The sequence below is a fragment of the Monodon monoceros genome, unplaced genomic scaffold (assembly GCF_005190385.1).
Source record: "Monodon monoceros isolate NGI ecotype Baffin Bay Population unplaced genomic scaffold, NGI_Narwhal_1 Super_Scaffold_12, whole genome shotgun sequence".
Taxonomy (NCBI): domain Eukaryota; kingdom Metazoa; phylum Chordata; class Mammalia; order Artiodactyla; family Monodontidae; genus Monodon; species Monodon monoceros.
Window position 1 is genome coordinate 135,415,095 of NW_021703768.1, and position 288,358 is coordinate 135,703,452.

General features: G+C 42.5%; 3 protein-coding genes, 1 long non-coding RNA gene and 1 pseudogene across 10 annotated transcripts; 2 read left to right on the plus strand and 3 right to left on the minus strand.

The window, feature by feature from the left end:
* Window positions 1-44,984: 44,984 nt before the first annotated feature.
* ADRA1B (adrenoceptor alpha 1B) lies at window positions 44,985-105,882 on the plus strand. Its single transcript, XM_029219137.1, has 2 exons — window positions 44,985-46,402; window positions 104,595-105,882. Exons 1-2 carry the CDS (start codon window positions 45,454-45,456, stop codon window positions 105,200-105,202), a joined length of 1,557 nt encoding a protein of 518 aa, XP_029074970.1. The 5' UTR covers window positions 44,985-45,453; the 3' UTR covers window positions 105,203-105,882.
* LOC114893382 lies at window positions 72,189-102,174 on the minus strand. Its single transcript, XR_003792870.1, has 5 exons — window positions 102,041-102,174; window positions 94,514-94,603; window positions 92,694-92,806; window positions 72,880-72,924; window positions 72,189-72,379 (listed from the first exon to the last, which is right to left on the minus strand). It is a non-coding gene; the product is annotated as an uncharacterized LOC114893382 (long non-coding RNA).
* Window positions 105,883-119,317: 13,435 nt separating the features above from the next.
* On the plus strand, window positions 119,318-192,917 carry TTC1 (tetratricopeptide repeat domain 1). Of its 4 annotated transcripts, none has more exons than XM_029217248.1 (9): window positions 119,318-119,771; window positions 137,980-138,193; window positions 139,296-139,660; window positions 171,968-172,028; window positions 173,479-173,591; window positions 177,011-177,047; window positions 181,370-181,518; window positions 183,782-183,836; window positions 192,286-192,914. In XM_029217248.1, the coding sequence occupies exons 3-9, from the start codon at window positions 139,328-139,330 to the stop codon at window positions 192,417-192,419; spliced, it is 882 nt and encodes a 293-aa protein (XP_029073081.1). In that variant the 5' UTR covers window positions 119,318-119,771; window positions 137,980-138,193; window positions 139,296-139,327; the 3' UTR covers window positions 192,420-192,914. The 4 variants fall into 4 exon arrangements, with proteins under 4 accessions (XP_029073081.1, XP_029073078.1, XP_029073079.1 ...); XM_029217245.1 differs by having other exon boundaries at window positions 119,319-119,771; window positions 137,980-138,219; window positions 192,286-192,917; XM_029217246.1 differs by having other exon boundaries at window positions 119,319-119,771; window positions 137,987-138,219; window positions 192,286-192,917.
* LOC114892391 lies at window positions 151,866-152,895 on the minus strand (annotated as a pseudogene).
* A 7,305-nt stretch (window positions 192,918-200,222) lies between the features above and the next one.
* On the minus strand, window positions 200,223-233,208 carry PWWP2A (PWWP domain containing 2A). 4 transcript variants are annotated; one of them, XM_029218370.1, is made up of 4 exons: window positions 232,553-233,203; window positions 214,298-215,259; window positions 204,930-205,049; window positions 200,223-202,438 (listed from the first exon to the last, which is right to left on the minus strand). In XM_029218370.1, the coding sequence occupies exons 1-4, from the start codon at window positions 233,146-233,148 to the stop codon at window positions 202,425-202,427; spliced, it is 1,692 nt and encodes a 563-aa protein (XP_029074203.1). In that variant the 5' UTR covers window positions 233,149-233,203; the 3' UTR covers window positions 200,223-202,424. The 4 variants fall into 4 exon arrangements, with proteins under 4 accessions (XP_029074203.1, XP_029074205.1, XP_029074204.1 ...); XM_029218372.1 differs by lacking the exon at window positions 204,930-205,049; XM_029218371.1 differs by lacking the exons at window positions 200,223-202,438; window positions 204,930-205,049; window positions 232,553-233,203 and adding exons at window positions 227,208-227,287; window positions 231,226-231,372 and having other exon boundaries at window positions 212,575-215,259.
* Between the last annotated feature and the right edge of the window lie 55,150 nt (window positions 233,209-288,358).

The window sequence follows — 288,358 nt, forward strand, 5'->3', positions numbered from 1 at the left end:
TAAACACAGCCTGAAGGGGGCTAGTGCACCACAGCTAGCCAGGAGGGATTCCGGGAAAAAGTCTGGACCTGTGTAAGAGGCAAGAGACCATTTTTTCGGGGTGTGCAAGGAGAGGGGATTCAGAATATCGCCTAAACGAGCTCCAGAGATGGACGCGAGCCGCGGCTATCAGCGTGGACCCCAGAGACAGACATGAAAAGATAAGGCTGCTGCTGCAGCCACCAGGAAGCCTGCGTGCAAGCACAGGTCACTATCCACACCTCCCCTCCCAAGAGCCTGTGCAGCCCACCACTGCCAGGGTCCAGGGACAACTTCCCCAGGAGAACACACGGCGTGCCTCAGGCTGTTGCAATGTCACGCCGGCCTCTGCCACCACAGGCTCGCCCCACATTCCGTACCCCTCCCTCCCCCCAGCCTGAGTGAGCCGGAGCCCCCTAATCAGATGCTCCTTTAACTCCCCCCTGTCTGGGCGAAAAACAGACGCCAGAGGGCAACCTACATGCAGAGGCGGGACCAAATCCAAAGCTGAACCCCAGGAGCTGTGTGAACAAAGAAGAGAAAGGGAAATTTCTCCGTGCAGCCTCAGGAGCAGCGGATTAAATCTCCACAATCAACTTGATGTATCCTGCATCTGTGGAATACATGAATAGACAACGAATCATCCCAAAACTGAGGCGGTGGACTTTGGGAGCAACTGTAGACTTGGCATTTGCTGTATGCGACTGACTAGCTTCTGATTTATATGCTTATCTTAGTTTAGTTTTTAGCACTTGTTATCATTGGTGGATTTGTTTATTGGTTTGGTTGCTCTCTTCTTTTTTTTTTACTTTTTAAATTTAATAATATACTTTTTAAATTTTTTATTTTAATAACTTTATTTTTCTTCCTTTTTTTTTTTTTAAAGAAGATGTTGGGGTAGGAGTTTATTAACTTATTTATTTTTGCTGTGTTGGGTCTTTGTGTGCGAGGACTTTCTCTAGTTGTGGCAAGCGGGGGCCACTCTTCATCGCAGTACACGGGCCTCTCACTATCGCGGCCTCTCTTGTTGCAGAGCACAGGCTCCAGACGCGCAGGCTCAGTAGTTGTGGCTCACGGGCCTAGTTGCTCCGTGGCATCTGGGATCCTCCCAGACTAGGGCTCGAACCCGTGTCCCCTGCATTAGCAGGCAGATTCTCAACCACTGCACCACCAGGGAAGCCCTTTCTTCCTGTTTTTTTACTTCCTTTTCTTCTGAGCCATGTGTCTGATATGGTCTTGGTGCTCCAGGCAGGTGTCAGGCCTGAGCCTTGGAGGTGGGAGAGCTGAGTTCAGGACACTGGACCAGCAGAGACCTCCCGGCCCCATGTAACATCAACTGGCGAGAGATCTCCCAGAGATCTCTGTCTCAATGCTTAGACCCAGTTCCACTCAATGACCAGCAAGCTCCAGTGCTGGATAACCCATGCCAAACAACTGGCAGGACAGGAATGCAAACCCACCCATCAGCAGAGAGGCTGCCTAAAATCATAATAAGTTCACAGACACCCCAAAACACACAAGACGTGGTCCTGCCCACCAGAAAGACAAGATCCAGCCTCATCCACCAGAACACAGGCACCAGTCCCCTCCACCAGGAAGCCTACACAACCCACTGAACCAACCTTAGCCACTCAGGGCACACACCAAAAACAATGGGAACTACGAATCTGCAGCCTGAGAAAAGTAGACCCCAAACACAGCAAGTGAAGCAAAATGAGAAGACAGAGAAATACACAGCAGATGAAGGAGCAAGGTAAAAACCCACCAGACCAAACAAATGTAGAGGAAATAGGCAGTCTACCTGAAAAAGAATTCAGAGTAATGATAGTAAAGATGATCCAAAATCTTGGAACTAGAATGAAGAAAATAAACGTTTAACAAGGACCTAGAAGAACTAAAAAGCAAACAAACAATGATGAACAACAAAATAAATGAAATTTAAAATTCTCTAGAAGGAATCAATAGCAGAATAACTGAGGCAGAAGAACGGAAAGGTGACCCAGAAGATAATATAGTGGAAATAACTACCACAGAGCGGAATAAAGAAAAAAGGATGAAAAGAATTGACGACAGTCTCAGAGGCTTCTGGGACAACATTAAACACACCAACATTCGAATTATAGGGGTTCCAGAAGATGAGAAAAAGAAAAGGACTGAGAAAATATTTGAAGAGATTGTAGTTGAAAACTTCCCTAATATGGGAAAGGAAATACTGAATCAAGTGCAGGAAGTGCAGAGATTCCCATACAGGATAAATCCAAGGAGAAACACACCAAGACACATATTAATCAAACTATCAAAAATTAAATACAAAGAAAAGATACGGAAAGCAGCAAGGAAAAAGCAACAAATAACATACATGGGAATCCCCATAAGGTTAAGAGCTGAACTTTCAGCAGAAACTCTGCAAGCCAGAGGGAGTGACAGGACATACTTCAAGTGATGAAAGGGAAAAACCTACAACCAAAATTACTCTACCCAGCAATGATCTCATTCAGCTTCGACAGAGAAATTAAAACCTTTTCAGACAAGCAAAAGCTAAGACAATTCAGCACCACCAAACCAGCTTCACAACAAATGCTGAAGGAACTTCTCTAGGCAGGAAACACAAGAGAAGGAAAAGACCTACAATAACAAACCCAAAACAATTAAGAAAATCGTAATAGGAACATACGCATCAATAATTAGCTTAAATGTAAATGGATTAAATGCTCCAACAAAAAGACATAGGCTGAATGGATACAAAAACCAGACCTGTATATATGCTGTCTACGAGAGACCCACTTCAGACCTAGGGCCACGTACAGACTGAGAGTGAGGGGATGGAAAAGATTTCCATGCAGATGGAAATCAAAAGAAAGCTGGAGAAGCAATTCTCATATCAGACAAAATAGACTTTAAAATAAAGACTATTAGAAGAGACAAAGAAGAACACTACATAATGATCAAGGGATCGATCCAAGAAGAAGATATAAAAATTGTAAATATTTGTGCACCCAACATAGGAGCACCTCAATACATAAGGCAACTGCTAACAGCCATAAAAGGGAAAATCGACAGTAACACAATAATAATAGGGGACTTTAACACCCCATTTTCACCAATGAACACATCAACCAAAATGAAAATAAATAAGGAAACACAAGCTTTAAATGACACATTAAACAAGATGACCTTAATTGATATTTATAGGACATTCCATCCAAAAGCAACATAATACACTTTCCTCTCAAGTGCTCATAAAATATTCTCCAGGATAGATCATATCTTGGATCACAAATCGATCCTTGGTAAATTTAAGAAAATTGAAGTCATATCATGTATCTTTTCCAACTACAGTGCTATGAGACTAGAGATCAATTAGAGGGAAAAAACTGAAAAAAATACAAACACATGGAGGCTAAGCAATACGCTAGTAAATAGCCAAGAGATCACTGAAAAAACAAAGAGGAAATTAAAAAATAGCTAGAAACAAATTACAGTGAAAACTCAATGGCCCAAAACCTATGGGATGCAGGAAAAGTAGTTTTAAGAGGGAACTTTATACAATCCTACCTCAGGAAACAACAAACATCTCAAATAAACAACCTAACCTTACACCTAAAGCAATTAGAGAAAGAAGAACAAAAAAACCCTAAAGTTATCAGAAGGAACCGAATCATATAGATCAGATCAGAAATAAATGAAAAAGAAATGAAGGAAACGATAGCAAGGATCAATAAAACTAAAAGCTGGTCTTTGAGAAGATAAACAAAATTTTTATCAAGAGAAAAAGGGAGAAGACTCAAATCAGCAGAATTAGAAAAGAAAAAGAAGTTACAACTGACACTGCAGAAATACAAAGGATCATGAGAGATTCCTACAAGCAACTCTATGCCAATAAAATGGACAACCTGGAAGAAATAGACAAATTCTTAGAAATGCACAACCTTCCGAGACTGAACCAGGAAGAAATAGAAAATATAAACAGACCAATCACAAACACTGAAATTGAAACTGTGATTAAAAATCTTCCAAAAAACAAAAGCCCAGGACCAGATGGCGTCACAGGCGAATTCTATCAAACATTTAGAGAAGACCTAACACCTATCCTTCTCAAACTCTTCCAAAATATAGCAGAGGGAGGAACACTCCCAAACTCATTCTACGAGGCCACCATCACCCCGATACCAAAACCAGACAAAGATGTCACAAAAAAAGAAAACTACAGGACAATATCACTGATGAACATGGATGTGAAAATCCTCAACAAAATACTAGCAAACACAACCCAGAAGCACATTAAAAGGATCATACACCATGATCAAGGGGGGTTTATCCCAGGAATGCAAGGATTCTTCAGTATACACATATCAATCAATGTGATACACCTTATTAAAAAATTGAAGGAACAAAAACATATGATCACCTCAGTAGATGCAGAAAAAGTTTTCAACAAAATTCAACATCCATTTGTGATAAAAACTCTCCAGAAAGTAGGCATAGAGGGAACTTACTTCAACATAATAAAGGCCATATGTGTCAAACCCACAGCCAACATCTTTCTCAATGGTGAAAACCTGAAATCATTTCCACTAAGATCAGGAACAAGACAAGGCTGTCCTATCTCACCACTATTACTCAACATAGTTTTGGAAGTTTTAGCCAAAGCAATCAGCGAAATAAAAGAAAGAAATGGAATCCAAATTGGAAAAGCAGAAGTAAAACTGTCACTGTTTGCAGATGACAAGATAGTATACATAAAAAATCCTAAAGATGCTACCAGAAAACTACTAGAGCTAATCTATGAATTTGGTAAAGTAGCAGGATATAAAATTAATGCACAGAAATCTCTTTCATTCCTATACACTACTGAAGAAAAATCTGAAACAGAAATTGAGGAAACACTCCCATTTACCATTGCAACAAAACGAATAAAATACCTAGGAACAAACCTACCTAAGGAGACAAAACACATGTATGCAGAAAACTATAAGACACTGATGAAAGAAATTAGAGATGGTACAAACAGATGGAGAGATATACCATGTTCTTGGACTGGAAGAATCAACATTGTGAAAATGACTATACTACCTAAAGCAATCTACAGATTCAATGCAATCCTTATCAAACTACCGCTGGCATTTTTCACAGAACTAGAAGAAAAAAATTCACAGTTTGTATGGAAACAAAAAAAAACCCAAATAGCCAAAGCAATCTTGAGAAAGAAAAATGGAGCTGGAGGAATCAGGCTCCCTGACTTCTGACTATACTGCAAAGCCACAATAATCAAGAAAGTATGGTACTGGCACAAAAACAGAAATATAGATCAATGGAACAGGATAGAAAGCCCAGAGGTAAACCCATGCACATATGGTCACCTTATCTTTGGTAAAGGAGGCAAGACTATACAATGGAGAAAAGACAGCCTCTTCAATAAGTGGTGCTGGGAAAACTGGACAGCTACATGTAAAAGAATGAAATTAGAACACTCTCTAACACCATACACAAAAATAAACTCAAAATGGATTAAAGACCTAAACGTAAGACTGGACGCTATAAAACTCTTAGAGGAAAAGATAAGCAGAACATTCTATCACATAAATCACAGCAAGATCTTTTTTGATCCACCGCCTAGAGTAACGGAAATAAAACCAAAAATATACAAATGGGACCTAATGAAACTTAAAAGCTTTTGCACAGCAAAGGAAACTATAAACAAGATGAAAAGAGAATCCTCAGAATGGGAGAAAATATTTGCAAACGAAGCTACTGACAAATAATTAATCTCCAAAATATACAAGCAACTCATGCAGCTCAATATCAACAAAGCAAACAACCCAATCAAAGAATGGGCAGAAGACTTAAATACACATTTCTCCAAAAAAGACATACAGATGGCTAAGAAGCACGTGAAAAGCTGTTCAACATCACTAATTATTACAGAAATGCAAATCAAAACTACAATGAGGTATCACCTCACACCAGTTAGAGTGGGCATCATCAGAAAATCTACAAACAACAAATGCTGGAGAGGGTGTGGAGAAGAGGGAACCCTCTTGCACTGTTGGTGGGAATGTAAATTGATGCAGCCACTATGGAGAACAGTATGGAGGTTCCTGAAAAAACTAAAAATAGAACTACCATATGACCCAGCAATCCCACTACTGGGCATATACCCTGAGAAAACCATAATTCAAAAACAGTCATGTACCACAATGTTCATTGCCGCTCTATTTATAATAGGCGGGACATAGAAGCAACCTAAGTGTCCATCGACAGATGAATGGGAACTACGCGACTGAAGCAACATTTCTGACCTACTTCACTCTGTATGACAGTCTCCAGGTCCATCCACATCTCTACAAATGACCCAATTTCATTCCTTTTTATGGCTGAGTAGTATTCCGTTCTATATATGTACCACATCTTCTTTATCCATTCACCTATCATTGTGCATTTAGGTTGCTTCCATGACCTGGCTATTGTAAATAGTGCTGCAGTGAACATTGGGATGCATGTGTCTTTTTGAATTATGGTTTTCTCTGGGTATATGCCCAGTAGTGGGATTGCTGGGTCATATGGTAGTTCTATTTGTAGTTTTTTAAGGAACCTCCATAATGTTCTCCATAGTGGCTGTATCAATTTACATTCCCACCACCAGTGCAAGAGGGTTCCATTTTCTCCACACCCTCTCCAGCATTTGTTGTTTGTTGATTTTCTGATGATGCCCATTCTAACTGGTGTGAGGTGATACCTCATTGTAGTTTTGATTTGCATTTCTTTAATAATTAGTGATGCTGAGCAGCTTTTCACGTGCTTCTTGGCCATCTGTATGTCTTCTTTGGAGAACTGACTTTTTAGGTCTTCTATCCATTTTTTTATTGGGTTGTTTGTTTTTTTAATATTGAGCTGCATGAGCTGTTTATATATTTGGAGATTAATCCTTTGTCCGTTGATTCATTTGCAAATATTTTCTCCCATTCTGAGGGTTGTCTTTTCTTCTTGTTTATAGTTTCCTTTGCTGTGCTAAAGCTTTTAAGTTTCATTAGTTCCCATTTGTTTATTTTTGTTTTTATTTCCATTACTGTAGGAGGTGGATCAAAAATATCTTGCTGTGATTTATGTCATAGGGTGTTCTTCCTGTGTTTTCCTCCAAGAATATTATAGTGTCTGGTCATACATTTAGGTCTTTAATCCATTTTGAGTTTATTTTTGTGTATGGTCTTAGGGAGTATTCTAATTTCATTCTTTTACATGTAGCTGTTGAGTTTTCCCAGCAACACTTATTGAAGAGACTGTCTTTTCTCCATTGTATATCCTTGCCTCCTTCTTCATAGAACAGTTGAGCTTAGGTGCCTGGGTTTATCTCTGGGCTGTCTATCCTGTTCCATTGATCTATATTTCTGTTTTTGTGCCAGTACCATATTGTCTTGATTACCGGAGCTTTGTAGTATAGTCTGAAGTCCAGGAGCCTGATTCCTCCAGCTCCATTTTTTTTCCTCAAGACTGCTTTGGCTATTCAGGGTCTTTTGTGTCTCCATACAAATTTTAAGATTTTTTGTTCTAGTCCGGTGAAAAATGCCACTGGTAATTTGATAGGGATTGCATTGAATCTGTAGATTGCTTTGGGGAGTATAGTCATTTTCACAGTATTGATTCTTCCAGTCCAAGGACATGGTATATCTCTCCATCTGTTTGTGTCATCTTTGATTTCTTTCATCAGCGCCTTAAAGGTTTCTGAGTACAGGCCTTTTACCTCCTTAGGTAGGTTTGTTCCTAGGTATTTTATTATTTTTGTTGCAGTGGTGAATGGGATTGTTTCCTTAATTTCTCTTTCTGATCTTCCTTTGTTAGTGTATAGGAATGCAAGAGATTTCTGTGCATTAATTTTGTATCCTGCAACTTTACCAAATTCATTGATTAGCTCTAGTAGTTTTCTGGTGGCATCTTTAGGATTCTCTATGTATAGTATCATGTCATCTGCAAACAGTGAGTTTTACTTCTTCTTTTCCAATTTGGATTCCTTTTATTTCTTTTCCTTTTCTAATTGCTGTGGCTAGCACTTCCAAAATTATGTTGAATAATAGTGGCGAGAGTGGACATCCTTGTCTCGTTCCTGATGTTAGAGGAAATGCTTTCAGTTTTTCACCATTGAGAACAATGCTGGCTGTGGGTTTGTCATATATGGCCTTTTTTATGTTGAGGTAGTTCCCTCTATGCCCACTATCTGGAGAGTTTTTATCATAAATGGGTGCTGAAATCTTTTTCTGCATCTATTGAGATGATCATATGGTTTTTATCCTTCAATTTTTTAACATGGTGTATTGATTGATATGTGTATACTGAAGAATCCTTGCATTCCTGGGATAAACCCCCCTTGGTCATGGTGTATTATCCTTTTATTGTGGTGCTGGATTCTGTTTGCTAGCATTTTGTTGAGGATTTTTGCATCCATGTTCATCAGTGATATTGGCCTGTAATTTTCTTTTTTTTGTAATATCTCTGTCTGGTTTTGTTATCAAGTTTATCGTGGCCTAGTAGAATGAGTTTTGGAGTGTTTCCTCCTCTGCAATTTTTTGGCAGAGTTTGAGAAGGTTGGGTATTAGCTCTTCTCTAAATGTCTGATAGAACTCATCTGTGAAGCCATCTGGTCCTGGACTTTTGTTTGCTGGAAGATTTTTAATCATAGTTTCAATTTCATTACTAGTGATTGGGCTGTTCATATTTTCTATTTCTTCCTGGTTCAGTCTTGGAAGATTATACCTTTCTAATAATTTGTCCATTTCTTCCAGGTTTTCCATTTTATTGGCATAGTGTTGCTTGTGGTTGTCTCTTAGGATGCTTTGTATTTCTACAGTGTCCATGGTAACTTCGTTTTCATTTCTAATTTTATTGATTTGAGTCATCTCCCTCTTTTTCATGATGAGTCTGGCTAATGGTTTATCAATTTTGTTTATCTTCTCAAAGAACCAGCTTTTAGTTTTAGTGATCTTTGCTGTTGTTTCTCTTTCATTTATTTCTGCTCTGATCTTTATGGTTTCTTTCCCTCTGCTAACTTTGGGTTTTGTTTGTTCTTCTTTCTCCTGTTCCTTTAAGTGTAAGGTTAGATTGTTTATTTGAGGTTTTTCTTGTTTCTTGAGGTAGGATTGTATTGCTATAAACTTCCTTCTTAGAACTGCTTTTGCTGCATCCCATAGGTTTTGGATCATTGTGTTTTCGTTGACATTTGTCTGTAGGTAATTTTTGATTTCCTCTTATTTCTTCAGTGATCTCTTGGTTATTTAGTAGCATATTGTTTAGCCTCCATGTGTTTGTTTTTTACTTTTTTTCCCCTGTACTTTATTTCTAATCTCATAGTTTTGTGGTTGGAAAAGATGCTTGATATGATTTCAGTTTTCTTAAGTTTACCACGGCTTGATTTGTGACCCAAGATATGATCTATCCTGGAGAATGTTCCATGTGCACTTGAGAAGAAAGTGTAATCTGCTGGTTTTGGATGGAATGTCCTATAAATATCAGTTAAATCTATCTGGTCTATTGTATCATTTAAAGCTTGTGTTTCCTTATTAATTTTCTGTCTGGATGATCTGTCCATTGGTGTAAGCAAGGTGTTAAAATCCCTATTACTGTGTTACTGTCGATTTCCTCTTTAATAGCTGTTAGCAGTTGCATTATGTATTGAGGTGCTTCTATGTTGGGTGCATATATATATCTATAATCGTTATATCTCCTTCTTGGATTGATCCCTTGATCATTATGTAGTGTCCTTCCTTGTCTCTTATAACATTCTTTATTTTAAAGTCTGTTATATCTGATACGAGTATTGCTACTCCAGCTTTCTTTTGATTTCCATTTGCATGGAATATCTTTTTTCCATCCCCTCACTTTCAGTCTGTATGTGTCCCTAGGTCTGAAGTGGGTCTCTTGTAGACAGCATATAGATGGGTCTTGTTTTTTTTCCATTCAGTGAGCCTGTGTCTTTTGGCTGGAGCATTTAATCCATTCACATTTAAGGTAATTATCAATATATATGTTCCTGTTACCATTTTCTTAATCGTTATGGGTTTGTTTTTGTAGGTCCTTTTCTTCCCTTTGTTTCCCACTTAAAGAAGTTCCTTTAGCTTTTGTTGTAGAGCTTCTTGGGTGGTGCTGAATTCTCTTAGGTTTTGCTTATTTGTAAAGCTTTTGATTTCTCCATCGAATCTGAATGAGATCATTGCCAGGTAGAGTAATCTTGGTTGTAGGTTCTTCCCTTTCATCTCTTTAAATATATTGTGAAACTCCCTTCTAGCTTGTAGAGTTTCTGCTGTGAAATCAGCTGTTAACCTTATGGGAGTTCCCTTGTTTGTTGTCAGTTTTTCCTTGTTGCTTTCAATAATTTTTCTTTGTCTTTAATTTTTGTCAGTTTGATTGCTGTGTGTCTCAGCCTGTTTCTCCTTGGGTTTATCCTGCCTAGGACTCTGTATGCTTCCTGGAGTTGGGTGGCCATTTCCTTTCCCATGTTAGGGAAAATTTCAACCATAATCTCTTCAAATATTTTCTCGGGTCCTTTCTCTCTCTCTTCTCCTTCTGAGACCCCTATAATGTGAATGTTGTTGCATTTAATGTTGTCCCAGAGGTCTCTTAAGCTCTCTTCATTTCTTTTCATTCTCTTTTCTTTATTCTGTTCCGTGGCAGTGAATTACACCCTTCTGTCTTCTAGGTCACTTATCCATTCTTCTGCCTCAGTTATTCTGCTATTGATTCCTTCTAGTGTGTTTTTCATTTCAGGTATTGTATTGTTCATCTCTGTTTGTTTGTTCTTTGACTCTTCTAAGTGTTTCTTCTTTAATTCTTCTAGGTCTCTGTTAAACATTTCTTGCATCTTCTTGATCTTTGCCTCCATTCTTTTTCCGAGGTCCTGGATCATCTTCGCTATTATTCTGAATTCTTTTTCTGGAAGGTTGCCTATCTCCACTTCATTTAGTTGTTTTTGGGGGGTTTTATCTTGTTCCTTCATCTGGTACAAAGTCCTCTGCCTTTTCATTTTGTCTATCTTTCTGTGAATGTGGTTTTTCTTCCACAGGCTGCAGAAGTGTAGTTGTTTATGCTTCTGCTCTCTGCCCTCTGGTGATGAGGCTATCTAAGAGGCTTGTGCAAGGTTCCTGGTGGAAGGGACTGGTGGTGGGTAGAGCTGGTTGTTGCTCTGTTGGGCAGAGCTCAGTAAAAGTTTAATCTGCTTGTCTGCTGATGGTTGGGGCTGGTGTTGGTTGTTTGGCCTGAGGCGACCCAGCACTGGAGCCTACCTGGTTCTTTGGTGGGGCTAATGGCAGACTCTGGGAGGGCTCACGCCAAGGAGTACTTCCCAGAACTTCTGCTGCCAGAGTCCTTGTCCTTGAGGTGAGCCACAGCCATCCCCTGCCTCTGCAGGAGCCCCTCCAACCCTAGCAGGTAGATCTGGTTCAGTCTCCTGTGGGGTCACTGCTCTTTCTCCTGGGTCCTGATGCACACACTACTTTGTGCGTGCCCTCCAAGAGTGGAGTCTCTTTTTCCCCCAGTCCTGTCGAAGCCTTGCAGTCAAATCCTGCTAGCTTTCAAAGTGTGATTCTCTAGGAATTCCTCCTCCTGTTGCCAGACCCCCTGGTTGGGAAGCCTGACGGGCTCAGAACCTTCACTCCTGTGGGTGGAGTTCTGTGGTATAAGTGTTCTCCAGTTTGTGAGTCACCCACATAGCAGTTTGGGGATGTGATTTTATTGTGATTGCGCCCCTCCCACTGTCTCACTGCAGCTTCTCCTTTGTCTTTGGATGTGGGGTGTCCTTTTTGGTGAGTTCTAGTGTCTTCCTGTTGATAATTGTTCAGCAGTTAGTTGTGGTTCCAGTGCTCTAGCAAGAGGGAGTGAGCGCACATCCTTCTACTCTGCTATCTTAAACCAATCTTTTAAGCAAAGTGATTTAAAAAAATTTTTCTGCCTCCGAAAATATCTCCTCTAATGATCTTCCAAGGCTTCTGAAATCCTTGCCCACTTCTCTTCAAGGTCAAGTGCCAACAGGTTACGGTCCACAAAGTTGTCCCATCTAGGTCTTCAGAAGAACCTAGGCCTTTCCCTGTTGATGAACATTTGAATCTAGATTTTCCTTCTGGACTCCCTGTTCCTTCATCTATAAAACAAAGCCTCTGGGTCACATGATCTTCAAAGTCCCCTCCTGCTGGGACCTTCTCTGTCACTCTGATCTATGTGGATAGCCAAGGAGTTTGGCCACCTCTTCCTTGTGCACTTATAAAAGGCCCAGTAGCAGGTTAAGGACAAGGAGCACTGACGCCTGAAAAAATAAGTATGGCTGAGAGCCCAGGGGCTGGCACAGCTCCAGTCGTAATGGCATTAAGCGAATAACACTCGCCACCCCTCCCTGCTCCCTCTCTCCCCCTCCCTCTCTCCTCCCTCTGCCTGGTCAGGATGACAAACCACAGTGAGAGACGTCCTGTGCAAGGCTGTTCTGTGGTATTTCTGCTTGTTCTGCCTATGATTCCATTTAAAGTAACCAGTTGTGCTGGTTCCAAATTGGAAGCGGAGAAGTAAAACTGTCACTATTTGCAGATGACATGATACTATGTATAGAACGCCCTAAAATCTCCACCAAAAATCTATTTAAACTAATAAGAAACTGTCTGAAAGAGAAATTAAAAAGTAACCCCTTTACAATCGCATCAAAAAGAATAAAATACCTAGAAAGACCCATACTCTGAAAACTATAAAACATTGATGAAGGAAATTGCAAATGATGTAAAGAAATGAAAAGATACCCCATGCTCTTGGATTGGAAGGATTAGTATTGTTAAAATGTCCATATTACCTAAAGCAATCTACAGATTTAATGCAATCCCTATCAAAATACCCATGACATTTTTTACAGAACTAGAACTAATAACCCTAACATTTATACAGAACCACAAAAGACCTTGAATTGCCAAAGAAATCTTGAGAAAAAAGAACAAAATTGGAGGTATCACGCTCCCTGACTTTAGACTATACTACAAAGCTACAGCAATCAAAACATCATGGAACTGATACAAAAACAGACACATAGATCAATAGAACAAAATAGAGAGCCCAGAAGTAAACCCATGCAGTTATGGTCATTTAATCTACAACAAAGGAGGCAAGAATATACAATGGAGAAAATACAGTCTCTTCAATAAGTGGTGCTGGGAAAACTGGACAGCTACATGTAAAAGAATGAAATTAGAACATTTTCTCACACCATATACAAAAAAAAAGCAAAAATAAAGCAAAACAAAAAACCTCTCAGTATGGGTAAAAGATCTAAATGTAAGTCCTGAAATCATAAAACTCCTAGAAGAGAACATAGGCAGAACACTCTTTGACATAAATCATAACAATATTTTTTTGGATTAGTCTCCTAAGGGAAAAGAAAGAAAAGCAAAAATAAACAAATGGGATCTAATTAAACTTAAAAGCTTTTTTACAGTGAAGGAAACCATTGACAAAACAAAAAGAAAGCCTATTGAATGGGAGAAAATGCTTGCAAATTATATGACCAGTGAAGGGTTAATACCCAAAAAAAAAAAAAATATATATATATATATATATATATATATATATATATATAAATAGCTCACACAACTCAATATCAAAAAATCAAACAACCCAATTTTTTTTAATGGGCAGAAGACCTGAATAGACATTTTTCCAAAGAAGACATCCAGATGGCCCACAGGCACATGAAAAAATGCTCAGCATCGTTAATCATCAGAGAAATGCAAATCAAAACCACAATGATATAGCACCTCACACCTGTCAAAATTACTATCATCAAAAAATCTACAGATAACAAATGTTGGCAAGGATGTGGATAAAAGGGGAACTCTTGTACACTGTTGGTGAGAATGTAAAGTATAAATTAGTGCAGCCACTATGGAAAATGGTATGGCATTTCCCAAAAAAAACTAAAAATAGAGCTACCATATGAACCAGCAATTCCATTCCTGGGTATATATCCAAAGAAAATGAAAACACTAATTTGAAAAGATACATGCATCTCAATGTTCATAGCAGCGTTATTTACAGTAACCAAGTTACGGAAGCAACCTAAGTGTCTATCAACAGATGAATAGATAAAGAAGATGAGATATATAGAGATATAGATTAGATAGATAGACATACACATATACAATGAAATATTACTCAGACATAAAAAAGAATGAAATTCTGTCATTTGCAACAATTTGGTTGGATCTAGAGGGTATTATGCTTAGTGAAATAAGACAATGACAAATAATATGTTTGATGTATGTTATCACTTATATGTGAAATCTGAAAAATAAAATGAATGAATATAACAAAACAGAAACCGACTCACAGATATAGAGAACAAACTAGTGGTTCCAGTGGGGAGAGGGACGGGAAGGGGCAAGATAGGGGTAGAGGATTAAGAGACATAAACTACTATGTATAAACTAAGCAACAAGGATATATTATACAGCACAGGGAAATAGTCATAATTTCATAATAACTTTAAATGGAGTATAATCTATTAAAATACTGAATCACTATGTTGTATACCTGAAATATTGTAAATCAACTATAATTTTTTAAAATTTTTTTTTAAAGAAAGAAACCTATAATTCAAAAAGAGTTATGTATCACAATGTTCATTGCAGCACTATTTACGATAGCCAGGACATGGAAGCAACCTAAGTATCCATCAACAGATGAATGGATAAAGAAGATGTGGCACATATATACAATGGAATATTACTCAGCCATAAAAAGAAATGAAATTGAGTTGTTTGTAGTGAGGTGGGTGGACCTAGAGTCTGTCCTACGGAGTGAAGTAAGTCAGAAAGAGAAAAACAAATACCATATGCTAACACATATATATGGAATCTAAAAAAAGAAATGGTTCTAATGAACCTAGGGGCAGGACGGGAATAAAGATGCAGATGTAGAGAATGGACTTGAGGACACGGGGAGGGGGAAGGGTAAGCTGCAACAAGTGAGAGAGTAGCATTTACATATATACACTACCAAATGTAAAACAGATAGCTAGTGGGAAGCAGCTGCATAGCACAGGGAGATCAGCTCGGTGCTTTGCGACCACCTAGAGGGGTGGGATAAGGAGGGTGGGAGGGAGACGCAAGAGGGAGGGGATATGGGGATATATGCATACATATAGCTGATTACTTTGTTATACAGCAGAAACTAACACAACATTGTAAGGCAATTATACTCCAATGAAGATGTAAAAAGAAAGGAAGGAAGGAGGGAGGGAGGGAGGGAGGGAAGGAAGGAAGAAAAAGAAAGAAGGGAAAGAAGGAAAGAAAAAAGAAGAAAAGAAAAGAAAGAAACAAGTTATGCTGATGTCTGTGGCCCTACCAAGTGTGTTTGGCTGCTTTTGTATCACCCATAAGAACCACTGAAGGATGGCCCCTCTTGACCCCTGTCACCACCACAACCCCTCAAGTTCACTGGTTTCCTGTGAACACAGAAAGCAAGCGAAAAGAGAAGAGAGAGGAGACTGACTCCTGAGATAGTCATAAGGCATAAGAACAGAAAGAATTATGCCCCCTAGATTTCTAGATTTTAGAAGCCACTGGATCACAGAACCTGATCCCCAGAAGGACTGTGTGTGTGTGTGTGGGTGTGTGGGGGTGAGAGAGTGTGACAACTGAAACTCTGATAAGCATCTACTTCTCAGTCATACTCAGCAAATTATACCTCTGACTTATGTTTGTAACCTAGTGGCTAAATCAAGAATACAGACATTAGGGGCTATTAGCACATTAAACATATGTTTATAGATTCCAACAAGGTGATTTTTAAATATTTTAATTTTGAATGACTAATTATTGACCTTTGCAAGATGCCAGTCGCTGTCTAAGGACTTTACTTGTATTATCTCATTTAATCCTTAAAACATTCTGTGAAGTTATCCTGACAGTATTGACTGCTTGTTTTGCTTGGGAGTTTTCTCACTATCTGATGCTAGTACCAATGAATAGAAGCTAAGGTGGAGGTTTGGGAGGGGAATCATTCAGAGGACAGATGTGAGCTACTCACTTTAGTATAGGAAGGCAAATAGATTTTAGCCCAAGTGCCAGCTACAGTTGAACACTGGTGGTAACGAAGAGGGTTGGGTTGAGAAAGATTCTGAGATTAAATCTGAGTTTAGTGGGAAAGAGTAACATGATTGACAGGTAATGCCTGTCATGAGTACTAGAAGAAGTGTCACTACCTATGATAAGTATTTGCCATCCCTACTGAAGGACTCCTGCTATGCCCACACACATGCTCTTCACAACTCTAATGAGTGTCATTCATATAGATTTTGATATAAATGGAACCCCCTGGAATTGTGAATCCATAACCTGCACTAACGTACTCAGCAGCCCCGCTGCTATGATCCCTCATGGAAATGAAAACTGAGGTAGAAGATGATGACCCGAGCTGTAGCGATGGGTCCTTAAAGAGTAGGTGCTTTAGTGCGAAGAGCTCCAAATGGGAAGTAAAGAGCCCTTGGCCCTGCTCTTAATTTGTTGAGTGTCCTGGGGCAATCTCTTTGACTTTTCTGGGCATCAGTTTTATAACTTATGAAATGAGCTGTTAGACCACAGGATCCCCAAAATCCCTACCAACTGTGTATGTGGTAAACTTTGTTGTTCACCTTTGTTGGTTTCCTCCCCCTCTGTGATGTCATAGCCCAATTTGGGGGTAAGGGGAGCTGCCTCACCCCACTCTCAGCTTTTAAGCTTTATGCTAGTCATGAGCATATAACTAAGCTAAACCAAGCAAGGCATCTCATCCACCTTCTAACCCCCAGCCACAGTGACTGGTTCAGAGTTCGATCTAAACAGAGCCAATGAGACTCAAGTCCAGGGATTTGAAGTGGGCTTTATCTTTCCTACTAGATATGAATAGAAGGATGTAGCCTCAGGAAGTGTTGGCGGTTAAGTTGGTTGAGCATGAAGGGAAACGCTGTCTTAAAACAGAGCCCTTACCAAAACCACAAAATCAAAACAGAGAAATTGTATTCTGGTTGGACTGTATGAGCCCTGTACCAAGCTTCTCCCGAAGCCAGACATTCTCTGACATGAACCAACAAATTCCTTTTGCTTAAGCAGTCATGGAACTTTAAAAGTATCCTAACTGAAAATGTATGAATTCATGAATCTAAAGAGTGAATTTTACACCCTCTAACTCTGGCCAATACTGGTCTTGGTATCACTGACAAGAGCCCAACAGAAATGGGAGGTCTTCATGATGCTCTGAGATGCTCATCACGATGAGCATTCCAGATTCCATTCGAGTGGTTCTCCCACACACATCATACATACACAGTGGGCCTGGGGAAATGCAACAAGCGTATTACTGTGCTTACTAAGATGTCCACTTCCAAATGAGTGCTGTCAGCCAAGCAGCCACCTAGGGAGTCAGGCTATGGATTTTTTTATATCACAAATACATCCAGTCCTCTTTTCCAAAGGTCTACAGATCCAGTTTGCAGAACCCCCAATGAGAACCCCTAGATCAAAATTAAAACAATCCTTTACTGCCCACTCATTAGGTGGAAGGGGCTATAACAAACACTGAAAGATGGCAACAACAACAGCAGCAAAGTCCAGAACCTCAAAGCATTTATAATTTAGAAGGAAAAAATAAGGCAGATGTCCAATCTATCCAAACATTACACTCTGACTGGCTCATAAAAATAATTTTCAGGGCTTCCCTGGTGGTGCAGTGGTTGAGAGTCCACCTGCCGATGCAGGGGACAAGGGTTCGTGCCCCAGTCCGGGAAGATCCCACATGCTGCGGAGTGGCTGGGCCCGTGAGCCATGGCCACTGAGCCTGTGCGTCCAGAGCCTGTGCTCTGCAACAGGAGAGGCCGCAATAGTGAGAGGCCCCGTACCATAAAAAATAAAATAAAATAAAAATAATAATAATTTTCAAATGTTAAGTGGTTTTCTAGGCAAACCCTCAGGCTCTTCTTTCCTCCATCCCATTCTGGATCTTTATGTGCTCTGCAGTGAATACCTATGAGGCACCTTCTTGCTAAGAACTGCCCCTCTCTCATCTATATGGTCACCATGGATACCTTCCCAGAAGAATGTGACCCCCTTTCCCTGGCCAGCGTTGATGGTCCAGGGCTAGTCACCTACCAAAGCCTAGCCACAGCCGATTGGTCCAGCTGTAAGCCCCTGATCCTCAGATTTACCTGAGCCCTTCTGTGGGAGTTTTGGAACAAGACTGATATAAAGGAGCCAGGCTTTTTCTGGCTGCCCACATGCTGATATGTAAAAATGAGAGCTTTTTGTGGTCTTGTTTCTCATCTTGTGGATCACAGAAAGAGGGTTTCATCCTGTGGAAAGAAACAAAGGTGAAATATGGTATGTGAGGAGTTATCCAAAGGGTCTTGAACACTTGGGTCCAGTTGCTACTGAAGCCCAGATACATGCCAGGTTTTGAATTGCTTATTATACCCCACTAACACAATAAGGTCCTATTTTTGCTTAAGTTACTTGGAGCTAGTTTTCTCGAACCAAGTGTCCTTACAAGCACATGGTCATCTGATAGGTCTTACGTCTCTGGTTCCAATTTAAGTCCACCCAGCCAGATTTGGTCACGCCCTCATTCCTGAATTTGGACCTTCATGGTTGTGAGCATTGAGCTCCCTTCAACTTGATGTCTTTTGTTCTCTGTTGGGGCTTCCCCACCCTCATCCCAGCCTGCAAAACTGCATCTTGATTCTCCTGCGAAGGGAGGGGAATAGGACAATCCCCAGAAACCGTGACACTTGGGGGCAGGTGTGGACTGTGCCGGTGCCGTGTCCACAGTGCTGTGGAAGCTCTGAGGAAGGAGCAAGCAGATCCAGCTGCAGTAGGGCCGGGGAGGTCCACAGGGACTTAGCTATAACCCTCAGAGGCTGGTAGGAATCTCATAGGTGGAAAGGACTGGAGGAAGGCAGCTTGGAAAGACTATTTCTAGCAGAAGGAACAAAATGGGCCAAAATGTTTGTGGGAAAATGGGTAAGTACAGCTTTAGTGGATCTCTAAGGAAAAAAGCCTTCCATCTTGATTCCTACATTATTTAACATATTTGGCTCCAATTGACTTTGCCCTTTCAAAATAATTTTTTGGGGGAGAGGGAGGCAGTTGATTACATGTCTGTTATTTAAAAAAGAAAAGAATATGGGCTTCCCTGGTAGCGCAGTGGTTGAGAGTCCACCTGCCATTGCAGGGGACACGGGTTCGTGCCCCGGTCCGGGAAGATCCCACATGCCGCGGAGCAGCTGGGCCCGTGAGCCATGGCCGCTGAGCCTGTGCATCCGGAGCCTGTGCTCCACAACGGGAGAAGCCACAACAGTGAGAGGCCCGCGTACCGAAAAAAAAAAAAAAGAAAAGAATACCTTCAGAAAATATGGAAAATTATGAAATCATCTATAATCTCTCCACCTACTCAGATATAATCTCAGCTAATGTATTTGCCTATATGCTTATTACCTCTTTTTAAAGCATTTATATATTATAAAAGTAGATTTGAGCTATTTATATCGTTTGGCATCCTGGTTTTTTTCACTTTCAATATTTTATGAGAAGAATGTCTTTAAATATATACAACATCATGATTTTACATCGTCATTAAATGGCTGCGTGGCAATCTCTGTGTGAATGTACAGTAATGTCTTAAGCAGTTCCCTTGTGGCAAACATTTAGGCTGCTTCCAGTCAGGTTACAAGCGTGTGTGTGTGTGTGTGTGTGTGTGTGTGTGTGTGTGTGTGTGTGAGTGTGACTTTGCTTTTATATCAAAACTGTGATGACAGATCTTTATGCATTTGTTTGCTTGTTTTATTGAGGTAAATTCCAACAAGTAGGATTGCTATGTTAAAGAGCTTTCATATTTTCAAGTCCTTTGACATACTGTCAAATGCCCTTTAACAGTGTGCCAATTTGCATGCCCACCGTCGCTGTATGAAACAATCAATTTTTCCTCACCCTTTTCAGACTTTTTAGACTCAGTTTTATTCTTTTCTATCTGCCCAGTAGGTAAAAACCAGATATCATTGTTATGCAATTTGCCTTTCTTTTACAAGTTTGTATATGATTATTGATCATCCATGTATTTTATTTAAGATTTATCCATTCATGTCCTTTTCACATTTTTATTTGGATGTTATTCATCTTTTTGTAATTGATCAAAAGGATTTCTTAAATATCCAATATTAGTTATCTATTATTTGAATAAGTTGAATGTGTGTTTTGAATATGTCCTTTGTGGGGTGGTTTTGGTTTTTTGTGTGTGTGTGTGTGTGGCTGCACCACGTGGCATGCAGGATGTGGGATCTTAGTTCCCCGACCAGGGATCGAACCCGCACCCCACTGCAGTGGAAGCACAGAGTCTTAACCCCTGGACCGCCAGGGAACTCCCTGTCCTTTGTGTTTTAACTTCATCATGTGGGAGGTTTTGCCACATAAGTTTTACATTTTCATTTATAGACATACTCTTTCTTTTTTTTTTAACATCTTTATTGGAGTATAATTGCTTTACAATGGTGCGTTTATACTCTTTCTTTTATGGTTTCTGATGTTAAATGCTATTGCTAAAAAGAATTCTCTAACCCTAAGAAGCTAAAACTATGCACCTATGCTCTCTTTTAGTGTTTTTATGATTTAGATGGTCACATTTAAATCTCTAATTTGTGTGGAATTTGTATTTTATGTAAGGTGAGAAGTAAGGCTCTAACTTTATTTTTTTCCAAATATCCAAAATTGACATCATTTGTGAAGAACAGAAATGTCACCTTTATCACATTTTAAATTTCATGTATAGTTGGATCTTTTTTTCAGATGATCTCTTCTGTTCCAATGGTCTGCCAGCCTACCCTCTGCCAGTGTCATTATCCAGCATTTTAATCTAGTAGGGAAATTCCCTCCACATAGCCCTCCTTTTTTAAAAAAATTTTGGCTATTCTTAAGCACTTATTTTTCCAGAAGTACTTTGGAGTCATTTTGTTAAGTTCCTTCCAAATCCCACTGATATTTCAGATGAAATTACTTAAATAACTAGATTAAACTGTGGGGCATTGACCTCTTTACAATACTTCCAGAAGCACAGTACATCTTTCCATTTGTTCACGTCCTCTTTCATGCTCCTCACTAAAGTTTTGTCATTTTCTCCATTTGGGTCTTATACATTTCTTGCTAAAGTTATTCCTGGGTATTACATATTTGTTTGCTATTGTGAGTGAGTGAAATCTCTTTTGTATTATATTTTATAGAAAGTTCATGCTGGTATATAGCAAGCCATTGAGATATATATAGGTATAGATAGAGATGGAGATAGAGATGGAGGTAGAGGTAGAGACTGAGATAGATATTATTGAACCTGTCTGGTGCAGGAGGAGTCATGGAACAACTCTCAGGAAGAAGAAGAGAGAGAAATGTCCTGACTTCTCCTGTTTCTCTCCTTCCCACCATGTCCACCACTGACCAAACCCAGCTAGAAGCCAGATGACAAGGGAGTCTGGGAACTACAGCCTGGAGTGGGGGCTTAGCCCCCAGCCATACAGAACAGCACAGGGGAAGTCGTGGAAGGCATGTAGGACAGAGAGGCCACGGACCAGTGCTAGATGCCTTCATAAGACTATCGGTTGCTTCTAAAAATCTGCTCTCAAATAATGAATGTTTAATTCCACCATGATGATCACAAGATGTGCATTGGTTTGAAAACAATATTGAAAGAAGAGAAAAATTAATTTTAATTGGATTATTGAAACAAGCTTATCGCCTCCTGAAGTGACCACTTTGAAGGGGAACACCTACATATGGAAGTATTGGTATTATTTTTAAATATGCACATTAATGTAGAAATATTCACTATGTAAAATACATGTGTTACTTTAACAAGCTCCCCAGGAGTGGAGAACAAAAATAGTTCACTCTCTGCAAGGACCCAGAAAGATCTTATTTTTCTCCCTCTGTCTCAGAACAGCGTGCTTGCCATCCTCAGAGGGAAAACTGAGGGGACTTATCAGCAGGTGCATCCCCTCCTGCCTCAAGCACCAGCCAAATAGGCCAAATAGAATCCCAGTAAGAACAATACTTTACAAATAAATAAAACTTGCTAAATACCAGTATGAACTAATGAACCTGCTGTAAAATGTAATTTCAGTTCTGTATCATTTAACTTTCTTAAAATCAACCAGATGTTACCTTGAGGAAAATCCCAACATTTTTCTAAAAGTTTCTTGAGGGGTTTCTTGTTCATCTCCGCTGTCCTCAGCACCTAGTAAGTAGATGCTAAAAGAATGAAGTGAAGTGAAGTGAAGTTGAACCTACTTAAGTACAAATGATTGACAGCTAACTCTCAGAGCCCTCCCACACTTTAACATCCCTCCCTGGCAATGGTTCCCTATTCCACGTCTTAGCCCCTTGCTTAGTCAATAGCACTGTTGATGGCAGAGTCTGTGTTTTCTCCATGTTTGTGTTCCCCACATGATCTAACCCAGCCTGGCACAAAGCTCAGCAAATGTTCATGTCATCCATGAAGGAGCAGATGGAATAGGGCCTCAGTATCCCCATCTATATAAAATGGGAGCCTTGACATCTGCCTTTTTTTTTTTTATTCATGCTGGCCAGTTTATTTAGCCAATTCATTGACAAAACTAGATTTGTTGAAGAACATACTTAGGGAATTTCTTCTATCATATATTTTCCTAATATTTTTATAAGCTCTTTTTCATTATTGTTGGACTTCTCACCTAATAACCTATTTAGCACAAAGCTTCTGTATTGTATTTTATTATGTTCTTATACTTCATGGTAGTTTTAACTTTTTTTACATCTTTATTGGAGTATAATTGCTTTACAATGGTGTGTTAGTTTCTGCTGTATAACAAAGTGAATCAGCTATACATATACATATATCCCCATATCCCCTCCCTCTTGCATCTCCCTCCCACTCTCCCTATCCCACCCCTCTAGGTGGTCACAAAGCACCGAGCTGATCTCCCTGTGCTATGCGGCTGCTTCCCACTAGCTATCTACCTTACGTTTGCCTTTTTAACAGTCTGTGTGATGGAGCAATTCTCTTGGTGTTCTTGCTTTGGGGATGTAAGAAGTGGGTTTTCGTTCCTTCTGTGCCACCCACTTGTGTCTGTTCTCCTCCTGATGAGTCATCTGGGAGCCAGACACCATCGCTCTCAGACAGAACATGTAAGGTACTTGCTCAGGAGCAGTGGGGCCATAAATCTGTACTGCGTCCCTGTGGTTACCTAGGGAACACTGGGGCCCAGCGAGGGAGGGGGCACTGCAGACAGAGAGGGCTCTGGCCAGTGCCCCAGCCTCTAGGCGACAGCCCGACAAGCACTTCTCACTCTCTAGTTTGGAACCAGTGTCCTGGCCTCTGTAGAAGGCAGGGGTGGCCCCCAGCCAAGAGGCTCTGAAATACACCATGATCCGCCTACCAGACATTCAGAGAGACAGAAGGGGTCAGTTACCAAAATGACTGTGACAGGAACCAGAGCAGCTGGAATCTGGTCCTGCACTTCATTCCTTCACCATTTACACAAGCAATTATAAGCAGATCCCCCTTCCACTCTCTGTGGATGTGAAAAGTAAATGAAACAATATATTAAACTGCTTGGCTTAAGTCCTGATCCCGCCAAACAATTAACAGAGGCAGTTGTAAATTTAGTTATTATGATCTGTACTGATAGCAGTAGTAGTAGATTATTCTCACGATAATCTCCCAAGTAGTATCCCACTTTAGAGATGAGGAAACTGGGTCAGAGACGTAAAGTGACTTGCTCAAAGTCCTTTAAGAATCGAATACACTGGTAACAGCCAGCTAGCTACTCTAATGCACGGGGATTATTCTAGTAAGTACTATGGGAGAGTGTGGGAAGGACAGACAATATCACTCAGCTCCATTCAGCTCCAGACCCAGACAGGTAGGCCCTCCCTGGAATACTTGCAGACCTTGCTCCAAACCTTATGTAGTCTCATCCTCAAATCCCATGAAAAAAGAGTCCCTGGGCCCTCACTGGCTCTGATTGGGTCGGATTGTCCACCCCTAGAGCCACAGGGGAGGGTCAGCCTGGGTCTGAGAGGTGGGGAGCTCAGCAGACAGCTGTGAGTACAGAGGGATGTAGAATGGAGGCTAGGGGCCCAAGCAGCATGGTGTGTGTGTGTGTGTGTGTGTGTGTGTGTGTGTGAAGTCTGAAAAACATTTGCCAAAAATGTTTATAGAGATGCTATCTCTGGATAGTGGAATAAAAAGTTGATTTCCCTTTTGTTGTTTTTTTTTTTACATATAGAGAATACTTTTTTAAAAGTATTATTGAGTATAATTGATTTATAATGTTTCCCTTTTGTTTTCTATACCTTTCCATAGCTTTACCATAAGCACATACTTTGATAATTTTTTAAAAGCTATTTTCATTTGCTTAGTGGTTGAATAATACAAATAATATACAGTTATGTTAAGTATATTTATTTTTAAGAGTTTGGGGCTGGATATTTGAGGGCTCAGTCCTGGTTCTGGCTCTGAGTGACCACGATCATGTCACTTGTCTGGCCTCAGTTTCAGCATCCCTGAGATGAGGGAAGAGCCATAGAACCTCTGTAGTCCCTTCCAGCTCTGATTCTCTCTCTTCTGTGTACACACATCAAGTAAAAAGGTGTGGATCAGCTGGGTCCTAGGAGACCTGCTTGAATGTGAAGAGAACACAGTTGACCCTGAAAAACATGGCTTTGAACTGTGCGGGTCCACTTACATGCAGATTTTTTTCAATAAATACGTACTATGTACAGAAATACACAATTCCCAGTTGGAACCACGGATACAGAGGGCCAGGGCTGACTGTAAACCCTCCTCTCTCGACCCTAAACCCCTCCTTTGCCCCCTCTCCCCACTCCCATTGTTTAAGGGTCAACTGTAATTACTTTTTTTTTTAACTGAAGTATAGTTGATTTACAATGTTGTGTTAGTTTCAGGTGTACAGCAAAGTGATTCAGTTATACATATAAATATATACTCTTTTTCTGTAATTGTTGCTTTTTTTTTTTTTAAAGTGACTCAGCCCTTGCAGTGTTGTTTTGGGAGGTCAGCACTCTTTTTTTTTTTTAATTTTTGGCTGCGTTGGGTCTTCATTGCTGCGCGCGGGTTTTCTCTAGTTGCTGTGCGAGCGGGGGCTACTCTTTGTTGCGGTGCGCAGGCTTCTTATTGTGGTGGCTTCTCTTGTTGCAGAGCACGGGATCTAGGAGCACAGACTTCAGTAGTTGTGGCACGTGGCCTCAGTAGTTGTGGCTCGCAGGCTCTAGAGCACAGGCTCAGTAGTTGTGGCGCACAGGCTTAGTTGCTCCACGGCATGTGGGATCTTCCCGGGCCAGGGCTCGAACCTGTGTCACCTGCATTGGCAGGCAGATTCTTAACCACTGTGCCACCAGGGAAGCCCCTATAATTGTTTCTTAATAGAAATCAGTTCTGAATAAAAATGGGTACATTTATGGAGTTGAAAAAGTTTCTTCACAAGTTGAATATGTTCCCAGAGCTGCTAAGAGAGAACCCCTCCTAAGTGGAGGCCAGCTAACCTACTCCAGCCCTGAAAAATCTCTCCCTCCCTAAGAGGGAAGAAGAATTAACATTACTCACTGGGCCTACTATGTGTCAGGCCTAATACAAAGTGTATTATACACACAGTCTAATTTAAACTCATAATGTGTTTACCATCGTTTGTTTGACAAACAACAAGATACTGGACTCCTACACTGTTATTGAATGCTTGTCTTCCCATAAAGATGCTTGAGAAGAAGAAATGCTCTTTATTCATCTTTGTATGTCCCTCAGACCCTAACACAGGGCTCAATAAATATTTGCTGATCATTAGAAACCTCCTCCTATCATCACTGCTTCTTGGGCTCCATAGAGGATGATTCCTAATATCAAAGTTTTGACCACCTCCTTGGTTAAGAGAATGATGATCAAATTAAAAGGGAGGAGAAGGAGCAACAGATTAGGTCATTATCCACTGTTGGCAGGAAGCCGTCACTTTACACAGTTGTCCTGATATGCACAGGGCCTTCAGGAAATAGGACGTTGGACAGATGGACTTTGACCAGGAACAGAAGGTTAGAAAGGTCAGGATTAGGGGTGACTGGAAGCAATATGAGAGCACTGGGAGTTTTATTTTTATTGAAATACAGTTGCTGTACAATATTACATTAGTTTCAAGTATGCTACATAATGATTTGACATTTGCATACATTATGAAATGATCACCGCAATAAGGCTAGTAACCATCTGTCCGCTTACATTTATTACAGTATTATTGACCATATTCCTTTTGCTGTATATTACATCCCTGTGACTTGTTTATTTTATAACTGGAGATTTGTACCTCTTAATCTCCTTTGCCTATTTTGTCCACCCCATCACCCCTCCCCACTCTGTTCTCTGTACCTATGAGTCTGTTTTCCTTTTGCTTTGTTTGTTTGTTTGTTTTTTAGATTCCACATATAAATGAGATCACGCAGTGTATTTCTCTGTCTGACATCTCACCTAGCATAATACTCTCTAGATCCATCCATGTTGTCACAAATGACAAGATTTCATTTTATAGCTGAGCAATATTCCTGTGTGGGGGGGGGTGGGGGGGTGGATGGTGTGGTGTGTGTGTGGTGTGGTGTGTGTGTGTATACCTACATCACATCTTTATCCTTTCATCTACCTATGGGCACTTAGTTGCTTCCATATCTTGGCTATTGTAAATAATGCTGCAGTGAACATTGGAGCGCACGTATCTTTTCTAATTAGTATTTTTGTTTCCATCGGGAAAACACCCAGAAGTGCAATTGCTGGATTATATGGCAGTTCTATTTTTAATTTTTGAGGAAGCTCCATACTGTTTTCTATGATCTCTGCACCAATTTACATTCCCACCAACAGTGCAAGAGGGTTCCCTTTTCTCCACATCCTTGCCAACACTTGCTGTTTGTTGTCTTTTTGATGGGAAACCAAAGCAAAAATAAACCCATGGGACTACATCAAACTAAAAAGCTTTTGCACATCAAAGAAAACTATCAGTGAAACAAAAAGGCAGCCTACTGAATGGGAAAAGACATTTGCAAACAATCTATCCAGTAAGAGGTTACTATCCAAAATATACAAAGAACTAATACAGCTCAATATCAAAAAGACAAACAACCCAATTTAAAAATGGGCAGAGGGAGAGACCTTCAACATGGCAGAGGAGTAAGTCGTGGAGATCACTAACCTCCCCACAAATACATCACAAATACATCTACATGTGGAACAACTCCTACAGAACACCTAATGAATGCTGGCAGAAGACCTCAGACTTCCCAAAAGATTTTTTTTTCCTTTTTCTCTTTTTGTGAGTGTTTATGTGTATGCTTCTTTGTGTGATTTTGTTTGTATAGCTTTGTTTTACCATTTGTCCTAGGGTTCTGTCTGTCCGTTTTTTGTTTGTTTGTTTTTAGTATAGTTTTTAGAGCTTGTTATCATTGGTGGATTTGTTTTTTGGTTTGGTTGCTCTCTTCTTTCTTTCCTTCTTTCTTTTTTTTATTACGTTTTAATTTTTTATCTTATTTTTAATAATTTATTTTATTTTTTATTTTAATAATTTTATTCTTTCTTCCTCCCTCCCTCCCTCTCTCCTTCTCTCTCTCTCTCTTTCTCCCTTCCTTTCTTTCTTTCTTTCTTTATTTATTTATTTCTTCCTTCCTTCCTTCCTTTCTTTCTTTCTCTCTTTCTCTTTCTTTCTTTCTTACTTCTCGCTTTTCATCTGAGCTGTGTGGCTGACAGGGTCTTGGTGCTCCAGGCGGGTGTTAGGCCTGTGCCTCTGAGGTGGGAGAGCTGAGTTCAGGACATTGGTCCACCAGAGACCTCCCGGCTCCACACAATATCAAACAGCAAAAGCTCTCCCAGAAATCTCCATCTCAACACTGAGACCCAGCTCCACTCAACAACCAGCTAGTTACAATGCTGGACACCCTATGCCAAACAACTAGCAGGACAGGAACACAACCCCACCCATTAGCAGAGAGGCTGCCTAAAATCATAATGAGGTCACAGACACCCCAAAACACACCACTGGACGCAATCCTGCCCACCAGAACAACAAGATCCAGCCTCATCCACCAGAACATAGGCACCATTCCCCTCCACCAGGAAACCTACACAACTCACTGAACCAACCTTAGCCACTGGGGGCAGACACCAAAAACAGTGGGAATTACAAGCCTGCAGCCTGCCTAAAGGACACCCCACACACAGTAAGTTAAGCAAAATGAGAAGACAGAGAAACACACAGCAGATAAAGAAGGAAGGCAAAAACCCACCAGACCAAAGAAATGAAGAGGAAATAGGCAGTCTACCTGAAAAAGAATTCAGAGTAATGATAGTAAAGATGATCCACAATCTTGGAAATAGAATGGAGAAATACAAGAACTTTTAACAAGGACCTAGAAGAACTAAAGAGCAAACAATCATGAACAACGCAATAAAAGAAATTTAAAATTCTCTAGAAGGAATCAATATAGCAGAATAACTGAGGCAGAAGAATGTATAAGTGATCTGGAAGATAATATAGTGGAAATAACTACCACAGAGCAGAATACAGAAAAAAGAATGAAAAGAATTGAGGACAGTCTTAGAAACATCTGGGACAACATTGAATGCACCAACATTCAAATTATAGAGGTCCCAGAAGAAGAAGAGAAAAAGAAAGGGACTGAGAAAATATTTGAAGAGACTATAGTTGAAAACTTCCCTAATATGGGAAAGGAAATAATCAAGTCCAGGAAGCACAAACAGTCTCATACAGGATGAATCCAAGGAGAAACATGGCAAGACACATATTAAGCAAACTATCAAAAATTAAATACAAAGAAAAAATATTAAAAGCAGCAAGGGAAAACAACAAATAACATACGAGGGGATCTCCATAAGGTTACCAGTTGATCTTTCAGCAGAAACTCTGCAAGCCAGAAGAGAGTGGCAGAACATATTTAAAGTGATGAAAGGGAAAACCGTACAACCAAGATTACTCTACAAACAAGGATCTCATTCAGATTTGACAGAGAAATTAAAAGCTTTACAGACAAGCAAAAGCTAAGAGAATTCAGCACCACCAAACCAGCATTACAACAAATGCTAAAAGAACCTTTCTAGGCAGGAAGCACAAGAGAAGGAAAAGACCTACAGTAACAAACCCAAAACAATTAAGAAAATGGTAATAGGAACATACATATCGATAACTACCTTAAATGTAAATGGATTAAATGCTCCAACCAAAAGACATAGACTGGCGGAACGGATTAAAAAAAACAAGACCCATATATACGCTGTCTACAAGAAACCCACTTCAGACCTAGGGACATATAGAGACTGAAAGTGAGGGGATGGAAAAAGATATTCTGTGCAAATGGAAATCAAAAGAAAGCTGGAGTAGCAATTCTCATATCAGACAAAATAGACTTTAAAATAAAGACTGTTACAAGAGACAAAGAAGGACACTACATAATGATCAAGGGATCAATCCAAGAAGAAGAAGATATAACAATTGTAAATATTTATGCACCCAACATGGGAGCACCTCAATGCATAAGACACATGCTAACAGTCATAAAAGGGGAAATTATTGTGAGAGTAACACAATAATAATAGGGAACTTTAACACCACATTTTCACCAATAGACACATCAACCAAACTGCAAATAAATAAGGAAACACAGGCTTTAAATGACACATTAAACAAGATGACCTTAATTGATATTTATAGGACATTCCATCCAGAAACAAAAGAATACACTTTCTTCTCAAGTACTCATGGAACATTCTTCAGGAGACATCATATCTTGGGTCACAAATCAAGCCTTGGTAAATTTAAGAAAATTGAAATCGTATCAGATAACTTTGCCTACCATAACGCTATGAGACTAGATATCAATTACAGGAAAAAATCCATAAAAAATACACACGGAGGCTAAACAGTACACTATAAATAACCAACAGATCACTGAGGAAATCAAAAAATACTTAGAAACAAATGAAAATGAAAACACGATGACCCAAAACTTATGGGATGCAGCAAAAGCAGTTCTAAGAGGGAAGTTTATAGCAATACATCCTACCTCAAGAAACAAGAAACATCTCAAACAAACAACCTAACCTTACACCTAAAGCAATTAGAGAAAGAAGAACAACAAACCCTCAAAGTTAGCAGAAGGAAAGAAATCATAAAGATCAGATCAGAAATAAATGAAAAAAGAATTGAAGGAAACAATAGCAAAGATCACTAAAACTAAAAGCTGGTTCTTTGAGAAGATAAAGACAATTGATAAACCTTTAGCCAGACTCATCAAGAAAAAGAGGGCGAGGACTCAAATCAATAGAATTAGAAATGAAAAAGGAGAAGTAACAACTGACACTGCAGAAATACAAAGGATCATGAGAGATTACAACAAGCAACTATATTCCAATAAAATGGACAACCTAGAAGAAATGGACAAATTCTGACAAAATCACAACCTTCCAAGACTGAACCAGGAAGAAATAGAAAATATAAACAGACCAATCACAAACATTGAAATTGAGACTGTGATTAAAAATCTTCCAACAAACAAAAGCCCAGGACCAGATGACTTTACAGGCAAATTCTATCAAACATTTAGAGAAGAGCTAACACCTATCCTTCTCAAACTCTTCCAAAATATAGCAGAGGGAGGAACACTCCCAAACTCATTCTCTGAGGCCACCATCACCCTGCTACCAAAACCAGACAAAGATGTCACAAAAAACAGAAAACTACAGGCCAATATCACTGATGAACATAGATACAAAACTCCTCAACAAAATACTAGCAAACAGAATCCAAGAGCACATTAAAAGGATCATACACCATGATCAAGTGGGGTTTATCCCAGGAATGCAAGGATTCTTCAGTATACACAAATCAATCAGTGTGATAAACCATGTTAACAAATTGAAGGAGAAAAACCATATGATCATCTCAGTCGATGCAGAAAAAGCTTTTGACAAATTCAACACCCATTTATGATAAAAACCCTCCAGAAAGTAGGCATAGAGGGAACTTACCTCAATATAATAAAGGCCGTATATGACAAACCTACAGCCAACATCATTCTCAATGGTGAAAAACAGAAACTATTTCAACTAAGATCAGGAACAAGACAAGGTTGCCCACTCTCACCACTATTATTCAACATAGTTTTAGAAGTTTGATCTACAGCAGTTGGAGAAGAAAAAGAAATAAAAGGAATCTAAATGAGAAAAGAAGAAATAAACCATCACTGTTTGCAGATGACATGAGAATACATACAGAATCCTAACGATGCCACTAGAAAACTACTAGAGCTAATCAGTGAATTTGGTAAAGTAGCAGGATACAAAATTAATGCACAGAAATCTCTTGCATTCCTATACACTAATGATGAAAAATCTGAAAGGGAAATTAAGGAAAAACTCCCATTTACCATCTCAACAAAAAGGAAAAAATACCTAGAAATAAACCTACCTAAGGAGACAAAAGACCTGTACTCAGAAATCTGTAAGACACTGTTGAAAGAAATCAAAAATGACACAAAGCGATAGAGAGATATACCATGTTCTTAGATTGGAAGAATCAACATTGTGAAAATGACTGTACCACCCAAAGCAATATACAGATTCAATGCAATCCGTATCAAACTACCAATGGCATTTTTCACAGAACTAAAACAAAAAATTTCACAATTTGTATGGAAACACAAAAGACCCCGAATAGTCAAAGCAATCTTCAGAAAGAAAAATGGAGCTGGAGGAATCAGGCTCCCTGACTTCTGACTATACTGCAAAGCTACAGTAATCAAGAAAGTATGGTACTGGCACAAAAACAGAAATATAGATCAATGGAACAGGATAGACAGCCCAGAGATGAACGCACACACATATGGTCACCTTATTTTTGATAAAGGAGGCAAAAATATACAGTGGAGAAAAGCCTCTTCAGTAAGTGGTGATGGGAAAACTGGACAGCTACATGTAAAAGAATGAAATTAGAACAATCCCTAAGACCATATACAAAAATAAACTCAAAATGGATTAAAGACCTAAATGTAAGGCCACACACTATAAAACTCTTAGAGGAAAACAAAGGCAGAACACTCTATGATATAAATCACAGCAAAATCCCTTTTGACCCACCTCCTAGAGAAATGGAAATAAAAACAAAAATAAGAAAATGGGACCTAATGAAACTTAAAAGCTTTTGCACAGTGAAGGATACCATAAACAAGATGAAAGGACAACCCTCAGAATGGGAGAAAATATTTGCAAACGAAGCTACTGACAAAGGATTAATCTCCAAAATTTATATGCAGCTCAATAACAAAAAAAACAATCCAATCCAAAAATGGGCAGAAGACTTAAATAGACATTTCTTCAAATATGTGCAGATTGCCAACAAACACATGGAAGGATGCTCAATATCACTTATCATTAGAGAAATGCAAATCAAAACTACAATGAGGTATCACCTCACACCTGTCAGAATGGCCATCATCAAAAAATCTACAAACAACAAATGCTGGAGAGGGTGTGGAGAAAAGGGAACCCTCTTGCACTGTTGTTGGGAATGTAAATTGATACAGCCACTATGCAGAACAGTATGGAGGTTCCTGAAATAACTAAAAGTAGAAGTACCATACGACCCAGCAATTCTACTACTGGGCATATACCCTGAGAAAACCATAATTCAAAAGGAGTCATGTACCACAATGTTCATTGCAGCTCTATTTACAATAGTCAGGACATGGAAGCAACCTAAGTGTCCATCGACAGATGAATGGATAAAGAAGATGTGGCACATATATACAATGGAATATTACTCAGCCATAAGAAGAAATGAAATTGAGTTATTTGTAGTGATGTGGGTCGACCTAGAGTCTGTCATACAGAGTGAATTAAGTCAGAAAGAGAAAAACAAATACTGTATACTAACACATATATATGGAATGTAAAAAAAGAAAAAAAAAGGTTCTGAAGAGCGTAGGGGCAGAACAGGAATAAAGATGCAGACGTAGAGAATGGACTTGAGGACAAGTGGAGGGGGAAGGGTAAGCTGGGACAAAGTGAGAGAGTGGCATGGACATATATACACTACCAAATGTAAAATAGATAGCTAGTAGAAAGCAGCCGCGTAGCACAGGGAGATCAGCTTGGTGCTTTGTGACCACCTAGAGGGGTGGGATAGGGAGGGTGGGAGGGAGATGCAAGAGGGAGGAGATATGGGGATATATGTATAGCTGATTCACTTTGTTATACAGCAGAAACTAACACATCATTATAAAGCAATTATACTCGAAAAAAGATGTTAAAAAAATAAAAGAAAATAAATAAAAGAAAACAAAAATGGGCAGAGGACCTGAATACATATTTTTCCAAAGCAGATATACAAATGGCCAACAGACACATGAAAAGATGCTCAGCATCACTAATCATCATGGAAATGAAAATCAGAACCACAGTAAGATATCACCTCACACCTGTCAGAGAGCATTGGGATCTTAGGCAAGGGTTAGAATTGAAAGTGAGGGAGGGTTGCATAGAGGAGAATGGATTTCCAACACAGAATTCACTGGAAAAATAGAAAGATTAAAGAAATAGACAGGTGATCAAAGAAAGCAAACCTCCTTCTACACAATTTTGCCCGCAAGAAGCTCTGGTTTTAGGGATGGGATTAGATGTTGGGATCAAAAAGGTGGGTCAAAAAGAAGAACCAAAAAAAAAAAATGTCTAAACAGAGAAAGCCCATTGAAGGACAAAAGTTTCACATATTTTTCTTTATTTTGACTTTCAGTTAAGGCTGAAATCAACCTGTCCTTTTCATTCACTCATTCATTCTATTGCTCATCTAATAAATATTTATTGAGCACATACAATCCATCAGACAGTGTGCTAGCTCCTTGGATGAGCAAAAAGAAACACTGTGCCTGCTCTCATTGAGTATGAAGTCTAGGAAGAGAGGCAGATATTGATCCAATAATCACGTGGAGGGGTGAGTCAACAGAAACCAGGGGGAATGCCATGAAGGAGAGGGGTGTGGTTTTCTGAGAGCAGAGAAGAAAGGAACCTCACCTAGACTGGGGTGGGGAGGGGCAAAACAATCTCCCTGAAGAATTGACCCTTGGCTTGAGATGTGAAGAACCATAGGCCCCTGGCAAGGAATAAGCCACAGCAAATGGAGGCCAAAGTCACTTTTAATGGGTCCAGCGTAGGTAAGACTAGCAATACTGGTAATCAGAAAATCTAAGTTTAAGATGTAGACCCTCCAAGAACCCTCTCTGTGAGACGTTTAGCTAAGTCATTTGTACTTTCTGGGCCTCCATTTGATGATCTGTAAAATGGGGATGATAGACTAAAGTGATGTTTCTCAAAACATGATGTGCTGATCTTATGCAGTAGAATCAATTGGGTTGCTTGTGAAAAATATTAATTCCTGGACCTCACTTCAGACCTACTGGATCAAAATATCTGTGGCTAGGACCCAAGAATCTACATTTTTAAGGCTCACTCTAGGTGACTGTTATGCTCAGTAAAGTTTGAGCATCACAGGCTGTGTAGGCAAACTTTTGCCTGCTAAATGGCTCCCTATTTCTTTCTAAATTTCTAGGTTCTCAATGGAGCAGCACCAAGAAGAGGTGAGGTGGGCAGTCCTCCAGACTGAGCAAGGAAACATTCTGAAGTTTTCAGGTGACAACAAAGGTCTGAGCTTTTATACCTGGAGCTGGGCCAACTGTTTTAGGGACAGCTTGACTTGAGAGAAAATAGCTCCAGGCTGAATTTTTTTTTTGCTCTTCACTTTCCACTCCACCCCTGGGATTTACTTGATTTACTTGAAAATATATATTCAGTGAAGTCTGTTCCCTGCCCTTTTCCCTCCTTTCTTCTTCCCTTCTTGTGGATCTGGTTCTCTGCAGTATCGGGGGCCAGTGGAGGTTCACATGGGTCCCCCTTCCTTCCGTGCCTTTCTAGGGCACAAATGGTCGGCCTCTGATATGATGGTTTATAGTCTGTGAGCCTTTGGCTTGCTACACAGGGAAAATTCCTGTTGACACTAATTGTACCAGGGACCAAGAATTACAGGCTGAGATCCGGCTGCCTTGCCTGCTGGACCAAGCCATTTCCCTTTCCCTCTGCACAGCAAGCTCACAGAGCCTACTGCCCAAGGCCACCAATAGCCATACTGGCTTGGCCTCCAACCTCAGTTGGAGTTCTCTGTGTGAAGAAATATTTCCAGCAAGTCCTGGGGTCTCTAGGTGTGGTAGAGCCAATCTCACAGGTTGCTTCTGAAAGGCTAGGCATATTATTTCTGCCTACCTGATAGAATTCTTGTATTAAAATGAGATAGTGCATGTAAAGCACATAACACCAGCCTAGCACACAGTAAGCTCTCAACAAATGTTAGTTAGTGTTCTTTATATTTTTGTTATTTTTCTAGCCACTGTTTGTTCAGGGGTATTTATAAGGAAAAAAAAAGAAAGAAAGAAATCAGTTATATCAACTGGCAAGTAAAGGGTTGAAAGTACCATTGAGAGATCAACTAGGAAAATCTGTACCTAAATACTCCAGATACTGAGAAATATGTTGTATGTTAAGACTATACAAAACATCAACAATAACTAATAATTACTGAGAGCTTTCTAGGTGCTAGGCAAAGTTTCACTTAATCCTCATGATAACTTGATGGGGTAAATACTAAATCCCCATTTTACAGATAAACAGACAGAAGCTTAAATAAATGAAGTAAAGTCACAAAGTCACAAAGCTAGGAAGTAGCAGCAACTAGAATTTGAGCTGATGCTTAATAAGCTATTTCCTTAAGTCTAACTGATATCTCTCGTGCTGTATTTGGAGGCTATATCTGCTCACGCTCTCTCTCTCTCTCCCTCTCTCTCTCCCCCCCGCCCCACCCCGAGATAGACAACAATTGATTGCCATCATGGGGTCAATAACCTTTGCAGTCCTTAAAGCAATTATTAGATCAGGTCTCTTCCCCTTCTTCTTGGAAGAATTAAGGCTCAAGCCTGATACAAGCACTTGATCTCATTTGAGGTTCCCAGGGAGGGGTTAGGAGGAGAGATGCAGTCCTCAGATCCAACCCAGAGAAGGGCCCGTGTTTGCCTTGTGCGATTAGTACACAGACCACATCAACTTCTGTCTTTCTGACCCATGTCTCTGGCCTGCTGAGGTGCCCAGAAATTTCTGTCATTTTATCAGTGAGGTCAGCCTGCAGCCAAACTTGGGTTATCTGAGAGGTGAAAAGTATCAACTTAGAATCAAACCACCTCTGTTCTAATCCCATCTCTGAACAATCTTGAGCAAGTTAATTAATCACTCTTATCCTGTTTCCTCACCTGTAGATTGGAGCCAATAGTGTCTTCCACAAAAGTGCTGTTTGGAGGGTTAAATGAGATGATGCCTGTGAATTAGCTTGACACATGCTTGGTGCATAACTGCACTCATAGTTAATTAACATAGGTGATTCGGAAGAGGGCAGTGCTTACATCTAAATGGATAACACTCCAAAGGATTGGGGAGATATTTGGAAGCCCTTCCAAGAACTTGTAATTCACACCATGCATCTAACTGCGATTATCCCAGGTGCTCCTATCTAGAAGTTTCCACAAACTCTTCCACATACCTTAACCCCCAGCACTTACCAGGGCAGTCCCACAAGAGGCAGAAAACCAAGGCTCCTCCTTCTCCCTTCATCTTTTCACGACTACCAAGGCAACCTTCCAAATTCGTCCGTCTGGCATCCAGTAAACAGTAGAGACACGCTGGGCATTTCCTGTCCCAGCATCCCTCAGGACACAATAGAGATGGGCAAAGAAAACTGTCTCTTTCTCACATTCCTCCTTCCTTTGCCATGCCCCGGGGCCTGAAGTGATGTCACACACATTTCCCAAGCATGCCCACCTGCATCCCAGGGTCCTACCCTGTCACCCCCGCCAGAGAAGGCAGAAATCACTCTATGACATCATTCCTTGCCTTGGTCCCCAGGGGCCCAGTCTGTCCTCTCCAAAGCTGGCTCTAACACTTTGTCCAGATACAATTTTTAGATGCCCCCAAGGAAAAAGTTTCCCACCACTTCCTTTAGACCTTTCTGAACTTGGTGGCCACCACAAGTAATTGGTTCAAAGAACCCAAAAGAGGAAGAGGAAGATCGGAGAAACATGAGACCTATGTCATGTATTTATGTGTTTCCTTATTTAACTCACATCACTGTTCACTGTCAGGCACAATTCTCTCTACGTCCTCAGACACACATTCCCGTTATTCATCTTAGACTGTGAACTCTGGGAGGACAAGAAAGGCCAGCGTCCATTTACTTTATTGAGTGCAAGTTCTGCTCCATGATGAATGGTAAAACACTGGATTAGTTCTGTTGCCCAAGAGTGGAAGAGGTTACACCAAGATAGAGTTAGCAGGAGAGAGGCTCAGCAAACAAAAATAAGAATAACAGGGTGGAGATCAATTGATCAAGGGGCCCTGCCAAGAACTTGGCACTGAAGAAGCCCTTATAAGGAATTCAGAAAAAGTGTGGAGTAAAGCAAAATTTCCACAGCTTTCAGTAGATTCTTAATAAGGTCTAGGACCCAAAAAGTTAAAGAACCACTGGGAAGGGATATCACTTTTTCTTATGAAATTTGGAGGGGAGGGGAATAAGATTAATACATATAAAATTACAGAGAACATCAGTATAATAATAGTGCTACTTTTGGCTGAGTGTTGTTTATGAGCCAGGTCCCAGCCTAAGCATTATAGACTACAGTTCCTTTAATTCTTGCAACCACCTATGTTGTTGTAGATTATCTCAAGAAATAGAAAAGATTATCTCCAGGTCTCAGATGAAAAAATGGAGGCTGAAAGAGTTACGTAGCTTGCCCAAGGTCACACATCTGGTCAGCCAAAGCTCGGATTCAAACTCAGACTCCATGCCAGGCTGCAGAAATTGATAACAGCAGTGGCAGAAATTGATAACAGCAGTGGCAAAAAAAAAAGAGCCATGGGGGTGGAGTCAAATCTCCAGGCTATGGACTCTGGTTCTGCCTTAGGTAAATCCCTTCCCCTTTCTGGGCCTTCGTGTGCCTACATGTAAAATAAGAGTGTTAGACTAGATAAACAAACATTTGATGCAACAATGTTTATAGAACATGCAACAAACATATTCTGTAAAGGTTCAGAGAACAAATATTTTAGGCTTTACAAGACTGTCTCTGTTGCAGCTCCACAACTCTGCCGGGGTACCGTGAAAATACCCGTAGACAATACCCAAGCGAATGGGCATGGCTGTGTTCCAATAAAACTTTATTTACAAAAACAGGCACAAGGCTGGATTTGTTCCATGGGATTATAGCTTGCTGACCCTGGACCAGATGATCTGTAGGGTCCTTCATGGTCTGACATTTCAGAAGTCCAGGTCCTGATTGTAGCAGTGGAGCCCAGAGGGGCCAGTGCCTTGAAAAGTCAGCTGTACGGAGCCTATTGCCATAACTTTTGTTTTGTTATGTTTTGCTTTAACCTTTGACAGTTTCAACAAGTGTGTTTAGAAAGTAAATCCTGACAGTGGCAATACAAAGGCAGCTTGAAAGAGCTTTAGCCCCAGCAAAATCTCCATTGGTAACACGGACAACTACCTCTGTCTTGTGAAGAGCCTGGTACAAACACAGCTGCGTGCCCACCTTCAAACCATATTGCAACCCAAAGGCCATTTCTTGAGAAATTTGGGGCCCACGACAGATTCCTGGACAAAGTGATGGGCAAAGCCCATGGATAGTAAAGGGACAGCCAGAATCTTTCAAGAAAACGGCATACGCTCCCCTTTGCCCTCAACTCTGCAGCACTGCACGTTGGTGTTGGTGACCTGTTTACCTTGTCCCACAGGAGAAGCTGCTAGGGCATAAGGAAGCAGGGACCCATTCTTGGTTCCAGACTCAGTAGGCTTTTCACACTCCATGCTTTGGTGCCCTCACACCCCAGCCCCCAATTCAGGGCTCCCAGGCTCTCCCCGAATATGTGATGTGATGTCAGCCCCTGGATGACTTGTCAACTAATCTTCACAAGTTCACTGCACATGGTTGCTCCAAGCTCTCTCTCACTTACCGAGACATGCAGTGCATCTAGAATTTCTGGGCTGGGGGAATCCTTGCTCACCAAAGATTGACAAATTGTAATTACCAGAGAGAAAAGCAAGTTTGCCCAGAGGGAGCTGAAATCCCTCCCTCCTGGGAGCTTCTGACCTGCTGCCTTTAGAAGAAATGCCTCTAGTGCAGCCAGTGTCCTCTGCTCAGAAGAAAGGGTACTTCTCCTCTTTCCCATCTGGGTTGCAGCAGGGGCAAAAATCCTCCTTCAGGTCCCCAGAGACCCTAGTATACCTCATGAAGCAGAGGCCTCATACCTCCAATTCTTTTTCCATTTTTAGTCTCATTTACTGGGTACTTTGTATTCCAGCTGTGCCACCTGCCAGCGCTGTGGCCTTGGGCAACCACTCTGAGACTCAGTTTGCTCATCTATACAATGTCAGTAGTAATAGCATCCACCTTATAATATTATTAACAGTATTAAGTCAGAAAATGTACATAAGGCCTTTGGAGCACAATGCTTACATTGTGGTAAGCACTTAATAACTCACATTATTAAGTGCTGATATTTTCACTATTACTCTGTGCTAGGCACTTTACACACATTATCACATGTAATCCTCACCTCAGTGCTCTGAGGTAGGCACTGTTTTGATCTTCATTTCACAGATGAGGAAACCACAGCCCAGAGTGGTTAAATGACTTGCCCAAGGACACACAGGTAATAAATTAGTGGACGTGGGACATAAACCCAGGTCTGTTTGATGCCAGTGTTCAGACTCTTAGTCACTTTACTATCCTGCCCAAGGTCACATTAGCAGCTATTAAATAAGGGAAGCAGGATTAGACTCCAAGTTGGCTCTCAAATCTTCAGCAGACTGAGTGCTGGCCTGGGAGGCAAGAAAGCCTGACCCAGGGAGCTCGTCTGCAGAACCTTCTCACCCAGACAGCTCTGCCGTGCCGTCCCTTCCCTGACCTCTGCCTCGCTCGGGAACCTGATCACATTCTGTCTTCTACTGTAATTTCCTTCTACTGTAATTTCAGGGCTAACACTGAAACTTCTGCTGCCTTTTTTTTTTTTTTTTTTTCTTAATCTCAGTCTGGTGCAGAGAGAAGGATGCAAGCTTTGGAGCCAGACGATAATGCTTTGAATACCAACGCTGCTTACTCATTGAATGGGCTTGGCCATGTCACAGAACCTCTCTGAACCTCAGTTTCCTCATATGTAAAATGGGGATAATTCCTACCTTGCATTGTTGTAAAGATTTAAGTAAGCGCCCATAGAGTACCTAAAACAGTGCCTGCCACATAGTAGGTACTCTCTGAAGGGCACTTTACCAACATCATCATCTCCCATGGCACCTAGCTCAGTGCTAGGTTATTGTTTGCTTGATTTAATTCACCTTTGATTTGCCCGCAGCACCTAGCATGGTCCCTTACACAGAGTAGATGCTCCTGTATACGGCTGGTTGAATTGAAAACTGGAGAGAGCGAGAGAGGGAATACCATGCAAAGCTGCATGATCACAGATGACAGATCTCCCACAGGTCCTCTAAACAGATCTCTGAATCTCCCACAGCCTTGGTCTCCCCACAGGTCAAACTCAGTGGCAGCTTCTCCTAGAGGGCTCACAGAAATGGGAGTTTGCAACATCAGAGGTTTCTAATGTAATCAGATGGATAATGAAAAGGTTCTTCTTCCCTGAGCCTCGAGTGAGTCAGAGCTCTGTGCTTGGCTTTGCCCCAGGGAGTACCAAGAAAATGAAATATCGTCTGTATCCTCATGACACCTAAACAAATGGTCATTTCTCTGGGTCAGATATCAGCCAGAGGGGTTAAAAGGCATCTCCAGTGAAGGGAGGAAAGGAGCAGCAGGGAAAGGACCATGAGCAAGGTGCTTAGTGGGGTCCTGGTACATGGCTCCTGTTAAGGCTAATACCTGTTTGCCTTATGATGGGATGTTTGTTTTGCTTTCGTGAAAGATGCTGCTAAATGACAACGTGTCTGAAATCCACAAGCGTTTTGAACCCCTCATTCTGGCTCAATAATCCCTTCCACATCCTGACACCTGAATCAAGACATAAGTTCTCATTTAGGTAACAAACTGTCCTCTTTTGTAACAACTATAAACCACATCTGTATCTCAGACTTGCTCTTTTTCTTCCTGGCCTTTTGCCACTATAGGAAAATGTCAGATAGGCTAAGTTTTCACATTGCAGCTGGTTACTGTGATTATGTAGACACAGCCTCTACAAATTCAATGGTGTGTTGCTGGCTGTTCAAGAGGTGGTGAAATTAATGCCCAGGGAAGTGGGAAATGGGCCACCACAATCAAAATGTGGACTCGAAACTTGCTCTTCATTCTGCCCCACTCTTTCCCTCCTACATCCCTGTCTTTGTGATAATCACCAGCTTTCTGCCAACGTGCTGGCGTTCTCTTCCTCCTCCCACTTCCCCTTGGGTGTAAAGCAGTTCAAGAGAAGCACCATCATCCTAGACTTAAAGATATAGGAGGATGGTGGGAGCTGAGTGTATGAGACCCCACTCCCACCACCGCTGTGGACAGTGCATTGGAGAAGGGGCAGCATGGTTGCCTTCAGAGGCCTCTTTATCCAGCAAAGGAAGCTGACCACCTGGAACTAGAAGACCTCAAAAGATCATCTGGCCCAGGCCCTATCTCCAGACAGATCAGTACATGAGCCCCCCCAGGACCAAGGACAATCTCTCCTCTTCATAAGGACCCCTGGCAGAGGCCTGCCCAAGTCGTCCCTGTCTCACAGTCTGCTGTATAAGTCATGAGTAGCTGCCGTGTGTGGCTTCTGTCTGGGGCAGAGGAAGGTGCACCGCTCTGTGGGGCAGGGAAATGGAGTTTGAGAACCCGCTCTGCACCTGACTAGCTGTGGGAGTTTACCAATTTTCTCTGCCTCCTCGACCATCTCCAAAATGGGAAGATGGGCAAGCAAGAGTTCTGCTAGCTCTTGAAGAGCTAAATCACTATAAACCAGTGAATCTCTTATTTTAAAATCTTCATATACAACTTAAGCCAGTTTAATTGAAATAGAAAAAGTCTGTTTTCAGGGCTATCTCTATCACAGATTCCTTAATCTCAGGGAACTCCTTGAAATTGTGTATTTTGTGCATTTGAGGGTCTGTAAATTTTGATGGGAGAGATTAAATCCCTAGATAGGTGTATGATATCCTACCACCTCCAAATATACATATATATATATGAGGTTAGGGACCCACCTTTAGGATGGAGAGCTTAAATGTAAATCACCCTGAATGGCTTCCTGGTTCCCCACCTCTGAATACCAGGCTACAGTGATTATCAAGGGCAGGAAGTAGGAAGCCCTAGATGCAGGATTCTGGACGAGAGTAAAGAAGGCATCAGGCTTTACTTTTTTTTTTTTTTTTTTTTGCTGTGTAGCATGTGGGATCTTAGTTCCTGGACTAGGGACTGAACCCACGCCCCTGCATTGGGAGCATGGAGTCTTAACCACTGGATTGCCAGGGAAGTCCCCAGGCTTTACTTTTCAGTCTCCAGCTCTCACTACCCATTGCTCTGCCACATGTCTACAAGCCATACAACCTCAGGAATATTCTAACTCTCTCTGAACCATGGTTTTCTCAACTGTCAATGGAGAATGGTATGCTTCTGTTAAAAGTTGTTGTGAAGAATAAAAGAAAATGAGTAAATGCTTGGCTATCAGTGGAAACTCAATAAATGTGAGTTCCCTCCCAGCACTAGTAGCTCAGGTCCCAAAACTGACTACTTGGAAGACAGCTCCATCTATAACAATCAATCCACCCCTACCTCATATGTAAATTGGCACAGTCACTATGGAAAACAGTAAGGAGGTTCCTCAAAAAATTAAAAATGGAACTACCATATGATCTAGCAATCCCACCTCTGGGTATATATCCAAAGCAAATGAAAAAAGGATTTCCTTTGCACTCCCATGTTCTCTGCAGCATTATTCACAAGAGCTAAGACATGGAAACAAATGTCCATCAGCTGATGGATGGATAAAGAAGATGTGGCATACACACACACACACACACACACACACACACACACACATACACACAATGGAGTATTATTCAGCCAAGACAAAGAAAGAAATCCCACCATTTGCAGCAACGTAGATAAGACTTGAGGGCATTATGCTAAGTGAAATAAGTCAGACAGAGAAAGACAAATACTACATGATATCACTTATATGTGAATCTAAAAGAAAAAAAAATCCTCATAGAAACAGAGTTAGTTAAGTGGTGGTTATCAGGGGTTGGGTGGGGAGGGGCTGGAGTGGGGAAATGTTGGTCAAATGGTGAAAACTTCCAGTTATAAGATGAATAAGTTCTGGGGATCTAATGTGCAGCATGGTGATCATAGTTAATAATACTATATCATATACTTGAAAGTTGCTAAGAGAGTAGATCTTAAATGTTCTCACCACAAAAAAAGAAATGGTAATTACGTGACATGTTGGCAGTATTAGCTAACACTATGATGGTAATCATTTTGCAATATATAAGTGTCTCAAATCAACTTACATAATGTTATATGTCAGTTATATCTCAATAAAGCTGGGGGTGAGAATTCACCCCCTTCCTTGCTTCTGGGGGAAAAGTGTGACATAACAGCTAAGTGCTCAACTTTGGATAGACACGCAGTTGGGTTCAACTCCCAAATTCACTCCTTGATGGCCATGTGGATTTACACATAGTTAAATTTCACTGCACCTTGGTGTCCCATCCACTAAATGAAAATGATTATGAGAATAGTCCTTCTTTCCTAGGGTCGTGAGAAGATGCGACAAGTGGATAAATGTTAACTAACATAAGGCTCTCCCTCGGCATCCTTGGCCATACCCTCTTTCCTAAGTACCATTCACCCGCCTTGGGAAGTGTGTCCCTATAGCTGAATGTCCAACATGGAAATCAGACAGAAAGGGGAAAAGAATTCAACAAATAATCTGGATTCCCCAAGTCCCCTCCCCATTTGCCTGGAGGTCTCTTACCCCATTCCTACCCCCAGATAGCCCACAGTTTGTTCATTTCTTTCAGGTCTTGGCTCAAACATCACTTCAGGAAAATCCTGAGCACCCATATAAATTCCAAATGCGCCCCACAGCATTCCATTTCCCCAATCTTGCTTTATTTTCTCTGCTACGCCTGTCAGCATAGGGCACACCTCAGAATTTGCCTACTTATTTGTTTGTCTCCTCCCACTAGAATGGAAGCTCCCCAAGGACAGGGGTCTTTGTCTACTTGGTTCAATTACTCTACCCACAGCGCCTAGAACAGAACCCAGGGCAGACAGGGGGTTCCCAGTTAACAATCTGTTAAATGAATGAGTGATTGAATGAATGACAAGAAGCTTCCGAGTTTTCTTATGAGACCAGAGAGGTTTCACAGGGAGGGAAGGATGGGGGTTGGTCTCAGATCTGACTCAAGTCCCTCTCATTTGACTAACTTAGGAGTTCTTCCTCTTTTAGGTGCCACGCAAGTTGCAGAGCCCCCTATATCTGAGTGCTGACTCCAGACGCCCCTCACTAAAGGCAAGCACCCCCAGCCCACTTTTGAAACTGCGGAGTGAATAGAAGGAAAAAAAAATCCCGGTGAGCCACCTGGGGATGGGGGACAGGGGGATCCCCACGCTCAGGTCACTCTGCCCCCACCCCCGCCCCCGCTCCCCCCACCTCTTACCCTCCCCCTACTGGCCTGCCCTCGGGGAGACGGGGGCGCGGCCCGCCTCCGGGCTGAGCAGGGTGGCGGCGTCGGGGCTGCGGGCACCTTCGCTGGACCCGCATTGCCCCCTAGTGCCGCGCGGAGTCAGGGCGCCGGGCTCCCCCGCCTGATGTCACCGCCGTGCAGTCAGCTCAGAGGCGGCTCATTGAAAGCAGACCCTCCTCGGCGCTAGCTGGGCGGAGGCGCCGCTGTCCGCAGACCCGCCGCGGGCCGGGCAGAGCCGGGCGCCCCCTGCCCCGCCGCCCGCTCCTCCCCGCCGCTCCCCGCGAGCCCGGCCCGGCGCGCCTGACGTGGACCATTAAACTTGGAGCTGCCGCCTCGTCCCCTCTCTCCTCCTCCTCGCTCTGACAGGCGAGCGAGCGGCTCGGTGCAGGCAGGAGACGTGCTGCCGGGCTGGACTGCCCGGGGGAGATGACTTCTCGCCAGGAGGACGCCTTTGGGAAGAAGACCACGGGGGAAGCAAAGTTTCAGGGCAGCTGAGGAGCCTTCGCCAGCCCTTCCCAGCCCTGTCACCCCTCTGGCTATGGAGGGCGGACTCTAAAATGAATCCCGATCTGGACACCGGCCACAACACAGCAGCACCTGCCCACTGGGGAGAGTTGAAAAATGCCAACTTCACTGGCCCCAACCAGACCTCGAGCAACTCCACACTGCCCCAGCTGGACATCACCAGGGCCATCTCCGTGGGCCTGGTGCTGGGCGCCTTCATCCTCTTTGCCATCGTGGGCAACATCCTAGTCATCTTGTCTGTGGCCTGCAACCGTCACCTGAGGACGCCCACCAACTACTTCATTGTCAACCTGGCCATTGCCGACCTGCTGCTAAGCTTCACTGTGCTGCCCTTCTCCGCAGCCCTGGAGGTGCTCGGCTATTGGGTGCTGGGCCGTATCTTCTGTGACATCTGGGCTGCCGTGGATGTCCTGTGCTGCACAGCCTCCATTTTGAGCCTGTGCGCCATCTCCATCGACCGCTACATCGGGGTGCGCTACTCTCTGCAGTACCCGTCGCTGGTCACCAGGAGGAAGGCCATCTTGGCACTCCTCGGTGTCTGGGTCTTGTCCACGGTCATCTCCATTGGGCCTCTTCTTGGGTGGAAGGAGCCGGCGCCCAATGATGACAAGGAATGTGGGGTCACTGAAGAACCCTTCTATGCTCTCTTCTCCTCCCTGGGCTCCTTCTACATCCCTCTGGCGGTCATTCTGGTCATGTACTGCCGGGTCTACATCGTTGCCAAGAGGACCACCAAGAACCTGGAGGCTGGAGTCATGAAGGAGATGTCCAACTCCAAGGAGCTGACCTTGAGGATCCACTCCAAGAACTTTCACGAGGACACCCTCAGCAGTACCAAGGCCAAGGGCCACAACCCCAGGAGTTCCATAGCTGTCAAACTTTTTAAGTTCTCCCGGGAAAAGAAAGCAGCCAAGACCTTGGGCATTGTAGTCGGTATGTTCATCTTGTGTTGGCTACCCTTCTTCATCGCTCTACCACTTGGTAAGTTGGGAACTGGCGGAGGGGAACGGGGCATTTTCAGATCTTGGGTTTACTGATGAGCTTACTATAAAGTTTTTTGTGGGTTTTAGTTTTTTATGCAGTCTGTGTGTTTGGAGGTTGGGGAATATTGTTTGTTCTGCAAAGGCTTTGCAGATTGGGTAGGTGGCTAAGAACCAACTCAGGTGTTAGTGAAACGCGCTAAGGTACAAGTCACTTGAAATAGAACCTCAGGAGGCAAATCTGGTATGTGCAATGACTCATTCAACAGCCTTGGTTTAATAATTAAAAAGGACACTGGACTTGAACATCACACCAGCGTTATTTCAGTAGTAATCATGTGCCCGCTAAGGTGGTGTCACTAATGCAGCATACAAAATAGTTTGTAGTTACCGCAGACACGGCATTTGGGCAGCAGGGAGGCAGCTCGTACACAGAAAGGCAGTTTTCATTCAGCATTTCCAGGGCTCCTGCAGAGATCCACACTCCTCAAGAGCTTTGCAGAGGCTGCCTTCTCCCTCTCCTCCTTTCACCACTTGCTATCACCTCCATGCACTCCCTCCATTACGAGTTAATAAGAGCATTTTACAGCCTCACAGCCCCAACCGGCCTTTATCTAAAGCTTGAGATTTGAAAGAGAAGGAAGACGGCCAGAGGGTCACACATTCTCAGTTTTCACCCCAAAATATCCCTAACTCTGGTGGGTTATGGAATGTCCAGAATTAAATTATAGTTGCCCCTCACCTTCAGCTACCAGACACCAAGTTCTGCTAGTATGAAACTGAGCCCTTTCTCTCCTATGAAAATGTGCCCATCTTCTTTTGTTTGGGAGTCCTACTAAGTGAGTTGTTCAAAAGGCTACCTGACTTCCTCTAAGGATGAAGCCAAGGTCTGGGTAGGAGGTAAACCTAGAGGAGGGTACTGTGACATGCTGTCCACACGGCTCAGGAAACACTTGTCCCTTCTCTGAGGCAGTGATCTGCTTTGATTTCTTTTTCTCTCCCTGGGGGACACTCCAGAAAATGAATGGAGGGAGGTAATTATGACAGAGTCGTGTGCTGTGATATCAGAAGAGACAACAGCTGCTACTTGCCATGGACCACTAACGCCTACAGTCACACCAGGGGCTCAGTTGGAACTGAACATAAACAATCCCCAAAGTAACAAAAATCCTAAAGACACACTGCTTCCAAGAGAAAGAGCCAAATAGAAAGAGGGTAAACTGATGTCAGGAGTTTCCGTTTAAAAATGATAAAGAAAAACTGTTTAACCTACTCTCCATATTGTCATTTCTAAGGCTAGCTTTCGAGCTAATGCCTTTCAGAAATATTTTCAGCGTGTTAAGTGGAGAGTGTTTGAAGCTCTACCCCAAGTAGTGATCACATCCCGCTGCCCAGCTTTTTTTCTTTCCCAAGGTCTCAGGGTCCTTTTGCAGGCTTGTCCAGTTAAAGTGGATGACAGTTCACACTCCATTGGACCATACAAAGATCGTGGTTGCACATGGAGTGATTTGGCCAATAATTAGACATGTGACCTTGGGCAAATGATGACTTCTCTGTGAGCCTCAGTTTCTTCATCTGCGAAATAGGGCTAATTACTATTTGCTCCATGGGGTTTGCACTAGTGCATGGAAAGGACTTAATACAGTGTCTGGTACACAGCAAATACTCAATGAAAGTTAGCTCTTAGTAGTACAAACCAAACCCCAGTACCCCCTGCAGCTAAAACTGTGTTTTCTTCTCCATTCAGTTGCCAATACCTGTTATTAAAGGCTCAGAAGGGAACTAGATCCTTTTCCTTTCTTCCTTCTTCCCCCCCCCCCGCCCCCACCCCCACCCCCGATCCTCAGCCGGCAGAGGCTGTGACCAGAGCATCCTCAGGAAAGACAAAGCCCCAGCAGGATGCAGGAGTGGATCAAAGGTGCAGGCTTTCACTTTAGGTGGCAGGGGAAACAACTGAAGAGGCTGCCAGCATGTTGAAATGGAAAGAGTACTGCTCTGAGGGTCAGGAGCAATAGAGTTATGTATATGAGCTTTGCCATAGATTAGCTCTGTGAACTTAGGTGTGTTGCTTTACCAGCTGGGCTTCAGGTCTCACTTCCAGGGAACAAGAGGGCTGGACTCGATCAAGGGCTCTCAGACTTCAATAAGGATCAGAATCATTTGTGGAACTAGATAAAAAATCAGCTTCTAAGACCTAACGCATAGAGAATCCGAGCCAGTAAATCAGAGAAGTCCCAGGAATCACGTTTAACCAGCCCACCAGGTGATTCTGAAGAGGTGACCGCAGACCAGGCTTTGAGAAGCACCGGCCAGGGGATCTCTCTGCTCCTTTCAGGCTCCAGCCTCCTGGACACCCAGGTTTTTAAATGCTGCAAAGGCTAGCACTTCACCACCCACGCGGTGGTGCAGGACGATGTGGCTTCTCTCTGGGTCCTACTCTTCACACCCACCCTCAGTTTCTTCTCACTTATACTATTTCAGTTTCCCCCCTCTTTCTGTCCATGCCTTTCTGAGACCTTATGTTCCTACCATCTCAGGTCCTTGGCTTCCATGCCACAGAAAGTGAGATGTTCTTGCCACCCTGATGCTATCAGAGTTTGTTTCTCTTCTCCTTGACTTGAAGACTTCCTGACCAACCGTTATCTCCCGGAGCTCTCCCAGCGTGCTGTCCCTGAGCTGAGTCTATCCACATGCTTCTCCCCTGGAAATCCAACCCTTGGCGGGTAAGGAGTGTGGACTCCAGGCCTTGAATTTGGGATGGACTTCGAAAGTTACTCAAGAGTTTCAAACAGAGAAGGTGCTTAATTAACATGTTCTTAGTAATTTATCAATAGAAAGAGCATCTGAGCAAAATGAGATGTGGGCTTCTACTTCATCTGAGTTCAAGTAACACCCAAATAAAAGTAGCATGGGGCTTCCCTGATGGCACAGTGGTTGAGAGTCCGCCTGCTGGCGCAGGGGACACGGGTTCGTGCCCCGGTCCGGGAAGATTCCACATGCCGCGGAGCGGCTAGGCCTGTGAGCCATGGCCGCTGAGCCTACGCGTCCAGAGCCTGTGCTCCGCAACGGGAGAGGCCACAACAGTGAGAGGCCCACGTACAGCAAAAAAAAAAAAAGTAGCATGATGTAGAACAATAACTCCTTTGGAATCTGATGCAGGTTCCAAATTCTAAATTTTCCATGAAAGGCTTTTCACTCAGAAGGGGAGAAAGCAATCTGGGGGAAGACAGTGGTTGGCAAACAGAGAAGCCCAGGTAGGAGTAAACTTCTAGTTGGCGATAGACTTCCAGGTGCCTGGATGGCACGAGATTTCTATCGCTGTGTTTGTCTTCTCCGTGGAAGAGGAGGGTTGGGATTCCTCCTGGGAAGGAAGGAAAATAGCCTTGCCCCCTACAGGGTCCTGGTCAGGGGCCCCATTTGTTTTCCTTCCTCCCTTGTTTTTATTTTTGGGAGCGAGGTTGGGCTGCCTGCAGAGACAGGCCTCCCATCTCCTGTGGAGCCCTCCCCACCTGTAACACCCTCCCTATCTCCTCCCACCCTTTTTCCCTGTGGCCTCACACCAAGTTGGGCCAGGGACCAGCTCTCACTTACTCAGGAGCAGGGATGGAGCCACCAAACAAGGACCTCTTTATTCAGCCCCTGGAATCAGGCCATGGAGGGACAGGAAATAATTGGAATATAATATAGTAGCATTTCTACTTGATGGGCGATGTGCATGGTGTCCAAGGAATCTTCAGCTGCCTGGCATTACAATGAAGGCCAACTCCCACCCGCCTGGTCAGGGTTCAAGAAGCGGCTGGCCTATTGAGGGATGTGCGTAGCACTGGGGTGCAGGGGGGTGTGTAGTAGATGGGGGTGCGGGTGGGTAGCAGGAAGCGCTGGGCAGCCAACTGGTAGCTGGGCTTGGTGTGTTGTTTCGAAAACACTGGAACCTTGCCTCGCTCCAAATCCTTCTTCCGTCTTTTAAAATGCTGAAAGGCATCAGGAAGCCATTATTGAACTAACTGCTTTCCCCTCCAAATAAATGGTCAGCTTCAAAGAAACAGTTGTAATCTCTATAGTACTGGAACCAAATCGGAATCCCTCTCTCCATTGATTTGTTTCTCCAGTCCTCTCATTCAGATTAGGGCTGATGAATTTCCAGCTCCCACAAGAGCATAAGGGAGGATGGGGGTCTCAGAGATGACTCAGGACAGAGCCACCCCCGCAGACACACACACTAATCCTCCAGTTCTGAGGTTTCAAAACACAGGGATTTGAGTTGCTCACAGGGAAATCAATTGGTTTGAGTGAGGGAAAATTTTACACACAGGGAATCCTTCCTAGAAGAGGGAGATCTTACTGCAGGAAAATACATTCAGTCATTTATAAAATCATTAATGAAGACTTCCTAAAGCACCTACTATGTGCTAGGCATTGTACTAATCACTGGGTTGTTGAACCAAAGCAAACATGGCCCCTGCGTGCAGGACGCTCACAGCCTAGTGAGATCCTATTATCATGGAGCACATACTATGTACCAGACATTCTGCTAGGCCCTCTACAGACATTATCTCACTAATCCTCACAGCTACCCTGACAGGGGAAAGTAATAGCTCCCTCTCGACAGTTAAATATACTGAAGCTCAGAGAGGTTAGACTTCTTGCCCAAGGTCACACAGCAAGTAAATGGTAGAGACAAGAATTGAATCCGTGTCTGTCAGAACAGGCACTTACCTGGTCCAGTGCACAAAGATGTCTGACCTTTTTGCTTTCTGGTCCCAACCTGCTCTCACAGCAAATGTTCTCCAGGAACCCCAGAGCCACCTTGTCAAAAGCTGATTATTCTACTTCTGTTACAAAACCCTGTCTTTCTTCCATTCCCTACTCACCCCTGAAAAAAATTCACTCATAAACTATCAGGGAAGGTCATCCACATTCTAGCTCAGGGCTTGGCTTTCTCTATACCTCCTGCACTGTGTATGACATGGGTCTCTCAACATTGGGCATTTAGTCACCCCAACCAGGAATAAAAAGTGGGATCTTGGCCTTCATATAGGGACTTGTTTCCACATCTTTAATCATTCATTCATCCATTCATTCACTGAATAAGTATGTATTTATTGGAAGCCTACTAGGTCCAAGCGTTGTGCTGGAGATTGTGGAGCAAAGCAGCTGTGTTTCACATTCTCATAGAATTTAGTTCTAGTGAGGAACACAGATAATTTGAAAAGTACACACATGCAAATAAACATAAATGCAAACCGTGAAAAAAGATTTGAAGAAAAGGGGTATGCTGCTATTAGAAGTATACAACAAGGATCGGTATATTACGGGGATCCCTGAGTGGCATTTAGGCAGAACCCTGAACAGTTTGGAGGAGTTAATTCAGTGAAAGGGGCAGGTAGAAGAAGAGAGCTCCAGGCAGAAGGAAGGGCACACCTGAAAGTCCTGAGGGAGGAGCTGGTAGGGAACTACCAGAGCCCGGAGAACAGAGGGGAGGCAGGTGCAAGTCGAGGCTGGAGGTGCAGGCACAGGTTGGGCCATGCAGGGGCTTTTGTGCCACATTAATGATTTTAGATTTTATGATAAATTGCCATGGCCAGTACCGAAGGGTTTGAAGCCGACAAGAGATACAATCTGATTATGTGTTTAAAAGATGACACAGGCAGCTACATGGAGCACAGAGCAGAGATGGGGCAGTTAGGAGGCTGTAATCCCAGTGAGCGCTGGTGGTAATTTAGACCACACTGGTAGCAGTGGAGGTGGAGAGAAGTAGACAGATTCAAGGACTTGGGGATGGGTTGGTTATGATACAGGAGAATAAGAGATGTATCTGGAATAGCCCTGAGGTTACTGGGTGAAACACAACCAAGAGGATTCCTCCCAGGATCTCCTCAGACCCCATTCATCAGGGCTCACAAGATACCATGCTAGGAATGATACGCCAGACACTCTTATGAGGTGAGTGGACAAAATGTCCCAACCCAAAAACCGGGAGCCATGACCATCAGCAAACCCAGTTGCTCATTAGAAACATCTGGCAGGGGACTGCTTTCAAAAGCACAGATTCTTGAGCTCCACCACAGACCTTTGTATCAGAATCTTTCATGATGGGACCATGAATCTCAATTTTTAACCAGTTCTCACAGGCAATTATGCCACCAGCATAGCACTAGTCCTCCCCATGCCTGGGAACCTGGAATGAACACGCCTTGGAGAACCAGAGTTTGGTTAAACTTCCCCCAGTGCAGCCAGAAACATCCCCAGTCCTGCCCAGTCCCTCGGGCCAGTCCATACAGAGGAAGGCAGAGGATTGTTAGGAGGGAAGGTGAACTCTTCAAACTAGAGCCTCCCTGGAGAAGGGGAGGAGAATGAGCCCTGTGGAAGCAGGTCTTCAGTGTAGCAGGTAACACTGCTCAACACTAAATGTTCTGTATAGCTTGTAATTCTCACAGCCCCTCTGCAGAGCAAGGATCATCACCCTGTGTCTAGAGTTCAGAGAGGTTCGGTAAATTGCCCAAGGTCACACAGCTAGTAAATGATAGAATCTATTAGACTCCATATTTGGCACTCAGTAAACATATGTTATATTATTCTTGTTGTTACTACAGTGCTTCCACACATTTGTCTGAGGTCTGGTGCCCATGGGTGATAAAATTTTTACTGGCTCATGACAAAATGAAAGAAGAGTTAGGAAAATTCTGTGTTTTTCCAAATGTACTCAATATAAATGACTGTTCTTTTGTTCTAAAGACTATGTCCTGTCTATTTTGGGAAACTGAAATAACATTTCTTTAATGGGATGATGGTAATAAGTGATAGTGATAGTCATTGTGTGTGTGTGTGTGTGTGTGTGTGTGTGTGTGTGTGTGTGTGGGCAGTATTCTACTTGGCAAAAGAAAAAGTTGGTAACCCCATGTCTGTCCCCACCAAAAAATTTTTTTGAAATTTTACTGTGAGTCTCCTGAAGTCTTAGAATCATGGGAGACACCATGATTGTTAGGCACGATAAATATTTGTGGGAGAAAGCAGGAAGAAAGGGGGAGGGTGATTTATCCTCTCAGTGATGGATAAACAAATTAGCCTCAGCTTTGCCATAAGAGTCAAAGGCTTAGGGAGGGGGGCAGGGGGGTGGCGAGGGGGAAGGATGATGTGTGTGGAGTCATGCTTGTCAGGTATGATAGGATGGGGGCCATTTGTGGAAGCACCCAGTCCTTCTGGGGTGAAACAGACCACAGAAATGCCAGTGGGCGTGTGTGTAGCTGCAGTGCCATCACAGATGGGCCTATTAAGATCTCTAATGCAGGAGATGCCTTTACCTGAGTATGTGTGGCTCATAAAAATAACCGATGGCCACGAGGCCACAATGGGAAATTGCTTTCTCCCACATCTGCAGGATGTTTCCGCAGTCACTGTGCTCCCTAACCACATCTGATAATACTAATAGCTCCATTTATTAGGTCTTGCCATGTGCCTGGCTTACACCAGGCTAAGGGTGCTTTCTATGCAGGCTCTCATTCACTCCTCTCCAGAGGCTTACCAGATGGACACTATGGTTGTCTCCATTTTACAGATGAGGAAACTGAAGTTCAGAGAGATTGGGTGATTTGCCTCAGGCCACCCAGCTGATTAGTGACAGAACCTGGATTCACATCTAGGCAATCGGAATAAGCTAAAGGGCTCATTACTGGGGGTATACTAGGTGTGGGGCTCTGAGCCCTGATTTATGGAAGCCCAGACAGGCCCTAGGGAAAGCAGAGTCTATTCTGAGAAGATGGAAAGGAAGGGCAAGTGGCTGCCTGCTATTCAGCAACCAAAAGGCACCATATCCTGGTGAGAACATAAAGAATATAAAAATAATTGGGTCTTTCCCCTAGCAAGCTAAGTCAAAATTTCTCTTTCTTTTATTATGGGTGCTTTAGATTTTTTTCAGCTTCACAACATATTACGGGTAGTGCCATATACCTTTAAGGCTTTTATCAAATTTGGGCTTCGGGGTTAAACACATAAAATTTACAACACTTTTTCACAGCCAAACTTCTGGCTGAATACATTTCAGAACTTGATTCACCTCTTCACCACATACGTGTGATCTCAGCACCATAGGACTCCCTCCTACCTTGGATCAGCCTCTGGTCCTACCTCTTCTTGTCACAAAGGCTGGCATCGTGGACAAGAGAGTATTTCTAGAAGCTGTTTTTCCACTTTGCAGTAACCCTGACTAGTGATAACCTAGCTATACAGAAAGAAAATGCACATATATGTATATAAGAATATACATATATGCACACCATATATGTATATTCAAGAGAACCCAAATGAAATGCATCTTTAACTCTTAGCTAGTTCCCAAAAATGCCCACAACCCCTATACTAACACCCACATGAAGGGAAATATGACAGAGGGAAGTTGGAGTGGAATTAGATAGTGGTCCTAACCAGTTGCATGTAATAGACCTTACTCATGAAAACTTTGCAAAATAATACTACCCAGAGGAGACACGCTGGGATCCCACCCAGGGCTTTGGAGGGTCCCATGAAGAGAGGAACCCTGAGGTTAAGGAAGTGCCCATGGTCCACCCCAAACACTGCAGGGGTGGCTCTCTCTAGCAGCCTTGTGACTGATGGACTTATGTGTGAACTTCTTGTAAGCAGTGACCGCGTCTTTCCTCTTTGCCTAACACGGGTGCTAGGAGTGCACGTTAACTCAAATCGCTTGCTGTTTCCCCAAATACACCTTACATTTTCCTTACCCTATGTGTTTTTTCATACTCTTCCCTCTGGCAGGAATGCTCTTCCCGTACCCTCTGAACATCCAAATCCTGTCCACCTGTAGACCCCCAGTTTTGTGGACACCTCTCTTAGGAAGTTTTTTTCTGGTCCCCACCCCTTTCCCTGGTGGTGATGGCTGCCTTTATACCTTGTGTATGGTGCTTGTCACATTTGTTCGAGGGAATCAGGACTGATTGGCACATCTTCAGCAGTGTTAATGGGCTGCAAACCTCTGGAGGAAATGGTCCAGGTTTCACTCATCTTCCTGTCCTCCATGCCCAGAGACATGTACCTACTAGACTCCCAATAAAAATAGCAATTGCAGCTATGATTCACACAGTATGTGGCAGACTTCATCTACCATTTGAACCTCCCAATAGCCCATCAGATAGGTATTAATGTTCTGCTCACTTTATAAATGAGGAAACGGGCTTAGAGGTTAGGTGACTTGTCCCATTCCTTGAAAATACCACAAGCACGTTGAAACTGTCTTGACTGCTCTTGTGAAACCAAACGGCCAATATGGGTCTGGTTATGGACCCAATGAAGAAAGATTAGATAGATGAAGACTGGAGTGGACCCAAGTTATGAGCTTGAAAATTGGACAGCATCTTCATTCTTCATAAAAGGTTGCCATTCCACTGCCTCTGGGGGAGACCTGTCTTCTGCCAGTCAGTCCCCATTTTCCCTCACCTTCTCAGCCCTTGTCACCTGTCTCTCGCCTCTGGGAGGGATATGGTCAGAGTTGGTCCCCACAGAAGTAGGAGAGGAGGACACAATTCTGGTGACTTTATAGCAGGGCCTGATTAAGACCTTCAGAAAGGCCCAAGGTATTGAGAACTGAATGCTGCCCCCACCTCCAAATGTAATTCTAAATTCTCTCTCTCTCTCTCTCTCTCTCTCTCACACACACACACACACACACACACACGACATACACACATGGCCCTAAAATGAATGGAAGGAAGGCCAATATTCTAATTTATCCCATGAAGTCTACTTTGATTTCTTTAATATCAAAGCATTTCCCCAAAAAAGTGAAGGTGTCCAGCTTTGCTAAATGCACCAAAGATACACTGGGTCTGTTTGTAGGTGATATAGCATTGCTCTATAATGGGGTGACCGGACATCCCACCTTGCCTGAGCCAGTCTCCACTTATGTCTGTTACCAAGGGCACTATGATGATTACTGTAACCCTCTCATATTCTCAAAATGTCTCAATTTGAATGATAAAAGTACCTCGATATTTTAACTCCCGGAGTAAGTGTTTACAGTGGAACATCCTTGGTTTCACTGAGAAGCCTGAGATGGGGGAGGAGAGAGTCTGGCATCCATGGCCTCAGCAGTACCGAGGAAGATTAATAATGAGAGAATGAAGTGAAGGAGAAAAGACACAACTTCACGGGTGTGTTTTTTGTGGGAAAAAGGAATTAATGTAAAGGTTGGTCGGAAATTTTTAAGTCTTCATTCAGTTAATTTACCCTACTTGCACAAGTGAGTCACTGAGCTGGGATCTGAATCCATGGCTGGCTGACCCTAAATACTTAGATGAGTGAGTCAGTGAAGGAGTGGATCCACTTCAGCACAAGGCAGATGGTGTGATCTGAATGATGAGTGTCTCCAGAATGAAGAGGAGACGGAAAGAAAGGTGGGCCAAACTGATATTGGGGGGAGGAGAAGAAAAGCAAGCTATGTCCTAGGTACTTGTCAGGCTGGAATGATGGTGGGGGAGGGGCATCCTCACCCATTCATCACCCCCCTCCTGACATGACAGAGCATAGGTCAGCCCATTGTACCGTCCTCACTGGCAGGCTTGTGTTCTTAGATTGTGTCAACAGCACACTCGTGACCGCACCCAGGGGCAGCACACGTGAGTCCCCTTTGAGTACTCAAGTGCCCCTCTCCGGTGTGAGCACACAAAGTCCGCTGTAAAAGTCGCACCAATGAACAGTTCATGCCGAAGTGTTCAGAAATAGAAAGTCCTAGTACATGCAAGTGGACCATTCCTTTCAGAGCCCCATTTAACTTTTTCCAGGGGTATCTGCGCACAGTGTCTTGCTCCCCTGAAGCTGGGATGCATCTGGGGCTTAGCTTCACACGCTTTTAAAAATTCTTCTTTAAGATAGAGTTTCCTGCCAAGCTAACATGCATCGCTTTGAGGCTGAGCTCAGCACCCTGGCCATGGCCCAGAAGGAGGTTAAAATAGGACCAAGGGCAAGCCGGGCTCACTGTCATTCACAGGCATGGGCCCCAGGGCTCACGCCACCAGCACAGGGCCGGGCAGAGATCCAGAGAGGCAGCTGGTGGGGGAGGAGGGGGTGCTACCAACTGGAACAAACAAAAAAAAATTACATCTCTGATTTATATATTCAGGCCATCAATCAGCCCCTGGCATCAAGAGAAAGTGGTACCTGCTTCCAGGTATACCCTCATAGTGTCATTTGTGACTCCTTATCCCCAGCTCTGCAGACTTTATCTTAAGCAAAAGTTCTTGGGCTTTTTTGTTGCACGGGCCCCTTTGGCAATCTGGTGAAGCCCCTTCTTACAATAGATACATAAAATAAGATACACAGGATATCAAAGAAAATCAGTTATGTTGAAATAGCTATTATAATGTTGAAAAAACAAATTTACTGTAGAGTAAACCAATGTTCTTCATTATTAACATATTAAACAAGATCTAGCAGCAAGTCAGATAAATAACTACTATAACTTGAAGTAGTGGCAAGTGGAAATATTTCAAGATATCTGCAGCAAACGTAATATAATATCGTAAATCTGATTTCTGTGGGCGACAAATCCTGCTAATTCTACTGTGGCTTGTTGCCTGCATTCCTGTGGAAGAAAATGCTAACTTTCAGCCAAAAGTTAATTCTTTAAAAAAAATAAAAATAATTTTTCCCATCCAAGTTCAGGGACTCCCTAACCCCAGAATAAGAACCCTGTCCTATGACATTATAAAGATGTACTTCAGGGCATGAGGTTTTCTATACTTTTTTCTTTCAAAATATATAGTCTCAGGACCACAGGGAACTTGGACTATGCCATTGTGCTTTGTAACTGTCTTGCGTGATTACTTGTAGCAATTTTTAAATCTACTTTCTTTATTTAAAAGTAGTGCATTGACTTTTATTTAAATCGAGAAGAATAAAAAAAAAAGAAAAATCATTCTACCCACACCAGACCCCAGGTCCACCTCTGTCCAGCACTCTCAGTCTTTTTTCCCAGGAGCAAACACTGTTACCAGATTGTGTATAGTTCCAGAAATATTCTATTTATCTGTAAGCATTCATATACATTGTATGTATGTGTAAATATTTGAGTGTGTATGTGTGTGGAATGTATGTTTACATCCTGTTTATTTTTACAAATGGTATCATTTTATAAACACTATAGTGGAGGTTACGTTTTACACTCAACGGCATATCTTGGGCATAGTTCTGTCAGAATGTATAGTTACTGCTTTCCTTTTCATGGCTGTATAGTAATCCATCTATGGAATATCCTATTTTATTTAACAATTTCCCAGCTCATTGACATTAGGTTATTTTTGGTTTTTCCATACTAAAAACAATGCTTCAGTGAGTACTCTTGTCTATGTGTCTGTGCCCACATATTCAGGATAAATTCCTAGAAACAGAATCACTGGAGCAAGAAATATTTGATATTTTAGGTTTAACCTGATTATGTTCAATTTTACTAAATAAGGAATTTTAAATATATTAAAATGTAAAGTTGTTAAAATAAATAGGTTAGATCTATCGCGTAGGAGGGTTGTCATGATATTTATGTGAAAAAGACAAGTCATAGGGTTTTATATAATCCTATTTTTAAAAGCTATTAGTCACCTCCAGGGGTAAAGAGAAGTGAGGAGGAGTAGATTATTAACTTTTTTATACACCTCTGTATTTCATATTTCACATTATTTCACGTGTGTGTGTGTGTGTGTGTGTATGTATACACAAATTACATCACCTAGTGCTTTTATCACTAAGTATCAAGTGTGGACTTCTTGCTGTTTCAATAAAACTGAATCATTTCAGTTTTTTGTTGTTGTTTTTTTTTTTTTGCGGTACGCAGGCCTCTCACTGTTGTGGCCTCTCCCATTGCGGAGCACAGGTTCTGGACGCGCCCGCTCAGCAGCCGTGGCTCACGGGCCCAGCCGCTCCGTGGCATGTGGGATCTTCCCGGACCAGGGCACGAACCCGTGTCCCCTGCATAGGCAGGCGGACTCTCAACCACTGTGCCACCAGGGAAGCCCTGTATTTCACATCTTTTAACTGATGTATTGCAATCCATAATAGAAGGTACCATAATGTATTATATATAACCAATCCACTTATGACAATAGTGGTCATATTTATGTAAATAGATAAGACACACACAAGGTATCACATTCACAAGGCCCAAGTGTAGAATGAAAAGAATGTCCCTCTCAGTTCCTTGGTCCCCACATATCGAATTCCCCTACCTGGAGGCAACTATTAATACCAGTTTCTTGCACATCCTTTCAGAGATATTCTATGCATATAAAAATATATTTATACGTTCTTTTTAATAGAAATAACATGCTATTCTGCACTTTGCTTTTTTCACTGAACAGTGCATCTTGGAAATTTTCCACTTCAGTATAAATAGAGCAACCTCATTCTTTTTGATACTGCATAGTATTCCTTTTTCTTCCAAAAAGACTTCTATAGAAGGACATTTAGGTTGTTTCAAATCTTTTATTATTACAAACAACACTGTAGTGAATATTCCTGTACATACTTCACTATTTCCCACGTTATACAATTAAAATCCTGAAAGTGGACTATTCTGAGTAAATTTTTTTTTAATTTTTATAAATACTGCCACATCATCCTGCATAGAGATTGTACCAATTTTCATTTCCTTAACTGACATTTGAGAGTGCCTACTCATTCCCTAACAGTTTGTTATCAAACTTTTTGATCTCTGCCAGCTTGATACGTGAAATATCTGTGAATGAGGTTAAGCATCTTTTTGTATGTTTGATAATCCATCCCCTCTTGATGTACAATTGTTTTGAGTTTTTAGCTGTGACAGATTTTCTTATACATGCACTTTTTTCTTCAATATCTTTTGTACACTTGCCCTTTAGGATTGCCTTAGGATAAAATCCACTTTGAATGGTTAGGATCAAAAGGTAGACTCATGTGAAAGGCCTCAGACACGTATTATCAAATTACCCTCTGGGAAGGATGTAGCAATTTACACTCCCACTAAGCGTGTTTCAGCACAGCTGAAGAAAACACTTTTTATGCTGACAGTTCCTCACTGCCTGGGGAAGTTTCAGACATCTGCGTGACAAGTCAGCTTCCCCTCAGAGGTGATAAGATGGCTTGAAAGCTTCAAATCCTTCCAACTAATTTGGTGTCAGCCTTCCAGACTTCAGGGCTAGCAAGCTGCCCTCTTGGAATGCACCACCCCATCCATCAGGGGAGCCAGAGCAAGCAGCAGCCTTGGAATGTGTGTATGTTACCCAGGATCTGAGAACAAAAAGCAGTCACCCACAGTGTGTAAACGGATTTGATCTTTCACATGGCAGCCAGGGCCACCACGATCCACATCAGTGGTTCGAGGCTCTGGGGCTGATGTACTGATTAAAAACCATAACAAAATAAGATACTCCCCCGCCCACCCCAGGAAAACAATCAACTTTGAGGCACTCAAGGATGAGTTAATAAGGAAGGATTCCTCTGGGCATCCAAGCTTGCCGCACCCGACCATGGGGGCCTGTGCTGATCCAGGGAACTCAGTGGACAGTCTATATTTAGACAAGGGCATGGCAAATGCACCACATTTTAGTTGCAAAATTCAAATTGGCTCGGAAGATGCCAGCCTCACAAATGGAAAATTTAATCGAGCACTGCTTAAGAAGCAAGGAGATGGCATGTTGAGCAGATTCTTCTGGGGAAGGAGGCTTTTTTGAGAGGCAGGCAATGAGACCTGGTTTGTCAGGGTGGTAATTTAATCCCGACCTTGAACTGCTAGTCAGGATGGAGAGGCAGAGTTATTTTCAGACTGTACTTAACCTAGAGGTGTTGGAACCAGCATCCAGGACAGGGCAGGGAAGAGATGAACTCTGACCCACTGCCACCAAGTTGGGAGATCAAGATCCTAAGCCAGGAGCTGAGATCAGCCTGGGAGTCTCAGAACCTCAGGAAAGCCTTTCCTGCCACCTGTCTCTGTCACTGCCATCCCACCCCACCTCATCCAGTAAAGAGGGCTGGTACCTTCCCTTTTCCTTTCCTTTCCCTTTCCTTTTTTTCCTTCCTTCCTTCCTTCCTCCCTTCCTTCCTCTCTCCCTCCCTCCCTTCCTTCCTTCCTTGCCCTTCACAGGTTCTGTTTGGCTGGCAGCTTGGAGTACTAGAAAGAACAGGGACATTGAAATCAGGCAAATCCAGGTCTGAAGTCCTGGCTCTGCAGCTCATCTCTCTAAGCCTCAGTTAATACATCTGTAAAACGAGACTGAAATCATCTGCTCATAGGATTGGAGTGAGAAATAAATAGGAAAATGGATGAAAATGACTCAGCTGGGTGCCAGACACGAGTAAATAATTCAAAAACATCAGCTGTTAATGTATGTGAAGCCTCTAATATCACCTTTGGAGGATACATTTAATAAGGATCTGTTGATAAATTGGGATTATGAGTAATTCTATAAATGGGCTATGTCTTTGGGGGAAATAAAAATGGGACCAGTTCCTTCTCATTAAAAGGTTGGGGGATTAAAAATAATTTGAGGGCTTCCCTGGTGGTGCAGTGGTTGAGAGTCCACCTGCCGATGTAGGGGACACAGGTTCATGCCCCGGTCTGGGAAGATCCCACATGCTGCGGAGCGGCTGGGACCATGAGCCATGGCCGCTGAGCCTGCGCGTCCAGAGCCTGTGCTCCGCAACTGGAGAGGCCACAACAGTGAGAGGCCCGCGTACCGCAAAAATATAATAATAATAATAATAATAATAATTTGAGACATCCATGACTTGTCCACCCAGATTTAACCAATGTTAACATGTTGCTGAGTTTGCTACCTATCTTCTTTCTCCTCTTAAATAAAATGTTGCAAATACACCTAAAAGGCCCCACTCCTCATCCCATTCATCTCTCTCCTTCTCAGAGGCAATCACCAGGATGCATATGATTAAGCAGACGCTCTTCTCTACATCTTCCTAGATGTGTCCTCTTAGAAAGGCTGAGGGGAGTGGTGGTCCAAAATGAGGCTTTGGATTATGTCAGTCCTGAGTTCAAATTCTGCTCCTGCTCCTTTACTGGCTGGGTGGTCTTTGGCAAATTGCTCAACCTCTCTGTTCCTCCTCTCCCTCACTCTTCTCTAAAATGGGACAAGTAACACCTACTTTACTGGGTTTTGTGAGAATGAAATAAGATTATTCATGTAAAGCAGTGGTTCACAGTCAAGGATGATTTTGCCCCGCAGGGGACATTTGACGATGTCAGGAGACATTTTTGATCATCACAACTGGAGTGTGCCCCTGGCATCTAGTGGGAGAGGCCAAGGATACAGCCGAACATCCTACAATGCAGAGGAAAGCCCCCCACAGCAAAGAACAATCAGTCCCAAGATCTCAATAGTGCCAAAGTAGAGAAAGCCTAATATAAAGCACACTGTCACAAAGGCTTAAAAATACTTATTCAATAAACAATAAAAAATTATGATTTTTTTATTTGTTAAGATATTATGTTAGACCCTTCCACGTGCATTATCTCACTAGTATTCCGTGAGTTGCCCCTTCTTGGTAAAAAGAATGATAGAAGGCAAACACAGTTGCTTCTGCTTGTCTGAGACTATATGTCCTGCTTGTTAAAGTGGTAAACTTATTGAAAATATAAAATTTCAGGCAAATAGATTAATTGGAAGTTGTTACTCAGAGCCTAACCCCTCCTTGTCTCTGTGAAGAACAAATTGTATCAGCACTTTTAGCCATAAAATGGATTCATTTAAACCACAAATATCCCTTCAACCTAAGCAGGCCCAAGGACTGGCATGGCAAAAAATTAAGGCATCATAATTAAGACTTTTTGACCCCTGTTCACAAGGACTGGATCCCAAAACCTCAAGAAACTACAGAAGCGGGGTAGAATATGGGGGAAGAGGAGAGAGGCCAGAGCTCTGCTTCTCTGATTCACCGCAGGCTCGGATGGACTCCAAATGTTCTGTCCAGGGATTAGAGCCACTGTTAATGCACAGAGTACCCATTATGAAAGGCCTTTGCACTGAGTCTCTAAGTGTGGTCCCCAGCCCAGCAGTATCCACATCACCCAGGAACTTGGTACAGATGACACCCCAGACCTACTGAGTGAGAAACTGGGGGTGCAGCCAGGCAATCTGGGTTCTCAAGTTCTCCAGGTGATTCAGATGCACACTCAAGATTAAGAAGCAATAACCTAATAAGCCCAGATCTCACTTTCCCTGTGGGTCCATTTCCTGTTGCCCATGGCCCTGCCTGCTGTAACCACACAGCTCACCAATACCTATTCCGAAGTGGAGGAGCCACTCCTTACTGGCATTTCCCCTGGGCTGGAAGCTTCACACATATTCTTTAACTTCCACAAAAATATAAGGAAGATACCATTATTCCTTTTTCCAGATGAGAAAATCCCAGCTGAGAAACCTTAAACAGCTTGCCCAGGGTCATACCTACAGAAAAGGGCTGGAATCAGGATCTGAATCTAGGTCAGCCTGCCACCAAATCCTATCCTCTTAATGATGACATCACACTGCCCATTTTTTGATGAAGGGAGACAGAACATGAACAGATCAGCCCTGCTGGGGCCAAATTGTAAGCCTTGCCAAGTTAGTCTTTAGTGCCCCTCAATCCTCTGTCCTGGGGTTCACCTGCCCATAGGTGATCCTCTGGAATGCTTAACCCCCAGTGACCTGATACTGCCCCCTAGAAGCCAAGGCTGCCCACACTTCAGTGCTCTTCTAGCCTTTGTCTGATGTCCTGGGACTTCAAATCCCCACTCTTCCTCTTACTAGCTGTGTGACTTTGAAGCTGACTGAAACTCTCTGTGCTCCTGTTTCTCATCTGTAAATCAGTTATAATAATACATTCATATCAAGGTTGTTAAAAGGATTAAATGGGATAATAAATATGAAAATATCTAGCCCAGTGCCTCGTGCATAGTAAAAACTAACTCTTCTTTTGTTTGTTTTTTCCCCCATGCTTTACACACTAACAAATATCAAAACTACTCAGTCCAGGGTTGATTTTACTGCAGTCTCATTTATTGGCCATTAGCTAATATGAGGAGCTAATCTTCACTAAGGTATTAATTTGTAATAATGGTTTTCTGTGTTTGCCTCCAACATACCATTTGCACTTCAACCAGGGGACCTAAGTCCTTGAAATTGTACAGCTTGGGAGGGATTAATGATGGAAATATTAAAGAATATGGAAGGCCAGTGGGAAGCCTTTCCCCATCCTTCATATTCTTCCAATTCAACTCTAATAGACAGGGAATCCCAGAGAAATGGGAAAAATGGGATAAGAAAGGGAAGTATGCCTTCAAGGTTGCACCTGGCTTTGAAGAGAAAAATGAACTCCTGGCATCTGAATATCAGGATAGGTGGGAACAATGCAAAAAAAGAAGTGAAATCAAAGACTAATGAGCCGGGGCTTCCCTGGTGGCACAGTGGTTAAGAATCCACCTGCCAATGCAGGAGACACAGGTTCGACCCCTGGTCCAGGAAGATCCCACATGCCGCGGAGCAACTAAGCCCGTGTGCCACACCTACTGAGCCTGCGCTCTAGAGCCCGCGAGCCACAACTGTTGAGCCCACGAGCCACAACTACTGAAGCCTGTGCACCTAGAGCCCATGCTCTGCAACAAGAGAAGCCACCGCAATGAGAAGCCCGCGCACCGCAACGAAGGGTAGCCCCCACTCACCGCAACCAGAGAAAGCCCGCAAGCAACGAAGACCCAACGCAGCCAAAAATAAATAAATAAAATAAATAAATTTATTTTTAAAAAAAAAGACTAATGAGCCGTTTGCCAACATCTAACACAATTGCTTGGTATCTGCATAGTTGAATGTAATAAAGCTTCATTAAAAAGTAGTTATAACAACTAATAAGACTCTAATTAAATTACCTTTCACTGGGCAAGCTGCTTGTGAAGTCCTAATTAGGTTATTTGCAGCCATTGGCCTAGCCTGGGAACAAAAGAAGATTCTCTTATGTCTTATGTCTAGGGATGCCTAGAAAGCCAGATCTCTAGACTCATGCAAGAATTGCTAAGAGGCTCTAAACCTGGGGGCAGCTGGTCTGAGACTATCTTAGCTCTCCAAAAACCATGATGTGTGGCCAGAGTGAAATCCCTTAATAGGTCCCACTGCTCTTAGGAGCCAGACAGTTTAAAAGATGGAAAAGATATTTAAAGACAGAAATTCTAAGAATTTCATTTTACAGAAGAGGGCCTGAGAAGTGATTTATTCAAGTTCTTCCAGCAAGGAGCAATGTGCCCTTCGCCCAACCTCCTCCCACCATGGTCTGGAAAAGACACAGAACTTGGGCTGCTAGCATGGATTTTCATTTGGGAAGGGAGACAGAAACAAAGCACTGGATTCTCAGGGGCTCCTATCTTTGAAGCCATGTGTGTGTGTGTGTGTGTGTGTGTGTGTGTGTGTGTGTGTGTGTGTGTTGAGAGTGGTTCCGTCCCAGGTAAACTGAAGACCTACTTACAGTGTGGGTTGAGCTCTCTCCAACACTGTCTTTGCATTGGTGCCACAGTGTCTTCCTAAAACATAGATCCAGTCACGCCAGCATCCTGCTGAACTACCCAGCGGGTAACTTCTGAGTTCCTGAGTGTGGCAGAAAAGTCTCCTCACAACTGGGTGCCATCCTCCCTCATCACTCAAGGCTGAGCTTTGTGCTCAACAAACGGGAATCCCAGCTCTGCCCTCACTAGCTGGGCAGCCTTGAGCAAATTATTTCATCTCTCTCAGCTTCCACTTTCTGCCTATAAAATGGGGATGACATTTTACTTATCAGGGGAATAGGAGAATTAAATGACAATAAAGCAGGTAAGCCACTGTGACCTGTGCTGTTACCTCTCCAGCCACACAGGAGCACTCTCCCTTCCCTGAGCACACCTGGCTCCCTCATGTCTGAAACCTTTGCACACGCTCTTCCCTCTGCCTGCAACGCCCCTCACCCTCTTCTCTGCGTCATGAATTCTTCCAATTCAGAGGTCCAGCTCAAATGTCATTTCACGTTTGCAGTCTTCCACAGCTCCCCAGGCAGTAGCTACTCCTGTCCTGTGCTTTCCCTGGCCTCGCTTCACCCCTGTCAGAACCTTGTGACCCTGGGATGAATGGGCTTTTGATGTCCTTCTCCCCCAGGAGTCTGTGTCTCACCCAGCACAGGCCTGGCACACAGTGAGAACACAGTAAGTGAATAAAACCTTATCACAGGTACTATGAGAAGGGACTGTGAACAAGGAACAAGATTGGTTCCACTGTCAGTTTTGCTCCTGTCCTCAAAGCTGAAATATAAATAAATTCCATGTATGTGCACAAACACACACACACACCCCCCTCAAGATATTAGCAGTCGGGCTTCCCTGGTGGCGCAGTGGTTGAGAGTCCGCCTGCCGATGCAGGGGACACGGGTTCGTGCCCCGGTCCGGGAAGATCCCACATGCCGTGAAGCGGCTGGGCCTGTGAGCCACGGCCGCTGAGCCTGTGCATCTGGAGCCTGTGCTCCGCAACGGGAGAGGCCACAGCGGTGAGAGGCCCGCGTACCAAAAAAAAAAAAAAAAAGATATTAGCAGTAACTACCTGTAATTGTTTTTGTTTTTTTCTCATGCTTCTCTGTGCTGAATATGTATTGCTCTTGTAATAAGAAACTAAACACTTCTTCAAATCGAGTGAGCTGAAAGCATAAAGGAGGTACACAAAGGGCTGATTTTCCAAACACATCTCTGAAAAAGTTGGGAATTTCCTGAATTTCAATGTGGTGCGGTTCTGATTTAAGGCTTTGTGGTCTCTGAATTTCTTCTCTGTGATGTCTGTGACAGGAGCTAGTTTGGAGCTGTGAGGTGCAGACCAGAAGGCAAGTCACTTTCTCAGTATCTTTAAGGTGACCTTTTGGGGAACAATGAGTTTTTACAGACAGGAGAGAGTAAGTACTCTGCTGTCCAATATAGTAGCCATGGGCCACAGAAGACGAATCCAACTTATTATTCATTACAATTAAATAAAATTAAAGATACAGTTCCTAAGTCACAGGAGTCACATTTCAAGTGTTCAGTAGCCATATGTGGCTGGTGGCTACCATACTGGACAGCACATCATTGCAGAAGGTTCTACCAGACAGCACTAAATTAGTGTGTTTCTCAGCTTGCTCCAAACATGGTTGGTGATGTCTCAAGAGAATAAACACATCAATTTGCCCTATGAATATGTTATTTCTTGCTTAAATATACATAGATATAGATATTCGTGGCAGTGTAAAATGATGCAGTGACTTTGGAAAACAGTTTGGCAGGTCCTCAAAAAGTTAAACATAGAGTAGCCTTAGGACCCAGAAATCCCACTTCTGATATCTACCCAAAAGAATTGAAAACACATGCTCATACAAAAATCTGTATGTGAACGTTCACGGCAGCATTATTCATAATAGACAAAAATTGGAAATAACTCAAATGTCCATCAGCTGAAAAATGGATGAACAAATTTGATATATACATACAATAGAGTATTATTTAGACCAAAAAAAGAAAGAAGTAGTGATATATGCTACATGGATGAACCTTGAAAAGCATATGCTAAGGGAAAGAAACCAAACAGGTCACATATTTTGTGATTCCATTATACGAAATGTCCAGAGTAGGCAAATCCACGGAGAGTGAAAGTAAATTAGTGTTTGCCAGAGGCTGAGGAGAGGGGGAGATGGGAGTGACTGCCAGTGGGTACTAGGTATTTTTTGAGGGTGATGAAAATGTTCTGGAATTAGCTGGTGGTGATAGTTGTACAACTCTGTGCATACACTAGAAACCACTAATTGTACACTTTAAAAGGATGAATTTTATAGTGTGTGATAAGTCTCAGTGAAGCTGTAATTAACAAAAAAAACTCTTCTAATTGGGAAACAACCTAAATAAATGTGCATCTATAGGCAAGTGAGGAAAAATTCCTGACACATCCATACAGTGAACTTCAATGCAGCAGTTAGAAAGAATGAATTAGATGTAGGTAAGAAAGATCTTCAAGACAAATTGTTGCAGGGGGAAACAAGTTTCAGAGAGTTGCATACAGTATAAAATGTAACATTAAAAAAATCCCAAATATTCTATTTCCTATGAATGTATGTATGAAAATACAGGCATCTCGTTGCATTTCTCTTTATTGCACTTCACAGATACTGTGTTTTCTACAAACTGAAGGTTTGTGGCCACCCTGTGGCAAGTCTGTGGGCACCATTTTTCCAACAGCACTTGATCGCTTCATGTCTTCATGTCACATTTTGGTAATTCTCACAATATTTCAGACTTTTTCATTATTATTATATCTGTGATGATGATCTGTGATCAGTGATATTTGATGTTACTATAGTAATTCAGTGGCGGGGGGGAGGGCACAAACTGTGCCTGTGTAATTAAGACTTAATCAATAAATGTTGTATGTGTTCTGCCTGCTCCACCCACCGGCCACTCCCCCATCTCTTTCCCTCTCCTCAGGCCTCCCTATTCCCTGAGACACAACAATATTGAAATTAGGCCAATTAATAGTCCTACAGTAGCCTCTTAAGTGTTCAAGAGGAAGGAAGAGTCACACATCTCTCACTTTAAATCAAAATCTAGAAAAGATTAAGCTTAGTGAAGAAGGCATGTGGAAACCCAAGATAGGCCAAAAGCTAGGCCTCTTGTACCAAACAGTTAGCCAAGTTGTGACTGTAAAGGAAAAGTTCTTGAAGAACATTAAAAGTGCTACTCCAGTTAACACAAGAATGATAAAGTGAAACAGTCTTACTGCTGATGTGGAGAAAGTTTTAGTGTTCTGGTAGAAGATCAGACCAGCCACAACACTGCCTTAAGCCAAAGCCTAATCCAGAGCAAGGCCCTAACTCTCTTCAATTCCATGAAGGCTGAGAGGTGAGGAAGCTGAAGAAGAAAAGTTTGAAGCTAGCAGAGGTTGGTTCATGAGGATTGAGGAAAGAAGACATCTCCATCACATAAAAGTACAAGGTGAAGCAGCAAGTACTGATGTAGAAGCTGCAGCAAGTTATCCAGAAGATCTAGCTAAGATCATTAATGAAGGTGGCCATACTAAACAACAAATTTTCAATGTAGAGAAAACAATCTTACGTGTAGAGAAAACAATCTTACGTTGAAAGAAGATTTCACCTAGGACTTTCATAGCTAGAGAGTCGATGCCTGGCTTCAAAGTTCCAAAGGACAGATTGACTCTCTTGATAGGGGCTAACTCAGCTGGTGACTTTAAGTTGAAATCAGTGTTCATTCCTCATTCCACAAATCCTAGGGCCCTTAAGAATTATGCTAAAATCTACTCTGCGTGTGCTCTACAAATGTAACAGCAAGCCTGGATAACAGCACATCTGTTTACAACACGCTTTACTGAATATTTTAAGCCCACTGTTGAGACCTACTGCTCAGGAAAAAGATTCCTTTCAAAATATTACTGCTCATCAACAATGCATCTGGTCACCCAAGAGCTCTGATGGAGATGTACAATGCGATTAATGTTGTTTTCATGCCTGCTAACACGACATCCGTTCTGCAGCCCATGGATCAAGGAGGAATTTCTATTTCAACTCTTACTATTTAAGAAATACATTTCATAAGGCTGTAACCAGCATAGATAGTAATTCCTCTGATGGATCTGGACACAGTCAATTGAAAACTTTATGGAAAGGATTCACCATTCTAGATGCCATTGACAACATTAATGATTCATGGGAGTAGGTCAAAATATCAACATTAACAGAAGTTTGGTACAGCGTGGTATTGGCACAAAAACAGACATATGAATCAATGGAACAGAATAGAGAGCTCAGAAATAAACCCACACACCTATAGCCAATTAATCTTTGACAAAGGAGGCAAGATTATACAATGGAGAAAAGACAGTCTTTTCAGCAGGTGGTGTTGGGAAAGCTGGACAGCCACATGTAAATCAATGAAGTTAGAACACACCCTCTCACCATACACAAAAATAAACTCAAAATGACTTAAAGACTTAAATATAAGGCATGACACCATAAAACTCCTAGAAGAGAACATAGGCAAAACATTCTCTGATATAAATCATACCACTGTTTTCTTAGGTCACTCTCCCAAGGCAATAGAAATAAAACTGAAAATAAACAAATGGGATCTAATCAAACTTATAAACTTTTGCACAGCAAAGGAAACCATAAGCAAATGAAAGAAAGGACAACCTACAGACTGGGAGAAAATATTTGCAAATGATGTGACCAACAGGGCTTAATTTCCAAAATATACAAACAGCTCATATAACTCAACAAAAAAAAAACCAAACAACCCAATCCAAAAATGGGCAGAAGACCTAAATAGACGTTTCTCCAAAGACATATAGATGGTCAATAGGCACATGAAAAGATGCTCAACATTGCTAATTATTAGAGAAATGCAAATCAAAACTACAATGTGGCATCACCTCACACCAGTCAGAATGGCCATCATCGAAAAATCTACAAACAATAAATACTGGAGAGGGTGTGGAGAAAAGGTGACTTTAAGTTTACATTCTCACCCTCTTGCACTATTGGTGAGAATGTAAGTTGGTGCAACCACTATGGAAAACAGTATGGAGATTCCTTTAAAAACTAAAAATAGAGTTATATATGATCCAGCAATGCCACTCCTGGGCATATATCGAGACAAAACTATAATTCAAAAAGATACATGTACCCCAATGTTCACAGCAGCACTATTTATAATACCCAAGACATGGAAGCAACCTAAATGTCCATCGACAGATGAATGGATAAAGAAGATGTGGTAATATACATAATGGAATACTATTCAGCCATTAAAAAGAGAATGAAATAATGCCATTTGCAGCAACATGCATGGACCTAGAGATGATCATACTAAGTGAAATAAGTCAGAAAGAGAAACACAAATACCATATGGTATCACTTATATGTGGAATCTAAAATATGATACAGAGTTATTTGTAGAGACGTGGATGGGCCTAGAGTCTGTCATACAGAGTGAAGTAAGTCAGAAAGAGGAAAACAAATACTGTATGCTAACACATATATATGGAATTTTTAAAAAATGGTTATGTAGAACCTTGGGGCAGGACAGAAATAAAGACACAGACGTAGAGAATGGACTTGAGGCCACAGGGATGGTGAAGGGTAAGCTGGGACGAAGTGAGAGAATGGCATGGACATATATACACTACCAAATGTAAAATAGATAGCTAGTGGGAAGCAGCCGCATAGCACAGGGAGATCAGCTCGGTGCTTTGTGACCACCAAGAGGGGTGGGATAGGGAGGGTGGGAGGGAGACACAAAAGGGAGGAGATATGGGGATATATGTATATGTATAGCTGATTCACTTTGTTATAAAGCAGAAACTAACACACCATTGTAAAGCAATTATACTCCAATAAAGATGTAAATAAATAAATAAAATATGACACAAATGAACTTACCTATGAAAGAGAAACAGACTCACAGATATAGACGGTTACCAAAGGGGAAAGGGGGTGAGGGAGGGATAAATTAGGAGTTTGGGATTCGCAGATACAAACTACTATATATAAAATAAACAACAAGGCCCTACTGTATCGCACAGGGAACTGTATTCAATATCCTGTTATAAATCATAAGGGAAAAGAATATGAAAATATGTATATGTATAACCAAATCACATTGCTGTACATCAAAAACTAACACAACATTGTAAATCAACTATACTTCAATTTAAAAAAATTTTTTTAAACCCAGAAGTTTGGAAGAAGTTGATTCCAGCCCTCATGGATGACTTTGAGGGGTTCAAGACTTCAATGGAGGGAGTCACTGCAGATGTGGTGGAAATGGCAAGAGAATTAGAAGTGGAGCCTGAAGATGTAACTGAATTGCTGCAATCTCACGATAAAACTTTAATGGATGAGGAGTTGCTTCTTATGGATGAGCAAAGAGAGTGATTTCTTGAGATGGGATCTGCTCCTGGTGAAGACACTGTGGTTGAAATGACACCAAAGGATTTAGAATATTATGTAAACTTAGTTCATAAAGCAGCAGCAGGGTTTGAGAGGATTGACTTCAGTTTTGAAAGAAGTTCTACTGTGGGTAAAATGCTATCAAACAGCATTGCATGCTACAGAGAAATCCTTCATAAAAGGAAGAGTCCATCGATGTGGCACACTTCATTGTTGTCTTATTTTAAGAAATTGCCTCAGCTACCCCAGCCTTAGCAACTACCACCCAGATCAGTCAGCAGCCACGGACATAGAGGCAAGACCCTCCACCAGGAAAAAGATTATGACTCACTGAAGGCTCAGATGATGGTTAGCATTTTTTAGCAATAAAGTATTTTTAATTAAGGTACTGTATGTACATTGTTTTTTAGACATAATGCTATTGCACACTTAATAGAGTACCTAATGTAAACATAACTTTTATATGCACTGGGAAACCAAAAAATTCGGGTGATTCACTTTACTGCATGTGATACTCACTTTATCACGGTGGTCTAGAACCAAACCTGCAATATCTCCGAATGCCTGTACGAAGAAAAAAAAAAAAACTGTAAGGTTATTCACCAAAAAGATAACAGTAGCTACCTGTGAAGGAAGGGGCAGTGTTCAAAAGATAGGTTCTGAATTTTTAGAAAGAAAAAGTATTCATTTATGTGTGTAATTAACAATTGTTAAAGCTCTCTTTATTAAAAATAAAAGCATAAATTAGATCATCCCTGTAGGAATAAAGAAAGATATAACAAAGAGCATGCTTCAAAGAAATAAGCTACCTAAGTATAATCAGATACTTTGTTAATTGACCTCATATATTCTCCCAGGAATACAAACTTACTCTTAAACTTTGCCTATCCCTGAACCCTCTAGAGCTGAAAATACTCGCGTGGGGCTACTTCCTCTGGTTTCCCTGCTGAGAGAGCTCCAGACCTGAAGGGCCTGAGCTCCAACCTGATTAAATTTGTTAGTTGGATGATTTCCTCTCTGTGTCACCTGTCATCACCTCTCACTAACCAGCTCTATCTAGGTAAAACCTTGAAATTCTTTTATGCTTCCTGTAGCCTATGCCTCTGCTGAGATGGTTAAGACATTGCATGTGACCTATTTAGCAGATTTTTTTTTTTCAGTGTTTGGAGAGAAGAGGAGATTTGCTTTTCACTTGATTTTTCCCAAATTTTTTCAATCTTCTCTTCACCAGATCACAAGGAAAAAGATAAAATGAAGAAGAGCACAAAGGAATACTTTCTCATTTTGTAGCTAAAATTCTGTGATGGTTTTCTTCCAATCAGTATATTATTACTGGGTGACTGACTTACACCCATGATTGGCTCTCATTCTCATTCATTCTCTCTCTCTTTCTCTGACTCTCACTCCCCAGTTTTATTTTTCTGGGTCTTCTGTTCCTTTCAGATCAGTAGCTGTATATCATTCAATGAGGGTCTTTACCCAAGATTTGCCCATTTATTTACATCACCATCTTATAGAGACCACTTTTACCTTTGGGAACTTCTTAAAACAGACAGGTCCTATTCCCTGTGAACCTTTCAAGCAGGCTTTTTTTTTCTTTTTTTTTTTTTTAACAAAGCACTTCTAAAGATACCAATGTACTCGGGATGCCCCAGGAACAAATGATCCCATTTTTTACAGTGGAGAGCCTTGGCAGTCTGCTTTCTCACCAGCCAACATTTCCTGGCCTGAGTGTCCTGCTCCTGTGTTTCCATTTCTTATATGTCTGTCCCTGGCGCAGTGTCCCACAGGCTGCTCATTCTTCTAGATACAAATTTCATCTGCCCTGTCTTTTGAAGAATGATCGGTAGCACAAGATCTCTGTTAACCAGTCAGTTATTGATTGACATGGAGAGAATGGCTAACAGCCATAGAAACATCAGAATGATGTTGGGAAATCCGGTCTCTCGACATGCTACGTTACAATTTTGTCAAAGTGTCCCTAACAAAAGATGATTGCTTGCTCATGATAAATGAATCAGAGGCCTCTAGTAGGTGTAAGATTAACAAAGCCCTGCAATTAGCACCCAGTGAGGACAGCCACCATTTGTATAATGTTCTGGGTGCTGTGCTAAGTGCCTCACATACATTATCTCCTGCAATCTCCACAACAGCCCTAGAGATGAGAGGAGAGACTTATTATTAGCCTTATTTTACAGACATAGGCACTGAGGTTCAGAGGTTGAGAGGCTGACAAAGATCCCATAGATCACATGTTAAATACCTACTACATGTCATGGTCTCTTCTAGGCACTAAGGCTCCAAGAGTGAATGAGACAGGCAAAGCCTCCACTTTCATGAAGCTGCCATTCTTGGGGGGTGGGTATGGACAAATACTCGATATATAAGTGAAAATGATATATAATTGTATGTACTAAAGAGATGGTGTACTAGAGGGGACAAGAAAGTGGCAGCCAGAGTGCTGGAGTGAAGAGAAAGAGGAGAGAGATGACAAAGGATGTCAGGCAGAAAGATAGCATGGACATTCTGTACGGCCTGCTGGGTCATGATAGTTTACAGTTTTCTCTGAGTGCAGTAGAAAGTCATTGGAAGGTTTTGCAGGAAATAATATAATCTGATTTATGTTTTTTAAAGACCTCTGTGGGTAAGTGGAGAATAGATTGTAGAGGCTCAAGAGTGGAGGCAGGGAGGGCGCTTGGGAGGCTATAGAAGTGGTCCAGGAGAGAGGTGATGGAGGTTTGGGATTGTGCTCTGTCCTTACATATAAAAAGCGAAACCATCCAGGAAAAAACATGATCTAGGCTTTACAGAGAACCCAACCTTCCTTACTAAGCTGACGTGAGATATCTTCAGGCCTTGTCCCATCTCATGCTGAATGCGTGCAAATTATGTGCCACTTGTTTTTCTTTAAACTTTTTATTTAAGTCTGACACACATACAGAAAAGTGCACCAATCATAAGGGTAGAGCCCTGTCAGTTTTCACAAAGTGAACACATCCCTGTAAGCAGCACCCAAAACAAGAAAGAAAAGATTATCTACACCCTGAAGCTCCCCTCATACCCCCTTCCTATCAGTCTCTGGCATTCCAAGTATGTTTTTCCAGAATGACATTCTGTAAATCACTTTTCTCCATCTTGCTCAACCCATGACCCCTTTTTCCAAACTGAAAGTTGCATGCCCTCTGCAATCAGAGATTCTCTTATACAACCAGCCAAGAGATTTGAGCTTTGTATTCTGTGATGGGTAGTATGAGAACAACAAGTGTATTCATATAAAAAAATCTAATGTAATGTTGAATGTGCTTTTTTCAAACTTGATATAAATTCCCACTCCCAGATTCTGTTAGGCCCCCCTCTTAAAAATCACATGTGCAAATTCTGGAAAGACTGCAAGTTGCTGTTGTCTAGAAGAACAGTCTGGAAATCTAACAGCACAGACAGTAGGACTGTAGGGATACACGAGTCTAATAGTACAAAGCCATGATTTCCGGGCTTTGTTCAGGGGACAAGACACTGGCAGAGAGCTAATATTTACTGAGCACTTATTATGTCTCTGGCACTGAGCTAAGGTGTTTCAGTATGTGATCTTATTTAACCTTCACAACCCTTTGAGGTTACCATTCTCTTCATTGTATAACTAAGAAAACCAAGGCTAGGAAAGGTGAGATATTTGGCCCAAGTTCTCAGGACTCATAGTGACCAGTCTGTCTTGGGATAAGAAGTCTGTCTTCTTATCCCAAGCTCATTTCACTCAACCAAAGCAACCTCTCTCATGTTTTTCTTCCTCTGATCAGTACTTAAGAAATTGAAAATGTTGGTCTCAACATTTGGTTCCTGCAATAAGCCGCATTTCTGCTAGTGGTTTCCCATTTACATTTTTTTTAATGCATGGACTTTCAAATTCATGGTAAAGCTATTCATAAATGAAATGGGGAACCTGGCTATAACTTTGCTTCCTTCCAGAAAGCAAAGGCTCTTGAAGCCTGATGAAGTTTAATGCTTGCTGTAAATCCAGGGAAAAAATAAACAGGCACCATTTAAATCACCCAACCCAGAGCCTGGCCACGTGAGGGACACGGGAGCCACACTGTGTCACCATATTATCCATTATTGAGAAGGGAGCCAGCAATTAACAAAGCAATCTAGATTAACCACGTTAACATCTCTGGCAGAGTAAGTCATGTTCTCCGGCTTTCTGGAAGCTCTTCCAAGCTCAAGCTGTTCCTGGGTTCTTTGGCTTTGCATCATGAAGGGAATTGATTTGATTAATTACATTGCTGCTGCCTAATTAGTAAGCGTGGCCACACTTGCCAATCAGTTTCACAGAGATGAAACTTGGGATCCTGACTGCAGACCAATTTTCGTAGCTGAAAGTCGCTGTGCCTTGCATCCTCTATCCATACCAAGTTCCCCAGAGTGGATCATAGCAGAACTTCAGTCCAGAGCCAGGGGCAGGTTTTCAAAGTTCAGACAGCTGGGTCTCTGGGGCCCTCCTGCATTTCAACACAGATTATTTTGTGAAAGCTTCTCAGGTTAAGAACCCCTGCCTTTCTGCACATGCCAGGTCTCACCCTACACAAAGCACATCCACCCTCACCCTTTCATTTGGGTTTCCCAGCTTCTCAAGAAGAAAGAGGTACAGCTCTCATTTTAGACACGAAGAAAGGAACCTTTGCAGAAATGATTACCCAAGGCCACAAAGCATTTCTCAACTAAGATTAGTCATCCTTTTTTATTTTTTTGAATTTAATTAATTTTTTTATACAGCAGGTTCTTATTAGTCATCCATTTTATACACATCAGTGTGTACATGTCAATCCCAATCTCCCAATTCATCACACACCACTCCCACCACCCGCCACTTTCCCCCCTTAGTGTCCATACATTTGTTCTCTACATCTGTGTCTCAATTTCTGTCCTGCAAACCGGTTCATCTGTACCATTTTTCTAGGTTCCACATATATGCGTTAATATACGATATTTGGTTTTCTCTTTCTGACTTACTTCACTCTGTATGACAGTCTCTAGGTCCATCCACGTCTCTACAAATGACCCAATTTCGTTCCTTTTTATGGCTGAGTAATATTCCATTGTATATATGTACCACATCTTCTTTATCCATTCGTCTGTCGATGGGCATTTAGGTTGCTTCCATGACCTGGCTATTGTAAATAGTGCTGCAATGAACATTGGGATGCATGTGTCTTTTTGAATTATGGTTTTTTCTGGGTATATGCCCAGTAGTGGGATTGCTGGGTCATATGGTAGTTCTATTTTTAGTTTTTTAAGGAACCTCCATACTGTTCTCCATAGTGGCTGTATCAATTTACATTCCCACCAACAGTGCAAGAGGGTTCCCTTTTCTCCACACCCTCTCCAGCATTTGTTGCTTGTAGATTTTCTGATGATGCCCATTCTAACTGGTGTGAGGTGATACCTCATGGTAGTTTTGATTTGCATTTCTCTAATAATTAGTGATGTTGAGCAGCTTTTCATGTGCTTCTTGGCCATCTGTATGTCTTCTTTGGAGAAATGTCTATTTAGGTCTTCTGCCCATTTTTGGATGGGGTTGTTTGTTTCTTTAATATTGAGCTGCATGTTCATATATTTTGGAGATTAATCCTTTGTCCGTTGATGCATTTGCAAATATTTTCTCCCATTTTGAGGGTTGTCTTTTCCTCTTGTTTATGGTTTTCTTTGCTGTGCAAAAGCTTTTAAGTTTCATTAGGTCCCAATTGTTTATCTTTGTTTTTATTTCCATTACTCTGGGAGGTGGATCAAAAAAGACCTTGCTGTGATTTATGTCAAAGAGTGCTCTTCCTATGTTTTCCTCTAAGAGTTTTATAGTGCCCGGTCTTACATTTAGGTCTTTAATCCATTTTGAGTTTTTTTTATGTATGGTGTTAGGGAGTGTTCTAATTTCATTCTTTTACATGTAGCTGTCCAGTTTTCCCAGCACCACTTATTGAAGAGACTGTCTTTTCTCCATTGTATATCCTTGCCTCCTTCTTCATAGAATAGTTGAGCTTAGGTGCCTGGGTTTATCTCTGGGCTTTCTGTCCTGTTCCATTGATCCATATTTCTGTTTTTGTGCCAGTACCATGTTGTCTTGATTACTGTAGCTTTGTAGTATGGTCTGAAGTGAGGGAGTCTGATTCCTCCAGCTCCGTTTTCTTCCCTCAAGACCGCTTTGGCTATTCAGGGTCTTTTGTATCTCCATACAAATTTTAAGATTTTTTTGTTCTAGTTCCGTAAAAAATGCCATTGCTACTTTGATAGGGATTGCATTGAATCTGTAGATTGCTTTGGGTAGTATAGCCATTTTCACAATATTGATTCTTCCAATCCAAGAACATGGTATGTCTCTCCATCTGTTGGTATCATCTTTAATTTCTTTCATCAGTGTCTTATAGTTTTCTGCATACAGGTCTTTTGTCTCCCTAGGTAGGTTTACTCCTAGGTATTTTATTATTTTGGTTGCAATGGTAAATGGGAGTGTTTCCTTCAATTCTCTTTCAGATCTTTCATCATTAGTGTATAGGAATGCAAGAGATTTCTGTGCATTAATTTTGTATCCTGCAAATTTACCAAATTCATTGATTAACTCTAGTACTTTTCTGGTGGCATCTTTAGGATTCTCTATGTATAGTATCATGTCATCTGCAAACAGTGACAGTTTTACTTCTTCTTTTCCAATTTGTATTTCTTTTTCTTCTCTGATTGCAGTGGCTAGGACTTCCAAAACTATGTTGAATAATAGTGGTGAGAGTGGACATCCTTGTCTTGTGCCTGATCTTAGAGGAAATGCTTTCAGTTTTTCACCATTTGAGAATGATGTTTGCTGTGGGTTTGTTGTATATGGCCTTTATTATGTTGAGGTAGGTTCCCTCTATGCCCACTTTCTGGAGAGTTTTTATCATAAATGCGTGTTGAATTTTGTCAAAGGCTTTTTCTGCATCTATTGAGATGATCATATGGGTTTTATTCTTCAATTTGTTAACGTGGCGTATCACATTGATTGATTTGTGTATATTGAAGAATCCTTGTATCCCTGCGATAAATCCCAGTTGATCATGGTGTATGATCCTTTTAATGTGTTGTTGGATTCTGTTTGCTAGTATTTTGTTGAGGATTTTTGCATCTATATTCATCAGTGACATTGGTCTGTAATTTTCTTTTTTTGACATGTCTTCATCTGGTTTTGGTATCAGGGTGATGGTGGCCTCATAGAATGAGTTTTGGAGTGTTCCTTCCTCTGCAATTTTTTGGAAGAGTTTGAGAAGAATGGGTGTTAGCTTTTCTCTAAATGTTTGATAGAAGTCACCTGTGAAGCCATCTGGTCCTGGACTTTTGTTTGCTGGAAGATTTTTAATCACAGTTTCCATTTCATTACTTGTGATTGGTCTGTTCATATATTCTATTTCTTCCTGATTCAGTCTTGGGAAGTTATACCTTTCTGAGAATTTGTCTATTTCTTCCAGGTTGTCCATTTTATTGGCATAGAGCTGCTTGTAGTAGTCTCTTAGGATGCTTTGTATTTCTGCGGTGTCTGTTGTAACTTTTCCTTTTTCATTTCTAATTTTATTGATTTGAGTCCTCTCCCTTTTTTCCTTGATGAGTCTGGCTAATGGCTTATCAATTTTGTTTATCTTTTCAAAGAACCAGCTTTCGGTTTTATGGATCTTTGCTATTGTTTTCTTTGTTTCTGTTGTATTTATCTCTGCTCTGATCTTTATGATTTCTTTCCTTCCCCTAACTTTGGGTTTTGTTTGTTCTTCTTTCTCTAGTTCCTTTAGGTTTAGGTTTAGATTGTTTATTTGAGATTTTTCTTGTTTCTTGAGGTAGGCTTGTATTGGTATAAACTTCCCTCTTCGAACTGCTTTTGCTGCATCCAATAGGTTTTGGATCGTCGTGTTTTCATTATCATTTGACTCTGGGTATTTTTTGATTTCCTCTTTGATTTCTTCAGTGATCTCTTGGTTATTTAGTAACGTATTGTTTAGCCTCCATGTGTTTGTGTTTTTTACGTTTTTTTCCCTGTAATTGATTTCTAATCTCATAGCGTTGTGGTCAGAAAAGGTGCTTGATATGATTTCAGTTTTCTTAAATTTACTGAGGCTTGATTTGTGACCCAAGGTGTGATGTATCCTGGAGAGTGTTCCGTGCGCAGTTGAGAAGAAAGTGTAATCTGCTGTTTTTGGATGGAATGTCCTATAAATATCAATTAAATCTATCTGTTCTCTTGTGTCATTTAAAACTTGTGCTTCCTTATTAATTTTCTTTTTGGATGATCTATCCATTGGTGTAAGTGAGATGTTAAAGTCCCCTACTATTATTGTGTTACTGTCGATTTCCTCTTTTATAGCTGTTAGCAGTTGTCTTATGTATTGAGGTGCTCCTATGTTGGGTGCATATATATTTATAATTGTTATATATCTTCTTCTTGGATTGATCCCTTGATCATTATGTAATGTCGTTCCTTGTCTCTTGTAACATTCTTTATTTTAAAGTCTATTTTATCTGATATGAGTATTGCTACTCCAGCGTTCTTTTGATTTCCATTTGCATGGAATATCTTTTTCCATCCCCTCACTTTCAGTCTGTATGTGTCCCTTAGGTCTGTAGTGGGTCTCTTGTAGACAGCATATATATGGGTCTTGTTTTTATATCCATTCAGCAAGCCTGTGTCTTTTGGTTGGAGCATTTAATCCATTCACTTTTAAGGTGATATTGATATGTATGTTCCTATTACCATTTTCTTAATCGTTATGGGTTTGTTTTTGTAGGTCCTTTTCTTCTCTTGTGTTTCCCACTTAGAGAAGTTCCTTTAGCATTTGTTGTAGAGCTGGTTTGGTGGTGCTGAATTCTCTTAACTTTTGCTTGTCTGTAAAGCTTTTGATTTCTCCATCAAATCTGAATGAGATCCTTGCCATGTAGAGTAATCTTGGTTGTACGTTCTGCCCTTTCATCACTTTAAGTATATCATGCCACTCCCTTTTGACTTGTAGAGTTTCTGCTGAGAAATTAGCTGTTAACCTTATGGGAGTTCCCTTGTATTTGTCGTTATTTGTCGTTTTTCCCTTGCTTCTTACAATAATTTTTCTTTGTCTTTAATTTTTGCCAATTTCATTACTATATGTCTCGGTGTGTTTCTCTTTGGGTTTATCCGTATGGGAGTCTCTGTGCTTCCTGGACCTTGGTGGCTATTTCCTTTACCATGTTAGGGAAGTTTTCGACTATAATCTCTTCAAATATTTTCTCTGGTCCTTTCTCTCTCTGTTCTCCTTCTGGGACACCTATAATGCAAATGTTGCTGTGTTTAATGTTGTCCCATTGGTCTCTTAGGCTGTCTTCATTTCTTTTCATTCTTTTTTCTTTATTCTGTTCCCCAGCAGTGAATTCCACCATTTTGTCTTCCAGGTCACTTATCCGTTTTTCTGCCTCAGGTATTCTGCTATTGATTCCTTCTAGTGTATTTTTCATTTCAATTATTGTATTGTTCATCTCTGTTTGTTTGTTCTTTAATTCTTTTAGGTCTTTGTTAAACATATCTTGCATCTTCTCGATCTTTGCCTCCATTCTTTTTCCGAGGTCTTGGATCATCTTCTCTATCATTATTCTGAATTCTTTTTCTAGAAGGTTGCCTATCTCCACATCATTTAGTTGTTTTTCTAGGGTTTTATCTTGTTCCTTCATCTGGTACATAGCCTTCTGCCTTTGCATCTTGTATATCTTTCTATGAATGTGGTTTTTGTTCCACAGGCTGCAGGATTGTAGTTCTTCTTGCTTCTGCTGTCTGCCCTCTGGTGGATGAGGCTATCTAAGAGGCTTGTGGAAGTTTCCCGATGGGAGGGACTGGTGGTGGGTAGAGCTGGCTGTTGCTCTGGTGGGCAGAGCTCAGTAAAACTTTAATCCGCTTGCCTGCTGATGGGTGGGGCTGGGTCCCATCCCTGTTGGTTGTTTGGCCTGAGGCAACCCAACACTGGAGCCTACCCGGGCTCTTTGGTGGGCTCTTTGGTGGGGCTAACGCGGACTCTGGGAGAGCTCACGCCAAGGAGTACTTCCCAGAACTTCTGCTGCCAGTGTCCTTGTCCTCACGGTGAGACAGAGTCATCCCCCACCTCTCAGGGTACCCCCCAACACTAGCAGGTAGGTGTGGTTTAGTCTCCCCTGGTTTCACTACTCCTTCCCCTGGGTCCTGATGCGCACACTACTTTGTGTGTGCCCTCCAAGAGTGGAGTCTCTGTTTCCCCCAGTCCTGTCGAAGTCCTGCAATCAAATCCCGCTAGCCTTCAAAGTCTGATTCTCTAGGAATTCCTCCTCCCGTTGCCGGACCCCCAGGTTTGGAAGCCTGACGTGGGGCTCAGAACCTTCACTCCAGTGGGTGGACTTCTGTGGTATAAGTGTTCTCCAGTTTGTGAGTCATCCACCCAGCAGTTACCGGATTTGATTTTATTGTGATTGAGCCCCTCCTACCATCTCACTGTGTCTTCTCCTTTGTCTTTGGATGTGGGGTATCTTTTTTGGTGAGTTCCAGTGTCTTCCTGTCAATGATTGTGCAGCAGTTAGTTGTGATTCCAGTGTTCTCGCAAGAGGGAGTGATAGCACGTCCTTCTACTCCGCCATCTTGAACCAATCTCCAGTCATCCTTTTTTTTATTCAAGTAACTTTTACTGGGTTTGTTTTGTCTTATTGCAAGAAGTTATATATACTCGTTATAGAAAAGTTTAGAAGATACAGAAAAACAAAAAGAAGGTAGTAAAAAAGCTATCCTTCACACATAACTACTGAAATGTTTGATGCATATTTATTCAGCCATTTTTCTATGGGATGATATCGTACATACTATTTTGTAACCTACTCTTTGTCTTTTGATATAATATGAACACTTTTCAAATCATGTTCACTAATTTAATCTTTAATGGTTGAGATATATGGATCATTAAACCAATCAGTTATGTTGGATATTTGGGATTGTTTCAAAATTTTAGTTATGATAAATAATGTGGCAATAAAATCCTTGTATCTAAATCATAATAACTAACATTTATTGCGTATTTATTACTCAAGCACTGTACTGTTTTACATGTATTATCTTTTTTATTTATTTTTTTTTTAATTGAAGTATAGTGGATTTACAGTGTTGCACCAGTCTCTGCTGTACAGCAAAGCGACTCAGTTATATATATATATATATATATATATATATATATATATATATATACACATTCTTTTTTTTATAATCTTTTCCATTATGGTTTATCCCAGGAGACAGGATATAGTTCCCTGTGCTATACAGTAGGATCTTGTTGTTTATCCATTCTATACGTAATAGTTTGCATCTACCAACCCCAAACTCCCAGTCCATCCCTCTCCCCCTTCCCCTCCCCCTTGGCAACCACAAGTCTGATCTCTATGTCTGTGAGTCTGTTTCTGTTTTGTAGATAGGCTCATTTGTGCCCTGTTTTAGATTCCATATGTAAGTGATATCATATGATATTCATCTTTCTCTTTCTGACTTACTTCACTTAGTGTGATAATCTCTAGTTGCATCCATGTTGCTGCAAATGGCATTATTTCATTCTTTTTTATGGCTGAGTAGTATTCCATTGTGTATATATATGCCACATCTTCTTTATCCATTTATAGGTTGATGGACATTTTGGTTGTTTCCATGTTTTGGCTATTGTGAATAGTGCTGTTATGAACATAGGGGTGCATGTATCTTTTTGAATTAGAGTTTTGTCCAGGTATATACCCAGGAGTGGGTATATGCCTATGGAAATTTTACTTTTGGTTTTCTGAGGAACCTCCATACTGTTTTTCATAGTGGCTGGACCAACTTACATTCCCACCAACAGTGTAGGAGGGTTCCCTTTTCTCCATACCCTCTCCAGCATTTGTTATTTGTGGACTTTTTTTTTTTTTACATCTTTATTGGAGTATAATTGTTTTACAATGGTGTGTTAGTTTCTGCTTCATAACAAAGTGAATCAGTTATACATATACGTATGTTCCCATATCTCTTCCCTCTTGCGTCTCCCTCCCTCCCACCCTCCCTATCCCACCCCTCCAGGCGGTCACAAAGCACCAAGCTGATCTCCCTGTGCTATGCGGCTGCTTCCCACTAGCTATCTACCTTACGCTTGGTAGTGTATATATGTCCATGCCTTCTCTCACTTTGTCACAGCTTACCCTTCCTGCTGCCCATATCCTCAAGTCCGTTCTCTAGTAGGACTGTGTCTTTATTCCTGTCTTACCCCTAGGTTCTTCATGACATTTTTTTCCTTAAATTCCATATACATGTGTTAGCATACGGTATTTGTCTTTCTCTTTCTGACTTACTTCAGTCTGTATGACAAACTCTAGGTCTAGCCACCTCATTACAAATAGCTCAATTTCGTTTCTTTTTATGGCTGAGTAATATTCCGTTATATATATATGTGCCACATCTTCTTTATCCATTCATCCGATGATGGACACTTAGGTTGTTTCCATCTCTGGGCTATTGTAAATAGAGCTGCAATGAACATTTTGGTACATGACTCTTTTTGAATTATGGTTTTCTCAGGGTATATGCCCAGTAGTGAGATTGCTGGGTCATATGGTAGTTCTATTTTTAGTTTTTTAAGGAACCTCCATACTGTTCTCCATAGTGGCTGTACCAATTCACATTCCCACCAGCAGTGCAGGAGTGTTCCCTTTTCTCCACACCCTCTCCAGCATTTATTGTTTCTAGATTATTTGTAGACTTTTTAATGATGGCCATTCTGACTGGTATGAGGTGGTACCTCATTTGTATTATCTAATTTAACCCTCCCAGGAGTCCTATGAATAAGTAATATTACCTCTATTTTACAGGTGAGGAAACTGAGGAGTAGAGAGGTTGAGTAATTTGCCCACAGTGACATAGGTAATGACTCCAGAGGCAGCACCCTTAATCACTAAGATAAATTCTTAGAATTGTAATTTCAGGATAACTAAATACATAATATTGTAAGGTCTCTGAGTCATATCGTCCAGTTGCCCTCCAGAAAGCATGTCCCAATCAATATTCCCACCGTCAGGATATGAATGCTCACTCACTTGCATCATCGCCAGCACAGGACACTATTAATTTGTATTGTCATTAGAGAAATGAAGCTCAGACTTCTGATAGCTTATTCATGCTCTTTAGAGCATGCGTGCAACCCAATTCCCAACTGAAACATTGATTTTCTTTAAACCAATTGTTCTTATCCTTTTTTTGGTACATGGGCCCCTTTGAGAATCTGATGGAAGCTATGAAGCAGCTACACAGAAAATGCACATGTGCACATCAAATAACCCCATATTTTTCAGGAGTTCACAGACACCAGTAAGAACTCCTATGCTTGCTAGAGGATCGATATATCAACAATACTGAAACTAAAACTAAAAACAGGGCTAATGAACCCAGTCAAATGCTGGTTTCACCAGACTGTTCTTTTTAACAATCCTGCAGTGTAAGGAACCAGATCAGAAGAGGCTGGAATAAAATGCCTAGGCACTAAAATGGTTCATTTGCCCTGTGGAGTGGAGGTACCCCGGTCAAAACTCTCTCCTGAGGTCATGCTGTCCTCCACCAAACCAGTAAGACCTCCGAGCAGATGGACAGGCCATCACTGGACCTGACCCCATTGGTGCGCTTCAGCAGCCTCCAAAGAACAAGGCTCCTTCTGCCAAATGCTCTTCTTCACACACTAGTGTCTTTCACGATCTCCCCTCGCATCTTGCTCCGTTATGGTCTGGAAAGCCTCATCCCAGATCAGTCAAGCCTCCGCCAACCCTACCCACCCCTCTCCTATCAGAAGCATTGGATGAAGACAAGAGGGGAGGGGAGCATGAGGGCCAGGACCTTGCCCATCCATCTGCTGTGATGCTGCTTTGCCAGGAAGATTTTTCTGGGAACTTTCCTTGGCCTGAGCATGTGCTTTGGGGGCCGTGTTTAATAATGATCCATTGAGGCTCAGTGGCATTTTCAGAATTGGGGGTGGAACATCTGGTCCCAGCCTGAGAGGAAGGAGGTGGACAGAGGAATTAGCACTCTGGAGTGAATTGCTAATTCACTGGGTCACCTTTTGGGTGACCCAGTGGAGAATTCAGCTCCATCTGGATAGACAGGCTAGGGCTACCAGACCACGAGACACACACAGAGGATGCAGGCAGCTCCTCAGGCTGGAACCTGAGCTGCCCTGTCCTTGCTGCCCGTCCATGGCCACCTTGGGGTCTCATTTTGCACAAGACCACCATATCCTTGTCAGAAATGTGAGGAGGGGTGGTGATGGGAAAGGGGGCTGTTCTGCCCTTTTATTGTCTGGCTTAACTCTATCTTTTGATCTCTGTTTATTAATTTTTCTCCATCCTATGCCCTGTCCTCTCGCTTATGTTCTTGGCATTGCCCATCTACAGATGATGGAAGGATTTGTGAGTTAAGCATCCATTCTCCTCCCACCTTCTTGGGTCCCTGGGACTTACATTCACAAGGCCAGGAGATGGCAGACGATGACTTTTCAATTCTAAATAATTACAGTCCCTCCTGGATTTGGCTGGGAACATGAGTCATCTGAAAACTAGTATATTCACACCCAAACATGGCTCTTCTGTTTCCCCCCGCACCCTGTACTCCCTTGTGGAATCTGCTCAGTGTTTTTACATGTCCTTTTAGTCTTTGGTGTTTTGATGGCCTTCCTCACCAGGTCCAAACAGCAGAAGATGGGAGAGCAGAAACTCTACTACTTAATATCTCTGTGACTCTGAGCAAATTACTTCTAAGCCTCAATTTCAACATCTGTAAAATGGGGACAGTAACTCTACCTCCCACATTGAAATGTTCTGAGTACAGAGTTAGATAATGTATGTTAGGAGTTTGATACAGTGCTTGCCTCCTGTAAGCTCCCAGTAGACGGTAACTGCTATTCTTATTGTTGTCGTTATTAAATTCAGATCACCACCATCTTCTGTATTTTCTTGGGCACCATCATAAACATTGAGTCCATTTCTAACTATCATGAGAGTCAGCACGACTTCTCCACCTTCCTTGTGATCAGGACACTGCACAGGAAGTCAGGCCTCCTCTCTCAGGCTCTAAACATCCTGAGGTCACCAGCTCTCTGAGACACATTGCCCCACTGCCGTTGCACCCTCATGCACAAAGGGGATGCAATTCCCTGCCTTTCCAGCTCCTGTCTCCTCAAAATGTGCAAAGATGAAATCGTTTTTGCAGGAAAGTTCTCTGAAAGTAGCAAAGTCAAGTAACTCCTCCTTCCCAAACTATCACCCACACTTATCTCTCCATCCCAACATGTAACCAGCACCTCCTGGTTTTCTTCTAGGTGCCTTCACACAGAACGTTCCAGGGATATAACAAGTCCCCAGTCTGTGGGAATCAGCACTGAGGTGCAGAAAGATCAGTTGCTCCAGGGTCAGACCTGGAATTGAATCCTATCTCCACCACTGTGTAATCTTGAGCAATTTCTTTAATTGCACTAAGCCACAGTTTTTCTCATCCATAAAATGGGCATAATAATTGTATTCACCTCACCGGCTTATAGGTACTGAATAAAATAATTGTTGAAATCTCCTTGCTTCCCCAGTCAATGTTAATCTCCTGGATTAAATTCTCAACCAGTTCCAGGTACCTAAGGGATGTTCGATAAAGACTCTCTGTAAAGTGGGACAAAGCTTGGGGACCTCCCGCTGCAAGCAATAATCTAAAAACCTGCATCAAACTGAGAATATATTTCATGTATATTTACATGAAAGAGGTGAAGAAATTGTATTTTCTGAAAATCTAGTAATTTGAGGAAAGGAACTGTCTTTAGGAAAAATCTTAAATAGAGCTGAAGGTAGAAAGTGAAACCCATTTCCCCCCCATCACAACCTCCATGCCCCTCTTCCTCGCTGCCCTCAACAAGGCTGATGCCAAAGCTACCAGAAGAGAGAACAGAAATTATTGCCTAAAAAAGCAATAAGAATTTGGAACTCCTGGAGCAATCTGCGAGGAGAGGAGCTGAGGTGAGAGAGAACAAGGAGGGGGCCAGGGAGCCCAGCACTGAGGAGTACCTTAAACATCTGATGCGGGTAATTTTCCTCTTGTGAAATCACTGCTTCCAGGTGGTATAAGCAGAGCAGGCATCAGGGGAAATAGAGCCCAAGAAGCAGAGTGGTGGGAATGAAGTTATTCCCCCTGCCCCACTCCAGGAATCCAGAGACTTTGAGGGAGGGCTTTGGACATCCCAGGGTTATGGAAAAGGGACATCCACAATCATCTCGCCTAGCTTTCAAGGGGTGGAAAGGCCCCCAGCTGATGTCTGGGCTACACATATATAAACAGCATAGGCAGTAAATACTGAATTACATCTTGTCCCTTCAGGGAAACTCTCAGAAAACATTCTCCCATGGCTGCAGCAAGCCCAGCCAGCTCTCTGTCCTATAGGCTATCTCTGAGTTGAGCAGTAAATTGTCCCTCGGGCACTTGCATCTGCAAATTTCCTAGCAATGAGGAGCCTTCGAGCTATGAGAAAGGGCAGCAATTTCAGGGTCATTTTATGGCATGTCTGTGGACCTGGACTGAGAAGCAGGAGAAGGCCCTGCTTTGCTAAAATCTGGACAGCGGCACGTATGCAGTGGCAAAGACTAATCATTTCATCATACAATATTCATGACACCAGCGATGTGCCTGGCCCTCAGGATAAAGAAAGGCAGGCGAGGGCTCTGGTGAGAAGACAAGACGCCCTAGAGACAGCAGGCTGGCATCATTCACTCTAAGGGCTGCAGGTGACAAGGCAGGCATGACGCCCAGGTGTGGCCCCCAGAGGAGGAGTGCATCCCAGACCAGGCCTGACAAGTGGAGAGGAGATGCAGAGCTGTGCAGGGGTCCCAACCTGAACCTGGCAAGCCAGTGGTTATAGGAAAAAGTTTGGATTACCACCAGCCAAAGGACAGATCAGAGGGATGAGTCAGAAAGAGGAAGGCAGGGGAGTCAGTGGACAGCTGCTGAGAGAAGGGATGAAAGGCGTTGCACGGTGCCTAATGGCTTAAGTGGTCCAATCTCAGCGTTTTACCTCCTGATTCCCCAAAGCCAGTAACTGTCCCTGTTCTCTCTGGAGCCTTTCATCCCAAGGTACCGAGCTTCTCAGCCAAGCAGCAGGCTCATCTGCTCCCTCTGAGGGCAGCATCCAGTATTGCACAGCCTTTTTGTTATAGGCTCAAAGACACTCTGGCCACAGGTATATCTGTAGCTTTTCCCCCTCATATCTGTTCCACCTCTGCAATGGAGTGAACACAGCTGACAATCCAAGAAGCAGGGAGCCCCTGTAGCTAATGCAACCCCCTCATTTCATACATGAGGAAACGAGGCCCAGAACTGTGATGACCCTGAATAAAGGTCGGCCAGCTTCTAGCCCTAGGCTGGGTCTTTCCCCCTATATTCTCAACCACTCTCTCTATCTCTTTCTCTCTCTCTCTCATTTTCCCGCCTGCCTCTCTCCCTGTTTCCCTCTAATTACAAAAGCAATGATTGTTCATTGCAAAAAGAATTTTAAATAAAAAGTGAAAATCTTCCCATACAGCCATCCTCCAGAGATAACCATTATGAACAGTTTTTTTCACATTCACCCAGATTTTTTTCTATGAAGACACACACACGCGCACACACACAAAAAATGTTTTTTATAAAAATCAGATATTAGACATTCTCTCCTGAAATTTGATTTTTTCTACTTAACTCTGGCATGGGCCTCATTCCACGTAGACCTAGCTTACCATTTTAATAGATGTATGGTTTTTCAATGCGTGGATGCTACGTGGTTTATTTCATAATCCCCTATGGCTGGAATTTAGGTTATTTCCCATTTGGGGGGAACATTACTGCAGTTTCCTGTACTTTTATCTTTGCTCCCTTTTAAGAGTACTTATGTAGGATAAATTCCTGGATGTTGAGTACTTACATCAAAAGCTAAAGTTATGCTCATTTAAATTGTATCAGATAACACCAGTTTTCCACCCAAAATCTGTAGCCCCACACAGAATGCATGCAAATGTCTGTTTTCTCATACTTTTGCCAAACTAATAGACCTGAAATATTTTGCTGCTTTTTAATTCGCATTATTTGCTTTGTAAATGATTTCATGAGGTTTTCATTAATTCACTGGCTGTCCATTGTACTTATTCTTGTTATTTCCTCATCCATATGATTTGCTTTGTTTTCTATTGAGTTGCTTTGTCTTCTTGATTTGAAAGAGAGTTTTGTGTATTAGAAATATTCCTTTTACTGTCCTTTAATTTACAAATGTTTCTCTCAATTCTGATAAGTTTGTTTTCAAAGTTTATGACCTTATAGAAATGTCTAGGCAAACGCAGCAATACTTTTCTTTTATGGATCCTGAACTTCTGTCATACTTAAAAAGATCCTTCCTATTTCAAAATCATAAAAAATATTCACTTCCATCTTCTTATATCTTAATAATCTTTTAATATTTAAAATCTTAGATCCATCTGGGTTTATTTTAATGTAAGAAAGTAGAGATCCGCCTTTATTTGTTTCTAAATAGCTAGAGACTGTTGTCCTAACACCACTTAGAGAATAATCTGTTTTTTCCCCCACAGGCATTGAAATGGCATATAAAATTCTCATGGATATTTGGTTCTGTTTATAAATGTATAATTTCATTGATCTATCTGCATTTTCTTGCACCTCCTGCCCTGGTATTTTTTAATTACTTTTATGGTATGATATGATTTTATGATAGGTTTTACTCTCTGTATGGGTAAGTTTCCCCATCTTCCCACACCACTCCCACCATTCCTCTTTATTTATTTTAATTGACCTGGCTATTTTTTCATGGTTATTCTTCTATAATCTGTATTCTTCCATATATTTCGTTTGGGATCATTTAGGTTCCCCTCTCTACTACCCCCCCCGAAAAAAACCTGGTGGTATTTTAATGAGATTATCTTGAATTTCCAGATGAATTTGGGGAGAACTGAAGTTTTCTTGGAGACTTTCTATACTAAAGCAAGCTATGTCTCTCCATTTATACATGTCTTCTTTTTATGCCCCTTCATAAAGTTGTATCACTTCCTTCACATATGTTCCCCCCAACACTCAGTTTTAAAAGGGTTCTATGGGGAAATTGCCATTGAGGTCAAAGCATGGAACACACTCAGTTTGGCATCAAAGATAGACCCTTAAGTGCTGCAGAAAGTCCTCCATCCCATCTGCTCCCAACTCTGGGCCTAAGCCAAGAGGTCGCTTCCCTCTTTGAAGTTGGAATGGGTCCATCAAGTAACCAGCAGGCAACTGATGGCACGGACCCCATGCCCAGTCCTGTGCTAGAAGTACAGAACACAGACTCCGTCTTCAAAGAGCTTTGATGCTGCCTAAAGAGACAAGTGGCACATCTCTTAAGAATGACATTCCATATGAATCCATGTGGCATGGCCTTTGTTTTGATGGGAAATATAGGAGAAGAAGCCTGGAGCAGTCAGGAAAGATTTCAGGAAGAAGACGAAAACTGACTGGGCATTGGCCTGTGGTTACCATTTAAATAAAGAAGAGGAAGGAAGCACATTATAAGCAAGAGAATCACTCCACAACCATTTACCTAGCACCTACTATGAACCAGATACTGAGCCAGGCACATGAAGAGGAGGTTATGTGCTCAACAAATAGTTTTACACATTCACTATAACCCAAGCTCTGTGTTTGGTGCTAGAGAAACAGGAAAAGTAAGGTTGACCCTGGCCTTGAGGAGCTTGTAAACAAGGAAGACAGACTCTTAAATAAATAAGTTCAACAGCTGTTGTGATAGAATTCTGTGGAGAGAATAGCAGAAGACTCTTAATCTGGTGACTGTGCACCTCCTGGGTACCCATGGATGGGATTCAGTGAGTCTGTGAGCCCCTGAAATTATATGATGCTAAATTATTTGCATAACCAGCATTTTCAGGTTAAGAACCGTCGAGGTAGAGTGCCACAAAATTCTTGGCTTCTGTGTTTTAATGACCATATAAAATATATAGAAAGACCATTATAAATAAGAAGTAAATAATTCTAGCCTTCCCCCAACCAGAACTATTCTAAGAGTTGAGAGGCAGTATCATGTGTTGTGAAAACTGCCCAGCTTTGAGACCAGGCAGATTTGGGTTTGAATACCAGCTCTACCATTTAATAGCTGTGTAACATCGGGTGAGTTCCATACACTTGAAGACTTTATTTCCTCATCTGTAAATTGAAAATTGAGAATTACAGAACCCAGTTCTCCCTCATGCCTTATTGTGGGAGTGAAATTAGCTAAGGTGTGTCGGGTTACCTGGATCTGAGCAGGTCTTCACAGCCTACTCACTCCTTCCTTCTGCTTTCACACTTCACAGGAAGCTCTGCATCATGGGCTGTGGTTATGACAAGGAGGAATCTGAGCCAGGCCTGGAAGGGATGGAGAGGAGGAGGGGAAAGGAATGGGCATCTCAGACCAGTGGACAGAGTAGATACAGGGAAAGGAGCCAGAAAGGTCAACTCGTGTTGTAAAGAATCAGTCCGTTGCAGCCAAGTTGAGCAGGTCTTCAATTCCAGCCGAAGCAGTTTGAACTTTATCCTATAACCTACAGGAGCCGCTGGAGGGTTTGGGACAAGGAAGTCAATCCCGTGGTGAGGTGGTTCTGAACCCAGCCTTTGCCCATCATGAAGCCCAAGACACCCAGGAAAACAATTTTTACAATAAAATTATAATGTGGACTAAGGCAATGCTTCTCACCTCAGGATCTTGTTAAAAAGCAGCTTCTGATTCACTGGATCACTGAGATTCTGCATTTCTAACAAGCACTCCGGTGATTTTGATGCTGTTTACCCATGAACCTCACTTTGAGTAGCCAGAGGCTAACGTATTTTTGGTTTTGTCATTTTTATTACTAATATTATTCTTGTAACACATGTTGGCTGAGTGCCTGTCCTGTGTCAGGCACTGTGCTAGGCCTTGAGCAGAAAGAGAAGAATCAGACATGAACTCTTTTTTCTAGAAGCTCACAGTCCAATCTGAGGAGATGTGGCATAGCCCTAAGCAACTGTAATTCAATATAGAAAGTAATAAATGCCATATTTTAGCCTCAGATAAAATACTATGACAATTTGGTGAAGAGAAAGATTGTTCCCAGTTGAGGGAGAAATTGCCTGGTGCTTAAGGAAATGAATAGTAGCTTCTTTTTCTTATTATTAAACAATGAGTAAGAACCAGTGAGTAGACTTCAGAGTTAGACTTTAATCCTAACTCTACCACTTACTAGACATGTGACTTCATTAATGTCTTAAGCCTCAGTTTCCTCATCCGTAAAATGAGATATATTAATAGCAAGGCTTCTGGAAGGATTGTATGAGAGAATTATTTATAAACATAGTACCTAATAACTGGTTCCCAGTTCATTATAAATGGTAGCTCTGGTGATTATTATTGTTTTCAGTATTTGCTGTAAATCTTAACATGTGTCTCTTTGGCCCCAAGGATATTGTATTTGTTAGACAATTTTGTGATCTCATTCCAGGGTTAAGCAGCAAATGAAAATGGAAAAACCTCGAAGGGAATTTCCAAATCCAAGGAAACTTCCTTCACAAAGCCAGTGCTGAAAGAATTAGCAACTAGTGTTTTCCATTTTTGAATTTTTTTTGGACCAGACTGTTTCCACTGGGGAGACTTGGCTTGGCTAAAGGTGTAGCCAAGTGCTCCTAATAACAGCCACATTGAAAGGGAGCTCCACTGTATTTACAAGCTGATCGAAATGGTTTCACCACCCACTGGCTCCCTTGAGATGTCTGCTTGTGTGATGCTGACTGTGAAATAAGTCAAATCAAATTTATAATCCTACAGACCCAGAATGTCAGAGCTCAGAGGGATGTTACAAACCACCCAGCCCTGGGGGGACCAGATAAATGATGCTTTACATCCCTCTATGCCTTGCTGCAGTCTCCAAGCCCACCCACTGGTCATTCCTTCAACCGGTATTTAATGAAGGAATATTAAAGAGCCCTATAGTAAGAGGATAAGGCACATCAGGGAACTGACAGGCACATCAGGAACTAACAGAGGAGGCTGCTGGGCTTAACAACAAAAAATCTCATTTCTAACCTCTCTCTCTCTCTTACCTGTGGAGGACCTTGCGCAAGTGTTGCCTTCTAGCTGCAGGTCCATTTCTTCATCTGTAAAGTAGGGATAATCCCACTTTGCTCGTAGAACTGTCAGGGGGATTAAATGAAATAGAACATAAGATAGTTGGCTGACATATAACTAGGACCCCATAAACACAGTATCTTTTGATTCATTTTTTAAAATAATATTCATTGGATTTTTCCCAATTACAAAACTAATTCGTGTTTATGGAGAAAATGTTGGAAAACACCAAAAAGCCCAGAGAGGGAAAATTCATGCATAATTTCACCACCCAAAGATATACATGGTTGATGTCTCCTTTCATGTATATTTTTCCTGTCCTTTATACACACCAACATGTGTATTTTGTTTCCCCATGAACTGTATTGGAAGTGATTGACAGCTTCTGTTAGGGCTTCCTGGATTCATATTCAAACTCTATCCCCCACTAGGTCTGTGACCTGGAGCAACTTGCCTTCCATTCCCCCAAGTGTAATAGTTGTGGCCTCCAGCGGGCGCGGCAGGTTGGACCCAGTCACCAGGAACGCTATAGACTGCAGTGCGAAATGGCGCCCCCTAGAGCCGTGCCAGGCGCAGTCATGCTGGGCTGCCTTGGGAACAGACAGGTTGAAGGAGTAATGGGCATAAAGATGTTTAGGCATTTGGCCAGTGGCTGACACAGGATAAGAGCTTGTTAAATAGTAGCTACTACTCCACAAACAAACCCTGGGGTTTTGAAGAGTGGAGGGAGGTTCACTGTTCAGATCTGTTAAATAGCACCTTAAGGTGACCCATTGGGACCATGGTCTAGCCAAGAAGTCCTTCTCCTTGTGCTGGTCCTGCTCCGCTTTAGCTTTTTTTCAAAAATATATTTATTTTATTTATTTGTTTTTGGCTGCGTTGGGTCTTCATTGCTGTGTGCGGGCTTTCTCTAGTTGCGGTGAGCGGGGGCTGCTCTTCCTTGCGGTGCGTGGGCTTCTCATTGCGGTGGCTTCTCGTTGCAGAGCAGGGGCTTCAGTCGTTGTGGCTCGTGGGCTCTAGGGCTCAGGCTCAGTAGTGGTGGCGCACGGGCTCAGTTGCTCCGCGGCACGTGGGATGTTCCGGGACCAGGGCGCAATCCTGTGTCCCCTGCATTGACAGGCAGATTCTTCACCACTGTGCCACCAGGGAAGTCCCCACTTTAGCTTTTGATCCTTGCACTTCACCATGCCTCTAAGTCGCCCTCAGGCATGCAAAGCCCAAGTGATGTGAGTGGGCTCACTGCACCATCTGCTTGCTGCCTCATCCCTCCGCTCTCAAGTTCTGCCTCCTGCTCACCCCATCCAGGTGTGCAGCTTTCAACCCCTCCAAGCCCTTTCAGAGGTGTTGTCTCATTTGACCTGTTTAAAAAACCTCAGTAAGAGGCTAGCAAGAGGCAACCGAGTGGAGCCATGTGGCCTCCCGCAAGCGGTTTCCCAGGGCTGCACCCATAATGCTACTCAAAATGACTACAGATCTGAGTGATGTGCAAGATAGCTTGAAGTGACAGCTAGAGATGGCACAAAAAACTCTGAGTCACATATTCAATCGGTCGGTCGGTGAACAGATATTTATTTAGCACTACTGTGTGCCAGGGGCTGGGTTCTCCAGTGAGAAAATATTCCCTGTTCACTTCTCTTTCAATCCTTCGGGTCCTCAAAGAGGAATGAATTCCTCTCAGTTTAGGGCCAGCAAGTCTTCAACACCCCTCAACCCCAGCTAATCTCCCTTTCTGAAAAAGGGAGCAGGCTCAGGCCCACTACTGTATGGAGGCATCCAGAGGTACTAATATTGTTTAGTTTTCATCTTATTTTTCTCTACCATTGCATTCTGTTTATAGCAAATGATGCAGGTTTTTAAATGATGATAGAAAGCTTCCTTTTTTAAAAAAAAATTTAGCTTAGATACCAAAAGTGAGTTGATTTAAAGAAAAGCATTAAGTAACGGGTGGGCCGGGTGGTAGAATGACTGATGCTTAGGAAGCCCTAGACTTGAGACGGCTCTAGCCTAGACTTGAGGCTTAACCCTTTCAGGGGTGCTGACCCAAGCCCATGATGACAGCTATGGATTCCCCCCCAGAAGAATGCATGAACATCACGTACAATTTCATCAAGTTCCAGAACTACCTGGAGTCCCATTCCTGGGCCTGTATTGGAAAGAGCAGCAGGGTGAGAGTCCCGAGGCCTGGTCTGCACGGGAGATCTAATCCTGTTCGCCACCTTCCTCATCTTCTTGGCAGTAGTACTGGCAGTGATAGCAGCGTTGGCAATAGTAACAGTGGTTGTGTTTGAAGCAGTCAAACTGTACTTTGAGTACAGCTTTGCGTGCTTTCAACATGCCAGGCACTTACCAAGCCTAAGCTCGACTCATCCATGCAGAAAAGAATTATCACCATCCCCACTTTCTGGGAAACAGAGCTCCAGTAGTTTCCCCGAGTTCACTCATCTGGGAAGTCAGGGTCAGCACTTGAACCCAGCTGTACCTGCCTGTGATGTCTGAACAGGTCCTTAACCACTGGACTCCATTGTCTCGATAAATCTCTGTTGGATCAATTGAAGGACATTTGAACAGGTTCTGGCCATCGTTCTGCCATTCACCAGCTGAGTGACCTTGAGCAAGTTACTCACCCTGACTGACCTTCTGTTAAGGAAGAAGGTTTCGGAGTCCTGCCAAGCCATGATGCTAAGACACAGGGCAAAGAGCGTGGGACCATTTCATGAGCAAGAGAAGTGGAGACAGGCTCAGGGACATGCACTGCGAGTTAGTGGCCCTAGCAAAGAGCAGGCATAGCCCTGGCTTCCAGCAGAGAGAGCAGGCTTCCAGGAACCCACATTTCCCACTGGTATTTGCTTCCTCTCCTGGCAGCTTCATTGGCCCCCAAAGGTCTGTTTGGGTGCCCAGAGAAAAAGATCCCTGTCACCAATCCGCTTTCACGCCCCAAGGGCCTCAGCACCTTCCCTAATTAACGAGGGCTTCTTGGCTCCCCCCCAGGGCAGGCTGGCGTAGCAAGCAGGGCCGCTAATCCACGTGGCTGCTGTGCTGCTGGCAGGTGAGGGAGGAGGGAAGGGTTCAACATATGTGTGGAATCCAAGGCAGCTGGCAGTCCAGTCCCTGACCCGCACTGCCCCTCTGTGGTGGGTCTGGAGATGGGCAGGGCTTCTAGCTCTGGCCTCGAGGAGACTCTGAATGTTAAGGCTGGACAGGACTCAGATCAAACCACTCAACTAAAGGAGGGAAACCATGTCAAATTATTACGTAGTGCACCTGAAACTAACATAATATTGTCCGTCAACTCTAGTTCAGTAAAATAAAAAAATACATTTTTTTAAAGGAGGGAAACTGAGGCCCGGAAAGGGAAAGCAACTTACCCAAAATGATACATCAAGTTATCAAACAGGTTTCCTGTAATTAGATTTCCAGCCCAATGAGTGGTTTACAGGAATAATTATTATTTGGTTAATAAGCATTAATGCAGAGTTGATTGAGGTGGCAGGAACCTGGTACCCAACAAGCTAGTAAGAACTTTACATGTTTTACCATGTATAATCCTCACAACAACCCAGGGAAGGTGGTATTCTTATTAGCTCCATTTTACTGATGAGGAAACTGAAGCTTAGGTATAGTATGAAACTTGCCCAGGGTCATGTGTCTGGTGAGAGAACCAGGATTCTGTCCCAGGAATCGGAATCTAACGAGAAAAGGGCAGTCGTTGTCAGAAGTCACTGAGGGCTTGCTCAGGGTGCGAGAGACATGCTGGGGTCTGCAGGAGGACGAAGCAAAGTAGAATGCAAATGGAACAAGAGGGTAGGTGAGGTCATTATTCAGCTTCCAAACACATGAGGATTAAGAACTGACCACACCCAGAGTTGTGGAGGTGTAGGGAAAATATCACATTCATACACAGTCGATGGGAGGAGGGTAAATTGGTACGACCAGTTCAGAAGGCAATTTGGCTAGCTGTCGGGACTTAAATGTGGAATTGACTCAGTGATTGCTCGTGAAGGAGGTTAGCCTGCAGAAACACTCAAACTTGCAAAAAGCGGAATGCATGAGGCTTGTCATTACTGCAGTTTGTAATAGCCAAAAATTGGAAATCACCTACTTGACTATCATCAGGAAAGAGTTTAGTGAACTACTATATATCCAGAGGACAGAATGTAATGCTGTGACATGGGGAAATATCTTTTATGTATTCTAAGTGAAGAAAGGAATTTGGGGAAAGGTATGTGTATGACCCCATTAAAAAAGATCCGTCTGAAAGGATAAAAACAAAACTGTTAACTCTGGTCCTGTCCACTTAAATGAAGAAAGAATTTTCACTGTATATTATATAGATTTTTTGTAATGTGTAATTTTTTAATTTAGCAGGTGTAAGTGAGGGGTTTTTTAGTTGAAGCATAGTTGATTTACAATATTGTGTTTCAGGTGTACAACAAAGTGATTCGGATATATATATATTCTTTTTTTCAATTCTATTCCATTATAGTTTATTACAAGATATTGAATATACTTTCCTGTGCTATATAGTAAATCCTTATTGTTTATCTATTTTATATATGGTGGTATGCATCTGTTAATCCCCTACTCCCAATTTATCCCTCCCCCACTTCCCTTTTGGTAACCATAAGTTTGTTTTCTATGTCTGTGAGTCTGTTTTTGTTTTGTAAATAAGTTCATTTGTGCCACATTTTAGATTCCACATATAAGTGATACCACATGGTATTTGTCTTTCTCTTTCTGACTTACTTAGTGTGATAATCTCTAGGTCCATCCATGTTGCTGCAAATGGCATTCATTTTGTTTTATGGCTGAGTAATATTCCAGTGTGTGTGTGTGTGTGTGTGTGTGTGTACACACACACACCACATTTTCTTTATCCATTCATCTGTTGATGGACACTTAGTTGCTTCCATGTCTTGGCTATTATAAATAGTGCCGCTACGAACATTGGAGTGCATGTATCTTTTTGAATTATAGTTTTCATCTTTTCTGGATATATGCCCAGGAGTGGGATTGCTGGATCATAAGGTGACTCTATTTTTAGTTTTTTAAGGGTCAGTGAGGGTTTTTTTTAATAGACTTTATTGTTTTTTATTTTTTTAGTTTTTTGCGGTACGCGAGCCTCTCACTGTTATGGCCTCTCCCGTCGCAGAGCACAGGCTCCGGACGCGCAGGCCCAGCAGCCATGGCTCACGCGCCTAGCCGCTCCACGGCATGTGGGATCTTCCCGGACCGGGGCACGAACCCGTGTCCCCTGCATCGGCAGGCGGACTCTCAACCACTGCGCCACCAGGGAAGCCCAATAGACTTTATTTTTCAGAGCAGTTTTAGGTTCACATTCAAATTGACAGGAAGGTACTGTGATGAACCCATACTGACATATAATCACCGAAAGTCCACAGTTTACATTAGGGATCACTCTTGGTATTGTACATTTTATGGGTTTTGACAAAGGTATAATGACATATATCCACCAATATAGCATCATACCGAGTAGTTTCACTCCCCTAAAAATTCTCTGTGCTCCCCCTATTCATTCTCCATTGTGTCACTTTTGTAATAAAAATATACAAATCTGGAAAGGAAAAGAAAATAAATAAAGATATGGTTTCTGCCCAGAAGGAATTTACAGTCTGGGTGGTAAACAAGGACTCAGCCAGCCCTGAGATGGCTTAATTAACAGGCAAACAATAAAATAACAGAATAAGGTCTGATTGTATATGTTCTGTGGGGTACAGAATGAAGAATTCAGTCTGAGTCGGGTAGGGTTAATCAGAGCAGAGTTCCTGGAAGAGGGCAATGAATGGGCCAGGATATAAAGTATATTTGGAAAATGGCCACCATTTATGAATTTTCAAGGTGCCAGACCCTGTGTCACGTATGTTTACATGGATATTTTCATGTATTCAGAATAACCCTATGAAGCAGATGTTATCCCCAATTTATGGATAAGAAAATTTAGCCTGAGAGAGCCAATTAACTTTTCAAAAGTCAAACAGCCAATACACCAAAAGGATGCAAAACCAGGCCTCTGTGATCCCAAGCTCTGAGCTCAAGTCACCAGGCCACATTGCCTAAAGCGGCTGAAGGCAAAGAATGACCTTCTTCTCAGAGGAACAAGTAACTCGGGGAGCCCAAACTCAAATTGTGGCTGTAAGTAAATGCCATGAGAAAAGTCAGCATCACCCCCTTCCCTTTGGCTGAGCACATCTCAGCCCCATGGTCCTTGGAGAGTGCTTTGTAAGAAAATAAAGACAAAGATCCAGACTGTCTTTATCCCTGACAAGGTGCTTCCGTTGTGATGGAGGTGAAGAAGAACCTAGAAAGAAATGCCACGTGGCACAGGGGTACAGAATGATATTTATGCCCCTATCATAAAGCCATGTGTGTTCTGTGGCAATGAACTGTGAATGCATCAGCCTTCCCACAAGCCTGTGGACTGCCACAGGGCAGAGCCCACACCCCTGTTTGTCTGTATCCCCACAGGTTGGCCTCATGCCTGGCACTTAGCAGAGCTCCGTATTTGTGGAATGAATGAATGAACAAATGAATGAATGAATATATAAAAATGTAAAAAGCTACGACTCTTATATGCTGGTGTCCTGATCCATAAAATAGGACCAACTGGGGGCTTCCCTGGCGACACAGTGGTTGAGAATCTGCCTGCCGATGCAGGGGACACGGTTTCGAGCCCTGGTCTGGGAAGATCCCACATGCTGCGGAGCATCTGGGCCCGTGAGCCACAATTACTGAGCCTGCGCGTCTGGAGCCTGTGCTCCGCAACAGAGAGGCCGCGATAGTGAGACGCCCGCGCACTGTGACGAAGAGTGGCCCCCGCCTGCCGCAACTAGAGAAAGCCCTCGCACAGAAACGAAGACCCAACACAGCCATAAATAAATAAATAAATAAATAAATTTAAAAATTCAGGACATATGTCAATATTTAAAAAAAAAAATAGGACCAACTGTAGTCTTTTCATCTAGGGATTACTGTGATCATTAAATGCGCAAATGGTGTAAAGGATTTAGTGTAAGATGTGTACAAGAGCACACACAATGTGATTGACGGTTCTGATATTAGCTATTAGCACTATTGTTATTTGTGTATCCTTTAAAAGCTGGTCCCTCAGGATACCCACCCTTTAAGCCATTTATTGACCATTTTACTAACATCTTCAACAGGATTGGCAAGCAGAGTTACAAGTTTGTCTTCAGCAAGTATGCTTTCCTGCTCTGGATCCTGCCCACCTTTGCCACAGCTGTCTGTGCCTCCCCAGCCTCTATCCCAGGCCTTAACATGTCCTCATGGGTGGTGTGCCTACCTGTGCACACGCTCACCAGCATTTACCGTCCAGGGTAATTCACAAGGTTTCAGAGTGTTACCTCCCTCTCACCACTTCCCCAAATTTATTCTCCAGTTTCCCATTTTTGTCAAGACCAGTTTAACTATGCCCTTTAGACTCAGTGACAGAAACAAGACCATCCCCCTGGGCAGAAACAACTCACCCCATCATGGGTACTAGGTGTTCACACGTCATATTTGCATTTCCAGTGGGGCCTTCTGTCCAGTGTCTTATTCCAAAGGAGAATCTGGGACAGTGGGACAAAAACCTAATGGTGTAAGCCTTGTCACAAATCAGACCACGAGGTGGCGCCCTCACTGGCCCCCCCCCCCCCCACCTAGAGCTAACCCACAGTTGAGAAGAGTCAGCATACTTATATGTATAGTTAGCACTTACCCGGATTATGGATAACCTTCTTTCCAAGTTAACCCCTCTCTGGTTTAACCCCGCACCAGGAACTCTGGCCATCTCCCCCCAGCCACCACCCCTGCATTGCCAAGCAGAGAAGTTGGAGGCTCCCTGTAACAACAAGCCAAAGCTCAAATAATCAAGAAGGGCAAGTGCTACAGGGGGGAAACTCAAGGACAATACAAAATAGGGATTCTTGTGGCATCTATGCCACAACTGTGGGATCTTCAGCCACTTTCTGGGTCTCGGTGTCTCCATCTGCCAAGCGAGGAGGTTGGACTTCATGATTTGCTAAGATTTCTCCCATTCAGTTGTTCTTCCTTCAACAAATGGATTCAAAGGTGATCCCAAAGACCAGGCCCTCAGGAAGCTCACACTGTAACAGAGGAGATAAGACAGGAATACAAAAGTCACTGTACTGCAGGTGGAGTGGCTGGCTTAGGGACATGGTTTGAAGTTACGAAATGTTCTGTAAAGTATATTTGCATTTTTTAAAGCATTTACATACATATATACAACAGGAAAAAAATCTGAAAGTTTATGTACCAAAATGTGATGTCTCTGCATTATGGGTATGTGTGCTTTTAAAATATTTTTTCTTTCCTTTTTGCTTTTTAATAGTTTCTCATTTTTCCACAGAGGGTATGATTAATAGCATTAAAAACAGAAAAACAAAAAATCACGTTTCATATTCAAACAGAATTGAGTTTAAATCCCAGCTATATTACAAACATGCTGCATGGCCTGGGGCAAGTCATCTAACCTCTCCAAGTCTCAACTGCCTTGCATTTAAAATGGAATTGTTTTTAACTTAATATTGCCATTAAATGCTTTGGGACCTCAAATTCACAGGGATGAGTTAATCATGTTTCCCAATTCATAGCACCTCATTGTCATCGATCTAAGCCAGGCCTCTCTCTTACTTTATTGATTTATTTCCTTTTATTCCCATCCCTTATTCCCCTTTCCTTCTGCCTCACCCTTAGGCACCCATTTTGTATTTGATATGTATAATATTTTTTAACTTGAAAATGTTTTTGAAGATGTGTGTGGTTGGTTGTATCTTATAACAAAAGATACTATGCTATAAATCTCATTGTTTCCTACTTTTTTCACAAAGAACAATGTATTTAAGATCTTTCCATATTGCTTTTTGGACATGTCATCCAGGACTTCTAAGTACTGCATAATTGCTGTGCTATGCATGTACTCCACTCTACCTTTCCATAATTCCCAGTGAGGGGCACCCAGGTGTTTTCCAACTCTCTGTCACCATAAACACCACCCTGAGCATAGTCGTACATGGCCCCCGATAGACCTGTGTGAAAATTCTTTGAGAGCTCTGCCCTGGAGCAGAATTGCTGGGTCAGGAGGTATCTATATTCCTAATGGGATCAGAAGGTCTTCACAGCCTCTGCCTCCACCAGCAGGAGACTTCCCATGTCTCCACACCCTTGTCTGTACTTGGCACTATCGAGTTTTCTAATTTTTGCCAACCTAACAGATGTTCTGTCACTCTGTGGTTTTCACTTTATTTGACTGCCTAATAGTTTGAGCATCTTGGCATATGCTCATTAGACCTCGGGTTTCCTATTTTGTAAATTGCCTGTTCCTTTTCTTTGCCCACTATCTACTAGGAATGCTGTCTTTTTCTTGTTGACTTTCAGGAGTCCTTATATATTCTAAATATAAATGCCTTGACTGTCTTAGACATTGTAAATAATCTTCTCCCATTCTTGCCCCATAGTTTATCTTTTTGAAGTGTTAAGCTGTTTTTCTTCACCTCTCCATCAGTAAGATCATCCTTTACCTTGTCTTCTTTTACCTTATAAAGGTTTACCTTTCACCTTTAGGTCTTTAATACATCACATATTTGCCATGGAAAATACTTCATGGCATTTTGTGAAGGATAAAATAATACAGGTAAAGCGCCAATACAGTGCCTCAGACCCAAGAGCTGTACAATTGTGGGTGATTATTATTATCATTTGAGTAGAAAGTGGTAAGCACTGCCCTAGGAAATCTAGAGATACGGGAGTTTGAATGCTGTTTTAGCTAGATCAGAAAAGATTTTATGGGCAAAGTTTAAGTGATGGAGATTGGCCTGAAAAAAGAATGTAGGAGTCATTTATGTTGAGATGTAAAGGGCAGTATTCCAGGTAGAGGAACTGGCCTGGGCAAAGGCCTGGAGGCAGGAATGCCACAGGTTGACAATGTTTGGGCCGATCACATCGAAGAGAGGGGTCTGACTACTCACCAACTGCTGTCTGTCTTTCTGCCCATACCCACCCCACCCCTTCCCCCTGCAGGCTCCCTGTTCTCCACCCTGAAGCCCCCCGACGCCGTGTTCAAGGTGGTGTTCTGGCTGGGCTACTTCAACAGCTGCCTCAACCCCATCATCTACCCGTGCTCCAGCAAGGAGTTCAAGCGCGCCTTCGTGCACATCCTCGGGTGCCAGTGCCGCGGCGGCCGCCGCCGCCGCCGTCGCCGCCTCTTGGGCGGCTGCGCCTACACCTACCGGCCGTGGACGCGCGGCGGCTCGCTGGAGCGGTCGCAGTCGCGCAAGGACTCGCTGGATGACAGCGGCAGCTGCCTGAGCGGCAGCCAGCGAACCCTACCCTCGGCCTCGCCGAGCCCCGGCTACCTGGGCCGCGGCGCGCCGCCGCCCGTCGAGCTGTGCGCCTTCCCGGAGTGGAAGGCGCCTGGCGCCCTCCTGAGCCTGCCCGCGCCCGAGCCCCCGGGCCGCCGCGGCCGCCACGACTCGAGCCCGCTCTTCACCTTCAAGCTGCTGGCGGAGCACGAGAGCCCCGGGACCGACGGAGACGCCAGCCACGGGGGCCACGAGGCCGCAGCCGACGTGGCCAACGGGCAGCCCGGCTTCAAAAGCAACATGCCCCTGGCGCCCGGGCAGTTTTAGGACCCCGCGCACCGCTTCCTTTCCCTGGGGAGCCAATCATCGTGGGGGGCGGGCGGGCGGAGGGGGGGAGGGGAGTGTCGGCCCCGGTAGACACGGGCCCCACGGGAAGCGGGGGGAGGGGGCGGGGAGAGGGGCAGCTGCTTTTCTGGCAGGGGCATGGGTGCCAGGTACAGCGCGGAGAGCTGGGCCGAGCATGCTGAGAGCCTGGGAGACCCGACGCCAGCCGGGATTTCCGTCTCTCTCTCTGTGTATATATCTAAACGAGTCCCTCTGTACATGTATTTAACCGTGGGTGCACGTGCGTGTGTCTGTGCGGTGTACGTGTGGTCTGCGTGTGTGCGTGTGTGTGGCCGCCCGCGCGGGGGCAGAGCGAGTGGGTGCCCAGGAGGCACCCAGGGCATTGTTTGTCTCGTGACTTAGTACCTCGCAAGCCCCTCCTGTACTTCACTGAACGGTGGCACTTTGGCGGGGTTGGAAGCAAAGTCGGACATTAAAGGTCATTTCTTCTGTGCGGCTTTGAGTAGTTTGTGAACGGGGTGGCAGGCAGATCTTGAGTTGCCTTTTCGTTCACATTAAGGTGTGCCCCTGTCTCTCCCGCCGGCCCTGTGGGCAGTGGTTGTGCCGGCCCCCCTTGACCCCGTTTCTGCCTTTGCCATTCCTGCCCTTCAGGGCTAAACAAATCTGACCCTGTGGCCGAAAGTGACGCCCTGGGCTTGTCCCATGAATCCTTCCTGCCTGCTTTTGACCGTTCCCATATCCAAATCTTCCTGCTGTGGACAACATAGGGCAATGTCTGGCCTGGCCCTGATCCCCAGGACCCGGATCCTAGTTGGAGCTAGCAGGCCAGCACCCTTGGTGGGCCTGTCACCTGTGAGGGGACTGGTCCCTTACCTCCTCCAGCATCTTCTGACCAAACACTGCATTATTTGCCTGTGCCCATGGAACCTGAAAAAGAGAGCCAGACTGCAGAATTTTCTGGACAAGATAAGGATCCGTATGCCAATGCAACACCTATGGGCACAGGAACCCTCCTAAGCTCGGCTAACTGGCCAGCCTGCCTGGGAAAGAAGCACTGAGGAAAGTCACGCAGAGAAGAGGAGCATACCTTGAAGAAGGTAACTTCCGTTCTAGTCTCAGCGCTGCTACCAATTTACTCTATGACCTTGAGAAGGTCACATCTCTTCTGGATCTTGGTTTCCCATCTATGTAATGACAAGATTGATTCTAAGGGGCTTCCCTGGTGGCGCAGTGGTTGGGGGTCTGCCTGCCGATGCAGGAGACACGGGTTCGTGCCCCGGTCCGGGAAGATCCCACGTGCCGCAGAGCGGCTGGGCCCGTGAGCCGTGGCCACTGAGCCTGCGCGTCTGGACCCTGTGCTCCGCGACGGGAGAGGCCACAGCAGTGAGAGGCCCGCGTACCGCAAAAGAAAAGAAGATTGGTTCTAAGGTCTTTTCTGCCTCTAAAAGCCACCAGTTTGCTAAAAGAATAATGGATAGGGAACAAAACAGGGAGCATTTTTCTTCCCTGAAATTAAAAAAAAGAACCTAAGAGGAAAACCCCCACCCCAGTCCCTTTCTCTTCCTGCTTTGCTTTTTCTAAGTTGAGATTCATTAATTTTTCAAATGGTGAGAGCTTCTCCCAGTAATATTAGCACATCAGTCATTTATTCTATAGGCGATTGAAATAGAAAATCCCTTAATGGAGGAGGGGCAGTCATTCATTTAGCTGAAAAGTGTAGGGGTATCAGGCATGGCTGGATCAAGGGGCTTAAACAGTATTGTTAGCTTGCTCACTGGCTCTTATCATTCATCTAGCTCCCATCTTTTAGCTCTGCTTATCTTTATATGTTACACTTGTTTCTTTTCTGCAAATAGCTTTCTCACACCATTCTTACAACTTGAGCCCCCTCCCCAAGGAGAAGTAAGATTTCCCAGCATATCTGCCAAAAAAAGAAAAATAAAGAAAAAATCCAGAGAAGCTAGATGTTCTGTATCACAGACCCCTTTGAGACTCTAATGAAAGCTATAGATATACCTTCCAGATAAAAAAATGCACATACAAAAAAATTACATTTTCATACAATTTCAAGTGACTCACCTCTGTTTAAGATCCTATGAACTAAGCATGATACCCCAGATTCACTAGTTGTTTGAAAAAGCAAGGTTCAGAATTATCTAGGCCAATCCCCTCATCTTTACAGATGGAGAGACTGAGGTAAATAACTTGCCAAGTCACACTAACCTAGGACTAAGACCTGGATCTGCTACATCCCTGTGCAGTACATTTTCTCCTCCCTTGTGCTGCCATCTTGGGGTTGAGTATATCCTCCAACAGAGAGTAGGTTTCTTCTTGCTGCTGTAGAGAAAAGGGAGTCCTAGGGAAGGAAGAGCCTGCACCCAATTCCCAGAGAAGAAGAAACAGTTTGGGATAGTCCTCTGGAAACATTTGCTTAGCAACACAAGTCTTTCAAACAAGTCTGACACAGAATCCTGATACAAGTGCAGTCTGCAGTGAAGTGAAGAAAAGAGGACAGAGCCTCGCCCCCTTGGCCTCCTCCTCCATGTCTTCAGCCCCTTCCCCTCGCCTACCCCAAGCACCTGAGGGCTCCACGGCGTGAAGTTTGAAAATCCCTGGTGAATGGGACTTGGAGTCAGTAGGACCTGGCTTCAAGTCTTGGCTCTGGGTGACCTTGGGCAATTTACCTGCCTCTTCTCATCTGTTTCTCCATCTATCAAATGGACATGACCTTCACAGCCTAGCAGGAAGCACAAAGGATTCGATGAGATCACTGTGGCATAAATACTGAACTGTGAATCACTGGGCAAATGCAAGTTATAATTTGGACTTCAGATATCTGAAGCCACAGTCACCAAAGGTATTTCCTGAGGTGCTCAGTTACAATGACCTCACACATTACTGATTCTTGGAGGCCACCCAGGCAGCACAAAGAAGCAGTGGCAGCCTCCTACCTCTTTCCAGAAGGAAGGTTGGCCAAGCAGTGGCTCACATCCCTGTAGAGGGCTAGGTTCCATATGTGCCCCCAGCCAGGGCCTGCGTTATGCTGACCTCTCCAGGCTGCCTCACTGTGGTCTATCTACCCCAAGGAAGGCCTCGAGTTCCTCAGGAGCCCTTGGAGTGAACATGTCCTCTCTGCTCTGACCTCACAACTGGCCACAAAGCAGCCTACTTTATCATCTCTAACTACCCAAATACTGCTGGGTCGTTTGTCACCCCTGAGGCATGCACAGGGATACATCTTTACACCAACCGAAGTAAAGAAGGAAGTGGCTTGGCAAGGGTAGTAGTTAATCCTGCAGCTCTGGGCTCAAATCCCACTCCTGCCATGGGTTCTAAACCTCAGTTTCCTTAACTGTAAAACTGTAAAATAGGGATAATAATAGTACTTACTTCATAGGGGCATTAGGAGGATCAAATGAGATCATGAGGGTAAAAATGACACCATGCCAGTCACCTGGAGAACATCCAATAAGTGGTAGCTGTTTGCAGAGGTATTAGTTATTTAATTCATTACTTTGATATATGAAGTTTAAAAAATCTGAGTAAAAAGACAAAACAAATTTGGTACTATTCATCAGATATCAGGGTTTTAGGACTCAGGGTCCACCTTGAAGAAGAAAGACACAAGTTTATGACAGAGTAAAAGAATTTTATGTCTTACAGCATGAAAAAACATATTACTCAAGGTGATGATCAGCCCAAACTAAAAGGAAAAGTGAAATTTAATCAAATAATGTTATAGAACATTCTAGAGTGACAAAGCCAGAATAGGTGTGTGAGAGAAGTCTGGATGTCTTAGGGATAGTGCATCCCGTGACGAAGTAGTGGGAGGAGGGGACACAGGGCTGCTCTGAGCATGTACCTGGGTTCAAGGCCCAGCTCCACTGTCTGAACCAGCTACTTAGGCCTGAGGCTGATTGCCCTGTGTGGAAATAGGGGATGTGGTTAGCACTGACCTCACAAGGTTGGGATGAGACAACATATGAAAGAGCTTGGCCCAGACTGGGCACTGTTTTTATTACCTGTGGGCTACCTTACATATCCTCCTTTCCCGCAGTTCTCAACTTTCTTAAACCAGAAGCTCCTTTAAGAATCTGGTGAAAACCAAAGAAAAGTAAGCATAACAGCCCAAATGTCACCTACAATTCATGCCCCCCAAATCTCCCAACAGACATATGGAACCCATAAACTTTTCAACAGATTTTACTCCCTTGATATACAGAAGTAGCCAAATCCAGAGAGAAATATACACACGAGACATGCTAGCCCTCAGGGAGCCCAGCCTGGATGAGAGGTGGGCAGGTCACCAGGGAATTTGAGTGTGTGACACGAGTTGGGCGTCTACCACCACCCTCACTTGGTAAGACCCCAAGTGTCAGGCTCCATCTTCCATTTGGGGCATGGAGGTGATGGATAAGTGCCCTGGGATCTTGGGAGTGGGCTGCATGGGACCTAGGCAAAGTACTGAGCATCGCTCCTCCAGATGAAGAACAGGCCTCCTCCTGCGTGCTGTCACCAAGAGGTCCTCACCAGATGCCAAAAAGTAGAACAGCAACCAGTCCTCAGCTCAAATTAGGGGTTGACTTCCAACCAAACCTGGAAACAGACATGGCAGCCTCTAGCTACCCCACCTCCTCTCAGCAGATTCCTTCAGTACGGTCTTCACCTTACCCCCCCAGTCCATGGAATCTTTATTTAGTCTGGCTAAGGGTGAGAGTCAGGATACAAAGGCATGGCTGGGTCAACTTAGAAGAAATTGCGTCCTTCCACAGCCTTCCCACATTACACCTGGACCTGCCTTCTGAAGCTTAAGAACCAAGCATTGGCCATGTTTTTCTTTGGCTTCCCCTGGAAAACCTTTCCCTTAGTCAATGGGACTAAGCTGGCTTTCCCTTGGTCAATGGGACTGGCTGGCTTGGCTACAGTCAGAGCCTCAGTGTATGAGTTAGTTCGCTGAAGTGTGGGTGTTGGGAGGTGGGGAGGGGACAGATGTTCAATATGCTCCCATTCCTGCTCTAACCTCTCAGCCCTCTCCTTCCCCGCTCTGCTCCAGCCATGCTGGCCTCTGCTGTTCCTCAGACTGGGGAGCCTGGCTCCCCACTCAGGGCCTTTGCACTTGCTGGCCCCTCTACCTAGCTCTCCTTCTCTCCACACGGCTTCCTCCCTCACCTCCTTTGCATCTTTGTTCAAGGGTCACCTCTCAGGGGTCATCTGATTCCTCTGACTGTCCTATTTAAAACTGACGTCCTCACTGCCCACGTCATCTAGCCCCTCCTATAGCCCTTTCCCGCTTTTATTTTCTCCATAGCACTTATTGCTGCCTAGCATGTTTTATATTTTATCTGTTTTTATGTTTTTTTGTCTGTCTCCCCATGCACACTAGAAATACAAGTTCCATGAGGGTGGGGATTTTTTTTCTGTTTTGTTCAGCATTGTATCCTCAGCATCTAAAGTAGTGCTTGCCACCTGGTTAAGTGTTCGAATATTTTTGAATGAATGAGTGTATGTTACCTCACCATGAGTGTGGGAGTGCTATCATAGTAGGAGAACAGAGTGCTAGGGGAGCTCGTGGTAGGGGCTCCTACCTCTAACTTGATGATGCGAGCTGGGGCAGGGGGCAGTTCTGGTCAGGGAAGGCTTCCTGTAGGAAGTGGCATCTGAAGAATGTCAGCTGGGCCCTGCCTACCCAACACCCACTGTGGTTCCGTTGTTAGTGCTTTCATACACCACCTGGGTGGAGATGGGAGTCTAAAGGCCAGGTATCTGGTCATAGCCCAGCTCCTAAGTCTCCCCCCTCTTTAGGCTTCTGTCTACTGTCTGACAATCAGAAGCATTGAGCCAAAGACACCCCTAAGCTCTGCCGATCTATGATGCCACTTTTGTTCTCTCCTCAATGCACAATCCTCATAGACGAGCTACTTTTTGGAGACAACGTCATAGTGATTAGTAAGATAAACAGCATTGGCCCTTGCTGATGGCCTCATTCAGAAAAGCAGCATCTATATAAGAAGCTTCCAGAACTGCTCGGGAGCAGAGGAAAGTGCTAAAACCTGGTGACCTCCCTCACATATAGTGCCAGTTGCTTCTGCTGAAAGCATGTTTGTGTCTCCACCAAACACCACCTGAAATCCGGCAACCACTTACACCTGTATGTCACGCCCCCATTTGTTCTTTCATTTAGTCTACAAATGATTGTTGATCTGGGAGCCAAAGAAACAAAGGCAAATAAAACGCAGCCTTTGCACTCATGAACATTTCAGTCTGGAAGAGGAGATTGGACATTCCCTCCAAACAAGAATTCTGAAGGGACACAGACATCGTCAGTGCCATTGGAGGCATGTAAGTAAAGGGCTTTGGGAATTCAAGGGAGAAAGGTTGCAGGTTGAAGCCCTAACCTTCCATGTGATGGTGTTAGGAGGTGGGGCCTTTGGGAGGTAATTAGTTTAGCTGAGGTCATGAGGGTAGGGCCTCCATGATGGGATCAGTACCCTTATAAGAAGAGGGAGAGGGCTTCCCTGGTGGCACAGTGGTTGAGAGTCTACCTGCCGATGCAGGGGACACGGGTTCATGCCCTGGTCCGGGAGGATCCCACATGCCACAGAGGGGCTGGGCCCGTGAGCCATGGCCGCTGGGCCTGTGTGTCCAGAGCCTGTGCTCCGCAACGGGAGAGGCCACAGCGGTGAGAGGCCTGCATACCAAAAAAAATAAAAGACGGAGAGATACCAGCGCTTCCTCTCTCCACCATGGGAGGACACGGTGAGAAGGCAGCCACTTGCAAGTCAGGAACAGGGTCCTCACCAAGGACAGGGTCTGCTGGCACCTTGATCTTGGACTTCTAGCCCACAGAACTGTGAGAAAGAAATGTCTGCCACCCAGTCTGTGGAGTTTGTTTGGCAGCCCGAGCTGTTGAATACAGGAGGATCTAAGAGGTCAGAGATGAGAACCCGGGCGAGGAGGGGTCTAAAAGAGGTGAGAGATGTGAGAGGTGACAGGGTGGGTGTGTAAAGGTCTGGCCCAAGCAGTTGCATGCCCAAAGTGATGCCAGAGCACAGTTTTCCTACGACAGGCTGAGCAGGTACGGGAATCCCCACCTGACAGACCAGGAAGCTGAACCACTAAAAGTTCCTTTCCCAGGTCCCATGGCTGATGAAGGGGATAGTCAGAACAAGACTCCACACTGCCTGGCCCCAACCTAGAATTTGTTCTCTCCTACTGGATCTGTCTGTGAGATAGATGTGTTTCAAGCCTAGATTCCAATCAAAACATAGCTTGGAAAGTGGTGGTACACCCTGGTCCTTAGGGCTGAGTTCAAACCCTGGCTCTGCTCTTCATCAGCTGTGTGGTCCCAGTGAGGTGCTTTAACCTCCCTGAGCCTCAGTTCCCACACTAGAAAGACTGCCATGATAGAATCTTCTTCACACAGTTGCTATGAGGAATAAATGAGCCAATGCTTGGAACTGAGAAGTGTTGGGCATATAGGAAACGCTCAACTAGTAATAGCGGTTACGTCAGTATCCTCGCTGTGAGGAAACAGGGAAAAACCTAGGGTCTCAGCATTGGCCAACAGGAAAGTTAAAAGCTTTTGTCTGAACCAGGGTTAACAGGTGTTAGAGGGTTCTCTTCTAAAGCTACATTATGTCCACACTCCAACTCTTCTGAGAGAAGTCCTATCTGGGGAGAGATGAGAATAAAAGAAAACCGGGAGAAAATGAATAGTGCGTTCAGATCATCCGAGTAGGGGCAGATGCTACCAGGGCCTGGTGAGCAAATCTCGGTGGCAGAACTAGATTCAGAAGCTGGACTCACAAGGAGTCTTCTAGTCTAGGGGCTCTCACACTCTTTGACTGCAACCCACAGGATGGAACACTGCACATTGCAACTCAGTACATGTAGATATAGATATACAGATATCAAGGTTTCTCAGTCTCCTCACTGTTGAAATTTTGAGTTGGATAATTCATCGCTAGGGACTGGGGAGGGGGCTGTCTTGAGAATTGTAGGATATTTAGCAGCATCCCTGGCCTCTACCCACTTGATGTCAGTAGCATTTCCTGCCCCCTTCAGTTGTGACAATTAAAATTGTCTCCAGACGTCTCCAAATGTCTCCTGGGAGACATAATTGCCCACAGTTGAAAACCACTAATGCACACAGATATAAGGAACAAAAGTTTCATAAAATTTATCCTTACTTACAAAATGTACTCTGGTATTTCTCGTTTTGTATTATTAGATGTCACTTTTTTTAAAGTGCCAATTGTGGCTCACTAACTTAATTTCACAGTGCAAGAACCGTAGTAGTTTGAGGAACACTGTTCCAGGCGAGGCTTTCTGCTTATCCCTGGCCTTCAGAAACTCAGTTGTAACTGTTTTCCAATTTCATCTGTCCTTCCCAGAGGGGAACCCTTATTGAGAATTGGGAAGATGTTTGGGTTGGGAAAGTTACATATCATCTTAGGATCTCTGTCCCACCCTCTGTAAAATGGAGATCAAATGCCTACCTCAAAGGCTTGGGTGGACAGTAATGAGATAATCCCTAGAATAAGCACTATCTCTGAGCAACTGCTATGTGCCGGGCACTGTGCTAGGGGGTTTACATACACATTTTCTCATTTAATTCTCATAGCATTTCTATGAACAAGGGACTATGTTTACCATTACTTTATAGATGAGGAAACTGAAGCTTGGAGAAACTAAGAGTGCAGACTTTGGAAGATGTGGTGGTTTTAAAATATTTCTGCAGGTTCTTCTTATTAAGAGGTGAAGTCTAATTATTCACCCCTTGAATAGAATGCAGCAGAAGTGACCCCGTGGGACTTCCAAAGTCATGTAACATAATTCAATCCTCATGTCTTTCTCTCTTGTGATGCTTGCCCTTGGAACCCACCTGTCATTTTATGAGGAAGCCCAGGCCGCATGAAGAGGCCACAGTAGATGTACCTGCCAGCTGAGGTCCCAGCCAACAGCCAGCCTCAACCACCAGACATGTAAGTGACCCTTGAGTGAGAACCACCCAGCTGAGCTCAATTAACACCCAGCATCATGATAGATAATAATGAAGGACTATTGCTGTTTTGCACCACCAATTTTGCTTTACGGCAACAGATAACTTGTAAATAAGGGAAGACCTAAGATTTCTACTTAGACAGTATGACTCTGGAACCCACACTTATAACCATTACCCCTAGGGCCAGGAAGGGTTTGCACTTTGTGGTTTGATTTTTCCCCCCAGCTTTATAGATGTATAATTGACAAGTTAAAATTGTATATATTTAAGGTGTACAACATGATGTTTTGATATAAGCATACACTGTGACATGCTTACCACAATCAAGCTAATTAACATATCTATCGCCTCACATGTTACCTTTTTGTGTGTGTGGCAAGAACACTCTCTTAGCAAATTTCAAGTATACAATACAGTATTATTAACTATAGTCACCATGGTGTACATCAGATCTCCAGAACTTATTCATCCCGCATAACTGAAACTTTGTATCCTTTGACCAACATCTCCCCATTTCCCACACCTCCCAGCCCCTGGCAACTACCATTCTACTCTTTGTTTTTGTAAGTTCAATGTTTTTAGATTCCATATGTAAGTGAGATCATACAGTATTTGTCTTCTGTGTCTGGCTTATGTCACTTAGCATAATGTCCTCCAGGTTCATCCATACGGTTGCAAACGGATTTCCTTCTCTTTCAAGGCTGAATAACAGTCCTGGGTGTGTGTATAAATTTTTTTCTCATTGTTCTGGAAGCCAGAAGTCAGATCAAGATGTCAGCAGGGTTGATTTCTTCTGCGGCCTCTCCCCTTGGCTTGTAGATGGCTGTCTTCTCCTTGTGATCTCACACAGTCTTTCCTCTGTTCCTGTCTGTGTCCAAATGTCCTCTTCTTCTGAGGACACCAGTCATATTGGATTAGGGTCCACTCTGATGACCTCATTTTATATTGCTGACCTCTTTAATGACCCTATCTCCACATACCATCACATTCTGAAGTAGTGGGGGTTAGGACTTCAATATATGAACTTGGCGGAGGGGGGCGGGCAGCAGCGGGGAGTACACAATTCAGTCCTTAACAGGTATCCCAAGAGCCCTGGGACTAAAGCCAAAATGTTAGAACACATCAGTGAGGTAGACATTATTACTGTCTCATTTTTAGGCTTAGAGTAGTTTAAGTAACTAGTCCAAGGTTAGGTGGTTTCCAGGTAGCAAAGCCAGAATTTGAATTGAGCAGCCCCTCTGACTTTGCTCTACACGTCCCTTACCTGGAACAACCTTCTTTGTATGTTGAAGGAAGCACCTCTCGCCTTCCTGCTTCTCCAAGCTCCCTACTCCTTCCCTCTGACTCTGCCCTGTCTCTGGTCTTGAGCTTTTAGAAAACAAAAGCTGGGAAACCTTGCAAGCTTCTCCTGCTTCCGCCATCCATGCCTCACTGGAAGGAATGAAGCACAAAGCCTACTGTCTGCTTGAATGAAGGGAAAGGGCAGAAAGGCGTGGGGCAGAAACATGAGTGAAAATCACAAATGTCACTCACGACCCAAATGTCCAATCAATCCCCATCCAAAGGGTGAATCCAGCCACTTAGATGCTCCGCATGCGTGATACACGTCAGGATGTAGCTCGCTGACTCCACACCTGGCTGAGGAATCCAGTCCACACAGCTAATCTAGCTCAAGACCATCCCTTATGAGCGTCCGCAAAGCAGGGATTGATGACGAAGCACCCGCTGCAGCATCAGGGTTGAAGCAGCCTCCTTCCATCCCTCCCTAGCTGACCCCAGGACAAGCCAGCAGGTTTCACAGGAAGGGGCTCCCAGGGCAGAGACTGGTGGCTGTCCTGACACAGCAGAGTCAGCAGGGCTTCCCCTTCCCAACCGGAACACTCTGCTGCCCCAGCGAGCCCGAGAGGCTGGCCAGCCCCTGGCTGTGATGCACCCAGGGAAACACCTGGGCAGGATTCTCCCCCTCACCTGCCCCCCACTTGAAATCACCTACACGGAGATGTCAGAAGGCACTGGATCTTCCCCACTGCAAGGTTCAAGCCCCAGCTATTCCAGCACAGCTGTCCTTGAGCATTGTCCCTAAGGCCTCTGAGGGACCGGTGTTCTTTCAACCACTTGCCACATATTGCTGAGGCCTCCTCCAAGCCAGCCATGCTTAGGATACAGTGGTGAGTAGACAGAGCCAGCCAGCCTCTCTGCCTCGGCGAGGGGGATGTGGCGGGAGTGCCAGCCGAATGGAAACTGGAATTCACAGCCCGACTGTGCCTCCTGCGCCGGTGGCCCAGGGGCCCTCCCCAGCATCTGCTGGGCATGAATTGACATGCAGGAAATCAAAGGAGTCCACAAGGGCAGTTTTGTAGGTGGGCATCAGGGGACAGAGAGACAATACTCTCTTTTTCCCAGCATCACTGGTCTCTACCGCTCTCCCGCTGCCGACCTACTTTATTTCCCTTGACAGAACCCCCCTTCGTGTTTACACTCCATGCCTTCACTTGCTCTCCCCCGTTTCCTCTCCCATCCTTTGTAAACAGGCTCTCATCCCCACCACTTCCTGGGAACCATGCTTGTCATGAAGGGCCTCGATGCTGCCAAAGCCAAGCCTTTTCTCAGTCCTCATCTTCCCGCACCTCTCAGCAGCATTTAGCACAACTGATCAGGCTCCTCTGTACTTTTAAGCACTTCTTTTGCACAGTTTCCCAGCTCGCTGACTACTCCTTCTCAGCAGAGAGCCTTCTCATCTTCCCATCCTCTCGGTGTTGAAGGTCCCCACTGCTGCGTCCTTGGATCTTCCTCTTCCCTCCCTGATGACTTTATCCACTCCCGTGGCGTTAAAGTCTATCCACACCGTGATGACTCCCAAATCATGTCACCAGCCCAGGCCTTTCATAGGCAGCTCGAACTTCACATGCTCCCAGCTGACCTCTTGGTTCCTCCCGAATCCCAGTAACTGTATCACCATTCACCTGATTTCACAAACCAAATATCCCAGAGTCTCTTTGACTTCCCTGTGGATCTCAAACCCCACATCAACCATCAATAGGCTTGATGGCCTCTTTTGCAAAACGTATCTGGAATCCATCCACTTCTCACCACCGCCACCATCACCTTCTCCAGCAGTTGCCTCCCAACTCAACTCCCTGCTTCCCCCTTAGAAAACTGTCCATCTGTACCACCCTCCCCAGCGGCAAGAATGGTCCGTTTGAAAAGTAAATGAGACCATGCCCCTGCTCAAACACTCCAGTGAGTTCCCACTACAAGAAATCCACATTGCATGCAGGGCTCTGCTCCCCCATTTCTTCTCCCACCTCCTCTGCTATACTCTCCCCTCCCTCTGCTCTAGAAACACACTGGCCCCCTTGATGAACACACCAGGGATACGCCTTTCTTAGGGTCTCTGCCGTTGCTGTTCCCTCTGCCTGTGCTACTCCAGATATTTACAGTTGTCACCCCTTTGGGACTCAATTCAGATGTCACCACCTCAGAGACGCCTTTGCCGATCACTGGTTGTAAAATAGATCACCCATCGCTGTAGCTCCTTACCTGGCTTTCCTTATTTTATAGCACTTATCAAGAGCTGACCTGTTCGTTTACTTATTTATTTATGGGCTGTCTCCTCCATTAGAAGGTGAACTCTACCTGGGCAAGAGCTTGATCCCTTGTATTTACTTCCGGATCCCCAGATCAGAGAATAGCAACTGGCATATAGCAGGCGCTCAGTAAACAGTTGTTGAATGAATGAATGATGTTTTGGTATCTGGTCCCTGGCCAGCCCTCAGGGAGTGTTGTGCCAGTGCCGCCTTTTCCCAGCTGTGAGTCTGATGATGAGCGCCTCTTTCCAACTTTGCTTAAAATCTGCAGTGATGGGAATATTTATACCACAGGAATGGGTAAACGTGACAAATCAGGGCTTTGATTTTTCTTTTTTGGAAAGCAGTTTACCAGTACACCACTTTTAATCTCTGAAGAAGCTCTTTCCTCAAAGAACTTTGGGACACTGGGAGCCCAAGCAGCACTACCTCTGGGCCCTGATGACAAAATCTGATCCTGAGCTAGAAACGGAAGCATTCTGTTTGGAGCAAAGCTTGGTTTGGGTGCTGTGAGACCTAAAGGGAAGACACCTCCATCTGGCCTTGAGGGTTTGCAGCTTTGGGCGGGTGGGGACTTAACCCCACAGGAGAGGGTGAGCTCTGGAAGCACCAGGTGAGGGAGCCGCACTGGTCACACTTGTGGCTACTCTTTCATGCAACTTGCGGAAAGCGGTTATTACGGAGGTGGGGGGAGAAAAGGAACTCACAGGGGCTCCAGAAATATTGGGGGAGACTCAGAAGGCCTGAGGCTCGATAGATGGGGGTTTACTAGGCAGAAATATCGATTATACTTATTCGTGTGACCAAATTTGCACCCTCTGACCGGTGGGACTAGAGCTAGCCCAGTTTGGAAGGACATGGGCACTCAGAGGCTGGTTCTTGTATCTGAGCTGCCAGCTTTTAGTACACAGAGCTGGGGCTGTGGTTCTCTGACTCAGAGAGTAGAAGAGCTACTCAAGGGCTTATTAGAAATACAGACTCAGCACTACCACCTCTGGCCTCCTCCATCTGATTTAGTAAAGCTCCGCAAACTGCATTTTTAGCAAATGATCTAGGTGGTCTGTAGACAACATGTTAAGAAGCACTGCACTTTAACCTGCACCCCGTCAGGAAAAGGATCAGATTTTACTCCCCTCCAGATCCCCTAGAGGGTCTACTGTCTTCGGGGACCCACTTGGGTAAACACTGAGTTGGAAGAGCCATTCCTCTCTCCCCTGGTCACTGACTTTTGTCTGCCACCTGCCTTAAGCCCAGGTGGCTTCAGAGAAAGGGAACCTCTCATCTGACCCTCCTGCCCCAGATTGTTGACCTCCCCACCCCTGCCTCCAGCGAGGAAGAAGCTAGGCCAGGGGGTAAAAGGGCGATGCTGTAACAAGCTCGGAGAGACGGTTTCCAGAAACCAAACAGCAGCTGTTTTCATGCCTCTCCAGTCACACCAGGAAGTTTCAATTTCCTCCTCTTGCAGGCTCATAAACATTTGGCGTTCGGTTTCTGTGTTTTCTGCAACTGCCGGAAGCTACCTTCGCCATTCCGGGCGGGGGCGCAGTGCACGACCAGGTGCGCGGGGCTCTCCTGCGGGCGCACGGGGCCGGGCGCCGCCGCCGCCGCGTCTCCATCTGCGCGCGGCAGAAATGAAGCCTTCCGGGGCCTCTCCTTGCCGCCCAGAGCCGGCCTTCCTTCCTCTGTACGTGCAGAGACGGGGAAACAGTTCTTTAGACACCGCAGTGACTGAGACCGCTCCGCTGCCCCTTCCCCTGAGCTGGTTCTGGGAGTGGGGCAAGCTCGGCGCTGAGGAGGACCCGGGCGCCACCTGCCGTCCAACGCGCCTAAGCGACGGGAGTGTGAACGCACCAAGTTGCTTTGCAATTCCCTGGCCTCCCCAGGATTCAAGTCAAAGAGACGGAAGTGCACCAAACACCAAGGGAGTGGATTTACTGAACTTCTTCCCTGTACCCGACAGGTAGGTGTACATCTGAGTCCCTTTCTGGAGAGCTTTGGGACTAGTGAGGAAGATCAGATTCAGACTGCATTTTTCTCCCTGGGCTTTACAGAGGCGTGCCAGGGACTTCACAAAACTATGGGATAAATGTGGGGCATCTCCTGGAGTGCCAGTTTTATGGGGTGAGACAAGAATTAAAACACTTTTAATATAAAACTAGAATTTTAAGATAAACAAGGGACTTGAAAGAAATTTTCCTCTCCCTATAGCCACTTGCAGTTGACCTCCCCAGACATTCTGGGTTCTGCATTCACTCTCTCCTGCTGTTAGGGATTTTTTAGTGGGAAAAGCTGAGAAGCTCTAGATAAAGAAACAGGAGCTGTTGAAGAAGCAGTGGAAAGTGCAGTTAGGTAAGCCTTGACTACATGGAGGCCTCCAGGGAGAAGGTGAGGCAGGGGCATCCAGGAAGACTGCTGAGGAGGGGGAGCTGCAGCCCACCTGGAAGGATTTGGGAAGGCAAAGTGGAGGGGAAGTGAGGGGAGAGGAAGGGAGGGTATTCCTAGAGGGAGAGACAACAGAAACACAACCTAGCTGGTCCCCACTGTCAGTGGAAAAAGTGGGCGGCGTGGCTGTGGTGTTCTGGAGGCCTCTGAAAGCACAGCAGGAAATATTTTTTAAATTGATAATCTGTTGAGAGTGTGAAGACAAAGGCAACCTCATACAGTGCTAAGGGGTGATCTTAGTGCAGACATTTTGGAGGACAGTTTGGCAATATCTGAAATATTTCAAGTAAACATTCCTTCAGCAGAGCATTTGTAGGCCTCTGACCCACAGGGAGACTCTTACAAGCCCCCAGGGATGTACAAGGATGTTTACTGCAGCTTTGTCTGTAGAAGGGAAACATGGAAATGATGCAACTGTCCATCCAGAGAAAAACGCTTAGATAGATTATGCACATCCCTGCTGTGAAATGCAATGTGGTGGTTAGCAAGAATGAGGTCCCTGGCTGTATACTGACATAGAAAATCTCTAAAATAAGGTGGACACTATGGAAAAGGCAGATTACATGACCATACATATAGTTTCATTCCATTTACGTACATTTTAAAGCTGTATGTTTGAATGTATGATTCTCAGCCGGAAATGGGAATGAGAGTATGTACTAGGGAAAAAAAGAGGAACAGAGAAGGTCTTCTCTTTTTATTTCATATATTCCCTATCTTGCCTTTTTTGTATATAGAAAAAATATATATATATTCCTAAGGTACTCTAAGGTTTTTTTTTTAATTGTGGTCAAATACACATAACATAAAATTTACCATCTTACCTATTTTTAAGTGTACAGTTCAGTGGTGTTAAATATATTTACATTTCACACTGTTGTGCACCAATCTCCAGAACTTTTTCATCTTGCAAAACTGAAACTCGTTCAACAACAGTTCATCCACCCTCCACCTCCCCGCCCCTGCCCCTGGCAACCACCATTCTACTTTCTGTTTCCATGAGTTTGACTAGTCTAGATACCTCATGTACAGTATTTGTCTTTTTGTGATTGGCTCATTTCACCTACCATAATGTTCATTTTGTAGCATATGTCAGAGTTTCCTTTTTTTAAGGCTGAATAATACTCCTTTGTATGTATATACCACAATTTGTTTATCCATTCATTCATTGATGAACATGTGGGTTGCTTCCATCTTTTGGCTTTTGTGAATAATGCTGCTATGGACATGGGTGTATAAATACCTCTTCAAGACCCAGATTTCAATTCTTTTACATATATATATCCATAAATGGAATTGCTGAATCATCTGGTAATTCTAATTTTTTGAAGAACTGCCATACTGTTTTCCATAGCAACTGCACCATTTTACATTCCCACTAACAGTGCCCAAGGGTTCCAATTTCTCCACATCTTCACCAACAGTTGTTATTTTCTGGGGTTTTTTTCTTTTTTAAATAGTAACCATCTGAATGGGTATGAGGTGATATCTCATTGTGGTTTTGATTTGCATTTTCCTAATGGTTAGTGACGCTGAGGATCTTTTCACATGCTTGTTATCCATTTGTATATCTTCTCTGGAGAAATATCTATTCAAGTCCTTTGCCCATTTTTAAATTAAATTATTTTTTATTGTTGAGTTTCAAGGAAGTTTTTTTTAATATAAATTTTTTTTTAATTTACTTATTTTTGGCTGCGTTGGGTCTTTGTTGCTGCGCACGGGCTTTCTCTCTAGTTGCGGTAAGCGAGGGCTACTCTTCGCTGCAGTGCACGGGCTTCTCTTGTTGCAGAGCATGGGCTCTAGGAGCGCGGGCGTCAGTAGTTGCGGCACAGGGGCTCAGTAGTTGTGTCTCACAGGCTCTAGAGCACAGGCTTGGTAGTTGTGGTGCACAGGCTTAGTTGCTTCGCGACATGTGGGATCTTCCCAGACCAGGGCTTGAACCCGTGTCCCCTGCATCAGCAGGCGGATTCTTAACCACTGCGCCACCAGGGAAGCCCCTCAAGTAAGTTTTTAAGTCAGTTTTATTGGGGTATAATTTATATAAAATAAAACTCACTCTTGGGGGAGATAAACTAGGAGTTTGGGATTAACATATACACACTACTATGTATAAAATAGATAACAAGGACCTACTGTATAGCACAGGGAACTATATTCAATGCCTTGTAATAACCTATAATGGAACAGAGTCTGGAAAGGAATATATATATATACATATATATGTGTATATATATGTGTGTGTATATATATATATATATATATATATCTGAGTCACTTTGCTGTACACCTGAAGCTAACACAACATTGTAAATTACTATACTTCAATTTTTTTTTAATGCTTTAAAAAATTTTTTAACTCTTTTGTTAAGAGTATGGTCTGATAAATTTTGACAAACGTATGCATTCGTGTGACCAATACCAAAATCAAGATGTAGAAGATTTTCAACACTCCCCAAGTTTCTCTCATGCGCCTATGCAGTCACTCTCTTCCCACTTTCAGTCCTAGAAACCACTGATCTTCCCTACAGTTTCCCCAGTGTCATACAGATGAAATCCTCCCTGGAGGAACTAAATATGGGAAACCTGAGTCTTAGTCACCTCATCAGACCCCGTGTCTTTTTTTTTTTTTTTTTTGAATTTTATTTATTTTTTATACAGCAGGTTCTTATTAGTTATCTATTTTATACATATTAGTGTATATATGTCAATCCCAATCTCCCAATACGTCACACCGCCACAACCCTACGCTGCTTCCCCACCTTGGTGTCCAGACCCTGTGTCTCTCAGAGTGGACTCTTGTGAGCTGTTTGGAGGTCTTTCTAGCATCTGAAACGCAAAACTTTTTCATATGTATATAACCTTCCGTATCTGGCTTTGTCCACTTAGCATTATGCTTTTCATTCATGTTTTGCATGTGTCAGTAATTCATTTCTTTTTTATTGATGAGTGGCATTCCATTTTATGGATAAACCACAATTTGTTTATTAATTCCCCAGTTTATGGACATTGGGTTGTTTCCAGTTTGGGGGTATTATTAATAAAACTACTGGAAACATTTGCCTACAAGTCTTTGTGTGTGAATGTATGTCTGTTTTCCTTTCTTTTGGGTAGATACCTAGCAGTGAGATTGCTGAGTTGTATGGTAACTTTATCAAAACTGCCAAACTGTTTTCCGAAATTGCTGTACCGTTTGCATTCCTGCCAAGAATGTGTGAGATTTCTAGAAGCTCCACATCATCACCAACATCGGTATTGTTAGTCCTTTCAAATTTAGTCATTCTAGTGGGTGTATAGTTTCCCTTGTGGCTTTAATTTGCATTTCCCTAATGACTAATGATATTGAACATCTTTTTTGTGTTATTTGCCCTCCGTACATCTTCTTTGGTCATGTGTCCAAATCTTTTGCTCATTCTTATTGTTTTTTAAAATCTTCTTATTCATTTTTAAGAGCTCTTTATATATCTTAGGCCCAATTCTTTTGATATATACGTGCTTTGCAAATATTTTCTCCCAGTTTGTCTTGTCTTTTCATTTCCTTAACAGCGTTCATGCTTTTTATTGTCCTATAAGTAAATTTTGAATTTAAGAATCAAGCAAACCCGGCAGACAGCTCTGCATGGTTGATGAGGCTTTTGGGGAGGAAAAATTGGTCTTTGAGCAAAGGAATGCAGAGAAAGGAAAAATTTATCCTTCTTCATTGGGAGGACTGAATGGAAAAGAGAAAAGACAATTGCTCCAGGTTCAAGCAATGTCCAAAGCTTCGTTGGCTGACTCTGCTCTGCAAGCAGAGTGAAGGTGGAGCTCCCCGACAGGATCAAATAATGACATGAATAAATGTGTAACTGCAGACAGGGGTAAGTGTTAAAAAGGCAAGATGCACAGTGCTCTGACAGCTGAGGACCAGCCCTCTGGCCTGGTGGGGGGTGGCTTTCCTGAGGAAATGAAGCCTGAGCTAAGCTTTGAAAGAGTGGGAAAGGGAGCATTCCAGGCAGAGGGAACAGCCCATGCTCTGGCAAGAGGATGCTTTCTGAAAGGCCAGGGTTCATGGTGCTGATTGAAAGGCAGACAGGGACCAGACCATGCAGGGTCTGGAGGACTTTAGGTGGGTTTTTTTGTCTTCATCCTAAGAGATTGGGATCAAAAAAGTGGGTGATGTGATCAGATGTGCATTTTGGAAAGATTAATTTGGCTGCTGAGTGGAGAATTAATTAGAGAAGAAACGGAGAATTAGTGTTCCATCAAAGTTAGTCAGTCAGTCAGTCCATCTCTCTAAAATGGCCATAATTAAAACAACAACAACAACAACAAAAAGCCCAGAAAGTAACATGTGATGACAATGATATGGAGAAACTGGAACCATTGTACATTGCTGGTGGGAATGTAAAATGGTACAACCCCTATGGAAAACAGATTGGCAGTTACTCAGTAACTTAAACATAGAATGACCATTTGACCTGACAATTCCACTCCTAGGTATATACCCAAAAGAACTGAAAACAGGGACTCAAACAAAAACTTGTATGTGAATGTTCATAGCAGCACTACTCACAGTAGCCAAAAGGTGGAAGTAACCCAAATGTATATCAGCTGATGAATGGATAAATAAAATGTGGTATATCCATACAATGGAATATTATTCAGCCATAAAAAGGAATGAAAAGTACTAATACATGCTGCAACATGGATGAACCTTAAAAACATCATGCTAAGTGAAAGAAGCCAGATACAAAAGGCCAGATGCATGATTCCATTTATATAAAATATCTAGAGTCACAAATCCATAGAGACAGAAATCAGATTAGTGGTTGCCAGGGCTAGGAGAGGGGGAAATGGGGAATGACTGATAATGGGTACAGGGAGGCCTTTGGGGTGATGAAAGTGTTCTGGAACTAGATAGCGGTGATGGTTGCACAAAATTGTGAATATACTAAATGTCACTAATAGTAAATTTCATGTTATGTGTATTTGACTATAATAAAAAATTTTAGTTTGTCCTCATATCCCCTCATCTATGCAAGAAGGAAGTTGATTTCATTACATGCTTCTGGTCCTAACTTTTTAAGATGCCATAACTGCTCAGCTAGTGTACGTTGCTCTCTGACCACCCACAGGATGACTTAAGTAAAACACTGAATAGGCAATAATATTAGACCATAAAATGAGGAAGTAACTCTTTTCAGTGTCTTTTAGTCCTTCCCATTACATCAAATTGAAAGTCGGACTTTGATACTAGTAAAGCCCTAACACCCCTCTAACACTTTCTCTCAACCTCTCTCTCTCTCTCTTCCTCCCCCCCTCTCTTGTTTAGGTACAGAGAAAGCACACCTCAGGCGCAGCCCTTTAGATAGGCAGCCTCAGAGCTCAATTTTAATCATATTGTTTTGTTTTCATTGTATTTACTTTTGTTGAAAACTTCTCTTTGGAGCAAGTGGCACTAGTATTTCAACTATGCAGATTACATAAAATTTTTCTTTTAAAATAGATTTTAGGGCTTCCCTGGTGGTGCAGTGGTTGAGAGTCCGCCTGCCGATGCAGGGGACGTGGGTTTGTGCCCCGGTCCGGGAAGATCCCACATGCTGCGGAGCAGCTGGGCCCGTGAGCCATGGCCGCTGAGCCTGCGCGTCCGGAGCCTGTGCTCCACAACGGGAGAGGCCACAACAGTGAGAGGCCCGCGTACCGCAAAAAAAAAAAAAAATTTTATTAAGTGGGGAAATTATTTTTAAATATATATTTTAAAATAATAGAGGACCACAGAAATAGCAAAAATCATGGTGTGGCTATGCTAATGACTGAAGTGTGGGAAACAGTACAGTGTTCAATTACTGCTGCTACTTCTCAGGATCTAGAGGCCATCAAATCTGTGTAAATTATGGGCTGTGGACAAAGTTCTGGCTAAGACTCGGCTAGTACCAGCCCTCACCCATCTCCCACCCTGTCACTGTGTCACTGTGATGGAGCAAGGGGAGTGAGCCAGGGAGGCCTGCGGCTTGGAAATTAAAGCTGAGGAGACAGGAACTGGCTTCTCATCCAAGGCCCTTGAAGCTGACCTTGAGGGTAACTGGGGACTCAGCTGTGACTCCCTCACAGAAATCCTCAACAGGGGAAGGGATGGATGAATGGTGAAAAGAATCAATCAACCTGATCAGACTCACTGCTTCTCAAACCCCACCTCATCCTCCTGAAGTGAGAGGATCTGTTAGAAACAGGTCTTCATGAGTTGTGCTCACCCTGCTCGTCCCAGTTACCCTCCCAAGAGGATGCTACTGGCAGAGTCCGTTCCTGTGAGAAGAGGTCATAATAGCTCTCCAGGCAGCCTCCACAAGCACTCAGACTTCTTCTCATCATTCATCCTATTCAAGGAGCCCCTCAGAGCAGGGATTACTAAGAAGCCCCCAAATAAGTACTGTTTCTAAATCTAAGATCTAAAGGGCCGTTCATTTTAAGGTATAATAAAAGCAGCTCTCTGTGCTTTAGTTCTTAGAAAAATCTTCCTAGATAAAACATTTTGAGGCGTTTCCAATGTCCTTCAAACTGATGCCTTGAGAGCCCCAGGACTTTAGCATAGACAGCTGAGTTAAATAGCAAACCAGCTCTGTAGCTTCCTGAGGGGAGGGAGGATCTATAAGAAATGCTAAAACATCACTGGGATAAATTAGTGGACAAGTTAATTGGTCTCATTCCTGCTCTAAAAGGCAGTTCTTGATGGGGAGATTTTTTTTAGAATCCACTCTTTCCTAACATAGACCTAACTCTGTACAGTGCACGTGTTTGGTCAGAGTCAACAAAACATTGGTAATCATGGCAAAGAGTAGGTTGCTTAAAGCTCTAGTTCTGCCTGTGCCTGGGAACGTTCTCATACAAATGTTTCTTCTCCCTTTAAAAACAGAGTTTAAAAAAAAATAGGTATTCAAATGATGATTATGTTTTGGCTCAAAAGGTATCACAAGTCAAGATATAACTTTGTACAACTCCCCAGCAGAACCCAGACAAAAGAAGAGCCTCCTTAACTGAGCTCAGCTCCTAGAGTAGAAAAGTCCTGTTTACAAACTTGGAAGAGATAGGTGGTGGGAAGCTAAGGGACAAGACTGGAAGGTCAGGCATGGGAGGGGTCCTTGTTGAACCCCAGGACTGTTTGTATGTATCCATCAGCACATGGCCTCACAAGCAGCCCTATCCTGGGACTCCCAGACACAGGAGGGGGAGACCCAAGTTCTACGCACTGATCCAGAAGGAGTGTTAAACTTTTGGTAAGAGACCTCCACCTAGAAAATAGGTCTCAATCTGTGGGTGTCTTCTGCCCTGAAGTCAGGCAAAAGAGGAGTGGAAGGTAGATAGTTGATGTTGCTTCTTGCTGTTCCTTTTTGCCCACACCAGAAAATAATTAATTTGTTTTCTTCCTAAGTGCCTGGTGGTAAAGAGTGATTAATTCATTTGAACCATGCAGGTGGGGTAGAACTAAAGTATGCTGAAAATAATTGAAGTTAGCCTCACAAAATCAGTGGGCACCTCACCAGAGGTGAAACTTTGAAACTAAATAATGGACCTGTTTATGAGGACTGGATAATTTGTTAAATAATCTTAATTTTGTACCCTTTAACCTACCTCCCCAAAAGTTGTCTGATTCAGAAAAATCACAAAAGAGAGTTAACAAGAGAATAAGTACATGGAACAATAAGAGATGCTCCCCTGGATTTTTTTCTTAGAACATTAATAGGCCCTACTGGGTGGTTAATCTATTTCTATGTGTTTTGGTTTTTTTTTTTTTTCTTTTTTTTGGCTGTGCCGCGTGGCTTGCGGGATCTTAGTTCCCTGACCAGGGATTGAACTCATGCCCCCTGCAGTGGCAGTGCAGTCCTAACCATTGGACTGCCAGGGAATTCCCTATGCATTTGTATTTGTAGAAAATCTGTTCATTCATCCCCACTAAACAAAATCTGAAGGGCAAAGTTTGACAGTATACTTTTGGAGAGAATGTTGGCAAACATGTATAGTACTCCTGGGAATGGAAGTGAAGAAAACCTCTTAAGGAGGTAGACACTTCAGCCACCCCTGAGCTAAGGAATTGCAAATGCCGACTGCCTCCTTAGTAAGAGGGGGAAGGAAGAAATAAAGAGTTTAAGCACAATGAAATATTTTGATAAATCGTCCTGCCCATATAACAACATACCGCAGTCTGGGTGGCTTAAATAACAGAAACTTATTTTCTCATAGTTCCAGAGGCTGGAAGTCTAAGCTCAAGGTGTTGGCAACGTAGGTTTCTCCAATGCCTCTCTCCGTGGCTTACAGATGACTGCCTTCTCACCATGTCCTGACATGGCCTTTTTCCTGGCCTACACATCCCTGGTGTCTCTCCCTCTGCTTATAAGGTCATCAGTCTTATTGGAGTAAGACCCTACCATTATGATCTCATTTAACCTTTATTACCTCCTTATAGGCTCTATCTCCAAATATAGTCACATTGGGAGTTAGGGTTTTGACATATGAATTAGGGCGGAAACACAATTCAGTCCATTACAGTGTATGAACATTTTCTGGAAGGATACGCAGCAAACTGTTGCTAATATCACTTCTGGGGAGTGGTGCTGGGATTCCAATTTAGTCTTATTTCTTCTACCGGCATTTTTTTCCTCCTACCTGAATTTTTTTAGTGATATTATTTTAACAGATGATGATAAGAGGATATTAATTGGAAGGGGTGCCAAATTTTAGCCTGCCCAGTACACTTTCAGAGGCCCAGGCAGCCCTGAGTGTAGAGAGCCATGTGCCTCGCTTCTAGGCCCCATGGCTCAGGAAGCCTACTTTGGAAGGCATTAGCATCCCAAGTGGTCCCCAATCCATCAGTGCTGGGGAAAGGGATGTCCAAGGAAGGAAAGGACCAGGTGGGGAAATAGCGCCGTCCTGTTGACAAGACCATAGGCCAAGAGGACCACCCGTAGGGCCCCAGCTCTGATGGTAAAGGTCCAGCAGAGTGGCCACAGGAGCGGGGTTGAAGGGGTGTTTGGAGCGGGGTGGAAGGGGTATTCACAGCCCCCTACAACCACTCACTTCTCATCCCACATTCTTCCTGTGAAGTCAGCATTGCTGGCAGAAATAACATCTCAAAGGCTTATGCAAGAAATCTGAGGAATAAATGAGAAGTTGCTTTCATCCCCTGAATTTATATAAACCTCCTAACTGCTTCCATGTCTGTGGTTGTTAGCCACTAATTATTAGGTGTTTTGCCTCTGTCAGCATTTTCGTAAACTGTTCCTTTCTGTGAGACATGATAAGCATTTAATCAAGGCTGAATTAGAGGCATGTGTACCAGAGGGAGGGGAGAGGGGTGCTGGGGGTAGGTGGGGGGTAGATGGGAATGGTGAGTGTGGTTTTGAAGCTGTGAGCCAATACGGAAGAAAGAGCACTGAACTGCGAGACACTGAAACAGAAATAGTAGCAACAGCTGCCTTTAACTCTGCACTTGAAATTGGGCCAGGCACTGCATTAAGTTCTACGTATCCTCTGATCCTCACCAGAAAACCTTGGTGTTGCGCTTACAGAGTGAGAAGCTCAGAGAAAGTCAGCCACCCAGCCAGCAAGAGCTGTGTGTCAGTGAGGGAGTTGGCTGCACATAACAGAACACAAGTAGCAGTGGCTTGAGCAAGTCAGAGTTTTTTCTGTCGTGTGAGAAGTCTGGGGGTAGGTGACCAAGGGTTAATGCGGCCGCTCCATACCATGAGGAGAGCCCCGTGTCCCTTCTAGCATTTGCCTGTACTGTCCTTCTAATGTGGACGCAATGTCTCTCTTCCAGGCAGGAAAAGGAAAGGGACACGGGCAAAAGGCACATACAGCTGACTCTGTCCCCCTTTTATTTAAGGAGATTTCCAGAAAGTCCCATCTCTGTGTGCTTCCACTGCATCAGGTGGCCATGTTTTTTGCAAGATGGCTGTTGTGTGCCTGATATTGTGCCAGCATTTACATATATTATTGTATTTACTCTTCATAATAGCCCTGTAAGGAAGGCCTTTTCAACCCCTGGGTTCTAGTTTTTGTTGTTGTTTTTTGTGTGTGTGTGGTACGCGGGCCTCTCACTGTTGTGGCCTCTCCTGCTGCGGAGCGCAGGCTCAGCGGCCATGGCTCACGGGCCCAGCCGCTCCGCGGCATGTGGGATCTTTCCGGACTGGGGCACGAACCCGTGTCCCCTGCATCGGCAGGCGGACTCTCAACCACTGCGCCACCAGGGAAGCCCCCATAATTAACGTTTTAAATAGCAAAGTAAATATCTACAAATATCTTAACTTGCTAAATCATATTTTAGAAATGACCTCAAATTATGTTTGGGGTGTTACTTAGTGCTTTCACAGTCTTAAACTCAAAGACACAGGATACTGGGAGGTAGTCAGCTTGGCCAAGGAAGATGGTTCCTAAACAAGCTGGTATTTTGATTGGTTTCCCCAAGGATTCATGGAAATACTTTGGGATGTTTTTGTCGCAGAGGATGTCTGGTTTGCACAATGGAAGCTGCCCTTTTTTTCTGGCTTTGAGAAAATGTCAGTCTGATTCTGGTGTCTGAGCCTCATAGAGAAGAACCCAGCTAAAAGTTAGGATTAGGGGAAATTTTTATGCTACTAAAAATGAAAAAGAAAAGCCTACTTATATATATATATATATATATATATATATATATATATAAATAAAAACAGAGAATAAACCCTGGTTTTCTTATGATCCTAGTGAGAGATCATTCACTCATTCATTCATTTACTCATTCATTTGTTTACGAGTGTTCCTTGACTGCTTACATTTTGCAAGGCACTGTGCCAAGCACAACTGATGTGGACTTTGCCCTCCTGACACTTAAGACTAATGTCATTAACATTAAAAATTTTAAGAGACAGGCTCTGTTCTAGTATTTTACTTATGTTAATTCATTTATGCTTCCCAATCACCCTAGAAGGAAAATACTGTTACCCCATGTTACATTATAGATAAGGAATGGGGAGTTTATTAAAGTTAAGGAGCTTGTCCAAGTTTACAGGACTAGTCGGGGGCTGAGCTGGGATTCAGTCTCAGCCAGCCTGATGCCACAATCCATGCTCTAAAACAGCGATTGGCGAACTACAGTCACTGATCAAGTCCAGCCCAATGTCTGCTTTTGTAAATAAAGTTTTAATGGAACACACATGTTCTCATGCATTTACGTGGTGTCTTTGGCAGCTTTCAGGTGATAATAGCAGTCTAGTAGTTGCAGCAGAGGCCACATGGCCCACAGGCCCTAAAATATTTACTACCTGTCCCTTTACAGGAAAAGTTTGCCAGCTCTTGCTCTAAAACTGCTATGCTTTATCTGTAGCAGAAAAGACAAGAAGTAAGTAAAATAATTGAAAATAATTTTTTAATGTGCCATGATTCATGAAATGGAGCCCTGTGAAAGAGAATCACTGGAGTGGTGGGGTGTGGTTAGAGGCATCCTCTTTAAAATGTGAGCCCCCAGAGAGGGGACCTCCAAGCTGAGATCTGAAACCTGGGACAGAGCTTCTTGCTGTGGAATTTGTAGGTTATTTAGCTCCCCCAATATCCACTGGCTCTGCTTTGACCTGAACAAAGGATGACAAAGAAACCGGTCTCCTTTCTAGAGTGAAAAGATTTCCTCCCCCTTTAAATGGGAGCCTGGGAGGATTCAGTGAGGGGAATGACAGATGAAAATGTTCAGCACAGTGCCTGACAACCAGTTGGCACTCAGCAAACAATCCCTTCTTCCCTCTGACTCCCGTCCTTGACACCTGCTGGACCAAAATTGGCCTGCTGCCTGAACTTGCAAAGGTTTATACATCCTGAACACAATGCTTTATGCTTTAAAATGAGCATTGACATTTAATATAGTAAAGTGAGGGTTGGAAGTATGTGTCCTAACTCAGAATAAATTGTTTGGTCCAGCGGATGAGTCCCAGGGGAAAAAAATGTCCTAGCTCAGTCATTCCATTTGTGGTTGGGGCACGAATTCCCTTTCTTGATCCAAATGACCGAGATTGAGGGCAGAGGGGGGTTGGGCAGTAGGGCAAGTGGGTGCAGGATGCTTGCCTTGGCAGTCTTCTGTATGACTCCCTCCAAGACTGTCAGACTCCATTTTATATGGTACCTTCATCCATCCATTACCAACATTAAAGGCCTCATCTTTAACCAGGCTCTGAGCCATTAGCTTGACAGTAAAAAACTGCTGAGTTTTCCTGCCAAGTATATATCCATATTTTTTATAGATATAAATCACCTTCAAAGCCACTTCTCCTTTAACAGTTAAGGTGACTATATCTGCCCACCCCTTTTGTTCTTTAGAAAAACACAGACTTTGTGGTTAGACCCAACTTTATGTCCTTGTTCTGTTTGACTAGCTGTGTGACCTTGGGGAAAACTTTTAACCTCTCTGAGCCTCAGTCTTATCATTTGTAATAATAATACCTATCAATGTCATCCATTTATACAATATTTGAGTTTCTATTGTGCAGCAGGCATTGTGCTGGGCTGTGTGGATTTCACAGCAAAGAAGACAGACAAGAGCTCAATCCTTGTGGCTCTTACAGTCTAGTAGAAGGAGTTATTATAATCAAGTAAATAAATACTCAAGATTGTTACAGATGTGATAAATGGTATGAAGGAAACGGGGTGATGTAATAGAGTGAGCTACTTAAGTGATATTTAGGCAAGACCTGCAGAATGAGAATGAGCAAACCATGGGAAGAGCTGTTAATGGCATCAGGCAGAGGGAAAGTGGAACAGAAAGGTCTTGAGATGGGGAAAATATTGTGTTTTAGGAAGGAAGAGAGTAGTCAGCACCCAAGAGGGACAGTGGTACAAGATGAGGTCAGAGAGGTAGGTAGAGAGCAGCTTACATAGGCCTTATGGGTCATGACAAGGAATTTTAGATTTTATTCTAATCAGACTGAGAAGCCAGTGAAAATGGTTAAGACTTGAACAGGACTCGTGTGTTTAAAAGATCAGTTCGGTTACTACTGCATGGTGATGGGATCATAGGAAGAAAGGGTGAAAGTAGGGAGGCCAGGGTTGTTGTAAGGATTACCTACAATTACAAATGTAAAATAATGCGCACACCCCCGACACACCTAAGTTCTCTATGAATGTTAGTTAGCTGTTTTTCTGGAAGATCTAAGCCTCTCTTATCTGGTATTGTAGACATTAGCTTCATGTGGCTGTTGAGCATTTGAAATGTGACTAGTGCAACCATATTAATGGTTTTATTTCATATTAATTAAATTTAAATTAAAAAACTAGTATTTGACTCAGTCATTTGGGAAGTATTTTTGAAAATTTTGGATATATGAATCTATTTTTTTAACTGTAAATTTTATGAAATCTGAGTACAGATTCAAGTTTTTTTTTTAATTAATTAATTTATTTATTTTGGCTGCATTGGCTCTCCGTTGCTGTGCGCGGGCTTTTCTCTAGTTGCGGTGAGCGGGGGCTCCTCTTTGTTGCAGTGCGCGGGCTTCTCATTGCCGTGGCTTCTCCAGTTGTGGAGCACAGGCTCTAGGCATGCAGGCTTCAGTAGTTGTGGCACATGGGCTCAGTAGTTGTGGCTCGCAGGCTTACTTGCTATGCAGCACGTGGGATCTTCCCGGACCAGGGCTTGAACCCATGTCCCCTGCATTAGCAGGCAGATTCTTAACCACTGCACCACCAAGGAAGCACCCTGCTAGAACTTTAAAAATTGCATACATTACCGAATCCAAGCTTGTACTGCTCACCACACGACAGGCCAATAAATCGAGAGACGAGGGGCAAAGAATAGTGACTTTATTCAGAAAGCCAGCAGACCGAGAAGATGGTGGACTAGTGTCCCAAAGAACCATCTTACCTGAGTTAGAATTCAGGCTTCTTTCATACTAAAAGGGGAGGGGATGTGGCTAGTTGTTGCAAACTTCTTATGCCAGAAATCCTTTATTCTTGCAGCTGTCCGCATAGATGTGGTCACAATGTTCCTATAAACCTCCAACAAGCCAAATGTTATTCTCTGTTCTGCAACTTTTTAATGGGAAAGTGTTATACCTTTAAAAGGTCAGAGCCTTGAGAACGAGCTGTCTGGTCTATTGCAGGCTATAGGCAACATTCTTTTACAAAGGTACAGAGCCAGCATGACTAAGCACAGGCGACAGAGCACAAGGGTTAGAGCTAAAGGAATAGATCTAACATGGGGTCAGGTTTGTTCTTCTCTGTTACACATACATGTCTCACATCTATTACTATTGGACATGCTGATCACAGGGAAACAGAAATCTAGAAATTTAAATGCACAGGAAGTTAGCTCTTGATTATGTCTCCTATCAAGAAATCTCAATTTGAAAATTAGAACTGGAAAAAAATAAAAAGCCATAGCATCCCTTGGAAACACTATAAGAATACAGGATCTACCTGTTAATTATATATTTTTATATACATCCCTGACTATTCCTGGATATTGGACCCTGCTTTAGCAAATTCAAGCACCCCAACTCTGGGAGAAGGAGCCCAGGACTTAGAGGATACCAGAGTGTAAAGCTTTGTCCTCAAAGCTGGGCTCAGTAGCCTTGTGGTATTAATATATTCACATTGAGCACAAAAAGGACTGAATCAGTGTAGCATAGACTTAAATCTCTAGCTCCAGGGAGCATAGATGCACAGAGCCTCCTAAAGTTTTAGTACAGTGTGTACATAATAAGTCACTGGGGGAGGCAGGAGTGATTTCCATCTCTGCCTGCAGATTCTCCACAAAGCAATTAAAATAAATTGCTTTAATTTAAAATACAGTTAAAGTTTGAGCTGGGGTCTGTACAAAGTGTTTTAGGTTCGTTATCCCATTTAAGCTTCATGAAACTTTCCGAGGTAGGTGTTAAGGTTTAGTGACTTGTCCAAAATTATATCACACAGCTGCTAAGAGGCAGAGCAGGGATTCAAACCCAGGCAGTCTGACACTAGAACTTACACTCTTAACCACCATACTGGGCAACAATCCCGTTGCCATGCCAGTGACCCAGAGGAGCACCCTTGAGTATAAGACTCCTTCTCTAATATCTTCCATCACTTCTACCCATTGCTGAGACTTGCTTACCCCCTTCCTAGTCCCTGCTCTGCTCCCAGCCCAGAGCTAGCTGGCCCAGACCAAGTGGGCAACTCCTTATGATTGAGAGATGGGCATGTGCCACTAAGAAACCACCCAGCTGCTCCCCCCCCCAGGAGAAAAGCAAAGAGTAAATGATTATTTTACTACTCTCCAGATTTATTGCTGTACCCACCACAGGGTCTAGTATGCTGCCTAGCATTCATTCATTCATTATTTATTCATCCATGTTCAGCTTCCATTCTTTCAACAAACTTAGGTGCTCAGTCCCTTGTCTGGGGGGGTGTGAATGGAAACTTCACACATATTATCACTATTAATAATATTATTGGTTACCATTAGTAACACAAGTAATAATTAAATTACTATTAGTAATTGGTCATAATAGTGGTAATACTATAATACCTTCGTTAATAATAATGATTACAATAACAGCAAATATTTATTGGGCACTTGCCACGCTAAGTGCTATTAATATTAAAGTATTTTTTTCTATCTTAAGCCCTTCACTTTCTGTGTTTAATTCTTACAACAATGGTATAAGGAAGTTCCAGAAGTCTCAAAATCTTCTTACGCAACCCATCAGAGCACTGAGTTACTCAGTGTTTTGGCCATAAATTCCTGAAAGAGGTTCATTCACCCATGTGATAACAGGATGTTCACTGACCCCTTACAACTGTAAACAAGACAGACATGGTCTTTGCCCTGGGAAAATAACAGAACTGCCCTCTAGATGAAAAACATTTCTTTTCCTTTTACAGAGGGGTTGTAAGCACAAAGAGACAAAATCTCCATGGTTCCCAGAATTGACTGGTGGGCTTGCATCTCTAAAAATGTTTCTTGCTTTGTGCTCTCTACCTCAGCAACATCCGACTGCTTATCATTCCCCAGAATGCTCCTAATATTTTCAAGATGTCCTTCAGCCTCTCCAGTTTTTGTCCTCTTAATGAATTATTCCTCTTTCAACAGACTAACTCAAATATCTTATTAGTGAAGATCTACCAAATTGGTCCAACTGGATGTTTGTTCTTCTTGATGTTAAAAGAAAAGAATGGATTGCTTCTTCCTTTAGGCTCAGTAGTGCCTTTATCCCCCCCCTTCCCCTCCCCCACTAGCCTGTGCGTTCCTTGGGATGGGGGAGGGCAGGGACTGTTTCTTATTAGGTTTCCGGTACACAGCTATTGTCACAAGCCCTGTCACATATTATTATTGTCTCTCACATTAATTAAATATTATGTGCCAAATCCTGTGGGTCCTTGTCTTCTAGATTATATCATTTCTTTCTGCCAAAAAACTAAAGAGGGAGGAACCATTGTTACCCATCCCAATTTTTACGTATGAGGTAAATTTATATATTAAGCTTAGAAGCATTAAGTAATTTGTCCCAGTGTCACACAGCTAGTCAAGTGGCAGAGCCAGAATTAGAAATCAAATAATCAAATAATCCATCTAAAGCATTTTTCACAGCATGTAGCACCTAATAAGCACATAATCAGTCAAGGTTAGCTACTAGAATTATTGTCCAAAGTTGGACAGCTAGTAAAGAAGCTGACATTGTAATGCATTTATTTAACTTATATACTTATTTAGTTTGCTCTGAAATTTATAGCCTTTCTATCACACCAGAATTTATTAACAGGACTTCTTAAAGATCATAAGACCTAACCACTTACCTTTTTATAGTTCTTGCTGTATTTAGAAAATTAAGAAATATTAAAAGGTTTCCAAAATTCTGGTATATTTTTAATGTTTACTTTCAGTATATTAAAGCTTTTGATTTACACAAAAATATAACTGTATGCATAACCTCATTTAGACATAAATTGAAGAAATAAATTTGATATCCTTCTGGAAAAAGTCCCTCCCAGCTATCTCTGCAATAGATTCTGTGAATTATAGAAAACTAACTAATACCCTGCTGTTCTTGCTGGTAACATGTCTGGCTACCTTAAGGGATATCTCAATTCTGTATTCCTAGTGGGCAATGCTTGGGGTCTAATAAACATTCAGTAAACATTTCTTGAATGAATGTATAGGCCAACAGTTCACTTCTGGTTCCAGGACCACTTAACACTCTCGAATATTATTGAGGACCACGAAAAGCTTTTGTTTATGTGAGTTATACCTATCAATATTTACTAGTAGAAATGAAAACATTCTAATGTTAATTTGTCCATTAAGATAACAATACACCCATTATATGCAACATAAATAATCTTTTTATGGCTACTGTGTTTTCCAAAACAAAAAAATACATATAGTGAGAAGGGTGGCATTGTTTTACAGTTTTGCTAACCTCTGCCTTAATAGAAGACATCTGGAGTCTCATCGCTCCTTCTGCGTTCAGTTCATTGAACTATCACAGGACACATTACCAATCCATTGTACGTTCATGAAAGAAGGAGTATGGAAAAGGCAGATAACAACTTAGTATTATTGTCAACACTGTTTTTATCTAGCGGTAGACCCCTTGAAAGACAGACTTTGAGAAACATAAGAGGGAAAGCTTTATTTCTGGACAAGGTTCATGCTTCAGGTTCATGCTACTATACACAGCATAGCTGACATGAAAGAGGTCGTAACGGAGGTGTAAAAGGAACATCAGAGAAACAGTCTTTCTCTTTTCCTTTTTTTCCTGCAGTGCGTAGTAGTGCGGACTCTTGCCGTAACCCAGGACGGTAACCGTCGCTCTTATTTAAGCCCGTACAATGACGTCACACAGCGACAGCAACGCCCTGTCACCCTGAGGTTTTACTACATTTCCCAGGATGCTTTGCCAACAGCGACGCTATTGGTCAGCGCCGACGGAAGAGCATCTGACTGAGCGGAAGTAGAGGATCTCAGAGGCGAAGAAGGTGAGGACGAGAGGAGCTGTGAAGCTGTGAGTAGCCCTACAGGTCTCTTTTCTTGGCGGTGAGGGACACAGCTACGGGACGAACCTTTGGGAAGGGTGGGGTGGCCCTGTGGGGGCCTGAGGCCCCCACAACTCTGAGGCCTCAAACCCCTGTGTTTTTCCACTAGACCTGGGAGCGGGGAGAAACAAAACGTTGCTGTGGAGGCAAAGTCTCCGTAATAAAATCGTGCTGTTTTAAGTTTTCTTGGGACGAGCTGGAGCGAATTCGGGTTCTTGTCGCAACACAAGGGTCGTTGGCGTGATTTTACTGCGACCAGAGGGGCGGCGGTGCTGACGATCTGACTCAGCTTCTACAGCACTGGTTCTCAATTGGCTGCACGTGAGAATCATCTGGGATGCCTTTTTAAAGATACAGGTGCCCTGGCTCCACGCCAGAGCAACAAATCAGAATCTGTGGAATATAAGATCTGGGCAGCAGAACTTGCTAAAGCGTCCCAGGTGTTAACGTTGTGCACCCAGGGTTGAGAACCACGCTTTTCGTGGCTGATTCTGACCCCCTCGGGAATGCTGATTAGGGCCACCTGAGCCAGGGCCTCCCACTATAACCTGCGTTGGCTCTACCACACGCATGTGGGGGAAGTTGATGATTATTCTTTTGGCACAGATTGTAGTTTTAGCTCCACCAGAAACTTATTTTTGAGCTTCGTGTGGTGGTGCTGGAAAGACAGGCCGTGGTTCCTTATTTACGATCTGGCTATTCGTTCTGAATAAAAATTAGAGACGCTTCATTTTTCTTGCCATTGTTTTCGCTTCTGCCTATTTTTTGCTACCCCGACAAACTGAGAGCAGTGGAAAGTGGAAGAATCACATTAAAATCGGTGTCTCGTTGCTTATAAGAAGTTCTGAAAAGGGTATCAGTTAAAGTTACATTTGGTATTATTTATGGGCGTATGATACCCTTTATATATGAATATATAAATGAATTAATTCCAGTGAAAGGAAGTTAGGGTGTGATTTGGGCTTTGATGCAGAAGTTTGTTTAGGTGTGATAGGTAGTATTTGATAGATAGATACCATTACCTAACATGTTTTCTCTTTCCCAGAGTTTCAGCTTCACCTCCCTCACTGATTCAGCATGGGGGAGAAGTCAGAAAACTGTAGGGTTCCAGAGGATCTGTTCAATGGTTTGAAAGTAACAGAGCTCCAGGAAGCAGAGCGTGTTGACCCTCCAGTGTCTAATGCCAAAGATCACCATTCCCAGAGCAAGGTGCTTAGCGATGTTGAGCCCCATCCCCAGGAGGACCAAGAAGAAGAGGAGTGCTTTCATGATGCAAGTGCCTCATTTGAGAAGGAAGAGCCAGGAGTGGGCAAGGTTGAGAACAAACCTGATAATGATGTGAATTCCTCTGAACTAGATGAAGAATACCTAATGGAACTGGAAAAAAACATGCCAGATGAAGAGAAAAAGGTAACTGTTTTGTTTATTGTGCATGATCTGTCATGTAAACTGCTTTTTAAAGTGAATAAATGTGACTGATGCTCTATCATAGACTGCTTCATTTGTGGTAAAGAGTGACTTGCCCATCTGTATGTTTATTGTTTTAGTAGTGATGGATCTGAGATAAATCAGTGGCATGGTGGGGCAGCATTGAGTGTGTCTGCATAGCAAAGAAATTTCCTTTTTTTCCTGTGAACTTTGAGTTCTTACGTTCATCTTGTGTAATTGTTTCTAACATATATATATATACACACCTTTTAGCTTTTTTTAATGATGTATGTTTGGCTGCTGAAATTCCTGTAATGGCTATTTTTTTAGTCAGACTTTATAGAATTATGGTATGCTGCTTGTTTATGCTAATCCATTGTTAGCAAAAAGACTGCCTGGATTTCCTGGTGGTGATGACTTGGCTACAGAGAGCAGTGACTGGGACCTGTGTCATTTACAGTTCGTTCTTGAGGAACAGAATTGTGTGTGATGGTAGCTGTCATTTGTTAAACACCAGAAATGTGCCAGCCACTGAGCTTAAAATGTTACTTGTGTTTTAATCTTCACAACATGCCTATGACATATACTGTTAACATCCCTATAAGAGAACAGCTTAGAGTAGTACAGTAACTTGCCTGAAATCACATATCTAATAAATAGCAGAACTGATTCTCAAACCCAGATCTCCTTGATTCCAAAGCCAAAATATGTAGAACTTAATAACAAAAACAGCTGTCTTCCTACAAAGCAGATGTCCTAATAAAATGCACACTTTCCTGCTACTTTGCCCTGGGCTTAGTAACTGAGCAAGCCTTCACTTTGGGAAGGAGAGGCTTAGTGTCCTCCATCTATCCTTCCTTCTGATCCCGTAAGCAAGGTCGCATGAAGAGTTACTGTAATATCTGAGTTTGCAAAGAACGTGAATGAGATTTGTGGCTTATGCCTCTGAAGAGCTCACTCAGTGAACAGGTTATGATGGATTGGTGCTGGACTGAGATGGTAAATGTGCAGTGTAAGAATGGGAGTGGGGAGGTAGTGGAAGGTGAGGAAAACCATCTTGTCTGTGTCCTTCCTTAGGCACTTTTCATGATCAAATCTGTTGGTTTTAACATGCATATGTTAGCTTTTGTGTTAGTGTGTGCTACCAGAAGAGAAGGATAAAGGGCAGAAATGAGCCCAGTTCATGAACGACCTCACCAGAAATGGCTCGGAAAATTAAATCAAGTACCGTACAGTAACATCAGGGCAATGATTTTCCAGAAAGTGAGTGTTTGGTTCAGCTTTCACATCACTGGTGCAGGCTTTTTAGAAACATTGATAAAACGTCTATGTTAAAATGTTAGCAATGCTTTTCTAATACTTTAATATATTTTGCCCTGATATAGAGGCTTGCCATCGGTTTGACAATTGAGTGGTTTGCCTCAAAATGTTACATACTCTGCTCTCCATTCCCATTATAAAAATTAAGGTATAATTTACATGTTGTGAAATTGTTTAAGCTCTGATGTGTACAGCTCAGTGAGTTTTTTGTTTGTTTTTTTTTTTTGCGGGGTGGCGCTGCGTTGGGTCTTTTGTTACTGCGTGCAGGCTTTCTCTAGTTGCAGTGAGTGGGAGCTACTGTTCGTTGCGGTGCGCAGGCTTCTCTTGTTGCGGAGCACGGGTTCTAGGCGCGCAGGCTCAGTAGTTGTGGCACATGGACTTAGTTGCTCCGTGGCATGTGGGATCTTCCCAGACCAGGGCTCGAACTCATGTCCTCTGCATTGGCAGGCAGATTCTTAACCACTGTGCCACCAGGAAAGTCCCGCTCAGTGAGTTTTGACAACTGTGTACACCTGGGTAACTCACCCCAATTGTAATATTAGCTATCTTTATGCTGCTTTAATAAATATCTTTGTGAAATTAATATTAGGAAACCAGCAAAACAGATGAAGAAATGTCTCTTTGCTGCACATAAGGTTTGGTTTTATGGGTCATTGGGAAAAGGATATGTTTAAGCTTGATTCTTTTAAAGTAGACAAAGTTCAGATAATTCAACAACAAAAATAAACACAAATGGCCACAAAATGTGCAGACTTTCAGCCTCACTAATAATTTTTAAATGCAAATTAAAACATGTCTCATCTCTCAGATCAGAACATTGATCTGATGTTGACAAGAAGAGGAGGTAGGAATTCGTGTACTGATATTGGGAGTTTGGATTGCTACATCATTTCTTTGGGGTACAGATATCAAATTTTTATATGACCATTTCTCTAGATCAGGGCTACCAGTGGAACCTTTTGCAATGATGGGAGTGTTCTGTATCTACACTGTCCAGTATGGTAGCCACCGGCCATTGGCTGCCACATTTTAACAGTCATCTGGCTGTTGAGCAGTTGAAATGTGGCTAGTACAGCTGATAAAATGAATTTTTAAATTTTTTATTTCAGTTAATTTAAGTGGTCACACGTGCCTAGTGAGTACCATATTAGACAGTACAGCTTTAAACCTGATTCTCTTCTAGTCACTTATTTTAAGGAAGTTATTAAAAATATGTATAGGTGTATATATAAAGATACATTGCAGGATCATTCATAATTTTAGAACTTTTAGAAAACTAGAACTAATGTTGAACAGAGGGTATTACTTTAAACATTTTTGGCATGTTTATGTGGTAGTGTACAATGTAGTCATTAAAGAGATAAATATTAGTATTGGCATGGAGTAATGCCTGAATGTTAAATGTATTAATAAGCAGGTGTGATAATATGATTTATAATAAACATGTATTTGGTGTTTGTCCAGTTCCTGGCACAGAGTTCCTAAAACCTTTGGGATTTCCTAGGTGGAAAGAGATAAAGGTTCATTTTGTTACTCATAACAAGCCTCTTTCAACCACACCTGAGTTAATGTTAATGCGATGACTTTTGGAAAGCCCCTAAGGATGAGGTCTAGTTGTCAGAGTTTGGAGCTCTCAGCCTCACCCCACTCCACCCCCATCTCTGGGGAAGGGAGAGGGGCTGAAGGTTGAGTTAATCACTAATGACCACTAATCACTAATGACCAGTGATTAATCAATCATGCTTACTTAATGAAGCCTCCATAAAAAACCCAAAGGATTGGGTTCAGAGAGCTTCATAGTTGGTGAACACATATAGGTGGTGGGAGGGTGCACATCCATAGGGCATGGAGGCTCAGTGCCCCTTCCCACATACCTTGCCTTATACATCTCTTCCATCTGACTGTTCCTGAGTTATGTCCTTTATAGTAAAGTGGTAACCTAATAAGTAAACTGCTTTCTTGAGTTCTGTGAGCCCCTCTAGCAAATTAAGTGAACCTGAGGAGGTGGTCGTGGAAGCCGCCAACTTATAGCCCATGGGTCAAAAGCAGAGGTGACTACAACAACATGGATGGACTTGGAGGGCATTATGCTAAGTGAAAGAAGTCAGACAAAGACAAATACTGTATGATATCACTTATATGTGGCATCTAAAAAGTAAAACAAACTAGTGAATATAACAAAAAAGAAACAGACTCACAGATACAGGAAACAAATTAGTGGGGAGGGGAAGGAGGGAGGAGCAAGATAGGAGTAGTGGATTAAGAGGTCCAAATTACTATATGCAAAATAAATAAGCTACGGGGATATGTTGTGCAACACAGGGAATATAGGCAAAATTTTATAATAATTATAAATGGGGTATAATCTTAAAAAATTGTGGATAACTATGTTGTACACCTTTTATGTAACATATAATATTGTACATCAACTACAGGAAAAAAAGAAAAACTATATAAACAGACCAAAAAAAGTAGAAATGACAGCCTGGACTTGCAGTTGGTATCTGAAGTGAGGATGGAGCCAGTCTTGTGGAACTCAGTGCTTAACCTGTGGGGTCTGACCCTATCTCTAGGCAGATAGCGTCAGAATTGAGTTAAAGTGTAGGACATTGGCTGGAGTCCACTGCAGAGCTGGAGTTGCTTGGTGTGGGAGAAACTCCTACACATTTGGTCACAGAAGTGTTCAGAGTGAGTGTTGAGAGTAGAGGAGACACCCAGGTGTTTTCTCTTTATAGCAGGTTATGGAATGGTCAGTGATGATTCCTTTTACGTTAAAAACCTGTGTGAAAATATGTTTATACATGAAAGTTTGGCAGGATATACACCAAACTATAAAAAGTGAGTAGCTCTAAAGGGTGTGATTATTGGGAAGTTTTCATTTATATTTAATATAATTTTGTAATGTTTGCTTTTTTTATGGTAAGCATGTATTACATTTATGATCAACAACAATAAAAGTTATTCCAATTTGAGAATATAAATAAAAATTTGATTCTTTACAACCAGGGTGGACTTTCTACTAAAGAAAAAAGCACATAAAGCTGACCTTTGAGGATTTGGGAAAGATATGCTATCATAGGATATATGTATTACTAAATGTATCAAGTATTAATAGCTAAAGTCTGGGGCTTCCCTGGTGGCGCAGTGGTTGAGAGTCCACCTGCCGATGCAGGGGACACGGGTTCGTGCCCCAGTCCGGGAAGATCCCACATGCCGCGGAGCTGCTGGGCCCGTGAGCCATGGCCGCTGAGCCTGCGCATCCAGAGCCTGTGTTCCGCAACAGGAGAGGCCACAGCAGTGAGAGGCCCGCGTACCGCAAAAAAGAAAGAAAAGAAACAAAAGCTAAAGTCTGTTATTCAAGCTGACTTGACTTGCCCTGTGGCTGAGAAGATGGTCCAGGCTCAAGAGGGTGCCAGTTCTCAGCAGATCAAGAGTAACAGAGGAGGAAGGCAGTTAAGATTCATTTAAAACTGGCAAAATCTCTTAAGGAAAGCACTATATGTGTGTTTGTTTCAGCAGCAATCTTAACTGTTTGTGAAACCTTAAATGTAGCTATGACTACCTAGAGGAATAGGATTTTAGCTTACATTTGAGATGTACTAGATCTGCAAAGCAAATAAGTGATTCTTTTTTTATTATTATTTATTTATTTATTTATTTATTTTTGGCTGTGTTGGGTCTTCGTTTCTGTGTGAGAGCTTTCTCTAGTTGCGGCAAGCAGGGGCCACTCTTCATCACGGTGCACAGGCCTCTCACTGTCGCAGCCTCTCTTGTTGAGGAGCACAGGCTCCAGATGCGCAGGCTCAGTAGTTGTGGCTCACGGGCCTAGTTGCTCCGTGGCATAGTCGGATCTTCCCAAACCAGGGCTCGAACCCATGTCCTCTGTATTGGCAGGCAGATTCTCAACCACTGCGCCACCAGGGAAGCCCCAAATAAGTGATTCTGAAAGGCTTGGCTGAGGAAGACATATCTGGTAGCAGATGAGAATTATTGCTATAATAATATTCTGATACAAAGATGCTTATATTTTGGGGACCTATGGAATATACTGCATTGTGGTGGTATTGATGTAAGAGAATCATCTTTTGTGGGCTGCTTGTCAAAATGGGGTTCTTATGCCTCATGTATAAATTCTCTCATTCTTGTGCACACACTAAAGTTTGAGGACCCCTGTCATGGGGCCTTGCACATAGTCTTCCTTCATTAAATAGCTGAATAATGTTTTCTCTCTCCCATGAGGGCCAGTGATTGGTCTTACAAATTACAGAGATTTTATCATTCATTTATTCAAGAAATGTTTGCATTTCTTCCACATGCCAGGCATTGTTTGAGGCACTTAGGAATACAGTGGTGAATAAGACACACATCTCTCATATGTATATTCTAGTTGGTATGGGTGGGGTGGGGGGAATGATAAGATGAAGTGAAGTAGGCATGGGAGTTGGAACCATGGGCAGGACTACTTAAAATTGGTTGGTCAGGAAAGGCCTCTCTGGGGAAGTGTCATTTCAGGAAAGACTTGGACGGGAAAAGGAGTCACATGTGCATCTGAGAGGAAAATATTCCATAGAAGGGGAGCAGTTAGTATAAAGACCCTACAGGTTTGGCTGTATTCTTGGCATGCAAGGAGTGGAAGGGCCATTAGTGGGAGCATAGTGATTAAGGAAGAGAATCGGGGGATGAAATAAGAGAGGGTCTGATGATGGAACACTTTGTGAGCCATGGTAAGGGATTTGAATTTTTTTCCAAGTGCAGTAGGAAACAGATGGGTAGTTAAGCCAGCGGAAAGATGAAAGTTATTTCCATCTTATTAAGAGTATTCTGGTGGTTGTGCAGAGAACGCAGGGGGTGGGGGCAGAGTGGAGCATGGGGACCAGCTAGGGCCTAACATGGCGGGCTGGGCGAAGATGATGGTAGCTTGAACTGTGGATCGAGTGAAGGTAAGTGAATGATTTCATTTTGGAGGTGGAGTTGACGAGACATACTGGATTCAGTTGGGAGGGCTGGAGTGAGAAATAAGCTTGATTCCTTGGCTTTGGCTACTGGGTAGCTGGTGATGCCCTTTACAAATATGGAGATGATGGAGGGACTTGGAGTTCGTCAGGGCTCTGGTGATTTAATTCTTGCTTGCAAATGAAAAAGCTTTTTTATTTGTAAGCCCAAATGCAGATTTCGTCCTTTTAATGGATTTACTCCCTGGTGCCAGTTGTCTGCACATAGTGTTCATTTACAAATGCATAGATTCAGTTAAGTAATGGATACAAAAGTCTGTTGCTTGGTGAACATGGGCTCATAACATATGGTTTCTGGGATTTTAAAACGTTTTCCTTAGGTTCTGAAACTGTAAAGGATTGTTTTTTCCTTTAAGGCTGTTTAGTCTTTAAACAGGAGCCCTTATTGAAGTATTGGTTTAGTGCCAAAGTTCTATATCAGTCTTTCCCCCGTCGCTCTCATTTCTCTTAAATCCCACATTACTTAATCCTTTTGATTTCCATGTTTCTCCTGCCTCATTGCAATATTTTCATAATCTTATCAGTGTTGTAACAATGGACATGTTTGCAGGGAACAGTTCTCTTGGTTGCTTCCAGAAAGTTTTCAGTAACTTTTCTATAGTGGCCTGCATATTCTGTTAACCTTATGAGAAAACCCTTTCTGATTTGTTTCCCTTAATGGGCATCCTTTTGAACTAAGGTTGCCATATTTACCAATTTCTTAGAGTTTACCAGCATTGAGTTTAATGAATGCTATTGGCAAGTGATTAAATAAAATCCTAGAATTTAAGAACTTGGAAGGGACCTTAGATTTTTTTTTAATTTAATTTTTTTATACAGCAGGTTCTTATTAGTTATCTACTTTATACATATTAGTGTATATATGTCAATCCCAATCTCCCAATTCATCCCACCACCACCACCACCACCGCCACCACCCCCCCAGCTTTCCCTCCTTGGTGTCCATATGTTTGTTCTCTACATCTGTGTCTCTTATTTCTACCTTGCAAACAGGTTCGTCTGTACCATTTTTCTAGATTCCACATATATGCGTTAATATACAATATTTGTTTTTCTCTTTCTGACTTCACTCTGTATGACAGTCTCTAAGGAAGGGACCTTAGGTTTCTGATTCTGAGTTTAAACCAGGGGAAGTAAGGGTTGTTTTACCCTAAAACATTTGGAAGTTATCTGCTGATGGAGAAGTTAAAGTAGCATTCAGTGTTTCCGGTGTTTATTAAGGAAGATCTCTTTGTGTAGATCAGTGGTTCTCAAACTTAATTGTGTCTAAGAATCACAGGAAACTTACTAAACATGCAAAGCCCTCAGAAGTGTTTGATACCACAGACTTGTGAGGTGGCATCTACTTTGTTAATAAGCATCCTCAGGTTTTTTTGGTTTTTTTAATTGAAGTATAGTTGATTTACATATTGTGTTAGTTTCAGGTATACAGCAGAATGATTCAGTTATATTTTTTCTTGATTATATTCCATTATAGGTTATTACAAGATATTGAATATAATTCCCTGTGCTATACAGTAAATCCTTGTTGCTTATCTCCCAGGTCATTTTGGTTCAGGTAGAACTGTGGCCACATTTTGGGAGACAGAGGGCTAGATGGACACAGATGACTAAGCATCCAAAACAAGAAGTATTGATTAACCTGTATAGTGACTCCATCCAGCATCAGAAGAGCTTAATAATAGGATATTTTCTTTTACCCTGATCTGTGCTCAAGGTCTAAAAAACTTAAAGAAAGAGTTGTTGGGCAGAATTTAAGCAGTACCAAAATAAGAAAATTTATTTCTGTTAAATTGAGTTTTGGGAGATGGGATTTTCTGAGTTAAGAAACAAGGAAGCATTTTCAATATCAGTCATCTTTCCTCAGAAGGGTAAGACTTAATGAGAGTCAGGTTCTAACTACAACTGAAATCTAGAGAGTCTCCCTCCAAACTCCTAGTGGACTAGTAAAAATGACTTGTGGAAAGAGCAAGTGTGTCTATATCTGTAAAGCAAGTGATGTCAGATTTCAAAGAAAACAAAACTGAATCTTTTGTTCCCTTTTTAATGATAAAGAATTCCCTTCAGAATAATTTGTAGGACTGGTGTCCCTAGGCCTTTCAGTTTGAGGTTTCCTTATCCCACCTAAATAGGACTGAAGCAGAAAGTTTTACTGCATATGCTTCCACTTTCCAGCCTTTTAGCAAGTGTGTAGCTTTTTTTAATCATCCTTTTTACCCAGGTGGATTGATCTCTGCTTACTGTGCTTGACTAAGTTTGCGCCAAGTTTTATTTTGTAGCAGTTACTTTACAAAGCTGCAGGGGGAAGCAGATAGCTGCTGATAGAGTTACAGTATGGAAGTTAACTTGCTGATGTGAACCTCTTGTTTTTCTCCCTGTTGTCTATTAAACACATGCTCACTGTAGAATTATTTAATTAACACATTATTGACCAGAGACATATTAATACGTTTTTGTTACCTGAATGTTATTGACCAGAGACGTATCAGTATGTTTTTAGAGAATGATACAGTTAATTAATATCACCATGCTAAGTTGTTAGAGCTTAAATTGATCAAGGGTTCATTACACAACTTATGATTGCCATTATCATTCACATTTTCCTCCGTTAGGTTTTTGTTCCAACCTTGTGTATATTATAAATGCAAGTTTATTACCATAATATTTTCTAAAATGACGCATCGTGAAGTTTTGAATGAAGAAGAATTTTTCAGTGAATTTTATGCAGATACTTTCTCTGATTGTCCGAGCGACATATATACTAGTGTCTCAGAAGATGATAGTTCTTCAGAGTATAGTTCTGATTCAGAGGATGTGAGTATTAGACCAATAAAAAGAGAAAAAACCTTAGTGATTGATTCTAACACGGAAAGTGAAAATGAAACTTACGGTGCTGGAGAATGCTTCTTTGCTTCTACAGAAGAGTGGATTGAAGACAACATTTCACGAAAATTAGAAGACTTTACAGGTGTGTCAGGTGTAACTGTTAAATATAACCACCCACAAAGTGTTAGTGAAATAACAATTTTTGGTGATGACTTTTTCGAGTTGGTCGCTTCTCAAACAAACTTGAATCACCAACAGAATGAAAAATCATATAAAAAGTATGATGAGGCTTTAAAATGGACTGATGTGACCAATAGTGACATGAAGAAGTTTCTTGAATTAATAATTTTGATGGGACAAATAAGAAAGTCACACTGGAAAGAATATTGGTCGACTGATCCCTTAACATGAAATACCTATCTTTCCAAAGATTATGACGAGAAGAAGGTTCGAACAAATAATGACGTTTCTTCACTTCAACGATACCTCGGAAACTCCACTTCCTGCAGACAGAATTTCAAAAGTTAAACCTCTTTTGGATTATTTTCTACCAAAGTTCCAGTCAATCTATATACCCAAACAAGAGCCATCACTTGATGAGGCGATGAAAGTGGAGAGGATGATGCAGATTCAAAACCTATAATCCCAGAAAACTTACAAAATAATGGAATTCTGGTCAGCATGGTTAGGGAAAGTAAAACTGGATATGTATGCAACCTTGGGATTTACAACAGTGTGTCCACATCTGAAATATTGTTGAAAAATAAAACCAGAGTTTTTGAGGCTATAAGAGAGAATCGTGGTCTACCAAATCAATTAAAGGAGATATCTAAAAACCTAGAGGGGAGAAATGACATTCTTACTGAAGGGAGAAGTGATTCTTCTATGGAAAGACAAGAGGTTAGTCTACACGGTGACAACTATTCATGACGCCTCCATGGCATCTACAGGAAAGGAAGACAGGAGGACTGGCTATCAGATAACTAAGCCCACTTGTATATCAGAGTATAATAAATATATGAAAGGAGTTGATCAGCCTGATCCATATCTGGCAAACTTCAGTATCTTCCAGAAGACTTGAAAATGGTATAAGAAAGTGGGTTTCTCTTTGAGTAATTGTGGTTTATTCAATGCGTTTAAGATTTATTGTAGCTTTAATGCACAGAATAAAATGACTTACAAGCAATTTTTGTTAGCAGTAGCTAGGGAATGGGTAACTGACCATGCTGGTGAATGTAGTGGTGGTCCCGCACCTAGTCCTTCTTGTGGCATTTCTAAAAGAGCCCCCCGCAAATATCCACCTTGTCGACTATCAGGTAAAATAAAAGAACATATTCTAGAGGAAATAATACCCACAGGACTGAAAAAAAAAAAAAATGCTGCCAGAAAGTGTAGAGTCTGCTCTTCCAGGGGAAAGTGCAGTGAAACCCGGTATATTTGTAATAGATGTTCTGTTCCCCTACACAGAGGTGCCTGCTATACTGCCTATCACGCGCTAACAAAATATTAGAATGCTTTAGTAAGACATGTACAAAGTTTCAAATAAAGTGCAAAAATGTGTTGATACTTACTCAAATGCGGCTATTTCAGTGTTCACTTACATAACAAATGGCTGGCCACAGGCGTTAGTTTCTGCAAAAATCCCCCGTCAGTAATGTGTTAAGAGAAGATTTTTTTTTAATGTAAAAAATTTTTTGCAAGTGCAAATTTTTATCATTTAATAATGAAATAATGATAGAAGGGATATACACTTTTAAGTTCCAAGTCAAGTGTGTTTATGTTGTGTTCACTGACCTAAAGTATAGGGAATATCCCTAGCCAGCCACTTCATTGAGTGGGTCTCTGGTGGAGAGTGGTTGTTTTATGATTGATAAGGGAATGGTTGAACACCTGACATTTTTGCCAGGTTACGCCAGTATTTAAAGTTATATCAGTTGGAGTTCTCTAGGATTTTGAGTCACAGAAAGCCATTCCAACAACTAAGCTTAAAAAGGAATTCACCTGTTTTTTTCTAGTACTTATATGGGTTCACTTTTTACATTTAGGTCTGCAATCCACTTAGCGTTTATTCTTGTGTATGGTGTGACATAGCAATCTAATTTTATCTTTTTACAAATGACTACCAACTTCTCCCAGCACTGTTTTTAAAAGTCCATCTTTGCCTCAGTCATCTAGTTAAATTTTAGTATCAACTAAGACCAAGTTTGTATCCTTTCCGAAATGCTCACCTTCTTCCTGTTTGTCAGATAATCATTTAAAACCTAACTTAGTTTATAGTGGCATTATTTGTCAAAACAGAGAACCTCATTTAGACTCAGACTGGGACACCAGAGATTTGTGTGGTAATAAAATTTCAAAATAAGTGGAGAATTGATTAGTATAGAAGTAAGAAGCATGCGGTTGAGATGGTTTTCTGTGATATATTTCAATACTTTCATCTTTAAGAAAGTACTGTTCCCCATGTCATGTGAATTTCTTTTCTTTAAAAATAAATTATTAGTTATTAGTTTGGCTCACAAAATATAGGGAAGACTAACACAAGGGCTATGCCTGTGACCCCTTGGGCTGTACTTCCCTTCCATAAACACCTTTTAGAACCCCAGACTCATGCTGCCAAAGCATTCTCTCACATCCTAACAGCTGCAGAGTATAGTATCCGACCACGTGGGAAGCTTAAACAGACTCCCTGTAAGCGATGCGGGGGGTCCCTTCCAATTAGGTCTTCCAGCTCACTTTTGCCGGTATTAGGACAGCACTGGTTGTTCCAGCTGCCCATGTCCTAAAACTCTCACGAATGAACAGGTCACAGGCAAATTACGCCTGCACAGCCCTTATAACTTTTTAAAAGTTTTTAAAAAGGCCTTTCTTAAACAGGAGTGGCTAAGGCCCCTTCGCTATATCCAGTCTTCTAAGCCCCAGGCCGCCTGTGGCACCTGGATGGCAGCCCCTGGGGGTCCCCCACATCCTAGGGTGGCGATGGAGGAAGGGCAGGCCAGGCCAAGCATGAAGAGTAAACAGTTTTATTGGGCTCAGACTAGGAATCCATGGGTCTTGAGGACCTCTGTGAATTTGTCTGTTTTCTTCTCTATGTTCTTTTCGGCCTGCTTCCGTAGCCTCGTGACCTGCTTCTTTTTCCGGTAATGGATCTTGGCCATCTCCTTTCTCTTCTCCCCCAGGGCAGCTGTTACTGCCTGGTACTTCCAGCCAACCTCATGAGCCAAGGGCCCTAGGTAGGCAAACTTCCGCGTGGGCTTCAGGCGCACAACCTTGAGGGCAGCGGGAACCGCCAGCCGCTTTTTCTTGTCATAGGGTGGCGGGAACCCTTCAAACATCTTGAGGCGGTCCAGAGTGGCCTGGCCTCGCTTGGTCTTGTGGGGCAGCATGCCTCGCACTGTCCGCCCGAAGATGCAGCTGGGGGCTCGGAAGTGGTAGGGGCCGCGGGAGGGGTTGGTGTTCATACGCTTGCGGAGGAAGGCCAGGTACTTCCACTTGTTTCTGCAGAAATTGCCAGAAGTGTTGATGCCCTCACGGTGCACAACCACCACCTTTTGACCCAGAAGTACCTGCTCGGCCACGATGGTCGCCAGGCGGCCCAGGAGATGGCCTCGGCCATTGAGCCTCGGGACCTGCCCCTCCGCCATCTTCAGCAGCCCCCTGGGAAAACGTGAATTTCTTTTACCCGGTGACGCAAGAAAATAATTTCCTGGAAAACAGAATAAAATAAAAGATCCCGGGCATCCCTGTATTTGTAAAGGCAAAGAATAAGTTTTAAACACTTGCAGATTGAATTCATCCCTCTGCAAGGAATCCATTTTGCTAACTCAGTGAAAAATGGCCTTGGATTAACTATAGAAGAATAACCCAAGACCTGTGGTGCAAGTCCCTGATTCAGTGAGGTAGAGGTTTATTTTTAACATAAACCTCTACCTCAAAATGACTAAACATCAGATCTCTGGGACTTGATGACATGTTCTAGAGCAGTGTCATCTTCTTTTCAAGTGCCCTAATTCTTGGTAGCAAGGGAATTTAAAGTCACTTTTTCTTTAGGACAGTGAAACATAGAAGCTCTGTGCTTATTACCTTTTTGCAGCAGGTCCTGTGCCTTGCTCAGTTACTTCCTCCTGTGAACAATTCTTTATTTCCATACATGTGGAAGAAAATATAGTCTTGTGGTTAAAAGCATAAAAGGTTAGACAGATCTGTCCTAGCTCCATCATTTAACTTGATGTAAAGTGGGATAATAATAGTACCTGTCGGGCTTCCCTGGTGGTGCAGTGGTTGAGAGTCCGCCTGCCAATGCAGGGGACATGGGTTCGTGCCCCGGTCCGGGAGGATCCCACATACCGCGGAGTGGCTGGGCCTGTGAGCCATGGCCACTGAGCCTGCGCGTCCGGAGCCTGTGCTCCGCAATGGGAGAGGCCGCAACAGTGAGAGGCCCGTGTACCGCAAAAAAAAAAAATAGTACCTGTCTCACAAAGTTGTTGTAAGGATTAAATGACTAGCACATAAAAGCACTCAGAAAGTGTTAGTTTTAGCTAAGTCAGAATTCAACGTGAGTGTAGACTGCAAAATGCTTAGGGGTCTGGAACCTCTAAGATCTCTTAAGAGTCATTTTTGGACACATTTCCCCCAAGGTGGCAAGCATAATGAATATTACAAATTTTTAGAATTATGCTAACCTCAGTCAATAATCCATAAATTATCCTTCCAGTTAATTTATGAAGAACAAATTGAGTGTTTGCCTGGGGATATGAGCTTGGGGTGAGAGAGAGGGTATTACAGATTTGGAAGGGGCACATGGGAAGTTTCTGAGTTCTGGCAATTTGTCCTCTTTGTGTATTTTGTAACTGCCGTTAAGTGCATATACATTTATAGCTGTTATATTTTCTTGAGTTATTGACTCCTTTATCATCATGAAATGTTCCTTTTTTGTCTCTAGCAATATCTCTTTTTTTAAAAACTATTTTGTCTCATACTTCTATAGGCATTGCTATAGACTAAATGTTTTAATCCTCCCAAAATTTACATCTTAAAAACTAACTCCCAGTGTGATGGTATTAAGAAATGGAGGCTTTGGGAAATTATTAGGTCATGAGGGTAGAGCACTCATAAATGGGATTAGTGCCCTAGTGTAAGAGATCAAAGAGAGCTCCCTTGACCATTCTGGCATGTGAGGCTATGGTGAGAATACCCCTATGATCCAGGAAGCAGGCCTTCACCAGACAGTGAATCTGCCAGTCCCTTGATCTTAGACTTCCAGCCTCCAGAATGTTTGTTGGTTATAAGCCACCAGTCTTTGGTATTTTTGTTGATAGCAGCCCAAACTGACTAAGACAGCTACTCTTTCTTTTATGGTTAACTGTTTGCATGATATATTTTTTACATCCTTTTATTTTCACCCTACTTGTGTCTTTGAATCTAAAGTGTGTCTTATAGATAGCATATGGTTGGATCTTCTTGATTCCAGTCTGACAATCTCTGCTGTTTGGTTAGAGTGTTTAGTCCATTCACATTGTGCTATTGACATGGTTATACTTATATCAGCCGTTTTGTCTTCTGCATGTCTCTTGTCTTTTTTATTCCTGTTTCTTTCACTGCCTTCTTTTGTGTTAATTTTTTTAGTGTATCATTTTAATACTTCTGATTTTTTAACCATCTGTTTCTTAGCCAAAGTTTCCTAGTGGTTGCTCTATGGTTTACATTACGCATCTTATTACAGTCTACTTTAATGCTACGTAATTCCAGTAAAAAATAGAAACTTTGCCTCAGTATAGCTCCATTTCCTCCCCCCTCCTTTGTGCTACCATCATCATATATTATATCAATATATTTTGTAAACCCAACCATATAGTGTTGTAATTATTATCTTATAAATCTTTCTGCCTTTTAAAGAAATTAAAAGAAGAAAGAAAATAACGTATTTATAGAACCTTTGATGTATTTACCATTTCTGATGATCTTCATTTCTTCATGAAAATTTACCATCTCCTTTCAGTCCAAAGGACTTCCTTCTTTAGTATGTCTTGTAAGGCAGGTATGGTAGCAGCAAATTCTCTGTCTTTATCTGTGAATGTCTATTTTGCTTTTGTTTTGAGGTATGGTCTTGCTAAATATCTAATTGTTGATTGACAGTCTTTTTTCTTTTACCATTTTGAATGTGTCGTTACACTGCCTCTGGCCTTCATTGTTTTTGGTAAGAAATCAGGTATTAATAGTTTTGCTGTTCCCCTATACCTGATAAGTTGTTTTTAATTTCATTGTGTTCAGATTTTCTCTTTGTCTTTGAATAATTTGACTCTGGTGTCTCTAGATACGGATCTACATACTTGGGGTTTGCTGAGCTTCTTGGATCTTTAGATAACAATTTTCACCACGGTTTTGAGATTTTCAGTCATTGTTTTTCAAACATCTGTTCTGTCTCTCTTTTTATGGGACTCCTATCACATATATTAATGAAGGGTCTGTTCATTTTTTTCCATCTTTTTTTCTGCCTTTAGTTCTTCACACTGGATGTCTGTTGCTCTAACTTCAAGTTTACTGATTTCTCATGCCAATTCAAATCTGTTGAGCCCATCTGTGAATTTTTTATTTCAGTTATTGAACTTTTCTTCTTTGTTTTCTTGTTCTGTTTTTTTAAAATAATTTCTGTCCCTTTTTCATGATTCTCTTTTTTAATCGTTGTCATCATGCTCATTTAAGTCTTTAAACACATTCCTTTTAGTTTTTCAACAAATTGTTTATAGCTGCTTTATTTTATAACATCAGCATCTTAATTTTTTTAAATTTTTATGGAGTTTAGTTGATTTACAATGTTGTGTTAGTTTCAGGTGTACAGCAAAGTGAATCAGTTTTATATATATATATATATATATATACACATTCTTTTTCAGATTCTTTTCCCGTATAGGTCACCACAGAATACTGAGTAGAGTACCCTGTGCTATACAGTCAGTCCTTATTAGTTACCTATTTTATATATAATAGTGTGTATATGTTAACCCCAAACTCCTAATTTATCCCTTCCTACCCCCTTTTTCCCTTTGGTAACCATAAGTTTGATTTCTATGTCTATGAATCTGTTTCTGTTTTGTAAATAAGTTCATTTGTATCATTCTTTATTAGATTTCACATATAAGTGATATCATATGATACTTGTCTTTCTCTGACTTCACTTAGTATGGCTATCTGTATGTCTTCTTTGGAGAAATGTCTATCTATATAGTCCACCCATTTTTTGATTGGGTTGTTTGGGGTTTTTTTGATAGTGAGCTGCATAAGTTGTTTGTATATTTTGAAGATTAATCCCTTGTTGGTCACATTGATTGCAAATATTTTCTCCCATTCTGAGGGTTGTCTTTTCATTTTGTTTATAGTTTCCTTTGCTATGCAAAAGCTTTTAAGTTTCATTAGGTCCCATTTGTTTATTTTTGTTTTTATTTTCATTCCTCTAGGAGGTGGATCAAAAAAGATCTTGCTGTGATTTGTGTCAAAGAGTGTTCTGCCTGTGTTTTCCTCTAAGAGTTTTATAGTGTCTGGCCTTACATTTAGGTCTCTAATCCATTTTGAGTTTATTTTTGTGTATGGTGTTAGGGAGTGTTCTAATTTCATTCTTTTACATGTAGCTGTCCAGTTTTCCCAGCACCACTTACTGAAGAGACTGTCTTTTCTCCATTGTGTATTCTTACCTCCTTTGTCATAGATTAGGTGACCATAGGTGCATGGGTTTATCTCTGGGCTTTCTTTCCTGTTCTATTGATATATATTTCTGGTTTTGTGCCAGTACCATACTGTTTTGATGACTGTAGCTTTGTAGTATAGTCAGTGGTGTCAGTTGTACCTTCTCCTTTTTCATTTCTAATTTTTTTATATATAAGGTAATTATTGATATGTACATTCGTATTGTCATTTTCTTAATTGTTTTTGATTTTTGCAGGTCTTTTTGTTTTTGTAGGTCTCTTGTGATTTGATGACTATCTTTAGTGTTGTGTTTCTTTTTCTTTTTTGTGTGTGTATCATAGTTTTTTGGTTTGCAGTTCCCGTGAGGTTTTGATATAGCAGTCTATATACATAAAAGGTTGTTTTAAGTTGCTGGGCTCTTATTTTCAAATGCAGTTCCCATTTTCTGCATTTGTACTCTCATCTGCTCGTGGTTGCTGGTTTTGATATCCTATTCGTGTGTGGATTATTTCCTGCTGTTACTATATGTTTACCTTTACCAGTGAACTTTCCCATTTGTGATTTTCTTGTTTCTAGTTATGGCCCTTTTTTTTGTTGTTTCTTTTCCCCCTACCTAGAGAAGTTTCTTTAGCATTTGTTTTAAAGCTGGATTGGTGGTGCTAAATTCTCTTAGCTTCTGCTTGCCTGTAAAGATTTTGATATCTCTGTCAAATCTGAATGAGAGCCTTGCTGGGTATTCTTTTTTTTATTATTATTATTTTTAAATTTATATTTATTTATTTTTGGCTGCATCAGGTCTTAGCTGTGGCACACGGAATCTTTCGTTGTGGCACACGGGCTTTTCTCTAGTTGTGCGTGGGCTCTGTAGTTGTGGCACATGGGCTCTCTAGTTGTGGCACTCGGCATGTGGGCTCTTAGTTCCCCAACCAGGGATCGAACCAGCGCCCCCTGCATTGCAAGACAGATTCTTAACCACTGCACCACCAGGGACGTCCCTAGGTAGAGTATTCTTATTATACACATATGAGTGTATACATGTCAGTCCCAGTCGTGCAGTCATCACACCACCATCCCCACCAGCCTGTGGCTTTCCCCCCTTGGTGTCCATACGTTTATTCTCTACATCTGTATCTCAACTTCTGCCCTGCAAACCAGTTCATCTGTACCATTTTTCTAGGTTCCACATACATGCATTAATATACGATATTTGTTTTTCTCTTTCTGACTTACTGCACTCTGTATGACAGTCTCTAGATCCATCCGTGTCTCTACAAATGACCCAATTTCTTTCCTTTTTATGGCTGAGTAATATTCCAATGTATACAATGAGGTGATACCTCATTGTAGTTTTGATTTGCATTTCTCTATTAATTAGTGATGTTGAGCAGCTTTTCATGTGCTTCTTGGCCATCTGTATGTCTTCTTTGGAGAAATGTCTATTTAGGTCTTCTGCCCATTCTTGGATTCGGTTGTTTGTTTTTTTAATATTGAGCTGCTTGAGCTGTTTGTATATTTTGAAGATTAATCCTTTGTTCATTGATTCGTTTGCAAATATTTTCTCCCATTTTCAGGGTTGTCTTTTTGTCTTGTTTATGGTTTCCTTTGCTGTGCAAAAGCTTTTAAGTTTCATTAGGTCCCATTTGTTTATTTTTGTTTCTATTTCCATTACTCTAGGAAGTGGATCAAAAAAGATCTTGCTGTGATTTATGTCATAGAGTGTTCTTCCTATGTTTTCCTCTAAGAGTTTTATACTGTCTGGTCTTACATTTAGGTCTCTAATCCATTTTGATTTTATTTCTGTGTATGGTGTTAGGGAGTGTTCTAATTTCATTCTTTTACATGTAGCTGTCCAGTTTTCCCAGCACCACTTATTGAAGAGACTGTCTTTACTCCATTGTATATCCTTGCCTCCTTTGTCATAGATTAGTTTACCATAGGTGCGTGGGTTTATCTCTGGGCTTTCTGTCTTGTTCCATTGATTTGTGTTTCTTTTTCTGTGCCAGTACCATACTGTCTTGATGACTGTAGCTTTGTAGTATAGTCTGAAGTCAAGGAGTCTGATTCCTCCAGCTCGGTTTTTTTCCCTCAAGACTGCTTTGGCTATTCGGGGTCTTTTGTGTCTCCATACAAATTTTAAGATTTTTTGTTCTAGTTACATAAAAAATGCCATTGGTAATTTGATAGGGATTGCATTGAATCTGTAGATTGCTTTGGGTAATATAGTCATTTTCACAATATTGATTCTTCCAATCCAAGAACATGGCATATCTCTCCAACTGTTGGTATCATCTTTAATTTCTTTCATCAGTGTTTTCTGCATACAGGTCTTTTGTCTCCCTAGGTAGGTTTACTCCTAAGTATTTTAATCTTTTTGTTGCAATGGTAAATGGGAGTGTTTCCTTCATTTCTCTTTCAGATTTTTCATCATTAGTGTATAGGAAGCAAGAGATTTCTGTGCATTAATTTTGTATCCTGCAACTTTACCAAATTCACTGATTAGCTCTAGTAGTTTTCTGGTGGCATCTTTAGGATTCTCTATGTATAGTATCATGCCATCTGCAAAGAGTGACAGTTTTACTTCTTCTTTTCCAATTTGTATTCCTTTTATTTCTTTTTCTTATCTGGTTGCCGTGGCTAGGACTTCCAAAACTATGTTGAATAATAGTGGTGAGAGTGGACATCCTTGTCTTGTTCCTGATCTTAGAGGAAATGCTTTCAGTTTTTCACCATTGCGAATGATGTTTGCTGTGGGTTTGTCGTATATGGCCTTTATTATGTTGAGGTAGGTTCCCTCTATGCCCACTTTCTGGAGAGTTTTTATCATAAATGGGTGTTGAATTTTGTCAAAAGCCTTTTCTGCATCTATTGAGATGATCATACGGTTTTTATTCTTCAATTGGTTAATGTGGTGTATCACATTGATTGATTTGCGTATATTGAAGTATCCTTGGATCCCTGGGGTAAATCCCACATGATCATGGTGTATGATCCTTTTAATGTGTTGTTGGATTCTGTTTGCTAGGATTTTGTTGAGGACTTTTGCATCTATATTCATCAGTGATATTAGTCTGTAATTTTTTTTTTTTTTGTAGTATCTTTGTCTGGTTTTGGTATCAGGGTGATGCTGGCCTCATAGAATGAGTTTTGGAGTGTTCCTTCTGCAGTTTTTTGGAAGAGTTTGAGAAGGATGGATGTTAGCTCTTCTCTAAATGTTTGATAGAATTCACCTGTGAAGCCATCTGGTCCTGGACTTTTGTTTGCTGGAAGATTTTTAATCACAATTTCCATTTTATTACTTGTGATTGGTCTGTTCATATATTCTATTTCTTCCTGGTTCAGTCTTGGAAAGTGATACCTTTCTATGAATTTGTCCATTTCTTCCAGGTTGTCCATTTTATTGGCATAGAGTTGCTTGTAGTAGTCTCTTAGGATGCTTTGTATTTCTGCGGTGTCTGTTGTAACTTCTCCTTTTTCATCTGATTTTATTGATTTGAGTCCTCCCCCTCTTTTTCTTGATGAGTCTGGCTAATGGTTTATCAATTTTGTTTATCTTCTCAAAGAACCAGCTTTTAGTTTTATTGATCTTTGCTATTGTTTTCTTTGTATCTATTTCACTTACTTCTGCTCTGATGTTTATGATTTCTTTCCCTCTGCTAACTTTGGGTTTTGTTTATTCTTCTTTCTCTGGTTCCTTTAGGTGCAAGGTTAGGTTGTTTATTTGAGATTTTTCTTGTTTCTTCAGGTAGGCTTGTATAGCTATAAACTTCCCTCTCAGAACTGCGTTTGCTGCATCCCGTAGGTTTGGATCGTCGTGTTTTCATTGCCATTTGTCTCTAGGTATTTTTTGATTTCCTCTTTGATTTCTTCAGTGATCTCTTGGTTATTTACTAACATATTGTTTAGTCTCCACGTGTTTGTGTTTTTTACGTTTTTTTCCCTGTAATTCATTTCTAATCTCATAGTGTTGTGGTCAGAAAAGATGCTTGATATGATTTAAATTTACTGAGGCTTGATTTGTGACCCAAGATGTGATGTATCCTGGAGAATGTTCCATGCGCACTTGAGAAGGAAGTGTAATCTGCTGTTTTTGGATGGAATGTCCTATAAATATCAATTAAATCTATCTGGTCTATTGTGTCATTTAAAGCTTGTGTTTCCTTATTTATTTTCATTTTGGATGATCTGTCCATTGGTGTAAGTGAGGTGTTAAAGTGTTGATTGCCTCTTTTACAGCTGTTAGCAGTTGCCTTATGTATTGAGGTGCTCCTATGTTGGGTGCATATATATTTATAATTGTTATATCTTCTTGGATTGATCCCTTGACCATTGTATAGTGTCCTTCCTTGTCTCTTGTAACATTCTTTATTTTAAAGTCTATTTTATCTGATATGAGTATTGCTACTCCAGCTTTCTTTTGATTTCCATTTGCATGGAATATCTTTTTCCATCCCATCACTTTCAGTCTGTATGTGTCCCTAGGTCTGAAGTGGGTCTCTTGTAGACAGCATGTATATGGATATTGGGTCTTGTTTTTGTATCCATTCAGCAAGCCTGTGTCTTTTGGATGGAGCATTTAATCCATTCACGTTTAAGGTAATTATTGATATGTATGTTCCTATTACCATTTCCTTAATTTTGGGGGGTTTGTTTTTGTAGGTCCTTTTCTTCTCTTGTGTTTCCCACTTAGAGAAGTTCCTTTAGCATTTGTTGTAGAGCTGGTTTGGTGGTGCTGAGTTCTCTTAGCTTTTGCTTGTCTGTAAAGCTTCTGATTTCTCCATCGAATCTGAATGAGATCCTTGCCGGGTAGAGTAATCTTGGTTGTAGGTTCTTCCCTTTCATCACTTTAAGTATATTATGCCACTCCCTTCTGGCTTGTGGAGTTTCTGCTGAGAAATCAGCTGTTAACCTTATGGGAGTTCCATTGTATGTTATTTGTCATTTTTCCCTTGCTGCTTTCAATAATTTTTCTTTGTCTTTAATTTTTGCCAATTTGATAACTGTGTGTCTCGGTGTGTTTCTCTTTGGGTTTATCCTGTATGGGACTCTTTGTGCTTCCTGGACTTGGGTGGCTATTTCCTTCCTCATGTTCGGGAAGTTTTCGACTATAATCTCTTCACATATTTTCTCGGGTCCTTTCTCTCTCTCTTCTCCTTCCTGGACCCCTGTAATGTGAATGTTGTTGCATTTAATGTTGTCCCAGAGGTCTCTTAGGCTGTCTTCATTTCTTTTCATTCTTTTTTCTTTATTCTGTTCCGCAGCGTTGAATTCCACCATTCTGTCTTCCAGGTCACTTATCCGTTCTTCTGCCTCAGTTATTCTGCTGTTGATTCCTTCTAGTGTAGTTTTCATTTCAGTTATTGTATTGTTCATCTCTGTTTGTTTGCTCTTCAGTTCTTCTAATTCCTTGTTAAACATTTCTTGTAGATTCTCCGTCTGTGCCTCTGTTTTTTTTCTGAGATTTCGGATCATCTTTACTATCATTACTCTGATTTCCTTTCCAGGTAGATTGCCTGTCTCCTCTTCATTTAGTTGTTCTTGTCAGTTTTTATGTTGTTCCTTTGCCTGAAACATATTCGTCTGTCATGTCATTTGGTCTGACTTTCTGTGTTTGTGGTCTTCTTTCCACTGGGTGCAAGATAGTAGTTCCTCTTGCTTCTGGTGACTGCGCCCTGGTGGGCGAAGCTGGATCTTGTCCCTCTGTTGGGCAGGGCCGTGTGAAGGGGTGTGTTTTGAGGTGGCTGCAAGCAGCCTGTCTGCTGATGGGTGGGACTGTGTTCCTATCCTGCTGGTTGTTTGGCCTGAGGCATCCCAGCACTGGAACCTGCAGGCTATTGGGTGGGGCCGCCAATCAATATTCCCTGCTTTGTGCTGGGTCCCAGCACATGTGAGACCTTGTGTGCACCCTCCAAGAGCTCCTGGCCCTGTGGAGCTCCTGCGCTCAAACCCCACTGGCGTTCAATGCCAAATGCCCTGGGGTTCTTCCTCCCGGTGCCAGACCCTCAGACTGTCTTAGAGGGCTATTTTTATGTGGGAGCATCCCTGTGTAGCCTGTGTGGGTTTAATATTTTTTGGTGCAAGGGCTTTTTTTTGTATGAATGTCTGCCACCTCTTTCCTCAGTGTATGCTGGCTGTTATCCCCTTGATAGGAGGTGTGACTGATGTTGTGGTGACCAGAGCCTGCACTGGATATTGAGCAGGGCCTCCCCTTGGCTCTGTGGTTGTCACTACCCTGTCAGGGGCAGGGTCTGCTACCCATTTGTTGAAGTAGAAGCCCCCAGATCCATTTCTGAGGTGTGTTTCTGATCTGTGGTGCAAGATAGGCAGGATTGGAGCACTCCCATTGGGAGAGAAGCCACTGAGTATTCCTCCTCTGGAGCTGTTCACCTGTGAGTGTGCTCTGCTGCGTCACCCTTCACCAGTTGTGCGCACTCACAAATTACCCTGTTGTTGGCACTGCTCTCGGCCCCACCTTAACTGTGGGTATGCTGGCAATTGGCTCTGGTGTCTCTGAGGCATTGTTTTCACCAGGACACCCGCAGAGATCCACTGAAGTCAGGTCATAGGACTGCAGTAATCGTGCACCTGGACCCTCTGTGGGAGCTATGGAAGCAGCTCAGACTCTGGCCTGGCCCAACCCCTTGTGTGTATGTGCCCACAAAGCCCACGGCTGCTAGAGCTAGACGTGGCTCAGCTGCAGGAGCCCTCGTCTGTTTGGATGTTCTGCAGGCGCTGAATTCACGAAGCTGGCAGCGGAGATATAAATCCATGGTTCACACAGCCGTGAGGAGAGATTTCAGCTCTTCTTTCTTAGTTGCACGGCCTCTGGGGCTCAGCTGTGGTTTCAGCCCCACCTCTGCGTGTGGGCTACCCACCCACCTGCATCTGCTCTTGAGGCTGCCCCGGGGCACATGAGCCTGCCCAGGCGGGAGGGGGCCAAGGTGGCAACCAGGGCAGCAAGTCCACCCAAGTGGGAGCCCCTCCTAGTGCCTGTGGAGGCAGGGGCCGGTGCATGGGGAAAGGCTGCAGTGGCAGCCCCACCCTTGATGCACCACTCAGCCATGGAGCTGCATCTCTTTGGCGGCCCAGGTTTCTTCCACAAACATTCCACGTTGCGGAGCTCCTCACTCCCATCCCTTCAGGCTGTCTCTTCGCAGCCAACAGCAGTCCTCTACCTGGGTCTACTCTCCAGACCCCATATTCCAGCCCCCAGCCCCCATCTGCACCAGCAGACACACGTCTCAGGCTGGGGAGCTCAGGGCTTTGGCATGCACCATCTGTGTAGGTCTCACTCTGTCCTGCCTGCCACAGACCGGTTGCTGGGCTCTACCTCCAAGCCCCCAAAGATCCCCTTCTGTCCCAGCTGATCTCCGCACTGGTGAGGGGGCTTCCCCGGATGATCTGTATATACTCATGTTTCTGTTGACTGCTTTTTTCCCCCTGATTGTGGGTCAAACTTTCTTGCCTCTTTGCATGTCTTACAGTTTTTTTTGTTGTTGAATCTGGGCATTTTAAGTAATATTGTAGCAACTCTAAAGTCTGACCTTCCCCCAGCCCCCAATTATTTTTGTTGTTGCTATTTTGCCTGTCTGCTTATTTGTTTAGTAATTTACCTGGACTTAGCTGTGTGATTCATTTCCTCTGGGATGTGTGGCCACTGATGGCTCTGCTCAGTTGGTTTTTGGTTTTGTTCCTGTTTTTATTTTTAAGTCTGGCTTTCTTGAGGTTGCTTCTGTTTCCACACAGTTTAGTGGCCATGCAGTACTGGTCAGAGATTATGTTCAAACACATCAAATCGATACGGCTTCCACCTGCTGTCATTGGATCTATGTGTGGATTTAGAAGTGTGTTCTAAGTTCAGATAGTTTTCAGGTCCGCCCCATTGGACCCTCTTGCATTTCCTCAGCACATGTGCACAGGCTTCTAGTAGAACAAGGATGCATGAATAGTTTCAGCCCTCTCCATCCTTCTCAAGTGTGCACACCAACTCCAGTCAGCCAGGATATTTGAAGAGCTTGTCAAGTGCCTCTATGACTCTCTCTTTGTATCTTCCTGTTACATTTGTCTGACCCATGGGTCCCTTATTTGCCCAACCAGGACTGCTACCACAGATTAGTAGAACCCCTGGCCTTCCCTGTTTGCTAGCCACTCAGATTGCAACACCACTGGGCATGGATTATTTCACCTTCTTTGAATCAAGTCAGTGAAACTGCTGGTTATTCACAACCTACCTTGCGGTGTTAGAATTACCACATTGAATGATGGGAGGAAAAAGGGGAGCAGTCTCTAGCAAGTATGCCACAGATTTTCATTGTTATTTCCTAAATGAGTTTTTCCTAAAATAAGTGTTATTCACTTTGTTGTTAATCCTGTAATCAATTTCCAGGTCACTGAAATGGTTGTTTTTTATCTTTCTGTCCAGTTTTGTAGTTGCTTTTGGGTTAGAGGGTTTGTAAACCTCCTCGATTAGACACATCAGAAGTCCCACCTAGGGACTTCCCTGGTGGCACAGTGATTAAGAATCTGCCTGCCAATGCAGGGGACACGGGTTCAATCCCTGGTCCCTAGGCATGCGGGAAGATCCCACATGACACAGAGCAACTAAGCCCATGCCCCACAACTACTGAGCCCGTGCTCCACAACTACTGAAGCCCGCGTGCCTAGAGCCCGTGCACCGCAACCAAGAGTAGCCCCCGCTCGCCGCAACTAGAGAAAGCCGCACACAGCAACGAAGACCCAATGCAAGCAAAAAATTTTTTTAATTAAAAAAAAAAAAGTCCCACCTAGTATTGAGTTTTGAACTGTTTAAACATTTTACACATTCAAATGTTAAAATTAAATCAGAAAGGATAAGGAAAATTAAGCCTAAAATGGCTTACAAAGAGGAACAAATTAATGTAACTGTATCAAATTGATTACATGTTAACATAACTATATCAAATTGATTACATAGAGAAGATAATTCCAATAACTTTGGACATAATATTCTGGCTGTATACCCTTAGTAGAATATATCCTAAAGTCGGAAAGAACTGCAATGAAATCTTGAACTTTACGTAGTAGGTTATAGGTAGTGATAGTCATATAGTAATTTTGAACCTTTTTGTTTATTTTAGGATAGAGCAAATGAGTAAATATATTGCTGTTACTGGGAACTAGAGTTTTCACTGTGGGAGTTGGTGTGGTATTCACTTACTTGAATACATACATAGAAGATTTCACTTGTATGTATTCTCTGACTCCTGGGATTTTTGTTTTATTTAAGATGTATTTTCATGGGTATCTTCACTGAGAGGGCCTAAAAGCAGTGACTCCCTAGTAATACCTAGACCTTGGTTTCTAAGTGCCATTCCCCACTAAAAGAATCCAGGACTCCTTGGAGAAATGGCTGATTCCAGGTATGGGGAAGGCAGAGTACAAAGTATTGCACCTGGAATATAATGTACACCTGCAGCAAAGTTCACCCTTGGGGGATAGATCCAAGCAAAGGTTTACACAGATCCTAGAAGTGGGCTAAGAAAACTTAGGTAAGAAATCTGGAGTATGGTCTAAAGGGGCCCCACGGGAGGAAGGGTGCGGTCAGAAGAGGACCTTGACGGGCCCCTCTTGCCCACGCCTAAGGAATGTACAGTGTTCTTCAACCCATGAAACCATCTGAGCATTTTATAACGTTCCAGACTTTTTGCAGTGCTTTTTTAAATTCTCTTATAATATTTTTTTTTTTTTTTTTTTTGGCTGCATTGGGTCCTTGTTGCTGCTTGCCACCTTTCTCTCGTTGCGGTGAGCGGGGGCTACTCTTTGTTGTGGTGCACGGGCTTCTCATTGCAGTGGCTTCTCTTGTTGAGCACAGGTTCTAGGTGCACAGGCTTCCATAGTTGTGCTCGTGGACTCTAGCACAGGCTCAGTAGTTGTGGCACACGGGCTTAGTTGCTCCGCGGCATGTGGGATCTTCCCGGAGCAGGCTTGAACCCGTGTCCCCTGCATTGGCAGGCGGATTCTTAACCACTCCGCCACCAGGGAAGTCCTCTTATAATTTTTAAAAATAACCTGTGAGGTAGAATTGAGTTGCCCAATTAGAGGCATTATGTACAGTCTACATTCAAAGGAAGATCATGTGGGGAAGGAAGTGAAAAGTAGTCCTGGGGAGGAGATATGGTTTTTGCTAGACTTTGAAAACAGGAAAATTTGGTTTGGGCAGTTGGAAGGGAAATCTAGAAGAAAAACAATGGCATTCCAAGGTGGGTAGGTAAGCAAAAGAATGGAGTGAAGAATAAGAGAGCCAGCTGTCTAGAAGAGATGACTTGTGTAGTAATGGGAGATTAGGCTGAGTAGGTTGGAATAGAAGTTTGTTGCAAAGAATAAAAGATTTCTGAATTTTTTTTTTAACCTGTAAAATAGGTAGATACCTCCATGCCCATCTCTCAGAATTGTCTTGGGAAGCAGATGAGCTGAGCTAATGTATGTGACAGCAGATGTTAAGCAATGAAATGCTATACTGTTATGAGTTATAGTGAACTTTGAGTGCCAGGCTGAAAAGTTTGCAGTTGTGGTAATAACTGTTGAAATAAACTCCATTCGTCAAGGGCATTGTCTTTTTGAGGTTTTCCTTGGCAGTTCCTGTGATGATTTACAGTGCAAGGTAATGTCACTATTTCTCCCTGAGTTTTTAGTGATGGGGAGGACTACTGAGTTAAGAGCCCTGTAAGAATGGTCCCCATTCTTATGCAGATACAATTCTAGAACAGATGTTACCGTGTGAGGTCTCTGCAATGTGTTAAAAGGCATTGTGGAGGAATGTGAGAGGGCTCCTAACCACGTTAGAGGAGAACCTGGAAGATTTGCACCCAGTAATGCAACAGGATACCAGCACTACCAGTTCACTTATGTGTGAATACTGCTGGCACTTAGCATGCTAATTATACACGATGAAATCTGTCCCTGGATTCCATAACATTACAGTGTGCGTGCCATCCTTTGGAAAAAAGAGTATGTTCCGGCAGCAGAATAAATCCTAGTCTTTGTACTGGGATCAAGTTAGTCTCCTGGCACAGCTGGGAGATAGTGCAGCTTTCTCTTCAAAGTGCTATTTTTAGCTGTTGCCAAGGAGATATTCAGCATGATATTGATACTTGAATTAATCCTCAATTTACACAATCTGTGGAAGCAGCGGCTCTTTTTCCAGGGTTTACTGCTTAATGGGTCACTGAGTTGTGATTTATCAGACCAAAAAATAAAATTCCTTCCTTAGAATAATTGGCCTCTGAAATACGTTCTGGAGCTCACCTCTTGGCCAGTTCAACTTTTAGGCCTAGTTATAAAGACACTGTGAGCTTTTCTCAGGCTGCCTGCTCAGGCTGCCCCTTATCAATAATTCCTTCTGGGTGTACCTTGGGTCTAGGCTTTTCTCATTGAAATGTTAATGTTCTAAATTTACCAAATAATGATTAAGCTCTTAAAACACACACACACACACACACACTCTCACACAGGCACGCACGCACACATGCACGCACGCACATGCATGCGAGCTTCACAAGAGCCTGATCTGGCCGTCTGGAAGACTCACCTGTGTTCATAGAACATTCCTGATAAGTTGGCACTGGATAACAGATTATAGACCAGAAAGTAGCTTGAAATTAGAGTTAAAATAGATTGAAATTGTTAACGTATGGACATTAAACTCTAATAACTTGATGAGTTGCCCTTCTCTAAAGAATTTTTTTGATATAACTGTTTTTTTTTAAAATATATTCCAGACCTTTAAGACCTGTGATGCATTTATTCATGTGATCCTATAATTTTTTCTTTTAACTTATTAACATGCTACCTTGCATTAATATATTTTCTAATGTGAAAACAACTTTTCATTGTTACAACTTTATTAGCCAGTGATACATGGGTGTGTGTGTGGTTTTGAGTGAATTTAAAATTGATTGAATGAATTCTCTAATATTTATAGGGTTTTGATTTTACCCTAATTGAAATTGTTTTAGAATTAAAAAATTTTTTTTAGTTTTTCCTAAACCCCTTCACCCATTCTCCCACACCCACCCCACCCCCACCCCCACCCCCGGCCCCAACCTATGAGCCTGGTGTTTTTTGTTTTGTTGTTTTGTTTAGATTCCACATATAAGAGAGATCTTGTGGTGCTTGTTTTTCTCTGACTGATTTATTTCATTTAGCATAATGCCCTCTGGGTTCATCCATGTTGTCGCAAATGTGAAGAGTTCATTCTCTTTTATGGCTAAATAATATTCCGTTGTGTGTGTGTGTGTGTGTGTGTGTGTGTGTGTGTGTAACACCACAGTTTCTTTATCCATTCATCCATTGACGGCCATTTAGGTTGTTTCCATATCTTGGTTATTATAAACAATGCTGCAGTGAACATGGGGGTGCAGATATCTTTTTGAGTTAGTATTTTCATTTTCTTCAAATAAATACCCAGAAGTGGAATTGCTGGATCATATGGTAGTTCTATTTTTAAGTTTTTAAGGAACGTCCATACTGTTTTCCATAGTGGCTCTACCAATTTACATTCCCACCAACAGTGCACAAGGGATTTCTTTTCTCCACAGTCTTGCCAATGCTTGTTATTTCTTGTCTTTTTGATAATAGCCATTCTAACAGGTGTGAAGTGATATCTCATTGAGTTTTGATTTGCATTTCCTTGCTGATTAATGATGTTGAACGTCTTTTCATGTACCTGTTTGCCATGTATGTCTTCTTTGGGAAAATGTCCATTCAGATCTTCACCCACTTTTTAATAAGATTGTTTGAGGTTTTTTGCTGTTAAGTTGTATGAGTTCTTTATGTATTTTAGATATTAATGCCTTATCAGGTATATGATTTGTAAATATTTTCTTCCATTTATTTTGTTGATGTTTTCCTTTGCTGTCCAAAACTGTTTAGTTTGATGCAGGTTTATTTTTGCTTTTGTTGCCTTTGCTTTTGATGTCAGATTCAGAAAATCTTTACCAAGACCTATGTCAAGGAGCTTACTGCCTTAGTTTTCTTTTAAGAGTATTATGGTTTCAGGTCTTACGTTCAAGTCTTTAATCCATTTTGAATTAATTTTTGTGTCTAGTATAACATAATGGTTCATTTTCATTCTTTTGCATGTGGTTGTCCAGTTTTCCCAGCAACACTTATCGAAGAGACTGTCCTCTCCTCATTGTATATTCTTGGCTCCTTTATCGTAAATTAATTGACCATGTGTGTGGGTTTATTTCTGGGCTCTCTGTTCTGTTTCATTGATCAATGTGTCTGTTTTTATGCCAATACCATACTGTTTTACTTACTATAGTTTTGTAATATAGGTTGAAATCAGGGAGCATGATGCCTCCAGCTTTGTTTTTCTTTCTCAAGATTGCTTTATCTATTTGGGATTGAAATAACTTTTAACTGGATTTGTTATGGGGTTTTCTTGGCCTCCAGCATCAAATCCCCTTTCTCATGTGGAGGAAATTCCCCTGTGCTGTAATCATGTTGAGTGCCAGTCAGTCCCCCAATTCCCTCACTCTGTTTTCTGACAGCCAAGGCATGTGACCTACGCTTGGCTCATTGGATGCTTCTGACCAAAACTTTAAATCTGGATCAGGACAAAGAAAGGGGAATGGATAGGATTTATTGGCTGCTATTACAGTCCTATCTTGGCCAGATTCTTCCACTAAAAGACACTTACGTTTTCTTGCTTTTTGACTTAACAGAGCTGACTTGAGTCCTGCCTGTTTTCTAAGCGTATATTTTAGGCCTCCCTTTGATTGTGTGAGCCCCACAGTAGCTTTCCAGTAAATATTCCCTTAAATTTTTTTTTGCCTAAGATAGTCCTTTTGCTAGCATCCAAAAATCCTAACCAGTACAGTAGAGGATATTATAATTCAAGCACCTCCTTCCTGGGTAGTACTAGGTAAATGTGGCCACATTTTTGTGTTTTGATCGCCATCACCACTACCCATTTTTTTCCTGTATTCCCTTAGAGTAGTCCTTCTTCAGATATGTTGTATCTTAACATGAATTATTATTGTGTCTGCTGAACATTAATAGATGTCATAAAAATTAAATTCAGTTTATACCTACCTTTTAGTTTCTTTATTGAGATTCATCAAGTGTTCTGTTTCATCCAGAGTATAGTAATAAGGTATTTGGAAAGCACCCTGGTCTCAACAGCTCATTTACAAATCTTCTCCAGAGACATAACATTTTTAGTTTAGTTCCTAATCTTAAGAGTACCAATTGTTTAGGCTCCCAGTTTGTACTGTAGATGAAAAACCCTGCTAACTTTATTTCCTCCCTTTGAAGTTTTTATTTAGTCAGAAGCTTCAAGAATGATGGGAGAGATTTTTGGAGATTCTCTCTTTTTAAAAAAAGCTGTCAAAAGGTGGCAGGCAGGGCTCCCCTAGTGGCGCAGTGGTTGAGAGTCTGCCTGCCGATGCAGGGGACACGGGTTCGTGCCCCGGTCCGGGAAGATCCCACATGCCACGGAGCGGCTGGGCCTGTGAGCCATGGCCGCTGGGCCTGTGCGTCCGGAGCCTGTGCTCCGCAACGGGAGAGGCCACAACAGCGAGAGGCCCGCGTACTGAAAAAAAAAAAAAAAAAAGGTGGCAGGCAGACACTCCTGCCAGTTCTGCTTCTGCCGACCATATTGCTAAGATGTTCAAGGCTGAAAGCACATAGGGACTCGGCACGTGTCATCTTTGCTCTACAGAATAACATTCACTCTGCCTTTGAGTTCAAAGAGTGCTTGGCCATCTGTGTTAATTTCTGAGTTGTTAGAAGAAGCTAAGAAAAGAGAGGTTTCTCTGGGTTTCTTCAGATTTCCCTGTGTTAGCCTGCTAACTGCATACTGCCTGACCCTGCAAATAAGACTTGTCCTCCATAATGCGCTCTGCTGGCTACTGTATGTCTCCTTTATGACACAAACTGCAATTGTAGCTAAGTAAGTATTACATTATTTATTTTACAGAAAAATAATAGCTAATATTTATTGAGCCCTTATTTGCCAGTCGGTGTATTGGGAGTTTTACATAAATTATCACATTAATCCATAAATCTATTAAAGCCTTAATTTTTAGATGAAGAAACTAGGCTCAGAACGATCAGGAACTTGTCCAGGATCTTCTACAATTAATAAGTAGCAGATCTAGAATTTGAATTTATAATGGTAAGCGTACCAGTGGGTATACTTAGTTTCATTTTTAGTAAATAGAAATTACTGTTCCGTGCAAAAGCTAGAAACAGAAAACCTGGGTTTTATCTTTTAAACATCAAGAATTCACTTGATGATTAGCCAGATGGTCATGTGTTTTTTTCAGTATGTTTGAGATTTAGATAAAACTGACCCAGTTCTCAAAAGTCAAGCTGCTGCCTTTTGAATAGCATAATGTGTAATGAAAGCTGACCTTTTTGTTCATTTATCATAATATTGTGAGAATTTATGTCATTCTCTGATCTCTTTCAGAGAAGGAGAGAAGAGAGCTCTAGACTAAAGGAGGAGGGAAATGAGCAGTTTAAAAAAGGAGGTAAGATACCTATTTCAGCACTGATGCTGGGCGTCTTGACTCCTCATTCTTTTGTAGATTCTGTGAAGAAACACCAAAGAACATTTGGAAACAATTAGCAGATCTGAACTGCTAATAATACCCTGTTGCCTCCCAACACCTTGGAATTTTGGTTTTTTACCACGTCCAAATTATTCTCAAGCGACAGTGACCAGTTACCATGTGTTTCTAGGCACAGGCATAGTTTTTCTTTTCTGTAATCTACTGTCTATAAACCCAGAGATTAGAAGGAAAAACTCTTGAGTTTTTGCTTTGGGAAACTCTATAAATTGGAATGTTAAAAGGCTATTTTGCTACATTGCTGTAAAAAGAGGGTCCCCGTTACTTGTGACAGTGCTGTGAATACTGGCCCAATGCATCCGGTGTGGCCGAGGGAAGGATTTTGCTTGTACTTTGGTTGCTCTTTCATGTGCCTTTTTCTGTGGATGCCTTAAGTAGAGAGATGTTCCTTCTGGGTTTCCTATATTTGCTTAGGAATAAGTGGGGTTCGTTCTTATAATTTGGGGGAACTATTTGCTCTTATGATCAAATTCTATCACATCTCAGAGTGTGCATGCTTTAGAAATCTAGGAGTAGTAACATCTTCCCCTAGTTACTTTTAGGTTAAAAAAATTTTTTTTCTTATATCCTGGTTTAGCAATCATCACTTCTTTTTTTCTAAGAAAACTAAAGGTTCTCTGAAAGCGTATCTCCTTGTATTTTAGTATTAAATCTTTCAAACCTGAGAAGGGAGTGAGTAGGCAATTTTTCTTTTAGTACCCCGACCGTAATTCTTTGTGTGGCAATGAATATATAAATTTATCACCATTTTCTCTTTTTTTTTTTTTTTTTTTTTGCGATACGTGGGCCTCTCACTGCTGTGGCCTCTCCCGTTGCGGGGCGCAGGCTCAGCGGCCATGGCTCACGGGTCCAGCCGCCCCGCGGCACGCGGGATCCTCCCAGACCGGGGCACGAACCTGCACCTGCGTCCCCCGCATCGGCAGGCGGACTCCCAACCACTGCGCCACCAGGGAAGCCCACCATTTTCTCTTTTAAGGTGTTTAGTCAACTGCTGATTTTTACATTGTGCTTTTGGCTCTATAAAATGTCTCTCCAAACATTTCATGGAAGCAGTTTTAGCCAGGTTGACTCCATGAAAGTACAATGTCTTTAATGAAAATATATACATAGAATTTTTTTCTTCATCCTGGGCCATTAATCCCAGATTTCAGTCTCTTTCATCTGTCCAGTTCCCTAATCCCCTTTCAAAACTTTACTAAATTGATAAGCCAAATTAAAGGTGAACATATAGAGCATTCTGTTGGAGACCTTTGTCCCGTGAATGGAAAGCGATGCATTCTGAGATCTTTTGGAATACAGTGATATCAGGTATAAAATCATAACGACCTCTCATATTTTACCTTATCCTCAGATTATATAGAAGCTGAAAGTACTTACAGTCGAGCCCTTCAGATGTGTCCATCCTCCTTCCAGAAAGACAGGTCTATCCTGTTTTCAAATAGAGCTGCCGCAAGGATGAAACAGGTATGTATCTTTGACCTTTTCTTTTTAAGAAGCACGTGAACTTACAGTGTTTTCATAGGATAGCTTCTCTCCAGAAACAAGCATAGGGGCTCTAAAGTTGCTGCCTCTCTTTTCTTACCCATATATTTCCCTGATTTAAAGGGCATGGGGAAGATAGAAAAGATATTTTGAAAAACTTCAGTCAGATTACTGTTCACATTCCTCATTAAAGTGGCTGAGTGAACACTTCCATGGAAGGAAGCCTGGCAAAGTTTCCGCCAAACTAGGGCAGGTTAATGAAGCAAAGAGCCTATAGTGCATCTCCTAGAATAGCTACAACTGCTTATTTTAGGCCTCTGGAACTCTAGATAAAGACCCAAAGGGGCAGGAAACAGTGCTTAAAACTGAACTTCAAGATGCTTATCCCTGAGATTCTGATTTTCTGTTGAAAGTGTGGACATAGGGAGAAACGTCCAAGAGTTGGGGTGAGAGGTACGCTTAAATGCAAAGTAGGTGTCAGGGAAAGTTCAAAGGTATTTTATATTTCCAAAGGATTGAGAACCTGGTGTAACAGGGTGAATTTAGGATAGATGAGAGTGTAAATATATTTGTTTGGTATCGTGCTGGATACCAAAAGTTAGATTTGTGATTTGTCTGATATTCCTATTTAGTCAACACAGTAAATCTTGCCAGATTGAAATGATGAGAGCTTGAAAAAAACAATACCACTTGTTTAACTGTGACTACTTGTATTCCAAGCACAAAGGGTAGGTTTTTTAACACACCTCTAAGCAGCTACAAAGCAGGCCCAAGACTGGGTGGAGTGGTTTTCTGTTTTTTTAGATCAGGTATCTACATCACTTTCTTTTTTGATGTTGACTGGAATTCTCTAGTGCTTCTACCAAAGTCACTTTGGATGGCCAGGGTTTTTAAAGGTGGGTGGGGGTGTGCTTGAATATTCGGACATGCAAAAAGTTTTATTTCAACCCAGACTCATACGTTTTATTATTGGATTCAGTGTCTAGGGTGAAGTTTTTTAGAGTGATTCATGTGGCATGAGAGAAGGAATAATTCTAGAGTATACAAACAGACATTTTGTATTAGGGGAAATAAAACAACTGTTTTAAGTTTATTTAAAACAACAGTCAATATATTCTACCATTGATCAGAATTCACACCTAATAGTTTTTACACTTAGCTGGAAAATTCTGATCTTTCACTTTTGCCTCTTGGAGACATCTAGCCACATTCTTAGACTGGAAATTGTCGTTGTGAAGTGAGATGGAGGATACCTTCAGTGTCAGAGAAAACTTTGTACCATACCCATTTGGCTCCTGGGTTTTGGGATTCTTTGTTCCTACAATTGCCAAGTTACTGGCATTGCTAGTGTTGGGCTGGTATGATCATCTGGTTCTTGAATTAGGAAAATGTATGGCCTTGCTAGTCTTCTGTCTGTCACAGCTGAGGAGAACTCAAAAGAGAGTTGCTCTGTGACTCTTTCCTGAACAAAGGATAGGTTTGTTAGTGGGGTTTTTGTTTGTTTGTTTTGTTCTTTTAACTTGCATTCCTAATATTTTTAAAAGATCCTAAAATTATAGACTTGGAGACTTTCAGAATTAATGTACTGAAGTGATTTAAGGAGCATGTTCTGAGTTTAAGGAAGTGATGGGTTAACTGCTTTAAGAAGAATTTCTGAAAGGCAAGTTTGCAGGCTCAGCATCCCTGACTGGGTGTGCCTGGGCAAGCTTTTATGTTTCATGTCTGGAGATGGCAAACTGGAGTTAGGACAGAGTTTCAGCTCTAGGCCTGACTACACAAGAGTAGACAAAGCCCTAAAAAAATAGGCTCTAAAAGTAGTTACTTGGGGGCACAAAGAATACCACCACAGCAGTTGTAAACATAAGTTATAAAGATTTGGGACTTCCCCGGTGGCACAGTGCTTAAGAATCTGCCTGCCAATGCAGGGGACACGGGTTTGAGCCCTGGTCAGGGAAGATCCCACATGCCATGGAGCAACTAAGCCCATGCGCCACAACTACTGAGCCTGCGTTCCACAACAACTGAAGTCCGTGTGCATAGAGCCTGTGCTCCGCAACAAGAGAAGCCACTGCAATGAGAAGCCCGCGCACTGCAACAAAGAGTAGCCCCCGCTCACTGCAACTAGAGAAAGCCCGTGCACAGCAACGAAGACCCAATGCAGCCATAAATTAATTATTTTTAAAAGTTATAAAGATTTACTCCTATTTCAGTTAAAATATGAAGTTGTATCTTAGATTTATAGAAATCTAATAAGTTGGGGAAATACTGACTTACAGATTTCTTTACTACAGGACTTCTTTCTTGTTAGAGTTTTTAATATGTGAATTGCTATGATGAACATTGGAAGAGGTAATATAGTTAGTGTTTCCCAAATGACTCTGGAACCTTTTTTGCTTATTGTGGGTAAAATACACATGCTACAAAATTGACCATTTTAACCATTTTAAAGTATACAATTCAGTGCCATTCACAGTGGCACTGGATACATTCACAGTGTTAGGCAGCCGTCACCACTGTCTGGTTCCAAAATTTTTTTTATGACCTTAAAAGGAAACCCATTAAGCAGTCACTCCCCATCCTGGAACTGTTTCTGATTGAATCCTGAAACTCAATTTGGTAGACGTTGCTCTAAAATATTCTGCAAAATATTTGGCATTTCCTATAGTAGCCATTATGGAAGTATTGAATGTTTATTTGAACTCACATTTCTCTAACATTGTAGACATTTTCTAATTTGGGGAAAATAGACATTTAGAGCTTAGAAAAGTTAAATAGCAGATTAGTGTCAGAGCTGAAACGAGAATCTAGTTCTTTTGATATCCTGTGTTCTTTCCACTGTGCCATGCTTCGCAGTTCAGCAAGTTATATTAGTTAGATATCTTATTTAGTGAATTGTTTGGTATTTTTGTTTCATCAGTGGATAAATTTAGGTTCATAACTGAGACTACGTGACAAACCATACAGTGTCTGTAGATGGACCACCTGTATACATTTTCAAGATACCACTTTGGGTGCGATATATAACAGCTAGCCAAAGAGGAGGGTTATTAATTCAGTTATTCATATATCAGTCATTTGCCCTGTTAATTGATCACAAAGTTTTCTCACTGTAATATTCTAATGTAAAGTGTCTTGCAAATATAACAAATCAATTGCAACAGTCTTTAAAGATACTTTAGGAAAAAGCTAGTTGAATAATTTGTCACCAGGAGGCTTTCAAGTTAGAGCTGTGAGCATAGTTTGAATTTTAGCTTGGAAGTAACACACGTGTTTTGGTGTTATTTCCTTGAAAAGCATTCTGCATCTCCATAAGCAATTATTAATGATCAGCATATGTCATTGAGCCTTTGGGCTATTGTGACAGAATTAGGGTGACATATTAATGATCTATTTCCTTTTAGGACAAGAAAGAGATGGCCATCAGTGACTGCAGCAAAGGTACAGCTTTTTGGTCTTGTTGCATGTTAACATACAAAAGCATTACCTCAGCTAGACAAGCAAATAAGGAGGCTCTCAATCAGGTGTTTATTTGTACACATGTACTCTTCTTCTGAGGCAGTTAAAGAAGAAGCTCTCGGCCTTTCTTAGAGGTACTGCACAGTAGTTGTCTTAGTGTAAGCATGCTTTTGAATGGATAGTTCAGTCCGTTTATCCTGTATTGGTAAATATATGGAGAATAATTCCAAGCTACCTTGGCCACAGAAACAGAGTTTATTCCCTGTATGTCCAAATTACTCTCCTTTGAAACTGAAGTTGAAGATCTTAGTTAGCTGCTGTTGGGGCCCCTGAATCTGTGTTTGGAAGGGCAGTTGCTGTTAGGGAATTGGTACTCTCTTCAGATATAGTACTTAATCCAAACCTCCTTGCCATCATTTTAATTATCCTTTCAGGTTCCACACAGTGAATCAAGCCTCTGCTATCTGAGTTCCATCGTGGTCTTTTCGTTCTACCAACTGATAGAGACAGCCCCAGACATAGGATCACCATTGTTTTTTCCACAGATTTCCTGATAGGCCAGACGGTTGTCTTGTCTTGGTGTGGAGAACACGCAGTCATTTTCCTTGCATCTTGCTACTCTCATGAGTCTTTCTAGCTAATTACTACTCTTGTAATTTGTGGGTTGTTGTTGCTTTTTTTTCCATTTTCCTCCTTTGGATAATATTTTCTCTGAGAGAATCATAGAGTTAGAAAGAACCTTATATATAATCTAATCCCACTCTCAGACCAAGCATGAATTCCCTCTTCTGTTTTTTGGGTTTTTTTAACATGAATTAGTCACCCTCTCTACTGGATTTCTTTTCTTTATCCTTGGTATTTCTATAGAGTATCTGAAGGAACCTGTTAGAATCTAACAAACTTCTTCTGGTCTATTTATCTTGGACTGCAACTAATTCTGAATGTACTGTTTTGTTTGGAAGAAGGTGTTCAGCCTTAATCTGTGTGAGATGTGTGGGTTTGAAGAGTTTAAATTAGGAACAAGATTCTGATTTTCAGTTCTTTTCTCTGTAACCAAACGGTGAGAAAATGTCTTGTAAGCCTGATTAGCAGGGTATACACTAGGAAAGGGAATTCATTTCTAGCTGTAACCCTCAGTGTAGGAGCCAAGAAAATGGGAGGAAGGGGAAGGAAAGTGTTTCCAACCAAAGTGTTTTCCAGATTTGTTTTTGGATTTGGTTAAATCAGTATTCATGTGCTTATACTTAGTTGTTATGGGCTGCATATGGGTTGTTGAACCCATAGGCCAAATACGTTGACACTAGTATGGTTTATTTGTATTAAGGACCCTTCTCCTCCCACTAACCCCCCCAAACACATGCCCACTCAGTGCATAAACCCTGGCAAAGGACTTAGCTTATTTCTGAGGTCATATTTGGAGCTCATTACTACCAGTTATATGGAACAATATTTAATGCTAGTCACCTTTGGTCTTTTAGCCTTGGCATAAATAAAGTTTAAGTTAATTCTGTTTATATGGATTGAGAAAGAAAATCACAAGTTACAGTGAAAAGTTGACATTTGAGATTTTTATAAAGTAATCATGGGGAATTCCCTGGCTGTCCAGTGGTTAGGACTCGGTGCTTTCACTGCCGGGGCCCGGGTTCAATCTCTGGTCAAGGAACTGAGATCCTGTAAGCTTTGAGGTGTGGCCAAAAAAAAAAAAAAAAAAGTAATCATGGAAAGAATTCTTTCTCTTCAATACATATTTGCATTGTTAGAAGCTATCCACTAGTTGAGAAGGGGGCAGTATCTGAGTTAAAATGTAAATTAGGGGGTTCCGTTTTTTAAAAGATGTAGTAGAAGTCACTGGAGTATTTTTTTTTTCCTGTGAGTATTATGTAGTTGGGAATATTTTAAGAGAATATGATGTGCTGGACTAAGCGGAGATTGACAGCATGTAAAGTTGAAATGTTGAGGTTTGGGCTCTTTCAGAAAACCTACTCCTGAACCAGTATCCCGCTCCAACCCCTGTCCCATTTCTCTGGTCTGCTTCATTGAAAGATTGTCTATACCTACTGTGTCTCCTTTGTCTTCTCCCATTCTCTCCTCACACATCCATTGGACTTCTGTTTCATTCATGCCCCTGAAACCCATCTTGTAAAGGTCACCAACACCTTCCTCTTGTTCAGTAGTTGCTTCTCTATCCTCATCTTACTTGACTTCCCAAAAGCATTTAGCACAGTGTGTCATTCCTCATTTTCTTCTGTTTCATTGGCTATTCCTTTTTAGTCTCTTTTGCTGGCTTCTCTGTCAGCCTCATCATTTTGGAAGTCCCTAGCTCTTCATCTATAGGGCCCTCTTTTTTTTTTCCCTCTATATTTTCTCCCTATGTGATCTCATCTAATTCTGCAACTTTAAATAACCCATCTCTATGCTATAGTTTATATTTTTGGCTCTGCCCTGTAGTCTGGAGCCCTGTATCCCATTGCAAAGTTGACATCTCTGGGATGTCTGGTAGGCATTGCAGATTTAACGTGCCCAGAGCAGACTCTGGTGCCTCGCAGTCCCCACGCATGCATGCGTGAATACAACTTGAGGTTAGTTTTTTTCATTCTAATGAATGGCATTATTATCCATTATTTACTTGCTGAAACTAAAACCTTTGGAGTCATCCCTGATTGCTCTGTCTTTCATTCCACATGGCTTAATTAATTAGCAAATCCTTTGGGCTCTGATTCAAAGACATTTCCTTAATCTGGCCTCTCCTTTTCATCTCCACTGTTAGCAGCTTAGTCAGCATCCTCTCTCATCTGGACCATCGCAGTGACGTCCCAGCTGTCTCTGCTTCCCCTCGTCCCCTCTACACTGTAGCCAAAGTGATCCTTTAAAACTGTAAATCAGATTATGTCTTGATCTGCTTGAAAACATTCCAGTGGCTTCGTATCAGACTTAAGAAAAAGTCCAAGCTCCTTTCCCTGGCCAGCAAGGCCTCCATGACCTGCTTGTTGCGTATCTTCAACCTCATCTCTTCCACAGCCCTTACCTAGTCACCAACAAACACGTCAAAGTTATTCTTGCTTTAGAGCCTTTACTCTTGTTAGTCCTTTTTCCTGTATGCTCTTCCTCAGCTTTTCAAATGGCTGGCCTCCCTCAAATAATCCTTTTTCGTATTTGACCACTCTCTAAAGTTACTTATTCCCCTCTTCACCTGAATTTACATCACCTTGTTTTATTTTTCTCTACAGCACAAAACTATCTGAAATTATTTGTATGCCATCTTCTCTTGCCTCCTAGAATAGCTTAAAGCCTCATGAGAACGTGGACGTAATCTGTTCTGTTTGCCACTACTATACTCCAGAGGTACACTGCACTAGGTGCATATATTAGGTACTAAATAAATAGTTACTGAAAGCATGAGTGAATTTAAAAATGAGTATATCACTTGAAAAGAAAAAAGTTCTACAGCCATGATATTGCTTTCTAACAGAGAAAGAAACAACTCAAAAAAGAATACAAGAATGTAGTATACTTGAACCAAAACGCGGGCACTGGATTATTGGAAGGGTTGTTGTTGGAAAAAGGAGAGGATATTATGTGCCAGTTGTCTAAGGGTGTTAGAGCGGGAGTTTGAAGGAACAGTGAGGATTTAGCTAAAAATGTAACCTCAGGAGTCAAGGCACGACCGCAGTAGCTGAGGCCTAGAAAAGAGAGAATGATAGCAGAGCCTGCCACCAAAGTTCTCCCTCAATTTTTTAATATGTGCCTTCAAATTCCCTCTTACTTTTTCACTGTGCCTTGAGCTCTGTGTTTTGGTCTGTTCTGAAGTGGGTGAAGGACAAGTAGGTGGAAAGCAGGACTTGGGTATGGACCAGGGTTTGGTAAACTACAGTCAACAAAGCCAAATCCAGCCTGCATGCCACCTGCTTTTTTACAGCCTACAAGCTAAGAACGGTTTTTACATTAAATGGTTGGAAGTAAAAGAGAAGTAATATTTCAAGACACATAAAAATTATGTGAACTTCAGACTTCAGTATTCATAAATAAAGGCTTATTGTGATACAGCTAACCTTATTTGCTTATGCGTCATCTATGCTTGCTTTCTGCTACAATAGCAGAGTTCAGTAGCTGTAACAGACGGTCTATCCCACAAAGTCTAAAATCTTTACTATCTGCCCTTAACAGAAGAAGTTTGCCAACTGTAGGTATGTCCTTTGACAAATAACTTTTCCTTATGGACCCATGGAGAGTAATAAACTTGATATAGCTGAGGATGTATAGGCCCTTTTTCCTCATGGTGACAATTATTTCTTCTCTTTTTATAGCAATTCAGTTAAACCCCAGCTATATCAGGGCAATATTGAGGAGAGCGGAGTTGTACGAGAAGACTGACAAGCTGGATGAAGCCCTGGAAGACTATAAATCCATACTAGAAAAAGATCCGTCAGTACATCAAGCAAGAGAAGCTTGTATGGTAAACCTAATTTTTTTACAAAAATATTTTCCATTCCTTGTGTTGCTACTCGGTGAATGTTAAATGATCCTTAGAGACACAACTATATGCCATTTCTAAGCTTTTGAGAAGCTTATCCGAATATATGGGAGATAGAACTTTGAAGTGGTGGCCACACACCCACTGTACCATGTACTATTTAATCTTCATTCTAAAAGTGTTATCTGTGTAAACCTCTAACCTCTAGGGTTGACAAGAACTTTATTTCATTGTTGGACTGGGAAATCTTGTCTACTTGTAGGTGCCTGGTTTAGTTGAAAGTGAGTCTTAATATTATAGGTAACAAATTTCTGGTTTTCTTGTCATCCTTTTCCTTACTCAGTCACCAAGCTTCTATTCATTGTTATATGGCCAGCACATTTCCAATTGAATATATCCTAAACTAACTTTCTTCTCTCTCTTAAAATGACTCTAGTTCTTGTCCTTGGCACTAACAGTCCTTTTGCTTCTAAATGACATAATATTTTTTATGTTAGTTGTAAGTTAACTAAATGTTACTGGTTTTCCTCCCTTTAAAAATAACTCCAGATTTGTGCTCTTACCTTTAGCACCACTCTTTGATTATCTCTAACGCACAGAGCAACATACACTCTGAAGGATATACTGCAGTATTGGATGTGTATATCTTATTGCCCCAAAATAATGTGTGTTCAAGTAAGTTCGACAAACACTGGCTTTAACCAAACAGGTTTCTTTGCTGCCAGACTTTTCAGAGGGCCATTAGGATGGAGAGGTCATTCTGAACCCAGTATGCCACAGAGGTGGCAGGAGCCGGGGAGCTACAGGAGTCTTTTATTTAAGCCAGACTTCTCGGTTTTATTTTTGGAATTAAGGGCACTTGCCAACATTTACAAATGGAAAGATTTTACTAGATGAAAATCTAAGTCGGGCTCCTCTTGAAAGTGGAAGATGCGGACGTGCTGGCTCCTCCTTGAGCTCCCACACGCTGGCGCTCAGCTGGCGCTCTCGATTCCACGCTGAGCATGCCCGTACTCTTGCCTTACACCCGGTCCATTACTTACTACCTTTCCCCTCTGGCCCCTGAGGGCATCTGAGCCCCTGCTATACAGGTTCCCGTCTAGTTCACAGGACTGTTATTCCACCAAGCGGACCTGAGAAATGTTGACTCCTCTCCCTGCACTAATATTCTAGGTGGTTTGGGTTTTGTTTTGCTTTGTTTTTATACCCACTTGAGGTGAATTCCTTCAGTAACAACAGATCTTTTGAATAATGGGAGAAGGACTCGTTTGGGTAATTAAAATACATAAGCAATTTGAAAGCAGTTTTAATCCTTTATCTGACTTTTAACGTATCTCTGAATGGTGTTAGGATTAACTTAAATTTGACATGAGGAAAGGGAGTAGAGTTCTTAAAATCTTGGCTAAATTCTTGGTAGCCTTTATCCTTGTCAAATTAGTTTTAAGAGTTCCGTGAAAGGGAGCCTTTTTTTAAAGCTAGCTGTTATATGCATAAAGAATTTATTTTATCTTGAATTATTACAACTGAATTAATACTGGACTCCCAGAGTACTTGGGGGCAATTACAGAGCTAAAAGTGACCATAGAAGACTCTAATCCAGGTCAGCTGGAGGTGATTTGGTTCCAGGGGGGCATTTGGCAGCGTGGGGAGGCACTTTGTCATGACTGGGAGGGTACTATTGGCATCTGGTGTGTGGAGGCCAGGGATGCTCTAAACATTCTACGATGCACAGGACAGCCCTACAGCAGTTACCCAGTCCAAAATATCAGTAGTGCCAAGGTTGAAACGATCTGATGCTTTCTCAACAAATTAGATTGTATAAAGAAAGGACTTCAAGTTAAAAAATACAAATGAGCAAAAAAATTAATAATATAAATATCACCTATAATCCCACCACCTAAATATACTCCTGTAAACATCTGGTTTGTATCCTTTCAGACATTTTCTGTGTGTGTGTGTGTGTGTGTGTATGTGTGTGTGTGTGTGTGTGTGTGTTTCACCAAGTTTTTATTGAGGTCCTCCTTGGGCCACTCTGCTAAGAACTGGGAATATAGCATTGAACCAAACCAAACTCTAGTCTCTGTAGCTCCCCCACAGACAGACATTTGTTCTTCGCTATGTTTAATAGGCTCATGTATATGTACTTAACCTGGTCTCACTTTCACATGAGGTTTTTAATGTTTCTCAAATTCAAATTAAAGCCAAAAGATTTTCACAACCCATGTTTTGGTGCTTTTTCCCTCAGAGGTTACCTAAGCAAATTGAGGAACGTAATGAAAGACTAAAGGAAGATATGTTAGGTAAGTCTGCTTCCCTTACCTTCTCTTGACCATAAATAGCTAGGAAGCCGGGGATGGGGCCATCAGTACTTTTATTCATTAGAGGAGAATACAGCAGTTAGAAATAGCTTTGGGGCCCTTTGTTTGTTGTGGGCACCAGTACCGTGGGGCTAGTGAGTTCTTAGCCATTTTTAACTCTAGAAGGAGCAGTGTGGTTTAGAGTGGATAGCAGCTTTTCAAAAACTAAACTTCCATTTTGTGGGGTTGTTTTTTTTGTTTTTGGAAAATTTTCCTCCCTTCAAGAATGCAAACATAATTAACTCCCAACCTGGGCTGCCACCAACCTTTATTTCAGATCATGAATTTCATAAAAACAGTTGAATTGCTTCATTTGAGTAAACAACTTCAGGTTTTTTGGGTTTTGTGTTTTTTATCTATCTATTTATTTATATTTGGCTGCACTGGGTCTTCGTTGCTGTGTGTGCGCTTTCCCTAGTTGTGGCGAGCGGGGGCTACTCTTCATTGCGGTGCGTGGGCTTCTCATTGCGGTGGCCTCTCTTGTGGAGCACGGGCTCTAGGCGCCCGGGCTTCAGTAGTTGTGGAGCATGGGCTCAGTAGTTGTGGCACATGGGCTTAGTTGCTCCGTGGCATGTGGGATCTTCCTGGACCAGGGATAGAACCCATGTCCCCTGCATTGATAGGCGGATTCTTAACCACTGCCCCACCAGGGAAGTCCCAACTTCAGGTTTTACGTTCATTAGGATGCAATCAGTACAAGCCAATACCATGTCAAAACCAAGGGGACTTTTGTTTTGAAAATGGCGTTCAGAGTCCCTTTAGTGTTTGAGAACACATGTGAGGGCAAGAATTAGTAGTAAATAGGAAGGGGGAAAAGACTGTGGGTTAGGGGGTCGGGGAAATGGTTTCATTTGACCCATGTTTTAGTTACTTCTTGTATTTGCCAAAGCATGTTTATAGTTGGAATTACAGAGTTCCTCTCATGAACAGTCTGCTTGACGAAGGGGAGTAAAGGTTCCTGGACAGAGACCTACCCAGCATAGTCTGCTTATAACCTGTCTGATAGTTCTCTGTTCAGGATCTCCTATATATTTTTCCTTATGAATATTTTCTAGATCTATATTGTGAATTGCAATCACATGGGACTAAAGGAAAATCATTTAAAATAAATTGAGCCTGGCCATTTATGGCGTTTAGGCATCAGTATCCAGAGAATGAGACAGATTTCCCCAAAGATCATTCTGATAGCACAGTTGATTGAGAAGAAGCCACTAACCTAGTCGATCCAAAGCCCTCGCCCCTGCTGGATAGACTCAGACTCCAAGGGGAGATGCTTCAGACTTGGGGAGATTTCTGGAGCCTTCCTCAGTTTTTCCAAAATTGGCTCTTTCCCTAATTTACATATTTAATTAAATTTGACACCATGTTTGAGCAGAAAAGTTATTTTGGAGGTACTTTCTCTTCAAAGAAGAGGGAAGAGAGCAAAAAAAAAAAAAAGGAAGGAAAGAATTTGCATTTAGCTGAGCTGGATTTCATGCTGAAAGAGATGACTTGGTGAATGAGCATAGTGGTTTTGGAAAAGACACTTAGGCACTGGTCCCTGGGTCCATTTGTTTTGAACCAATATGGAAAAATAAAGGGATAGGTGTAAATTGAATCTTACTGCCATTGTCAGTTCCAGATGGAATCAAAACTTCCATCTGTCCTTGTCACTCTAAATTCTAATGAGCTGATGTTTCCTGTCTTGTGGCTTTGGCTTTTACTTATGTTGTTCCATTCATAAACAACTTAAGTTGCTTGGTAAGTAATATGTCAGTTTGTTGTTACACATCAGTAGTCTGAATGGCTGGACTCTTTTATATTCTTTTTTTCTTTTTTTTATTATTACTTTTGTCTGCGTTGGGTCTTCCTTGCTGCACGCAGGTTTTCTCTAGTTGCAGTGAGCAGGGGCTGCTCTTCATTGCAGCGCGTGGGCTTCTCGTTGCAGTGGCTTCTCTTGTTGTGGAACATGGGCTCTAGGCGCACGGGCTCCAGTAGTTGTGGCACATGGGCTCAGTAGTTGTGGCTCACGGGCTTAGTTGCTCCACGGTATGTGGGATCTTCCCGGACCAGGGCTTGAACCCATGTCCCCTGCATTGGCAGGCAGATTCTTAACCACTGCGCCACCAGGGAAGCCCCTTCCTTTATATTCTTAATGAATATAAGGATGATGAATAAAAATTTGTTCTGGGTGTCACCTCCCTTAGGAGAGCCTTAAAGGGAGAAATCACTCTCAGCCCCACAAGAGCTTTCTGGTGTTCTTCCTTCCTTGTTACAGATGAACCACCTTTAATTCATGTGCTTTGAGATTTTTGGAGGCTGGTCCCTCTAGAAGCGCAGAGTAACGTCACTTGCTTAGAAGTTCTGAGCAAGCTTTTTGCAGTGGACTGCATGATTTTTAGTGCTAAGTTTCTCTGGAAATGATGGCTTCTGCTGGAAGATTGGCAGTTAAAGATTTTTAAAACTGCTTAACACCATTTCTCACTATCATTTACTACATTATGTGATAATTTAACAAAATGAGATTGTCTTTAAGTTTGTTCGATAATCTTGACTTGCTTTTCCTTTTCTCTCTGTAACTTGACTTCCTTTTTTGTTAGAAAGAAGAGCTACGTACCCCCCTTCTTGGGAAAAAAAATTCTAATTGGAATTATGAATGGGTAGAACATACTTGCTCCTCTCTTCTTAGTCTGTCATTTATAAATGTCATCCTTAGAGCAGGAGTGGAGACCCAGGGTGGCAGTCACTCATAGTGCCACAGTCCTTGCCAGAGAGGGACAATCATGCTGAGTTTAGATTTGAGGAAAGGGGTCAGTAACTGGAGTGTTTCCTTTTGTCCTTTTCTCTGGGAAGATAGCCTGGTGGCTGTTATAGCCAGGGAATGACTTAAGGGTATAGTCAGTGGTGTGATGAGGTGGGAAAGATGTCCTGGACAGAGCACCCCAAGAGACTCAGAGCATTTAGCTTCTGTTCCAACAATTCCAGGGGATCTGCTCTTCCTACCTCAGTCGAGAGGCTGTCCTGACCTGGAAAACCTAGAGCTGTGACATGAAACTCTTTGATTCCCCCAAAGGATCAAGAGACGTGGGTGAGGCACTGCCCCAGAAACCCTACCTTCCTTTCACTGGCACCCAGCTGCTCGGCACACACAGGGGCCTTGTTCCGCATCCAGCCCAGGTTTTCCACTTGTACCATGCCCTCCTTCCACCTTCTTGGAACATGTTGCTGGTCTCCTGATTCCTGAAGTTACTCAGGTGTTCACTCCTGGCCATTAGCATCCTAATGAGTGTGTAGTTGTGAACTGAATTAAGAATACCACCTTGTATGTTCCATGTTCAAAAGCTAGATTTGGAGCCGGAAGTAACTTGTTCATTGTCATTGTGAGGATGCAACAGGTCTTTTTTGGCTATTCCTGTGCATTGTGTGCCTCTCTGCAAGTGATAGAGGGGCCTAGAATCAGCTCCCTTGCCAAATATCACAAGAGAGCCTCGAAATTGTTACTGTCCCTTGAAACTGCTGAAGCCATACATGTGGGTATGGAAATCCAGGCTCTTTTTTCACATTTCTCTTCCTGCTGCCCTGCCTGATACTCTTTACAGACCACACATGCCATGCCGTGTGCTCTGGCCACTGGAGAATCTCTCAGCCAGTTCCGTGTTGCTGTCACCCCCTCAGTAGGGAATGTCAGTTTTGGGTTTTTGATGCCCTGCTTTTTGCTTCGTTACCTAGTTGCTGCTCCTGTAGCTTCTCCTCTTTGATAGTTCTTGGTAAGGCTTCTTTCCACTTCCACGTTCACCCAAGAGCTGACTAATATATAAGCATTTGAATTGAGTGTGAATTTTATTTTCTCTATTCTGTGCTCTCTTAATTTACCTTTTGCTCAGAGGAAAGCAAGAGTCGCAGCTTCATGGCTTAGTTTTCTGCCTCATAAGAGGAAATGCAGTGTCAGGATTCACTTGGATGCAATTTGGTTCTCCTAATAGGAGAAAGTCCTAAAGGATCTATTCCGCTGGTCCCAACCTCAGTGATCTTAAGGAGGTGGAAACAAATGGCCTTCCAGGCTCTCCTGATGGTAAACTGACTACTGCACAGTCAGTATCTCTGAAGAGAAATTATGTGTAATGAGTCAGTTGGGTTTTTATAATACAGTGTTGCTTGGAGACACAGAAGTTAATATTTATCAGAACTGGATCCAGTGCCAAGCCTTGATCTCTAGTCATAAATGTTCTTGTCTGAGCACAAGCAGTGTTGGACTCTTCTCTTTGCCATGGGATCTCTTATAGATGAGATCCTAACAGTTAGGGACATGTGGGCACATTCAGGCTGAGTCATGGTGTCAGATTTGCTACAAGTGGAAATAAAGGAACCTAATACTGCCCAGGTCAGGGGAGGGGTGGGATTTGGCAGCCAGTGGAAAGTGTGGCAGATAGGCTAGTTTGGCAGATGATCCTGTCTTGGGTTCAGCGAAGCTGCCCTTGTCTCTGAGTGCCCACCCTGACTGTGAACAACAGCAGGAAGATGGTGAGTGTGTGTGTACAGAGCTAGGAAGGAGCATGACCTCTGCTGAAGGTGCTTCTCTGCCACCATCATCAACAGTAAAAGGTGAATCTTGCAGACACCGAAACTTGTTGGTTGTACCTTAATGTTGTGCTCTGTTTCCTTAGGTTCCCATTGGCCCTACGCTAATTTCAGAGCTTTTTTTAGTTGAAGTGTAGTTGATTTACAATATCGTGTTTCAGGTGCCCAGCATAGCGATTCAGTACTTTTGCAGTTTATACACCATTTGAGGTTATTACACGATAATGGGTATAATGCCTGGTATACCCTTGTTGCTTATCTATTTTATATATATAGTCTGTGTCTGTTATTTTCATACCCCTAACTTCAGAGCTTCCTCACCTGACAGTGTAAACATCAGATGTCTGTTCGGTGAATAAACGGCCCCTTTCCCGTTATGCCTCACCAGCTTTCTGTCAGAACCACCTCCAGGCTCTCCTCTTGTGGTTTATTCTTCACTTTGGCCCGTAGCATTATAAACCCTGAAAGCTGTTCTCAAACCATCAATGGCCTTTGCCGTGCCCTGCCACCTCCCTTTCAGCCCTTTGGACACACTGCCCACCCTTGCCTGCCTGTCTCCGTACATTTGATCCTACCATTTTTGCCTGCACTGCCCACTCCCTCTACCTCAAATGGTTGCAGTCCTGCCTGTCCTTTGGTGGTGATTGAAATGCAGACTCTCACACACAAAGCTCTGCCAGATCTCCCTCCTTCCTGCCCAAGCTGGAGGGCATCTTCTTCTTATTGACTCTCATAGCATTTTATATCTCAGCTACATGTGAACTGGCTTCTGTGTGTGTCTTATCTTCTATCATATCTAAGCTTATTTTGGTGTAAAGACAGTGTCCTGTATCTTTGCATCCCCGCCACACGTATGTACTTAGTACATGTTGGTTGAATTAATTCAAGTCAGGTTAACCTCAGGTCTTCTCTAATGGGGAGACTATTTAATCATGTGTCTTTTTTACGTGTCTGCTACCTTCCAGGGACTAAATGTACGTTGTCTATTTAGCAAGCAGACTTCCCATCTCCTGTTCTACTGTTCTGGGGATAATAGTCAAGCTATTGTGGAATGTTATAAAGGCAGAGATATGAGAATAAAAGGAAAAAAGAATGATGCCATATGTGTTAGGTTGGGTCCTTGGAGAAACAGAAGGCAAGATTTGATTAGAAACACAAGAGAGGACTTCCCTGGTGGCACAGTGGTTAAGGATCCGCCTACCAGTACAGGGGACACGGGTTTGAGACCTGCTCCGGGAAGATCCCACATGCCGCGGAGCAGCAAAGCCCGTGCGCCACAACTACCGAGCCTGCGCTCTAGAGCCCGCGAGCCACAACTACTGAGCCCAGTGAGCCACAACTACTGAAGCCCGTGCAGCTAGAGCCCGTGCTCCATAACAGAGACAAGCCACCGCAATGAGAAGCACGTGCACTGCAACAAAGAGTAGCCCCCACTCGCCTCAACTAAAGAAAGCCCACGCGCTGCAACGAAGACCAAGCACAACCAAAAATAAATTAAAAAAAAAAAAAAGAAACACAAGAGATTTATTGGAGGAAACACCTGCAAGGGAAAGTGAGGCAGAGGGGCAGGAGCTGGATGTGAGTGGGAGCCGCGTCAGGTCCCTGGGAAGAGGGAGGACTTGGTTCGGAGAAGTCCTGCACTGCAGGGTGGTGCCAGGGACGTTTCAGCAAAGCCACTGGGGAGCCACAGTTACCTGTCACAGGGGCCCCTGCTCTGTCCCTGCCCTGCTCCGCCACTGACTGTGGACAGCCGTGGGACCCTCGACCTCTGCATGGAGGGAACTGTGCTCCCTGCATCTGGAGAAGCACGTGTTCACGGCTGCCACTCCACAGAATCAGCCAAGCTAAGGTCCAGGGCTCCTTGTGGCGGGCAGGTCCTCCAACCAGTAAGGCAAAGTCCGGGCCTGCGCAAAGCCCCCTGCCCCCTCTCCATCTGCAGTTTGAATACTTGTGCCCTTGCTTTGCTGCCGTCTCCAGGTGCAGCGGCCTCCTCACCACCTTCAGTAACTGCTCCCCGTCCTTCAGAGCCTTGTCTCTCCTGAAACGCCTTCCTCACACCCCTGAACGGGCCTGCGAGCTCCTCTGCGCTCACCTCAGTCTTGTGTCTGGCTGCCCACTAGGCTGTGAGCATCTCAGAAGCCAAGAATAACTTGTACTCTTTAGATCCCAGTGCCTCCTATAGTAGATACCAAGTCATATGTACATTTGCGCTTCAAATTGTTGTTCTGGCAGTCGAGGTGGACTTGCAGTGATCCCTCCAGCCCAGGTGGTGGCCCCTGGCTTGGTCGACAGTCCACAGTGGCCCTGGGACAGGCTCTTCCTGGGGACTGTGACGTGAGTGGCCCTTGAGGCTCCTTCTTACGTTTTCCTCACTCCATGTCAGAAGAGCCAAGAATTGTGCCAGCAGTGACATTTTATTGGGCTTCTTTAAATGATTGTTTCCTCGCTGTCCTCTCTCCTCTCTCTTCAGCCCCAAGACAGACAGACTGCCCAAGTTCTGGCTAACTCACGCTCTCCTGGGTGGGGGGGGGGGGGGGGGCCCTCTGTTTTCTTGGCTTGTTGCGATCCCCTATTCACGCATCCATCTACCTGCAGCAGTGCTCTGGGCCTCTCTGTGCTGCCACCTGTACGCAGGGACAAGGGCTGTGCCGGTGATTCTCCTTAATCAGCAGCACTGAGCATATGTGTTCCAGGTTTAAGTTTGGGAAGCCTGCCTGGAGAGTGGTCAGTCTGGGTTTTGGGAACTTACTGTGAATATGGTGAGCTGCCAGGGGGCTAAATCTTAGACTGAGTCCAAAAGTTGCCAAGAGTTACTAGAAAAGGCCTTGACATTTAAAGGCCATGCATCTTTAAATTCTTTACCTGGGGTTTATTTCAAGGTGGGAGACCTCAGAGGGACAAAGCTGCTAACAAGGGCAAGGTGGGAAGGAACCTGTACCTCTGATGATCTGGGGTTTCTTTCCCTTTTACCCTCATCCTCATCTCCATTGGAAGCAGACCTGCAAGAAAAATTAGAACAGTGTAGAAATGGTCGAAATACGTATTCACCCATCCTCACCAAGATTTTCCAAAACACTCCTAGCTTCAGATATTCCATCCTGTTGCCCACATATCCCTGTAAATCTCTCAGATGTCCTGGAAACTCCAACTTCTGTATAAACTCCATGGCCCTCTTGTATGGAGAATCAGCATAAAAATCCATGGTTATACTGTGTGTCTTCATTTGGTCTTTATGACATGAACTCACCTGGTGATTAACAAGGAAAGCCTGAAACTTGGGGAGGGAGACTGGGCTGTTGAGGTGATGGTGCTGTGCAAGAGAACAAGATCTTCCGTTTCCTGAGAAATGATGAGTTCGGTGTGGAAGCTAAGACTTGCAAAAGCAGGAGGCTCTTGTGTTTGAACCCAGGTTCAGTAGAAACCCGCAGAGTAGAATTAGATTCAGCAAGTCGCTCTGCTGTTCCATGGAGAACAGACTTGGGGGGGCCTTGGCCCTCCCCGCCAGGCTTGGCCTTCAGGCCCCAGGAAGAGCAGCCCACCGCTCATCCCAGAGCCTGTCCCCTGGGGGCTCTGGCCAGTCTGGACAGGAGGCTTTGCTGTCGCGGCAGGGCTCCCTTGTGCTCCTCTACGCAAGCCATGGCTCAGGGTGGACGGCGCTGAAGTGATTGCTCTGCTGTACGTTGGGGGCTGAGGGTTTCATGATTTTAAAAGCAGGAGTTTCTTTTTAACTGCAGAGAATCTCTTTTTATCTTGTGATCAGATAGTGAGGCACTTGGGGTCTTCCTGCTTCTGCTGACTCCCTGTATTTACTGGACTTTTTGCTTTTACATTGCAGGTAAACTAAAAGATCTTGGGAACTTGGTTCTTCGGCCTTTTGGACTCTCCACAGAGAATTTCCAGATCAAACAGGATTCCTCTACTGGCTCCTACTCCATCAATTTTGTTCAAAATCCAGATAATAACAGATAACAAAGATAACAATGGCTTTTAAAGCTGGCTTGGAAATTGTATGCTGCCTGTGTTAGCGAGGGGAAAGGCCCTGCCAGTGTTTAACGTTTAACAGCATCTTATCTCAAAGACAGCCTGTCTAGTAGAGGCCAGTGCTCCCTTCTCCCCCTTGTTTTATGATCAGGGTGAAACGCAGTTCCTGATGTAATGAGCCTAATTTGATTTCCATTTTAAGGTGGTGTCTGTGCAGCTGTTGCCTTGGTTCTGGCTGTTCTTTGTTTTGTCCGGGAGAAAGCCTGCTTGTCAAGGCTCACCTCCCCGAGCTTCACAAAAACAAGCCCAGCTGGAGTCTCCCGGGCCGAGCAAACCTGCTGGTCGGAGACTGCCCAACCACGATCGATGGGGTCCCCACCTGCTGTTCCCTCGCCCCGATCACACGCACTGCCCAGGCTGCCCTGCGTGGGCTCCAACATCTCCTAATTTCTTCTGTGGTAATAAACGCTTTCTGTGACAGTCTGAGCTGGGTTGTGAATTTTGTCCCCATAACAACAGCTAAAGCAGTGTTGGTTTCGAGCAGTGTTACTGGATTCCACAAATCTGCCCAGACTCTTAGTTGCCACCTTGAAGATGATCTTGAAGAGCTGACCATCCTACCATGTATTAGGATTCAGAAACTCCACCTTACAAGCTGCCCCGGGCGTCTCCAGGTTTGTGCAGATAATTACAAAATCAGTGTTTTTGACCAAGTATCAATCTTAGTAATTTCAGCTTAAAATAGCTTCTTTCAGGAATGGTGGTATGTGAATCCCAGAACAAAACCATATTCTTTTAGACTCCATGAACCCAGAAGTTTCAAAGGTAGATTTTTTTTTTTTCTAGTCATCAGTGCTGGTGAAAAGCTTTTAATTGTTATGGTTTGAGTGTCAAGGGCAGTGACGTGCAGGTTTCATCTTAGAAATGAAGTAAGTACACGTATAATTCTGTAAGTGACATGCAGTAGGCATGCTCCCAGTGTTAAGAATTGTGCTGTTGTTTCGCTCTGTTCCTCAGAGCCCCTCAGCGTGTGTTGGTAGGCAGTGGAATCATATGCTGTGTCCACACTTTGTGATTTGCGAAGCCTTTATCCCAGGTTGAAATGGAATTCCTCATACACTTTGTAAGGGGAAAGGGAGAAGGAGAATGTGGTTTTTAATTTTGCTTTGCTATCTTTATGATAAATCCGGCATCTGATTTTTCCCGAAAGGTGTGTGTGAGAAATCATACAAGTTGTACAGAAAGCTTAGCTGAAAGCCGTGTGGCCCACCCAGCAGTGATGAGTGCATCCTGGGCAGCTGGTGCTGTGCACTGCTGCTCCAGTAGGAGCAGCCCTTCTCAGACCTCTTGATCTCAGGACCCCTCCACACTCGAAACAATTTAAAGAGCGCTTTGGTTTATGTGGGTTACATCTCTTCATACTTACTGTATTCGAAATTAAAACAGAAATTTCTTAAATATTAATTCCTTTAAAAACAACAAAATACATTTTATGTTAATACAAGTATTTTAGAAAAAATCTAAAAATCACATTTTAGTAAGAAGAGAGACATCGTTTTACATTTTTGCAAATCTCTTTTAACATGTGGCTTGATAGATCTGCTTACGTACTCGTTTTGTCACGATATCACGTGTCATGTAGCCTGGAAAATTCTGCATACCTGTGTACTTGTGACAGAATGAGGCAAATAACCTCTTATGAAAGGGTCTCAGGAACCCCTGGGGAGCCTTGGACCACCTTGAAAACCACTTTGTCAGATTATGACTTTTGACCTCAGTTGCTGAGACTAAGCAATGGTCAGGGCTGAGATTCCTGAAGGCTATGTGAGTCTCCAAGGAATAGGAAATAAACCTGTTTGCCTGGAAACAGCCTTTCTTAAGACAATACCATTGCTGCAGGGGGTAGAGGTTTTGCTTCTTAGGCATCCTTCCTCCTCCTCCCCACTTCCTCGCTGAAATATTAAAGGAGGCCAAACAAGGCGAATATTAAGTGCTTCTAGTGATTGGGCCAAGTAATATACCTGGAAAGGAAAGGAAGGAAACCCAAGTAGGTGTGAGTTTGCTTAAGCCAAGGGGTTTATCTATCACTGTTACTTTTGTGCTTCCAAAATCTGGAAGAAAAGATAGATTCAAACCTTTTGAAAATGTTTGTTCAAACCTACAGAAAAATCCTGAAAGGGTTGAAAAGTAGGAAGAGTGTACGTACAAGGGAGGAAGGTGGCCTGTTGCTAAGATGTATGATTTAAAATTCTGTGATGCCTTCCTCCCCTCACAAAAAAAAAAAAAAAAGGTATACCAGAATTTACTTTTAAGGTAATCACACTGTGACATCGTATATATACTTATGCCAGTGACATTGCAATGGATCAAAATAATTTTGGAATCTCCTTCTAGAATTTCCTTGAAGGCTCAAACACAGGTTTAAAAATACTATGATCTATTCCCTATCTGCCTCCATGAATAGACCAAGAGCTTCTGGAAGGTAAGGGCCATGTTTATATTCTTCATAGCACCAGCAGCTACTGCTTTACTAGAAATTTTGTAAATTGGTATTAAAGAATGTTCCACGAGAAGTGGTCTCAAAGTGAACAACCATTCTATCCAAACGTCTCTAGATTCTGTGGCCTTTATTTGGTACCTGTTTTTTTGACGCTTAAAAAGACATTCATAAAGAGTCCCTTTAAGCTGGTCGAGCACATCTTGTGCAGCCACGTAGAATGTCCTCAGATGGTGATCATTCAACCTGGCCTGTAAACATATGCCTCCTGTTTTTTTGTTTGTTTTTGTTTTTTTGGCTGCGTTGGGTCTTCATTGCTGCACGGGCTTTCTCTAGTTGCGGGGAGCGGGTGCTACTCTTCACTGTGGTGGCTTGTTGTGGAGCACGGGCTCTAGAGCACAGGCTCAGTAGTTGTGGCGCACGGACTTAGTTGCTCCACGGCATGTGGGATCTTCTCGGGCCAGGGCTTGAACCCGTGTCCCCTGCATTGGCAGGCGGATTCTTAACCACTACGCCACCAGGGAAGCCCTGCCTCCTGGTTTCTAAATTCTTATTTTTGCATCTTGTATATTTACAAGGATTTGTGTTGAGAGTTTCAGAAATCCCCAACTTTTCTAGTTTCAGGCTCCCCTCCTTCTCCCAGGTCATCTTGTGTTCTCCGTATATGTTTCCACACCGTCTCCCAGTTCTCACATGAGCAGCTTTTCCGTTCATGGGAGCCTCTGCAGAAGGCTTGCCCAGGAAATGGCACTGTCACTACAAGAAATTCACACTTGAATGGTAGTTTTTGTGTGCAGAGTGTACTGTGGATTAGTTCATTTTCCACACATCATGGTTGAATCCTAGTCTTAAAATCCAACCTCTTTTTCTAAGAACTGTGACTTTCCACACGCGTCTTCCTCCCATCACAAGCACTGCAGCTGGTTTCTCGTTCCCCTGCCCTTTAGCTCCTCGTCGCCCCCCCCCCCCCGCCCCCACCCACCCAAACGTCTCTTATTGCATTGTTGTGCTTATAGGCCTAGAGAATGTTAACACCATGCCGAGATGTGGAGGCTGGGAGTGGCCAAGCCTGCTAGCTAATGACCTGAACATTGCAGCCCGGGGCCCGCGTGTGAGCTTCAGTAAACTGACCAGACTTCACACACTGGACCTCCAGAGTTACTCAGGTACAGTCAAAGGCGTGAATGTTTGCTGAGTCCTACAACACTTTGTGTAGTTGAAGGTAGGGAACTGCTTTAGGAAATGTTGCTGGGCCTGGTGATTATTTCTGGTGCTCCTCAGGTCTCTGTGGTAGTTTCCAAGCCTATCGCACACATCTCACACAGCTCTCAAGCTAGAATCCAGACTGCTTTAGGAAGGCCAGGCACAGGGACTTTACGGAAGCGTGTTCCAGTATGATTGGACTGCCGTGGAATGGGGAGCCGGCAGCGGCTGTTAAATGTGAACCTGATTGGAAGGTGTATTTGGAAGGTTGTTCCCAAGAGCTAAATAAGCAGACCTGCAAATTCTTTTACAACTGGTTTAGCAAAACTTGGAATGTCAAAAGGGAAGGCTGTGATAGGAGACCAAGGAGGATGGGAACAGCCGTGCAAGTTAATGGCTGCTTTAATCTTGAGAAAGATCTTTAAAGGGAAGGGGCCAATAACCCTCCAGACCAGAGTGCAAATCTGAGACACGGCACAGGACAGGAGAAATCAGCGGCTTAATTAAGCGCCTGCCCTTTCCCTCTCAGCTCTCTGTGCGTTTTCGCTGTGCGAAGGGAAAGCCTGCGGCTGCCCAAGCTCAGTCTCCTTGGTGCGACTGAGCCCTGCAGCCCAGCGGTCGCCACCAGCCCACTGTTATGTCGGTGTTGCTCTCTGTTCACTTCTGCTTTTGACCCTGCCTTTTTCACCTCCCTGCCTCGTCCCTCCAGTATTCCTTAAGACGCTGTACTCTTCCTCTTCTACTCCTGTGGGTGTATGCTGTGTACTCGATACACACCCCACACCCTAGTAGAATCTCCTGGAAGCAATTTCAGTGAGATGTTTATGACTCTTTTCAGCCTGTCCCCTCTGCACTTCAGTAGTAACAAGCTTAGTCCTTCCATCACCTGGATTTCCTTTAAAAAAGGAAGTATGTGGACATTCTACCACATACTTCCAGAAGTGGCTGGAAATTCTGTTCCTTCAGGGAGCTGCACAGCTACGCAGAGAAGGGAGGTTTCCAGTCACTTTCTGTTGTCTGGAGAGTGGCCTTGAGCCCACATTAGACTAAGTCCATTAATATTGCTGAAAATGAGAAATGGACTACTTGCTACCAGCCAGTCCAAGAGGTGGGGCTAAAATAAACTGCAGAACATCAGAGTGACTGCTTAAGACCCTTCAAAGGGCAATCAAAGAAACTAATGATAAAATCAGTTTATGAAAACTAGTGAGGATGTCCTCATGTTTCAAAGTATCAAAAATTTCAATCTTCCTGGCTAAGAGCTGGTAACTGTTGAAGGGAGGGATGGGTATATGGGGTTTGTTGTACTCTACCTTTACAAATGTTTGAAATATTCTATGATAAAAATACTCCATTTCCTTCTAATTTCTCAACCCTCTGAGGGCTATAAGCTAGGAATAAGCTCCATCACACAGAAGTTAATTCAGCCAGACTAGGAATATGACTCCCTACACCGTTTCCTTTCACTCAAGGGAAAACTTTGTAAGCTCACATTTTCCCCTTAGCTAAAGCATGGCAGAGCCTGCTGCCCCACTGCCAAGGAAGCCCACAGCTAATAATCTGGCCATGATTCAGTCCCAGCTGCTAGTTCCGGCTTGCTGAAAAATACAGCCTACCCAGATGGCAACTCCTATCAGGCACTGGGACCCCTTGGCCATCAGGCATCATGACAGATGTGAAGGGAGTCAACCCAGAGGCTCCTGAGGAAGCCCTTAGTTCCAAACGTGAGGCGCTAGATCTGCAGATAGTGGAACCTCATTCTTCTTGGTGTGGTGCTTTGCTAGGCTGATGTCTGTATCGGCCACCCCACCGACTCACACCAGGCAGCTGCCCTGTGCTGCCAAGCACACAGGTGCCCTCCAGCTCCCAAACTCAGCAAGTCGGAAATCCACAAACGTGAAAGTCGTCAAGCAAACTGAAGACAGAATGAGGCCAGGGATGGGGAAGCAAGGGAATGGAGTGAGGTGGGGCGTGTTTATTGGTAAATTTCAAAGGATATAGGCTTTGGTGGACGCTATGGTCCTTGTTGTCAAGTACACTAGACTGTTTGGTAGGGACGGTCTGACTGCCCCAAAGGAGAATACGCCGTCTGCAACTTTGCCTCAGGAAGTTAACCGGGAGAAAAGGTCTGATAATTTCCTAGAGCTCTGTGACACTGACTGGATTCTGCCACTGGCTGGTTGGCATCAGACCAGGAGTTACAGCTTCAGCTTGTGCTTTTCCAGCCGCTCCCTTTCTACAGGCGTTAAAGCAAGGTGCGTTTAAACATGTGAATCACCCCCATCACCATCTTGTAAAGTTGCTTTGTGTCTCACTGAAGCCCCTGGCTGTGCCTTCCTAGGGCAGTGACACATCAGGCTCCCCTTTACCTCAGGGCCCTTCCCATTTTGGAATTCGCTCACCTCCTTTAGATCACAGGTTTGAGCGGTCTGCTCAGTGTCCAAAGGAGTCAGGCACTGAGCGCAGACAGAGTTCAGAAACATAAGATTATAGAATATTTCACTCGGGGAAGAAGGTTCCCTGATGTTGCCCATGTTTTTGGCCTTGGCTGAGTAGGAACTAAAGAGCTAGTTGAGTGAGACACTTATTTTCCATACCCCATTTTAGCCAGTGTGGCCACTAAGTGATTCTTCTGTTGGTAAGGTAACTGATAGAACTAAGATTAGAGTCCATGTCTCTACCTTAGACTAAATAAAGCAAGTTATTCAGATAAAAGCGTCATCATAATATCACCCACTCTCTTTCCCTCCTTTATGTTAGAAAGTTGCTTCTACAAATGGGCTTCAGGAGGGAATGAAGAAAGGTCTAACCCTAGAAGTATTAACTCTCCAGGTCAGTGACCTAGCACTGGGTTTGGCCAGCTCTTTCTTTCTCGGGCACAGGATGCCTTAGTCGTATTCTCTTTCATCCCAGGGTCATCGCCTTCTTGATATCAAAGGAGTTAGGCCGTGAAATTTTTTTGTGAGTAAGCAAAGATTTGGCAGGATGCTCATCACTAGAAGAAAGTATGCTTAAAAAACACATAGTATGCTCTATTCAAAGCTCTGAGGGAAGACTCATTACTTGAAAGAGTAGAGACGAGCTGTCAGGTATAAAAGCAAGAAAACGGCTAACTTTTACGTGCAGTGACACGCCCAGCGTGTGCAGGGAGACACTGGTACAGCCTTAACGTGGTTTGAGGGCATGGATCTGAATTATGCTGTTATCTGAAGACAGCACCCAAAGTTGCCATCTGTGGCTTTTGTTACTCATTCCCTCTATCTTGTAGGAGTTGTATCTATAAATATACTGACATGTATACAAGATGGTTAGGAATGGTATTGCAGGGGGTCTCTTCTAAGGCCTTCCCAGATAATATGCACATGACTTGTTTACCTTCCCTGGTTCTCTCGTTCCATTTTCATTTGTGGGAAACATGAGGGGAAAAAAAAGATATTAACGGAGCCAGATTTCAGTGGCCTCCTTCTTATGCTCATTTAGATAAACTGAAATGGGAGAATGTTTGTGATTAAAGACTCCATGATACTCTGGAATAACAGGCAGCCTTCTAAAGGATAGCTTTACCCAAATGGGGAAAGAAAAAAAACCAAAAACGTACACTGACTGAAGTTTCTGGGTCAGCCCTAAAAAATCTCAACTGTCTGGTAGGTATCAAGAGGCTAATTTTTCCTGACAACTGAGTGTTTCTGGTCAAACACTTGACCTAACGTTGGATGTACTGGGCTTTTAAAGAAGTAACCATTTATCCATAAGGGCAAGGCTACTTAAAATTAGGACAAGCCCAGCAGTAGATGTTTGTTTAATTACATCCAACTCTGAGTAATGGGTTATTCGTTTCCATCAGAAAAGAAAACAGTAATGTTGGTGCACAGGTTCCTAATTAAACTATTCTCCTTTCCTCTATCCTCTATCCTCATAAAGACATCCCATTGAATCTCCCAGTGATTAAAAACTACAGGTTGTTCTCCTAAGGAAGCAGTGCTAGTTTAAACAGCTCCCTCAAGGACAAGTGGTTGAATTTTAACAATTTAAAAAATAACCTTTAAAACCTAACTAACTCCTAAAAAGTAAATGAATAGTTTTTAAATAACTAAATTTTAAAAAAAATCAAGACTTTATTGGATAAATGTTGTACAACATTCTTTAACATTTAGGTCTCAGCATAGTTTAGATGAGAAACAATTTGTCATTCAGGTCTACAAAATGAAATAGGCTTGTGAAGATTTGAAATACAGACAAAGGAAGCATGAAGCAAAGCTTAAATATTAAGCAACTAAAGCAGTGAAAGTGAAACAGCAACATGGTATGTCTAGATTTTAAATACAACCAAGTTTCATTTTTTAAAAAAATGAAAATCTGGTTTATAACAAACACCACTGAGAATTGTCTTAAAAAATATTTAGATACTTAAAACCCGATCTCTCCCAGTTCTTTTGCCTTTATATTACTTCTTGGTCATTTCCATCACTCTGCAATTAGAATTTTTGATTACACAAAATCTGCTATGACCTGGGAGTTATCTTATTCTTGAAGTGAGCCTGAAAGGTACTGCTGGGTTACATATCTGAAAGAACAAGAGGGACCCGAGCCTAAGCTCTGGGGCCAGAGAGCAGGGCGCCACTGAAGTGTGCATCATCTTTAGAACGCCCTGCTGCTACAGTTCCTGAGCTGACTTTTTCAGACTTGATCAAATGTGTAATGACTTCATGATCAATGATTTTCCGTAAAGACAATTTCAGAATGCAGTCTAGACTTTTAGTTACTTACAGTGTAATTAGGATTTGCATTAACTGGCTAGAAGCAAGACTGCCTACCTTTTCTTGAGTTGTAAAACAAATCCTAGCCAGGTATAGTAAATATTCTAAAACTCACCCAGAACTTTTTGTTACTCTTGAGTGTGGGGTTAATAAGTAATTCCAAACCTATACTGTAAGATTATGCAAAGCTTGAACACTTGAGCCAAATGCTCAAGTTATGTTGCTTCAAATGCATTTTCTATTTTTCTCCTTTTTTTGTATTAAGTAATCAATATGGATTATCTTTCTGGTTTAAAAAATAAATCAGTATTGCCACTAAAAAACTTCAGGTTTATTATTAAAAGTACGGCACCATCAAATATAAAATGCCTTAAAAATGTAGTACCAACAGGTCCATCTGGTTTTCTCATTAATGTTTTCTCCATTCGTTAAAAAAGAAAAATTAAGGTTTTTCATAATATGTATTTTTCATAGACAAGAAGAACATTACAGTCTCCATTAATAAGAATTCATACTTTATGCATGAAAAGTTCACCATCTTTATGCGTCTGTTCCTGCTGCTTGTTCCCCAGGGTCAAGTCCCATCTGACACCTGTGAGGATTTCTTGCACTTAGAAAGAGAGGCTCTCTGTGGAGAGAGGTCAACATCAAAATTCAGATATTATCACCTTTTCTGAACTAGTTCAGAAATCAGTAAGGATAGGGAGAATAGTACAAGCCTTTCCAGCTCAGCAGAATTAAGAACTGGCTCTTAGAGTACATTTTCACTCCAAGATCAACACTAGCCTGATCCACTTTGAGTCAGAATCTGAAAGGTAAGAATGTAGTTATGAAAGTGTGCACAAAATATTAAATACTGGTGGCAAATAAATACATCTTAATATGTTCTAACAAGCAAATGTATATTTAAGATAATATAGCCCTGCTTTACTAAAGATCCAAGTTTTCTTAGTGGGTTGGGGACACTTGGCCATCCTTTTAGTAGTATGTGTTTGTTAGATAATCTTTTCTGTTTCCACTGGCATCCTGAAGGAAACATTGGCCTCGGCATTTGTGACTATTGCTGTTTCATTAGAAGAGCCATTTTAGTAATACCTTTGTTCATATCTGAGCTGATTAAACCTTGGAGAAAGCACAAAGTTTTAATATGAAAAATAATTCAGCATTTCTGTCACCATCTCATGCCTTTCAGGCTGTCCAAACTGTACTGAGAAGAACTTCATGTTCAAAAGAAGGTACTGTCAGTGATTCTTCACACATAAAATTCAAGAGAGTTCTTTGCGTATTTCACATCACTTTTCTCCTCATCTCATGCATAATTTATTGCAATAGTTTTTTTATAAAATATTCCCCTAATACCTTCGGTTTAATATAGCACAATTTGCAAGTGCCCCTTTATAGACTGTTGGTTTTAACCACTGCCTGCATATTTACTTCTTAGTGCAGCTTTAAAAATCCGAGTCTCCAATTTCATTCAGTCCTGATGCTCTGGTGTTCTCTGTCATTGTGGTACAGGTCCATGAAACCAGCAGCCTGCTAATGTCTTTGTGCTGAAATACAGTAAAGAAAAGGAAGAAAATGTAGTTAAGCACAAGTAATTATATAAGAAAAATGATGTCCTTGTTTAAATTAAGCCCTATACAGACTGTGGGATCACACCTGATTTTTTACTTTAAATCAGTTAAACCTGACCAGCGTAGGTTTTTTGAGAAAACAACTTACTGCCACTGTAAACCAGCAGAAGCATTCATGTTCTTTCTGAAGTGTATCTGGCCAAATTCCAACACAAATAAAATGGTTTTCACCTTCACGTAATCAATCTGCACTTGAGTGTATTTTTGTAAATACTTATTTATGAATATTTGCCTAATAAAGGGAATTTTAGCTTTGTTCTTTATGCTGCCGTTTCACAAGTAACAATATAAAAGTTTGCAAGTCAGCTTCGCCGCTGTGGACTATGAAACGCCAGCAGCCTTCCTCTAGCACAGGCTTAAGAAGCAAATTTATATACAAAACCAGACTATGGAAAAATCAGCTGCAGGTGACACTGTCTACATATGTGCAAGAGCACAACAGAGGGGGGTGGAGGGTGCCTCCCCAGAGGTAGACACACACAGCACATCAGAAGGCATCAAGAGCACCATTTTGCTACTGGAAGAGAACTTAGGTACACTGGTTCCATTGACCAGTGTCCCTTGTTACAACAGCAAACCAAGTTACCAGCAGAGGCACTCTGCACCATACCTCCAACAAAAAGCCGGGCTCTGAGCAGAACATTTATAAAGGGCAAGGCTTATAAAAATTACTGCTAAGTAGCATGACCAGAATGCCCAACATTACCGACCTCCCTTTGATATCAAGAATTAGTAGAATCCCACTGAAACGCTCTACAATCCCTGGTTATGCCTCTCAAACCTGTGAGCCTAAGTACCAATAAGAGTTTGAATTCTATAAGAGGTGATCCGTGGAAAGAATAATGATTACTTTTGGTCAAATGTATTTTTAAACCAAAGATATGGTATCTTCAGTGGAATAATAACAGACAAAACAAAAATGCAAAAAGGAAAAAAGAAAAACCACCCCCATCCTTCCCAATATTTGACTATGAAACACTTCAAAGTAGATGTATTTCTCATTCTTTGATAGAACTCTTGATCTTATGTTAACTTTCCAGGGCTGCCATATTTCATTCACTTATTGGATCAAGGCCTATAAAATAAATTTCACAGGGCATTCTATCACATTTCTTCTCAAGCAATGAAAAATTGCTTCTAGCCATAAATACCGCACACATCAAAACAGCAGTCCCTGCTTATTACTAAAGCAACAGAATCATTAACATGGTTTTAAAATTTGACACTAAGCTAAGAAAAGTTTTTATTTTCTAAAAGTAAGATATTATACTAATATGATCATAATACTAATAAATTTATAGACTCATGGAAATTTGCAAGTAAATATCCCCATTTTATAAACTGAAAGAGAAGAAAAGGTAAACAGCCAGTTCCATGTACAACTCCATTTCCTTCTGCTTATGACTCTCAATATTTGGCTTCAACCTTAGTGAGGCCTATTCCAGTTGGCAGGAAAGCCAAAGATCGAAGCAGATCTTACTACTACTCCTGTGGGAGGTGCAGAAAATTGAAAATGCTGTTCCCTCAAGGGGTCACCAGGTAGCTGCAACTTCTATACAGCTAAGAGTCCAAAATACCCCAGCCTTAATCTCTGATCCAAAATGTGCCATTCTGACCCAGTTTGCAAATTATAGCTCATACACAATGATACAGTCCAATTACAGCTCTTCACTAGCTTCAAACACCAGAGTTAAATAGCCTTAATTCAAGAAAGCAAAGAAAAGATCCTAAGTTCAAAAAGCAGCACAACAAAAATCCCTAAACCCTTCCTGCCATGTAAGAGCCCCAAATAAGGATTTTGAGCATTATCTAAGGAGGTTTTAATAAATATACCTAGATTACAACTACACCTCAGCATTATCTTTGCCACCCTCTAAGTTTTGACATGCCTTATGTAAATGACAATGGTTTTGAGGTTGATTTAATTAAGAATATATATACGTTCATATACCGATATACATATATATTCTTTATATTAAGTAATGACTATCTGAGAAGTTAAAGTGATGAGTATAAAAGTGACAAAGAAAGACTGAGAGAGTGAAAAGATAAAGAAATCCACTAGTTGACTCTCCATGGAGACTCAGTTGCTACTTGACATAATTCTGCAATCTGACACCCAACTTCTACCACCCTACGAGAAATTCCTCTGGATTTATGGAAACACTCAGGAGGCCGGCTCTACCTTTTTTTTTTTTTTTTAAACACAGCAGGTAATATTGACTGAAAGCTATTTTCACTCATGAAAACTATCACCAACATGAGGTACACCCAGCTACCAAGGTCAGTGAAAACAAAGGAAAAAGAACTAGTGCATTCTTTTACGTCTAGCCTAATCTACTTTGGGAATGGTAAGTGATGACATGAAGCCCTCTTCACTTTGTGGCAGGGCTTAACACAGACAGACCTGCCCGTTTCACTGTTAACGTCAATGCTCCCAGTCTGAATCCACAGTGGTCTGTCAGACACTGTAAGGGAGCAGCAGCACTCGTCACTGTCTGATGTAATAGCTGCCATTTGTTGAGACCTATGGTAGAAAAAACCAAGTTAACAAAAATAGAGCATTTGAGTTCTTTTTCACCCATTTTACCAAAAATAAAAATTTAAAAATAAGACCAAAATGCAGGTGAATTTTTATAATGAATTTATTCTAGATAACTTGCTGGCTTCACACAACGTGAAGCTCTGGTACTAAAGGAAAAGACTTGAGGTGTGTACACACCAGTCTTGTCCAGGAGAGGGCACTCTCCAGCCCAAGTCAGTTGAGCTGCAAAATGCCTTAAGGCTCATGAAGATGTTGCCCTCCAATGCTAACTCACAATTTAATGCTCCTGACAAAAAATTTTTACTGGCCTAACGCTAGCCTAGTGATGGAGTAGTCCTGACCTTCTCAGTATTCAATAAGGGCCAAAGTTGTCATCCCTATCTGTATCATATCATTAATGAGCTCAGAGACACCATTTTGAAGAATCACCAAAACTGCCTGAATCCCTCCCCTTTCTCCTTAATGCCAATGACACCTGTGCATACTATTCAGCACCTGAACTTAGTGAGGTAACACCTACTTGAAATAAGTTTGACAAGGTAAGCTTTCTCTTAGGCTTTCAGAACAGAGTCTTCAAATACTAAGCAAATGAAGGATTACTATTTTAAGCCTTATTTTTTATTAACCTATTTGCTTGTTTCCTTACTTTCCCTACTTTAAGTACAGTATAAATAAGAAAAATCTCATCTATCATATCAGTGTAGGCAACTCTGGGATCACTGATTTAGATAATGTCCAGTCCCTGTAATATTTTTTTAATGCTGAATCAGAAGCAGTAGCTAATCAAAACCTTTAAAAAAAAAAGGCTTTTCTGACACTGAAAAGGAGAAACTTTATACACCTGATCTATAAAGAAACATGATTACTTCTGAATTTTAACTCAGAGGAGAACAATTTTCTTAAATGTGGTTTAATAATGAGGTTATTTACCCTTTTGTTCATGGGAAAACTTAAATATACTATTAGCTACAATCCAACAGCAGTCACACAAGGAAAACAGAAATATGAACGCACAAAGAATTTATCTTTTGAACCTCTCCCTCCATGGGTAAAACTTAGGTTTCAACAATCATCCTAAAGAATCTCCTTCTCACTTCTAGGCAAGAGGAGAGTCAAATCAAAGAATGATCTTATTTCTGTGCATTTACCCCTCCAGCGCCCAGAAATGCTGTGTAAAATAGTAACATGCAAGACCCCAGTCCACAGATCCTGGCCCATGAGTCTTTTGTGCTAATGTTTAAGATGAGTATCCCCTCAATGCTTTTTAGGGTCTCAAGGTTTTTCTTTAGAAACTGACCACACTTGCAGGACCCATGAGGAAATGCCAGAAAGCCCCAGCAGTGAGGCAGTAAATGGAAGGAGACCCTCATGAAAGGCAGTGATTTCATTGGAAATTACTTGTTTTGTCCTTTAAGAGAAAGCTTACATTCAACAATGGCAACTACTCCTGGGAGGCAGCAGAGATATAAAGGGGCAAATCAGAACACGGTAAGAACCTTCAGTCTCCTTTGTAGAGTGCATGAAAGAAGGAAGTAGAGGTCACACTCTTAGAGCAAAGCCCAGAATTAAAAACTAAAGAATTAAGATTACTATCTTCCTGAACATTCAATATAAATTTTCTCTTAATACAATGTAGCGTGATGCAACATGAACAACCAGGGAAAGAATAGATAGTGCCTCATTTTACAATAGACATTCTGGTTTTCCACCCTAATGCTATTTTTCTAACCAGTTATTTAATTAGGGTTTTAGACAAACTGCACATAGTTCTTCCCAGCATACCAGGACAAACACCAAGATGTGCCACTCCCAGCCGGATTCCCTGCTAAAAACTAAACGGTGAGGGGAAATCACAGGTTTGTAATCAACAGCATCTCAAACAGGAGCCATGGGTAGAAATGACTACCCTCTGGAAAATATGGCCACGACGCACACAGATCAAGGCCTTGGAATGTGAGGTATTTCCCTCCTAGAAATGGGAAACAATCTAATCATACCAGTGGCAATAAAAGGGGATGTTCAAATTAATGTCCACTTTTTCACCATTTGGCAAGATATTAAAATAAAAACACCAGGGTTCCAGGAAAACACAGTATCTGTACAAAAAAGCTTATTTACACTACTTAAAAGCTGACAAGTACAGCTCTGTGGTTCTAATACCTTTGGAAAGTCCTCCTAAGAGGACCTCTACTCCACTGAGCCCCACCAGCTCAGATACTTCTCATGCCTTTGAAAGGGTCTGGGGTGTGCTGGGCTTCTCAGATGGTTACTGATCATTAGTATGTAAGTGTCTGAATCATAATTCCTTTTCCTCATTCAAGAGTTGAAATGTCAGTGGACTTCTCCCCTCACCATATTCCCCATGACCTCCAACCCAGTTGCCCTCCACATATGCCTGTTGGGACTAGTCAGACCATGCCTACTGCTAGATATCTGTGGATGATCAGCATACTATGATTATTGGAATTTTCAGATAAGAATAACATCGCTGTAACATTTTTTAAATTTATACTGTGTGTATGTTGAAGAAAGATACTATCAAAAGCTACCAGAATGAAATTTCTATGCCACATACAGAGAGCGCTAGTTGTGGTAATGACAGCAAGTATATACGTAAGTCTTGTGCCAGGCACTTTATTGCTTTAAACATTTAAATTCTCACAATTACCTTTTGAAGAGATACTACTTCTCTCCCCCATCTCACAGATCATGACACTGAGGTAACCTGCCTAGGATCACACAGCTTGTAAGTGGCAGATCCAAGTCAGGCTTTGCCTAGGAAATCTAGCTCAAGAGCCTGTACTTTCAACCATGTGCCTGAAAAGTGAAAAAAAAATGATCCTTTGCTCAATAAAAAGACTGATACCGAGCACTATTAGTGCAAAAATGTTAACGGACACTCCAACTCACCTGCATCACTGGCAAGTTACATTCTCATAAGTATTTCTATCATTTACACTGAACAGGATGATCCTCTCACAGTTCTATTAAAAAAAAAAAGTCTCCCCAGGCAAGCCAAAAAAAACCCTATTATACTTTACCTGGGGGGAAAAATGTATTCCTTCCAGGACTTTTCAGTAGCTTTTAAGAGAATCTTTGTGCTGCAGAAAACTGAGTGAGGGATACTGAGGGTTACAAAATTATCTTAAATATTTAAAAAACAAGCTCTTGCTAAAACTTGATATGTGTTAAAATTACAAGTTTTTTAGTTTACATGAAAAGGAAAAAGTGTGATTATAACACAGCCTTAACACTTCGGCTATGGGGTATCTGGTATTCCTTCTAGATAACCACACTGGATAGAAAAAATAATAAGGAGGTTTCTGGCACTAAGACTTCTAAGGCAACAAAAGGTTAACTGTCACATTCTTATGATACAAGGAAAATTCCATATTTAAATAATGGCTGTTTTCAACTTATTTTTAACGAGATCTTACAAATATCAGGAATTTAAAGAAGAAATATTTCATGCACTTTTAAACCAACTTTTAAAACAAGTAATTTTAGAACTGACCAGTTTTCAACATCAAAGTTTTATGAAATTGTTTTACAAACCAAAGTGTCTAACGGAAGAAGGCCCACAGCTTAGACCATATACTACAGCCATGTAATTTATTCAGCTGAAAATGAGAATCTGACTCAGAAATTCACTATTATGATAAATCCTGGTAACTTTTGAGTCTATTTTCTTCATTTCCTTTACATATGCCCACAACCAATCTTTAATTTATGCTAACATAGGAATCTATAAGAAAAAATTCAAGTTTGGCAATTAGTTTTTTCAGAGATTAATTAGATACATTAAAATTTGATTCTATCCAAGATGGATTTTAAGGCATGATATAAAAATTCAGTATTTCCTACCAAAGTGTAGTATACAAGATGATCTTAGAATTTTAACAGAATTATCTACATGTCAAGGCATATTTGTTTTCCATTGGTAGTACTGACATAAAAAGTGGAAAAACGGTACACATGAAAATATGGTAAAGAGTGTGATGGTATGTAAATAATTAAAGTTTTGGAAACTAATTTAATTAACTCCATTACTAAAATCATTTAAATGGTTTCCATATTCACAAAATTGTTTTTGTCATTAGGAGGTGATGGTTTTAACCTAAAACGTACTGTTAAAGAGTATTTAATAGGTAAATGCAGTCATACTAATTGACCTAAAAATTTTACCAAGAGGTAGGGATAGTTGTTAAAAATGGGGGCACCATTAGCCCTGTGCAGGACTGCAGGTTGATTAGGAAGGAATGCTGGAAGCCAGGCTGCCAGAACAATACCATCCAAACTTAAAAGATTTCTATCAAAAAACAAATTACGGATGGATGGTAGTGATGACTATACAACAACATGGATGTACTTAGTGCCACAGAACTGTACTTATGGTAAAAATGGTAAACTGTATGTTAGGTATATTTAATCATTTTTTAAATACCAAAAAAAAAACCCCAGCAAATTACAATTCTCTATTAATATGAAGGGAAAAAATGATTTCCACCTAAAGTCCCAAAGAAAGTAAACTGGAAAAAAACCCTGTTTGAGTCTATAAAGGTTAAATCTCTTGAGTGAAGAATAAACAAATGAGTTGAGCTGTTTCTCCTCTGATCTCAGTATCAACTATCCATGGTAAAAACACCAAGATATCCTAGAAAACTAAAAATATATAGATCACCTATATGACTTAAACTACTGAAGCTTTCATTTTTTTAATTTCTATTCACTCTTTGTTGAATGGAGTACAGTAAATGTACACAAACTGTAAATACAGAATATTAAGAGCCTAGTAACTAAGTCAGAACCAGGTAAAGGTAATTAAGGCAGCTTAGCTGTTTTATCTCTCCTGGCTATTGGCAAGGCACCAGCCTCCTGTTCTATTTCTGAATTCCCTCTATCAGGCATTTTAATTGTTTTAATAGCAACCATATTAATACAATTCCAAAGCAAACACTAAATTTGTCCCAACTTAGAAACAGGGTCTTCAGAATTCTCTCTGGCAAATTCCCTGTTGGAGGCCATCACCGGATACAGATCAAAACACTGTCCTGAATTTAAACATTATCAACTTCTCTAGACATTTGCCAATCTCTTCTCTGCTACGACTACTACCAAATGTGAACCAGTGCAGCACAAGCTATAGAAAAAATTCACAACTTAAAAGGAAAAATCTAATTTTAGATCCAAATTATAGGTTTCTTAAGGTATTTCCAATTCTCAATTGTTATTTTATATTAAAGAATGTGTATGTATATAAAAGAATTTAAATGTGTATCTTCAACATAACCAATAGTAAGTACAACCTGCTCAAATAGGGGTGCAACTCTATTTTTTAAATTAGAAATTCAGACCCGCTAATGAAGATATTCATTTAGCTGATTTTAGTAAGTTCCATATCCTTTGTCCACAGTTCATCTTCATATCTATATTCCTGTCTGTTGTCTTTGCTACTTAGTACCAATCTAAAATTACTATTTATAGATTTTCCCCATGAAAACCAAGTAGGGACACACCATCTAGTCCTGTAAATAGGCTTCAGACTAGCGAATTCTACTTTCTTGGTCTCACTGATATCTCAGGTCTCTGGTTCCACATCTATAGAGTCCCTTCCAAACTTACAGAAGAGACCTCTTCTGGTCTATAAATTCTAGAAAACTGAAAGACAAAAACACTCTGATGCTTTACATTTCCAAAGATCTCTAGAAATAAAGACATCTTTAGCTTTCACAGCTCTTACTTCCCTTAGTTTCTCCCCCTTGCTAATCCTATTCTAACCACTTTTCTTAGACCACTAGAGATCTGGCCTAAGCCTCGTTTTCTCTCTGCAAGGAGGAAAACAAATACCCATTTGGTTGTCTCCATATAAAGAGTTCAGTGTCTCCTTTTTTGTTGTTGTTAAAGAGAAATGTAAGAGAAAAATGGCTACAATTACCCAATTCAACTCTATCTCCATCTACAGTGGATACTGGACAAATACATCTTAGCTGCTTAAGAAATTTCTGTTTGAAAACACTGTTTAGTATGCAGCTATTGGTTTAGTGTTTAGAACACACAGTACATCTTTAAGATTACAGAAATTCTTTCAAACTTGTTTCCCTATAGAAACTTCAGATGAAATATGCCAGACTGCTGGTTTAAAACAGAGGGATTATTTGGCATAATAATAAGAGATCATGCACATTTGTGATTATGCTTCAACCTTTTCTTCAAAGGTATGGACTATATCAAATTAAGTGTTACTTTTATACTCAACAATCATGATTTTATCTTTTTCTTTCTTCTTTTTCTCCATGGCTTCTGAAACAAATCAAATTTAGTTTATCCCACAAGAGCACATTTGCCCAAGCACTTAACTACATCAGAAGTATCCACTGTCAAAACCATTTCTATGTTAGGACAAAACTCACCTGGATCATTACCCAAAGCCTTAGAATTACATAACTTAGGTGACTCTTTGCTTTGCCTGGTTTAAATCTTCCTGAACCTTAGATTTCAAACTTTCGAAAATATCTGCATGAACAAATTCACTAATCTGAAACAAGTTCTCTGAAAATCTTTTAAGATACTTCCTTAAAACCCCTCAATCACACTATGAACTTCTTTCAACCTGTTATAATCAAAGAATTTTTAAAATACTATATTTCTGTTTGCAGGAAAGAATATGTTCTATTCAAATGAAACATTTTAAATTGTGTGTTTATTATAATCAAAAAGCATTGACTGAGTTCCCCAGAAGAAATTCCACTTGCTTTTGCAGAAATTGGTACATTACCTTAAGGAAGCTGACCGAAGACTACTGATTTTCAATCTCCATTAATCTTTTCATAATTCCATAGTAACTAAGATATTTCAAACTGCATACTTAGAAATCCATAAAAAGTTGCTCTCTTTAAAAGTTCCAAGTTTCCAAAAGTGTCAAACTGACATTGTATCACATTTAAAAGCTAAGTTGGAGCCTAAAATATGAAAGCAACTTAAAAAATCTTGGGACAAACTTGCCTCCACAGGCAATCAATCAGATTTTTCACTAACAATACAAAGCTAAAAATGGAAAATAAGAAATCAAATCTTAGGGACAGATGGACCATGTAGAAAAATAGTGAGCTAAGTTACAAGCCCCAAAAACAATGATACCTGAGGCAGAAGATAAAGCAGAAAAGAGATTGATTTTAATTACACAAATGTAAAAAAAGAAGAAAAAGAAGCATGTGATGAAATATTAAAGCTAAAAATGAAATAATTAAAATCCATACACTTATGAGAAATTGGCTGCAGGAGGGTCTCAAGTCTAGAAGCATATCAGACCTCTATACTACAAAACCTCATTTTAAGAATATATTGATTAGTCACTTATTTGAATTTTATCATGCTCAGATTATATATTCCCTGATAGGGCAAATAGGAAAATAAGTGATTTTTTCATCTCCTCTATACGCTATTACAAAGAATAATTTTCTACCATCTTGAAATTTTTCAAAGCTTTTTGAGAAACACACACAAATAATTTGGATTTAGTCGATTTTATTTACAGCTTGTTTTTTTTTACATTTCAGAGCATTACACAATTACATTTTCTCATTTTCTGACCTGCAAACAGATACCTTAAATGGAAATATTTTTTAAAAATTATCAAACTAGGTACATCCAAAATGCAACAATTACATATATGACAATTAATTCACAAAGTGTAATTTACCAGGACGTATCCTAAGAATTTAGGAAGAGCCAGTCAGGAGAAATCTGACCAAATTTAGCAATCACCTATTTACATATCCAAAGACAAACCTATCTAACGTCCCAAACCAGAAGTCTGAAAGTTTTTGTTAAGTCCCCACTGGACAAGAGAGAGAGCGATGATTCAGACCTAGCCAGCCTTGACAGTCTTAATCCCAAATACTGGGCTATTGCCCCAGTGTGCAATTCAACAGCAAGCATCTCAGTTTGTCAAACATCTTACGTATCAAACTCCCATGCCATTATGCACATAGAAAGGCTAAGTGTTCATTAATTAAAAAACAAGTATCATTAAATATCCTCACTATTCCCCCTAGCTCACCAGCCCTTACTATGATCCCAGATATGCAACCTGTGTCACATAGTGACAGGCTTTATTTGATACATGTATGTATCTATGCGTACACACACACACATATTTACATGTGTGTATATACGTATACACATACACACAGTACTAGGTACAAATGGCAATTAACAGTCCCTGCAAAAATTCATTTTCAGTTGAGGCTATGGCTCCTATGCCTTGGGGTGGTTTTAGACTTCAAAACTGAAAAATACTAAAATCTCACTTCCTTAAGACAAAATTTGATTGCTTGTTCAGTTTAAGCTTCTCAGTCTAAAAATGGCTGTAAGGTTAAGTATAAAAAAGCAGCCAACTGAGTGCAAGTTCTCTCTCCAATTTGGCCAAGCTATCTCGTAGAAGTTACCCCTAACTAGACTAGAAAATCTGTGGCACCTTCCAAAGGTTCTTGCCTACCTTACTGTCCATGTTCACGTTTCAAACTGTGTCAACAGAGCCCGCACTTCAGGGGTCAGCTGTTGGGCAGCCTTAGCTGCCTCTGTGATAGCCTTGCGATACAGGCCCTTTCTCTTCTTATTAAAGCGTGACTGGAAGTTTTCTAAAAAGGGGGAGAGTTGCGAAAGAGCCAGGAAAGATGTTGTTGGAGACCCGAACCATGAAATACGGGCCTCCTGTCGGACTAAAAGGCCGTTATCTTTCCGGCTCACAGTTATAGTAAGAATACGGGCTGGCCACCAGGGGAAGCCATATATCTTGGCCCAAACAATGTCCCCTACACATATGGTCCTGCCGTCTGGTGTGACGCACTTAGAGACGTTTTTGGAAAATACTTTCATTTTCAAGGAATTACTGAGCTTTTTCTCTTCCTTTGAAGAGGAGGAAGTAGAGGATGTGGAAGGTGCATGCATACAGCCTGGAGGAAAATCAAAGCTTTCAGAAGAACTACACTCAGAGTTGGAGGATTTCAAATCATCTGTGCTATCAATGCTACACACTGAAGCACTGGAAGAGTCAGACTTCTTTTGATTTAGGGTCATGTAAACAGAGACATTGCTTTTGCTGCCCTTTTTGCCCAGTGTCTGTGGTTCATCCTGCTCACCAGGCACAAGCACTTCAGTTGTGTCCTGAACCTCACTGCTGGCCTCTTCAGGGCCTTTGGAGGGACTCTGATTTTCTGAAGGGGCCTCACCTGCTGAGCGGGTAGAGGTGCAGCGGGACTGGGGCTTTGGTGCCATCTTGCCGCTCCGCATTTTCTCCAGTCCTGTCTTCAGAGAAGAGTCATTTTCTTCATTCCTGTACCTCTGTGGTTTTAAACGAACCCGGGGTGGAAGGGAACCTGAGCTAGGATTCTGGTATCGACGTGTGAAATGGACTTTTGAATGTGCATTTTTGGACGTAGAGGTTTCACTTTGCTTCTTCTGTGCCTTTTCTTTGGCAATTTTCAGCACTTCCCGAGCTTTTGCATGATCCATGTTCTTATTCTGGAGCACTTTTTTAGTACTTAACTGAGCTTTTGATGTATTTGCCTGAGCAGAAACTTTGACTACTCTGCCTCTGCTGTGAGCAATATTTGAAACCTTAACCACAGCATTTCTTTTCTGGCTTTCATTTTGGTTTTTCCCATCCACCTTATGGTCAGTTTTCAGTTTTTTGTTCACAGTAGTTACACTTTCATTTCTCCGTTTTTTATCTTCATATTTAGAAGAGTCACTTGCACTACTACCTTTTCTAATTTCTTTTTTTTCAGCAACGACACTGTTTTTACACTTGTCACACAAGACTTGTCTGGGTCGTAGTTTAATAGCATTCATTATTGAAGTAGGTTCTTCCCTGTACATTTTTCGTTTGGGTCGCTTAATTTTCCGAGGAGGTGGCTGAGGTATTGATTGGTTATATGTGTCCCTGATAAACAAAGGGGGAGGATAAGGTGCTCCTTCATGGAAGAGAGGTGGTGGTTTGCAAGTCCACAGGCTTTCGGCCAAGCTCAGCTCAGGAGGCGGGACAGGAGAAGGGTCTTCGGGAACAGCACCATTCACGTCACGCTTGACATCTGTCCCTTGGAATGTATTATTTTGGAGCTGCATGGCTTCAGGTTTATCCTTATATTCCCTTTTGGGAAATACTGTCACAGGGATCCCATGGGGCCCAAACCTTTGAAAGAAATGAAAGGAGAAAAGAAGCCATTAAGTTAGTGTCTATAATTCAGTTTCTTGAAACACCACCTAATGTTTATTTATACGACCTTTCCTGAAAACTATTTCACTTTAAAAAACAAAACCAAAAACCTAAAGACAACCTCCCCGGGTCCCAAAGCCCTCCATTTTGGGGGGGCTTACATTTTAGGTCTACACTCAAGAAGACATACTCAATAGTTGCTCTAAGCAATGCCATAATAGCTGATGTTATTTAAAATAGATCTTTCCAGTCTTGAATCAGTAGGGATGTTCTATCAGATAGCTTAATAGTTAATATCATTTGATATAATGTTCGCTCAACTACAGACAACATGTCTAGTAAATGCAACTATAAATTTGTAACATACATATCTTCCTCTGGTTATAATGGCTTTCAAAAGCTTCACAAAACAAATACAGCCCTAACTACCCCAAAATACTGAATCAGTAAAATTCCAACTCAACTTTATTGTTTAAACACTATAAAGATTCAAAGGCGTTTGCTTCTCTACTGTTCTACCCTAACTCTTAAGGCCTTCATCCAACCCGGCCACCCCCCCGAGAAAAAAACCACAAAAATACTAGAAATTCAGATACTCAAATAACCTCAAAAGCAGACAGTTATAAGGCTATAGCTTTCTAGCTTTTTAAAATCACATCATACATTAAGAAATATTTTCACATTGCAATCCAATAAAATGTTTATGCATGTATACATGCATGCACATAAATACACACACTTAAGCAAAAGTTTCATTAAATACTTGACCTTATATTATGTGATACATAATTATATTTTTTTTCTACTCTGGTCTATTTTCATTTGTTTTGATGCTAGTCAGATGCATTAAATGGATTTCAAAACTCCCTTACAGGTCCAGACCCAGTTTGCAAAGCACTGGTATAGAACACAAATCTCTACAATTATCAGTTTCTAATAAAACAGGGGTCAAATAACCTTGTTTCTCCTGTAGACTTAGAAGTAACTGTGGTTTAATCTGCCTGGGCTAAACATCAAGAACCCTTAAATCTAAACTTGCTATACTCAGATTCCTGCATATAAAAATAAAATCAGACTACCAAATGATTTCATCATGTACATGCTAACATGCTAATTTTAGGCACTCACTGAGTCAAACAGTACTGAACACAATACAATTCTAACACCAATCCTCTAAAGCAGAGGTGCTTAGAACCTAAGGACTGGCTTCAAGTAGTCGGGTAGAACCCCTGACGTTATTAGATGCAAATGTTTTGTAAAGTTCTCTTTTTCTGGAGAATGAGTCTTGGTTTTCAGATTCTCTAAAATGTCTTTACGTCCCCAAAAAGGTACAGAATTCTTTGTTGGAAAGAAATCTTGAGATTAAGTTCTTAGGGCTGCAGATACACCTAAACTTGGTTAGGGATATAGGAAGAGCCAACACCAGGATATCTGGTTCCAACACCTAAATGGTTTTTTTCCTGAAGTCTTGTTAGCTTGGCTACCACAAACCAACAACTTTTAGCAAATACAAACCACAAAGGAAGAGGAAAGCCTTTTTACCTGGAGTGGGACAAGTTTGGGTCTGGGCTAATCCACAAAGGAAGGACACATTCCTCACTATACCAAACTTTGCAAAAAGTAGCTTTCAATTCAACTATACTTCAATGAAAAATAAATAAATAAATAAATAAATAAATAGCTTTCTATTCTAGCACAGTATTTCGTACCCAAGTTGTTTGCTTCCTGACTACTTAACTGCAAGGCACTTTGAGCATCTGGCCTTAGCTTATATGGAGGTGCTCAACAACCACTTTTTCAAGGTGACAGGAAGACACAGGTTATTCTTGTGTTTTAATCTAGAGCTACATAAAACAATATAACTTATGAGATGAGACCACTATTTGTATTAACAATAAAATTTTCTAACTTGTATTAGAAGCCATCATTTTGCCCCATTACACTTTCACTTGTTTCCATAACTGAGATAACAAATTTCCTCCTTTTACTAGGAATAACTAAACCTCGAGCATCTTAAAAGTTTTTTTTTTTTACCAACTTTGTATCCTGAAGCAGTACTAAACCTCTCTAAATTCAGTTTTTGCATATGTAAAAGGGAGTAACACTATTTCCTACCTTAGAGAATTCAGGGGAGGATTTATAGGTCAACAAACGTTAGCCATTTTTCTTGGCTAAACTTTATTTAATTTACTTCATTTAAGTAATATGATCTTACTTTCAACTAATAATTTACCAGAGTTTGGGATCCTTTCTATAACTCTAATTCATTATCTCAATGTGAGGATGATCCAGCCAATTACTTTAAAGCTGTTTATATCAAATAAGCTGTGAAATTTGATACGTCTACCTTCATGGAGTTTAATAAGAACATTAATTTCACTTCTGGGTTTTTCTTCTTCCTTGCCTTTCCTTCTTAAGAATATAAAATACAAGCATTAAATGTTTTTAATAACATAGGGAGGCACTTAATTGTGTAATGATGAATGGAAACTGCAGACACCAGAAGAAAAAGGGAAAATAAAAAGACTGGTAATTGTGGGTAGTGGATTGGCAAAAGCAGAAAAAAAAATTTTTTAATTCATTTTTAACATCTTTATTGGAATATAATTGCTTTACAATGTTGTGTTAGTTTCTGCTGTATAATAAAGTGAATCAGCTATACATATACATATATGCCCATATCCCCTCCCTCTTGCGTCTCCCTCCCACTCTCCCTATCCCACCCCTCTAGGTGGTCACAAAGCACCGAGCTGATCTCCCTGTGCTATGTGGCTGCTTCCCACTAGCTATCTATTTTACATTTGGTAGTGTATATATGTCAATACTACTATCACTTCGCCCCAGCTTCCCCCTCCCCACCATGTCCTCAAGTCCATTCTCTGTGTCTACGTCTTTATTCCTGCCCTGCCACTAGGTTCATCAGTACCCTTTTTTTTTTTTTTAAGATTCCATATATATGTGTTAGCATACGGTATTTGTTTTTCTGACTTACTTCACTCTGTATGACAGACTCTAGGTAGAAAAATATTTTTAACTAATAATAAAACTTCCTCAACGACCAGAAGGATAAATTATTGTAAGAGGAAAAGGGGGATCAGTGTCGTACTCCATCTTAGTAATCATTCTGTTTCCCTTCCATGGACAACATTTAATACCATGGCCATGTTTTCAAACTGATTGTGGAGAGGTTGGTTGCGAAATCAAATTTCATGCGTCACAGCTATGATTTAAATTAAAAAACAGTGTAAGTATATGTAACTGCAATGAATCTGTTTCATGTATCTATGTACATACAGGAGTCTACAGATAAAATATATCTGTAACTATGCTCAAAAGTTTGAAAGCCACTGACTTATGAAACTATTACCTTAATAAGAATATAAAGTAGCAACAAAATTATGGTCTCCTAAAACCCCTAAAATCTAATTTCTCAAATATAGTCGGGGAAATCTGCAACACAACAACACTCGGTTATGTTTGAAAATGGAGATTCTTAAGCCCTGCCCCAAGACTGAATGGTAAGACTCTCCTAGGGTGGAACCCAGGATCTAAATTTTTAGCAAGCATGTCTGCTTTAGCTTTTCCTAAGGTGAAGATATTTATGTCCCATATGAATGCTCACCAAAGAGTGACCTCAGCAGAGGAAGAATTTAATGATCAGTGGAGATGTGGAAAGCTGACTAGTGTCCCTTGCTTGAGCTTTTCCTAAAAGAACTTTTTACAAATACTCCATGAGTTGAGTAGTAAGACTCAAACTATCTCTGCTCCTTCCCCTCCCCTTCTTTGTGCAGCATGAGTGTATTTATTAATGTATTAGTGACTCATTCTAACCCTTACCCATTTACAACTTTTTGTACCCAAAAATTCTAAAGGAAAATTACTCAGGTATTATGGCTTAATTTAAAATAGCTTTTTGGGAAAACTAGGTAAAATATACAAGAGACCTCTCTGCACTATTTTTGCAAATTCCTGTGAATCTATAAAAAGTTTTAAAACTAGCTATCATCTTAATAATTTAGGAGTAGTGAGTGTCAAAATTCTGAGGAGGGAGAATACTGGGGCTTCCTAGTTATTTTGTGTCAAAGCAAGAGAAAATCACTGTGAAAAAGAATCTTCAGCAGGCTTCCCTGGTGGCACAGTGGTTGAGAGTCCGCCTGCCGATGCAGGGGACACGGGTTCGTGCCCCGGTCCGGGAGGATCCCACATGCCGCGGAGCGGCTGGGCCCGTGAGCCATGGCCGCTGAGCCTGCGCGTCCGGGGCACTCCGCCACGGGAGAGGCCACAACAGTGAGAGGCCCGCGTACCGCAAAAAAAAAAAGAATCTTCAGCTAATGTAAATGGGAAACAAATGCTCAGAAAAAAAGTTCAGGCGTGTTAGTTGAGACAGGCCCCAGTGTTCTTTCTGGACCAAACCTCCCTCCAATAAATATATCAAGGAAAGACAAAAAGAAAGCTTTTCCTCTCTTAATTCTTTTCTCTTAAAGAAGCTACAGTAGGAAAAAATTACATGCAACTAACTCGTTTTAAAAAAATCTAGATGTATTTCATTTCAAGCAGATGTTTTCAGAAACTACCTCCCTCCTTAAATTAGCAACAGGTTCAATCATAAAGGAGGGAAAACTGTGAAGCAAGCTTATCCTGGTTCACATTGCATCTCTGCAAGATTGGTTATTATGGCAGAGTTTAATCTCAGGACAAATGAAATTAGTTCACAACAGAAAATCTTACAAAATAAAATGTATATCTATGCCTCAAAAAATTAAAAATACAAGCCAGCACATCCACGTCTGGGTATATAGCCAAAATAATTGAGAAAAAAGGATCTCAAAGAGATATCTGCACACCCATGTACATAGTAGCATTCACCATAGCCAAAATGTAGAAACAGCCCAAATGCCTCTTAACAGACAAATGGATAAACAAAATGTGGTACATACATACAATGCAACATTATTCAGCCTTCAAAAAGAAATCCTGTCACATGCTACAACATGTATGAACCTTAAAAACATTATGCTAAGTGAAATAAGTCCATCACAAAAAGATAGTGTATGATTCCACTTATATAAGATATCTGAAGTAGTCAAATTTATAGAAAGAAAAAGTAGAATGGTTGCCAGGGACTTGGGGGAGAGAAAAATCAGGAGTTGTTTAAGGGGTAGAGAGTTTTAGCTCTGCAAGATAAAAAGTTCTGCAGATCTGCTTCACAACAATGCAAATGTACGTAACACTGCTGAACTATATACACTTAAAAATGATTAAAATGGGCTTCCCTGGTGGCGCAGTGGTTGAGAGTCTGCCTGCTGATGCAGGGGACACGGGCTCGTGCCCCAGTCTGGGAAGATCCCACATGCCTCGGAGCGGCTGGGCCCGTGAGCCATGGCCGCTGAGCCTGCACGTCCGGAGCCTGTGCTCCGCAATGGGAGAGGCCACAACAGTGAGAGACCCGCGTACCGCGCAAAAAAAAAAAAAAAAAAGAGATTAAAATGGTATATTTTATGTGTTTTTTACCACAATTAAAAGTGTTTTTAATTGTCTATCTACCTAATGAAGAGGGGCAAGTTTGACGAGAAGCAGTATATTTCCATGGTAGTAAAGGAATTATTAGTCCAGGGGAAATAGTAATTACACTGGAGAATAACAGGACAACACCCTGACCTGAGGAAGGACTCAAGTGAACATTCACCAATGAGGGCACATGAAGATCACATGCCCACAGATATGGTGCCCTGAGCACACAACATTGTGTGTATAACCTGAGCCTCTCTAAGCAAGTATCAGACAACCCTAAATTGAGAAACAGTCCCCATTACATATATTCTATATTATATTGCAACTAAATGCAATAATACATGATCTTTTACTGGACAAAAAAAGTTTTAAAGGACATTTCTGAGAAAATTGACAGAGTAATGAAATACGGGCTACAAAACAGATAAAAGTTCTCTTATCAATGTTTCCTGAATTTGAAAACTATATTGTGGTTATGTATGAGAGTATCTTTGATCCTGGGAAATAAATACTCAAGTATTAAGGGGTGAAGGAGAATGATGTATGCAACCTACTCTCAAATAGTTCAAGGGAAAAACATGTTTATATAAAGAATGATAAAGCAAATGTGACAAAATGTTAAAAATCAGTGCATCTAGATAAAGAGTTTGAGTTCTCTGCTTTGAAATTATTTCAAAATAAAGTTTAAAAATTATTTTTAAAAGTATAACCTTAAATTTAGTTTACACCTCAGTTCCATCAAAACTTTCAAGGAGGGACTTCTCTGGCGGTCCAGTGGTTAAGACTCCGGGCATCTATTGCAGGGAGCACGGGTTTGATCCCTGGTTGGGGAACTCAGATCCCACATGCTGTGGCATGGCCAAGAAAAAAAAAAAAAAAAACTTTCAAGCAAAGAAAGTACATAAAAAAGATTTGTTCTACTTAAGCATAAATGCCAGCAAACTCACCTGAAGTACCACTAAGCACAAAATCTATTCAAATACAAGTATGCTAATTAGTCACACAGTATAAAACTAGGTCCCAACCCTACGACCTAACTGCAGTAGGTGAGACCACAGTCACTGCCAAAAGAGGCTATAGACTAGAGGGAAAGAAAGCACCGAGGATTAGTGATTAGGCAATGAGCTTTGCAGGAAACTGACTACACCTGGAAGGGTCCAAGCACATTAAGCAAAACAGTAGAGGCAGAAAATGGTTGCCCATTTTTGAATGTTGGTAAACAACTTAAGTTAGTTTAAAAAAGTGAAACACTGAGCAGGTGCAGAAAAGCCAACAGGTGAAAAGATGCAGCGTAGGAATTACCAGTCAGCAAACAGTCCCCCTCCATAGGAGACAGGTAAGGATTCAGAGACTTAAACAAGCAATAAAATACAGATAACCATCTGGTGGAAAAAGAGGGCACGTTGGTGAGTGTATTAAGGGAGGGTTAGGTAAGAGTGTGATGGATGAAGAATACTAGTCTCAAAAATAAATAAATAAAAAATGGTTCTGAGGAACCTAGGGGCAGGACAGGAATAAAGAGGCAGACTTAGAGAATGGACTTGAGGACACGGGGAGGGGGAAGGGTAAGCTGAGACAAAGTGAGAGAGTGGCATGGACATATATACACTACCAAATGTAAAACAGATAGCTAGTGGGAAGCAGCCGCATAGCACAGGGAGATCAGCTCCGTGCTTTGTGACCACCTAGAGGGGTGGGATAGGGAGGGCGGGAGGAAAGGAGACGCAAGAGGGAGGGGATATGGGGATATATGTATAGCTGATTCACTTAGTTATAAAGCAGAAACTAACACACCATTGTAAAGCAATTATACTCCAATAAAGATGTTAAAAAAAAAATACTAGTCTCTTAAAAAGACAAGACCAGTGAAGGCTTCTGATTAAATATAGTGATAGGACCAAAAGTGTACATCACTTTGTTAAAAAGTTTAGCTGTACTAGTCTGTTTCCACCATTTAATAAGTACAAAGAACACAAAAACATCTTCCTTTCCCTAACTTTGAAGTATGTCATTCTCAAATGTGAGCTCTTCTCAATTACGGGTTTTTTTAATATTTATTTATTTGGATGCATCGGGTATTAGGTGGCTCGTGGGATCTTTTGTTGCGGCTTGAGGGCTTCTCTCTAATTGTGGCGTGCAGGCTCCAGAGCACACGGGCTCAGTAGTTGGTGACCGGCAGGCTCTAGAGCGTGCAGGCTTAGTTCGTGCGCGGGCTTAGTTGCCCTGCGGCATGTGGGATCTTAGTTCCCCGACCAGGTATCGAACCCTAGTCCCCTCCATTGGAAGTCGGATTCTTAACCACTGGACCACCAGGGAAGTCCCTCAATTATGTTTTAGAAGCATGTAAGAAGCAGAGAGACTGTAAGGACTAAATTTCCCTAATGAGACTATAACTTTCTCTTCATGACAAAGCCCATAATTTCCTCATAAGCCACCTGCCCCAAGGGGTATTGGGAAGAAAAGATTGAGACACATTCCCTACCATCCATCACAAAACTCCCAGTTGTCTCATTCTCTCGTAAAATATGTCATCCTTATTAAAAGGGGAAAGTCATACTTCGCCAGTATTACCTGAAGCTTCCACAGACTTTTTCAAGGTATTTTGAAGATGCAGATTATACTGTAGGCCACAATACATTTAGGTTGAGTGGCTATTCAAGCAAACCCATTTAAGCGACTATAATAGCTGCTGTCATCTTAGTGCTGCCACTTAGTAGCTACTTCATAGAAGTATTATTAGCTAACAACTATATAGCATTTACTATGTGCCAGGCACTATTCTAAATATTATTTGCATCAGTTGATTTAATCATCACAATTTATAGCTGATGAAACTAAAGCACAGAGTGTAGTGGCCTTCCCAAGATCACACAGCTAGTGAGCAGCAGAGCCAGGACATGAACCCAGGCAGTCGGCCCAGTCAGGTTCTTAACCACTACTACTACTATTACTGCTTCCCTCACGTCAAGTTACTTAACGCCCCTCCCTCCACCTCCACGCCCCACTAAGGAAGTGGAGGAGCTGACAGGTACACATACTCTTTTCTGAACCCCATGGAGGTGAACAGGCTTCAGAATTCAGAATTTTCCCAGTTTTCAAAAGATAATAAGAACCCTATCATCAAGCATATTACTATTTCAGCAGTAAAATGAAATGAAAGAACATTCACGCTAAATGGGATAAATACATACAATATGCTCACATAATTTCAGTCAGGTTAGGGTCTGCCACCAAAAAATTAACAGGAAGTTCAGTTTTCAGAGCTTTTTGGATATTGGAATTGCGGTTACGTAACTTGACAGAATTGTCAAGATTAACTTCAAGATTAATTAATATACATAATTGCTTACCATACAGCCTAGTACACAGTAAGTAGGCATGATACATGGTAATTATTATTAGAGTAAAATTAAAACATACTCAACTTTGTTAACTAAGTGAATGGATGGTGTTTTTAATTAAAAGCCCCAAGTATTACAAGGGCAATCTGCAGGGACTGTGGGTACCCAAATGGGTGAGGAGGGAGGGAGGATGACTTTATCAACATACAAACAAAACATCCACCAATTATGAACAAGAATGCCAGGAAGTATCTTTTAAAATTAACTGAGGGTGGGCTGCATAAAAGTCTTAAAAGAACATCTCTGTAACCATAAGAATTTACTCAATCTTTTAAAAAGTCTATGCAATTCCCTTTTATAAATATAGCTTTGCTTTTGGAGGGACGGAAAAAAGAAGTTAAACCCGAATAATTCAGATTTTAAGCTCCCACTCACGTACCTTCAAACAACCCTCTAAAAACAACTTACCTGGATATTTTGGAAATAAAGATGGAAACAACTATAGAGAAAACGCTGACGCTTCAGCCTTTTTAAAAGCAAAAATAGTCACAACATCTGTATGGTACTCATACTATTTAACTCCCTAATAGTAAATTCTTCTTTTAAAATAACCATCCAAGAAAATGATAATGACCACAAAGTGGCAAAATACTTTTAAGAGCAGACAGATGTTGACTTCACTTTTGTACATCACTTAGAGAAAGATACTTGACATTTTCCCAAGAAAATGAACACTGATATAAAAGAATCTTTTTAATTATTAACATAAATACTCATCACAGCTTTCAAACACTTGAAAAGAATTCCCTTGGTCCTGGCCCTAAGACACCAATAAGCAGTTTTAAGTTCTCTATATTTCCATTATGATTTCTATGTACTTTTGATATTTCTTTTGTATTATGTCCAATAGAGTCTACCACACAGAGGTCTAAGTTATTTCTCAACAGATGGACTTTTTCTAAAAGGCAAATTATTCAATTTATTTCACTATTTCTATTTTACCAAAAACAGGTTGTCCAACAACTTACTATATGTTAGTCTTTAAATTCTTTTCCAATTCAATCATCCAGCACTTAATGCTGATCTCGTGCTCAACAAAATTCAAATCTGACATTTTGTGATTCCTCCCAGGATGAAGTGGACTCCACTGTTGCCAGGGCCAGGCCAACCAAGGCAAAACATTTAAGACCTAGGACCATATATGAAGAAGAAACCCCATTTTCAAAAATGCCTGAAGAATTCACTAAATTGAACTGAAGAGCAATTCTTATTTTAAAACCAAGCAGCTATTCCTGGTTGAGTGAGGAACAGAGCACTCTGCCATTTCTACCTACCAGGGTAACTCCCCACCAAAATCATAAGCTACATGGTAATGGCAAAATATAGAAATGTATTAGAACAGGGCTGTTTTCAAACCTTAGAGAATTGTATATCATTCAGAAAAGCATCTTCAATTTCTCAGTGCTTTCCTATTCAAATCACAAAACGTAACTCTCACAAACTGCTGTGACTCCCAGCTGTTCATCTTATTCCATAAGCAAAAAGGCATCTTCGATACACCTACTAATATCTACCACTTATAGTTTTAGGCAATTTAATCTCTCTGAGCCTTCCTGTCTTTATCTGTGAAATGGGTATTAATAGAATTTACTTCATTCGATTTTCTAGAGTAAAATGAAACAATGTACACAAAGTGCACAGTGCCTAAAACAGGAGTGGGAAATACATAGTAGCTATTATTAATTACAAAGTAAAACTTGGCAACCTTCCTAGATGGTGGGAATAGGCAGAAAAGTGAAGTCAAATACTATAGAAGGTATGTGTTTTAAAAAGCTAAAAAAACATTATTCTGTTTTAAGGCCACTTGGTACAAAGGGAGAGAGACAAAAATTATGGACTACTTAAATTTCTAGCGGGCAGCCAGATTTAAGAAACAATTTGCAAGTCTAATTACCAGTTCTACAAAAAGTATCTGGATCTGCCACCCAAGTGGTCCATCCCCATATGTACTGCTTACTTTACAATTACATTCCAATCAAATTACCCAATAACTTGAAAAACAGGTTTAACAAATTTACGGTCCCACTATTTTGGCAAAACTATCCCCTAAAAGTCAGTTATCTCCAAATATGCTCTAAGAATCATCTGCATCGGAATCACCTTGTTAAAAACAAACTGGTGGAGTGGAGCTCAGAAATCTTAAGACACTTGTTTTGAGAACAACTGCCCAAAAGATGATTAGCCAAAACATTCTATATTAAATCCACCCAGAGTATAACTTAACCTCCACTTTCCTGCAAGATCTGCCACTATAGCAAGCTCTGTTCTGCTGGTGTGCCTGAATTAATCTGGGAATTAAGGTAGAACAGGATGAATAAATATCAAGAAATAAGGATGCACTTCAGAGGCACAAATAACTACTAAGAACATCTTTCATTTTTAATCAATGTGAAATTAACTCAGCCATAACAGAGAAGATGAACACATAATACACAAATTCTTTAATGGCCCCCCACAGAAAAACTGATCTTATGAAGATTAAACCTAGTTTCATCAGGAGCTTTGCTTTAAAACGGTACACTGTGAAGTATGGTCTTATTTACACATAAAAGGCTGAAAATTAACCTTATTAGATACCCAACTCCAATAAAACATGCCTGGCATAATTTGTGTGTAACACATCTAGTTACCTAGATCATGAAATTTATTTAATACTGTGATGTTACACAGAGTCCTTACATTCAAACTAGACTTTTAATGTCCAACAACTAATCATTTCCAAAAGAAATAAATCACTGCAGTCCAACAAGTGATGAACAGCTCACTCTCAATACTGTATATACTAGTACAGCAGTAGGTGTCCTAAAGCTGCCTGGGTCAGAAGGTGATTAGCACTTGTCTCAATGCTATTTCACTGTGGAAACCCTTTATCAACACCTTGGGGTATAAGCAGAATAATCATCAAAAAATATTAAAAGTGTTTTAAATAGGTACAACTCAACACAATAATTCAAGCATACTACTTGAGGGCCTAAATTCTCAACCTGGACACTTAGTATAAGCTACTCATACCACTACTCACTGCTTCACCAGAATGGCTGTATATTTTTCCCACCAAAAGTAGGGCTATTGCACCATACGTTTCATGATCTCTGTAAAGAAAAAAAATCATTGTCTTGGTTTATATTTCCTTAAAAAACAAGTAAATCTACAACTTGTCTTAAGAACTTAGTGAAATCTGAAGATTTCTAAAGAAATCACCTCAATTCTTTTTAATGCAACCCGCATACACACACAGAAAAGGCAGTATTTGTAAAAGATCAATTCTGAAATACAACCAGCTACAACCTTTAATAAGCATGTACCACAAAATTAAAATGCACAAGGGTTTTTAAGCACAAGCATTTACTTCATGATCCCTTAATTCGTATCATGTACCAAAAAAATGGAATCAGAAAGGTTTCTCAGGATTTCAAAGCAGCTTTATAACTTTAAAGATGTGGAGAACAGTAACAAACAGTTTAAATGATCCCTCTTGTAAGAAGCAACCAGAGGTCCCATTAAATATGTCCCTTCAAGAATAGATTGAGAAGACTGAGAAACTACCATTTCAGAGGACTGGGCTGAAGGCTGGTTAAATTTTTCTAGGTTTGGAATTACTAAAGTTGGAGGTGTGTTTAAGGGATAGGCCTAGAAGTTTGCAGGCAGGCAAGAGATATCGTATCATTTCTACTGACCCAAAACAAGGCCCTTAGGGGACTACAGTTGTCCCTTCTGTTTGCTCTTGAGGGAAAAGACCTATTTTAAAAACGTTATGGAAATGCATCCAAGGGGATGCAATCGGAAAAAAATCCAGAATGTGGAAAATTCTACCAAAAAAAGTCTATGGAGGGCTTCCCTGGTGGCACAGTGGTTGATAGTCCACCTGCCGATGCAGGGGACACGGGTTCGTGCCCCGGTCCGGGAGGATCCCACATGCCGTGGAGCGGCTGGGCCTGTGAGCCATGGTCGCTGAGCCTGTGCGTCAGGAGCACCGCAATGGAAGAGGCCACAGCAGTGAGAGGCCCGCATACCGCAAAAAAAAAAAAAAAAAAAAAAAAAAAGGCTATGGATTAACAAATCAACTGCAAGGAAATAAAAGTAATGGCAGGAGAACTACAGATGAAAAAGTTAGGAAACTTCTTAAACAACTGCAATGTATAAACTTTACTTGATTTCTAATTTGAACAAAACTTAGATGTTGATTTTGAGACACTGCACATGATGATGTAAAGGAACTGTTGCTATTAATTTCGGTGTGACAACAGTAGTACAATTAAATTTTTAAAGTTCTTATCGTTTTACAGATCTCTACTGAAATACTTATGGTAAAATTATATGTTTAGGATTTGCTTCAAAATAATCCATTGGAGGTGGGCATACGATGAAACACATTTGGCTAACAGCTGATAAATGTCGAAGCAAGGGACATTCATTTACCATAATATATAATACATGGATATTCATTTACCATAATAAGAAAATTAAACAAATATTATGGTACAACCACTGATTATTCTGTCTAAAATAAGATAGTTTAGCAACCTGAAGGAATGCTTATTATATAATGCTAAATGAAGAAACAAATGTACCTATGTCAAAATTTCAAAAGCGTAAGGTTAAGGAACAAAAGAGAATAGGAAGACCAAACTGAATTTGTGAGTTAGTTGATTATCTACTTTATCTACTAGTATTAGACTACTGTCATTAGACATTGCTAATGAATTCAGTAGGCAGGTAATTTAAACCACCTAAGAGAGCTGCGTATAAAACAATAGTGGAGAGGCCTAGAATAAACTGGAGAATGCAATGCACACCTCAACTTAAAAGCATTCAAATAAATACTCCACTACATAAAATCCGTTTTTAACCAGATATTCAAATATCCTCATTTTTAGGGTGACCAAGTCATTTATTTGCCAAAGCAAGCTACTTTGAATAAAGAAAGGAGGTAAGAATCAAACCAGGATGGTACAGGAAAACCAGACCACCTGGTCACCCTATTCACTTTATCTATATAAACTGAGGCATTAAGTTTGTTTGCTTATTTGTGCTTAAAGCGAACTGCCTAAACTCAAAATGAATTAGCCTCATACACACTAGAGACTGAAGCCCAGCGAGGCAGAGATTTGCTCAAAGTCATGGTGTTAATTGAAGAGGCAGGTGCTACAAGTCAGCACCCAGTACCCTGACACTGTCCAGATCAATCTACTATTTAGTACCATTTTCTTCTCTTTAGGTTTTGGTTTTCTTAAAATTACATGTGTCCTGCTCCTTTTTTCCACAAAAAGAGTCTCTTCAAAATGTGTTCATCAAATAATTCTAAAAATAAGGCAAAAAAATAATACAATAACAGGAAGGTGAAGAATGTCCAACAAATGCTTACAAAAGCAAAATCCTGATTAATCCACATGTATATGAAATCCTGTACTCTAAGATCAAACACTTTTTCTACATGCTGGACAACCCTAAGACATTTCTGTACCATGCATGATTGTCAGAATAAAAAAATAAAAGCAATAACTGGACCCTTGGAAGACCGGAGAAAAGCACACATACATTGATGCACCTAGTAGCCTCCCAAACGTTCATTCTTTCCTGATTATCTCACTGAAGAGGCAAGAACCAAGACCTCAGAGCCTACTACATTCCCAGTAGACAGCTAAGGAAATGGGGAGTCTCCAGAGCAGCTTCTATGGCTATGAGCTGACTAAAGAATCTCTTTGGTTCCAACACCCATACACAACCTCTGTATTATCCCATATAGCTATTAACATCAAGATAAGCACTATATTTCAGAAATATGCAATTCTTTACTTACTGCTTAACAGGAAATCTGCCAGCCCAACTACCTTCCTAATATGAAATTAGAAAAAGCATAGACTTTAGAATCAGATCCAACCTACATCTGAGCCCTTACTTTGCCATTTACAAGCTAGCCAAACTGAAGGAACTTCAATTTTCTCCTATATAAATGAAAAATACCACCAGAGTTATGGAGGTTAAAGCATGTGGTACAAAGCCTGGTACTTAACAGGCACTCAGTAGGAAGCTCTTGCTTTAATTTTTATTTTATATTGGAGTATAGTTGATATACAATATTGTGTTAGTTTCAGGTGTACAGCAAAGCGATTTAGTTATACATATACATATATCTATTCTTTTTCATATTCTTTTCCCATATAAGAGGAAGCTCTCGTTATTTCTACCTAATGGTTTCATTCAATGGCCAATTCAAATAGGATACAAACTATTTTTATTTTATTTTTTATTTATTTTTTGGCTGTGCCGCCTTGCGGGGTCTTAGTTCCCCAACCAGGGATGGAACCTGGGTCCGGGCAGAGAGTACAGAGTGCTAACCACTGGACCGCCAGGGAATTCCTGATACAAACTATTTTTAAAGCAACTGATGACCACAGTCACGGTCTTGGTAAAGTCTGTAAAGAGTTATCTCCTGGATCATCGGTTAACCCCAAAACTGTGCATGAAAGTATGCAATCAACGTAAGCACAGATTACAAAATATACTGGCAGATCTATTTTTCCAAATTATATTAAATTATGAAAAAAAAAGATACTCAACTAGTCAATCACTGGTCCAATAATAATTCCTTGAAGTGCTAAATTTTAAAAACACTGCTTTATTTCCTCACCACTTCCACAATGTGTGTGACTCCCATATAAACTTCTAGAAGGCACAGACTGTGTCTCATACATATAATATTCAGAATAACTAGGAGGGTGCCTTATACAGATGTGCTCAATAAATATTTGTTGAATGAAAAGTTGATATGGTTCCCTTAATGGCGTTTTAAAAAATACTTTAATGACAGGATCCTTTCACTTCAAAACATTAAATTGCAAAAGGTTCATAATAAGAACAGCACCCCCAACAAAAGAAGCTGCTGTTTATAAGCACTGTAGGTAAAACACACCAAAACTCAAAAAACGAATGGCTTTCCCTATGAAAGAAAATTTTAAACAAAACACCAAGACAATGAGCACCTCAAAACAGGACAGCACTGTCCATTCCATTTCCAGAAACAACTTACCTTTTTGCACCTTCCTTTTGCAGATTTGAAATCCAGATTCTCACACAATCACTGGCCTTCGCTTCTGTTTGATTCAATAGCATACACACTACGGAACATACACATTCTCTCTCTTGCTTTTATTAAATACATCAGTACTAGTCTTATTCTGCTTTCTAATTCCGATAACAAAAGTGCAAAAGTCCTAACCCAAAATTCTTTAAAAAAAAAAAAAAAAACTAATTAAAAATTTTTTTGAGATTTAACAATGTTTGAAGTAACTGTAAAGGCTCCCATCTTTTCCCATACTTCAATTATGTATTTTAAATGGCTTTCTTCCCCAAATGAGAAGATTCTTGTGTCTTGATGGGAGGGCAAGCAGTTACAAGTAAAACGTACTAAAATAAGCCATTTCTCAACAGGTGAGATACCATCAGAGTGTGTGCTGTTGCAGGAAACAGAATGGAGAGCCGTGAATGGGAGTCTCTGCACTTCATATCTGCAAAAGAAGAGAATAAAAAGGTTAACTCTAGACTTAGAACAGAGTATCTTCATCTGTTTAAAGCAATGCCCATAAACAATTTAAATTTAAAAATGAAAATGTGCTAAAACAAGAGGTTTGTGGGTGAACTCAACCATTTAAACTGTATCTACAGTTTTAGAAGTCAGTATCTTAACACTTTTATACCACACCATCTTGATATTAAAGGTTTAATAAAAAAATCCCATCTCTTTAGACTTTTCTTAAAAGTTATCATTAGCCAATTAGCCAAATGTGCTAGGGGGAATTAGTTCTAACCGTAAGAATAACAGTCGAAGAGCTCATTTTTAATAAACGTTTTTCCCTTTATAAGGAGCGGCAGTTAACCTTTTGGGAACCCCAATGCTCACACCCCTTTCTCCAACCTCATTAAAGTTAAAGGTTAATTTGAGAACAGCGCAATCTCCCCTACCCAGCACCGCGTTCTCTGCGAAAATCCTTCTGCGTTTTGCACTGACCCACCCGCCGCAGTGTGGGTGAGCCAGAGCCATGGCCAGGTCACGGAAGGAGGCCGGGGTTGCCGGGGGGTGGGGGTGAGACCCGCGAGCCCGTCAAGCACCCGCGGCTCCCCCCCACCACCCGGCGGCACACCTGCCTCGCAGGCGCCCATCTGGGGCAGGGACCGCCCTCTGACAGCCCCGCGCGCCTGCCCCACTCGGAACGCGCGCCACGCGCCGCGCGGGACCCGAGGGCGGCGCAGGCGGCTGGGCGCCGGAGAGGCGGGAGCCCGGCGTGAAGGGGCCGCCCGGGCTCGCTCCCTCCCCGGGGACCGAGCGGACCGGGGCGTGCTGGGGTCGGGCGCGGTACCTTTTGGACAGATCCATGAGGACCCCGGAGAAAAGCTTCTCCCCGAGGCGGAACGACACGACGAGCGCGTCCTCAATGATGTGGTCCAGCGTGACCCGCACCTCCGAGCCGGGGATCAGTTGCGACACCGCGGAGTCCCCACCCGCCGGCGGCACGAGCGCCGGGGCTGAGGGCTGGGGCAGCGGCGGTTCCTGGCGCTCCTCGGGAGCCGCGGGCTCCTCAGGCGGCGATGCAGGGGAAGGTGAAAGGCCAGGCCCTTCCTGTGGCGCGGCTGCCGCCGGCTCCACCACCCGGGCGGGTAGCTTCTCCTCAGGCTGCAGCTCCGGCCCCGCCGCCTCCGGGCTGCGGGCTAGCTCCCCCGGCGGCGGTGGCGGCGGCGGCGGCGGCGGCAGGAACGGCGGCTCGTCGGCCTGAGGAGAGGACTGCTGCCCGTCGGCCTCACCGTCCGGCACAGACGCTTCAGTGGCCGTGACCGGGAGGGGGTCAGTGCCGGCCTCGCTGCCGGGAATGGGCTCCATCTCCGGCTCGGCCTCGCCGGCGCCCCCCTCCCCGGGGGACGCTGCAGTCGCTGCCGCCTCTGCAGCCACGGCCGCCATTTTCTTCCTGGCTTCTCCCTCCTCCAACTCAGTCAGTCTACAGCGGCGGCGGCGGCAGCGCTCCTTGGTTCCCTGGGCCTTCCCCTCCCTCCAGCGAACAGTTTTGTCCCGCCCTTACCCCGATGCTTGTTATTGGCACCGCGCCATTGGTTCTGTCCTACAGCCCTCCCGCACTTGCAATATTCCATTGGCCAGGTGGGGACGTCTATCATCCAGTCAGTCCATCCCTCCCATACAGAATAGGAACTTCTCATTGGCCGGACTAGTTGTCAAATGTCGAATCTTAGAGGAGGAGTGTGGGGCGGGCTCAAAGGGGGCGGGGGGAAGTCAAAAAGCTGAGCCTTATACTTATTGCCTCTCTCTATTGGATGGAAGAGAAAATGTAGTCTTATGGTTGGCCTATGCTCCTGCCCATTATCAGCCAGGGTTTCAGAGGTGGGATAAAGGAGGGAATCACGTGGCGTGCCTGTTCTTTCAAAGACTACGGAGGGGAGGAGTAACGTAATGAGGGAGGGGAACCGCTTCCCAAGAATCTCTGCGCAGAGGTCCTTAGAATAAATGTTATTTCTGGGCGCGGACCTGCTTGCAGCCGCGTGTGGGCATGACAGGCTTCTTTGGGAAGGACAGCTAAAGTTTGAAGATAATTCTACAAACAGTTTTTGAGCTCCTCCTATGCTAGGCACTGTGCTAGGTGCTGGGGATAGAATGATGTGCAAGACGTTCTCCATAACCTCATGGCAGCCACTTCAGCTCCCACACAAGGGGTGTTTCCTTGAGTTCTCTCCACTTTCTAGGAACAATGCACCTACTTATTTCAAAGTAGGAAAATGCTAATGAAAACAGGAAGGATACCATGCACACTGGATTAAGCCGATGAATGTTCCAGAGAGCAGTACAGAGGCACTGCTGAACTTCCACGTGAACACCAATTTTCAACCCAAATTTACTGGAAAGTGGTCGCACCTGGTTACTTGCTTCAGCCTTTATCTTTCCTTGCCGCTCGTATGCCACAGGTGCAAAAAGCCTCTGCAGCGTCCTAATGCCTCTACTTCTCTATTCCCGCTTTAAGTTTCTTGATTTGTTTTGTCTGGAAGAATCTACTGAACCTTTTTCTTTCAAAAGGCTCAGAGTGAGCCTTTTCTCCAGAAGAGATTGTAAGCACTGAGAATGCGTGCAGGAGCGAGGAGAGAAAAGTTGCCAACATGAGGGAGAGTAAAAAATGAAATTCTAAAGACTAATTACAGCCAACATTTATTGGGCACCCCCTATGTGCCAAGCACTAGTACGTACATTTAGTATAACACCTCATTTAATCCTTACAATACTACTATAAGGCAGGTACTGTTATTATACCCGTCTTATAAATAAAGAAATTGAGGCACATGAAGGGTGCTGAAGGTCACTCAGCTAGTAAGTTGCATAGTCAGAATTCCAGTTTTGTTTTTTTTTGGTGGGGGGGAGATAAATTAGGAGATTGGGATTAACAGATACACACTAGTATATATAAAATAGATAAACAGCAAGGACCTACTGTATAGCACAGGGAACTATACTCAATATCTTTTAATAACCTATAATGGAAAAGAATCTGAAAAAGAATATATATATATATATCTGAATCACTTTGCTATACACCTATAACTAACACATTATAAATCAACTATACTTCGATTAAAAAACTAAAATAGCAAAAAGAAAAAAAATTCCAGTTTTACATTGAAAGGACTGAAAATGGGAAAAAGTAACTATCACCACATGCTCTGTTTCAAGCCCTGGGGCTCTTGGGAAAGGCACCTAGGAAATCCCAGTCAGGGCAGGATCAGCATCTGCAAAGTAACAGAAGGAAATAAATTTACTGAGTGTCCACTCTGTACCAGAGATTCTCCCATAAGCTCTCATTTAAAATCCTGTGAGTTAAGTCTTCTCCTTCTTTTACAAGTGAGGAAACTGATCCCTAGCCAGGTTAAAGGTCTTCTTGTCAGTCACACAGATAGCTAGCAGCAGATCCTATAGAACCCAGGTCTTTCCAAGTGCATGATTGTTTCACTCATTCACTGAACAAATAATTTATCCCCTGCAGGCTAGATGCCTGCAGAAAACAGCCATGGATCCCACCTTACAGAGTTTTTGCCATGATCAATTTTCTATATTTCAACATAATCAATTAATTAAACATAACACATAGTCCTATGAAACGTGTAGACCCATACTGAGTTCCCACATTGTATAGTATCCCACATGGAGAAAAATACAGTTCAGGTCCTACGACCTGATTACCTCTTGCAGTAATTCATTGCAAGATGCTGCAGTAAATCATTTAAATTAAGGATTTATAGCAGATGGTGGCATATCAAGTCACCCTTCTAAATCACCATTTTCAGCCTGCAACTCAAGATCCTCTACTGGCTCCCTATGTTCACATCAAGTGTATCCTCTTCTGCTTGTCATTCAAGGCCCTCTCTGTTCCTACTTTATCTTTCAAGGTCTGTTCTCTACTATTCTTCAAGCTTTCTAATACTGGGAAGATCTTTCATCGATTTATTCCACAGATAAATATTCAAGGCCTACTATATGTCAGTTACTGGGCTAGGCAGTTAGAAGCCATGCAGAAAGAACATGAAAGCCTCCTTGGAGTTATTTTTCTAGTTAGGGAGCTAGAAAATAAGCGGTGAATAAATAACATGATTCACAGATTATGAGCAATGCCATAAAAGAAATCAACAGGGTGAGGTGATAGGGAATAGCTGGGGGAGGGGCAGAGAGTGTCTCATTTAGATATGGTGGTCAGAAAAGACCTCTCTGAAGACAAGATATTTTAACTAAAATGCAAAGGATAAGAAGGAGCCAGCTGGCCTTCCCTGGTGGCACAGTGGTTGAGAATCTGCCTGTCAATGCAGGGGACACGGGTTCGGGGCCTGGTCCGGGAGGACCCCACATGCCGCGGAGCAACTGGGTCCGTAAGCCACAACTACTGAGCCTGCGCGTCTGGAGCCTGTGCTCCGCAACAGGAGAGGCTGCAATAGTGAGAGGCCCGCGCACTGCGATGAAGAGTGGCCCCCGCTTGCCACAACTGGAGAAAGCCCTCACACAGAAATGAAGACCCAACACTTAAATAAATAAATAAATAATTTTTTTTTAAAAAAAGGAGCCAGCTATTGACATTGTTGAATGAACACCTGGGTTAAAAGGAGCAGCAATTGCTAAAGTCCTGTGGCAAAAGAGGGCTTGGCTTACTCCAGAAACAGGAAGAGACCAATGTGGTTGAGGAGGCATAAGCAAGAAGACAAGTAGCTGAGATAAGGCTGGAAAGGAAGACAGGAGTCAAATTATATTTTATGTACTGCAAATACAAAAATGAGATTCTGCCCTCAGAGGGTTCCATATATACTGGGACCCCAGCTTTTACATGTGCTGTTGTATCCTAGTCTCCCCTGCCTTCTGTCTCCTCCTGGCATAGGATCAGCATAGAAGAGGCCCTTGGTATTTGTGGAATGGATAGCCACATGATATTTGGTGCTGAATGGATAGAGGTTTTCATGAATGGTTGGAAGGTTGGATGATGTCTTAGTCCATTCATACTGCTAGAACAAAATGCCACAGACTGAGTGGCTTATAAACAACAGAAATTTATTTCTTACAGCTCTGGAGCCTGAAAATACAAGATCAGTGTGCCAGCACAGTCAGGTGAGGGCCCTCTTCCAGGCTGCAGAATTCTTATTGTATGTTCATTGGCAGAAGGAGGCAAGGGCACTCTCTTGGACCTCTTTTTTTGTGTGTGTGGTACGCAGGCCTCTCACTGTTGTGGTCTCTCCCATTGCGGAGCACAGGCTCCAGATGCACAGGCTCAGCGGCCATGGCTCACGGCCCCAGCTGGTCCTCGTCATGTGGGATCTTCCCGGACTGGGGCACGAACCCGTGTCCCCTGCATCGGCAGGCGGACTCTCAACCACTGCGCCACCAGGGAAGCCCATCTTGGGCCTCTTTTATAAGTGCATTCGTCTCTTTCATAAAGGCCCTGTCCTCATGACCTAATCACCTCCCAAAAGCCCCACCTCCTAATAACCACCTGGATGGTTAAGAGTTCAGCAAATGAATTTTGGAGGGACACAAACATTCAGACTGTAACAGATGGACAGCTGGTTGATTGGACAAATCGTTGAATAGATGGATGGATGGGTGGATGGAGGGGTGGATAGATGAATGGCAGGGATAAGGAATCCAGCTGACTACCCAAGTGCATCCTCACTGTCACAAGCCGACTTTGATCTCTGAGCTCTGTGCGTACTACAGGTTGGTGGCTAAAAACTCAGAAAGTAGAACGAATGAACCTGTATGTGACTCCTCAGTTGGGCTCTGACTAGCGTATGATCTGGGCATAATCTTAGGCAAGTTGCTTAACTTCATTTATAAAATGTCTTAATAATAACTACCTGCCAGGACTTCCCTGGTGGCACAGTGGTTAAGCATCCGCCTGCCAATGCAGGCCCACACAGGTTCAAGCCCTGGTCCGGGAAGATCCCACATGCCACGGAGCAAGTAAGCCTGTGTGCAACAACTAGTGAGCCTGCGCTCTAGAGCCCGTGAGCCACAACTACTGAGCCCGCGTGCCAGAGCTACTGAAGCCCGCATGCCTAGAGCCTGTGCTCCGCAACAAGAGAAGCCACTGCAATGAGAAGCCCGCGCACCACAACGAAGAGTAGCCCCCGCTCACTGCAACTAGAGAAAGCCTGTGCGCAGCAACAAGGACCCAATGCAGCCAAAAATAAATAAATTTTAAAATAATAATAATAACTACCTTCCTCTATGACTTGTTTTTTAAATTATGTAACATATATGAAGTGTTTAACATAGAACCAAAATCATAGTGAGCATAGCTCAATAATTGTTAGCACCTACATCTAGAAATGCAGAATTAGGACTTCCCTGGTAGTCCAGTGGTTAAGACTTGGTGCTTCCACTGTGGGGCACGGGGGTTCAATCCCTGGTCTGGAAACTAAGATCCCACATGCTGTGTAGCACGGCCAAAAAAAAAAGAAATGCAGAATTATCATTGCAACTGGGGCTGATCATACTCCAGGGGCTCTGACTCCCAATAACCAAACTTGTGAGAGACTAAGTAAAAACCCAGACACTGGGGTGACATGAAGAGGGATAAATGGCTACTTATGGCTTAGTAGGTTTTGTTTTTGTTTTCTGGGCCTGGACTCTCAGGAAATCAAATTATCGACAGACAAAGCATGGGTAGTGGAGACTCAGGACAAAAGGAACTAACTGACAGCACGTGGCTGAGAAGCCACAGTGCCGAATAAATTGCTCCTCCTGTTCTAGGCCTATTTTTGTCCAAGTAACCAATATTTCTCTTCTAAAATCAGATCGCCCACTTCCAGACCAAGATTGTGATAGATAACTACTAACAGACATGTCAATCACTGGCTCTCTCTCCATGTGTCTCAGCAGTTCTCAATGTATTGAGGGATCTCTCTGGGAATCCGCTAAAAAGCTATATTTTACATACTGTGTGATCACATTTAGATAAAATACGAAAACAAGCAAAACAAATTTATGCTGTTAGAAGTCAAGATAGAGGTTATTCTTGACAGGGGGAGGGGGGAAGTACAGGGAGTGACTAAAAGGGAATACGAGTGGAGTTTTCTGGGATTCTGATAATTTTCTGTTTTTCATCTACTCACTAGTTATACAGGAAGGTTCACTTATAAAAATTCATCAAGCTGTGCACATATGTGCTTTTCTGTGTATAGTTTTGTATTAGTTATCTTTTACTGCTAAGTGTCTTAAACAACATATATTTATTCTATAGTGTCTGGGGGCAGAAATCCAGGCATGGCTTAGCTGGGTCCTCTATTTTGGGTCTCTCTCCAGGCTATAATCAAGGTGCCAGCAGGGGCTGCAGTCTCTTCTGAAAGTTTGACTAGGGAAGGGCCCACTTCTAAGCTCATTCATATGATCTTTGCAGGATTCAGTTCCTCAGTGGCTGTGCTCAGCTTGCCAAGTGGCCCTCTCCATAGAACAGTTTGTGATTTAGAGCTCGCTTCATCAGAGCAAGCATATGAGAAGAGCCAGAGAGAAATGATGCAAGGAAGAGAGAAGTCACAGTCTTTTATAGCCTAATCTCAGAAGAGGCAGCCTGTCACCTGTGCTGTATTCGGTTCAGAAGCAAGTCACTAGATCCAGCCCAAACACAAGGGGAGAAGATCATACAGGGGCATGAATACCAAGAGGCAGGGATCCTTGGGAGCTGAGGGTCACATCATTTCAAGTTTTTAAAACATGAAAAGGAAAAGTATTCCAGATGTTTCCCCAAACCTCCCCCCACCCCAACATACTCATCCACAGACGCTGCTAAAGCCTCTTGTTCGATGTGGATGCTTTCCACCCCACACTACCTGCTCCCTCGTAACAGATCCTCACTTCAAACTGGCAGGTGGAAGAGGCCATCATATTACAGAAGTAAATCCCAGTATTGAGGACAATCCGTATAAGGAGAGCCATCATTGACCCAACCATTATTGAGCACCTACTATATGTCAGGCTGAGACAGCAGCCAGATGAGCCTGGGGGGAATCAAGCACATCAAAGGTGGGCACTGTCCTGAGACATCTTCCTCCAAGGTCTCGGGTGTCCTTTCACATGCTCCTCTCCCCTCTCTGTATATTCTCAACAGCTGCCATGTCAACGTAGTTCCTTAAAAATGGACCCCAAGGGATGGAGTAGTTCTAGGCTGATCATCTCAGTTTGTCTGTGACTGAAGGGTTTCCTGGGACACAGGATGTTCAGTGTTAAAAGTGGGATAGTCCTAGGCAAACCCTAATGGTTGGTCAGGGTTCATACTTCATGTCCTGCAGAAATGAACCCTGATCTTTGCAACAACCCAGCAAGAAAGGGAGCCTCAGAGAGGTTAAAGAAAGCTTCCAAAGCTAAAGACTGGGCCCCTCAGTCTCCAAAGAATGTGCTCTCAGCAACTTAGATCTTTTGGCTGTTTCTTGTATTTCCTTAGACATCCCCTGGGACAGGATCCTTGGGTAAATGGCATATCAGGGTGCATTTTTGTCTCTAGCCTTCTAGTTCCAAGCCCACAGGTTAAATCTGACCTTAAAAATAAAAGTAGAAAATGTGAAAAAACAAAAACAAAACCTGACCTTAGATTCTAAACACCCCTGATTGTACCCACCCCATCAAAAAATTCTAAGAACTTGTATTTACTTGACATTCCTCTAGGTTGGGTTCTGCCATCATTTCAAATGTGATAGCTATTATTAGATTTTTAGACCCTTGTAAAGTAAGGACTTTATTTTATAGCTTCCTTAGCACAGTGCTGGGACAAGTAATATCTAATATTTATCAAGTGCTTACTTCACATCAGGCCTTAAATCAATTAAGCCTTTTATATCCCTATGAGGTACATCGCATAATTATCACCATTACAGATTAGGAAACTGAGGCACAGAGAGGTTAAGTAAGTTGCCCAAGGTCACACAGCTAGTAAGTATAGGTACCAAAGAGTAATATCTATTTGCTCATTGATTATAAAGAGTTCCCTCTGTTTTTTTCTGGAAAGACTATCATTTGTTCTGACAGACTTAAGTGAAGCTTTCTGAAAAATGGGTGGAAACCTCAGCTAAAGAGGTACATGTGATATGCCAACCATTCTTGAAAAACCATGAACGCATGATCATTTTGATAGAATTGCTTCTGTGTCATCACAGTTTCTCTCTGTCTTGGTTTCCTCATCTCTACATCAAATGATAATAATCATCTCTACCTCAAAAAAACTGGACCAGGTCTAAGAAGCAGCAACTATTCTCATTATCCCTCCCAAAGTTCTGGAGGCCTGGGCAGGAGCATGGAGGTCATTTGGTTCGTCCAGTGTAAATTCTGAGCCAGAAGCTGCAGGCCAGGCCCTGGTCTTAGCATTTGGTTCATGGCTATTCACTTCCACACAGCTATTTCAGTGTTTACCCCCAGTAATTTCTCTCACTACACACTTGCTACATAGCAAATGAAAAATGAACTGAATATTCAGTTCTAAGTAGCTTTGGTTCATTTTTATACCAAATTCCTACTCTCTGTTTTATTTGTATTTGTTTGTTTTTAAAACAGCAGAGAGTTTTTAGGAAGGAATGTATGTACAGCTAGACATAGAAAAAAACCCCTGTGATGTCTGTCTTGTGCATCATTTGCACCTCTCCTACAGAGCACAGTGCCTGGAGTACAGTAGGCCTTCAAAAATATTTGTAGAATTCATAAACAAATGACTAAATGAATGGTTATTTCTAGGAAGTAGGATCACTGTGGGGTTTTTTTTTCTTTTTGCCCATCTACATGTCCCAGTTATCCTAATTTTCTCATTTTTCTACAATGAACATGTATTTCTTACGGAAAATATTTAAAATCTTACTTCAGCAAATAAATACATAAATAAGTGAATAAAATGGAGCCTGGGTAGCCTTGTAATAGGAAGGTTTCAAACATGGGCTGCCTGGACAGGGTGTGCATGACTCCGTGGCCTGGGATCTGATGGGAGAAGGAACAGGAGTCCCCATCCTAGAAGCCAGAGGCTCCACCAGCCTGCCCTTTCCGTTTTCCTTTGGCCCACAAGACATCGTTTCTTTGCTCTCGTGTGTTTACTGGGTGAAAGCAAGAAGCAAGACCCAAAAGTGTTTTTCAAGGATTGTAAATGATTCATAGGGAGCTCATAGACCTTGGCTGTCTTCACGTTGCTGCATTGGAGGTGGTGCCGCTCCCACGCCCTCCCCGCCCCCCGAACAGTCCCTGAACCCTCAGAGGCGACCCTCTTCTGTAAGTGTTGGCCCCCGTATCCAAATCCGAATTCCTTCCAGACTCAGCCCACTCCACCCAGGTCTGTAGATGCTGACGAAGAAGGGAACAGACAAGCCAATTTAGTTGTCATCCTCTCTTTGTTCCCTTGACCTTGAGGCACTTAACTCAGCAGAGCTAGCAGTGCGGGGAGCCCGGCAGAGTCCGAGAACGAAAGACTAGAAACCTCGAAGGGCTCTTGGAGCCCGCGCTCCTTCTCTCTGCTTTGGTCACCATAGTGACTTCTCTCTGAAACCTCAACCCTATGGTTTCTGCTGGATATTCATTCATAATAAGGCCACCTCTGCGTTTTCCGCCCACTGCGGAACAGGCACCAAGTGCATGTGGCTGACGCACTGGGCCTTTAAACTGCGGGACGGGGTGGGGGGGGGGGGGGGGGGGGGGGGGGTCAGGGCGTGGCGGGGGGGGGGAGGAGAGTAGAGGGGTGGCGCATGGCGGGGAGGCGGTCCTGTGCCGTGCAGAGGGAAGGTTCAGAACTGGGGAGGGGTTCAGACCCCTTGTGGTTCTGTCCCCTCGGTTTACAGAGGAGAAAGGACTTGCCCAAGGTTTCTCAACCCTTCGAGAGACAGCCCCGACTGAAATATGACAGCCCTGACTCCTGGCCAACTGCTCACTGCACTCCATCATCAGGGGTGCACGTAGGGCCCATGTTCTCACCCCAGATTTTCTAACTTCTTGGCCTTTTGTGCCAAGCACTGGGCATACTTTCTGGGACTGTTACTAAACGTTATGGAATTTATGGTAATCAGATCGTGATGAGCCCCTAGTGAAAGGCTAGAACTAGAGTTCCTGTAGTGAGACAAAACACTTCCATTTCCAGTACAGATTTGCAAGTAAATTAGCTCATTTAATCCCTAAAATTACCCTGCAAAGTGACTGTTATTATTCCTTTTTAAATTGAGAAACCTGCGTCTTCAGAGAGTGTTTGAATGGGTAAACTTGGAGTCAGGTGAATTTGAATGCTAACTCTGCAATTTACTAATGATAAAGGATGGCACAATAGCTCATTAGTACAGGCAATGACTTCAGATTCACTGAGTTCAAGTTCTGCCATTTCCCTGCTGTGTGACTTTGGGCAGGTTACTTAACTTCTCTGAGCCTCTATTTCTCCATCTGTAAAAACATGATAATAGAACCTACTTCATAAGTCATTGTGAGGATTAAATAAAGTAATGCATGTAAATCAGTTAGCACTGCGCCTGAGGGTTAATAAGTGGTTTCTGTTATTCCAAAATTAGAAAGTACTCTCTCCTGCTAGAACTTCTGGTCACACACAAAAAGAGAAAATCTACACCCCTCTTCCAGGTTCACCCAGAGCCCAAAGCCTTTCCTTTGTGTCAGCCAAGGAACAGAGCACTTGAAAAAATGACATTCCAAAGAGAGGAAGGTGAATTTGAAAGATGCTTTTCATAGCTTGATTTCACATTTTTAAAAGATTCAGACAAGGGAAGAGTGGAAATCTGTATCTTTCTATAGCCTTGCGGCTAATACCTCCAGAGTTATGCTGCCCAGCACGGTGGCCGCAAGCCTCGTATGGTTACTGGAAACATGAAATGTACCTGGTCCAAATTGAGATGTGATGTAAATATAAAACACACACTGCATCTTAAAGACTTGGTACAAGAAAAATATTATAAAATATCCCATTGGAAACAACAGGTTCCTATTGTATAGCACAGAGAACTATACTCAACATCCTATGATAAACCATAATGGAAAAGAATATATAAAAAAAGAATGTATATAGGGCTTCCCTGGTGGCACAGTGGTTGAGAGTCCGCCTGCCGATGCAGGGGACGCGGGTTCGTGCCCCGGTCCGGGAAGACCCCATATGCCACGGAGTGGCTGGGCCTGTGAGCCATGGCCGCTGAGCCTGCGCGTCCGCAGCCTGTGCTCCGCAACGGGAGAGGCCACAACAGTGAGAGGCCCGCGTACCGCTAAAAAAAAAAAAAAAAAAAAAAAAAAAGAATGTATATATATGTATAACTGAATCACTTTGCTGTACAGCAGTAATTAACACAACACTGTAAATCAACTATACTTCAATAAAAATAAACAATTAAATTTAAAAAATAAATATCCCATTGATAATTTTTATACTGATTTCCCATTGGAATGATTTTTTTTGGCTGCACCATGTGGCATATGGGATCTTAGTTCCCCGACCAGGGATCAAACCCATGCCCCCTGCAGTGGAAGCAGGGAGTCTTAACCACTAGACTGCCAGAGAAGTCCCTGGAATGATATTTTAAATAGAATACATTGGGACTTCCCTGGTGGCTCAGTGGTTAAGAATCTGCCTGCTAATTCAGGGGACACGGGTTCGAGGCCTGGTCCAGGAAGATCCCACATGCCACGGAGCAAGTAAGCCCCTACGCCACAACTACTGAGCCCGTGTGCCATGACTACGGAAGCCCACACGCCTAGAGCCCGTGCTCTGGGACAAGAGAAGCCACCGCAGTGAGAAGCCAGCGCACCGCAACGAAGAGAAGCCCCTGCTCGCCGCAACTAGAGAAAGCCCGTGCGCAGCAACAAAGACCCAACGCAGCCAAAAATAAATAAATAAAATTTAAAGTAATAATAATAACTACCTTCCAATAGGACTTGTTTTTTAAATGATATAACATATATGAAGTGCTTAACACAGAACCAAAATCATAGTGAGCATAGCTCAGCAATTGTTAGCACCTAGATCTAGGAACGCAGAATTAGGACTTCCCTGGTGGTCCAGTGGTTAAGACCCGGTGCTTCCACTGTGGGGCACGGAGCAGCAATCTAAACCCAATGCAGCCAAAAATAAATAAATAAATAACTTTTAAAAATAAAATAAAATATATTATTAGAGTTAATCTTACCCATTTCTTTTTTTTTTTAAGATTTTTTGATGTGGACCATTTTTAAAGTCTTTATTGAATTAGTTACAATATTGCTTCTGTTTTATGTTTTGGTATTTTTGGCCCCGAGGCATGTGGGATCTTAGCTCCATGACCGGGGATTGAACCCGCACCCCATGCATTGGAAGGTGAAGTCTTAACCACTGGACTGCCAGGGAAGTCCCCTACCCATTTCTTTCGATGTTTTTAATATAGCTACCAGAAAATTTTCAGTTATATATGTGGCTTACATTGTATCTCTAAGGCTGAGCTAGTATAGAAAACTCTAATTCCAGCTCAGCTGACCTACGTAGGACACCTCACATTTCTCTCGCTTAATTATCACAACAACATTATGTGGAAAGTATCGTTATCTACATTTTACTGGTGCAGGACAAGCTTAGGGATGCCAACCCTTCATTTTGCCAGGTAAGGTCACCAAATCACTATTATTATGTACTATCATCATTTCATAAAGAAAAGACTTCTTTAATAAGAATAAAATTGAAAATTTCAACTATGTAAAACAGTACATTGACGCCCACAACTGTCTCCCCCCCCAAAAAAAATAAAAGCAGCGGCATTCTTTAAAAGTTTATTATTTTGCAGGCACTGGGTTAATATATGCTTCATCTTATTCAGTTCTGTAAAATCTATGAGGTCAGTACTATTATCACCCTTTAACAGATGAGGAGACTGAGGCTCTGGCTGTAGGATTTTAAGAAGATAGGTTACAGGGTCCCTGGAGAAAGAGAACCGGGAATGGCTTTCTTGACGGAAGAGAAGCCATTTTGGCCTAAGCCATTTTGTAATCTAAGCCTGGCCACAATGCTTGCCCTTGAACAGGTCTCAGTAATCAATGATCTTCAAGAACAAAGGAATGCAGGAGCAGAGAAAAGGCAGTCAAACAACACTGCAGTGATAAAGCAAAGTCCTAGTTCCTCCTCAAGGGATATACATAACAATATATCTTTGAGTTCTTCAAGAACTAAGGCCTCCACCCAGGTGGGGAATGGAATGATGATGTTGACCCTCCTGACTTCAATCAACTAAAGCTTAGACTCTGTGACCTTGGCCCCAATTCTACAGTGAATCCTCCTTTGCTCAAGCCCCTTCATGAATATGCATGTACACTTAGCTTGAAAATTCCCCAGTTTTGCTGTTGGGGAGACACTGCTTTGGGAAAGATCCCCAGTGATCTCCTTACTTCCTGCAAGTAATAATAAATCCGTCCTTCTCCCCATCTGTGGCTTGGTGTGTCTTTGGTTCAACACCCACCAAGAGGCAAACCCATTTTTCAGGTAACAGGATTTGAACTGTCAAATGACAAAAATAATACAATTTTGTAATGATTATCATGTCCTTTACTTAAGGGAAAACAACCCATGGATTGGGGGAGCACAGTGCCTCACAAGCAGTGCAGCACTCCTTCTGAGGGATTCTGGGCAAAAGCGAGTTTTACAGAGCATTAGATGAGGCAATGCAGAAACAGGGCATGATTGGCTAGGAGGTCAGGGATTCCTTATAAGGCCAGCAGGTCCTGTTTTCTAGGATAAGGTGAACTAGATTTAGCTGTTATTGGTGTAGTTAGGTTTCCTAGACAGTGAGGTGTTTCCAGTCCATGTGGGCTGACTCAGGTTTAGATTTGTAACTTGGGCCAGGCCACTGGGCAGCCTCCATTTTGTGGGTACCGATATAGGAATGTCCTTTATCAATTCCCCACTTTTGATCAATACTCTCAGTTGTACTAGAGTATTGATCAAAATTTAAGGTGTTAACTCAGCTCTGAGCTACTGCTTTTTGTGAATGCTGGTGTCAGGTTGGATCTCTGACTGGAATTCATGCCATTTTTGGCGTTCCAGGCAAAGGGAGATCATTTGTCTGGTCCCCAGCGGCTGCATGCATGCATTTATAGCCTTTGAGAGAACATAGCACACAAGGGAGACTATTAGAATGATTATAAGCAGGATGGTACCCCACATTTGGAGGGCACTCTGACTCTGAGGCCAAGGTGCCATGACCCAAACCAACTCAGATCAGAAAGATCAAAGAAAGACCCTGTTGAAGGAGTCACCTTCTTAAACCAAATGGCTTGCTCAGTGATACGTAGCTGAGTCTCAACTTCCTCAGACTATTAATCCAAGTGCAGAAAGTGGTGTTGGGCACAGCACAAATACATCCTTGCTCATCTAAAAGATAATCAAGGGCTATCCTATTAACAACAATTTTGGCCAGGGAGTCCAGGGATTTTTGTTGGACAGCTATTCCTTTAGCAGCAGATTCTGTGATGGCTTCGGGAGTTAAGGAAAGATTCCTGATCATAGCTTCCTTTGCACTTACTTCAAGCCAGAGGAGGAGGGATCTGCTAAAGGAAGGGAATTCTGAATCATGAATGCCTCCTGGTAATTCCTGTTTGGTTCGATAATGCAAATTGAGGGGAGTTACAAATGTTCAAATGGTACTTTTGGGGGTGGAGTTATTCCCCCGAAACTTGGATGGTTTTACTAGGATTATAAATTTGACAGGTTAAGCACCGATTAAAAACTATAGTTGCAGGGCTTCTCTGGTGGCTCAGTGGTTGAGAGGCCGCCTGCTGATGCAGGGGACATGGGTTCTTGTCCCGGTCCGGGAAGATCCCACATGCCGCGGAGAGGCTGGGCCCGTGAGCCATGGACACTGAGCCATGGCCGCCGAGCCATGGCCGCTGAGCCTGTGCATCCGGAGCCTATGCTCCGCAACAGGAGAGGCCACAACAGTGAGAGGCCCGCATACCGCAAAAAAAAAAAAACAAAAAACCTATAGTTACAGCCTTATGGCATAATTTGGACCTTTTTTCCCCCCCAGTAAATTAGTTCTTTATTCTAATCAGAAAGGTCTGAATTTTATTTACCTGTTGTGTTATTAAAAGAAAACTTTTTAACGGTCAAAAAATAAATATCATAAGTTCAATTTTAACTTTATAGGCACTTTCAAGTTCATCATTACATTTACAGTATTATATCAAAGCTACATTTAAAAACTTTAGAGGGACTTCCCTGGTGGTCCACTGGTTAAGACTCTGTGCTCCCAGTGCACGGGGCCTGGGTTCAATCCCTGGTCAGGGAACTAGATACTACCTGCTGCAACTAAAAGATCCTGCACGCTGCAACTAAGACCCAGTGCAGACAAATAAATAAATAAATAAATATTTAAAATAAATAAATAAATAACTTTAGAAAAGTTTTCCTTGTAGAAAAAGAAGTAGGTAAATTCTTTAAAAAAAACTTATTCTTTCTCTTAAAAGAAGTGGACATGCCAAGTGAGAAACGCGCTGATACCTTGTAGAAGCTTTTTTCTGTTCCCATGGTGTGTCATGGAACATAACGTATGGAGAAGTGGTACCCTGAGAGATTATGGGAGAACCAAGTGGCCATCCTGACTCTCCCAGAGTTTGGAGGTCTTACTTATATAAGATCCTTTGATTTCCAGTATCGGTGTTCCCCAGGAGGCGAAGAAGTGTGTTGTAAAATGATGACCTATGATGTTAGAGGCTCAGTTAGAATATTAATGGACATTTGAACCATGCAGTAAATTTCATCCATCTCTGTGGACGCAGTGGCTTTGGCATGAAAATCTGCCTATGCCTTTCTCTGGTATTCGGACTCAGTTCTTTTAGTGTGAGCCGTGATCTTCATGAGAGCGAGTTTAGAAGGGAGGAGAATGGCAGAGAGAAGTGCTTCTACTTATACCCCCTTCTGAATAGGAGTGCCGCTTGAAGTTGGAAAACCTCTTTGTTTCCATAACATTCCAAAGCCATGTTCCACACCAAAGGCACAGCAGCCATCAGTGTAAATGTTAACTAATTTTTCTCGAGCGATCACGCAGGTTCTTCTGGTCAAGGCAAATAATTCTGCCTGTTGTGCTGAATTACCTTGTGGGAAAGGTCTGTGTTCAATGAACTCATATTGAGTAGGGACTGCACCACCAGCTTGATATTTTCCCTGTTTATTTTCGGTATAAGACCCATCCACACAGAGAATTAAATGTAGGTTATGTAGGCCTATGTCCTTTAGATCTGGACGTGGGGTAACTAATTGGAAAGTGACAGTCTCACAGACATGTTCTTCTTCCACATCTGATAAGGGAAGTAAGGCAGGAGGATTAAGAACGCTGCACCAAAAATAAAAATTAAACAAAAATTAAAATTAAAGAAGGGGGGCTTCCCTGGTGGCAGAGTGGTTGAGAGTCCACCTGCCGATGCAGGGGCACGGGTTCGTGCCCCGGTCCGGGAAGATCCCACATGCCGCGGAGCGGCTGGGCCCGTGAGCCATGGCCGCTGAGCCTGCGCGTCCGGAGCCTGTGCTCCACAACGGGAGAGGCCACAGCAGTGAGAGGCCCGCGTACTGAAAAAAAAAAAAAAAAAAAAAATTTTTAAAAGGGAATTCCCTTTGGGAGATTGGGATTGACATATATACACTAATATGTATAAAACAGGTAACTAATAAGAACCTGCTGTATAAAAATAAAATAAAATTCAAAAAAGAAAAAAAAGGGAATTCCCTAGCGGTCCAGTGGTTAGGACTCCATGCTTCCACTGCAGGGGGGAACAGGTTTGATCCCTGGTCGGGGAACTAAGATCCCTCAAGCCTCACGGTAAGGCCAAAAAATTTTTAAAAACCTTTTTTTAAAATTAATTAAAAAAAAAAAAAAACATCGCAGAGTTTAAGATGTATGTTAGATGGACATAAAAGCAGGAGTCCAGGACTTCCCTGGTGGCGCAGTGCTTAAGAATCCACCTGCCGGGCTTCCGTGGTGCAGTGGTTGAGAGTCCACCTGCCGATAACTCGTGCCCCGGTCTGGGAGATCCCACATGCCGCGGACCGGCTGGGCCCGTGAGCCATGGCCGCTGAGCCTGCGCGTCCAGAGCCTGTGCTCCGCAACGGGAGAGGCCACAACGGTGAGAGGCCCGCGTACCGCAAAAAAAAAAAGAAAAAAAATCATCCACCTGCCAATGCAGGGGACACGGGGTCGAGCCCTGGTCCAGGAAGATCCCACATACCGTGGAGCAACGAAGCCCGTGCGCCACCACTACTGAGCCTGTGCTCTAGAGCCCATGAGCCACAACTACTGAGCCTGTGCACCTAGAGCCCGTGCTCCGCAACAAGAGAAGCCACTGCAATGAGAAGCCCGCGCACCGCAACAAAAAGTAGCACCCACTCGCTGCAACTAGAGAAAGCCCGCACACAGCGACGAAGACCCAACGCAGCCAAAAATAAATACATACATACATATTACGAACTAAGCAGTTTAAAATATTAAAACAAAAAAAAAGTAGGAGTCCAGGGACTTCCCTGGTGGTCCAGTGGTTAAGACTTCACCATTCAGTGGAGGGGGTGCGGGTTCGATCCCTGGTCGGGGAGCTATTATAAGTGAGCAGGACCCTATGGGGCCTTCCCGGGACAGTGCTTCCCCACATCCTCTGCTTCAGCCCTGTTCTGAAGTACCTAGGTAATAGTATTTGATGCACATTTCCTGAGTTGTTTTGCAGATGTGAACCACTCCCCCCCACCAAATGGAAGAACTACTTGATGACCATGAGCACATAGCTCCAGGCCTCCTGGAGCCTAAGGCCTGATAACGCTAACCCCTGTGACACCACCCTGCTGCCTCACCACCAGCCAATCAGAGAACTGGGTACAAGCTGGTCAGGTACCGTGCGACCACCACCCCCCCCGCCCCCGCTCCTGGCCTTTAAAAATACTTTGCCAAAACCCTTCGGGGAGCACGAGGGTTTTCAGGGCGTAAGCCACCTGGTCTCCTTGCATGGCCTTGCAATAAACCTTTCTCTGCTCCAAACTCCCACGTTTCAGTTTGTTTGGCCTCACTATGAGTCGGGCACATGAAATCGAGAACTTGGCTTAACACTGAGATCCCACATGCCTGGCAGCCAAAAAAACCAAAACATAAAACAGAAGCAATATTGTAACAAATTCAATAAAGACCTTAAAAAAAAACAAAGGAGGAGTCCATAAGTAGTGGGTCTACTTGAGGAAAGATGCTGATCTTAGAACAACAGCAGAAAATGTTGGAAGATAAATACATTTCCTAAGGTCAGATCTGTTGAGGCTTCTATTAACTGAGTTGCAGCTGCGACTGCCTTAAGCTGATTTGGGTCAACTCTGGCTACTGAGTTTGGCAGCCTGCTGTAATATTCGGCAGGTCTCATTCTTCCACTGCAGTCTTGAGTTAACATTCCTAAAGCCTGATTATTCCTTTCTTGGACGACTATGGTCAAAGATTTGTCATAGTTGGGTAGACCCAGTGCCGGAGGATTTTGGAGAGCTGTCTTAAGGTCAGTAGGTGCTTGTTTGTTTTTGTCTTCCCATGATGGGGGTTCTGGTGTGGTTTTGGTGGGTTCATAAAGCAGGGAAGCTTTTGAGGAAGAATTAGGAACCCAAAGCCTGCAATATCCTGCCAGGCCTAAAACCTCTCTAAGTTGTTTTTTTGTGGTAGGTTTTGGACAGTTTTGTATTCATTGTATGTACTTTAGAGAAAAGTACATAGGGATTTAGAAATCCCCTAGTGCTTTTTTTTTGTAATTTATTCATTTATTTATTTTTGGCTGCCTTGGGTCTTCGTTGCTGTGCATGGGCCTTCTGTAGTTGCAGCGAGTGGGGGCTACTCTTCGTCGCGGTGCGCAGGCTTCTTATTGTGGTGGCTTCTCTTGGGTGCTAGAGTGTGGGCTTCAATAATTGTGGCACATGGGCTCAGTAGTTGTGGCTTGTGGGCTCAGTAGTTGTGGCTCATGGGCTGTAGAGCGCAGGCTCAGTAGTTGTGGCACACGGACTTAGTTGCTCCACAGCATGTGGGATCTTCCCGGACTAGGGCTTAAGAACCCGTGTCCCCTGCATTGGCAGGCAGATTCTTAACCACTGCGCCACCAGGGAAGAACCTCCCCTACAGCTGTAAATCATGTCCTAAATAGCAAATAACCTGATCGCAAAACTCAAGTTTTTCCTTTGAGGACTTGTGACCTTTGCTTGCAGACTGTTGGAGTAAATATATTGAGTCTAATTTAGAGGCTTCCTGTGTGGAAGAACACAGCAACAGATCATCCACATATTGTAAAAGTTAGGGAATGTAGAGTGCTCAGATCTTGCTAGAGGGCTTGGGAAAATATGTGTAAGTTCCAGTAAGTCCCTGAGGCATTATGGTCCAAGTATATTGCTGATTGCTCCAGGAAAGGCAAAAAATGTTGGTGATTTGGGTCCAGAGGGATGCTGAAGAAAGATGAGCTGAAGTCTACCACTGTGAAACACTAGCAGTTGGTGGGACCTGTGATAATAACGTCTTTGGATTGGGTATCACTGGAAGATGAGGAATCACAATTTTATTTATCGCCCTTAGATCTTGGACAAATCGCCATCCTTGCCCACTTAGCTTTTTTTTTTTTTTTAATTTTTATATTTATTTTTGGCTGTGTTGGGTTTTCGTTTCTGTGCAAGGGCTCTCTCTAGTTGCAGCAAGCGGGAGCCACTCTTCGTCGCGGTGCGCGGGTCTCTCACTATCGCGGCCTCTCTTGTTGCGGAGCACAGGCTGCAGATGCGCAGGCTCAGTAGTTGTGGCTCACGGGCCTAGTTGCTCTGCGGCATGTGGGATCTTCCCAGACCAGGGCTCGAACCCGTGCCCCCTGCATTGGCAGGCAGATTCTCAACCACTGCGCCACCAGGGAAGCCCCACCCACTTAGCTTTTTAATTGGGAGGATGGGAGTGTTAAAAGGGCTGGTGCAGCCAGCCCTTGTAAAATTTAACCCTTGTAAAATTAAAGATTCAACAATGGGGATGAGTCCTTGTGTAGCCTCTGACGTTAGTGGATATTGAATCGATTTAGGCAAAGGTTTGGTAGAGTGTATTTTTATGGGTTCAGCACTCTTGATTTTCCAATGTCTGATGATAAATTTGCCCACAGATTCTGCGGAACTCCAGATAACTCCTAGGGTGAAACATCTTCAATACTATCTATAGCAAATTGTAGAGCACATAATAATTGCGATTCGGGTTGGTCAGGGAATTCAAGGGTTATTTCTCCATCGGGCATGACCTTTATGTGCCTTTGTAATTTTTTTTCTTCTTTTTTTTGGCCGCTTAGCTTGCAGAATCTTAGTTCCGCAATCAGGGACTGAACCTGGGGCTACAGCAGTGAAAGCTCCAAGTCCTAACCACTGGACCGCCAAGGAACTCCCCTTGTCCTTGTAATTTAGATCAAAGATCTTAGCCCATTAAACTCGAAAGAGGCTGAGTCACAAAGTAGAAAGGTATTCTCATTGAACCTTATTTGAAAACCCCACTATTTTATATTGTTTTTCACTCTGAGGGATAGGTTGTTTTTATTTTTTTTAAATTAATTAATTAATTTTGGCTGCGTTGGGTCTTCGTTGCTGCGCTCGGGCTTTCTCTAGTTGCAGCGAGCGGGGGCTACGCTTCGTTGCGGTACTCGAGCTTCTCATTGTGGTGGCTTCTCTTGGTGCAGAGCACAGGCTCTAGGCACATGGGCTTCAGTAGTTGTGGCTTGCGGGCTCTAGAGCACAGGCTCAGTAGTTGTGGCTCACGGGCTTAGCTGCTCCGTGGCATGTGGGATCTTCCCGGACCAGGGCTCGAACCTGTGTCCCCTGCATTGGCAGGCGGATTCTTAACCACTGCACACCAGAGAAGCCGGGGATAGGTTGTTTTTAAAAGATGGGGGCTGACTTAGGTTTAGATTTGTGACTTGGGCTGGGCCACTGGGGCAGCCTCCATTTTGTGGGTCCTGATATATGAATTTCCTTTATGAGAACCCACATCTGGTCAACCAAAGCCTGTTCTCTATCAGTTCTACCTCCCCATAACTGTCCTAGGAAGTGATTGCAGTTTGCGTTAGGTTGTAAATTTGATGAGTTTTTGTTATTGTTGTTGTTGTTTGTTTGTTTTTTTTAGAATTCCATTATAGATTTATATCCTTTCCCTCCCCAGCCCAGTCTGTACTTGAATTTGGGGAAAGGTAGTTACAGTTGAAGTGACACATGTACTTAGAAGGAAATCAACACCTCTGCCTTCATCCTGCATGAATATGAAAGAGGAATTTCTATCTAACTAGCCCTTTGGATTTTCCCTTCTGATGAGGAAGCTCTAGAGAAGTCCAGGCTGTAGTTGGGCTGCCTGCCTCCTTTTCACACACGGCTTCATGTGCATCCTTCCAGGCAGTGCCTGAGGCCCTGGAGACCACTCCACTTCAGCCCTCTTTCCACCTGACAGGGGATTTAGAAACGAGCTTCCCATGCCTGATCAACAATTGATCTCTAACTTGTCCACCTCCTGGCTTTCAGCTCTCAGAGCTCAGCCCTCAGGGAGATCACACTTGACGTTGAAAGTTGAGGGGAAACCTGCTTGGCATTAACCTCCAAATTCAAATCCTGAAGTTGCAGATTTGCAGGGTGGGTGATTAGGGAGGCTGGCATTTTAAAGCCACAAGTATAAGGGTAGGCCCTTATGTCTTTTAGTCATATTGGGCTTGTGATTATAATGACTATTGCTTGGTAGATGCTTTGCAAACATGGAATCATCATGGAATCATAGCAACTCTTATTCATCATACAAATGAGGAAACTGAGGCTAAGGGAAGTGAAGTGATTTGCCCATGTCACACAGCTGGTGATGGCTGAGCCAAGACCCCAAACCTGGTCTATCAGACTCCAAAGCTTAGAACTCGAAACTAGTTTGCCCAAGGTCATGTCATGGCTAGTAAGTGATGGAGCCAAAATTCCAATTAAAACAAAAATGAGAGACCATGCTTTCGCCAGCAAACTTGTAGAGATGAAAGAAATGATGATATCAAATGTGAGTGAAGGTGAGTGAGATGAGCTTTCCTTCAGGCACTCAATCCTCTGCAATTTGATGTTTCCCTTTTGAATAGCAATTTGATAATATATACAAAGTCCTTAATTTTCTTTTCTTTCTTTAAAAATAATTTATTTATTTATTTTTGGCTGCATTGGGTCTTCGTTGCTGCACGCGAGCTTTCTCTAGTTGTGGCGAGAGGGGACTACTCTTTTTTTTTTTTTTTGACAGTACGCGGGCCTCTCACTGTTGTGGCCTCTCCCACAGGCTCTGGACGCGCAGGCCCAGCAGCCATGGCTCACGGGCCCAGTCGCTCCGCGGCATGTGGGATCCTCCCGGAATGGGGCACGAACCCGTGTCCCCTGCATCGGCAGGCGGACTCTCAACCACTGCGCCCAGGGACTACTCTTTCTTGCGGTGTGTGGGCTTCTCATTGCGGTGGCTTCTCTTGTTGTGGAGCACAGGCTCTAGAGCGCAGGCTCAGTAGTTGTGGCACACAGGCTTAGTTGCTCCACAGCATGTGGGATCTTCCCAGACTAGGGATTGAACCCGTGTCCCCTGCATTGGCAGGCGGATTCTTAACCACTGTGCCACCAGGGAAGTCCGATGCAGCTTTTTAAAAAAAAAAAAATTCTTTCTTTATTTGGCTGCACTGGGTCTTAGTTGCAGCTTGCAGGGTCTTTTAGTTGCAGTATGCAGGGGTCTTTTAGTTGCGGCATGTGGGGTATTTTAGTTGCGGCATGCAGGGCCTAGTTCCCTGACCAGGAATCGAACCCGGGCCCCCTGCATTGGGAGTGTGGAGTCTTAGCCACTGGATCACGAGGGAAATTCCTCACTATGTACTTTATTAAAGGGGAGGGAAAAGGAACAACCTAAATTTCACCAACAAGGTTTGGTAAATTAATTGTAATATGGCCACTCAATGGTATATTATGCAACTTTAAAAGTTGTATTCAAAAAGATTTGCATTAACATGAAAAGTGCTTATGACATAAGTCTAAAAGGATAGAAAGTACTACGATAATGTTTAAATGCATAAAAATTCCTAGGAATAAATACTCTAAAATATTAATATTTTACATTTGAATATTTAATATTTGAATGTTAGAAATAGAAGCCATTATAATTTTTCTTCTTTCTATTTTTCTGCATGATTAAAATTTTTCATAAGGAATAAACCTGACCAAGGAGGTGAAAGACTTATATGTTAAGAGCTATAAAACATGAATAAAGGAAATTAAAGATGATTCAAAGAAATGGAAAGATATCCCATGCTCTTGGATTGGAAGAATTAATATTTTTTAAATGGCCACACTACCCAAAGCAATATACAGGTTTAACATGATCCCTATCAAATTACCGATGACATTTTTCACAGAACTAGAACAAATAATCCTCAAATTTATATGGAACCATAAAAGACCCAGGATTGCCAAAGTAATCCTGAGGAAGAAGAACAAAGCAGGAGATATAACCCTCCCAGACTTCAGACAATACTACAAAGCTATAGTAATCGAAACAGTGTTGTATTGGCACAAAAACAGACATATGGACCAATGGAACAGAATAGAGAGCCCAGAAATAAACCCACACACCTACAGTCAATTAATCTTTGATAAAGGAGGCAAGAATATAAAACGAGAAAAAGACAGTCTCTTCAGCAAGTGTTGCCGGATAATTTGGACAGCTGCATGTAAATCAATGAAGAACACATCCTCACTGCATGCACACACACAAAAAAACTCAAAATGGCTTAATGACTTAAATATAAGACAAGACACCATAAAAATCCTAGAAGAGAACATAGGCAAAACATTCTCTGACATAAATTGTACCAGTGTTTTCTTAGGTCAGTCTCCCAAGGCAACAGAAATAAAAACAAAAATAAACAAATGGTACCTAATCAAACTTACAAGATTTTGCACAGCAAAGGCAACCATAAACAAAACTAAAAGACAACCTACAGAATGGGAGAAAATATTTGCAAATTATGCAACCAACAAGGGCTTAATTTCCAACATATACAAACAGCTCATACAACTCAATAATAACAAAAAAACAATCCATTCGAAAATGGGTGGAAGACCTAAATAGACATTTCTCCAAAGAAGAAATACAGATGGCCAATAGGCATGTGAAAAGATGCTCAACATTGCTAATTTTTAGAGAAATGCAAATCGAAACTACAAAGAGGTACCATCTCACACCAGTCAGAATGGCCATCATTAAAAAGTCTACAAATAACAAATGCTGGAGAGGGTTTAGAGAAAAGGGAACCCTCCTACACTGCTGGTGGGAATGGAAGTTGGTGCAGCCACTGAGGAAAACAGTATGGAGGTTCCTCAGAAAACTAAAAATAATTGGGATCCACCAATCTCACTCCTGGGAATATATCCAGACAAAACTCTAATTCAAAAAGATACATGCACACCTATCTTTATAGCAGCAGTATTCACAATAGCCAAGACATGGAAACAACATAAATGTCCATCCACAGATGAATGGATAAAGAAGATGTGGTACATATATACAATAGAATACTACTCAGCCATAAAAAAGAACAAAATAATGCCATTTGCAGCAACATGGCTGCAACTAGAGATAATCATACTAAATGAAGTCAGAAAGAGAAAGACAAATACCATATGATATCACTTATATGTGGAATCTAAAATATGACACAAATGAACCTATATACAAAGCAGAAACAGCCTCACAGACATAGAGAACAGACTTGTGGTTGCCAAGGGGGAGGGAGGGTGGGGGAGGGATGGACTAGGAGTTTGCGGTTAGTAGATGCAAACTATTACATACAGAATGGATGGACAACAAGGTCCTACTGTATAGCACAGGGAACTATATTTAATGTCCTGGAATAAACCATAATGAAAAAGAATATTAAAAAATAGTATATATATATATATATATGTATATAAACTGAGTCACTTTGCTCTACAGCAGAAATTAACACAACATTGTAAATCAACTAAACTTCAATTAAAAAAAAATTTTTCCATAAGGATATTTTTCCCTTAATGGATAAACATTGGCCACTACAAAGAGTATTCAAAAGTATGTGCTGTGGTCTTTGAAAGCTATTCCAAGAGAAGGAAAATCATAATGAATAATATCAATATCTTTGGACTAAGTGTAAAGCAGCTCAAAGTGACTAATTTGAAGGAAGCATGATAATTTATTCAGACTCTGCACCTCCCCCTTTCCTTTCTTTACTTACTCCCCTTGTTTTCTTTTTTTTATGTTTATTTAATTTATTTTATTTTTGGCTGCATTGGGTCTTCGCTGCTGCACGCAGGCATTCTCTAGTTGCAGCAAGCAGGGGCTATTCTTCGTTGCGATGCACAGGTTTCTCACTGCGGTGGCTTCTCTTGTTGTGGAGCACGGGCTCTAGGCACGTGGGCTTCAGTAGCTGTGGCACGTGGGCTCAGTAGCTGTGGTGCACGGGCTTAGTTGCTCCGTGGCATGTGGGATCTTCCCGGACCAGGGCTCGAACCTGCGTCCCCTGCACTGGCAGGCAGATTCTTAAGCACTGTGCCACCAGGGAAGCCCTGTTTTATTTTCTTTTCATCACTGATCGCTACAGGAGATGATTGTTGTCCCTTCTGTACCCCTCCCCCACTGTCCCTACCCCTGCACCTAGATAAGTCTCTAGCTGTCAGTAGCCCTCAACAAAGATTTGTAGAAGGAATGGATTCACTCTTGCCCTGACTGACGTTCCCCTAAGGCCAGAGTGCTGTTATGTTCACTCAACTCAGGAGTTCAAAGAAGAGAAACTGAGAAGGGAAGGACAAGAACGTAATATAAAAATATCTCTGATCCATCTGGCCACTGGTATATGAACCACTGACGACAGCCTGCAATGGATCAGGATTCCCATGCCCATTGCCAACCTTAAAAAGAATAATTCATTCTTGGCCAAAAATGTTAATAAAAATAACTCCCGGGCTTCCCTGGTGGCGCAGTAGTTGAGAGTCCGCCTGCTAATGCAGGGGACACGGGTTCGTGCCCTGGTCCGGGAAGATCCCACATGCCACGGAGCGGCTAGGCCCGTGAGCCATGGCCGCTGAGCCTGCGCGTCCGGAGCCTGTGCTCCGCAACGGGAGAGGCCGCAACAGTGAGAGGCCCGCGTACCGCAAAAAAAAATAAAAATAAAAATAACTCCCATATTTGGAATGTTTACCACATGCCAAGGACTGTGTTAATAGAAATGTTTCTGTGTATTAATATTATTTCATCTTTATGATAGCCCTATGGGTAGATATTATTATTCTAATTGAAGAAACTGAGTCTCAAAGAGGTTACAAAACTTGCCCAAGGTCACCCAGATGGCAGGTGTTGGAGGTGGCATCCAAAGTGAGAGCATTATGGTTTTCATCCCTTGCTAAGCATGAGAAAATGGAGATTACCAGGCCCCACCTGAAGTCACCAACTCAGGATTTCCCAGAGTCTGGCCCTGGGATGTACTGAAAAGTCTCCACAGGTGACCTGAAACCCACCAAAAGTTGAAGACTTAGGCCCAGTTTGGTCTTAATCCAAACTCACCTTTTTAACCACTCACTTGGCTTGGACCCAGTACTAATCATATTTTGTTACTTCCCCAGAAGAATCTTTGGTAGAACCATTGCTGATCTTTGTGAAGGCTTTGGTCCAAATATCAGCTTTCAGGATGTGACTTTGTCTTTGGAGTAATGGAAACCAGCGCACAAGCTCAGAGGATTCTTAACAGAAAGGGTCTCGAAAACCCAGATGATCTAATAATATCTTTCAAGCCCAGGAACATACCTTTCACTCAGCCTGGAACCCTGCACGCTCCTCCTTGCCTCTTTAGCATATACCCCTCCATCTCTCAGATCACAACTTCCCACAGAGCTTTTCCTATTTACTTGTGATTATTATTTTTTAAATTTATTTATTTTTTTATTTTTGGCTGCATTGGGTCTTTGTTGCTGTGTGCGGGCTTTCTCTGGTTGCAGCAAGCGGGGGTACTCTTCGTTGTGGTGCGCAGGCTACTCATTGTAGTGGCTTCTCTTGTTGCAGAGCACAGGCTCTAGGCACGCAGGCTTTAGTAGTTGTGGCATGCAAGCTCTAGAGCACAGGCTCAGTAGTTGTGGCGCATGGGCTTAGTTGCTCTGTGGCATGTGGGATCTTCCCGGGCCAGGGCTCGAACCCATGTCCCCTGCATTGGCAGGCAGACTCTTAACCATTGTGCCACCAGGGAAGCCCCTTACTTGTGATTATTATTTGTTGTTTCCCCCTGCACTGGACCAAAGAGAGCAAGGACTAGGCCTTGTGTTGCTTATCTCAAAACTGTAGCCCCAGGCCTAGCATGTAGTAGGTGCTCAGTAAATTATAGCTAATCTTTATAGACCTCCTACTATGTGCCAGGTTCTGTGCTGAGCACTTCATAGATATTAACTCATTTAATCCTTACAACGACCTAATTCCCATTTCACAGATGAACAAACTGAGGCATAGAAAGACCAAGTGGTCACTTAAGGGTCGAAAAGGCTCAAACCCACCACACTAGTCAATTGTAAAGCCCAGATTCAAACCCAAGCAGTCAAGCTCCATAGTTGAAACTCTTGACTAATTCATATTATGGTGGTTGATTGATTGATGGTTTAATTAATGGCCTGTGGAGCAGCCACACCCACAGTTCACCTGCTGGAGACTAGAGTTAATGCCTGCCTGGGCAGGCCTGAACAGAATATCCAGGCAACATGACCAAGCACCAGCCATCAGAGAGAGGCAAGGTACCCCTGAGATTACATCCTGGCTCCATCACTTATCCTCTTTGGACTCCAGTTCTCCCATCTGCTATGTAGGCTAGTAATTATCACCCTCAAGAATATTATGAAGATTAGATGACCTGATATACATGAAACAATCTCCCATGATGCATCATACCGGGCAGGAGGCATACAACACAGTGTTTCCTTTCTTTAATCAATCTTTCCCTTTCTGCAATTCAGTCTAAAGACTGTTCTAATAAGGCTCTAGCTTTTTCCGATGAACATTCTCCAGAGGAGATACAAAAGCAGCTGTGGCCTTTGCTTGCGTCTGCCTGCTCCCTCATTGAACACTTCTGCTATTTCTAGCTCATCTCTCATCACGGTCTTTTTCTTTTTCCAAGGTATCTAGGATACACACTTGCTAGACCTGGCTCTGAATTCCCAGAGGTGGCCAAAGCAGGGCCTTGGACAAGTAGCCACATGGGGAAGCTGAAAAGGACAGAATCAAGAGAAAAAATTTTGTCCTGAGAATGGAGGCAAGGTCAGCCAAGACCTCTCTTCTGACAGCAGCTCAGAAGCAGAAACGGGGGGAAAAGGGGAGCGTCTTTACTCATTCTTTCCTTCCTCCCTTCATCTCTCTCCCTCCCCCCATCCCTCCCTTCCTTTCTTCTTCCCTCCTTCCCTCCCTCCCTTCCTTCCTTTCTTTCTTTCTAGACAAAGGTCTTTTTTTTTTTCTTAAAGGACTGAATGATTTGGGACTCCAAATGACCTGAGTATTGACTAGGACCCATGACAAGCTAGGAAGGACAGTGCCTTTATTTTTAAACATTTTTTTAAAGAAGTTTTATGTACTTATTTATTTTTGGCTGTGTTGGGTCTTTGTTGCTGCGCGTGGACTTGCTCTAGTTTCCTCAAGCGGGGGCTACTCTTCGTTGCGGTGCACGGGCTTCTCATTGCAATGACTTCTCTTGTTGTGGAGCACAGGCTCTAGATGCGTGGGCTTCAGTAGTTGTGGCATGTGGGCTCAGTAGTTATGGCTTGCAGGCTCTAGAGTGCAGGCTCAGTAGTTGTGGTGCACGGGCTTCCTGGACCAGGGCTCGAACCCATGTCCCCCACATTGGCAGGAGGATTCTTAACCACTGCACCACCAGGGAAGCCCAAGGACAGTGTCTTTGTAGAGACAGGCTACTGTGGCATGTTTAAGCATAAGGAAAAATTAGACTCAAAAGCACCTCCCCATAGGTCTTTTGTTGCTTGAGTAAACTTCCGGCCTGGCAGTGCAAACAACTGGCAGAACTCTCCTGCAAGGGCAATGGACCACTTGTTCTTGAAATCACTCGAGCACCAGTGAGAATAGGGGAAGGGGTACAGGAGGGAGTCCACACAAAGATCCAGGTCCATATGTCCCTTTTTTAGGTAGGCCTCCTGATTTCCTCTTTTTTTTTTCAGATGAAAACATTTTTCCAATAAATACATGCACATAGTGAACAGTTCAGACCACTCAGAAGAATAAAGTGAAAAGTTAGCCTTCTTTCTACCCCAGTTCTCAGGTTCTTGGGTACAACTATTATCTTCCCCCACCCCCCAAGATATTACATAACATCAGATCTCCTAGTCCAAGCATTTTGCTTCCTGTAAATTATTTCAATCACCCAATATGTATGGAGCCCATTCTATATGGCAGGCACTGAGGATACCACAATAAGCATAGAGTCCCAGTCTCTGGCCTCAGGAAGCCTACAGCTTAGTGAGGAAGAGCACTAATTAAGTAACCGTGGGAACTCCCTGGCAGTCCAGTGGTTAGGAAAAGCTTCCACTGCAGGAGAACCGGGTTTGATCCCTGGTTGGCAAACTGAGATCCTGCAAGCCATGTGGCGTGGCCAAAAAATAAAATAAAATAAAATAAAATAAACCAGTAACCGTACATGCATAACTGTGAAAAGTGCCATAAAGGAGAAGTACAGGCATAGAACATGCCTGGCCAGGAAATGATATTTAAGCTGGTGTCTGAAGAATTTTAAGAGTTAAAAACAAGAGGGAAAAGGTCTTTCTGCCAGAGGGAACATCATGTGCAAAGGCCCTGCAAAGGGAAGGCATTTGTAGGAGGGACTGGGAGAAGGCAGTGTGGCTGTACAGAGTGAGAGGGAGGTGTGAGGTGAGATTCAAGGGCAGGCAGGGCCGGCTCACACAGCCATGTGGCAACTCTGGCAACCAGCCCAAAGCTTTTTAGACTTGTGACTGTAACAAGGCCGTGTGCCAAGCACTTTGGAGAAATCAAAGACCTTTCAGAAATTACTGGAAAAAATATGGACAAATGAAGCAAAAGCTCACAGCAGGAATTCGAGCCTGGGGGGCAGAACAGTCCTTGTGTGGGTTTGGAGGCAGGACAGAAGCCTTCACCAGGCTGGGAATGGAGGAGACACCCAAAAGAATTGAGAGTAGGGGCTTCCCTGGTGGCGCAGTGGTCGAGAATCTGCCTGCCGATGCAGGGGACGCGGGTTCGTGCCCCGGTCCGGGAAGATCCCACATGCCGTGGACCGGCTGGGCCCGTGAGCCATGGCCGCTGAGCCTGCGCGTCCGGAGCCTGTGCTCCGCAACGGGAGAGGCCACAACAGTGAGGGCCGGCGTACCGAAAAAAAAAAAAAGAATTGAGAGTAGGATCTTGAGGAGATATTTGTACACCCATGTTCACAGCAGCATTATTCACAATAGCCAAAAGGTGGAAGCAACCCAAATGTCCATCGATGGATGGATGGATAAACAAAATGTGGTCCATATAGACAATGGAATATTATTTAGCCTTAAGAAGGTGGGACATTCTGACACATGCTACAATATGGATAAACCTTGAGGACACTATGCTAAGTGAAATAAGCCAGTCACAAAAAGACAAATACTGTATGATTCCACTTATGATATACCTAGAGTAGTCAAATTCAGAAAGATAGAAAGTACTACTGTGGTTGCAACAGGCTGGGGACTTGTCATTTTATCATCTATATAGTTTCTTATGTCCACACTGCAGACAAGATACAGAATAGCTCCATCACCACAAGGATCCCTTGTGTTGCCCTCCTGTAACCACACCCACCTCCCGCTTCATCCCCAACCCATGCAACTCATCCATCCTCCATTTCTAAATTTTTGTTATTTCAAAAATGTTATGTATGGGACTTCCCTGGCGTTCCAGTGGTTAAGACTCTGCACTTCCAATGCAGGAGACACAGGTTCAACCCCTGTCTAAGAACTAAGAATCCATATGCCGTGTTGAGCAGCCAAAAAAAAAAAAAAAAGTTATGTAAATAGAATCATACTATATGCAGTCCTTTGGAATTGACTTTTTTCCCCTAAATTCCATGGAGACACATCCAGGTTGTTGTATGGGTGAGTAGTTTATTCCTTTATGTTATTAAGTGGTAAGTACTCCATGATATGTACTTACTTCAGTTTGTTTGACTAGTCACCACTGACATATATCTGGGTTGATTCCAGTGTTTGACTATTACAAATAATGAGCATTTGTATACTGGCTTTTTGCGTAAACGTAAGTTTTTATTTCTCTGGGGAAAATGCCTAGGAGTGCTATTGCTGGGCTGTATGCTAGTTGCATAATTAGTTTTTAAAGAAATGGCTAAACAGTTTTCCACAGCTGTACACTGACATTCTCACCAGTAATATGTGACTGATTCATATTCTCTGCATCCTCACCAGCATCTGGTGTTGTCACTAGTTTTTTTTGTTTTGTTTTGTTTTTTGATAAATTTACTTATTATTTTATTTATTTATTTTGGCTGAGTTGGGTCTTCGTTGCTGCGCGCGGGCTTTCTCTAGTTGCAGCGAGTGGGGGCCACTTCATTGCGGTGAGCGGGCCTCTCATTGAGGTGGCTTCTCTCATTGTAGACCACGGGCTCCAGTCATGCGGGCTTCAGTAGCTGTGGCACGTGGGCTCAGTAGTTGTGGTGTGGCTTGCGGGCTCCAGAGCGCAGGCTCAGTAGTCATGGCACATGAGCTTAGTTGCTCCGTGGCATGTGGGATCTTCCAGGACCAGGGCTTCAACCCATGTTCCCTGCATTGGCAGGCGGATTCCCAACCACTGCTCCACCAGGGAAGCCTGTCACTAGTTTTTATTTTAGCCATTCTGATAGATGTGTAGTGATATCTTGTTGTAGTTTTAATTTGTATTTCCTAATAGCTAATGATGTTGAACATGAAAATGTGCTTATTTGTCATCTATTCTTTTTGATGAGCTTTTTCTTCATGTTTTATACCCATATTCTCATTAGATTGCTTTTTTGTTTTATTACTGAGTTTGAGGGTTCTTGATATATTCTAGATACTATTCCTTTGTCAAATATGTGGTTTGCAAATATTTTCTTCCATTGGGTAGCTTATCTGTTCATTGTCTTCATGTGGGCTTTCACAGATCGAAAATTTTATATTTTGACAAGGTCCAATTAATCAGGTTTTCCTTTTATGAATCATACTTTTTGTGTTCCGTCTAATAACTTTTTACCTAGTTCTAGATACTGATTTTTCACTCTTTTTTTCTAAAAGTTTTGTAGTTTTACAGTCTATGATCCATTTTGATTTAACTTTTGTATAAAGTGTGAGGTTTATACTGAGGTTCTTTTTTTTTTTTTGCCTATGGACATCTAATTGGATTTGCTTGATTTTTTTTAAAGACAAACTTATCCAGCACCATGATCAGACTATTAGACTTAGCCATCAACAGCACAGATGCAAAAACAAACAAACAAACCCAAACCTACATTAAAACCCTTTGTTAAAACTCCTAGAAGAGATCATAGGCAAAACATTCTCTGACATAAATTCTACCAATGTTGGGACTTTGCCTGTTAGTCGAGTGAGTAAGAATCTGCCTTCCAATGCAGGGGATGCGGGTTCAATCTCTGGTCGGGGAACAGAGATCCCACATGCTGCGGGGCAACTAAGCCCACCCGGAGCAACTACTGAGCTGGCATGCTCTGGAACCTGGGGGGCCACAACTAGAGAGAAGCCTGCTCGCCGCAACGAAGATCCTGTGTGCCGCAACTAAGACCCCACGCAGCTAAATAAATAAATAAATATTGTTTCTAAAAAGTCTATAAATAACAAATGCTGGAGAGGGTGTGGACAAAATGGAACCCTCCTACACTGCTGGTGGGAATGGAAGTTGGTGCAGCCATTATGGAAAACAGTATGGAGGTTCCTCAGAAAACTAAAAATAACTGGGATCCAGCAATCCCACTCCTGGGCATATATCCAGACAAAACTCTAATTCAGAAAGATACATGCACCCCTATGTTCATAGCAGCACTATTCACAATAGCCAAGACATGGAAACAACATAAATGTCATTGACAGAAGAATGGATAAAGAAGATGTGGTATATATATACAGTGGGATACATAAAAAAGAACAAAATAATGCTATTTGCAGCAACATGGATGCAAATAGAGAGTATCATACTAAGTGAAGTAAGTCAGAAAGAGAAAGACAAATACCATATGATATCACTGACATGTGGAATCTAAACTATGACACAAATGAATCTATTTATGAAACATAAACAGTCTCACAGACATAGAGAACAGACTTATGGTTGCCAAGGGGGAAGGGACTGGAGGAGGGATGGAGTGGGAGTTTGGGGTTAGTAGATGCAAACTATTACATATAGAATGGATGGACAACAAGGTCCTACTATATAGCACAGGGAACAATATTCAATATCCTATGATAAACCATAATGGAAAAGAATATAAAAAAAGAATGTATATAAATGTATACTAAAATCACTGCTGTACAGCAGAAATTAACACAAAATTGTAAATCAACTATACTTCAATTAAAAAAATAACAGGGCTTCCCTGATGCCCCAGAGGTTAAGAATCCACCTGCCAATGCAGGGGATACAGGTTCTGGCCCTCGTCCGGGAAGATCCCACATGCCAAAATAAATAAATTAATTAAAATAATGTATTTTAATTATTAGCCAAAAATATAAATAAATAAAAAATAACCTCTTGGGTGATGTTCTTCAGTGTCTTCTTTAATGCTGCCAACAAAACCTTTTTCACTGTTAAGCAGGTATCTGGTCATTGAGAATGTTCTCTGGACACAGCCCTCTGGTTCCATGACCATGCCATGTGCCTCCATCCACGGCCGCGTCTTCCTCCTCCACAGTGGTGTAGGGGACAAACCTAAAGCCCTGGAGCGCTTGGTGTTTGGACCTCTCCCACCTGCAGTCCGCAAGCGAGCGTTCCCCACAGCTCAAGATGGTTCCTTAGCATCCGTTGTTTCAAAGCACAAGCCTCTAATGAAGAACCTAACAGCTGTTGGCCCTCTTTGGGAGCCTCTGACTAAATAGGACGGCAGTGGGAGGAGACTGTAGTGATACTTACTCAGCAGTGACCACCAGGAGAAAGTGCGTTTGCTTGATTCTTTTTTTTTAATAAATATATTTATTTATTTTTGGCTGCCTTGGGTCTTTGTTGCTGCACGCAGGCTTTCTCTAGTTGCAACGAGCGGGGGCTACTCTTCATTGTGGTGCGCAGGCTTATTGCGGTGGCTTCTCTTGCTGCGGAGCACGGGCTCTAGGTGTGCAGCCTTCAGTAGTTGTGGCTCGTGGGCTCTAGAGTGCAGGCTCAGTAGCTGTGGCGCACGGGCTTAGTTGCTCCGCGGCCCGTGGGATCTTCCCGGACTAGGGCTCGAACTCTGCATTGGCAGGAGGATTCTTAACCACTGTGCCACCAGGAAAGTCCCTTCTTGATTTTTAATCATCACCTCTCTCCTTGTTACTCATTCCCAACACAGAGAGACAGCCCCACCCCTGACTCCTTTAGGACATGTGGGGTTAGGTTTTGTTTTGGTCTAAAATAAATTGACATTACCTGTTTTACAGGTATTCACAGGATCTCCCTAGGGTACTAGAAGCCTTTCTAGGTGTCCCCAAAACAAGTTTGGGCACCATTGCACCAGAAGCTTTTTGGGGTTTGATGTATTGTTGCTTTTCTGATTTATTCATTGATTTCACATGACAATCATGCTAGGCGTTACCATGTGTGGTGTCCAGCCATATGCCAATTGCTTTGCACTATTTATCTCTTTTTATCTTCACGATATGCCTGCAAGGTACGTATTTTCATGCCTATTTTATGGATAAGAAATTGAGCATGGGAGAAGTTGAGTAAATTACTGATAGGAGAACTAGAATTTAAACCCAATCTTTCTGATTTTAAAACCTGTGTTGAAAGTGAAAACATAACCCGCAGAATGGGAGAAAATTTTTGCAAATCGTATGTCTGATAAGGGAGCTTTATCTAGAACATATAAAGAATTCTTATATCTCAATAATAAAAAGACAACCCAATTTAAAAATGGGCAAAGACACTAAGTAGACCTTACTCCAAAGATATACAAATGAGCAGTAAGCACATGAAAAGCTGCGTAATGTCATTAGCCATCAGGTAAGGTAAATTAAAATTAAGAGATACCAATCACACCCACTAGGATGGCTATAATTTAAAAAAGATGAAGAACAGAAGGCTTTGGTCAGGATGTGGAGAGGGTGGGACCCGCATACACTCTTGATGGGAACGTAAAACACGTGTAGCTGCTTTGAAGCGATGCATCTGGATGTTCCTCAAAAGGTTAAAACAGAGTTACCACGTGACCCAGCAATTACAATCCTAGATAAATAGCCAAGTGAAATGGAAGCATATGCTCACACAAATACTTGTATGTGAAAGTTCATAGCAGCATTATTAATAATAGCCAAAAAGCAAAAACAACTCAAATGCCCATCAGCTGATGAATGAATAAAGTGTGGAATATCCATACAACAGAAAACGATTTGGCAATAGAAAGAAATGAAGTACTGATACATGCTATAACCTGGATGAACCTTGAGAACATTATGCTAACTGTAAGAAGCCAGACCTAGAAGGACCACATATCATTTGATTTCATTTATATGAAATATCCAGAATAGGCAAATCCACAGAGACAGAAAGTAGATTAGTGGTTGCCTAGGGCTGAGGGGAGTCAAAGGGAAATGGGTAGTGACTACTAAAAGAGGCTTTTTTCTGAGATGATGAAAATAATCTAAAATTGATTTTGGTGATGGTTGCACAGCTCTGTGAATATACTAAAAAGCACTAAACGATACACTTTAAATGAATGAGCCATATTTGATTTATATCTCAATAAAGCTGTTAAAAAAATAAGGCCTGGGTTATCACATGCCTTGTCAGGGACTCAGTTTATCATTCAGTCAGTCATTCAACAAACATCTGTTAAATACCTACCGTGTGTCAGGCACCATTCTGGGCACTGAGGATACAGTGGTTTGCAAACCAGACAAGGGGCCTGCATTTACAAGGCTTATATTCTAATGTAGGGAGACAGAGTATAGACAAAGAAATTTTAGAGAGATCAGGACTTCACTGGTGGTCCAGTGGTTAAGACTCCGCACTCCCAATGCTGGGGGAACGGGTATGATCCCTGGTCCGGGAACTAAGATCACGCATGGCACATGGTGCGGCCAAAAAAAAAAAAAAAAAAAAGTAAAAAAAAGAAATTTTAGAGAGATCATTTCAGATATCAATGCATGCTATACAGAAATGAAATGGGTGGTGATCATTTTGTAATGTATAGAAATACTGAATCACTAGGTTGTGTACCTGGAACTAACATGGTATTGTAGGTCAATTATATTTCAATAAATAAATTAACTAGCTAATTAACTGATTAATTAGAAAGAAACTAAATGGGGGTTTTAAGATAGGAAGTGACTGGTTGAAAGGGAAGTGAGCTACTTTAAATAGGGTTGCTAAGAAAGGCTTCTTTGATGAGGTGGCCTTTAACTGAATTATTCCTTCCTCCCTTCCTTCCTTCCTTCCTTCCTCCCTCCCTCCCTCCCTTCCTTCCTTCTTTCCTCCCTCCCTCCCTTCCTTCCTGCCTTCCGCAAACATCCCCTGAGCTCCTGTAGGCCCTGTGATAGGAACTCTTTCCATGGCCAAATCTCAGCTTCCACCAGTGCCTTTTCTGATTGACTAATCTGTTTCCTTGTTCAATTTGGTGCCCATCTGATTTGTGAAATGTTTACATAGCATCTTTCCCTTTCTCTTTCTGGTGGGAGAGAGGGAGATAGCAAAAATTGCTTCCCCTGGGGACAGTGAAATAGAAATCATTCAGCAATTGCAGAGAAAACCGGAAAATAAAGCAAAGATTTTCTCAAAATCAGTGCCATGGACTAAACACATTGGTTTTGTTGAAGTCCCTGGGAATTTCCCCAGTTCTTACGTAAACCTGGTTGACAAATGAGAGAGTCCTAGAGGATGAAACTGCCAGCTGGTCAGGCTGCGGCCTCTGCTCAACAATTCCAAGCCCTGCGGTCCAGACCCTGGTGCAGAACAGTTCTTTGAGTTTCTAAGTGAGTTCATGGCTTTCCCTGTCAGGACCCTAATCCCAGTCCAGTGATACAGGCAGCGCTGGGTGGCTCTGAGACCCCTGACCCCCGAGGGCTCACCACCCATTTGAATGCCACCGGAAGTGGTATTTCTGACCCTAAGTACAGCGAGCTACCCCTTCACCGGGATCTGCGGCAGAAGGCACAAAAAGCAGACTGACCCGTGGAGACAATGGGAAGAATTGGTGGCCCAAATTCTGGTCCTGGTTCTGCCACCGACTAAACCTGTACCTTACTTAAATCTTATCACTTTTTTGGGCCCTTGTTTCTCCTTTTGTAAACTGAGAGGGTTGGACCACTTCTGGGATGAATAAGACCAGATCTGGATAATGCTACACATACCCCTGCCGTGCAGATGTCACTAATGGATCACACCACTAATGTGACATCACGCACTAATGTCCCTCTTGAGATTCAGCTACAGAATCCTTCTCAGTATAGTATTCTAATCAGCTGCCATACCACCAATGGATCAGGGTTAGCACACAGCTTAGCACCTACTAGCCATGTGCCTGAACTGGGCTGTTTCTAATATCCTGATGAATCTGAGCCTCTAAGTTTGCAATCACAACAGAGGTTGGGCCTGAGAGTGGTAGGAAAGGAACATGGGCATCAGAATCAGAAAGTCCTGGGTTTGAATCTCAATGGTGCTGTTTACTAGTTTTGCAATCTTGGGTGAGTTAGTTCTCTTTGAACCTCAGTTTAGTCTTCTCTGTAAAACAGGATCAGTGTCCCTAACACACACAGGGTTGTACGAATTAAATTAGATAATGCTTGTAATATACCTTTTGCTTGCACACGGAACACAGACACATCCAGCAAATGTGTACACCAAGAGATTTGTCTTCTACCCTGCTATGCTCCCCTCTCCACCCCACACAGCAGAGAAGCCCTGAGAGGGGCTGCTGACCTGTGCTCCCTGAAGTCCCCTCCTCCCAGGGCCGTCTCTTCTGTCAATGTCAGATAGATCTCTGCCCTTCTAACACTCCCTGGGGCCTGCCAGCATGTCAGGAAGCTCAAAGCAGCCTCACAGTCTTCTGGCCAAGGCAGAAGCTGGAAAGAACCATCAGAGATTAGTGAACGATGGGCTTTCCCTCTGGTTTTCACACTTGGCTTCTGCTTAACAAAAGCAGCACCAGATGCTGGATGCAGGTGGGAATATAGTTTCTTAGAAGCAGGGCTGTAGCTGGGCTATTGTTTTTGTCATTTAATATAGGTACCCGGGGCCATTGTGGGAAAACTTGGTTTATAATTTCTGTAGGCCCTAGATGGCAGGTTCATGGCCCAAGTACCACCAATCTCTTTACCTTAGCCCACCCCCCATCACTGTGCTAAGAGCTGGGTTCTCTGGGAAGCAGACTGTGAGACAGAAATTTACACGTGAAAAATTTACTGAAGATGCTTTCAGAATCAACAGCTGTGGGGAGGGGAGGAAGCGGGATGGAGCACCGGAGAAGATGAATTATGATGTACGTGCAACAAAGGCCCCAGTGCATTCCACCGGGAGCTCAGGAGCTGGAGTGACCTGGGCAGCGTTGCCTCCTATTGTTGACCCACATTGATCATTGGGGCGGCACTCTTCAGCCAAGGGCAAGTCCTGGAGAGGGGTCCCAACAACACTCCCCCATGACGGGCGAATAAATGACTCAGTCCTGGAGCCACAAACCTGTCTCAGGATCCATCACATGTGCTCATGCAGACATCGCATTTCATTTCACTTATTTACTTATTTGGCTGCGTCGGGTCTTAGTTGCGGCATGTGGGATCTTCGTTGCGGCATGTGTGATCTTTCGTTGCGGCACGCAGCCTTCTCTCTAGCTGTGGCGCAGGCTCCAGCATGCTCGGGCTCAGTAGTTGCTGTGCATGGGCTTAGTTGCCCTGTGGCATGTGGGATCCCAGTTCCCCGACCAGGGATGGAACCTGCGTCCCCTGCACTGGAAGGCAGATTCTTAACCACTGGACCACCAGGGAAATCTAACACATTGCAGTTCTTCTCCAAGGCAATATGGGGCTTCAGAATTCTCCTCCAGACTGTGCTCCAGGTAGCCGTCAGCAATCCATGAGGGCTGGCATGCTAGAGGAAACATATGTCATTCCTACCCTAATTTTTTTTTCCTTTGGCACGCCGTGAGGCATGCAGGATCTTAGTTCCCCGACCAGCGATGGAAACCACGCGCCCTGCAGTGGCAGCGCCAAGTCTTAACCATGGGACCGCCAGGGAAGTCCCCTAATCTTAACCCTTCATTTTATAGAGTGGGAAACTGAGGCTCAGAGAAAGAAAGCCACTTGCTCAAGGCCACACAGATGAGTTAAAATCAGAGGCAGGACTAGAGTCCAAGCCCCTTGACTCTGAAATTGATGCTCTAGACCTGTTCAGATTTAGGTTTAAATAAATCGAAGTTAAATAAGGTCCTCATTTGCACTTGCCACATTTCAAGTACTCAATAGCCACATGTGGCTGGTGGCTACCGTATTTGATGAGCGTACGTTATTAGAACAGTTCCATCATGGAGAAGAGTTCTACTGGGCAGCACTGCTCTGGACCCAGTACCCATGCTGCCCCTTTGTCCTCAAATTCAAAAGTTAGAGGACATCCCCCAAACACCTTTGTTTCCATTAGCAACCCTTCTGTCAGTGGTTGGTGATGGTGAGTTATGATAAGGGGTACGTAAATGTGGATGTTAACAGAAATATCTACCTAAGTGCAAGCCCTCCTGGGGCTACTAGGGAACCAGAGATGGACTGTTTTCTGCAAAAGGAAGTCATTATTTGTCAGGAGAGATGTACAGTTCCTACTTCATTTACTTATTCATTCATCCAACAAATGCTTATCAGTTTCAGTCTAGAGCCAGGCACTAAGCTGGGTGCTGGGGGTACCAAGATGAATTAGACTCGGATCTTGTCCTGGAGATGTTCACGGTCTAGTGGGGGAAACACAAGGTACATCTTCATGGAAGTATCCTGGTGGGACACCTGTAGAATGCGTATGAGTTTGCCAGGTGGGTAAACGCTTCTGCAACCATAAAGGATGGAGAAGTAAGCAGCTATAGAGCAACTGTCCCCCAGGGAACCTTTGGCAATGTCTGGAGACATTTTTGGTTGTCACAGCCGGGGAAAAGGATGCTACTGGCATCCCAGTGGGTAGAGACCAGGGATGCTGCTCAGCACCCTACAAAGCACAGGACAGCCCCCACGACAAAGAACGATCCCCCCGCATATGTCGCTAGCATCAGGGTGGAGAAACCCTGCTCAGGGTCTGCACTAGAGATCTGCAGGTGACAGTCTTCAGTCCCATTGTCACGGAGAAAGGTAGGTGAACGGGAGCACGCAGGAATTGAGAAGCTGCTTTAGAGGGCCGCAGGAAGCCACTAAAGAACCTTAACAGATTCAGTGGCAGGATTAGATTTGTACTTTAGAAAGGCCCCTGTTGGGGCCCAGGGTAGCCCACCCCAAAAGGTGCCTCAATGGCATATTGATTATTTTGAATTAAAGTTTCTTAAGAAATGGCCAATGCAAGAGGGACACTCTGGCCCTCCTTTCTGTCTTCCTGAAAGCAGGAAATCTCTCTCTTCTGTGAAAGGTGCTCTCCTTGCATCTGGGGAGAGACGGACACATGTATCACCAAAGATAAGGAATTTGGGCTGAGAATCCTATGTAAACAAACCTTGTTAACATCTTTAATTTACTATTTCAAGCCCAAACTCTGTTTAGATTCCTCATTAATTGAGCACCCAAAGCCTAAGTTTCTTCGTCCTGTCAATTCCTCACAAATGTATTGTTTCTCTGTCTAAAAAGTATAAAAGCTGCCTGTTTTGGCCACTTCATTTCTATGGAACCTCCCCATACACAAATAAAATGTGTTTCTTTTTCTCCTGTTAATCTGTCTTGTGCCAATTTTATTATTAGTCCAGCCATAGAACTCAACAAGGGTAGAGGGGAAATTTTCCCCCTCCCTGACACCCCCCTAATTACTTGGTGAGAAACGGACTGGAGGGCATGGAAGCTGGGACACCTCTGGGGAGGCTGTTGATGGTGGTGGCCATGGAGACACAGAAAAGAAGGTGGACCGTGGAGCTTGGTGATGGGCTGTGGTAGAACAGAAGACCTAGCACTTGTTACAACTGTGATTGAATAACTTTCTGTGTAATTGAAACTGAGCAGGACCCTGCAGGGCCCTCCTGGGTACAAAAGGCCCTCTGTGCCCTGTTCTTGTTTGTAGAAAAAGGCTTTAGTCTCCTAGATCTTCCCTGAGTTCCAAAGAGCAGATTCAAGCTTTTACTAATTAGGGAAGCAAGGGAATGCAGAAACAAACGAAAAGCAGTTAAGAAACAATAGTTCGGCATAAGAGTCCTAGCTCACCCTCAAGGGATATACACAACAATCTGACACATACCTTTGAGTTGTTCTGATGGAACTTAAGATCCCCCACTCAAGTGGAGGAAGGTGACTTCATGCTGAACATAAGCACACAGACCCCAGACTGGATGGAACCTGGAGGAAGGTGATTAAGACTTCCAAAACACCATCCTGTTACCTCACCACCAACCAATCAGGAGAAACTCATGCCGTCTGCCACCCTCACCCCAAATGTTACCTTTAAAAACTCTTCTCTGGGCCTCCCTGGTGGCGCAGTGGTTGAGAGTCTGCCTGCCGATACGGGGGGCGCGGGTTCGTGCCCCGGACCGGGAGGATCCCGCGTGCCGCGGAGCGGCTGGGCCCGTGGGCCATGGCCGCTGAGCCTGCGCGTCCGGAGCCTGTGCTCCGCGGCGGGAGAGGCCGCGGCAGTGAGAGGCCCGCGAACCGCAAAAACAAAAAACAAAACACTCTTCTCTAAAAGCCATCGAAGAATTCAGGCCTTTTGAGTACAAGCCACTGTACTCCTTGCTTGGCACGCTGCAAATATAGGCTGTACTTTCCTTTACCACAAGCTGGTGTCAGTATATTGGCTTTGCTGTATAGCAGGCGAGTGGACCCAAATTCAGTTCAGTAACATAATTAACTGCTTAATGTCTTTCTTCTCCCCCCTAGACTGAAGCTCCAAGAAGGCAGGGATGGCATATCTTTTAATTCACTTCCCAGACTTGGGCAAATTAATTCTTTTGAGCTTTGGTTTTCTCATCTGTAAAATGCAGGTGATACTGGTAACCCTCCTTCTTAACTAAGTATTAGGATTAAATGAACAATCCAGCAATTCCACTTGTGGATTGTAAAGAAGAAATGTTGCCTGCCATTCCAGTTTTACAAGAGTCAAGCCATTGGCCACTGCAGGCACCCACCTGAGGGGAATTCAGGATGGAGAAAAAAACAGGAAACATTCTGTGCTTTGGATATACTGGCTCCGAGATAGTTAAGGTGCATATCTAAGGAAAAAGTTCAAATTACCCCATACATAGAAAAGCACTAAAATCATTAACTTGAGGTGTCTGTTCTTTGTTCTTTGTGATTAGCGGTAATTTTTTCATGCTTGACTACATATTTTCCTGGCAAAAGTTCACAGATATTCTGGCTCCTCCCTTACCTTTTCAGAGCAGTTCCTCACAGCTATCTGAGAGGCTGTATCCCAGGCTAGAGTCCTCAGTAAGGTCCCCAAATAAAACTTAACTCACAGGCTTCCCTGGTGGTGCAGTGGTTAAGAATCCGCCTGCCAATGCAGGGGACACGGGTTCGAGCCCTGGTCCGGGAAGATCCCACAGGCTGCGGAGCAACTAAGCCCGTACACCACAACTACTGAGCCTGTGACTCTAGAGTCCGCGAGCCACAACTACTGAGCCCACGTGCCACAGCTACTGAAGCTCACGCACCTACAGGCCGTGCCCCGCAACAAGAAAAGCCACTGAAATGAGAAGCCTGTGCACCACAACAAAGAGTAGCCCCTGCTCACCGCAACTAGAGAAAGCCCGCACGCAGCAACGAAGACCCAATGCTGCCAGAAATTAATTATTTAATTTAAAAAAAAATTTTAAACTTAACTCACAACTTTTACATTATGCATTTTTCCTTCAGTCGATAGGGTATATACCCAAAAGAACTGAAAGCAGGAACCTAAACAGGTATTTGTACACCCATGTTCATAGTAGCACTATTCACAATAGCAAAAAGGTAGAAGCAACCCAAATGTCCATCAATGGATGAATGGATAAACAAAATGTGGTCCATACATACAACAGAATATTATTCATACATGACTAAATGAAATTTTCATACATGCTACAACATGAACCTTGAAGATGTCATGCTAAGTGAAATAAGCCAGACATAAAAGGACAAATATTTTGTGATTCTACTTTTATGAGATCCTTAGAATAGGCAAATTCATAGAGACAGAAAGTAGAACAGTGGTTACCATGCACAACAATGTGAGAGTACTTAATGCCACTGAATTGCATGCTTAAAAATGGTTACGATGGTCAGTTTTATGCTACATATATTTTACCACCACCACGACAAAAAGATTAAATGAGATCATTTTATAAGGCCTCTTAGCATAGGGACAAATATTCATTATTATCACTTTTTTCCTAGAAGTGTTCTAATAAAGAGAGGAACCAAGAGCTAGGGGAGCAGAAGCAAGCAAGCTGGCTAACTGTGTGTGGTCTGCCTCAGGGACCGTTCACAGCTGAGATGATACTGGAGTGAGACTTTGCTACAGAGTTGGAGGGGGAGGCTCTGAGAGGCCAAAGCTGCAGCTCCTATGAGCCTGAAACCACCACGACCATCAAGCTCTAGAAGGGGAGCTCCGCACGGAGCTGGGGGGCGGGGGTGAGGGGGGCGGTGGTCTGCCTGGGTGAGCCCTTCCCCATAAGGGCCTGAGGGCCCATACTTTGTCTTCACCAGGCAGGAATTTCTGGGCCTGGGGACATCTGTGTTTGGTATCTTGATTGCTGACCTGTCCCAGCAGCTGCTAAACCACGATACGCTTTCTCTGAAACCCAGTGGGCAGACAGAAAACAAGTGAGCCTGGCCTTCCCGGCTTTTGTGTCATAATTAGTATTCTATTCCTCGTGTACAGAGAAAATAGCCAGAGCACCTGCTCTGAGAGGCGTCAGTCGGCGCCAGATCTCCCCGGGGCATTCTTTACATGTATACCATTTCAGGGGAAAGACCTTTAGGAGCCTTAGTCTAACCCACTCATTTCACAGCGAAGCCAGCACAACGCCAAGGAAGTCGACAGACTTGGAGAGCAAGGGCTATGGTTCAAATCCCAGCTGGCCACTTCCAAACTGTGCAACTTCGAGCAAGTTCTTTAACTTCTGGAAGCCTCATTCCTCCTCAGTAAAATAAAGATAATAATACCTGTCTCTTGGAGATCTTCTGAGGAATGAAGGTCAAGGAGAAGTTTAAACTCGCGGCAGCTGGCTGGAGGGAGGTTTGGCTGCACCTCCTCCGAGAATGCTCTCTGTACCAGCCACGTCTTTTCACCCTCCATCTCTTGCCTGCTTATTGTGTTATTGTCTCCCTGACATCTATCCTCACCTGAAGTTGTTTATGTGTATACTCATTGGTTTTATTCTTCCCCCTTCCTCCACCAGAAAGTAACTCTGACCCATTCTGGCTCAGCAGCTAGGGCTGGATCTAGCACATTAATGGCATTTAGTAAATGTTTGTGGAGTAAATGGCCCTCAAGAGTTACTCTGGGGTTAGATCAAGCCTCGTTTCTTCAAAGTGCCATACAACACATGGGCACTTTAAGTAAATTATTTCAGTAACTGTTGAGAAGTCATCAGCCTAAGAGAGATACATTTAGCTGTGTGGACCAGAAGTAGTTCATATCTCCAAGGCCTAGACAAGGACAGTAAATAAAATGAAGGCCTCTGGTACCAGTCCCTCCTTTGCTGGAACCCAGTGTCCAGGTAACGTGGGCGAAGCACTGGGGTTCTGGGGGTAGAGGTGGGAAGAAGATGGATGTGAGAAGGGTAAGGCTGAGTGGGGGGAATAAGATAACCCAGCGTGGGGATTGGCTTTTCTAGGATTCTGACTCTTGGCTGTGCAGTACATTGCAGAGTTGGGTTCTTAGAAATCACTGTATTGAACCAGGGCATCATAGTAGTGAAATACGTAGGCTCTGGGTCCAAACCTAGGTTTATCCCTTACCTCCTGTGTGATCTTGTCACCGCAGAACCAGTCCCACAGTGGCCCTATTCTGGTTCTAACAAGACACTGAGCTGTTTTTCAGGGACGACAGAACAAAACCGCAAGTCATGCAGCCAAAGCATGTGCAGAGGAAAAAATTTTGACCTCAAACAAATTCGTCCCCTTCCCCCATCCCCCCACCCCCTCAAGAAACCAAAGGACCTGGGACATGACCGGAAGTTGAATGACGGAACCCAGAAGGGAAGGATCCATTGTCCAGGAAGATCTGGTGGTGAAGCCCCTTTCCCACACCTTTTACCCTAAATGGCCAAGTTCCAGAGCCCTCCAATCAGAACCTGCCTGGTCAGACCTTCAACATACCAACCGTCCTCCCCTAATTCATAAAAGTTTGACAGAACCCCAGATGGGGAGACAGATTTGAGCTGTGCCTCTTGTTCCCTTGCCGGCCAACCTCGCAATAAATTTCTTTCTTTTCTCAAATGCCGGTGCCATAGTATTGGCTTCTATGCACGTAGGGCAGTGAGCCCTTTGCTCAGTAACAATCTGGAGTCAGGTTTGTTTCCTCTCTGGGTTTCAGCTTCCTCATCTGTGAAATGGGATGATAACAATACAAGGTACTTTGAAAAGTTATCCCCTGGTTAAATGAGGTCACCCAACAGTTAGCATAGTGTGCTACTGAAATACATTTCGAGTCCCAAGATAGAGTCACTCCCACCTGGGGTGCCAAGTCAGCAAACCAAAACTTAGATAATATTCATGTCCCAGCAAACGCTCCACCTGACCAGGAACACAGTATACCCAGGCAGCCAATCCCCAAAAGCCGAGCTAACTCTGAGCTCTATACTTATTTCCTTGTTCCTTATTCATTTGCTAATTTTCTCTTCCTTGTTCCTTATTCTTTATCCTATAAAAGCTTCCCACCTTCTGTCCCATTTCGCAATTCTTTGGAACCTTGGGAACCGAGACTGCCTGCTTCATGAAGTGTTAAATAAAGTGTTTGCATCACCTGAATTGTCCTCTTTTTTTTTTTTTAATATTTATTTATTTATTTGGCTGCACCGAGTCTTTGGTGCAGCATGCGGGATCTTCATTGCCACGTGCGGGATCTTTAGTTGCAGCATTCAAACTCTTAGTCGCGGCATGCGGGGTCTAGTTCCTTGACCAGGGATTGAACCTGGGCCCCCTTGAATTGGGAGCGCAGGGTCTTAGCCACTGAACCACCAGGGAAGTCCCTATATTGCCTTCTTTACTCATTTGTAACAGCACTCAGCACAGAGGAGCAGCAGAATCCTTCTTAGCTATATTTTCATTCAGATGAAATGTTGAGATCTAGCGTAGAGACATGACTCCAGTTGGTGGCGGAGCTTAGAACTCACTGCTCTCAGTTCATGCTCTGTCCTCTATCTGTGGTGGCTGCCATCTCTTGTCCCCAGGGCCTTGGATCTAAGAGGGGAGCCTGAATATGTAAACAATAAATCTCAGGAAACTACAAGGATTACAAATGAGGCTTAGTATGTGTAGTCAAGTAGACCCATGCCTTGTGATATTAGGATCTTCAGAAAGAATCCCCTATCCAGGATGATGGTAACGAATAGAGTTTATTGAGTGCTTTCTCATATGTACAAGACATAGTCTGAGTGCCTAAAACGATTATGTTATTTATTCTCCAGAGCAACCCTAGGAAGTAGGACCTGTCATGACTCCCATTTTATAGATGTGGAAATTAAGACCATAAGAAGTTTAACTGGTTCAAGGCCATAGTAAGAAAGTTCTAGGGAATTCCCTGGTGGTCCAGTAGTTGGATTCCGCGCTTTCACTGCCGAGGGCCCTGGTTCAATCCCTGGTGAGGGAACTAAGATCCCACAAGCCACACGGCGTGACCAAAAAAAATAAAGATAAATAAAAATATTTTTAAATTAAAAATAAGAAAGTTCTAAATGGAACTATGTGGCATTCCCTCCTTGCCCCACCACAGATTGACATTCCAGTATTAAAGAGTCCTGCCTAAGGATCACAGCATCTTTTTTTTTTCTTATTTTTTGGCCATGCCATGCAACATGTGGGATTTTAGTTCCCCGACCAGGGATTGAACCTGGGCCTTCAGTACTGAAAGCATGGAGTCTTAACCACTGTACCGCCAGGGATCATAGCATCTTATACGCTATACTTGGTATAGTATATAAGACTATACTAAGTCCTGGCAGTTATGTACATATTCAAAATGTATGAATCTGTTCACAGTAGACTCTCAGAGGTGACAGGAGTATTAGCAATAATAACAGCTAATACTATGTCAACTATTGTTGTAAGTTCATGTAAACTTTAAAAGCAAGACTACAAAGTAGGAACCATTATTATTCTTGTCTAACAGAGGCATAGAGAGGTTAAGAAAGTGGCCACTGGAATGGCGTGGCTGATGGTCAGTAAGTGGAGCAGGGAGCTGAACCCAAGCAAAAGCCACAGGCAATCCTGTGTCTGCACTTTGCCCTGTTCTGCCTCTTGGTAAATGACCTGCCCAGTTGCTTGATAACCTGTTGGTAGGCTGTTTGTAGGCTCAGGTGACCCTTTGTGAATCTGAAAAACAAAGCCATAAATACTCTCTTCAGACACATAACTCTCTGTGATTTTAGGGGCTTCCCAAAGCCTCTGTCAGAAAACCTCCAAAAAGTAACCTCATTTCAATCCAGATCCTCTACCTCTAATCTCCCCATAACACCCTCCATCATTGTCCTTTAGCCTGGCTCTACCATCTCCAAGAGTGGGAACGTCCTACCTCCCAGGCAGCGCATTCTTCAATCAGCAAGATTCAATAGAAACTCCTCCCCTCTGATGAGATGATGTTGCCTCCCAGAGCCTGCTGCACAGAGCCTGGAGCCTTGGAGAGCAAGTCAGCTTCCAGCTCCCAGACAGCTCTTCAAAGGACAGCCCTGGGTTCATCCCATCCCACCCCTGCTTCCTGCAAAGCTTCTGATAGGCAGGGAGTCCTGGCCTCTCATCTAGTTGTTTGTCTCCCTCTTGAAGCAAGAGAAGTAGAGATGAGGGTGATGCTGCTTCACAAAGGATGTCCTTGTCCCTGCTGAGAGCAGGTATGGATGGAAGGAGCCTAAAGAGCCCTCCTGGGGCTTCCCTGGTGGCACAGTGGTTGAGAGTCTGCCTGCCGATGCAGGGGACACAGGTTCGTGCCCCAGTCCGGGAAGATCCCACATGCCGCGGAGAGGCTGGGCCCGTGAGCCATGGCCGCTGAGCCTGCGCGTCCGGAGCCTGTGCTCCGCAACGGGAGAGGCCACAACAGTGAGAGGCCCGCGTACCGCAAAAACAAACAAACAAACAAACAAAAACTAACAGCCCTCCTGATCCAAGAACTGCAGGTGCGGATACCCTTCTGTTGGCTTGCTATGCACGCTTGGTCAGAGGCTGGACTGCATGTTTCTGGGCCCAGGTTAGTCTTTCTGCAAAACTAGGGGGGTTGATTAGATTGAGGTTGCAAACCCAAAAGCTCATTGAGGCCAAGCTAATGATAGAAATATCTAGGAATATTCATTTCCTCTACAAAGAAGAAGGCTCTCTTCTGAACCTTCTTCAAAGAAGAAGGCCACTCTCTTTTTCTATTTCTGATGGAGCCCTGGAGGCAAACTATCTAAAGTAATAAAGACAAAACTGCCAGCGGTGAGGAAAACGGCAATGAGCACTTGGTCTCAGTGGAGGGAACCAAAGGGGACTGTCGCCCACTTCCCGTCTGCAGGGGCAGCTGTGGGATGCCGACTCCGTCTATAGGAGCGTCTGACACTCAGCATCACCAATGTGGACACAGAGACGTGGTGATAGGAGATCTTACCCACTTTCTTTTTTTTTTATTATAAATTTTATTATTATTATTATTATTTTTGGCTGTGTTGAGTCTTCGTTGTTGTGCGTGTGAGCTTTCTCTAGTTGCGGCGAGCAGGGGCTACTCTTCATTGTGGTGCATGCACTTCTCATTGTGGTGGCTTCTCTTGTTGCAGAGCATGGGCTCTAGGTGCGCACGCTTCGGTAGTTGTGGCTCGTGGGCTCAGCAGCTGTGGCTCATGGGCTCTAGAGCGCAGGCTCAGTAGTTTTGGCTCACGGGCTTCGTTGCTCCATGGCACGTGGGATCTTCCTGGGCCAGGGCTCGAACCCGTGTCCCCTGTATTGGCAGGCAGATTCTTAACCACTGCGCCACCAGGGAAGTCCCTTACCCACTTTCTAAAGAAGCCAGACACATGAATTTTTATGTGAAACTCCCAATTTTTAGAATGTTGGCTCAAATTTTTCTTAAACAGTGGGAGGGCCAAATGCATGTTCTGAACTGTGATCCACCGGTTTGCAATCTCTGGAGCCGGTGGTTTTAAAGCTCCCTTTCTGCTGGAACATTCTGTGGAGGGAGAAGTGAAGAGAGCAGGAGGGCAGGAAAGAAGGAAAGATGGCAGGAGCCACAGGGAAATCTCTCTGAGGCCTGGTTTGGCCTCTGCTGAGCCTCTGAACCTCTGCTAGTTCAGACGAGGGGAGGGGGAGGGGGAGGGGGAAAAGGAGAGGAAGGTCTGGCCTTTCTAGGCTTGGGAGGCTGTGCTCAGTAAACCATCCTTTCCATTGCTTTCAGTTCTCACTTGGGAGAAACATAATGGCCCCAGGCCTCAGGAGTGTCTGAGCAGGTCTGAACGGGAGGCCCAGGTCTGTGGCTGGAGAGGCAGTGCCCTGGCTCCTAGGGCTGATGGAGAGGGGGAGGGGAGGGGGCACTCAGCATCCTAGGCCAGAGGCTGGCCCTGGGCCTCAGCCTTAGGCTGGACTGCTGCCTGCTCCCTGGCTTGCTTCTAGCTCCCAAGGAGCCCTGGATATCTTTCCAACTGGGCCTCTGTGTCAAGAAGGGAGTTTATAGCCCATGGTTAGCATGGCTGACCGCCAGCCTGGCAGATGGCCAGAGCCCAGAGCACATTGGGAAGGAGCATAAACAAGGCCCCTGGTGGGCAGCTGTGACCCAGAATCTTCCAGCAGAACAGAAGTAAGCAGGGAGGAAGAACACCAGGGGGACCCTTCCCCTGACCTCTCAGGCTCCCTGGGCTCAGGCATCAGCCTGGGACAGGATGGTGCTCCCTGAGGCCCCAGGCAAGCAGCCGTCACAAAAGGGCTGCAGGAGTTCACTTTTAAGGGGCCTTTCAACCTTCTGAGACTGTGAGTCCATGACTATGATCCAGCTTTTCTCACACTGTCCTCTGTACAGAGGACATTCGTGGTTCCCCCTCGCCTGGAATCCACTTCGCTCCTTTTGTTAGAGGCACCCTAGTTATCCTTCCAGAAACAATCCCTCCTCCACTCTCAGTCCACGTGGATCAGGTGAGGCTAACCTGGCCTTTCTACCTGCCTGGCTCCAGGGTGGAGGAGGGATTGTTTATATGTGCCAGGCCTGGCCTGGCCTGGCTGATCAGCCGATTTCTACCTCTGCTGGGTCCAATGAGACCACCCGAAGGAATTTTGCTGGAACTCTTGGGAAAAGAGACATTGTCAGCAGTCAGCTTCCTGCACATCTGGAGGTGCTGGAGACCATCTGGCCAAGACACTGGAGGAGCTTCCTTGAGGACGACGCCATCACAGAAGGAGACCCCACGGAAAGAGAGGGAGAGAAAGAGACGGAGAGAGAGGGGACCAGATTGATGGATGCACTGATGTGTATAAGAGAGAGATAGAGACCTGAGACTTGATGAAACGGTTTAAGCCCCTGGATCCAGCTTTAACTGATGAAGTGTTGGATCCCTGGACTTTTCAGTGAAACAGTGAAGAATATGCCACTGTGGCATAAAAATTACTTTGAGCAGAAGGCATTTGAGTTCCTGATATTTTTTATCTGCTTGAAAGCATAGCTTCTCAAAAGAACTCAATTGTCCTAAATCCCTCCCTGGGGAGCAACAAGGGAAGATTGACTAGAGACTAGAATTACCCACCTAAACAGACACGGTCATAAAGTGATCATATCTCCCATCTAGTCTCCTAAGGGCCCATTTCTCTTTCCTCATAGTAATTTGTTTTCCTGTAACTGCCCTCCTCCCTCCTCCCCTTCCCCTAATAAGATGGTATATAAGGATTTCCCTGGTGGTCCAGTGGGTAAGACTCCGCACTCCCAATGCAGGGGCTCCGGGTTAGATCCCTGGTTGGGGAACTAGATCCCACATGTATGTCGCAACTAAGAGTCCACATGCTGCAACTAAGAGTCTGCATGCCACAACTAAGAGTCCGCATGCTGCAACTAAGACCCAGCGCAGCCAAAATAAATAAATAAATAAATAAAATTTAAAAAAAAAAAAGATGGTATATAAACCCCAAATTCTTTTTTTTTTTTGGCTGCACTGGGTCTTTGTTGCTACGCACGGGCTTTCTCTAGTTGTGGCGAGCGGGGGCTACTCTTCGTTGCGGTGCGTGGGCTTCTCATTGTGGTGGCTTCTCTTGTTGCGGAGCACAGGCTCTAGGTGCGTGGGCTTCAGTAGATGCGGCGTGCGGGCTCAGTAGTTGTGATGCATGGGCTTAGCTGCTCCGTGGCATGTGGGATCTTCCCAGACCAGGGCTCAAACCGTGTCCCTGCACTGGCAGGCGGATTCTTAACCACTGTGCCACCAGGCAAGTCCCTAAACCCCAAATTCTAACCACCTCCTTGAGTCACATTTTTCTGTAAACTTCTGTATATTATGTGATTAAACCTATCTTTTTTTCTTACTAATCTGTCTGTTGTTGGTTTAATCCACAGGCCCCCATTTACATAACCTAAGAGGGCAGAAGAAACGTTTTTCCTCTCTTACATCAGTTATATAAGCAAAAAAAAAAAAAAAATCTACCTCTGACATCAGCTTCCAGGACTCCAACGTTCCACACGAGATTATATAATTATATTATGTAATTATACAGTAAATCTGTGATTTACTCTATAATTTGCTTAAGGAGTAAATTCTACTTTACCTAATTTTTTTTAGGACATAGAGAAGCCAGCAATAACCCAGGCCTCTGAAATACTGCCCTGGTTGACTGAAACTAGGGGAATTTGCCCAAGAAGCCTCAAGGATCCTGGCTGCATTCCTGCCCTGCCTGCACGTCCAGCATACACCCTAGACAGCCCTGGTCAGTACCGAGACCTGCAAAAGAGAATGTCACAGGTCCCAGTGGTGCCCTTTATTCATTCATTTGCCAATTGAACACATATTTATGGAGCACCAACTGTGTTCAGAAATGATGTTCTTATCCTCAGAGATCTTAGAATTTGGTGAGGAAAACAGACCAGTAAGAAGAATTTCATCAGAATGTGATGACTGCTATGCTAGAAATAAACACAGAGAAGGGACCTCTAGACTGGGGAGAGTGGCAGGCATGTCATAGAAACTTCCTGGAGGAAGTGACCCTTGAGATGAGTTCCACAGGATGAGAAGGAGTCAGCTGGATAGGGGGTAGAGGAAATGCTTTCCAGGCAGGCAGAAGGAACAGCATGAGGTACAAACTCCAGGGGATGGGAAAGGCTGTGGCCTGTCAGTGGGAGTGACTGGGGTAGAGACAGAGTTGGGGGAAGTGCAGGGGATTCCCATCAGGGAGCAGGGCCTGTCTGACAAGCTGGCTTTGATGAGGACTGCTTCCCTGCGCATACATCGCACAGATGGCCCAGACCCGAATCTGAGGCCAGGGCAAAGCCTGACTCATGCCGCAGGGGAAAAAACAAACTGGAGGAGCCCCAGGCAGGGCCCCAGGTCAAGGGTGTGCAACAGAGCCCTGGCCACAGAGAAAGCCTGGACCTCCCTATTGGAAATGATTGAAGGCAGGGCCTGTAACCTCATCTTCCATCTCCGGATTCCTCCCTTTCCCACACGTGTCCTTGAGCTCTGCAGGGTCTATAAGGATGGGAGAGATCATGGGTAAAAGTAAGGACTTTTGAAGTCAGGCAATCCTGGGCCCCAGTCCTAGCTGTGTCACGAAGCGTGGCCTTCTTCCTCAACCTCTGTGTGTCTGTCTCCTTGTCTGCAAAATAAAGCTAGTAATAGTACAGATTCAATAAAGTAATGCGTATCTGGTGACACAGTCATGCATTCATTCATTTACTCTTTCTTTTTATGTTGTCTCTTAGCATCCCTTTCTTCGGGGATCCACACCGCTCTCTGTGTTTTGTTAAGACTTTCAGGGGACTTCCCTGGTTGTCCAGTGGCTAAGACTCCACACTTCCGATGCAGGGGGCGCGGGTTCGATCTCTGGTCGGGCAACTAGATCCCACATGCCACAACTAAGAGTTCACATGCCGCAACGATAAATAAGTAAATAAATAAACATTAAAAGAAAAAAAAAAAAAAAGACTGTTGGTTACAGAGCCTTGGCCCCTTCCGGGCCACAGGGGTGGGGCACAGACTATGTCCAGCCAGTCATGCTATCCCCTTCTTGGCAACAGTGATTGGTCCCTAGGGTGCACCTGAGATTCAAGCAGGCCAACCAGAGACTGGATTTCTCTTCCCCGCTGTTACTGAGCTGGAAGAATATGAGTTTGGAGAGAGAGCGCATCTACCTGTGGGTGGCGTCACTTCTTACAAGGAAATAGAGCCGAGATAGCGATGACGATGGTAATGAGGATGAGGATGACATCGCCACGCTTTGCTTGAAGCCAAATCTGTTCCTGAATTTTCCAGTTTGAAGAACATATTCATTCATATTCTCCTCAAGCCAATCTAGTTTGGTTTCCTTTATATGCAGCTCCAAGACTCTTAAGCCATTTGGCATGTGAAACCCTGACCACGATATCTGTCCCCAGAGGAAGAGCTCAGTGAACTGTCACTACAATGAAGAGGGTGAAAATATCTTAAGCTCCTCCACCATCACCCCTTTCCCTCCCAGAACACAGTCTCAGCCCTTACCTTCTGGCCTGGGGAACATGCTACTAGCTGTGTTGGCTTCCCATTTGCAAGAATGGCCTGGGGGTGAGGGATATGGTGACAGGCAGGCCAAACACCCAGTGCCCACCAGTTAGCATGGGAGCTGCAGCAGCCCCGCCGAGGTCCCCAGTTGCCCCCTGAATGTGATGTGGATCGACTGCCTGGTAGAGTGGCCATCAGCTGGAGTCCCACTGACCTGGTCTGCATCCCGTCACTACAGAAGTGTGTCTCAGTCACTTTATCTTTCTGGGCTTCTGTTTTCTTTTCTATAAAGCTGGCACAATAAAGGCCCCTGTCGCTCAGACAAGTTGTGAGGACTAAATGAGAAAAAATTAATAACAAGCCTAGTATTGACAGTATGCTCGATATATTCCAGGCATTGTTCTAACCACTTTACAAACTATTAGTCCAATTGACCTCCACAGTAAGCCAAGGGTATAGGTACTATTATTATTCCCACTTTACAGATGAAGAAACTGAGGCTCGGAGAGGTTAATAACATGCCCAGCATCTCAAAATTAGGAAGGGGTAGAGCTGGGATTTGAATCCAGGCATTCTGACCTGAGTCCACATCAGTAGAGGTCTAGGGCAGGATCAAAACCCACGCCAGAGGGTTGAAGCAAAGGAATTTAATAGGGGCAACTAGTTAGAGAGGGGCTAAAAGAGATGAAAACCAAGGAAAGATGGGGCAACCTAGAGGTTAATAACTGTAGGAAATCACTATTTCCCCAGGGCTGATGGGACAAAGGGAGGAGTCAGTGTCACTGCAGCCCAAGGAGAGCCTTGGCTGCCTGGTAGGAGCTAGGACATTGGAGGAAGGGGCCATCCTCTGGAGTCACTGCCCGAGGTTGCACGAGTGGCGGTGTCAGGGGTAGGGGATGGGGTGGATACATCTCAACTTCTCCCCACCCCCTGCTCTCTAAGCTGCTGGCACCTCCCATTGGCCAAACTGAAAAGGAAGCCAGTGGGCAGGGGAGCCTGGGAAACATAGTTCAGCCCCCTAGATGTGAGCCCAGCAGAGGAAGGGCAGGGTATGGGTCTGAGAGCAAACAGTAAATGACCTGCATACCCACCGTGCCATACAGCCTTTTCATCAGAATGCAGGGCACATAAGGGCAAGTGCACCCATAAATGGGAACTGTGAGGACAAGAATTTAGGTCTCTGACTCCTGGTTCAATGTTGTTTCTGGTACAGGAGCAGAACCCAACAGTTACCGGCATCCTGTGACACTGAAAAGCAGAGGAAGGGGCAACTGGGGCTCCGGATGGTGCCTCCTGTTCTTGGCCTTTGCACATCTGGAAGCTTCTACAGACGGCTCTACGCAGCAGAGTGCAGATCCGCAGCAAGAAGCAAGCAATGTTTTTCTCTTTCAAGGGTATGAGAGCAGCCTGAATATCCCCAGCAACTGCTCTGGGATCT

Excerpts from the sequence above, each read along its gene's own strand:
- ADRA1B (XM_029219137.1), top strand. The coding sequence starts at position 45,454 with ATGAATCCCGATCTGGACACCGGCCACAACACAGCAGCACCTGCCCAC. Across the intron at positions 46,403-104,594 it reads CTTCATCGCTCTACCACTTG|GCTCCCTGTTCTCCACCCTG; the intron begins GTAAGTTGGGAA and ends TTCCCCCTGCAG.
- TTC1 (XM_029217248.1), top strand. The coding sequence starts at position 139,328 with ATGGGGGAGAAGTCAGAAAACTGTAGGGTTCCAGAGGATCTGTTCAAT. Across the intron at positions 177,048-181,369 it reads CATCAGTGACTGCAGCAAAG|CAATTCAGTTAAACCCCAGC; the intron begins GTACAGCTTTTT and ends CTCTTTTTATAG. Across the intron at positions 181,519-183,781 it reads AAGCAAGAGAAGCTTGTATG|AGGTTACCTAAGCAAATTGA; the intron begins GTAAACCTAATT and ends TTTTTCCCTCAG.
- PWWP2A (XM_029218369.1), bottom strand. The coding sequence starts at position 233,148 with ATGGCGGCCGTGGCTGCAGAGGCGGCAGCGACTGCAGCGTCCCCCGGG. Across the intron at positions 215,260-232,552 it reads CTCATGGATCTGTCCAAAAG|GTTTGGGCCCCATGGGATCC; the intron begins GTACCGCGCCCG and ends TTTCTTTCAAAG.